Raw genomic sequence first — 288,358 nt, 5'->3', positions numbered from 1 at the left:
AGAAGATTCTTCACTTTTTGAGAGAATTTAAAAACTAACTAGTGTACCTTAGAGAGACACTAGTAATTTCAGGCGTCCTGAAATTACAAGTAAAATTTATGTGCTTATTTTTCCTGGAGGCAAGAAACATACCTTTCATCAGCATCACAAAGAGAGTAGCTACTGCCTTAGCAGATGCACGAAAGTCCGCTTATGGAGAAGAGTTATTTCATATGTATTGCTCACATATCAGTTTTCCAAAATGTATTTTGGAGAGCAATGGTCCCAAAAGCATCATTAAGAGGAACAGGATTCCATGATGAAATCATGGGAAACATATTCCACTATATGTACTTTTGGAGATTCTTTATATACATCACATTATTTGCTACATCCTAGGTCTTGAGAAAATTTACTCCATAGTTAAATTCCAACTCTCACTGGAGAGTCGCATTGTTGCTGCATTGTGGTGACACATTGCCAATCTAAGGCCATATATTTCATATAAATCTTCGTTGAGTCCCATGTGTTTTTATTAAAACTGTGTATGTATCTTTATAATTTACAGTTTAAAGTTCTTAAAGAAGCTTGTTTATCTTAAAGAAAGCTGTTTATATGAATGAAGAAAAATATTTTAGCTTGTGAATGCTTTTGGCTAAATACCAGTCTTAATTATCTACTGAAGGGAGATACTTTCACATTTAAGAAGGAACTATGATATTATTCTAATTGAATTCAACAGTAAAAAAAAAACAAACAAGCAAAGCATATCCACTCAGGTACTGTTTCTTCCTTTTACATTTCCAAGGAAATTTGTAGAGAACTTACTGGAAAAATCATGTCTTGGAGTATTGTAGGTATTCAGTACATGGATCTACTGAATCTTCACTACCGAGTACAGTGAATCTGAATTTTCACCTGACTCACCCCTTCTGGGATCAGAGAGGTTAGTAATTTTTAACCAGCTTTATTGAGATATAATTTACATGCCACAAAATCCTCCCATTTATATAACATGCATGCAATTCAGTATTTTCTAGTGTATTCACAGAGTTGCATAACTTACCTTTAGGACGCTTTCATCACTGCAAAAAGAAATTCTGTACCCTTTAGAGGTAAATCCCATCCCCACCTCCCCTCCAGCCCTGAGCAACTAGTCATCTCCTTTTTTGTCTCTATGGATTTGCCTGTTCTGGACACTTGAGAGAGACAGAATCACACACTATGCGGTTTTCTGTAACTGCCTTCTGAGCACAGTGTTTCCCAGATTCATCCATGTTGTGGCACGCATGAGTACTTTGTTTCTCTTTATGACAGAATAATATTCTACTGTGGAGATGTGCCACATTTTATTATCCATTCATCAGTTAATGGGCATTTGGGCAGCTTCACTTTTTGATTCTTTTGTGAGCACTGGTATATACAGTTTTATGTAGACATGTTCTCAATGCAGTTGTGTATATACTTCAGGGTGGAATTGTTGGGTCATTTTGTAACTCTGACTTCTAAGGGATTGCCGGACTATTTTTCTTACCCTGAATACTCTCAACTAAGCATTACTGAAGCGACTTAGCAGCAGCAGCAGCAAGCTAAATCCACTTTTGAGCCTCTTTAACGAATTTTTAATTTCAGTTATTTAACTTTTCTACTCAACTTTCTTTTTGATTTGTTCTTATAATTCTCTTTATTGATTGATATACTGCATTTGAAAACACACCATTGTCACACTTTCCTTTAATTCTTTAGACAGAATTTCCTTTAGTTTTTTGAACATAATTAGAATAGTTGACAAAAAGTCCTTATCTACCTGGCCAACATCTGGGTCATTTTATAGACATTTCCTATTGGCTGTTTTTTTCTTTTGTAGAGGCAATATCTTCCTGTTTCTCTGTGTGCCTCGTAATCTGTGGTTGAAATCTGGATATTGTAGATAAAGTAACAACTCTGGTGTCTAGCATTCCCCCCCTTGCTCTTACAGTCTTATATGTTACTATTGCTATTTTATGTGGTTGTTTTTTCTTATTGCTGCTTTTTGTTCAGCAGCTTCCCTAGACTTAATCTGTAGATTCTATATTCTCCATAGCGTGTTCCCTGAGTTCTTTGCTAACTTTTTTTTTTTTAATTCTTGTTTTTATTTTTAAGACTGGTACCTAAGGTTCGCCTGGTATCAGTATACTTTAATGGTTGCCTGGGTCACTGGCAGTTCAGAGTTCCTTGATTGCCTTGAGGCACTTTGTCTTCCGCCCACGTTTTTACAGGAGGTTCTGTTTGAAGCACAACTTCAAATCTCAGGCAGTACAGGAGTTTGCCTTAGATTCCTGCTTGCTTAGCACGTCAGAGTCAGTCAGAAGTGAATGACTAGGCTTTTTCCTTCCTTGGGTCGTTCCTGGGCTGGGGAATATCCCTGATCGTGGGCACAGGCTGCACATGTGCCCAGTCTTCTAGATCCTCAGGAATGTGTCAGAGCTCTTCAAAGTTCTCTGCCGTCAGCTAGCTCTCCTTCTTCATTTCTTCTTTCTCCATTTTTTTCCAGGTTCTTGTTGGTCTCAAGCGAAGTTACAGCCTCTGGCAGCTGTGAGGTTAAGTGTTAATAGTAGGTTGCTATTATTTTCACCAGTGCCCTGGGAATAGGACTTTTCTCACCTGATCTGAGCTTCAAGTTGAATAAAATAGAAACAACAATGGGGGCATGGGGATTTTCCCAAGAGCTGCTAGTTTTATCAAAAGATTGACTGTCCTGCACAGATGCAGCTTTTACTGGAGTCCGAAGAGGTCAGTGTCCTGTTGAAGCTGCAGGCGTTCCTTGGCCACCCCACCCTTCAGCTGGGGAGGGAGGAGTGTTGGGATACCCCCCATGAAAATGACACAGACTTCACTGATTTTTTTAATGAGATTCAGCAGTTTTTCTTGAATGGATATTTTCTGAAGAGCTATTTTGTTCTGTGCCTCTGATTAAGTTGCAGAATTATGAAAAGGCTGAATACAGACTTGCTTGTATTTTCATTGTTTGTGGGGGTGTGGATTCACAGAGGTGTATGCTTTACCATCTCAGCTGGATAGTCTTAATCGGACTCAAGTACTGAGTAAACAGCCATGCTGTGCACCCTGTGCTTAGTCAATAAATGATCTAATGAATGGAAAGTACTCAGAAGAGCTTTGGGGCACACGTTGTAAGTACCATGAACATGTGGGCACATGAGCATTGGCTGTGATGACTGTTTTTCTTCCCTTGCCACTCCCCGCCCCCCCCAACCCCACCCCAAGAGCAGCGTCTCTCTTCTGCTTCAGTGTTTGGAGCATAGTGAAGAGTAGACTATTTGAAGCTGCAACTCTGTGAAGCCACTGATAACAGAAGAACACATTTAAGATGTATTTTCAATGATTTAACATTGTAACTAATAACCAGTGCGAAGAGCTTCAAACCCCAAGCTAGCCTTGCAGATGGATAGCGTCTGCTCAAGCTTGTGAGTAAAACTGGGTTCTGAGCGAGCTGTGACTGGAAAGAAATTCAGCGTGATGACAGAGGTACCAAACCGTACTGAAGGTGTCTCTATTCTCTGATTTACCCTTTTTAAACAAGTGATCTCACTTCAAGAAACCTAATTGAATAGAAAAGCACTGTTTCTCTTTTTCTTTTTAAACCCTGTTTCTAAGGATCAAGGCTGCCCATGGCCAAGTTGCTAACAGGATCTTATGTTGATTACAGTGAGACAAATAGAAGGAAATTAGAAATTAGAGGCCTCCTGAATTAGGTTATTTTACATAAACCTTATAAATGGAAAACAGCTCACCATTCTATATAGCAGTGGTCCCCAGTCTTTTTGGCTTCAGGGACTGGTTTGTGAGAGACAGTGTTTTCATTAACCATGTTGGGGGGTTGGCATTGGGATGATTCCAGCACATTACACTTATTGTGCACTTTATTTCTACCATTATTACATCAGCTACACCTCAGATCATCAGGCACTGGATCCCAGAGGTTGGGGACCCATGTGATATAGAACATTTGAACTGGGTAGTATGATCCCTGTGAGGGAAAACACCTGTGTGAAGGTGAATAAAAATGTCCTTTTGAAGCAATATATCGAAATACAGAAACAGAATGCCTTGATTTTTAAAAGCATAAAAAGTTACATGAAATTACAAAAGCTTTAGATAATCCATGACATATTGACCTCAAATCTATGGGCAGTAGAATCAATAGTCTTAAACATGTAACAAGACAAGGCTGGGTATTTGTATTTATTAGTGAAAAAAAAAAAAAAAAAAAGGAAAGTCCTGCTTTTTGATGACTCTGGAATTTAGGCAAGAAGTGACCAATCTAAGAAAATGATGCCAGGAGCCAGATTTGCATGGTAGGTTTTCATTTTAGTTTTGTTTGGAGAGAAGCAAAATCTATGTGATTTTTGTTGTTGTTGTTGTTGTTGTTGTTGTTGTTTTTTAAGGACACGTAGACAAAAGTGGGGAGAAGGCAATGGCAACCCACTCCAGTACTCTTGCCTGGAAAATCCCAGGGATGGGGAAGCCTGGTGGGCTGCCATCTACGGGGTCGCACAGAGTCAGACACGACTGAAGCGACAGCAGCAGCAGCAGCAGACAAAAGGGGACAGGCCAAGGCATTCTCTTGACCCCGGGCACCCTGTGTAGGTGCCCCTTCCCTCTGCTCCAAGGAAGGCTGCGTGACTCCAAGGTTGGAAGCCTTGAAAACTCAAGGAGGCAGCTCAGCTGTGCAGTAGTCACTGCACTGCAGAGAATGGCAGCAGCTGCCTCTTAGGTGGAGGCTGTCAACCAGGGCAATTAGCAGGGAAGATGGCAAGCTGTGATGTCTGAATTCAAGTGAGACACTCTCCTAGGGAAGTCCTGGGAAACACTATTTGAGGCTCAGGGGAGGAACCTTGACCTACCATCATGCTCCAATCAGAGAAGTCTGAATGATTTTTATGAATATGACTGCTTTAGTATTTACATGGGCTTTCCTGGTAGCTCAGATGGTAAAGAATCCACTTGCAATGTGGGACACCTGGGTTCAATCCCTGAGTTTGGAAGATCCCCTGGAGGAGGGCATGGCAACCCACTCCACTAATCTTGCCTGGAGAATCCCCATGGACAGAGGACAGTCCAAGGAGTGACAAAGAGTAGGACATGACTGAGCAACTAAGCACAGCACAGCACATTATCTACACACCAGTGAGAATTTAAGACACCCCTCCTATATGCCCAACAAAGTAGTATAGTAGATTTCCAAATCTGTGTTGTTCACAGCAATTTTGTTTTCGGGGGGCGGGATGCAGGCTTCATGCTGCATAGCATGCGGGATCTTAGTTCCCCAACCAGGGACTGAACCTGTGCCTCTTGCAGTGGAAGTGAGGAGTCTTAACCATTGGACTACCAGGGAAGTCCCTACCCCAATTCTTTAAGGCTTCTTTTATTTGCAGTTAGTAAATGAGGAAAGGAAGGCACAATAAGGTGAGCAGCTTTCCCAAGGGTGCACATCTAGTGTTTGGCAGAACCAGCTCAAGTCTTCTTCATCCCAAATGTTATTATCATTTCAGGACACCATCTCCCATACACCTGTAGAAGTACACTTCTTAGTTGCACCTTCAAAGTGTCTGAATACCAATGTAGCGTAAGCAAAGAAGGCCCATAAACATCAACAACTGCAAACATCAGAGGAATGAGGCAAAGAAGTTAAAAAAGAACTTCTGTTAGTGTGTTTTTGGGTCCTACAAAATCACAATGAGAAAACTGGGAGGATGGAAATTTTCCTGCAGGAAAAGTGCTCCAAACAATGCAAAAGAAACCTGACTCACAGGCTATCACTGTGATAAGTTAGTGTCCAGTAGCCAAAGCAACAGTTGCTTTCTATTCATTTAACCAAGTTGAGAAAAGAAAGTTACTGTCAAAAGCTGAGATGCTGATAATTGCATATGTGAGCTTCCATTTTAAAGCAAAAAGCATTCCTGAAGCTGGCATCACTCCAGGGGAAGAGTAATCAATATTAGAACAATTTGAGTGAATTTTAAGAATTGAATGATGAAGAAGAAAACCATTTATGTCTAAACATAAATTAACCAATTCTCAAGGGATCCAGTAGTACTAAATTACTCTACAAATTAGCCAGCAGGATGTTACTATCCCAGTAGAAATCATGCTGTTACATGCAAGAGGCTACCCTTTTGGATAAATAATTTTTATTAAAAGTTTTCTTTCTCAAGGATCTGGGCCTGAAGATCTTGGCCAGTTTATGTATTTGATTTTTAAGATGTTAGAGCCATCAATGCTGAGACTTCGGGTGAGTCCCACTTTTATGGACTGAATTGTACTCCCCTACCCCCAGTCTGAATGTTGGAGCCCTGATCCCACTGTGACTCTGGTTGGACATAGGGTCTTACTTGCTGCTGCTTGCTGCTGCTGCTAAGTCGCTTCAGTTGTGTCCGACTCTGTGCGACCCCATAGATGGCAGCCCACCAGGCTCCCCCGTCCCTGGGATTCTCCAGGCAAGAACACTGGAGTGGGTTGCCATTTCCTGGGTCTTACTTAAATGATGTTTAAATGAGGCCATGAGGGTGGAGCCCTAACCCAGTAGGACTGGTGCCCTTATAAGAAAGGGAGTGGCACCACAGTCCACACTCAAGGGCAAGGTGATGGCACAGTGAGAAGCCAGCTGTCTTCAAGGCAGAAAAGGTCCCCACAAGACACCTGTGCTGCTGGCACCTTGATCTTGGGCTTCCACCCTCTAGAACTGTGATAAAATACATGTCTGTTGTGTAAGCCACACAGTCTGAGTATTTCTGTACAGCAGTCTGAACAGACTAATGGTGCACAGCAACATCCTCAAATCTGAGTGTGGCTATTTCACGTGCCTTATCATATGTCAACATCATTTAGCATTCTTCTGTCAGTCCATAGAGAAGGTTTCAAGATAAGTGAGTGATTTTTACTACCTTTGTGTGAACTTTAAAATAAGTGACATGAATTAAGCCAGACAGATCTCCTTTGTCTCTCAGTTTATTTTCACTGCATATCATTTACATGTATCTCTGTAAATTTTGTATGTGCCTGGCTTCTCTTTCAGCTGTAAATAATTTTCTTACCTTTGGAGTTGTCGTTTAAATACCACTTAAAAAGTATTTTTACAAGGACTTCGCAATATTACAGGAAAAGCATTGGTCTTTTAATTCCGTAATGCTTGACATTCATCCAGGAAGAAGAGGTGATCTAAGGAAAATGCAGATGAGGCATGCATAATTTTTAGAGCTCTTTCAAGGTGTGGATGAAATAAAGTTGTCTCCAGGTATTTATCGTATAGGCCATTCATTCTTTCAGCGTAGTTTTTGAGCACTAATGTTGAACTAAGTTGACAGAAACACAGTAGGCTTTATGCAAAGCACTCATTTAATCAGCTCTAAGCCAACTCTTCTATGACCCTTTACTTTTTCTAACTAGTTTTCAAAACTAGCCCTGTTCTTCTGTGAACTCTTTAAGGAAAGATACCCTTTTTACCTTATTTCAGTGTCTCGAGAGACTCATATTATTACAAAATATTGAATTGTATCGAGGGCTACCTGAACTAATTACTATCTTTTGTCCTTTAAAAACTGGATTGAATAATAAAGCTACAGTAGATTAATAATAAGCTATTTTATCCTAAGTGTGTTTTAAAGTCACTTTTTTTTCCATTCTCTGAGACCCAAAGAATGCATATATTTCCCTGGGAAATGGGGCAACTCTACAAATTCATGACAACTCCTTCAAACAAAAGAAGAGAAAAGTGGATCCATTTAGCCAGACAATAAAAATTAAGTTACTTCTATTTTGACTAAAGAAAACATCTTCTTTTATGGAAGAATTTCAAAACTTCAAATTACAATTTAAAATGATAGCTGAAGGGCATAATCTACAGGAAGGCAATTTTTGTAAGATATATTAAACTTGAACTTTTCTATTATATTTGATGAGATGTAAAATCATACCATTTTAAAACTTAAAATAAGGAAGGGGCCTTGGAGAGCTCCCATTGAAAAGCATATCACAAAGAAGAGCTCTTCTATGTGTAAAAATGCAAATTTGCCTTTGAAAGATGGAGCTGCATTTCCCCAGAGGTCTGTCTGCAGAGTGATTTTCAAATAAAGACACTGATAGTTAAAAAAAAAAAAGAAAAGTTGTTCTCTTAATATCTGATTTAAAAAAACTCACACACTACAAACCAAAAAATAAACATCCGTCATCTATGGTGCCTCTGCTAAAGATGCTGTATGTTGCCATGGCACCACAACGGGGTTGCTAGCTGGTTTGTCCACCTGGGAGAAGCCTGGCATTGCATTCTCCATACCCACACAGTATTAGGAGTCTCAGCAGTTTGTTATGCTTTGCTTTTTCCCTAATTTTCTACTCCGACAGTAAAATAAATAATTCCTGGGCATTGAGCTATATCAGAAATGGCAAGAGGTTTGGAGTCAAACATAGCCAGGTTTGGAATCAACTCTGCCATTTACTAAGTAAGTGGTCCTGGTCAGCCACTTCGGCACTCTCATTTATAGTTGAGTAGTGGGAATGTAGGGAAAACCACTAGACCATTCAGGTATGACCTAAATCAAATCCCTTATGATTATACAGTGGAAGTGAGAAATAGATTTAAGGGCCTAGATCTGATAGACAGAGTGCCTGATGAACTATGGACTGAGGTTCGTGACATTGTACAGGAGACAGGGATTAAGACCATCCCCATGGAAAAGAAATGCAAAAAAGCAAAATGGATGTCTGGGGAGGCCTTACAAATAGCTGTGAAAAGAAGACAAGTGAAAAGCAAAGGAGAAAAGGAAAGATATAAACATCTGAATGCAGAGTTTCAAAGAATAGCAAGAAGAGATAAGAAAGCCTTCTTCAGCCATCAATGCAAAGAAATAGAGGAAAACAACAGAATGGGAAAGACTAGGGATCTCTTCAAGAAAATCAGAGATACCAAAGGAATATTTCATGCAAAGATGAGCCTGATAAAGGACAGAAATGGTATGGACCTAACAGAAGGAGAAGATATTAAGAAGAGATGGCAAGAATACACAGAACTGTACAAAAAAGATCTTCATGACCCAGATAATCACGATGGTGTGATCACTCACCTAGAGCCAGACATCCTGGAATGTGAAGTCAAGTGGGCCTTAGAAAGCATCACTACGAACAAAGCTAGTGGAGGTGATGGAATTCCAGTTGAGCTATTTCAAATCCTGAAAGATGATGCTATGAAAGTGCTGCACTCAATATGTCAGCAAATTTGGAAAACTCATCAGTGGCCACAGGACTGGAAAAGGTCAGTTTTCATTCCAATCCCAAAGAATGGCAATGCCAAAGAATGCTCAAACTACCACACAATTGCACTCATCTCACACACTAGTAAAGTAATGCTCAAAATTCTTCAAGCCAGGCTTCAGCAATATGTGAACCATGAATTTCCTGATGTTCAAGCTGGTTTTAGAAAAGGCAGAGGAACCAGAGACCAAATTGCCAACATCCGCTGGATTATAGAAAAAGCAAGAGAGTTCCAGAAAAACACCTATTTCTGCTTTATTGACTACGCCAAAGCCTTTGACTGTGTGGATCACAATAAACTGTGGAAAATTCTGAAAGACATGGGAATACCAGACCACCTGATCTGCCTCTTGAGAAATTTGTATGCAGGTCAGGAAGCAACAGTTAGAACTGGACATGGAACAACAGACTGGTTCCAAATAGGAAAAGGAGTTCGTCAAGGCTGTATTCTGTCACCCTGTTTATTTAACTTATATGCAGAGTACATCATGAGAAACGCTGGACTGGAAGAAACACAAGCTGGAATCAAGATTGCCGAGAGAAATCTCAATAACCTCAGATATGCAGATGACACCACCCTTATGGCAGAAAGTGAAGAGGAACTAAAAAGTTTCTTGATGAAAGTGAAAGTGGAGAGTGAAAAAGTTGGCTTAAAGCTCAACATTCAGAAAACGAAAATCATGGCATCCAGTCCCATCACTTCATGGGAAATAGATGGGGAAACAGTGGAAACAGTGTCAGACTTTATTTTTCTGGGCTCCAAAATCACTGCAGATGGTGACTGCAGCCATGAAATTAAAAGACGCTTACTCCTTGGAAGGAAAGTTATGACCAACCTAGATAGCATGTTCAAAAGCAGAGACATTACTTTGCCAACAAAGGTTCGTCTAGTCAAGGCTATGGTTTTTCCAGTGGTCATGTATGGATGTGAGAGTTGGACTGTGAAGAAGGCTGAGCGCCGAAGAATTGATGCTTTTGAACTGTGGTGTTGGAGAAGACTCTTGAGAGTCCCTTGGACTGCAAGGAGATCCAACCAGTCCATTCTGAAGGAGATCAGCCCTGCGATTTCTTTGGAAGGAATGATGCTAAAGCTGAAACTCCAGTACTTTGGCCACCTCATGTGAAGAGTTGACTCATTGGAAAAGACCCTGATGCTGGGAGGGATTGGGGGCAGGAGGAGAAGGGGACGACAGAGGATGAGATGGCTGGATGGTATCACTGAGTAGATGGACGTGAGTCTGAGTGAACTGCGGGAGTTGGTGATGGACAGGGAGGCCTGGCATGCTGCAATTCATGGGGTTGCAAAGAGTTGGACACGACTGAGCGACTGATCTCTGATCTGATATTTTATAAAGGAAAGTTGATAAGAAAGTAGATTCTAAGAGTTCACATCTCAAGAATTTTTTTCCTTTCTTTTTACTATGTCTCTATGACATGATGGACATTGACTAAACTTTTGTTAATCATTTCACAATATATGTAAATCAAATCAGCCTGCTGTGCACCTTAAACTTATACAGGATGTATGTTGATTATTTCTCCATGAAACTGGAAAAAGTAAGGTATGAGTTGGTGTTACTGGGTTGGAAAACTCTTGGCAGTATTGACAAAGCTAACTAGGTGTGTATTCTCTGATTTGGTTATTCTATTCCTAGACGTGAATTCAACAGAATTACACACTATTTTGTTTCTTTTTTCTTATTTTTCAGTTTCCCACCTTTGATACTAGTTAAATTACTTTCTTCCACCCCAGATGTGCATGGATTTTATATCTACTTGAGGATAGTAATTGAAATTTTCTGTTGACCACATAAATTTTAACTTTAATTTGGAAAAATAAATCAGATATGTGAAAAAGTAGAATGAATGGTATAATTAATCTTGTATGCCTAATTATTCTGAAACAATTTTTTTTTTCAATTTTGGTTACATTTGATTTATGGTTCCAATCTTTGTTTTCTTTACTTTTTCATAATGTAATTTACTTTTTTAATGTGCATGGCTTTATTTTCTACCTAATTAATAGTCTGGTAATTTGACAAAGAAAGATGACTATTATCAAATACATTTATGCTGTATTAACATAATGAATTCAACAGAAATGCATACTATGTTTACCAGGTAATATGTATGGGAATTCTTATGGCACCACTATTTTAATAGCCCCAAACTAAAAGCAACCCAACCACTCATCAATAAATGGCAGAGTGGCCATCACTGGGGGCACAGTTCACACGATGGCTGTGACGCAGCAGTGACAGTGAGCAATCTGCAGCTGCACGCAGCATCCTGCCTGAGGCTCATGAACATCATTCTGAGTAAAGGAAGCCAGAGAGAAAAGGGTCCCATGTATGCCTCTGTCTCTTCCTAAGCAGGCTGGACTAACGTAGGGTGTTAGAGACCAGGATACTAGTGGCCCTTGGAGGGCAGTGACTGGGGAAACACAGGGAGCTTCCAGACTGCTTGTGACGTTCTGCTTGATCTGGGCGCTGGTTTTATCTGTGTGCTTACTGAGTAAACAGTAATTTGTGATTAATTACGAATCAATGTCTGTGCACTTCTCAGTATATATGTCACACGTCTACAAAAACTCCCCCTGCCTTAAAGTTAGGTCTCTCTCATAACAAGTGGAAGTGGGGAAAGCTGGTCAAAAAATCTATGAGAAGATCAGCAAGTTCATTATGATCCTTGTACCTAAGAAGGTCTACAAGGCAAAGATGAATCTGACCTCTCTGCTTCAACATCAGCACCTTCTTTTTACCCTGTGGTTTTCAACTTTTCTTTTTGGAGATAATTGAATCCAGTGGCTTATGCAGTCATTGGATCAGCACTTGTTCCAACGCAGTCCTTTTATTATCCGCTTTTAATTGTTGGCGTGCCCCACCTCAGTGAAATGAACAATACTGAATTTTGGCTAAAAGCCTCCCAGGTTATGAGTAAACAGGCTGCTCAGACAGGACACTGCAGTGACACAGCTCAACGGATGGTCTGGCTGGAATAGAAAGCGGAATCTGAATGAATGACTGTTCTTCTCCAGAGACGACCATTGTTCTCGCGTAGGCATCGATTTATTCACCAATCAGTTACAAAGCCTCTATCCTACTCCAGGCCCCGTATTTAAATACTGGGAACAGGGGGAAAGCTGCATGCAGTCCCTGTCCTCATGGAACTAATGATCTAGCCAGGGGACAAAGCATTTAACAAATAGCTTCAATGATGGGCTCTATCACAAGAGTGAATTATACAGAGGGCCTTGAAACAGAAAATAAATGGCGTATCCTTTCTAGGGATCAAAAGGGACTTTGTTGAGAGGGTAACAATTGCACTTGATTGTAGAGAATAAGGTGGAGCTTAGGAGGAGGGCAAAGGGGGAAGGGGAACCCACTGTGAGGGGACAGTCTCTGACGTCGGCACTGTCAATGTGCTCTTGCATGACGTGTTTGGAGGGAGCAGGGCGTGGATGGGGCAGCTGAGGACAGCAAGGCGCTCCCGGAGGGTCTCAGTGCCACCCAAGATGCTGTTGATGTCCCGCCCAGACCCCTTCGCCTGGCTAGTGTCTGCTTCCTCCTGCTGCTGTGAGTGCGGGCTCATTTCTGCCCCTTCTCCAGAGAATTTCCCTCTGTCGGTAGAGCCCCCTCATCCGGAGTGCCCGTGAGGTTACAGATCTCACCAGGGAAGCCTGCTGCTGGTAGAGACCCGAGGCTGTGCGAGACCGCTGCTCACCCTGTAAGCAGGCAGCTCTGCGGGGCTGTGCACGCCCCAGAGCCCCTGTGGGCTGCGGAGAACCAGGCTCCAGTGCAGGCACACCCCTGCGCGGCCCCCTGCGCCCGTCCTGTCTAGGTCCCCACCCCATCCCCCTAGGAACACACCTCACCAATGATAGGCACAAGCATTCCTGACTCAGCTTGTAGGGAGTCTGACCTAGGCCTTGGATTTCAACTCTGTAACTATTATTAATAGGGAGCCAGTGAACATTTTCAGTCAGTGGAGTGACTCAGTCGGAACTGGATTTTGTAAAGTTAGCAGTGGGCTTCCCAGGGCACGACAGAGGACAAGATGGTTGGGTGGCATCACCAACTCAATAGACATGAGTTTGAGCAAGCTCCGGGAGATGGTGAAGGACGGGGAAGCCTGAGGTACTGCATCCATGGGGTCACAAAGAGTCAGACACGACTGAGCTACTGAACAATCCAATCCAATCCAATCCAAGTGGCGCCAGTGGTAAAGAACACGCCTGCCAATGCAGGAGGTGTAACAGATGCAGGTTCGATCCCTGGGTTGGGAAGATCCCCTGCAGGAGGACAAGGCAACCCACTCCAGTATTCTTGCCTGGAGAATCCCCTGGACAGAGGAGCCTGGTGGGCTACAGCCCACAGGGTCACAAAGAGTCAGACATGACTGAAGCCCCTGAGCAAGCATGCTCGCAAAGTTACAATGTCTCGTGAACTGTGAATGTGACTTTGAGAATAATTCCTTTTGTTTATTTTTAATGTATGCTGCTTTTAAGCACTGTTCTAATTTAACTTCTTGATGCCCAGCATTTGTGTGATCCTACTTCTGTGAGAAGAATGTGATTATGTGACTGCATCTGGGAAAATGGAAAGGGAGTTTTCTCTATGTTATTAGTTTATTATAATTGAGTTCCAGAATTTTCCCCTTCATTTAATTGTTTTCTGATAATGGTTTTATCATGTTTCTTGTAGCAGTAATTACTTCTCATTTCCTTGTACTTTGTTTGAACAACATTCTGATTCTATAGCTCATTATTTCACAATGTTATTAGAATTAGAACTTTAGTAATTGATCACTGGTGATAGAGGTGACCAGCTCTCACTGGTGACCTGCTCGGGATCACTTGAACAATGTAATTAAGTGGCTTTCTTTCTCTCCCTTCCTTCATCCCTCCTTCCTTCCCTCCTTCCTTTCTGTCTCTTTCTTTCTTTCTTGGCTGGATAATTCAACATGTTAAATGTATAACAGTTAGGCTTCTATCACAGAATAATTGCCTTTTAAATTCTGTTTTATAAAAACTCACTCTTGCTAATTAGTTGACCTTTATGAATAAAATATGCACGTTTCAGTCAACAGGTGCTGGGGTGATGATAGGTGCTTTGCTGTAGAGTGTTATTTTGTTCACTGGAAATATAATTGTCTTTCCAAAACTGTAATATTCAAGGCTTGATTCTTGCCAAGTGAAGAAGATAAATTTATGTACCTATACAAGTTCTTCTCAGTCACAGAGGAAAGGAATAAAACTTTATTTAAAATATTAGATATATTAGAAACCCATTGAAAACTTCAAATGAAGAATTAGTCTTATTAAAAATAAAGATGTTATGCTCTTCTTTTATCTTTACCTGCGGAAACTCTGTTTAATCTTCAAAGCTAACTCAGAGTATCACTTCCTCTGTGAACAGGGAACTGAGGGCCTATGTTTCTGATCAGAAGCCAGCCCTTCCTCTTCCTTCATAATATTTAGCTCTGGCCCTCTTCAACAGCCATCGAGCACCCTCTTGGACTGTAAATGTATAAATTTCAATTAGCTATTGCTGCATAACCAACTCAGTTGCTTAAAATAATAAAAAACACATTATCGATCACAAGACTCTGAGTCAGCGGGGCTGTCCTGGCCTCGTCCAGGATCACAAGCACGTCTGTGGTCAGCTCTACTCTGGGAGGCGGCTCTGCCCTTCACTGCTGCCTCTTTACAGGCTTGGGCTCAGCAGGCTGATGTTGGTCCAGGGGAGCCTCGGACAAGACAAGTGGGACAGGACTGACATGCGCCTTCCTGCTGCATTCTTTTATTTTTATTTTTTTTTAATTTTATTTTTAAACTTTACAATATTGTACTGGTTTTGCCAAATATCAAAATGAATCTGCCACAGGTATACATGTGTTCCCCATCCTGAACCCTCCTCCCTCCTCCCTCCCCATACCATCCCTCTGGGTCGTCCCAGTGCACCAGCCCCAAGCATCCAGTATCGTGCATCGAACCTGGACTGGCGACTCGTTCCATATATGATATTATACATATTTCAATGCCATTCTCCCAAATCATCCCACCCTCTCCCTCTTCCACAGACTCCAAAAGACTGTTCTATACATTAGTGTCTCTTTTGCTGTCTCGTAAACAGGGTTATTGTTACCATCTTTCTAAATTCCATATATATGCATTAGTATACTGTATTGATGTTTTTCTTTCTGGCTTACTTCACTCTGTATAATAGGCTCCAGTTTCATCCATCTCATTAGAACTGATTCAAATGTATTCTTTTTAATGGCTGAGTAATACTCCATTGTGTATATGTACCACAGCTTTCTTATCCATTCATCTGCTGATGGGCATCTAGGTTGCTTCCATGTCCTGGCTATTATAAACAGTGCTGCGATGAACATTGGGGTACACGTGTCTCTTTCCCTTCTGGTTTCCTCAGTGTGTATGCCCAGCAGTGGGATTGCTGGATCATAAGGCAGTTCTATTTCCATTTTTTAAGGAATCTCCACACTGGTGTCCATAGTGGCTGTACTAGTTTGCATTCCCACCAACAGTGTAAGAGGGTTCCCTTTTCTCCACACCCTCTCTAGCATTTATTGCTTGTAGACTTTTGGATCGCAGCCATTCTGACTGGCGTGAAATGGTACCTCATAGTGGTTTTGATCTGACAAAGATCCCACAAAGAAAGAAAACTACAGGCCAATATCACTGATGAACATAGATGCAAAAATCCTTAACAAAATTCTAGCAATCAGAATCCAACAACACATTAAAAAGATCATACACCATGACCAAGTGGGCTTTATCCTGGGGATGCAAGGATTCTTCAATATCTGCAAATCAATCAATGTAATACACCACATTAACAAATTGAAAAATAAAAACTATATGATTATCTCAATAGATGCAGAGAAAGCCTTTGACAAAATTCAACATCCATTTATGATAAAAACTCTCCAGAAAGCAGAAATAGAAGGAACATACCTCAACATAATAAAAGCTATATATGACAAACCCACAGCAAACATTATCCTCAATGGTGAAAAATTGAAAGCATTTCCTCTAAAGTCAGGAACAAGACAAGGGTGCCCACTTTCACCATTACTATTCAACATAGTTTTGGAAGTTTGGGCTACAGCAATCAGAGCAGAAAAAGAAATAAAAGGAATCCATATTGGAAAAGAAGAAGTAAAACTCTCATTGTTTGTAGATGACATGATCCTCTACATAGAAAACCCTAAAGACTCCACCAGAAAATTACTAGAACTAATCAATGATTATAGTAAAGTTGCAGGATATAAAATCAACACACAGAAATCCCTTGCATTCCTATACACTGCTGCATTCTTTCAAAGTAACTGTCAGCGGGGCTTCCCTGGGGTCTCAAGTGATGAAGAATCCACCTGCAATGCAGGAGACGTGGGTTTGATCCCTGGATTAGGGAGATCCCCTGGAGAAGGGCTACCCACTCCAGTATTCTTGCCTGGAGAATCCCATGGACAGAGGAGCCTGGTGGGCTAAAGTCCATGGTCCCAAAGAGTTGGACATGGCTCAGTGACTAACACTTTCACTTCACTTTCAAGGCAGCCTAAGTGCAAGGAATGAGACATTGGCTCTGCATCTTGAAGGAAGACGTCTCAGGGCCACGTTACAAAGAACATGGTTCAGAGGAGGGGGAAGCATCAGAGGCTTTTTGCAGTGCGTATCACATATACACATGTTTGTTTACATCTCTCTGTCAGTCTGCAATCTTCTTGAAGATAAGGTAATATTTTATTATCTTGTATTCCACCATCAATGGTATTGTTTAGAATGAACAACTGTTGGTTTTAAGATCACAGCGCCTCTCCCTCTTTTCAATGATCTAGCTCTTTGTTTATCCTTTGTCACTCCTATCCAGTGTGGTCCTAGTGGGTTTCTGGGCTTCTCAATTGGGTGCCCTAACTCAAAGAGCTGGTCAAGGAATCAGGGTGAAGCTAAGTCTGGGACAATGAGAGTCTCTCAGAAATTTCACCTGAAAGGCCCATGTAAGGAGAAGATGTGGTTGAAGCTCCTCACCTTTTTTTTTTTTTTTAAACTTTTTAATTTTGTATTGGAGTATAGAGAGTTATCTTCCCTGATGGTGCTTGTGGTAAAGAATCCACCTGCCAATCGAGGAGATGCAAGAGATGTGGGTTCGATCCCTGGGTCGGGAAGATCCACTGAAGGGGAGCATGGCAACCCACTCCAGTATTCTTGCCTGGAGAATCCCATGGACAGAGGAGTCTTGTGGGCTATAGTCCATAGGGTCACAAAGAGTCAGACATGACTGAAGCGACTGAGCATGCATGCAGTCCGTTGTGGTCCATGGGGTCACAAAAGAATCAGTGGTGATTTAGCTGCTAAACAATCATAACAACATAGCCAATAGTTTGTGATAGTTTCAGGTGAACTGCAAAGGGACTCAACCATGAAAATACATGTATCTATATATCCTTGCCTTCTTGAAGTCTGGTTCCTTAAATCTTCCTCTGGTTTTAAAGCCCCACAGTAAACATCCTTTATCTTTCTTCTTAAGGAAAGATATTTAACTGTCATAGGGACCTTCAGTTCAGTTCAGTTCAGTTCAGTCACTCAGTCATGTCCGACTCTTTGCGACCCCATGAATTGCAGCATGCCAGGCCTCCCTGTCCATCACCAACTCCCGGAGTTGACTCAAACTCATGTCTATCGAGTTGGTGATGCCATCCAGCCATCTCATCCTCTGTTGTCCTCTTCTCCTCCTGCCCCAAATCCCTCCCAGCATCAGTCTTTTCCAATGAGTCAACTCTTTGCATAAGGTGGCCAAAGTACTAGAGTTTCAGCTTCAGCATCATTCCTTCCAAAGAACACCCAGGAGTGATCTCCTTTAGAATGGATTGGTTGGATCTCCAGACTCTCAAGAGTCTTCTCCAGCACCACAGTTGAAAAGCATCAATTCTTCAGTGCTCAGCTTTCTTCACAGTCCAACTCTCACATCCATACATGACCACTGGAAAAACCATAGCCTTGACTAGACTGACCTTTGTTGGCAAAGTAACGTCACTGCTTTTGCATATGCTATCTAGGTTGGTCATAACTTTCCTTCCAAGGAGTAAGCATCTTTTAATTTCATGGCTGCAATCACCATCTGCAGTAATTTTGGAGCCCAGAAAAATAAAGTTTGACACGATTTCCACTGTTTCCCCATCTATTTGCCATGAAGTAATGGGATCAGATGCCATGATCTTCATTTTCTGAATGTTGAGCTTTAAGCCAACTTTTTCTCTCTCCTCTTTCACTTTCATCAAGCGGCTTTTTAGTTCCTCTTTACTTTCTGCCATAAGGGTGGTGTCATCTGCATATCTGAGGTGATTGATATTTCTCCCAGCAATCTTGATTTCAGCTTGTACTTCTTCCAGCCCAGCGATTCTCATGATGTACTCTGCATGTAAGTTAAATAAGCAGAGTGACAATATATAGCCTTGACGTACTCCTTTTCCTGTTTGGAACCAGTCTATTGTTCCATGTCCAGTTCTAACTATTGCTTCCTGACCTGCATATAGGTTTCTCAAGAGGCAGGTCAGGTGGTCTGGAATTCCCATCTCTTTCAGAATTTTCCACAGTTTATTGTGATCCACACAGTCAAAGGCCTTGGCATAGTCAATAAAGCAGAAATAGATGTTTTTCTGGAACTCTCTTGCTTTTTCCACACACTGCTAACTCTCAAAAGTTCGTTGAGTGACTGAATGAAAGCAAGAATCCTCCAATCACTGACTGTCTTTATCATATAAGAGTATTTAGCATAAGCTTTCCTAGGACATCGGTGCCTTTGGTTTCATCTGCCCCACAACCCTTTCTCTAAGAACTGTCCCTGCCCTGCCCCATCTACATGCTTATCATGGAGCCGACAAGTTCCTGCAAAGGCACCTTAGCTTGGGGCCAGAGGATATTTGGTTGGGATAGTCACTGAGTTCCCAGGGTTTGTAAATGGGAAACCCAGACAGTCAGACAATCTGAAAACATAATGTGTTAAACTGACACACAAAGATGCTGTGCAGCATCTTTCCACCTATACAGAGGTCTTTGCTGTGAGCACCTGGACCTCTCTGAACTTCCATTTCCGCATCTCTGAAACAGATCACAGTATCTACCTTGGAAGGCTGTTTGAACTATTACACGTGATCCTGAGGGTGAAGAACCTTGTATAGTTCTTCATGTACAGGAGGTGGACAGTTTAGTTTTCCCTCATCCTCCTATTGGGTCTCCTTTCATAACACATCTGCTTATTGGGTTCCTGAGTTATTCTGACAGCAGATCTCATACGAAACTCGTATTATGTGCCAAGTACTTTGTTAGGGGTTTTATTTAGCAAAGTGAATCAGCTATATGTATACACATTTCCCCTCTTTTTCGGATTTCTTTCCCATTTAGGTCACCATGGAGCACTGAGCTGAGTTGCCCGTGCTATCCAGCAGGTTCTCACTAATTATTTACTATATGCACAGTGTCAATAGTATCTGTGTATCCGTCCAGTCTCCCATTCACCCCACTTTCCTGTTCCCCCTGTGCCCTACTTTTGTTCTCTATGCCTGTGTCTCTATTTCTGCTTTACACGTAGGTTCATCTGTACCATGTTTCTAGACTTCATGTATATGCATTAGTATATAATATTTGCTTTTTTTTCTGACTTACTTCATTCTGTATGACAGTTTCCAGGTCCGTCCACACCTCTGCCAATGAAACTAATACAACATTGTAAAGTAACTGTACCCCAATAAAAGTTTTTAAGAAGAGTCTTACTTAGTGGGAATAGTACTGAATTCTTGAATACCACCAGATGAAGTAGTTTGCATATCTTGACTGACTTAGTTCTCAGAACAATCTCCTGGATGAAAACTCCCACCGTTTGACAGGTGAGGAAACCAACCCAGGACCCTGTCTCCTGTTCAGTTCTTCTGTCTCCATCAATCTTCCGTCCTTTGCCAGTACCTTCTCAGTCTTGTACCCATTGGCTCAGACCAGAAATGCTGATATTTCTGCATCCCCCAAGGATCCACGGATGAAGCTGCTCACACTGGAGGTGGCTGGACTTTGGTGCTCTGCTTGTGTCACACCGAACCTAACACCCCCTTGTGGCTTAGAGGATAAATGTTTCAGGTGTCTATTCGCAAAAGTTTGGGGGTGATGTTAGAATGGTTTTTTCACAATAAAGTTTGTGGGGAAAAAACGTTTCTTGGAGAAACGTTCTCAGATCACCAGAACATACAGCCTTCCAAATTGCCCTGAGAAAATGGACAGAGGCAAAGTACAGAGCTGACCTCTAGTGTTACCGTGTCGTGTAAATCAAGGCTGATTCTACTTGTTAAATGACTTCTTGTCAACGTGTTCCTTTGCATCATTTTCTAATGTAAAGAGCAAATGCAGGTTTCTAGATTAGCAGTAAACATAAAATTACTTTAGAATCCATCCCCCCCATTTCCTCACCTACTTTTTCTTTGTCAAGAGTCAGGAGTCTCGTAAGAAGATAAAATGTTCTGATATGCAGATTTTGGAACTAAAGGTTCTGCCAGCCTTGGTGGCGAGAGTGCTTTCCCAGCATTTTTTATTTGCAGTGCCTGTGAGTAGGAAATATGCTCACAGCCTCATTATTGAAGAGAACGCTCTGTTTTAAAATATGTGAATAAATAGCTCTATAAGGAAATTCTAATGGGAGGGAACAGCAGAATGAAGACTCTCAGAGAGATCAGAAACTGGGTGAGGATAACCCAGCTCAGGTTATCCCAGGAAGGATTCAAATATGAGCTTTGCTAACTTTACCCAGCTATTTCTTAATGCCATTTTTGTGTGGAGTTGGTATCTGAGACACTTAAAATAATCTTCTGTGCCTCTCTGTCTCTGGGACATCTCAAACTCGACACATCTAGCATTGAACATCTCATTTTCCCCCAAAGCTGCTCTTTTTTTGCAGCTTGCCCCAGCTTAGTGCACGGCAACTCCATTCTTCAGGTTGTCCTGGCCAAAATTCTTGGAGGCACCCTTGATTGCTGTTTTCCTCTCATCCTTCCTTCTAGTCAATCAGAAAATCAATCCTGTTTTATTCACATTCAAAATATAGTAAAAATCCAACCCATTTCTCTCAGCCTTCACCATTAGCACCGTTATCTGAACTGTTGTTATCTCTTGTCTGCTGCTGCTGCTAAGTCGCTTCAGTTATGTCCGACTCTGTGCGATCCCATAGACGGCAGCCCACCAGGCTCCCCCGTCCCTGGGATTCTCCAGGCAAGAACACTGGAGTGGGTTGCCATTTCCTTCTCCAATGCAGTAAAGTGAAAAGTGAAAGTGAAGTCGCTCAGTCGTGTCCGACTCTTAGCGACCCCATGGACTGCAGCCTACCAGGCTCCTCTGCCCATGGGATTTTCCAGGCAAGAGTACTGGAGTGGGGTGCCATTGCCTTCTCTGTATCTCTTGTCTAGGTTGGTGCAAAAGCCTGTTAACTGGCCTCACCCTAGTCTTGCCTCCATACAGCTAATTGAATCTCTCCAAGAGCTCTCATTTCCTTCACAGTAAAAGCAGATCTATGAGATCCGGTGTCCTTTGCTGTGCCAGCTTCCCCCTCTCCCCTGATATCTCTTTATTCCTCTCTCCACTTCACAACCCTCCCCTGGCACATTGGCTGCCTTGTTGCTCCTCAAACACCACTAGGCAAGTTCCTGCCATAGGATCTTTGCACTGGCTGTTCCTTCTGCTTGGGACACTATTTTCCAAGATGTTTACCTCGCTCCCTCTCTTACCTTCTTGAAGTTTTTGCTGAAATATCACCTTTTATTTAAAAACTGCACCCCAACCCTAATAACAATTGATTTCCCTTATCTTACTTTAAAAATGTATCACACTTACCTTCTTCCAATATACAATGATACTGATTATCGATGTATTTGTTTTCTTCTCCCCTCCTCCGTCCCCGTTAGTATGTAGTCACCTGACGGGTGAGGTCTTTGTTTTGGTCCCTGATATGTCCCGTGTGCCTAGGACAGACTGGCACATAGTAGCACTCAATAAATGCATGGTAAGTGAACAAATGAATGAATAAATGCAACTTAACTGTTTCAGTTTGGGCATCTGTCTTTTCATTAAAATGGGAGCTGTACACAAGGATAGTTTGGAGTCGAATGACTAATGGAGCAACACATACATTTTTTCTGAGTTTGATCAAATTCATTAGAGTGGTTCAGTGGCAAAGAATCTGCCTGCCAATTCAGGAGACATGGGTTTGATCCCTGGTCGGGGAAGATCCCACGTGTGGCAGAGGAACTAAGCCTGTGCACCACAGGCTACAACTGCTGAGCCCATGTGCCACAAGCACTGAAGGCCACGCCTAGGGCCCATGCCCTTCAGTGAGAAGCCTGTACACCACAGCTAGAGTAGCCCTCACTCTGCCACAAGAGAAAAAAACCCGCAGAGCAACAAAAACCCGGTACAGCCCAAAAAAGAAAGGAAAAATTATTACAGTGGAGACTGCACAAATGCCAGCATACACACACACACACACGTGACTTTGGTTCCTGGTATCAGATTGTTTTCTCTGTCCTTTTACACAAGAATTTCTCTTCAAGGCACACACTTCGTCACTGAGACGTTGAAGAACTGCATCCCTTGTCAATCAAGGACTTTGGCAAATTCTCTTTCATTTCAGTAGCAACTAAACAAGAGTTGAGTAAAATGTCAAATATTGATGAAATTTCAAATGGAACAATTCAGATGGTCTATTGGAAAATGAGTTAACTATTCGGTTATTTCTTTTTCTTTTTTCTATGTTAACATTTTCCACCCTGTCAAAGGACACATTAGCCAAATGGGGACACTTCATGGGTTCATAGAGTGCTACAAAATCCATATTCCCACAGGATTAAAATGTTCTTAGTCTGCTTACACTCTGCTTGCTCATAAGTTTAGTCCCAAGTTGCAAAGGAAGGAATTATTACAAACATTTTCAAATCTCATAAGAGAATATATAACTTACATATGTGTATACGTATTCACGAAAAAGGACTGGGGAGAACCATCTCTAAATACTACTCTGTTCTCTCCAAGGGGCAGGACTCTGGGGAATTGATGTCCATTTCCTGTGCACACCTCTTCTGAGGTGTTCTAACATATACTTGAAATATATTTCAAGATACTTCTGGAATATTTTGTGTGTGGTTGAACAAAAGTTCCAAGCCCCTTCCTCAAATTCTAAAAGTACAATCTGTATCAATACTCTAATATTGTTATCTCTTGTCTGCTGCTGCTGCTAAGTCGCTTCAGTCGTGTCCTAGGGCATGGGCTCTAGGTGTGGCTTTCAGTACTTATGGCACATGGGCTCAGCAGTTGTAGCCTGTGGTGCACAGGCTTAGTTCCTCTGCCACACGTGGGATCTTCCCTGACCAGGGATCAAACCCATGTCTCCTGAATTGGCAGGCAGATTCTTTGCCACTGAACCACTCTAATGAATTTGATCAAACTCAGAAAAAATGTATGTGTTGCTCCATTAGTCATTCGACTCCAAACTGTCCTTGTGTACAGCTCCCATTTTAATGAAAAGACAGATGCCCAAACTGAAACAGTTAAGTTGCATTAATTCATTCATTTGTTCACTTACCATGCATTTATTGAGTGCTACTATGTGCCAGTCTGTCCTAGGCACACGGGACACATCAGGGACCAAAACCAAGACCTCTCCCCTCAGGTGACTACATACTAATGGGGACGGAGGAGGGGATCTTAAAGAAGGAAGTTACCACCTACCCAAATATTTTTAAAATATTCCTTTCTTGATTCTCATTCTCCTTCAGTTATATTTTTTTCAACCACTTTTATAGCTGTGAAGTTTGGTCTTTTATGCATTTTCAGAAGGCCATGTTTTACAAGAGACACTATTGTTCTTATATTCAGTCCTTATTATATTATTTTATGTATATTATTATATATATTATATTATATTGTTCTTATGTTATGTTCTTGTATTCAGTCCTGAATATTCATTGGAAGGATTGATGCTGAAGCTGAAGCTCCTATACTTTGGCCACCTGATGAAAAGAACTGACTCATTGGAAAAGACCCTGATGCTGGAAAAGATTGAAGGCAGGAGGAGAAGGGGATGACAGAGGATGAGATGGTTGGATGGCATCACTGACTCGATGGACATGATTTTGAGCAAGCTCCAGGAGTTGGTGATGGACAGGAAGGTCTGGCGTGCTGCTGTCCTTGGGGTGGCAAAGAGTCAGACATGACTGAGTGACTGAACAGAACTGATTGTTGTTTTTTCTGGTTCAAGCTCTGATCTGATCTGATTGTTGGAGGGTTATAAAGTCTTGGTATCCTCAACAGTCTGTGACAAATTCCGAGTAGCCTGTTGGTGAAGAACAGTGATGACTATCCCCATGAAGATGAAATCTCCGTCTACTGCAAGTACGATATTGAATCTGGAGCTTACCATGTTCCTGGCTCTTCAGGCAATCAGTATTTGCCCACAGCTTGTGGAAAATAAGTGATCATTGGCAGTTAGAAGTCATATCCCATAAATATTAAAAGTCCTGGGCTACAGGCATGTGTCAAAGTAGAGCCTGGAACTTCCCAGTTTTTGGTGATATCTTTCATACTGCCAATGGCAGGACTTTCAAACTAATCAAAGTTTAAGGCAAATAAAGTACTTTCCTTTTTGAGATCACTTCTTTTTGTGGAGGCAGCATTTTGCAAATTCAAAGAGTCTTCCATATATATCCCACAGATCCCACAGACACACAGTGTCAGTAACCTTAGAAATCCTGCCAACCTTGCTATTTACTTGAGCAGAGAGGATCCCTCCATCTGCCACCCCCAATACTCTGAGAAAATAACCAATGGCTTCAGTAAGAAATGTTAATCACAGAAGGGGAAGAGAGGATTCAACTGTCACCATTAATAATCCAAGTCTTCAGAAGAAAGATGTAGACGTCTTCTGAAATGGCTGTGACTGTCCTTGCAAATCAAAACCGGTCCAGATTTTTGTGTTTTGCTGAAAGCAGAACACAAAACTGTGAGGACCCATTATGTTGAGCTACATTTAGAAGCAATCAGCTTAAAAAGAGAAGCGTATTCCTCCTATGTGACCTGGAGTTCTTCCCATCTGAAAACAGGTGCAGGGATGGTGCTGTCTACGTGCGATGCATAAACAATATATTTCTTGAGGGCATTTTTTTCCCTCTCAGATACTTGTTTTTATTCAAGATTGTTCCATTGTCAATTAAATGCTAACTTCACCTCCATTCTTTGCTGCAAGGAAGTGCTTATTCATTAATTGGAAAGAAAAAGAAAGAATCCACAGCTGCCCAAGTGGTTAACTAAACACTTTGTGTTTTCAACATCATCTGCCAAAAGTAATGTCTGACATTATGAGAGGAAAAAGATAAATACATTTGGACATTTGAGAAAAATCAATTCATTTTAGCATTACATTACTTTTGTGAGGAAAAAAAGTGAACGAACTCTTTGTATTATGTGTGCAAATCACAACCACACATATTAAAACATAAAAGGCTTGTTTATCTCAGTTCCTGAGTTCTGCCTTACCCCAAATTTCATTTCTCTTAAAAGATATGTGAAGACCCTTGAGTTTCTAGAAAACTCTTCAGTTGAATGTGTCACTACCCTTAATAGGCTTCTGATGTTTGTCTCAAGGTTATGACTACTTCCCTAAATTACTATTTGTGCTTTAGTAAGACCATAGCTTATTTATTAAAAAGATATACCTTAACATTCTTGATCAACAACTTCCTTCTTTTTTTGTAACTTAACTAAGGAGCAAAGAACAGTTTTGAAATTTATTAAAACATAGATTTAAGTATTAGAGCTATGGCTACTTGATATTGATAACATTCATTTATTAAGTATATTGATTGCGTTATTTATACTGATTGTGTACAGGACCCTACCACAAAATAAAAATAAAAACTTGTAAAAGTCATTCATTTATAATTAACTGGTCAGCAGGTTGTTCAATGCCAGGAGATTATTTCACTTCAAAAACCCCTGCTAATTTTGTCTTCTTTCCCAACTGTTTCGGTGGCAGAGAATTATTCCTTATAGTTCAACTTGATTTTCCTCTTCTTTGTCCTCAGGACATGGGATTGATCTGTCACATCTGCAGGACAACACTAATAAAATTGTTCCTAGAGCAGAAAGTGATTTTTTTGGTGTGGATTTTTTTTTTTTTTTTTTCACTTTTTGGCTATCCCACAATGGCTTGCAGGGTCTTAGTTTCCCAACATGGGACCAGGGATCAAACCCATGCCCTGTGCAGTGGGAGCATGAAGTCTCAACCACTGGCCCACCAGAGAAGCCCCAGAAATTGACTGTTTTTTTATTTACCTTCCATGGAGTGCTGCAGTCCATGGGTCGAAAAACGCTGGACATGACTTACTGACTGAACAACAATTAAAACAAAATGGTTCTTGAAAATCTTCCCTTTTCATAGAATGCTGTATCCCAATATTGCCGTATTTACAAATTCTTCTTGTCCTCCAGTTTTAGCTCAAAGCCACTTTCTCCCAGCAGCTGCTTTCGGCCATTCATTCCTGACCCCACACTGAAATGACCTCCCTCACCTTCACTGTTATAATACAGAACTTTAAACATGTTTTTTGCATACCTCTAATTTTCTCCTGTAATTCTGGGCTCTAGTTCATTATGCTGTGTTTTCAATGTGTTGCATACTTTTGGAAAGCAGAGCACAGGATTCATTCTTTTTGTACTCGCCATTCCATTCAGCAAAGCTCATTGTGTAAAGGGAGTCCTCCAGTCACGTGGTGATGAAGAATGAACATACTTATAACACTCATGACATTTTTATTTTACGAATACCGACACATTAGGGTGAAGGGCAAGTTAGATGTCAAGCTTTTCAATGAAAATGATAATATTTAACAAAGCCTCTATAATTCTGTATTTTTCAGGTTAAGAAAGATACAAAAGTTATGGGACATACAGAAAGGAAGTTCAGGTTACACAGAGGGAGAAAAAGAAAACTCCTCAGTGTTGTAAATATCAATCATGTTGTTTTTTGAAATTTTCTACATCCATCAGTTCAGTCAGTCAGTTCAGTCCCTGAGTTATGTCTAAATCTTTGCTACCCCATGGGCTGCAGCACACCAGGCCTCCCTGTCCATCACCAACTCCAGGAGCTTGCTCAAACTCACTCATGTCCATTGAGTCAGTTATGCCGTTCAACCATCTCATCCTCTGTCATCTCCTTCTCCTCCTGCCTTCAATCTTTTCCAGCATTAAGGTCTTTTCCAGTGAGTCAGTTCTTTTCATTAGGTGGCTGAAGTATTGGAGCTTTAGCTTCAGCATCAGTCCTTCCAGTGAATATTCAGGACTGATTTCCTTTAGAATTGACTGGTTTGACCTCCTTACAGTCCCAGGGACTCTCAAGAATCTTATCAACACCACAGCTTAAAAGCATCAATTCTTCGGTGCTCAGCTTTCTTTATGGTTTTACTTTCACATCCGTACATGACTACATTCTACATCCATACATGACTACATCTTACATCCATAGTAACAGGAAAAGGACTAGAACCTAGAGTCCTTTAGAGATAGACTCACTTCCCAGTAAATCTGAAAATGTGCTCTCAACTTCTTTGGAATCATTTCTAGTGAATAATGAATGCCCTTGAAATAATATGCTGTAGTTTGTTTTAAGCACAGCTAAAATATAAATAAAAACAAATGCATTGTATTTTCTCTGTATCTCTGTGTGTGTTTTTTTCTCCCCTTCTGTCCTTATATTAGGAGAAAGGGAGATGTGGACTGTTGGGAATTATTTATAAAATTAGTGCACATTCCTCCAATTAACATGGAAAATATGTGACCCACAGTTGCCCCAGTCTGTTCACTGCTGTGGCTATACAATGGATAAAAGTACGTATGCTTCCACAGCCTTCTGGGCTTACCACAAAACTCTGGGTAAGCAAAGCTGTATGGTTTTCAAAACTGTCATCTTTAGTAGATTTACAGACACAAAGAGATTGTCATTAAATTTAGTCAGTGACCCTGAGCTTGGAATCATCTCAAACTTAGACTCTCAGCCAGGAGTGGGCAAAAGTCTCAGGAGCAATTAGGAGCAAATAACAAAATTAGGTTCTGTAACATAGGGTAAGAGGTGAGTGGAAGAGAATTGAAGTACTGATTCGGTAATGTTAGGTAATTTAGATCCCACTAAAGAATTATTTCTTCTTTGCTGGCAGTCCTGCAATTACTCAGCAGGGTCAGCTGCTGGCAATATTAATACAATCAGCCTTCTGGAACTTGGGGGAGTGTAAAAATCACCGCAGGATCTTGTTAGAATGCAGATTCTGAGGCGGCACTTCTGGGCTCCAGTCTGAGGTTCCACATTTCTTTTTTTTTTCACTTTTGTTTTTCAAATTTCTCCCTTTCTTTTTAATTAATTAGCAATTAATTAATTAAAAATAAACATGACTATATTTTAACACACAACCAAAATACAAAACACCATAGTAAGTTGGTGTATAAAATATGCTATTTCATTTGCATCGCATGACAAATGGTTAGCATTCTTAATCATAAATGCATTCTTAGAAACCAGTAACAAAAACACTGATATACCAAGGGAAATGAAAAAAAAAAAAATAAGAAAATGTAATAGCACAAGTGACTAGCAAGGATTAAGCATATATAAAGATGACTGAGCTGAACAATAACAGAAGAAAAGGAATTTATTTATAATATATTCAGTTCAGTTCAGTTCAGTCGCTCAGTTGTGTCCGACTCTTTGCGACCCCATGAATTGCAGCACACCAGGCCTCCCTGTCCATCACCAACTCCCGGAGTTCACTCAGACACGTCCATCGAGTCAGTGATGCCATCCAGCCATCTCATCCTCTGTCGTCCCCTTCTCCTCCTGCCCCCAATCCCTCCCAGCATCAGAGTCTTTTCCAGTGAGTCGACTCTTTGCACGAGGTGGCCAAAGTACTGGAGTTTCAGCTTTAGCATCATTCCCTCCAAAGAAATCCCAGGGCTGATCTCCTTCAGAATGGACTGGTTGGATCTCCTTCTAGTCCAAGGGACTCTCAAGAGTCTTCTCCAACACCACATTTCAAAAGCATCAATTCTTTGGCACTCAGCCTTCTTCACAGTTATCTAACATTTGTACAGTTTTAGGAAACAGACTCACATAAACACTGGGGAACAAGATTGATGTGGTCTTATCTATATAGTAGGGGAAGTCTAGTTTGGATTCAAACTATAAATTTTAGTTACCTTGAATATCTTTAGTGCTATAAGTTCCAATTTATTGGAGTTATTTTGACAAATTATTTGGACAAATTTACAGTTTATATATTGATAATGGTCACTGCTTATCTCTCCTTTTTTAAATTGAAGAATAGTTGAGTTACAATATTACATTAGTTTCAGGTGTACAATGTAGTAATTTCATATTTTTATAGACTATATTGCATAATGCATACACAGTAATTATAAAATATTGACTATTTTCCTTGTGCTGTACATTACATCCTTGTAACTTAGTTATTTTATACCTGGTAGTTTGTATCCCTTGAACCCCTTCACCTATCTGCCCTTCATCCTACCTCTGTCCCATCTTGTAATCACTAGTTTGTCTGAGATTCTACGTTTTAACTGGCTCCCAAGTAATGCTGATGATACTGGTCCTTAAAACACTCTAATAAGAATAACAAAGATCTACATTTTCACTATCTATACAGTATTTGATGGCTACATGTGGATACTGAACACTGAATTGAGATGTCCTATTTCATTCGACTCTTCTCCAGTAGCATATTGGGCACCTACTGACATGGGGAGTTCATCTTTCACTGTCGTATCTTTTTGCCTTTTCACACTGTTCATGGGGTTCTCAAGGCAAGAAGACTGAACTGGTTTGCCATTCCCTTCTCCAGTGAACCACATTTTCTTAGAATTCTCTATCATGACCCGTCCATCTTGGGTGGCCCTACACATCCATCTTGGGTGGCAAGAATCTCTTAAAAGAATTAGAGCAGTCCTCATAGTCAACAAAAGAGTACAAAATGCAGTACTTGGGTGCAATCTTAAAAATGACAGAATGATCTCTGTTCATTTCAAAGGCAAACCATTCAATATCACAGTAATCCAAGTCTATGCCCCAACCACTAATGTTGAAGAAGCTGAAGTTGAAGGGTTCTATGATGATGTACAAGACCTTCTAGAACTAACACCAAAAAAAGATGAATGTGTCATGGTGGAGGACTGGAATGCAAAAGTAGGAAGACATGAGATAACTGGAGAAACAGGCAAGTTTGGCCTTGATGTACAGAATGAAGCACTGCAAAGGCTAACAGAGTTTTGCCAAGAGAAAGCACTGGTCGTAGCAAACGCCCTCTTCCAACAACTCTACACATGGACATCACCAGATGGCCAACACTGAAATCAGATTGATTATATTCTTTGCAGCCAAAGATGGAGAAGCTCTATACAGTCAGCAAAAATAAGACCGGGAACTGACTGTGGCTCAGATCATGAACTCCTTACTGCCAAATTCAGACTTGAAGAAAGTAGGGAAAACCACTACACCATTCAGGGACGACCTAAATCAAATCCCTCACAATTATACAGTGGAAGTGACAAATAGATTCAAGGGATTAGATCTGATCATGGTTGAAGAACTGTGGACAGAAGTTCATGACGTGGTACAAGAGGTGGTATCAAGACCATCGCTAAGAAAAAGGAATGCTAAAAGGCAAAATAATTGTCTGTGGAGGCCTCACAAATAGCTGAGGAAAGAAAAGAAGTGAAAGGCAAAGGAAAAGGAAACACATACCCATCTGAACACAGAGTTCCAAAGAATAGCAAGGAGAGATAAGAAAGCCTTCCTCAGTGATCAATGCAAAGAAATAGAGGAAAGCAATAGAATGGGAAAGACTAGACATTTCTTTAAGAAAATTAGAGATACCAAAGGAACATTTCATGTAAATATGGGCACAATAAAGGACAGAAACAGTATGGACCTAACAGAAACAGAAGATTAGGAAGAGATGGCAAGAATATAGAAGAACTATACAAAATGATCTTCAGGACCCAGATAACCATGATGCTATGATCACTCACCTAGAGCCAGACATCCTGGAATGGGAAGCCAAGTGGGTCTTAGGAAACATCACTATGAATAAAGCTAGTGGAGGTGATGGAATTCCAGTTGAGTGGTTTCAAATCCTAAAAGATGATGCTTTGAAAGTGTTGCACTCAATATGCCAGCAAATTTGAAAAACTCAGCAGTGGCCACAGGAATGGAAAAGGTCAGTTTTCATTCCAGTCCCAAAGAAATGCAATGCCAAAGAATGTTCAAACTACTGCACAATCACACTTATCTCATGGTAGTAAAGAGACGATCAAAATTCTTCAAGAGAAGCTCCAACAGTATGTGAACTGAGAATTTCCAGATGCTCAAGCTGTATTTAGAAAGGCAGAGGAACCAGAGATCAAATTGCCAGCATCTGTTGGATCATAGGAAAAGCAAGTGAGTTCCAGAAAAACATCTACTGCTTTATTGACTATACCAAAGCCTTTGACTGTGTGGATCACAACAAACTGTGGGAAATTCTTAAAGAAATGGAAGTACTAGGCCATCTTACCTGCCTCCTAAGAAATATATCTGTATGCCAGTCAAGAAGAAACAGAACCAGACATGGAACAATGGGCTGGTTCCAAATCAGGAAAGGAGTAAATCAAAGCTGTATATTGTCACCCTGCTTATTTACCTTATATGCAGAATACATCATGAGAAACACTGGGCTGGATGAAGCACAAGCTGGAATCAAGATTGCCGGGAGAAATATCAATAACCTCAGATATGCAGACGACACCACCGTTATGGCAGAAAGCAAAGAGGAACTGAAGAGCCTCTTGATGAAAGTGAAAGTAGAGAGTGAAAAAATTGGCTTAAAGCTCAACATTCAGAAAACAAAGATCGTGGCATCTGGTCCCATCACTTCATGGCAAATAAATGGGGAAACAGTGGAAACAGTGACAGACTTTATTTTCTTGGGCTCCAAAATCACTGCAGATGGTGACTGCAGGCATGAAATTAGAAGCCTCTTGCTCCTTGGAAGGAAAGCTCTGACCAACATAAACAGCATTTTAAAAAGCAGAGACATTACTTTGCTGACAAAGATCCATATAGTCAAAGCTATGGGTTTTCCAATAGTCATGTATGGATGTAAGAGTTGGACTATAAAGAAAGCTGAGCACTGAAGAATTGATGCATTCAAGGTATGGCCTTGGAGAAGACTCATGAGAGTCCCTTGGACTGCAAGGAGATCCAACAAGTCAATCCTAAAGGAAATCATTCCTGAATATTCATTGTAAGGACTGATGCTGAAGCTGAAGCTCCAATACTTTGGCCACCTGATGAGAAGAGCTGACTCACTGGAAAAGACCCTGATGCTGGGAAAGATTGAAGGCAGGAGGAGAAGTGTGTGACAGAGGATAAGACGGTTGGATAGCATCACTGACTCCATGGACATGAGTTTGAGCAAGTTCTGGGAGTTGGTGATGAACAGGGAAGTCAGGCATGCTGCAGTCCATTGGGTGGCAAAGAGTTGGACACGACTGAGTGACTGAACTGAACTGAACTGGTAAGTGTAAAATACACTTCAGGTATTTTACAAATGAAATTTAAATACCACAAATTACCCTATATAAAGTGTACAATTCAGTGTTTTTTAAGTATACGCACACAGTTTTATAACCATCACCACCACCTAATTCCAGAACGTTTTTATCATAAAGTATACAGAAATTCTGTATACTTTAGCTGTCATCCCCATTTCCACTTTCTTGCTGCCCCTGGCAACCTACTTTGTAGGTTTTCTTTTTAAAGGAAAAAAATCTTATTCTTCCTTTCTTTATTGTTGTTGTTCAGTCACTCAGTCGTGTCCAACTACTTGCAGCCCCATGGACTGCAGCACTCCAGGCTTTTTGTCCTTCACCATCTCCTGGGGTTTGCTCAGACTCATGTCCATTGAATCGGTGATGCCATCCAAACTTCTCATCATCCCCTTCTCCTCCTGCCTTCAATCTTTTCCAGCATAATGGTTTTTTCCAATGAGTCAGTTCTCATCAGGCAGCCAAAGTATTCTGATTTCAGCTTCAGCATCAGTCCTTCTAATGAATACTCAGGATTGATCTCCTTTGTGATGACCTGTTTGATCTCCTTGCAGTCCAAGGGACTCTCAAGAGTCTTCTCCAAAATCACAGCTCCAAAGCAGCAGTTGTTTGGTGTTCAGCCTTCTTTACAGACCAACTCTCACACCCATACGTGACTACTGGAAAAACCATAGCTTTGACTAGATGGACCTTTGTAGGCAAAGTAATGTCTCTGGCTTTTTAACATACTGTCTAGGTTTTTCATAGTTTTTCTTCCAAGGAACAAGCATCTTTAATTTCATGGCTGCAGTCACCATCTGCAGTGATTTTAAAGCCCCCCAAAATAAAGTCTGTCACTGTTCCCATTGTTTCCCCATCTATTTGCCATGAAGTGATGTGACTGGATGCCATGATCTTCATTTTTTGAATGTTGATTTTTAAGCCAGCTTTTCCACTCTCTTCTTTTACCTTCATCAAGAGGCTGTTTATGGAGAAGGAAATGGCAAACCACTCCAGTCTCCTTGCCTGGAAAATCCCTTGGAAGTGAAACCTGGTTAGCTGCAGTCCATGGGGTCACAAAGTGTCTGGCACGACTGAGCAACTAACACTTTCACTTAGCATTTTGTATGTATTAGGATCATGTCATCTGCAAACAATGACAGCATTGCTTCATTCTTTGAAATTTGAATATCTTGTATTTTTCTTATCTGATCGCTATTACTAGGACTTACAGTGCTATGTTGAATAGAAGTGGTGAGAGTGGCACCACTGCTCAGCATGGTTTTGGGAGTCCTGGCCACAGCAATCAGAGAAGAAAAAGAAATGAAAGGAATCCAGATTGGAAGAGAAAAGTAAAGCTCTCATCATCTGCAGATGACATGATCCTCTACATAGAAAACCCTGAATATGCCACCAGAAAATTACTGGAGCTAATCAATGGATATGGTAAAGTTGCAGGATATAAAACTGATATGCAGAGATCCTTTGCATTCCTATACACTAACAATGAAAAATCAGAAAGAGAAAATTAAGGAAACAATCCCATTCTCCACTGCAATGTAAAGAATAAAATACTTAGGAATAAATTTACCTAAAGAAATGAAAGACTTGTATACAGAAAAGTATAAAACACTAATGAAAGAAATCAAAGATGACACAAGTAGATGGAGAAACATACTATGTTCTTGGGTTGGAAGAATCAATATAGTGAAAATGAGTATACTATCCAAAGCAATCTATAGATTTAATGCAATCCCTATCAAACTACCAATGTTATTTTTCACAGAAGTAGAATAAATAATTTCACAATTTGTATGGAAACAGAAAAGACCCTGAATAGCCAAAGCAATCTTGAGAAAGAAGAATGTAACTGGAGGAATCAGCCTGTCTGACTTCAGATTATACTGCAAAGCTACAGTCATCAAGACAGTATGGTACTGGCACAAAGACAGAAATATAGATCAGTGGAACAAAATAGAAAGCCCAGAGGTAAATCCATGCACCTATGGACACCATATCTTTGACAAAGGAGGCAAAAATATACAACAGAGAAAAGATAATTTCTTCAAGTGGTGCTGGGAAAACTGGTCAATTACATGTAAAGGAATGGAACTAGAACAATTTCTAACACCATACACAAAAAATAAACTCAAAATGGATTAAAGACCTAAATGTAAGATCAGAAACTATAAAATTCTTAGAGGAAAACATAGGCAGAACACTCTTAAAAATAAATCACAGCAATATCCTCTATGCCTAACCTCATAAAGTAAATAAAAACACAAATAAAGAAATGGGACCTAATTAAGTTTAAAAGCTTTTGCACAACAAAGGAAACTATAAGCAAGGCAAAGTGACAGCTCTCAGAATGGGAGAAAATAATAGCAAAGGAAACAACTGACAATTAATCTCCAAAATATACAAGCAGCTTATGCAGCTGAATACCAGAAAAATGAACAACCCGATTAATAAGTGGGCCAAAGACCTAAACAGACATTTCTCCAAAGAAGACATTCAGATGGCTAACAAACGCATGAAAATATGCTCAACATCACTCATTCAGTTTAATTCAGTTGCTCAGTCGTGTCTGACTCTTTGCGACCCCATGAATTGCAGCATGCCAGGCCTCCCAGTCCATCACCAACTCCCGGAATTAACCCAAACTCATGTCCATCGAGTTGGTGATGCCATCCACCCATCTCATCCTCTGTCATCCCCTTCTCCTGCTGCCCTCAATCCCTCCCAGCATCAGAGTCTTTTCCAATGAGTCAACTCTTCTCATGAGGCAGCCAAAGTACTGGACTTTCAGCTTTAGCATCGGTCCTTCCAAAGAACACCCAAGGCTGATCTCCTTCAGAATGGACTGGTTGGATCTCCTTGCAGTCCAAGGGACTCTCAAGAGTCTTCTCCAACACCACAGTTCAAAAGCATCAATTCTTCGGTGCTCAGCTTTCTTCACAGTTCAACTCTCGCATCCATACATGACCAATGGAAAAACCATAGCCTTGACTAGACGGACCTTTGTTGGCAAAGTAATGTCTCTGCTTATGAATATGCTATCTAGGTTGGTTATAACTTTCCTTCCAAGGAGTAAGCATCTTTTAATTTCATGGCTGCAATCACCATCTACAGTGATTTGGGAGCCCCAAAAAATCAAGTCTGACACTGTTTCCACTTTTTCCCTATCTATTTCCCATGAAGTGATGGGACCAGATGCTATAATCTTCGTTTTCTGAATGTTGAGCTTTAAGCCAACTTTTTCACTCTTCTCTTTCACTTTCATCAAGAGGCTTTTTAGTTCCTCTTCACTTTCTGCCATAAGGGTGGTGTCATCTGCATATCTGAGGTGACTGATATTTCTCCTGGCAATCTTGCTTCCAGCTTGTACTTCTTCCAGCCCAGCATTTCTCATGATGTACTCTGTATATAAGTTAAATAAACAGGGTGACAATATACAGCCTTGACATACTCCTTTTCCTATTTGGAACCAGTCTATTGTTCCATGTCCAATTCTAACTGTTGCTTCCTGACCTGTATTTAGGTTTCTCAAGAGGCAGGTCAGGTGGTCTGGTATTCTCATCTCTTGAAGAATTTTCCACAGTTTATTGTGATCCACACAGTCAAAGGCTTTGGCATAGTCAATGAAGCAGAAATAGATATTTTTCTGGAATTCTCTTGCTTTTTCCATGATCCAGCGGATGTTGACAATTTGGTCTCTGGTTCCTCTGCTTTTTCTAAAAGCAGCTTGAACATCTGGAAGTTCATGGATCACGTATTGCTGAAGCCTGGCTTGGAGAATTTTGAGCATTACTACTAGCATGTGAGATGAGTGCAATTGTGTGGTTTTTTGAGCATTCTTTGGCATTGCCTTACTTTGGGATTGGAATGAAAACTGACCTTTTCCAGTCGTGTGGCCACTGCTGAGTTTTCCAAATTTGCTGGCATATTGAGTGCAGCACTTTCACAGCATCATCTTCCAGGATTTGAAATAGCTCAACTGGAATTCCATCACCTCCACTAGATTTGTTCATAGTAATGCTTTCTAAGGCCCACTTGACTTCACATTCCAGGATTCCTGGCTCTAAGTGAGTGATCACACCATCGTGATTATCTTGGTTGTGAAGATCTTTTTTGTACAATTCTTCTGTGTATTCTTGCCACTTCTTTTTAATATATTCTGCTTCTGTTAGGTCCATACCATTTTTGTCCTTTTTCGAGCCCATCTTTAGAGAAATGCAAATCAAAACCACAATAAGGTATCATCTCACACAGGTCAGAATGACCATCATCAAAATGTCTACAAACAATAAATACTGGAGAGGGTGTGGAGGAAAGGTAACCCTCTTACGCTGTTGGTGGGAGACCAAACCACAAGAGCCACTATGAGAACAGTGTGGAGATTCCTTAAAAAACTGAGAGTAGAATTGCCATATGACACAGAAATCCCCCTGCTGGGCATACACCTCTAGGAAGCCAGAATTGAAAGAGACACATGTACCCCAGTGTTCACTGCAGCACTGTTTACAATAGCTAGGATATGAAAGCAACCTAAATGTCCATTGACAGATTTAAAAAGTTGTGGTACATATATACAATGGAATATTATTCAGCTATAAAAAGGAACACATTTAAGTCTGTTCTAATGAGGTGGATGAACCTGGAGCCTATTATACAGAGTGAAGTAAGTCAAAAAAAGAAAGACAAATACTGTATATTAACATATGTACATGGAATTTAGAAAGATGGTATAGACGTCCTACATGCAGGGCAGCAAAGGAGACAGATGTAAATAATAGACTTTTGGACTCAGTGGGAGAAGGCGAGGGTGGGATGATTTGAGAGAATAGCATTGAAATTGTACATACCATATGTAAAATAGATGACTAGTGCAAGTTTGATGCATGAAGCAGGGCACCCAAAGCCAGTGCTCTGGGACAACCCAAAGGGATAGGTTGGGGAAGGAAGGGGAAGAGGGTTCAGGGTCGGGGGACACATGTATACCTGTGGCCAATTCATGTTGTTGTACAGCAGAAGCCATCACAATATTGTAAAGTAATTATCCTCCAATTAAAATAAATTTTAAGAAAAGAAAAAAAAAAGAGGCTCTTTAGTTCTTCTTACTTTATGCCATAGGCATGATGTCATCTGCATATGTGAGGTTATTGATATTTCTCCCTGCAATCTTGATTCCAGCTTGTGCTTCATCTAGCACAGCATTTCGCATGATATACTCTGCATGTAATTTTTTTTTAATTTTATTTTATTTTTAAACTTTACATAATTGTATTAGTTTTGCCAAATATCAAAATGAATCTGCCACAGGTATACATGTGTTCCCCATCCTGAACCCTCCTCCCTCCTCTCTCCCCATACCATCCCTCTGGGTCGTCCCAGTGCACTAGCCCCAAGCATCCAGTATCGTGCATCGAACCTGGACTGGCAACTTGTTACTTACATGATATTTTACATGTTTCAATGTCATTCTCCCAAATCTTCCCACCCTCTCCCTCTCCCACAGTCCATAAGACTGTTCTATACATCAGTGTCTCTTTTGCTGTCTCATACACCGGGTTATTGTTACCATCTTTCTAAATTCCATATATATGTGTTAGTATACTGTATTTATGTTTTTCCTTCTGGCTTACTTCACTCTGTATAATAGGCTCCAGTTTCATCCATCTGATTAGAACTGATTCAAATGTATTCTTTTTAATGGCTGAGTAATACTGCATTGTGTATATGTACCACAGCTTTCTTATCCATTCATCTGCTGATGGACATCTAGGTTGCTTCCATGTCCTGGCTATTATAAACAGTGCTGCGATGAACATTGGGGTACACGTGTCTCTTTCCCTTCTGGTTTCCTCAGTGTGTATGCCCAGCAGTGGGATTGCTGGATCATAAGGCAGTTCTATTTCCAGTTTTTTAAGGAATCTCCACACTGTTCTCCATAGTGGCTGTACTAGTTTGCATTCCCACCAACAGTGTAAGAGGGTTCCCTTTTCTCCACACCCTCTCCAGCATTTATTATTTGTAGACTTTTGGATCACAGCCATTCTGACTGGTGTGAAATGGTACCTCATAGTGGTTTTGATTTGCATTTCTCTGATAATGAGTGATGTTGAGCATCTTTTCATGTGTTTGTTAGCCATCTGTATGTCTTCTTTGGAGAAATGTCCAAAATGGCCAAATGTCTTTGGCCCATTTTTTGATTGGGTCATTTATTTTTCTGGAGTTGAGCTGTAGGAGTTGCTTGTATATTTTTGAGATTAGTTGTTTGTCAGTTGCTTCATTTGCTATTATTTTCTCCCATTCTGAAGGCTATCTTTTCACCTTGCTAATAGTTTCCTTTGATGTGCAGAAGCTTTTAAGGTTAATTAGGTCCCATTTGTTTATTTTTGCTTTTATTTCCAATATTCTGGGAGGTGGGTCATAGAGGATCCTGCTGTGATGTATGTCAGAGAGTGTTTTGCCTCTGTTCTCCTCTAGGAGTTTTATAGTTTCTGGTCTTACGTTTAGATCTTTAATCCATTTTGAGTTTATTTTTGTGTATGGTGTTAGAAAGTGGTCTAGTTTCACTCTTTTACAAGTGGTTGACCAGATTTCCCAGCACCACTTGTTAAAGAGATTGTCCTTAATCCATTGTATATTCTTGCCTCCTTTGTCAAAGATAAGGTGTCCATATGTGCGTGGATTTATCTCTGGGCTTTCTATTTTATTCCATTGATCAATATTTCTGTCTTTGTGCCAGTACCATACTGTCTTGATAACTGTGGCTTTGTAGCAGAGCCTGAAGTCAGGTAGGTTGATTCCTCCAGTTCCATTCTTCTTTCTCAAGCATGTAATTTAAATAAGCAGGGTGACAGTGTATGGCCTTGTCATACTCCTTTCCCAATTTGGAACCAGTCCATGGTTCTACGTCTGGTTCTAACTGTTTCTTCTTGACCTGCATACAGGTTTCACAGGAAGCAGGTAAGGTGGTCTGGTATTCCCATCTTTATAAGAATTTTCCACAGTTTGTTGTGATCCACATAGTCAAAGGCTTTAGCATAGTCATTGAAGCAGAAGTATTTGTTTTTCTGGAATTCTCTTGCTTTTTCTATGATCCAATGGATGTTGGCAATTTGATCTCTGGTTCCTGTGACACTTCTAAATCCAGCTTGAACATCTGGAAGTTCTTAGTTCACATACTGTTGAAGCCTAGCTTGGAGAATTTTGAGCATTTCTTTGCTAGCATGTGAGATGAGTGCAATTGTGAGGTAGTTTGAGCATTCTTTGCCATTGCTCTTCTTTGAGATTGGAATGAATACACCTTTTCCAGTCCTGTGGCCACTGCTGAGTTTTCCAAATTTGCTGGCATATTAAGTGCAACACTTTAATAGCATCTTCTTTTAGGATTTAGAATAGTTCAGCTGAAATTCCATCACCTCCAGTAGCTTTGTTCAGAGCGATGTTCCCTAAGGCCCACTTCACACTCCAAGATGTCTGGCTACACCATCATGATTATCTGGGTCATTAATATCTTGTTTGCATAGTTCTTCTGTGTATTATTGACACCTCTTCTTAATATCTTCTTCTTCTATTAGACCCATACTGTTTCTGTCTTTTATTGTGCCCATATTTGCATAAAATGTTCCCTTGGTATCTCTCTAATTTTCTTGAAGAATTTGCCTGTTCTGGGTATTTCTTATAAATTGGATTGTACAATATGTGACATTTTGAATCTGGCCCCTTTCTTTTAGCTTACTGTTTTTAAGATTCATTCTTGTTGTAGCAAGTATCCACACTTCATTTTTTTTTAATACCTAAATGATATTTTATAGTAAGGATATACCACATTTCATTCATCCCTGCATATTTTGACGGACATTTGAATTCTGTGTACTTTTTGGCAATTATGAATAATGCTGCCATGAGCATTCTTATACAAGTACTTTCAGGAACATGTTTTTCAGTTCTTTTAAGTATTTACCTAGGAGTGGAATTGTTGAGTCATATAACATCTGTTTCAATTTTTGAAGAATTCAATTTGTTTTCCAAAGCAGTTGAACCCTTTTCACTTTCCTTCCAGCAATTCATGAGCTTTATAATTTCTCTATGTCCTTGCTAACACTTGAACCAGTATTAGAACATTATTATTAATTAAAATCTATACTTTATTCATATTTCTTTGAGTTTTGCCTAATGTCTTTTTGTTGTTGTTTTTCCATGATCCCATTCAGGATGCCACACTATCTTTGGTTGCCATATCTCCTCAGGCTCCTCTTGATTGTGACAGTTTCTCAAAGTTTCTTTGTTTATGAGGATCTTGGCAGTTTGAGGAGTATTGGTCAGTGATATTGTAAAATGCCCTTCTATTGGGGTTCATCTAATAATATTCTGATGATTAGGCTGGAATTATGGGTTTTGGGAGAAAGACTGCAGAGGAAGATCATCACATCATATTAAGGGTGCATACTATCAAAATTATTTATTCCTGTTGATGTTGACTTTGGTCAATTGGCTGAAGCAGTTTTTCACAGTAAAGTTATTCCTTCAAAAACATTATGTTGGTAAGGATTCATGGATACTTATTCATACTTTGGGTTATAATCCAATGCCATTTTATTTTGTACTACTCAAATTATTCCAGATTTGACCATTGAAAACACTTTCAGTTTGACATATTCCAAGCATTGTGAGGTTTGTTTTTGTTTTGCATGCGGGTATGCCAAGTCTCTTTAGTCATGACCAACTCTTGTGACCCTGTGGACTGTAGCCCTCCAGGCTCCTCTGTCCATGGGATTCTCCAGTCAAGAATACTGGAGTGGGTTACCATGCCCTCCTTCAGGGGATCTTTACGACCCAGGGATTGAACCCACATCTCTTAGATTTCCTGCATTGCCAGGCGGGTTTTTTACCACTAGCGCCACCTGGGAAAGTGCCGTTGTTGTTTCAGCACTTAATCTCTTGTTGCTGCAAGATGTCTAGGTTCATCTTGTATATTTCTTTTGTTAGTTGTGGAATCAGCCACTTCTCCTAGGATCCTTGGATCCTTTCATTGGATAATGCTATTCCAAAACAAGATTTGGGCATTAGATTGTTTATTTGAGATCTTTCTTGTTTCTTAATGGAGGCTTTTGTTTTTTGCTGTGAACTTCCCTATTGAAACTGCATTTTCTGCAACCCATAAGTCTGGTATGTTGTGTATTCATTTTTGTTTGTGTCTAGATATTTTTAATTTCTCTTTTGATTTATGCCCTTGGTTGTTCAGTTACACATTGTTTACTCTTCACCTATTTGTGAGTTTTCCAGTTTTATTCTTGCAACTTATTCCTAGCTTCCTACTATTGTTATCATGAAAGATACTTGATAATATTTCAGTCTTCTTAAATTTGTTGAGAACTGTTTTATGATACAGCGTATGATCTATCCTTGAGATTGTTCTATGTGAGCTTGAGAAGAATGTATATTCTGTTGCTTTTGGATGGAATACTCTGTAAATATCTGTTAAGTCTATGTGGTCTAACATGAAGTGTAAGTTTAATGATTCTATATTGATTTTCTGTCTGGATGATCTATCCATTTGATGAAAGGGGGAGATTGAAGACCTTGACTATTATTGTGTTATTGTCCATGTTTCCCTTTAGGTCTGTTAATATTTGCCTTATATATTTAGATGCTCCTATGTTGGGTGCATGGATACTTACAAAATTATATCCTTTGTTGTATTAACACCTTTAAGACTATTAATTTCACTCCAAGTGTGATGGGAAGCTGATAGTAGATTGTATTTTCCAAAGCTGGGAACAACCATATCACCTGTGCTTTTCCAGAAGGTGAACCTCTCATGCCCCCATTAAAAGGTGAAGTCAAATTTCCCATTGCTTGATTCTGGACTGGCCTTGACTACTTCAGTGGACAGAGGTGGAGAAAGTGATGCAGTATGATTTCTATGGTTGAGTAATAAGGGGCAATATACATTCTGCCTTGCTTGTGGGAGTGCTTGTGCAAGGATCACAGAGGCCACTGGACTAAGGAAACCACACTATATGGAGAGACCATGAGCAAGTGCTTTGGTCAGCAATCCTAGTCTTCATGCCATGTGTTCAGGTGAGTGAATGAGTCTTCTGATCATTCCAGCCACCAGACATTGAATCACTCCAAGCTTTGAGGTTTCCAGTTGAGGCTCAAAACGTCATGAAACAGACAGTTTACACCCTCTGTGTCTTGTATGAATTTCTGACACACAGAGAATTTGAGCGTACTAAAATGATTGCTTTAAGCCACTAGGTTTGGGGGTAACTTGTTACGTAGCAATAGCAACTAGAACAGGGCTGTTGGGGGTCTTTTGACTTGAAAAGTGATATGATTATATTTATATTTTAAGAGGACCACTCTGACTGTGGAGATCAGACTATAGCAAAGCAAAAGTGGAAATGGGGAGACAAGGTAGGAAGCTATTGTTTTTGCACAGGAGAGAGATGATTGTAGCTTGCGTAGTGTGATATTGGTGCAAGAGAGAAGACGTGAAGATGAAGCCGACAAGACTTGCAGGTGAATTAGTAGGGGGCACAAGAGCAAGAGAGGATTTAGGATGGCAAGGGGTTCTGGACTGAGCAACTGGGTGGTAGTAGAGGTGAAGAGAATAAAGGGAGGAATGGATTTAGAATATATTAAACTTATGATACCTTTGAGACATTCCAGTGAAGATGGCAGTTTTAAGAGGTACTTGCATGTGCCTGCAGTTTAGGGTAAAAATGGAACTGAAAAAAATAAAATTGAAATATTAAAACATGAATGATACTTAAAACCATATACTTGGATGGCATAATCTAAGGAATAACTTCTAGTTAAAAAAAAATGTCCTTAGACTGAGCCCTCAGATACTCCAATATGAAGAGGAGAAGACATCATGGAGATAAGAAAGTAGGAAGAAAACCAGACAATTGCAGTATCCCAGAAACCATGTGAAGAAAATGACTTACTGAGCAGTGAGTCATGGAGTGATTCAAGTACCACTCACGAATACAGCAAGGTTAGGAAGGAGAATTGATCATTGTATTTGACAACCTGGAATTCATGGGTGATGTTGACAGGAGTCATTTAGCGAGTTGGCAGAGATCAGTGTCTGAACAAGAGAGGAAATAAAAGGATAGGCCACTTTTTGAGGCCACTTACTGTAAAAGGGCAAAGAGAAATAGTAGTGTAGTTGAACAAAGGTATGGAGTAAAAGAAGATTTTATTGACAGTGAGAGATGCTGTAGCATATTATAGAATGTTTACATGCTGCTTATAATGATTTGCTAGAAAGGGAGAAGATGGATGATGCAGGAAAGAGACAATTACTTGGAAGATCTAAATTAGTGTGTGGGCAAGTGGTGAGTCAATCCAGCATCCATGTAGAATGCAGAAAAGGAAACATCTTTCAGTAGGGGAGGCAGAGTATATAGGCTTTGAGCAGAAAAGTTGGTAAATTGGATGTTATAGAAGATGGGAGTCCTATTTGATTGTTTTTATTTTTCTCAGTGAAATAAGAAGTCATCACTGATAGGGAGGATGGTCTATTTGCTGGGGATGAGAGAACTGAGGAGACATTAAATAGTTATCTCAATAAAAGGGAAAATTGACCAGGGGATTTTAGACTTGCTGGGAATCACTCAGGTAGCACTTGAGGTCAATAGTCAAGAATATGAGGTGAGGTCATTCATCAGGGTGAGGCATTTTTCTCAAACTGTGTTTAGCTATTTGAGAGTGGATTCCACGTATTTAAAGAGGAGCTGGAGTTTTGTTTCATAATTTCAATAGCAAGAGAGATAATGGAGTTTAGGTGCAGTAGATTGAAATATTGTTTCTAGTTTTCACTTACCCCAGTAAATAAGGTTATACATCTACATCCCTTGCCATGTGACTTGCAGTGCCTGCCATTAACCATTGTCTCAATGACCTTGGACCCAGCCATTTGACTTGCTTTGGCCAATAGAGTATAGCAGTTGTCATGCAAGCAGTGACTTGAAACATGCTTATATAATTTGGCTGATTCTGTTGAGCTATTGCCATCATGAGCAAAACCTGCTCCAGGCCACTGTGTGTCCCAGAATGAGGTCACGTGGGCCAGATCTGAACCAAGTTTTCAGCTTGATACTGAGCTGACTCAGCTGCCCTGCAGATGCATATTTCAGAAGTAAATCTCTCTTATCAGCCACAGAAATTTTAGACCATTTGTAGTATTATTTCATCAGAATTCTGATTAAAATACACGAGAGTATGATCCTGCATATGATAATATGAGGTTTCATCCTAATGATGAATCAAATATACACCAGAAAAAGAGGAAAATGAAGCTATAAAGAAGGAAACCGACAATGACAAGGTGGCTGAGTCAGTAAGTCAGAAGTCACATTACAGGGGGTGTCAGTCTATTAGAAGGCATGAGCTAGAAGGATGAGGCAATGGTGAGAGAATGGGAGACCTGAACTTGAGATTTGGAAGCGACAAAGTTACTGGTGAAGTCAAGAAAATGACCAGGTCCAGAGATGGCTGTGGTAATATGTGGCTCAAGAAGGAGAAAAGGCAAGGGGATGATTACAGTAAAAGATGAGAAGGACAAAGGTCTGGGGGTTAAGGTGATGGATGAATCATCTACATGGCCATTGCAATGACCAAGAGTGATGACTGGAATCCTGTTGGAACTCAAGAATCAAGGAGATTATTAAAATCTTTCGTAAGTGAGAAATTTTCTAGTAGATCTATTGGTGGCAGAATCAGGAAGAAGAGTAGCTGATGTAGCCCAATGGCAAGAAATTCAAGGAAGATGGAGTTGTTTAGGGAGATGAGAAGAACACCTATTTGGAAGCAATGATACGGACTGAAGATTCTTCCAGCTTCAGCAGTAAAGGGAGCGAGAACAAAACAATTATGTCAAGTCTGCAGGGTAGCTGCAGGGAGACAATTCTTGGGGGCAGCCTGGTTCCAAGTAGGGACACATGGAAGGGAGTTCATTTCAGAAAAGAAAGAGGATATTGGGGGATTTGATGAATGTACACTGTGTGTACAGATGTGATAGTTGGACCATAAAGAAGGCTGAGTGCCAAAGAACTGATGCTTTCCAATTGTGGTACTGGAAAAGGCTCATGAGTGTCCCGTGGACTCTAAGAAGATCAAACCAATCAATCCTAAAGGAAATCAACCCTGAATACTCATTGAAAGGAATGATCCTGAAACTGAAATTCCAGTACTTTGGCCATTTGATGTGAAGAGCCAACTCATTGGAAAAGACCCTGATGCTGGGAAAGATTGATGGTAAAAGGAGAATGGGGCAACAGAGGTTGAGATGGTTAGATAGAATCACTGACTCAATGGACATGAATTTGAGCAAACTCCAGGAGACAGTGAATGGCAGAGGAGCCTGGCGTGCTGCAGTCCATGGGATCAGAAAGAATTGGACATGGCTTAGTGACTGAACAACAGCAACAAGAACAATACTGTGTGGGTTAAAGGAGAAGGACAGGAAGGCATTAGACTGGGTTAGATAAGAGGATAAACAGGGCTCATTAAGGTTAAGAGCCCAGGATAAACTTTTGTGACTGAAGGAAAGAGGAGAAAGGTGTGATGGAATTGTTTCTGATGTTTTTAAGGGCCTGGGCCAGCAGGTGGTTTTTAGTGGGAAGAGGATCTTTGAGGAGGATTGAGGAGGATCTGTGGAGTCTCCTCAATCCTGTGGGATGTATTGAGACAGGGAGAGGTGGACTTAGCTTTCTTGCAGCACATCTGAAGTTGGTCAAATTATGTCTGCCACCATCCTTAGTCTAATTCTGTGTTCACTTGTCTCTTCTACCTCCTGATTTCACCTTGACTCTCACTTTCGCTAACTTTTAGAATTTAGTTTCTTTTTCTCTGGTCAGTGAAAATGCCCTCAAGATAGAATCTGAAGATCAAGTATTATTGTTGTTGTTATTCTATTCTTAACAGAATTGATAAGTTAATAATGGAAGTGAAAGTGAAAGTTACTCAGTCACGTCGGACTCTTTGTGACCCCATGGACTATACACTCCATGGAATTCTCCAGGCCAGAATACTGGAGTGGGTAGTGGTTCCCCTTTCCAGGGGATCTTCCCAACCCAGAGATTGAACCCAGGTCTCCCACATTGCAGAAGGATTCCTTACCAGCTGAGCCACCAGGGAAGCCCAAGTTAATAATTACTTATTAACATATATTGGACAGTTACTGTGCATCAGGCACTGTGCTTCTTGTTTTACTTAAACTATCTCATTTAAGCCTCACAACATCCCTGAGGTGAGAAACAAATATTACTTTGTTTTATGACTGACGAAATGGAGACTTGAGGGACTTCTGTCATTTCTCCAGGGCCACTCACAGGGCTTGGGTTGAAGGAGCATTCACATCTGGGTTCTGGCTCTGAGTCCTGAGTGGTTCATTTTTCCAGCCTGTGGCTCCGCGGAAGTCTGTGGGTGATTCTGAGCAAGTTGGGGCAGTGGTAGCCCTGGGGGCTGGCCCCTCCTTTGTGCTGTCTAGCACGCCATCCGCCGTCCTCACAGATTCGTCTGCTCTGGGTCAGCTTGTGCTGACTTCAACGGCAGAGGTGTCATTCTTCTTCTTTGGACCAAGTTGTCTACTTCCTCTCCATCACAGCTTCTGGCAGAAGGCTCTGTACCTAACAGAAGCCTAAAACAATAGGTTGTTTGCATGACTTAAGTTACCCAGACATCTCCTTAAGTCCTCAAATCAAGGGTATATTCAAACTCAATGGGGAGTTGAAACAAAATTAAGATTTGGAGTCCTACACAGTGAAGACTGTGTAGTTGCTCAGTCGTGTCTGACTCCTTTGGACCCCATGGACTCTAGCCTACCAGGCTCCTCTGTCCACGGGATTTCCCAGGCAAGAATACTGGAGTGGGTTGCCCTTTCCTTCTCTAGAGGATTTTCCTGACCCAGGGATCCAACCCGTGTCGCCTGCAGTGGCAGGCAGATTCCTTACCACTGACCCACTCAGGAAGCCCGAAGACAGTTGTTAGCACTTCCCTAAGGATGAGACTTGGTATAAAAATGCGGAGAGGACCAGCCCAGATGGCAGAATAGAACAACTCTGAGGTAAAATTAAAATGTCCCAGCGCTCAAGGCACACTCTGGACTGATCAAATTAGGATTACTGAGGCAGCAGCCAGAGTTCAGTATTTCCAAACTCGATCTCACTGGGCCACCAAAATTGAGAACCACTGGTTTAGGTGCTAGCATTTGCTGGTTCTACTTAAGACATCATTGCATTTCTGTGATGTGGGATCTAGGATGCTGGAAGTAGCAGGTGCTATTGGAGCACTGATGTTGGAAGACCTGGAATGCCAGTGATGGCCTTTTCCTGTTTCCACACTGTTTGCTGGAGCAAAGCTGTCATGTAAATGGCTGTTTATTCCATTTGATCTTGCCACTCTCTTCTCCCTTGTTTTAATCTCCTACCTCCAGTCCCTGCATCTAGCTTTCACTTGATTTGTATCCAGTTCTGCCTCTGCTGAAATGAGCTTATTTGGCTGCTTAGTAGACAAGGCAATCACTCCTGAGAATTGCATTTGAAAGCAGAATGAAATGTTCATGGTTTGCACTATCCCAAGATGCATTCGTCTTGATGGAGGTGACTGGGTCACTTGGGCTGAATTGGAGAAGCTTTCTTGGCTTTGTGTTCTGAGTCCTTCTAAGCCGCCTGGCAGTTACTGACTCTCTTCAGGCTGTACTGGCTGATGGGAGCTGACATCGAGCCTCAAGCTGAAAGGGAACCACAGCCAACCTTCGCTATTAGTATTCTCAAGTGTTATTCCCAGGGAAGCTTGAAGGGAGAACCTGTATTTAAGACCCGTGAGAAGGGGATCTTGAACCTGGGTGGTAGAAAAGCACTCAACTAAATGTCAGGGAATCTATTTCTTTGCTGTGCTTTGCTTAACCCTTTATGGGCCTCCAGCAGATTGATTGCAAAAATTTTTTGAAGTAATTCACCTCTCCCTGGATCCACATCACTTGCAAGACTAAGTAACTCCTCTCACCCAGAAATACAGTTGATTTCCTGACCCCTTGAATCAAGGTGGGACATGTGACCCGCTATGACCAATGGAATCCAGAGGCTGTGACGTTGTATCAGTTCTGAACTGCCTCTCAGGGAGCCTCACACTCTTCTGTTCTTTTATCTTAGAACCATGAGATGCCTGCTGGAACAAGAAACCACAGGGCAGAAAGCCTAGTTGTCCCAGCTCAGGACCTCCTTGAGCCTGTCTCCCCCACACATGCAAGAGGGCCCAGCTATATGAGAGCTGAGCACGTCTGTGAACCAGTATGAATGTGTGGATCTGGCAAAGACCAGAAAAGCCACCCACTTATGGCCCACAGACTCATAAGCCATCGTTCTTGTTATTTCAAACCATGGAGTTAGGGATTATTTGTTATTAATACATAGCAATAGCTATTTGATAATGGCCTCAATGATCTTACCTTTGAAGGAAGGATTGCTGGGCTGATGTCTCCAATAATACAATACAATATTAATAATAGTAATACAATAATAATATTACAATAATACATAAATACAATAATCACCTATGGATGTCAACCTAGTGATTCAGAACCACTAGATTTGGCTGGGCCCGAAATTCCATGCTCCTGTAAAATTCACAAGTAGCTCTGATGCACTTGTGAAAGAAAGAAAAAAATTCCTGTAAGGATTTTTATGGCATTAAAAGTAGATGATTCTCCTATCAATTCAGTTCAGTTCAGTTGCTCAGTCGTGTCCAACTCTTTGCGACCCCATGAATCGCAGCACGCCAGGCCTCCCTGTCCATCACCAACTCCCAGAGTTCACTCAAACTCACCTCCATTGAGTCAGTGATGCCATCCAACCATCTCATCCTCTGTCGTCCCCTTTTCCTCTTGCCCCCAATCCCTCCCAGCATCAGAGTCTTTTCCAATGAGTCAACTCTTCGCATGAGGTGGTCAAAGTACTGGAGTTTCAGCTTTAGGATCAGTCCTTCCAAAGAACACCCAGGGCTGATCTCCTTTAGAATGGACTGGTTGGATCTCCTTGCAGTCCAAGGGACTCTCAAGAGTCTTCTCCAACACCACAGTTCAAAAGCATCAATTCTTCGGCGCTTAGCTTTCTTCACAGTCCAACTCTCATATCCATACATGACTACTGGAAAAACCATACCCTTGACTAGACAGACGTTTGTTGGCACAGTAATGTCTCTGCTTTTCAACATGCTATCTAGGTTGGTCATAACTTTCCTTCCAAGGAGTAAACGTCTTTTAATTTCGTGGCTGCAGTCACCATCTGTAGTGATTTTGGAGCCCCCCAAAATAAAGTCTGACACTGTTTACACTGTTTCCCCATCTATTTGCCACAAAGTGGTGGGACCTAATGCCATGATCTTCATTTTCTGAATGTTGAGCTTTAAGCCAACTTTTTCACTCTCCTCTTTCACTTCCATCAAGAAGCTTTTTAGTTCCTCTTCACTTTCTGCCGTAAGAGTGGTGTAATCTGCATATCTGAGGTTATTGATATTTCTCCCAGCAATCTTGATTCCAGCTTGTGCTTCCTCCAGCCCAGTGTTTCTCATGATGTACTCTGCATATAAGTTAAATAAGCAGGGTGACAATATACAGCCTTGACTTACTCCTTTTCCTATTTGGAACCAGTCTGTTGTTCCATGTCCAATTCTAACTGTTGCTTCCTGACCTGCATATAGGTTTCTCAAGAGGCAGGTCAGGTGGTCTGGTATTCCCATCTCTTGAAGAATTTTCCACAGTTTGTTTTGATCCACACAGTCAAAGGCTTTGGCATAGTCAATAAAGCAGAAATAGATGTTTTTCTGGTACTCTCTTGCTTTTTTGATGATCCAGCAGATGTTGGCAATTTGGTCTTTTGTTCCTCTGCCTTTTCAGAAACCAGCTTGAATATCTGGAATTTCACGGTTCACGTATTGTTGAAGCCTGGCTTGGAGAATTTTGAGCATTACTTTACTAGTGTGTGAGATGAGTGCAATTGTGTGATAGTTTGAGCATTCTTTGGCATTGCCTTTCTTTGGGATTGGAATGAAAACTGACCTTTTCCAGTCCTGTGGCCACTGCTGAGTTGTCCAAATTTGCTGGCATATTGAGTGCAGCACTTTCACTGCATCATCTTTCAGAATTTGAAATAACTCCACTGAAATTTCATCACCTCCACTACCTTTGTTTGTAGTGATGCTTTCTAAGGCCCACTTGACTTCACATTCCAGGATGTCTGGCTCTAGGTGAGTGATCACACCATCATGATTATCTTGGTCGTGAAGATCTTTTTTGTACACTTCTGTGTATTCTTGCCACCTTTTCTTAATATCTTCTGCTTATGTTAGGTCCATACCATTTCTGTCCTTTATCGAGCCCATCTTTGCATGAAATGTTCCCTTGGTATATCTCATTTTCTTGAAAAGATCTCTAGTCTTCCCCATTCTGTTGTTTTTCTCTATTTGTTTGCATTGATCTATGAGAAAGGCTTTCTTATCTCTCCTTGCTATTCTTTGGAACTCTGCATTCAGATGCTTTTAGGAGGCCCCATTTTAGGGTTGTAATTCACCATAAGAAGCAAATGTCCAGATAAAGTCAGAATCCCATGATGACAGTCCAAGAATGAAAGGACCTAGAAACTCCCAAAAGGACTATATTCTCTGGGGCTTGAATGTCTTTACCAGCCTCTTCTCTTCTCTGTCTTGACCAGAAATTATTTTCTTGTAGGAAATAGAAATTCACTGAATAAGTCAGGGAATTTATTACATGGTTTAAGGAATTCTCTCAAAATGTATGACAGAAAACACAGCCAGGGTTTTCCAGGCTTAGACTGGAAATGAGAGCATCAGGAACCAAGAATGTCATGTTGCTCTTACACACTTTCTCTTTTTCTTTCCTGTCTCCCCACAAGAGCTCCTTGGTCCCCCTGTGTCTAACCTGTATTCTCATTCCCTCATTCTTGCAGACTGCCTTTCTCTAATTGCTCAGTAGCCTACATACCCTCCCTAAATAGAGGATATTTGGTCTTGGAATTTGCCTGACATTCTGGTTGCAGGCAGCCTAATGCCATTGTGTCGCAATTACAAATTGCCAGGAGGAGGACTATAGTCCAGTTCGAATCCAAGGTCCAAACCCAATCAAACCCCCTTGAAAGGGAGAGTTCTAAAGGGCTTCCTTTTTGGGTCTGAGAACAGGTTTGCAAAATATAAAGTGTGGAATTAAGAGGGAAATATTCCTGAATGTAATAAGTGACTTTTCTAGGATAATCTATTGTATTTACATGACTCATCAGGTTAACACATATGAAAAGGCATTGACCAAATTTCTGAATTACTTAAAATTTGATTATACCAAATCACTATTACATACTACTGTATGCATATGTTTTTGCAATTTTCATTGTAATTTGCATTTTTGTCAGAGGGAAACACTAGCTACCTTGAATGTGTAGGTAGTGCTTCTCGGTTGTCAGAATACAAAACAGACTTGAATTTATGCTTTCCCCCTACAGGGGATGTAATCATTTTTTTAAATGACCAAAAAAGAAACACAAACCTTCAGGAATAATTTTACCAGCAATCTGGTTAATCTATTTCATGGTTTTATTCCCAGGGGCAAGGCATATGTGCTCAAATTAATGAGAGGATTTGGCTGATAAATTTGGAAGGTGCAGAAATGATTGATGTTTTGCTATATTTCTATGTAATTATATTAAAAGAATCTAGGTACACAGCACCATCACACAGTCATTTCACTTAAGTTCAAGATACAATCAACTGTGTATTCAAAATTAAGTAAAATATAATTTATTTTATATTTTAGCAAGTGTTTAGGAAGCCATGACTAGTGACATCATGGAGTTTTATGCTTTGGTTTTATAGTTTTATGGTGGACATTAATCAATTAATGACATGATCATTGTTGGTTATAAAAAGTGGCAAAGACAGTGATGGAAAATTATAAGCAGCTTTGAGAACATAAAATTAGGACACATTGTGATAAGGTCAGGGGGCTGATGGTGGAGGAAGTGATGTTTGCATGCAATCGGATGGATGCCCAGTCTTGAACTAGGAAAAGACCAGTTGAGGTAGAGGAACCTTTGTGGTGCAGAGCGGTGCAGCACTGGAGAAAGGAATAGAAGACCTGGTGGGTGGAGCCAGAGCCTACAGGAGAGCTAAGTAAGGCTGCAGAGAGGCAGGTTCCACATTCACACGGGGCAGGGCTCTATACACCATTTTCAGAATTTCTGCCTTTATCCTGAGAACAGGGAAGCATTGAATGGACTTAAGTAAATGAGCAGCAAGAAAAGATTTTCTTTCTTTCTTTCTTTTTAAATTGGAGGATAGTTGCATTACAATGTTGTGTTACTTTCTGCTATACACCAATGTGAATCAGCTATAAGTATACATGTATTCCCTCTTTCATGAGCCTCCATCTCACCCCCTTATCCAATCCCTCTAGGTCATCACAGAGCACCAAGCTGAGCTCCTTGTGCTATACAGCAGCTTTCCACAGCTGTCTATTTTACATATGGTAGTGTGTATCTGTCAACTTTACTCAATATTTTCTTAATAAAAAGATTACTCTCACTGCTGTGTTGAGAATGGCCTAAGAAGCAATGGACGAGAAAGGTGTGAATGGACCAGTTAGGAAGCTGTAGGAAAGAGGTCATGGTGGCCTGAAGCGGTATTAGTGATACAGTAGAGAACTCTGCAGGAGAAGGCAATGGCAACCCACTCCAGTACTCTTGTCTGGAGAATCCCAGGGATAGGGGAGCCTGGTGGGCTGCAGTCTATCGGGTCGCACAGAGTCAGACACGACTGAAGTGACTTAGCAGTAGCAGCAGAGAGCTCTGCACGGGTGTGGAAAGACTTTCCAAAGAGTACTCAGCAAATCTTGTTGATGGACTTGATGAAAGGTGTGGCAGACTCGTTGCAAACACGGCCCTGATTCTTCACCCTGTCTGCATCCCCTTCACCATTTCACTTTGAAGCATCCTCTGCCTCTGTCTCTGGACTTGACCACCTGCCTGGCTCTGGCCAATAGAATGAAGGAAAACTGCTCCTGTGGTACCTCCAAGTCTATGACTCAAGAAGACTTGCTTTTCCTTGTGATTCTATCATCTCCAAGAGGACATGTCCAAGGTGGCCTGCTGGAACACGAAGGACATGTGGAGCAGATTCCAACTGCTCTGGTAGCCTGTTGAGTCTGGTCCAGACCAATGGACAGCCAGTGGGTACACAGTCCAGTGAGTGAGCCCAGTCAGAAGACACAAAGCCCCCAACAAGTTCCCTGCTGACCCCTGAAAGGTGAGCAATAAATACTACCGTATTACGCCACTGAAGTTTTGTGATTTTTTTTCTTGTTGTTGTTACAAGCATTATTAGATAACTGATACAGAAGCAAGGGAGAAAAATATTTGGAACACAGTCATTCATATGCATTGCCATCATGGTTCAATACGTTATATTAGCATAATGCAGCATTTGGAGAGAATAGGGAATTGGATAGATAAATTTTGATTAGAGGAAATTATGACCCTGAAAAGTTCCTAAGACATAATAAGTAAGTAATCAACATTTTTCACAAGTTGGGTTTATAAAAATGTTGGTCCTTATAATGAATGAGAAAAGAAGATCCCAAATGCATAGATTTTTCACTTATTTTTCATACTTTGTCATATGCTTATAGTCAAAAAGAATTTTTTATGTGTTCAATTAACCATGATTCTAAAAAAAGGCAGAAAATCATATAGCACAGTGATGTGTAAGAAAAGAACAACTAAATTAAGCTGGCAGACTCCTGTGTTTTAGAGCATTTCCTGTTTCCTTGCAAGATTTTTGTTGGTTTTGTCCCTATTTTTGCACTGGCTCACCGGAGAGTCATGCAGAGGAAGACACAATTTATGGCAGGCACAAAACCAACAGCGACACTGTAGGTTCAAAGTTGCATTTCTTCAAAGAAGACGTGAAAGGAGAAATTGAACAAAAAGCCTATTCCTGGGGCTTGACTGTGAAAGGAAAGCAGGTATGGGCCAGTCCACTTAAATGTCCCTGACCTCTATTTATTGATGTGCAAAGAGTTCCCACACTCTATCGTGGCTACTAGGGTGAGGGTTTATAGTATGTTTTTCTCTCAGATAAGAAAGGAATTCAGATATTTAGAGGAATAAAATTGCCTCCTTTTCCTTTCAACTTGGAGTGTGATTTCTTGATATTATTTTTGGATGTTCTTAAGTGGTTTTGAACTGTGAGTGTATATAGGAATTATTAGGGAGTTTGTTAAACCATAGATCCCTGGAGATTCTGATGCTGTAGGTTTGGAGTAGGGCCCAAGATCCTGCATCCCCAGCAGGTTTCCGAGTGATGCTGATGCTACGGGTCCATGTACCACATTTTGGAGTGGCAGGTGCCTCTATTCACAACTCTGAAGAAAAACATAAAAGCATTCTCTTAGGCAAATTATTTCCATCTTTTAAAAAAATAAACCTTGTCCTCAATAACTGGTCCTGCTTTCTCATCACTGCTCTGAAAGCATGAGTGCAGATCAACATGCTATGTTGGAAACAAAGGACATATTTCTTCCTAATAATCCATTTGTAATAATGGAAATTTGTAAAAAGTTACTACTGCTTTTCTGTCCTTTCTTGAGTCTCATGCCTTCCAGTACCTCACAAAGTCCATCAAGCCAAGGAAACAAAACATTGTGAGTCTTAAATGAGAGGATGTGAAGAGTTCTGTTATATCCTTTCTACACCTACAATGGCTGTTAGAAGGAAGGCCGCTTAAAGATGCAACAAAGAAGAAAACCCTTGGGTGGAAAGAGTCAAAGCTTCCACCTCAATGAGGTACCACTTTCTATTTGATCATCATCAGTATGTGTAGAAGACAGAGCAGCATCATGTCCACTTTGCTGCAGATTTTTCTTGTTGAGCATTACTGGGGCTATTCATTTTTTTTCCAGCTTCTCTCATGTCACTGACATAGTCTGAGTGTGTGAAAAAGAGTGAAGGTGGGTAAGAAAAGTGTTTCTGGATTCTGCTGTTTCTTCTTAATTCTTCCTAATTTGTGTTCATTTTATAAAATGAGTAACTTGCATAAAATACAGAAAAGCATAAGAGTAAAAGAATTTGTGGGTATATTCCCCAAAGAAAATCACTGTTAGTACTTTAATTCATTTCCTTCCTTAATTTTTAGGTCTGTACAAACACATGAATTTTTTTTTTTTTTTACAAACCTGCATACACAGGTTTGAATCACTATTTTCTTTCTAATAACATCATGGACTCATCATGGTCCCGTTACTTCACAGCAAATAGATGGGGAAACAATGGAAACAATGACAGACTATTTTCTTGGGCTCCATAAATCACTGCAGATGGTGACTGCAGTCATGAAATTAAAAGACGCTGGCTGCTTAGAAGAAAAGTTATGACAAACCTAGACAGTGTATTAAAAAGCAGAGACATCACTTTGCTAGTAAAGGTCCATCTAGTCAAAGCTATGGTTTTTCCAGTAGTCACGTACAGATGTGAGGTTTGGACTCTAAAGAAAGCTGAGTGCTGAAGAATTGATGCTTTTGAGGTGTGTTGTTGGAGAAGATTCTTGAGAGTCCCTTTGACTGCAAGGACATCCAATCAGTCAATCCTAAAGGAAATTAATTCTGAATATTCATTGGAGGGACTGATGCTGAGGCTGAAGCTCCAATACTTTGGCCACGGGATGCTAAGAGCTAACTCAATGGAAAAGAACCTGATGCTGGGAAAGATTGAAGACAGCTGGAGAAGTGGGGTACAGAGGATGAGATGGTTGGATGGCATCACTAACTCAATGGACATGAGTCTGAGCAAACTCCAGGAGACAGTGAGGGACAGGGAGGCCTGGAGTGCTACAGTCCAATGGGTCACAAAGAGTTGGACACAACTGAGCTACTGAACAACATCATGGACATTTAAGCACAATTTCTATGCTGTAGAATTTGCATCTTTATCATTTATGGTAGTTTATTGAACTAATTCTCTATTCCAGGTTTAGATGTTAAAATAAGCATTTCTCAATTTTTCGATGTCCCTGTCTCCCTCTTATACATTTCTTAGCTTCTAGGAAAACAAGGACTAAGATCAGAGGAAAAGAAAAGTTCAAATCTGGAGAATATTAAAGTAGTAGGAACAGTGTTTTTCCTGGGGCTATTGCACATCCCTAAATACCTGAAGCCTAAGTTTAAACTGGTCACTCACAGGGAGACAAGAGACAAAACCTGGGATCCTGACAAGTAAGAAGCAGAACCAAACTCTAGGAAAGGAGGGCTACACCCATACAGGAGACCTTAAGGGTATCTGCTGAATTCAAAACTATAAACTCTATAGTGCAGGGACCTGTGGAGGGCATCTACTTCTAAGTACTTGTGATATTTGTTTTCTTTTTTTTTTTTTTTTAACTTTCATAGTTTTGCTGACTGTACAGATATGCTTAGTTTATGAAAGTTTATTGAGCCTTTACTTAGATGTGTACATCTTTCTGTGCATATATACTATAACAAAAAGTGAAAAAACTCATAATGCCTATATGATTTCCCTCCCAAATTCATATGGTGTGCAGATGTTTTAACTTGTGCTGGAGTGGCAGGGTTCCATATTCCTGACAGAAGTAAATGCAAATCTGCTTGGAGAAATGTAAATTAAACTCAGAATTCTTAAGTTCTGAGAACTCATAAGTACAAGAGTAAAATGAGCCACCGTTGGAGAGAGTCAACAGAAACAACACATTTTAGAATTACACCTATAATGACAGTCAATATTGGAATTACCAGATAATGAATATGAAATAATTATGATGCACATATTTAAGAAATAAAGGAGTATTAAAAGTGTAACTAAGAAATAGGAAATATCAATATTGTACTTAACAGTGAAAGAATTGAATAATAATTCTAGAGTTGTAAAATAAATTTTTAATTAGAAAATCAACAGCATTTTAAAATAATATGCAATTTTAAAATGTCTACTAGGCAAGAAAAAGTGAAAACAAGTGAAATTAATTTAAATAATCTTCAAAGTTTTATTATTCCAACACACAATCAACATGATTATTAATAAAGTAATTTAATTTTTTTCATACAAGTCTTTAATATCCAAAGTATATTTGACACTAAAACATGTCCATTTGGAATAGTCACTTTTATTTATTTATTTAGTTTTTGGAATAGTCACTTTTAAACCATTCTCTATGCATACACATTTATACTCACTGGAACTTATTTTTTTCTACTGTATGTAGATCAGCATTGGTCTGAGATGGACTTTATGAAGCAAAGCCCTTGATTTTAAATAGCTATGTGATTTTGTAATTTATATTTTATAATAATTTATATTTTAAAAATTTTATTTTACAATATATTTTTAAAGATTACTTTCCATTTACAGATATTGCAAAATATTGTCTATATACCTCATGTTGCACAATATGTCCTTGAGCCTACCTTACGCTCAGTAGTTTGTATCCCCTACTCCTCCACTCCTACATTGCCCACCCCTCCACTGGTAACCACTAGTTTGTTCTCTGTATCTGTACTTCTGCTTCATTTTTGTTATATTCACTAGTTGGTTGTATTTTTGAAATTCTATATATAACTGATATCATACAATATTTGTCTTTCCCTGTCTGACTTATTTCACTGAGCATAATGCCCTTCAAGTCCATACATGCTGATGCAAATGACACAATTTCATTCTTTTTATGGCTGAGTAGTATTCCATTGTGTATATATGCCACATCTTCTTTATCCCTTCATCTGTTGATGGATACTTACGTTGCTTCCATATCTTAGCAACTGTAAATAATGCTGCTGTGAACAGCATTGGGGTACATGTCTCATTTCAAATTAGTGGTATTAGTTCTTTCAGATATATACACAGGAGTGGAATTACTGGATCATATGCTTCCTTGGTGGCTCAGATGGTAAAGAATCTGCCTGCAATTCAGGAGACCTGGGTTTGATCCCTGGGCTGGGAAGATCCCCTGCAGGAGGGCAGGGCAACCCATTCCAGTATTCTTGCCTTAAGAATCCCCATGGACAGAGGAGCCTGGGGGCTAAGTCCATGGGATCGCAAAGAGTTGGATCAGATCAGATCAGATCAGTCGCTCAGTCGTGTCCGACTCTTTGTGACCCCATGAATCACAGCACGCCACGCCTCCCTGTCCATCACCAACTCCCGGAGTTCACTCAGACTCACGTCCATCGAGTCAGCAATGCCATCCAGCCATCTCATCCTCTTCGTCCCCTTCTCCTCCTGCCCCCAATCCCTCCCAGCATCAGAGTCGTTTCCAATGAGTCAACTCTTCGCGTGAGGTGGCCAAAGTACTGGAGTTTCAGCTTTAGCATCATTCCTTCCAAAGAAATCCCAGGGCTGATCTCCTTCAGAATGGACTGGTTGGATCTCCTTGCAGTCCAAGGGACTCTCAAGAGTCTTCTCCAACACCACAGTTCAAAAGCATCAATTCTTCAGCGCTCAGCTTTCTTCACAGTCCAACTCTCACATCCATACATGACCACAGGAAAAACCATAGCCTTGACTAGACAGACCTTTGTTGGCAAAGTAATGTCTCTGCTTTTGAATATGCTATCTAGGTTGGTCATAACTTTCCTTCCAAGGAGTAAGTGTCTTTTAATTTCATGGCTGCAGTCACCATCTGCAGTGATTTTGGAGCCCAGAAAAATAAAGTCTGACACTGTTTCCACTGTTTCCCCATCTATTTCCCATGAAGTGGTGGGACTGGATGTCATGATCTTCGTTTTCTGAATGTTGAGCTTTAAGCCAACTTCTTCACTCTCCACTTTCACTTTCATCAAGAGGCCTTTGAGTTCCTCTTCACTTTCTGCCATAAGGGTGGTGTCATCTGCATATCTGAGGTGATTGATATTTCTCCCGGCAATCTTGATTCCAGCTTGTGTTTCTTCCAGTCCAGCGTTTCTCATGATGTACTCTGCATAGAAGTTAAATAAGCAGGGTGACAATATACAGCCTTGATGTACTCCTTTTCCTATTTGGAACCAGTCTGTTGTTCCATGTCCAGTTCTAACTGTTGCTTCCTGAGCTGCATACAAATTTCTCAAGAGGCAGATCAGGTGGTCTGGTATTCCTATCTCTTGAAGAATTTTCCACAGTTTATTGTGATCCACACAGTCAAAGGCTTTGGCATAGTCAATAAAGCAGAAATAGATATTTTTCTGGAACTCTCTTGCTTTTTCAGTGACCCAGTGGATCTTGGCAATTTGATCTCTGGTTCCGCTGCCTTTTCTAAAACCAGCTTGAACATCTGGAAGTTCACAGTTCACATATTGCTGAAGCCTGGCTTGGAGAATTTTGAGCATTACTTTATTAGCGTGTGAGATGAGTGCAATTGTACGGTAGTTTGAGCATTCTTTGGCATTGCCTTTCTTTGGGATTGGAATGAAAACTGACCTTTTCCAGTCCTGTGGCCACACAACTGAGCAACTAAGCACAGCACAGCATGTATTAATAATAGTTCTATTTTTAGTGTTTTGAGAAAGCTCTGTACTGTTTTCCACAGTGGCTGCACCAAGTTACATTCCCACAATAGTGTATGAGGATTCCCTTTCCTTCACATCTTGAGCAACATTTATTACTTGTCTTTTTTTTTTTTTTCTTTTGATGATAGCCATTGTGATAGGTGTGAGGTGATATCTCATTTTGGTTTTGATTTGCATTTATTTATAATTAGTGATGTTGAGCATCTTTTCATGTGTTCATTGGCCATCTGCATTTTTTCTTTGGAAAAATGTCTATTTATTTTTTCTGCCTATTTTAAAATCAAGTTGTTTGGGGTTATGATGTTGAGTTGCATAAGCTATTCATATATTTTTATCATTTGCAAATGTTTTCTCCCATTCAGTAGGTTGTCTTTTTGTTTTGTTGATGGTTTCCCTTGCTGTGCAAAAGCTTTTCATGTTAATTTGATGGAAGAGATGTGTGTAATTTATTGAACAATTTCCTACCAAGAGATATTTAGGTTCCTTTTTCCTGTTTCAAATAAAGTTACAAGGAGTATCCTTTAAGCAAAAACTATTTGGACTTGTGTATTTCCAAGGCACAGAGTTTCAGATATGGATTTGCTGTGCAATGGATGATTTTAAGAGTAGCAGATTCGATACAACTGAAGAGTAGATAGTGATCTGGAAAAAAGATCTGAAGAAACTACTCAGAATTCAGTGTATAGAGAAGAAGGAATGAAAATATGAAAAAGCACTTCAGATGCACATATGTCTACACAGAGACAAAAAGAAAAGAAGAAGTGGGGAAAGAGAGTGGTTTGTTCTGGCCTTACCACAAGGCTTGCAGGGTCTTAGTTTCTGACCAGGGATTGAACCTGTGCCCTCTGCAGTGGAAACTCAGAGTCCTCACCTCTGAACCACCAGGAAAGTCCTAAAAGGAGTGTTCTTAAATGTGATGCCCAAGATATCTCCAGAATAAGTCAAAGACACCAGTCCTCAGATTAAAAGGTCCCAGTGAAGCCCATGAAAAATAATTTAAAGGAAGCTCATCTCGATATATGATAGTGAACTCAGAGTACACCGAGGCTCTCACAATCAGTTATTTAAAAAAGAAGACAAATAGCATGTACAAAGGAGTAGCTATGAGAGTAACAGCAGGCTTCTGGAAGCAACACTGGGAGGCAGGAATCGGGGAATAAGATTGATAAAGTGCAGGTGTTGGAAATACCTGTCAGTTTGTAAATGTATACCTTGAGCAAGAGCAAGGGGAAATAAAAATGTTTTCAGACAAACACTGAGAGCTTTCACAAGTGGTAGACCTCCCAAAGGGAGAGCATCAGGAATTTATTCAGGTAGAAAGAAAATAATTCCAGAAGGTATGCCTGAATGAAATGAAAGAAATCAAAACTAAAATGAATATGCTGTTAAACCTAAAAAATATTGATTAAATGAAACAATAATGATATCTAATTTAGAAGGTTAAAGCAATCAAGATAGACCTGAATTCTGGACAATAACCAAATCTTATTTAATAGGAGTGACTGGAGCACTCCTATTAAATCTCTTATGTAGAGAAGACTGAAGTTCATCTCTTACATAGAGAAGACTGAAGATACAGATCATCTTTAGAGAGAAAAGAGCATGGCTGAATCTCACAATGGCTCTTAAAGTTTAACCATGAATGTACACAGTTACATCACTTCTGCCCACGTTTTTTTTGTTTTTTGTTTTTTTTCCAATTTAAGGAAAAATTTTATGGAAATTACAAAGAACAACTATATAATCTTTACATAGAGTTACTACTTTTGAATATTTTGCCACATTGTCTTTTTTTTTCTTTAGTATTCATCCCACTTGCATAATATCTAAGACAGAACTATATCATACCATATTCTTTTTTTTTTTTTCTGAAAAATTTCACAATATAATGTTGATAGTTTACCATGAAGAAATTAAGAAAAGAGAATAGTTTCTAATGTTTATCCATGTATTGACTGTTCGTAGTGCTCTTTACTCCTTCCTGTATTTCCAAGTTTTGTTTTGATATTATCATCATTCATAAAGGACTTTATCATTTTTTATAGCTTGTGCATGCTTCCTTAGCTTTCATTTCTCTGAAGGTGTTTTCACCCCCATTTCAAAAGATACTTTCAATGAATATCTATTACAGAATTGACAGCTTTAATTTTTCAGCACTTTATTTATTATTTTTTTTATTTGATAAATTTAACGCCTTTTATTGCCATACCTCATTTTACTGTGCTTTGCTTTAGTGAACTTTATAGATACATGGTTTTTTTTTTTTTCCCTTGTTAATTTTCTGTTTAGTTGATCTATCCATAAGTGTGAGTGGGGTATTAAAGTCTCCCACTATTATTGTGTTATTGTTAATTTCTCCTTTCATACTTGTTAGGATTTGTCTTACATACTGCAGTGCTCCCCTGTTGGGTGGATATATATTTATAATTGTTATATCTTCTTCTTGGATTGATCCTTTGATCATTATGTAGTGACCTTCTTTGTCTCTTTTCACAGCCTTTGTTTTAAAGTCTAATTTATCTGATACGAGTATTGTGACTCCTGCTTTCTTTTGGTCCCAATTTGCATGGAAAATCTTTTTCCAGCCCTTCACTTTCAGTCTGTATGTGTCCCCTGTTTTGAGGTGGGTCTCAATGTCTTTAAATGTCTTAAGCTAATAATGCATGTTAAAATTTCCATAGGAGTCCCTAAAAAGTGGCAATTGAATGCAGAACTTTCAAGCTAGTAAGATATTCAGGGAAAATAAACCTCAGTTGAAGTGGCATAGAGACAGGGAAAACCAACACACAAACAATAACAGGTGGGTAGAAAATAAGCTGAGAAAAACAAAAATAAATGTGTCAACACTCATCATCCATACAGTAAAGAACTAAACTCCCTACTGAAATTCAATGATTTTTTTTTCAGTTCCAATTAAAAAAAAAAAAGTGAATGCTTTTCAAAGACAGAGGCAACAGGAAAGTTGAAAATTAAAGGTATAGAACAAATGCTTGTCATATATTAATTAAAAGAAAGTTTTTAGGAGTGAAATAATACAAAATAAAATCAAGTTAGAGCAGAAAGCAATATAAGAGGGAAAGAGGATCATTTACATAACAATAAAGTTTTTATTCATCTGAAAAATATGTTATAAATATGTATGCATCCTGCAAAGTAGACCTTAAATAAATAAACTAAGAATGTATAAAACTACATTTGTCATTGTTCTGTCTCTCAGTTGTTTCCAACTCTTCAACTCCATGGTCTGCAGCACACCAGGCTTCCCTATCCTTCACCATCTCTGGGAGCTTGCTCAAACTAATGTCCATTGAGACAGTGATGCCATCCAACCATCTCATCCTCTGTCTTTCCCTTCTCCCACTGCCTTTCCCAGCATCAGGGTCTTTTCTAATGAATTGGTTCTTCACATCAGGTGGCCAAAGTATTGGAGCTTCATCTTCAGCATCAGTCCCTCCAATGAACATTCAGGATTGATTTCCTTTAGGACTGACTGGTTTGATCTCCTTGCAGTCCAAGGGACTCTCAAGAGTCTTCTCCAACACCACAGTTCAAAAGCATCAATTCTTTGGTGCTCAGCTTTCTTTATGATCCAACTCTCACATCCATACATGACTATTGGAAAAACCCTAGCTTTGACTAAATGGACCTTTGTTGGCAAGGTAACATCTTTGCTTTTTAGTATGCTGTCTATGTTGATCATAGCTTTTCTTCAAAGGAGCAAGAGTCTTTATTTTATTTTATTTTTTTTTGGAGCAAGAGTCTTTAAATTTCATGGCTACAGTCACCATCTGCAGTGATTTTGGAGCCCAAGAAAATCAAGTATGGCACTGTTTCGATTGTTTCCCCATCTATTTGCCATGAAGTGATGGGATTGGATACCATGATCTTAGTTTTCTGAATGTTGAGTTTTAAACCAGCTTTTTCTCTTTCTTCTTTCACTTTCATCAAGAGGCTCTTTAGTTCTTCACTTTCTGCCATAAGGGTGGTATCATCTGCATATCTGAGGTTATTGCTATTTCTCCCGTAAATCTTGATTCCAGTTTGTGTTTCATCCAGCCCAAAGTTTCTCATGATGTATTCTGCATATAAGTTAAATAAGCAGAGTGACAGCATATAGCCTTGAAGGGAAGCTAAAAAATTCATGTGTATGTTAGAAGATTTCAATATACCTGTCTCTCTAAGTGATTGATGGGTTAATCAAACAAAAATAAGACTATAGATGTTTTGAACAATGTAACTAACAAGTTTAACATAACAGACACATTTAAAATATTGTTCCTGTCAATGCATAGAAAATTTATGAAAATTAATGTTACACTAGGAGAAGGAAATGGCAGCCCACTCCAGTATTCTTGCCCGGAGAATCCTATGGATGGGGGAGCCTGGTCACACAGAGTTGGACACAACTGAGGCGACTTAGCATGCATGCATGTATTGGAGAAGGAAATGGAACCCACTCCAGTATTCTTGCCTGGAGAATCCCAGGGACGGAGGAGCCTGTGGGCTGCCGTCTGTGGGGTCGCACATAGTCAGACACGACTGAAGCGACTTAGCAGCAGAGGCAGCAGACCAGAAAGAAAATCTTTTAACTTTCCAAGATTTATAATCTTAATACTACATACTATAACTTCAACATAATTAAGTTAGAAATTAATAACAAAGTTATTTCGGAAAGCAAGGGATGCAGAATGCAAGGGAAGAGTTAATTTGTCCAACAACAGGTCCCCTGAAGACTGGCCTTCCAGAAGAGGAACTGCCTCCTTCAAAGCTCCATGGAAACTGGCTGCAGTTTAGCACTTAAGATGTCAATTGAAGGCTTGGACTGCAGCCCTTGGATGAAGTCTGCCAGGAGAGGAGCAGTGGCTATCAACACGGAGCTGACAGGAGAGAGCTGCGGCCAAGACTGCCACATCTTATTTTAGGATTAGAGGACTGTGTTGGATCCTCTCATCATGTAAGGGGAGACCCTCTTGCTTCTTCAGTAGTGATTCTTAGAAACCTTCAGGTGGGACTTCCCTGGTGGTCCAGTGGTTAAGAATCCACCTGCCAATGCAGGGGGCACAGGTTTGGAAAATAAACTGGCATTTGCAACCCAGTTGTATATTCGCAACACCTGCACCTAAGAACTTCCACTCCAGAGAAACACGCTCACAGGTACACAGGAGTGTCCTTCCTCTGCCGTTTTGTAAGCCAGTGAGGTTGCAACACATAAAACCATGCCATTTTCTGCTTGGAGAAGAGCAGTGCTCACAGACAAATGGAATCTGGGAAGGGCCACTTCATTGCTCCTTACAGAGGCTCCCAGAGAACCAACATTAGGGCATGAAATTCACAAATGTCAGTTTCATATAGAGTTAGTATAAATAACCAGGCAACATTTTTCATGTTGACATTATGGTTTCCAACATCTTTGAGAAATCAAAATAAAAAATTTGAATGTACTACTACATTCCCTTAACTTTCTAAAATATATAGAACATGTAGACTTTTGACATCATAGCAACAAATGACTTGCTGATCAGCATAATTTTTCAAGTTTCCATTGTTCATTTTGCTGCTGTGGAAAGTCAACCAGTATTTGGGGTTGAGAATTTAATATTCATATCTTTTTAAAAAAATTTTTAATTTATTTTTTCCCCAAATCGTCTCTAAGTGAGTTTATACCTCAGACATAATGGAGCTGGTGTAGGCATAATTCTCCTGACTGTTTAAGAGGTCCCTTTAAAAATTCTTCAGGAAGTTAACTTGCAAACACCAACATTCTAACAAAGACACATATTTACCTAGGTATCAGAGTTAGAAAAATCAGTAAATTTTTATGCTTCCATTTCATAGGTAAATTAGAATTTTATTTTGTTAAAATGGAGGTTTTTTAAATTTATGGTTGTTCACTTGGGATAATGTTGTCATAAAATGTATCCTACTCTTGATCTGGAATTCATTTTTCCTTTACAGTATTTCCCTTTGAGCTACATACCATATGGAGATGTAGAAAAACACAGCTTTCCTGATTATTTACATTTTTGTGGACGAGAATCCCTTCAGGGATTGCATAAAAACTCCACAAGACTTTTGGCCCCCCAAAATCACTGAAACAAACTCTGTTATATATGAGATATTCCTCATTTGGGATACATTCATCTCTGCCTTCTTTTAAATTTTATTGTACCTGTTATTGTTGCTAGCATTATGACTGTTCACCAGCATCTATTTTTCCAGGAGCTGACATTACCATGTGACTTGCTTTAGCCGGAGAAATTGAAGTGAAATAATGTGTGTCATTTCTGGATAGCAGCATTTAATTGTTAGGATAAAGACCCTGGAATGCTGAGTTAACACCTGTGGGTATAGGATTGCTGCCCTTGAGAGTCACCTGTACCCAGCAAGTACACAATTTGAAAGCAAGAGATAAATATTTGATGTGTTAAGATGCTGAGGTTTTAGAGATATTTGTTGCTGCAACCTAACTTAACCTGCCCTGAATAATGTAATATACATCTAGTTACTTAAGGGAGAAATGCCTCTACTAGTAAAGATATTATATTTCATCACAAGAATTTTATTATCAGAATTAAAATGAAAAGCCTTCTACTGACAGTGAACTATGATTCCTCCAGTAATTCAGTCTCAAAACTTTGGAATTATCTGTGATTCTTCCATTTAATGATTTGCTAAGTGTTCTTGATAGCATAAACAGAGACTGGGAGAGACTATGGTTCTAATTCCTGTTGTTTAAGTTGCTAAAATTTTTTTGAGGGGGCAAGAGACATAATATTCATATGTCTCTGTTTCTATATTTTTAAAAATTAAAATTTGGAACCAGACATCCTGGAATGTGAAATCAAGTGGGCCTTAGAAAGCATCACTACGAACAAAGCTAGTGGAGGTGATGGAAGTCCAGTTGAACTATTCCAAATCCTGAAAGATGATGCTGTGAAAGTGCTGCACTCAATATGCCAGCAAATTTGGAAAACTCCACAGGACTGGAAAAGGTCAGTTTTCATTCCAATCCCAAAGAAACGCAATGCCAAAGAATGCTCAAACTACTGCACAATTGCACTCATCTCACACACTAGTAAAGTAATGCTCAAAATTCTCCAAACCAGGCTTCAGCAATACGTGAACAGTGAACTTCCTGATGTTCAAGCTGGTTTTAGAAAAGGCAGAGGAAGCAGAGATCAAATTGCCAAGATCCACTGGATCATCGAAAAAGCAAGAGAGTTCCAGAAAAACATCTACTTCTGCTTTATTGACTATGCCACAGCCTTTGACTGTGTGGATCACAATAAACTGTGGAAAATTCTTCAGGAGATGGGAATACCAGACCACCTGATCTGCCTCTTGAGAAATTTGTATGCAGGTCAGGAAGCAACAGTTAGAACTGGACATGGAACAACAGACTGGTTCCAAATAGGAAAAGGAGTTCGTCAAGGCTGTATATTGTCACCCTGCTTATTTAACTTCTATGCAGAGTACATCATGAGAAACGCTGGAGTGGAAGAAACACAAACTGGAATCAAGATTGCCGGGAGAAATATCAATAACCTCAGATATGCAGATGATACCACCCTTATGGCAGAAAGTGAAGAGGAACTCAAAAGCCTCTTGATGAAAGTGAAAGAGGAGAGTGAAAAGTTGGCTTAAAGCTCAACATTCAGAAAACAAAGATCATGGCATCCGGTCCCACCACTTCATAGGAAATAGATGGGGAAACAGTGTCAGACTTTATTTTTCTGGGCTCCAAAATCACTACAGATGATGACTGCAGCCATGAAATTAAAAGACACTTACTCCTTGGAAGGGAGGTTATGACCAACCTAGATAGCATATTGAAAAGCAGAGACATTACTTTGCCAACAAAGGTTCGTCTAGTCAAGGCTGTGGTTTTTCCTGTGGTCATGCATGTATGTGACAGTTGGACTGTGAAGAAGGCTGAGCATGGAAGAATTGATGCTTTTGAACTGTGGTGTTGGAGAAGACTCTTGAGAGTCCCTTGGACTGCAAGGAGATCCAACCAGTCTATTCTGAAGGAGATCAGCCCTGGGATTTCTTTGGAAGGAATGATGCTAAAGCTGCAACTCCAGTACTTTGGCCACCTCATGCGAAGAGTTGACTCATTGGAAAAGACTCTGATGCTGGGAGGGATTGGAGGCAGGAGGAGAAGGGGACGACAGAGGATGAGATGGCTGGATGGCATCACTGACTCATGGACGTGAGTCTGAGTGGGCTCTGGGAGTTGGTGATGGACAGGGAGGCCTGGTGTGCTGCGGTTCATGGGGTCACAAAGAGTTGGACACGACTGAGTGACTGAACTGAACTGAACTGATCTGATCTGATGATATTTTAAAATTAATCTTCAGCTGTAATATTCTATGATGTTTTAGAATGTTTCTCAAGCAAGAATTTTTGTTTTGCTCTGTTGTGCACTTATTTTCTCACGGCCTTCTATCATCTCATGTTTTGGACTCTTGCCCTTTCTGTACCCAGCTCAAGCCTTTCCTTCTTAGATCTCACCTTGATGTCCTCAAAAGTCTTTGATTCCTTTCTAGCGTATAGACCAGTTGCTAGATGCTGTGGAGCTTATAGAGCTGAATGTTTAAAATCCATAAGCTTTTCAACTTTCAGGAAGGTCTGGAAACCACATCTCAGGGGCAGAAGTGATCATGTCTGCCATTGCTTTCCTAGCCCATCCCTGTGACCAACATCAGTAATCAAATGCAACATATGAGTGAAGGTACAACTTAGGGTCATTGTCAACATCGAGCTTTAGGAAGTTACCACTTGTAAATCAGAGAATTAGACTCTCATTGAAATGCTTTTGTTGTCCCCGGTGTTGTGGTTAAGCACCACCTTTAGCAGTGTTCTAGTCCTTCTCATTGGACCAATATTAATTGGAAGGACTGATGCTAAAGCTGAAACTCCGATACTTTGGCCACCTGATGTGAGACCCTGATGCTAGGAAAGATTGAAGGTGGGAGGAGAAGGGGACAACAGAGGATGAGATGGTTGGATGGCATCACCAACTCGATGGACATGAGTTTGAGCAAGCTCTCAGAGTTGGTGATGGACAGGGAAGCCTGATGCTGCCGTCCATGGGGTCGCAAAGAGTCAGATATAACTGAGCAACTGAACTGAATTGAGTCCTTCTCAAGCAACTCATGCCCACAATCTATTTCATTTTCTATAGAAGAGTCTGTTGTGTCTTTATATTCTTACTCATATTACTCCCTCCATTTATAATGATTTCTATGAAAACAGTCACACCTATTCCTCCAGCACAAACTCAAATTTCTATTCCCCCACTGCCTTCTCCAACCCTATATGGTCTCCTTTAAAAATGTTCACTGATTGATATCTCCCTTTTTCTGAGTGCCACACCCTTCCCCCATGACTCAAGTATCTCTGGAATTTACCAACAGAGTGTATACATATTGGCATATAGTTACTATCAATTCTGGTAGCATTTAAAAATGAACAAATATTTTATTAATCACCTATTGGTTGGAAATGCAGGAGCATTCACATCCATAAAGCATTTATTCAAGCTGCTGACATTGTTTGGTACACACAGGAATTCCACCTTGGAAGAAGTCTATGACACTCTACTTGTCCATGACCACAGTGGGCAAAACACTTCGTTAAGAAGTTTATGATGCTTTCCTTTCTTGGTGAGTTATATTTCTTTAGGGTAGGAATCACGTCTAACATTTTTCTGTAGCCTGGCGCCTTTCCCAGGCTCTCAGCCTCATCCCCAGCTACCAGGGGATAAGGATAAGCAGACACAGAAGAGAAGAATTACTTATTTCACTAAAATACTGCAGCTAACACACTGTTTAGAGATGCTGAGACATGTACCAAGTATGAAATAAATAGGGAGAAGGACAAGGCAAAAATATTTGTCCTATCTCAATGTTTCTCAAAATAGGGTCCAGTGGACTGCTGCCAGTCTGTGGTGTAAAGTGCATAGATTGTGAGTAAATATTTAGAAGATTCTAACCAATTTTCCTGTTATTGTTTTTCTGGTAATATTCATTCCAATTTAATTTCCTTGACTGTTGAATCTAATAATGGAAGTCTGGGCTTGTAGTTTGTGTGGCTTGGTTTATTTTTTATTTCACTTTCTAATAGCCATTCTTAAAATTCTACAAATGCATATATATGTGTGTGTGTGTGTGTATATATATATATGTATATATATCCTTGACAGATTGGAAATTAAAAATAAAATGAACTGGCCCTTCATTACAGATCATTTGAGAATTATTTATTTATTTATCTATCTATATTCTGATTTTTCTCTAGATCTTTTCCCTATGTGAAAAAGGATTCCTACTAGCATCAAAATGTCTATTTTTGGTTATTCCTTGAAAAGAGGAAATGTTTTATCTTGAAGACTTTTCTTAGAGATAATATCAGTTCAATAATTATGCAGCGGCTGTTCAGCTTTTAAGTTAGAGACCTGAAACCAACTCACCCTCCTTCCTCAGCGAGTGCTATTATATTTAGAAAAATCAAGAAAACTGGCAGTGAATAGTTGGATTGTCCAGCTGAAACTCTGAATTTCATGCATTTGGCTAGTTCTACCTTTAAATCATAAATATTGTTAAACATGGATTTTTGCCCCTGAAGAGTGAATAATAACTGTTATATCCTAGGAACAGATGACATATTGTGCTCAGAAATAGATTTCTGTCCACAAATGCTGGCATTTAGAGGTTACCAGCTGTATATAGGATATAGGAGGTATAAAGCCCATTACAAGAATATAATTTGAGAGTTGCTGAAGTCATGTGGGGATTTGGTTTGCCTACATTTTCATTTAAATTATATTCACAAGTAATGCCATTGTGGATGAAGTCGTATCATTAAAAGTGTCAGACACTTCAGACTCCATTTCCATGTGCCCTATTATATGAAGACCTGCAACTCGAAATTCTCTCCAGACTAATCTGAGAGGAAAATATAGGCTTTCATTCTGAATACATCCCAGAAGGGATTAAGTGACCTGATTTCAAGGGGAAAAAAAAAAAAAATGGAACAGGCTATGTGATGACTAATTTGCCTCCCAGCAAAATAAAAGTAACAAACAACAATTTGATTCATAATAGAAGTTTCCCCAAAAGTCTAGTTTTCTGCTAACTCTGGCATATTCTATTTGCAAAATATGTTTAATGTATCTCGTGTCATGTGCCTCTGTTTGTGAATTCAGGTTTCCTCTTTGCAGGAGCATGAAATCCAACATCTATTTTAAAGTAAAATTAAAGATTTGCAGAGTGTTTTGCCTATGTTCTCCTCTAGGCAAAACACTCTCTGACATACATCACAGCAGGATCCTCTATGACCCACCTCCCAGAATATTGGAAATAAAAGCAAAAATAAACAAATGGGACCTAATTAACCTTAAAAGCTTCTGCACATCAAAGGAAACTATTAGCAAGGTGAAAAGACAGCCTTCAGAATGGGAGAAAATAATTGCAAATGAAGCAACTGACAAACAACTAATCTCAAAAATATACAAGCAACTCCTACAGCTCAACTCCAGAAAAATAAACGACCCAATCAAAAAATGGGCCAAAGAACTAAATAGACATTTCTCCAAAGAAGACATACAGATGGCTAACAAACACATGAAAAGATGCTCAACATCACTCATTATCAGAGAAATGCAAATCAAAACCACTATGAGGTACCATTTCACACCAGTCAGAATGGCTGCGATCCAAAAGTCTACAAATAATAAATGTGGAGAGGGTGTGGAGAAAAGGGAACCCTCTTACACTGTTGGTGGGAATGCAAACTAGTACAGCCACTGTGGAGAACAGTGTGGAGATTCCTTAAAAAACTGGAAATAGAACTACCTTATGATCCAGCAATCCCACTGCTGGGCATACACACTGAGGAAACCAGAAGGGAAAGAGACACGTGTACCCCAATGTTCATCGCAGCACTGTTTATAATAGCCAGGACATGGAAGCAACCTAGATGTCCATCAGCAGATGAATGGATAAGAAAGCAGTGGTACATATACACAATGGAGTATTACTCAGCCATTAAAAAGAATACATTTGAATCAGTTCTAATGAGGTGGATGAAACTGGAGCCTATTATACAGAGTGAAGTAAGCCAGAAGGAAAAACATAAATACAGTATACTAATGCATATATATGGAATTTAGAAAGATGGTAACAATAACCCTGTGTACGAGACAGCAAAAGAGACACTGATGTATAGAACAGTCTTATGGACTCTGTGGGAGAGGGAGAGGGTGGGAAGATTTGGGAGAGTGACATTGAAACATGTAGAATATCATGTAAGAAACGAGTTGCCAGTCCAGGTTCGATGCACGATACTGGATGCTTGGGGCTGGTGCACTGGGACGACCCAGAGGGATGGTGTGGGGAGGGAGGAAGGAGGAGGGTTCAGGATGGGGAACACATGTATGCCTGTGGCGGATTCATTTTGATATTTGGCAAAACTAATACAATTATGTAAAGTTTAAAAATAAAATAAAATTTAAAAGAAAAAAAAATAAAGATTTGCAGAAGGCATAAGAAACATACCACAGCAAACACATAATTTTCTTGGAAAGTAGGCACTCTGAGTCTCTCACTCTCCAGGAGAAACATCATAGTTATCTGGTGAATATTGTCAGTTTATTTGTATTTAATATGCAGTCTATTTGTTTTATTGAACAGGCTCTGATTTTGTCATGAAATGAAAATAAATAATTTTAGCAGTTTTCCCACTGAAGTAAAATTGCCAATATACAAAATGATTTACGAGGGGGCCTACTAATTGAAAAATAAATATGTTTTCATATAAATATATAAACAGCCTTGTACTGTCTCCTCTTTAGAGCCTTCTCATCTGGAACTCCTTAAATTAAATTTTGTAGTTGTTGTTCAGTTGCTCAGCCACGTTGACTCTTTGCAACCCCATGAATTATAGCACACCAGGCTTTCCTGTTCTTCACCATCTCCTAGACTTTGCTCAAACTGACATCCATTGAGTTGATGATGCCATCCAGCCATCTCATTCTCTGTCATTCCCTTCTCCTGCCCTCAGTCTTTCCCAGCATCAGGGTCTTCTCCAATGAGTTGGCTCTTCATATCAGGTAGCCAAAGTATTGGAGCTTCAGCATCAGCATCAGTCCTTCCAATGAATATTCAGAGTTGATTTTCTTTAGGATGGACTAGTTGGATCTCCTTGCAGTCCGAGGGACTCTCAAGAGTCTTCTCCAACAGCACAGTTCAAAAACATCAATTCTTTGGCGCTCAGCCTTCTTTATGGTCCAGCTCTCACATCCATACATGACTACTGGAAAAACCATAGCTTTGGCTATATAGATCTTTGCTGGCAAAATGATGTCTCTGCTTTTAAATGTTTTAAATTTTATTAATGCTTTTAAATTTCATTAATGCAAAATTTTGAGGTGCATTAGTGATGATTTTGTTTCAGTATAGTAAATTGAATGGGATACTAGTTAGTCCAGATTTAATAGGCTTAAATATACATTATTTTAATCCTTTGATCCAGAAAATGATCCCTCTTTTTAAAGACTTTATCTCAGATTAAGAAATTTTATATCATTACCTTTAGGTGAGAACTTTGAAGATTATCGCCATTTTTTTTATTCAATAGCATCTTTCGAGAAATAAGAGAAAGGAATATGTAAAAATGAGGAAGAACAGACCAAAATAGAATATCCAGTGTATACTTTAGTCTGAAATATTATTTCTGAAACTATTGAGAAACTGCCTTAGCCTTCTGATCCTGGTATCAGGAAAGTGTTAAAAACATTTGACAGGCTCACTAAAATCTGAATTTGCTATTATGTGAAGGTTTCAAGTGCTTTCTGAATTTTCCTAACTACATTCTTAAATGTTTGACTGAATTTAAGTTGTACCTAGAGCCTCATCAGTCAGCACCTTTGATATATGTCAAGATCAAACAGGGATTTCTAATATGGCATCTGATGTAACAGAGGAGTGAGATGCCAAACTATAAGATAGAAAAGCTGAGACTGGAAAAAGAATTCCAAACTCATCAGCAGTGACTCTCTCTTGTCACAGGCAGAGAAATGCTTTGAAAGTGATCTCAAGGAGAAGACAAATTCTGAGTGTAACAATGAGATTTCAGTAGCACAGAGAAGCTGGCAAGATGGCTGAAATCCAGACTGTGAAAGCTCCCTCAGTCAGCGTTCCTCAGAGCTAGAGCAAGAGGAATCATTGCTGGGTCTTGAGATTGTTGCCATGTCATTGCTCCTGGAGGAATATCAGTGATTCTGTGCTGTGCATGACAGATAAATAATGTAATTAAATATTCACATTTAAACTTTTAAAAAGAATAGCACCACTATCTATATAGCTGAAACCACTGAAGAGTTTTCTATTCTTATTGTTGCTTACTTCAAATTATGACTTCTTTTCCTGGACTTTCAACAGTCCTGCCCTCCCCACTCCCAGAAAACTCCATATATCATGGTAGAATGTGTGGTCATGTCCTAAAAAAAAAAATCTCGTCTGCCACCATACCATGCTGAATACGCCCAATCTCATCTTAAAAAAAATAACTCACTCAAAATACTTCTTCTTTTTTTTTTTTTTTTGTCTTTCAGGATAATTGTTCAAATGGAAGAGTTTTAAAAATGAACATATTTCTTTTTTCTCTGTTTCTTGTCAGTTTTGGGAAAGCTGTTCCATGTAATCACTAGTTAAAATTGTGAGTAGTCTCACTTTTCATTTTAGAACTTCTAAACCAAATACTATCTTGGTCTCATCTTCCCTGAAGGAAATTTCACAAAAATACACCTCAGAAACTTTAACTTGATGAGAAAAGAGCTGAAGAACTAGGACAGTCCATTTGAGGGTCACTCATTTCTCAGGCTGAGGTAACAGGAAAGAAAGAATGTGCTTCCCTTTTTGGGATGCACCCACTCAGGTCTCAATGTGCAGTGGAGGCTCATTATGTATTGGAACTAAGGATTAAATCTGGGCAAATTTCCAAAATAGGCAACATTTTCTTTCTCGTCAATATATTCCCCTTTCAGGTTTGTGGCTCCTCCTTCCATTTACCTCTGGAATCCAGCATTCCTCTCCTCTTTTCAAAACACAAATCCCTAAACATATATCCCAGAAATCTGCTTATAAATCTCTTCCACTCTCTTACTCTAGAGCAGTGCTCCCCAACTTGGAACCAGTCTGTTGTTCCATGTCCAGTTCTAACGGTTGCTTCCTGACCTGCATACAGGTTTCTCAAGAGACAGGTCAGGTGGTCTGGTATTCCCATCTCTTTCAGAATTTTCCACAGTTGATTGTGATCCACACAGTCAAAGGCTTTGGCATAGTCAATAAAGCAGAAGAAGATATTTTTCTGGAACTCTCTTGCTTTTTCGATGATCCAGTGGATGTTGGGAATTTGAACTCTGGTTCCTCTGCCTTTTCTAAAACCAGCTTGAACATCACGAAGTTCCCCGTTCACGTATTGCTGAAGCCTGGCTTGGAGAATTTTGAGCATTACTTTACTAGCATGTGAGATGAGTGCAATTGGGCAGTAGTTTGAGCATTCTTTGGCATTGCCATTCTTTGGGATTGGAATGAAAACTGACCTTTTCCAGTCCTGGGGCCACTGCTGAGTTTTCCAAATAGGAAAAGGAGTATGTCAAGGCTGTATATTGTCACCCTGCTTATTTAACTTCTATGCAGAGTACATCATGAGAAACACAGGGCTGGAGGAAGCACAAGCTGGAATCAAGATTGCCGGGAGAAATACCAATAACCTCAGATATGCAGATAACACCACCCTTATGGCAGAAAGTGAAGAGGAACTAAAAAGCCTCTTGATGAAAGTGAAAAAGGAGAGTGGAAAAGTTGCCTTAAAGCTCAACATTCAGAAAATGAATGGTTCCATTACTTCATGGGAAATAGATGAGAAAACAGTGGAAACAGTGTCAGACTACTTTTTTGGGCTCCAGAATCACTGCAGATGGTAATTGCAGCCATGAAATAAAATGATGCTCACTCCTTGGAAGGAAAGTTATGACCAACCTAGATAGCATATTGAAAAGCAGAGACATTACTTTGCCAACAAAGGTCCGTCTAGTCAAGGCTATGGTTTTCCCAGTGGTCATGTATGGATGTGAGAGTTGGACTGTGAAGAAAGTGAGTGAAGTCGCTCAGTCATGTCCGACTCTTTGCGACCCCATGGACTGTAGCCTACCAGGCTCCTCCCTCCATGGGATTCTTTAGGCAAGAGTACTGGAGTGGGTTGCCATTTTCCTCCTCCAGGGGATTTTCCCGACCCGGGGATTGAACCCAGGTTTCCCGCATTCCAGGCAGGCGCTTTAACCTCTAAGCCACCAGGGACTCCATACTGTGAAGAAAGCTGAGTGCCAAATAATTGATGCTATTGAACTGTGGTGTTGGAGAAGACTCTTGAGAGTCCCTTGGACTGCAAGGAGATCCAACCAGTCCATCCTAAAGATCAGTCCTAGGTGTTCATTGAAAGGACTGATGCTGAAGCTGAAACTCCAATATTTTGGCCACCTCATGCAAAGAGTTGACTCATTGGAAAAGACTCTGATGCTGGGAGGGATTGGGGGCAGGAGGAGAAGGGGATGACAGAGGATGAGATGGCTGGATGGCATCACCGACTTGATGGACATGAGTTTGAGTGAACCCTGGGAGTTGGTGATGTACAGGGAGGCCTGGCGTGCTGCGATTCATGGGGTGGCAAAGAGTTGGACACGACTGAGCGACTCAACACACTGAAGATGCATCAAAGTCAAAAGTAAGGGGGAAACAGTTAGGTTCTGGCATCCACCAGTGGTGGGAGTGATGTTGATTGAGTTGAGGTCAAGGGGATTTCACTGTCCCCACAGTGAGTCAGTTAAGTCTATTTTGGAGTGAAATTTTGTCTGCTAGACATCATTGCTAGCACTGGTGAAGAGAAATATCCTAGTCTGCTATTTCAGCAAATTACATGTGTTATCTGCAACAAGTGTTCCCATCAACCCATTTAAGTAGACTTATTCACTGAGCACAGAGGGAAAAAAAAGAGAAAGTAGAAATTCAAAGTTTCAGAATTTCTGCTTTGTGCAAAGCCTGTTACATATTAGCTCACTTGAGCCTAATTAATGTTTTATAAAATGAGAATTACTATATTTGTTTCAAAAAATAATAGCAGTCATCATTTATTTTTATGTCTTATTTAATTTTCTTTGTATTTAAGTATAGTTGATTTACAATATTGTATTAGTGTCAAGTGTAGAGCAAAGTGATACAGTTTATATATATATATATATATTCATATATACCCATATATACATACATGTATATAAATATTATGTTTTCAGATTTTCCATTATAGACCATTACAAAATATTGAATATAGTTTCCTATGCTATACAGTAAATCCTTGTTTATTATCTCTTTTATGTATAGTGGTTTGTATCTATTAATCCTGTACTTGTTTATCTCTCCCCACTCCCTTTCCTTCTTGGTAACCATTAAGTTTGTTTACTATGTCAGTGAGTCTGTTTCCATTTTGTATAAAGCTTCATTTGTATTATTTTTTAGATTCCATATGCACATGATATCATATATTTGTCTCTCTCTGACTTACTTCACTTAGCATGATATTCTCTAGGTCCATTTATGTGGCTGCAAACAGCAACATTTCAATCTCCTTACGTCTGAGTAGATACGACTTATAGACTTCCCAGGTGGCTCAGTGGTAAATAACCTGCCCGTGCAGGAGCTGCAGAAGACCCGGGCTCAATCCTTGGGTTGGAAGATCCCCTGGAGGAGGAATTGACAACCCACTCTGGTATTCTTGCCAGGATAATCCCATGGACAGAGGAGCCTGGAGGGCTCCATGAAGTTCCAAAGAGTCTGACACAACTGAGCATGCATGCACAAACATTTAGCAACTAAACAACAACAACAAATATTACACACACACACACACACACACATCGCATTTCCTTAAGCTAATTGTCAATTGATGGACACTTGAGTTGTTTCTATGTTCTGGCTATTATAAATAGTGCTGAGATACAGACAGCTGGTTTGTGTGTATCTTTTCAAATTGGAGTTTTCGTCTTTTCTAGATATATACCCAGGAGTGGGATTACTGGGTCATATCAACCGTCATTTATTGATCTCATGTATGATAGTCAATTTCCAGCTTATTGTCTTATTAACTCTGTTAAATTGGTATCATTAATACCCATGTTTTCTAGATTGGGAAACTCAAGGTTAGTAGCAATTATCTCATTGAGCTGTAACTACAAAGCTGGAGTTATGAACCCATTTGCATTTTGCATAAGATTAAACAATAGCCAATGGGTATATAAACAGGAAATGGTTAAGCTGAGAAGTGAATTAAGGTTTGAATTGACACAATGCCAATGGCAAGGCTGTCTTGATTATGTGTGTGTTTGTGTGTGTGTATGTTTGTGTATGGTTGAGATAGATATGGCTTTTTTGCCATCCTTTCTGAGTTTCTAAATTCTTAGCTCTTTTCTGAACTAATAAATGATTAATTTAAAAATAGGGAAATGTAAGGACAAAAGAAAGGGAAAAAGGAAAACATAGGGGCAAATAGTTTAACAATCAAAGTCCAAAGACCATTAGGATATAAGAGGAATAAAGCATAAACAGCGTAGATAAAGAATGATCAATAACACCTATCTATGGAATGCTGCTAAAATGCTAGTCATTGCATAAATTTGATAGATTTTTCACACTTAAACCTCCAACAATTCTGTGAAGTAGACCTTATTATCTCCACTTAGAAAATGAAAACAGCATGTTACAAAGATGGTAAGTAATTTAGTCAAGGTCAAACTTCTAGTAAGATTCAGAATGCACACACTAGGAAATGCTCCTTTCTAAGGCTATTTGATACCCTCTCTTCCAGCCTTTCCTCCTAAGCTCAGATACCAATCCTCTCTTCTAAGGAAAGAAGACATTGCCCAGGAAGAGTTCTGCTGGTCTGGACTCTGGGTAGTTTAATAATAGCACTTTCCTTTTGGTCAGGTGGGAGAGGCAGAGAGGCTCTGACTTAGCTTGGAGAGCTGAGCGCTCAGAGATTCCACACCATCAGAGGAACTTCTATTCAAGGCAGAGCTAACCAGGTCATCTTAATGTTATTAGTTGATAGCAAAGATAAGAAAATATAAATTAAAAATAATTAGGATAAAAATTATTACAACATGGATAATTGAGAAGGAGATCAGCATGAGGAAGTAGGAGGATACTGAGTTCACCTTGCCCCAAGAACACACCCAACATACATGTTCAGGTGGAGCTGTCTTCACTGAAAACAATCTGGATGCTAACAGGAAGATTCTTCTACAACCAAGACTGTAAAGGAAATATCCACACAAAGTAGAATGGGAAGGGAAGAGAAGTGATCAGTTTGGATCCCGTGTCCCAGGAGGTCAGGGGGATGTCATGGGATCCTCCCTGGGGAGTGAGGACCTTGAGTCATTTATTAGATAGCACAGTCCTTGGTTCCAACAATGGAAAATTAGCCCATGTAGCTAGTGTGAAAACCAGTGGCACTTACCAGGGGGCTGTAATAAACAGTGAATCTGCTTGTGAAGAGCTCACACACTTGCCTACTTACTCCCAGGAACAAGGTGGAAGAAGACTGAGAAGAGCCCAGGGCTCTAGCCAGTTTCCTTCCACTGCCCAGCACATGCCCCAGCCCACAGCTGGTGCCGCTAAGGCCCTTCTTGCTTCAGCACAGCTCCCTGCTAGGGCAAACACTGCCATCGTTGAAGAAAGTGCACACTTGGGCAGGGGGAGGGCATGACACCTGCTTAGACCCAGCCTTGCATCTGAACAGGGCAAAGGTGGCCACTGCTGGCATGCAAGGAGGTAGTGAATCCTCCTTGGAACTCTGGTTAGTTTGCCAGGACAGTCCCAGCATTCAACCTGTTTGCACCAGTGCCCACTTTATGCCACTAGAAGCTCCAGGGCTGCTTCCCTTTGCGGTAAAGGTGCTCTTGGTGGAGATGGGGAGAGCACACACATAGATGGAACTGAACCAGCCTGATTCAATCCTCAAGGCTTCTTCTGTTCAAGCACCCTGGGACACTGCCCCTCCCCCAACTTAGGGCAGTTATGGCTGCTGAGCATAGGAAAAGTCCAGGTTCTCCTTAGCTTTTGCTCTAGCCCCTTCATCTCTACCCCCACGCCCCACGAAGGTGACAGCTCCCATCACACTGCAGATGAAGATGTGACCCATGGTCATTTCAGATCCAGCTCTTCCATCAAAGCCATGCAGACTATATAGGGGTGCCCCCACACAAGGTGACTCAAGGCTGGTATAGGTAACTGTGTTTCACCTAATTTTATCAGAAAAAGAATGTTAAACAAAATGATAGTCTAAGGGACCTCTGGGACAATATCAGGCATACTCACATTTATAAGAATTTCAGAGGAGAAGAGAAATAGGAAAGGTCAAAAATGTATTTGATGACATTATGGTTGAAAACTTCTCAAAGCCAAAGAAAACAGATATCCTGGTACAGGAGGCATAGAGGGCTCCAAACAAGATGAACCCTAATAGACTCATACCAGGACATATCATAATTAAAATGGCAAAACTGAAAGGGAATTTTAAAGGCAAAAGAGAAAACAAAAGTGTCAAGAGAACCCCCATAGAGCTATCAGCTGAGTGTTCCACAGACATTTTGCAAGCCAGAAGGCAGTGGTATAAAATATTTTAAGTGTTGAAAGGGGGGCACTTTCAACCTAGGATGCTCTACCCAGCAAGATTATTGTTCAGAATTGGAGAGGAGATAAAGTTCTCAGAGAAGCAAAACCTAGAAAAAATTTGTCAATACTAAACCAACCATACAAAATGGATATAAAAAAAAAGGTCTTCTTTTAATGGAAAAGAAAAGGCTGCAAGAAGTAAGAATTTATAAGAAAGGAAAAGCCCCACTAGTAAAGGCAAATTGTAGTTGTCAGTAAGGAATCTGCCTGCCAATGCAGGAGACCCAGGTTCGCTTCCTTGGTCAGGAAGATCCCCGGGAGAAGGAAATGGCAAACTACTCCAGTATTCTTGCCTGGGAAGAGGAGTCTGATGGGCTACAGTCTTTGGGGTCACAAGAGTCCGACACAACTGAGCAACTCAACTACCGTGCAAGTATCTAGCAAAGGCAAATATATAGTAAAGGCTATGGACCAACCACTTAAATAAGTTAGTACAAGGATTAAAAGACAAAACTTATCAAATAAATTATAGCTACAACAAACAGTTAAGAGGTAATAAACATGAAGATGTAAAATATGACACCAAAAACAGAAAATATGAGAAAGGAGGGTTTAAAACATGTAGATCTTTTGGGATATGTTTGAATTTAGATGACTATCAGTTTAAAACAGGAAGATATAGGTCAATATATATGAACCGCATCATAACCACAATTCAAAAACTTACCATACATACCCAAAAACTAGAAGTAAAGGAATACAAATATACTACTAAAGAACATCATTAAACCAGAGGGAATAAACTTGAAGAAGAAAACAGAGAAGAATGGCAAAAACAATCATAAAATAAGTAACAAAATGGCAACAAGTATATATCTATCAATACTCACTTTAAGCGTCAGTGGATTCCAGTCAAAAGACACTGATTAGATTAAAAAACAAACAAGACTTATTTATATGCTGCTTACAAGAGACTCCCTTTGGATGTAAATACACACAGAGACTAAAAGTGAGGGAGTGGAAAAAGATACTTCATGCAAATTGAAATGACAAAGAAGCTGAGGTGGTAATACTCAGACAAGATTTTAAAACAAAGTCTACAATGAAAGCAAAGAAGGGCATTATATAATGGTAAAGGGATCAATAGAAAAAGAACATATATTTGTTAACATAAGAGCATCTAAATATGGAAAGCAGATATTAACAGACATTGAGGAAGAAGCTGACAGCAGTACAATGATAGGAGGAGAATTTAATAACTCATTACACCAATGGGCACATCATCCAGACAGTACATGATGACTCCCATTGTACAGAGGAGCGACTGAAGCTTGGGTTGGTTACTGGTCTCACCCATGGTGAAACAGCCTATATTTGGAATGGACAATGTCACACCCAGTTCTGCTCACCCCTAAAATGTCCACTTCTTCATTTCTGCAATGCTATATCATAGAAGATTCCAGTTGGGCCAGATGGAAACCCTGGAGGATAAAACTAGTGTTTTAATACCTCCTTGGGGGTCATTAAATTTGGGTAGACATAGCAGTGGCAACTTGTTAATTACATCAAAAAGTTAAGAATTATTATTTTTCATTATGTTAAAACTCAGTTTCCAGTTGGTATCAGTGCATCTTGCTTTCCTCATCAAATAATCTTCGAAAGAAGACTAATTTTTGAGAGTTTTGATTAAACACAGATTCCCAATCAGGCCTCTCAATTAATTCTGTATGATGTCTCAAATACCAAGAAACAACACTGGGTGGAATTTGCAAGACAGAGGGATATTACATTCTAGATGAAAATATAAATATACTAGAATTTTAAAATATTTTTGTATGTACACAAAACTTAAAAAAAAACAAAACTATGTATTCTATTTTTGTGTATGTATACTTAAGGAAGCCACAAACCACTCATGAAAGCTTTTTTTATGGATGCCCTTTCACTGTGGTTAAGGATGTGCTACTCTATTTGCAAGCAGATTATAGGAAAACTTGCTCCTTTTCTCTCTTATTCCCCTCTTCTCTGCCTAAAAATATGGAAATGGAAACAGAACCAAGGTCCTATGAGGTGACACCTGATTTATCCCTGGATGCCTCTATGTATGTGGATGTGTGTGGGTGTGTGTCTATGTGAATCAACCTTTTCACTCAGCCAGCTCACCAGCTCAGCCCCCAAAACACCCACACTCAGTTCTGAGCTGAAGTCAGAGCCCAGCAAACACAGTCTCACTAGTTGGAACTAGGAGGGGGCAGGGAACAGCATTTGTTGCTCGCAGGTCCATCCCCTTGGCAGAAAAAACCCATGCCCACCTGTTCAAATGGATCGCCAATGACCTTTAGTCTCAAGGCATTTGGTTGACATGAAGAGTATAGTGTGGTTCTTCATTTGTCTTACAGTTTATTGTGCACCATATTCAGTTTGAGAGCTATGATGAACACATACACACACACACCTCTCCATCCCCAGTAAAAGCAAGGTTTCTCATATTCTGGCTAATAATAAACACTCAGTCTAGTTCTTTTTTTTTTTAGCACTCAGAAACTATTTTAGGCCACTTAATTATTATTTAACTGTAGCCTTTGAGCGTATTTTCAGGGAACATTGTAATGTTTTATCTACAGCCTGTAAATGCTGCTGCTATTTATATTTAGAGGAGAGTATCTACTGAAGTTCAATAATCTTGAGTGTAGAATGGGTGTGAAGGTAGCAAAAATGCCATATATTCTACAGAATCAATTAAAGCAAGAGAGTAAGAGGTCAGATTTTAGGTGTTTAGGTTCTTGTCTCTGTGATGAGTTTGAGACACTTTGGTCAAAGATGTCTTCCCCACCAGCCTGGAAATTCTCAGAACCGTTGACTATTACAGCCACCTTTGAGCCTTATGCTATATCCAGAACAAAGCTGATTTTAATTTTGACTTTGACCAACTACTACCAATGTCCTTAGTGAGTCATGAGTGGGTGGGGGTGGGCATCCATCTGTTATGACTGCAGCTGGAAAATACCCGCTTCCATTCCCAGTCCCCTTTCATCCAATTATCGGCCTTTTAGAGGCTTTAGACGGAGAAGGCAATGGCAACCCACTCCAGTACTCTTGCCTGGAAAATCCCATGGATGGAGGAGTCTGGTAGGCTGCAGTCCATGGGGTCGCTAAGACTTAGACACGACTGAGCGTTTCACTTTTCACTTTCATGCATTGGAGAAGGAAATGGCAACCTACTCCAGTGTTCTTGCCTGGAGAATCCTAGGAAGCCTGGTGGGCTGCCGTCTATGGGGTCGCACAGAGTCGGACACTACTGAAGCGACTTAGCAGCAGCAGCAGCAGCAGAGGCTTTAGAACACTGGCAGCCAGTCGAAATCCTCTGGGGGAGGAGAAAAAGCCTTTGGTTTGATTAGTTCATTGATGGAAAGGACAGAAGGAAGATAAAATGAAATTGCTCTACTTGAAAATTCCAACCATTATTAGCCACAGTGTATTTAATAGAGATCCCCCCATTAAGAGTTTTGTGCTGTGGATAGTTGATGCAATACCACATCATCTAGGTTGCAGAAGCTTAATCTTTATCGACTTCTCTTTATCGGGTGATCTTTTGTTTTTAAATCAGAATGATGTAAAGAATTCCATATATAGGACAGATAAGGCAATGTTATATTCTCTGACCTGATGTCACCTGGAGGCTCACACAGTTTTCCCCTGAGTGCCCCTCAAGTTCCAGGCAACATCTTCATGTGACCTCAGCACTCTATACAACCCAGTTTGGGGAACAACTTGTACATTAGAACCTTTTTCTTCAAAAGATCCCCGTGGGAGTCCTTGTAGGGGTAGCAGTGAACATCCAGCTGTGATATAGGAGAGGAGGCAGAGAGGGCAGAGGAAGTATGCCCACACATAACTGTGGCCGTTGGCTACTTCTATGGCAGAGGGGTGGTATATGTGTATGCCATATTGGGTCCATCTATATATCAGGTTCTCATCAGATAAAGGATTTTCTCAGGGCATAGAACCATCTATGGACAAGTTGGCTCCAAGAAGGAGCTTGAGAAATGGCATTCCCAAATCCAGCACTATGATTTTCTGCTTCCCCTTCTAGATTCTAGAACAGGTCTATGATGAATGGCTGACTCAGCTTCTCCTCCCAACAATGATTTGTAGTTTCTGAATGACTAATTGCACCCTATAAGGATATAAATACGGACAGAGAAAAGTAATAATCAAAGGTAAGAGGTAACTTCACAGAATTTTAAAGCTCAGAAGTTCCTACTCAGCCCCTTCTGGGTCACTGGTGTAAGAGTTGTCCTAAGAATGTGGCTGAGGATCAGACAGTGTTCACTTCAAAACTTCCTTTGAACATAGCTTGTGAAATGCTTTTATTTACTGATGAGCTCTTCCTATTTTCCACAAGGGAAATAGAATTCAGCTGTGACATGAGAGTATTCAAATCAGAGCATCTTAGTAATTAAAAAGATATTTTAAAATATTGACTAAAACTTTCAGGAAAAGATGGTGAAATAATGGCTTTTTTCCATTTTCCCTCCTGAAACTTGTTGGCATGAGGGTAGAGAGGAGAGGCTTGAAAATTACAAGACCCCAACTAGATCCACTGATGATTGCTGAAGCCCATGGCCACAGACAATAAAGAATATTAGCTAAATGTAACATGCAAATAAGTTCAAGGGAAGATGTCATGAGTAAATACAGAAGCACTCAGGTTTAAAGCAGGGTGCTATACTCTTTGAAAATAAATGGGAGGATTTGGTGTGAATGACAAATAAATGGAACGTGGTGGGAGTCAGAAAAGGAAAAGTCAGCCTCCTTAAATGAGTTCTTTGGCTTGGTGCAGCAGTGGGGGCAGGGGGCTAAAGAAAACATACTTTAAACACATTACCTTTATTGTCGTTCTTTTTTTGTGGACTGCATGCTTACTCTGGAGAACTGGCCTAGAGCTAAGGCAGTGAGGATTCATGAGAAGTAGCCAACAGTATCATAAGGATTCATCAGCATTGACTTTCAAGCATGATGCTAACTGGGTGTATGGGTAGCTGTGTCTGTGTCTGTGTTGGGAAGGGTGTAGGTATTTACAGCTGATAGAAGGTTCTTAGGACAGAAACTAGAAAATCACTAGAAAACTATTCCAAAACAGCATAGTGATTTTCACACTCCTGGATTTTCTCTTTTGTCACTCACATTTCTCCGCGTATTCACCTAATCACACCTTGCACACTCCTACCCTAAAAAGCTATCTGAATGTTTTTCAGTAATTGAATGTTGGAAGAGAGTTGCTCCCATCCAAAGATCAGGGAAAAGCCAAAGGTCTCCATGTGGAAAGCAGACAAAGCTTCATTTCATATTCATGGAGCAAATATTTGAGTACAAGCAATGAGTCAAGCTCTGTTCTAGGCTCAGAATAGATAGATGGGCCTAGATGGTGAAGCAGACTGAGAGATCGTGGCACTTACTCTCCAAAATGGTGAAACGAATGTTATATGCAAAGGTCTGAAGATGCCCCTGGGAGACTTTCTCTGAAACAGAGGACCCTCCGAGTGAATTACCACACATGCTGCACATTCAAAGAAATTACAGAAAACAGGGGAACTTATATAATGAAGGATCAGACAATAGACAGGAAGACTGAGGATGGAGCTAGAAAGTAAGCAGGTAACATTCCGAACCTGAAAACAGAACTAAAAATATGACTGGAAAGCTGAGCAGTGTAGCCTTATTGCCTTTCACAGGTAAGTGATGTTTGGGATCTTCCATACCTGGCTGAGGACCACGGAGGAGACTGAGTCTTAGTGAGGTTGTCAGCGGTCCTACGGGAAGGGCCAGGAGCCCTCAGCAGAGAGAGGCTGAAGGTGCATCTGAGGAAGGCACTTTGGTTCCACATCCCTTGGGAAAATTCACCCAGCTATACTAGATGGTTTATTTGCCTTTTCCATGTGGGTGTTTCACCTCAATAGAAAGTATGCTAAAAAACAATTGAGGTGTATAGGCGATGACTAGAGGAATGAAATTCCTGGCAGAGAGAACGTTATGAAAATTCATGATTCAACTGCTATGTGTCTGTGTCTATTTCTGAAAGAGAGAAGGAAAAAGAGAAGGAAAGAGAAAGAGGGTGAAGTAGAGAGAAATGCAGTTCTTTATTCCTAGAGTATAATGAGTATATTATTATATAGTATATATTATATTATATATAGATAATATGGAGAGTGTATTATTCCTAGAGTACAATGCATAAGATGCTTGGTAATCGGTGCTTTCAAAATGGACAGTGATAGGCATAGACCTGCAGGGGGAAAAAAAAAATAACGAACAGTTTTAAAGTTGCAGGAAATAGAATGACTATGACAAATGGGAAGTGTCAGGTTGAATTTCTTCCATGATAAACCTCTGGTTACAACTAACACAAACTTTCAGGTAATGAGAGGTTGCACCTCTCCAGGGAGCTGAGAAAAGGAAGCACAAGGATGTTTTGTATCTGGATATTGTCATGAAAAATACCCTGATGCTTGGTTGCAAAAAAATAACAAAGCTCACTTATTAATTCTTTTATTCCAGAAATACTTGTTGAACCTCTACTATTGGCCAGACCCTGTAGTATATGTGACACATATGTCAGAGGAGAAGATATTGGCAGGAGAGAATGAATGATAAGAGAGAAGACAGGAAGAAGAAAAGGGAGGAGACAATGAATCTTAACTTTAGTTTTCAGAGCTTTCTGAAGACAGGGAAGGAAACGATGTGTAACTGGTAAAAAATAATAGAGACTGGCTAGAAGGAAAAGACATATTTCTGAAAGAGGATGAGGCTAAGAGAATGCTTTTTGAGTGTATAATATCTGTAATAGGATGCTAAAACCAACATTTCCTGATGTTTTGAAGTCTGATGGAGTTGCCACACCATCTACATAAGACGAGCATGACAGCCAGAAGCTGTTGCTGTGTTCTGGACTCTTTCCAGCACCGCCCTCCTTGTCTGATGGTTTTCTCTGGCTTCTGGTGCCTGCTGTGCCTGAAAGTACTCATAGCACATTGGAAGTGTCAGGGAATTAGGCACAGCTCACATAGAGTGCCTTCAGTAACAACAGGTTGATTGTATAAATGGTGTATTTATACACAGATGGAGCGTTGCGGGCCTGCCCCAGCTCCCTCACCCCCAGGTGGGGCAACTTGGAGGTCTGCATCGCACCCTGACTCAGAATACTTTCCCATAGTGATAACTACATTGAAAACACAGCCTGTTCTGGCTTCCCGCTCCTCCCTGCCTCTCTTCCTGCCTCTTAGATTCTTGGGATCACATCCCTAATTAATCTTCTTGCACTCACATCTCCTAATGCTTCTGGGGGAACCCAAATTAAGAAAAACAAGAAACTAGTTTTTAAACCCTTAGCACGTTACTTGTATATGGAGAAAAGGAGACAAAGAGAGATGAGAAAGGCTGCTAGTGTGGCTTGACCTGGAGAGAATTGCTTGGGGAGTGTGCATCTCCCCCCCACCTCTTGGGGGAGATAAGCATGAAGCTAGATGAGGAGGGGACCACCACTTGGAAAGCCCATGGAATTTAAAGATGGGAGGCACCGGGATTGGTGTATTACTCCTGGCTGGAGAGGCAAGAGAGAGCGCAATTGAATGGAACTGGGCTAAGTGAATAAAACTGTACCAGGCCCACGTCTGTGCCTCCCCAGCAGCTCCCTATGACTCTCTACTGGAACTGTGACCGATGCGCCTGTGAATAAGAATGAATTAGTCTTCTAGAAGATTGGCAATCATGTGGACGAGAGTTGAATCAACCCAATTGCCTCACCAAATCCCTAGATAGAGCACAGCTGACCATCAGCTGACCATGGGTATGGAGAAAACCCAGTAAGAGAAGCAGAGCCCCCTAACCAAGTCAAACCCAGCCCAGACGGCCGATCCACAGAGCGGCAGGCTAAATAATTGGCTATTGGTTTAAGTTACTCATTTGGTGATAGTTTGTTACACAGCAAATGCTTACTGATGCAAAGGGCAAACACATTTAATATTGATTATGTTGGTTTTTCTCTATCTGGATAAAGAGGCTATTTTAACTTTTTAAAGAGTGAGTTGTGAGATAATATAGCTATTATCTAGTGCCTATGAAATGTGTTCAATAATTAAAAACTAGTGGAAGGAATTCCCTGGTGTTCCAGTGTTTAAGACTCTGTGCTTCCACTGCACAGGGTCCATCCCTGATCAGGAAACTAAGATCCCACATGCCACACAGAATAGCCAAAAATTTAAAAAAAGAAGGAAAAAAAAAAAAAAAAACTAGTGGAAAACTTCCTTTCAGTTTATCAGAACTATTTATTTTACTTTTCATATAAAGATTTTCTCTACAATCTAAAATTTCAAAAATTATTACTATATTGAATGTGAAAGAACTTTGAGATATTAAAAGAGAGTGATGCCATGTATGGGCTAAATGGGGTACTTCTAAGAACCTAGAAGTAGGGTGTGAGAGTGAAAGTACAAAATCTACCCCTACTTAATCTGAGCTGGAATAAACGAAGTGTGCTCCACCTACATTCCACCAGTGAAACGAAAACGACCCGGATTGAAGGAAAAAGTCCACCAAGGGTGGGGAGTTGGGCAGGAAAGAGAAGATGGTTGATCAAAATGTGATATTTTAAAAGGACAGTAAACTGGTAAAATACAGTAGAAATCATGAAAAGTTGGTGGGCTAGGGCTAGAAATATTTTGCTTAAAATGATTCATTTTCTTTTGTAGTCATCAAGTTGCATGTAGTATTTTTATGATGCTGGTAATCTCCTTTGTACTGTGGCTGTGGCTCACTCTTTCCTTGGTTCCCTTTACTTTGGTTTTGCTCCTTTATCTGAATCATCTTTTAATTTGTCCTTTTCACTACTTTTTCCCATGTGAAAACAGTATAAAATTTCTTTTTCTTAAGTGTTGCTTGATTTTGCCTTTGTATTTCAGTTTTCAGGTGAAAAATTACTTTTATCACCAGCTTTCTTTTTTAATATTGAAGGCAATTAAGGCTATAAATTTTCCTCTGAATATAGCTTTTGATGTGTTCTGTAGGTTTTGTTGTTCAGAGTGTTCTTTTTCATTACTTTCTAGGCAGGTTTTAATTTCCTTTTTGATCAAAGATTATCTAGAAGCAGGCTGCTTCATTGTCAGGTCATTAAAATCTTATTGGTTACCATTTATTTTTTCTTTTTAATTTTATTTGCTTCTGACAGAGAATGCTGTGTATAAAAACTGTCTACTTACACATTTTTCTATTTTTCCCCTCAGTGGCCATATATGTGACCAACCTTTAAAATGTTCAATGACTATTTTTAAAAGTACATTCAATAGTGAAGTGACATACTGACTTGCTTATTATTTGTATTTTTTAGTTTTTGACCTTTTTTTAAACTAGATCTTTTGGTTGTAAGAGAAGTACTTTGGTGTTTCCACCATTATATTTCTAGCAAGTTTTTCTTTCTTGTAAAATAAATGTTAAGTATTGAGCAGCTACAGTGATTGGCTCATCTCATTTATAACTGCTGCTACTTCTACTGTTTGCCATTTATCATTCCATATTGTCTCTTTTGATCCTGTTTGGTCCTTTTACCTTTAAATTACACTTTCTTGATATTAATATTGCCACTTTTGCTTCCATTTTGTTTGTTTTCTGATATCTCTTTTCTCACTCCACTTATCTTTGTATTATTTCAGAATTATTTTGAGAAGTTTCCTTATATATAACATCTGGCTGTGGTTTATTATAAACAAATCTGTTTCCTCTGTCTTTTCATGATAGATTCCTCTTCTTTTACATTTTATACAGTGACTGATATGCTGGGTGTATTGCTTTGATCTTATTTTATGTTTACTAGTAGATAGAATGTTGTTTCTTCTTTGTATTATTATTCCTGTTTATTTGCTTTTCCTCTTTGCTAATTTGAAAGGTCTGCTGTATTTGTCCTTGTCATTGATAATTAATAGCTATTCTCTTGATCTAAATGATTATATAACAATGTCTAGTATTCTTACAAAAGGAGATTCCCTCTCCCTCTTGGGAAGAAAAATCACTATTTTCTTCCTGCCTCACTTTACTCCAAAAAAAAAAAAAAATGAGATTTTACAAGCCTATTTCTATTCTCCTCCCCTTCATTTTTTTCTTTCCCTAGAAAGATATTGAAATCTTTTTGCTGCCTTTTTGGTAACCATTTCTCATAGGCTTGAGAGATAAAGTGTAGTACTTACTAACTTGCTAAATGTTAACTTTTTCTTAAATATGTCCTTCTGACTTGGTATCATTAATTTCTGATATTCAGTTCAGTTCAGTTACTCAGTTGTGTCCGACTCTTTGCGACCCCATGAATCGCAGCATGCTAGCCCTCCCTGTCCATCACCAACTCCCGGAGTTCACTCAAACTCATGTCCATAGAGTTGATGATGCCCATCCAGCCATCTCATCCTCTGTCGTCCCCTTCTCCTCCTGCCCCCAATCCCTCCCAGCATTAGAGTCTTTTCCAATGAGTCAACTCTTCGCATGAGGTGGCCAAAGTACTGGAGTTTCAGCTTTAGCATCATTCCTTCCAAAGAAATCCCAGGGCTGATCTCCTTCAGAATGGACTGGTTGGATCTCCTTGCAGTCCAGGGGACTCTCGAGTCTTCTCCAACATCACAGTTCAAAAGCATCAGTTCTTCAGCGCTCAGTTTTCTTCACAGACTACTCTCACATCCATACATGACTATTGGAAAAACCATAGCCTTGATTAGATGGACCTTAGTTGGCATAGTAATGTCTCTGCTTTTCAATACGCTATCTAGGTTGGTCATAACTTTTTTTCCAAGGAGTAAGCTTCTTTTAATTTCATGGCTGCAGTCACCATCTGCAGTGATTTTGGAGCCCAGAAAAATAAAGTCTGACAATGTTTCCACTGTTTCCCCATCTATTTCCCATGAAGTGATGGGACCAGATGCCATGATCTTCGTTTTCTGAGCTTTAAGCCAACTTTTTCACTCTCCACTTTCACTTTTATCAAGAGGCTTTTGAGTTCCTCTTCACTTTCTGCCATAAGGGTGGTGTCATCTGCATATCTGAGGTTATTGATATTTTGGCAATCTTGATTCCAGCTTGTGCTTCTTCCAGCCAAGCATTTCTCATGATGTACTCTGCATAGAAGTTAAATAAGCAGGGTGACAATATACAGCCTTGACGAACTCCTTTTCCTATTTGGAACCAGTCTGTTGTTCCATGTCCAGTTCTAACTGTTGCTTCCTGACCTGCATACAGATTTCTCAAGAGGCAGGTCAGGTGGTCTGGTATTCCCATCTCTTTCAGAATTTTCCACAGTTTATTGTGATCCACACAGTCAAAGGCTTTGGCATAGTCAATAAAGCAGAAATAGATGTGGTTTTTTTTTTAATTTAAATTTATTTATTTAGAAATAGATGTTTTTCTGTAACTCTCTTGCTTTTTCTATGATCCAGCAGATGTTGGCAATTTGGTCTCTGGTTCCTCTGCCTTTTCTAAAACCAGCTTGAACATCTGGAAGTTCATGGATCACATATTGCTGAAGCCTGGCTTGGAGAATTTTGAGCATTACTACTAGCATGTGAGATGAGTGCAATTGTGTGGTTTTTTGAGCATTCTTTGGCATTGCCTTTCTTTGAAATTGGAATGAAAACTGACCTTTTCCAGTCCTGTGGCCACTGCTGAATTTTCCAAATTTGCTGGCATATTGAGTGCAGCACTTTCACAGTATCATCTTTCAAGATTTGAAATAGCTTAACTGGAATTCCATCACCTCCACTAGCTTTGTTCGTAGTGATGCTTTCTAAGGCCCACTTGACTTCACATTCCAGGATGTCTGGCTCTAGGTGAGTGATCACACCATCGTGATTATCTGGGTCATGAAGAATTTCTGATATTACATGTTGCTATATAAACTTCTATTATTTTTGAATAGTTATCTACATAGCTTAATATTATATATAAACTTGTATTTATCATGTATATATATATATATATACATATGTGCACATATGTACCTGCACCATGCATATTATGTATAATTATTGATCACATTTTTATCTCTTCAGGTTTCTGAATTTTCTCATTTGTTGTTGGAATAGAGACTTTTCAGTGCTTTTCTCAGATGAGGTTCTTAAGTGATGTGCTCTCCAAATTCTTTCCTCTTCTATTACAACTTTTGTTCACATGGAGAGATTAATGATAGTTTCGTTGGGTATAAGTAGATGCTGTACCAACCAGCTTCTTCCATCTAATGTTGGTGATAAGACATTATTTCATAGGAGATTACTTTTTCACCTTTAAGAGTGTTTGCATACTTGCTCTTTTCCCTTAGAGATCAAGATTTTTCCCCATGATATACCTATGGATGTGTTTTTTTTTTTTTTTTTTGATTCAGCTTGAATCTTAATATTTTGAACTTACAGGCAGTGGAAAGCAGAGAGATCTCTACCTTGATGGCCTACATGGATAGAACTAGGCAGATTGGCATTCTCCATCTCTCCCATCTCAAGGAAGGAAATACCCAGCTTACTTGCTCACTTCCTACTTGGACTTTTGGAAATCCAGCACATTCTTCCAGAATTGACATCAACAGTCCCTTCAGGGCTACAGGTTTCTGTATGCCAAGTTTCCTCCCCAGAATCTGTTTTAAGTCCTTGACTAGTTTCTGATGCTGTTCTCCACTTATTTGCTCAGATTATGAGATCAAAAATTTCACAACATCACTCATGTCCAGAACCTCAACAGAAGCCAGAGCCTCTCTGCATTCATTTGCCCTTTGTTTTGAGAAAATCAAAGGGATTTGAGTGGAGAGCAGTGAGCAAGGGCGCCATGTTCAGGGTTCCCAAACTTCTTCCCACCTGGTCTGAATGATGGGTAAGGTTGGCTAATTTAGGCATATGGAGCCATGTGGGCTAGGCGAGTTATCTTCACACTTTAATATGTTTATGATTTTCCTGTGGGTCTTATTAAAATGCAGGTGCTGATTCAATAGATTAGGGATGGGCCTCCAAATTCTGTATTTCTAACACACTTCTATGAGAGACAGTGATGGAACTCCAACCACACTCTGAGCATCAAGGTGTTAGAGTCTTGAAACAAATGGCTTTTATTTGACCAATCAAAGCAGATGGATGTATTGAAAATGTAAACAAAAAAGTGTAGTATTACAAGCTGACACAAGCAGAAACTATTCTTCAAAGATGATGGTAAACAAAGACTAGTGTCTAGTAGAAAAGTATACAGCTTAATAGATCCCATACATTTCCTAACAATTCCTCATGGATGCAGCACTTAATTCCCCCACAGGTCTTTGTTTCATTCTCTCTTGAAAAGGTTTATTCCTTTTCATCTGTAATAGAGATTTTCTCTGCTCAAATAAGAAAAATCAGTAATTTTATTGGTGGAATTATATATGACATTTTGAGAACCTCTTGCTGTTTATTTATTCACTGATTCAACGAATATTTATAAAACATCTATTGTATGCCAGAACTTGCTCTAATCTCTGGAACCATGTTTGATTAGATTGCAAGTACAGTGGATCTTTGTGTTTACTGATTGATTGGCCATTCAGTATCCATCTGCCTTCTTCTTAGTGTAACCCCATTCTGTTTGGGGAAGGTACCTTCTGTCCAGTTTGGAAGAGTCATGCTAGGATAGTAAGGATTGTAGCCTGCCCTCCTACAAAAGAATTTGAAGTGCTCTCTGAAAGCTTTCCCTCTAGATCAGTATTTTACAATCTTGACTACACAAGTTATGCAATGAAGTCTCTTAGAGAGTTTCAAAAATATCAAACATCTTGGTCCCACCTCTGGGTATTCTGATGTAATTAGTCTGTGGCATGACCTAAGGATCAGGTTTTTATAAGCTCCCCACCTGCGATTTTAATGTACAGTTAAGGTCAGACAACCCTGTCCCAAGATCTCTACTCTCATTGACACAGAACAGTCAAACAGTGGGACCATAACCTCAGTTTGGCTAGCTGGACTCTCTCCTAGATCCCTGATTCTTGACAGCAGAGGGAAGAAGTATTCCTCAGTGCACCTAAGCCAGACCAGGCAGCATCCTCTACTCTGTTTCTGTGCATCTGCCATCCAGTCCTTTGCACACCCTTCCTTATCAATAGAAACCCCCTTGCTTAAGCAAGGCAGAGTCATTTCTGTTGCTGACAGCCAAAGAATCTTAAACAAGGGAATCCATGAGCTTTCTGTCACTGTATACCTGCCAAGGCCCTCAATCTGCCATGTTGATTATGGTCTCAGCAGCTGGTAGTGGGCTCTTTACTGCACATCAGGAAAAATGAAGACAGAGGCAGGAGAACCACCCAAACTCCTATTAAATGTGACTTAAAATTCACATTTGTACCTTCAGGTCTTTGTTCCATTAATTATGACCACACCAGAAATCTGGGTTTTATTTGATTTTAGGAAAAATATAAAGAAAAGACACTGCATAATTCGAAGGACAAATCAGAAATCATGTGACTAAGCAGAAAAATTGGGAAACCTTCTATACTAGCAGACAAGGAGAGCAGTCATCTGCTTCCAACAGAAACACACAAAACTCTCTTGTCTCAAATACACATTTGCATGGAGACTAAAGTGGGATGAATGAAGATGTAAGATGTTACAAATTGCTTTCTGACACTTACATCTCTTGCATATGTACTTGGTAGTTAAGGTCAGGGTCCCTGGAAGCACTTGATTCATTGAAGGTGAGTTTCAAGACAATAGGGAGGTGAAGGAAGCAAAACAGGGCAGGGGAAGGAGCTGAACAACCATGTTGTCACAGCTGGAGTTGGGCCTCAGCCTGATCTCTTGGGGAGCTCTGGACTGTGAATAAAATCACTGAGTTCAGACACAGGGGGCTGGCCTTTTGAAACCCCATTTTGAAGAGTCATTTGCGATTCTCAGGCATTTCCAGAAGAGCAGGTGAATGCTCTGGAGCAGGGAGTTCTTAGCAGCCAACACTCACAGTGGCTGGGGGGCGGGGGCACCTGCTGGCCAAGGTGATCCAACAGCAGCTTCTGCACCTGGATGAGCACAGCTGGTGGCACTGTGCTTCCATATTTACATTTGTGGTGGTGCTGGTGGTATAGTCACTAAGTTGTGCCTGACTTTTTGTGACCCCGTGGACTGTAGTCTGCCAGGCCCCTCTGTCCATGGGATTCTCCATGCAGTGATACTGGAAGGGTTGCCATTTCCTTCTCCAGGGGATCCTTCTGACCCAGGAATCAAACCTGGGTCTCTTTACCGACTGAACTACAAGGGAATGCAATAAATAGTCCCAAATTGCATATAACTTTAACACTAAATTATTTTGTAGGACCAGATATTTCTATTTCTTTCTTTGCATACCTCAAAATATGCCTCATTCATGCACTGGTTTTATTGTTGTTCAGTTGCTCAACCATGTCTGACTCTTTGTGATCTCATGGACTGCAGCACACCAGGCCTCCCTGTCCATCACCATCTCCCAGAGTTTGCTCAAACCCATGTCCATTGAGTCGGTGATGCCATCCAAACATCCCATCCTCTGCCATCCCCTTCTCCTCCCGCCTTCAATCTTTCCCATCATCAGGGTCTTTTCTAATGTGTCGATTTCTCACACTAGGTGGCCAAAGTATTGGAGCTTCAGCTTTAGCATCAGTCCTTCCAATGTATATTCAGGGTTTATTTCCTTTGGGATTGACTGTTTTGATCTCCTTGCTGTCTAAGGAACTCTCAAGAGTCTTCTTCAGCACCACAGTTCGAAGGCATCAATTCTGCAGTGCTCAGCCATGTACTGGTTACTGCCTGAGAAATCACCTTTCTCTGAAAACTTTGATTTTAGGGAAAATGCAAGGTCTTGCAGGGGAATCCTACCTTGAGCATCTGAGTACACCCTACTGAGCAGCAGGGCTAGCTGCTGATAACGAGCTGAGCGGCCGGTGTTCTGGTTCTGCCTGTGTGCACCACAGCAACATGACCTTGCAAAAATGGTGTACCCTTTCTGAGTTGTACCTTCTTCATTGATCAAAGTCAGGGGTCAGAGTAGATGAATTCTGAGTTACTCTTGAACTCTAAATATTTGTCAGCGGTGGATTTGATTTCTCATTTCATGCAACAAGGAGGCAGAGATAATTTTTTTGTTTACAAGGAACATGTTTTCGTCTTGCAGCCTTAATACAAAAGCAAGAGAAAGAAGTGTAATAGAACCAAGGTCACGGCCGCTCTGCTTTGTCTGGATTCAGGGTCTCCGATATGACATATTGGATGTGTCAATGGAATGTGATTTATTTTGCTTCATAACATTTGGGAACAGATATTTGGTATTTCATCCAAGGAAAGCAATTTGCAGAAACCTTTTAGAAGGTGGCTGGAGCATCAGTAATCGCTGCCATTTCTTTATGCCAACATTTCCTTAAAGCCGCACAATCTTTCATTTTAATCATCCCTCTCAGCAGGCTCATTCTAGGGCTCCGGAGCTGGGCACCCACCCCTCAGAAATGAGGTTCTATTTTTAAAGTCCACCAGCCAACAAACGCCCTATTAATCGTGTGAAATCTGCTCAGATGGCTGCTCTTCTGGGTTCTTTGTGCCCCCGCCCCCTGCTCTCGACGCCCCATCTGCACACCCCTCCCCGTGAAGATATTTTTAGCTCTTAGATGCTACATCCTTGAGAATTACTAGGTGGATGCTGCACTTTCTTCTAAAGTACACATTTTAGAGATTTAGATTTTCATTCCCTATGATTTGAGAAGATGAAGGATGCTGGTTCCTAATACAGGTGCCTAAAGAATTAATCTCAACTTTGAAGCTTTTGTCTGCCTTGTAATCCTTCTTTCTTACAAAGGGCTAAATATTCTGTTTACACAAAGCTTCTTGGTCTTTTCCTCACGCAAGTCAGCAGTCACTTTGACCCATGGTTCCCAACGGTCTTTCTCCAAGGCGGCCTTGCGAACTAACTACCCTGGGAAGGGCATGTCTGGGCTCTCCCACTGCATGCATTTTCTCTATGGGTTCAAATCTGAAATCAGTAAACGAATGCTTTGGTAAGACCACAGTGCTAGGACATAGCAATTATAGCTTAAGACCACTCCATGGTACCCCAGGAAGCTCCAAGAATCACAATATTTTCAAAGCATCTTTGGGAATTTCAAGAAATAATGTTTACATGAGTAAATATTATAAACATAATGTTTATAAGAGTTTGGCTTAGCAAATGTGAATAGCCGTGCTCAACTGCCGACTCTCCGTAACAAAAACCATATTGTTTACGACGTTATTACCTGTTTGGCTTTTGTGGCTTATAGGCTTTTGAAATGTTTTAAAATAGGTTTAGTTAGATGCAAGGGCTTCCCAGGTGGCACTAGTGGTAAAGAACTAGCCTGAATGGAAGAGACATAAGATCCCCTGGAGGAGGGCGTGGCAACCCACTCCAGTATTCTTGCCTGGAGAATCCCATGGACAGAGGAGCCTGGTGGGCTACAGTCCACAGGATCCCAAAGAGTCAGACCTGACTGAAGCAACTTAGCACACATGTATGCAGTTAGATGCACGTGGGAAAATATTCCTAAGCAAAACGGTAAGCAGAGAAAAGTGTCCCTTGCCCAATCTCCTTTCTAATATTCATGCAAGTGTGTTTGTGTATGTTATATATTATATATTATTTTGCACACCTATATATATATACACATTTATACACATGCACATATATAACGTGAATCTTCATTGTTTTGCCACAAATATTTTGCACATTGTTTTGGATCTTCCTTTTTTTTTTCATTAACTACCTTATCTTAGAGAACACTTTGTATCAAAACATATTATCTGTCTCCTTTCTGTAAATGACTGTATCATGTTTTATTACCTAAGTGAACCAGAATTTATTTAACAAATGCTGATAACTAGTTTCCAATTAGCAAGGAGATAATGTGAAAGAAAGAGGAGGTCTTTGTTCCACACAGGATATCAGGTTAATTACTCTTTGGCTACTTAGGGAAGATTTTGTGACTTTCTGAGAATTCTATTTTAGGTTCCACCACAGCATCTTTCCCTCTCCCTTTTATCTATGAAGTGAAGTGAAAGTGAAAGTTGCTCAGTAGTGTCCAACTCCTCGTGACCCCATGGACTATACAGTCCATGGAATTCTGCAGGCCAGAATACTGGAGTGGGTAGCCTTTCCCTTCTCCAGGGGATCTTCCCAACCCAGGGATTGAAGCCAGGTCTTCTTCATTGCAGGTGGATTCTTTACCAGCTGAGCCACAAGAGAGGCCCAAAAATACTGGGATGGATGGCTTATCCCTTCTCCAGCAAATCTTCCTGACCCAGGAATCGAACCAGGGTCTCCTGCATTGCAGGCAGATTCTTTACCAACAGAGCTATCAGGGAAGCCTTTTATCTTTATGAAATATCAGCAAATTCATGTGATTTCCACCTAGTAAATGTCTGAAATGCCTCCAAACAGTGAGTTCTCCATAAAGAAATAAATAACCCTCCAAACAAAAGACCCTGAATGTTTAGCTAAGATGTGTTGGTGTCTCTGTTTTAGGTTCCCAGAGTCTGCATCTGACCAGTACAGAACTCTTCCATTTGTTCTTGTTGACTTCCTGGGGTGTATTTTCTCTTGTCTGGACACTGTTCCATGAACCACAGGAGAGAAGTGTCCTCACAGAAGCCCTGGCATTTATCAAACAATGAGCAGGTTGAGGTGACAGGGCTAGGCACCCCTGCAGGAGCCTGGAAAGTGGGGTGGCTCTGATGACTTTGGGAGCTTGGGTGCCTGCACTGACTGCCTGCATCATCTCCTACTTGGGGATAAAGTGAGAGGACTCTTGAGTGGAAAAACACACCTGGCTCCCAAGTGACATTTTCTAAAGCAGCCCTGGCATCTGACCAGATTTTCCTGCCCTGGTTTACGAAGGGAAATGAGGCCACTTCTTCCATCGCATTTCCCTCAGAGGCTGGTGGTTCTGGAATCGTATGTGAATCAATGTCTGGACTGACATATTTTGGGGAAGAGCATCCCCTACACACTGACAGATGGCTGGCACACCTGTTTTCCTGAGTCTCAGTTCAAAAAGCAATTCACCGTTTAACTTGTATCGGATTTCTGTGTCAGGCTTTGCACCTTTCCTAGACTATGCTGAAAGATAAAACAAACCCCTGGAAACATAAAATATGATAATTTTAAAGTAATATATCTATCTTAGTGTTTTGGGTGCTTTTGTTTCTTTTTTAAAATTAATTTGTATTGGAGTAAAATCTCTACAGTATTTGTGTTAGTTTCACATATTCTCTTTCATCTTGCATCTCCATGTCTTCATGGTCAGTTTCTTCAGAAACTGGATTTTTCAGACTTGGATTTTTTCTTTGACTGGGCCCTGTTTCCCTGTTTCTTCCTATCTTGTTATGTTTTGCTGTGACTTGCACATTTGAAAAGAGCAACCACTTTGGCCATTCTTTATGGGCTGACTTTGTGTAGGAAGTGGTGGGACCAGATGCCATGACCTTCGTTTTCTGAATGTTGAGCTTTAAGCCAACTTTTTCACTCTCCACTTTCACTTTCATCAAGAGGTTTTTTTAGTTCCTCTTCACTTTCTGCCATAAGGGTGGTGTCATCTGCATATCTGAGGTTATTGATATTTCTCCCAGCAATCTTGATTCCAGCTTGTGCTTCTTCCAGCCCAGCGTTTCTCATGATGTACTCTGCATATAAGTTAAATAAACAGGGTGACAATATACAGCCTTAACGAACTCCTTTTCCTATTTGGAACCAGTCTGTTGTTCCATGTCCAGTTCTAACTGTTGCTTCCTGACCTGCATACAAATTTCTCAAGAGGCAGATCAGGTGTTCTGGTATTCCCATCTCTTTCAGAATTTTAGAGGGAAACAGTGGAAACAGTGTCAAACTTTATTTTTCTGGGCTCCAGAATCACTACAGATGGTGACTGCAGCCATGAAATTAAAAGACGCTTACTTCTTGGAAGCAAAGTTATGACCAACCTAGATAGCATATTCAAAAGCAGAGACATTACTATGCCAACTAATGTCCGTCTAGTCAAGGCTATGGTTTTTCCTGTGGTCATGTATGGATGTGAGAGTTGGACTGTGAAGAAGGCTGAGCGCCGAAGAATTGATGCTTTTGAACTGTGGTGTTGGAGAAGACTCTTGAGAGTCCCTTGGACTACAAGGAGATCCAACCAGTCCATTCTGAAGGAGATCAGCCCTGGGATTTCTTTGGAAGGAATGATGCTAAAGCTGAAACTCCAGTACTTTGGCCACCTCATGTGAAGAGTTGACTCACTGGAAAAGACTCTGATGCTGGGAGGGATTGGGGATAAGAGGAGAAGGGGACGACAGAGGATGAGATGGCTGGATGGCATCACTGACTCGATAGACGTGAGTCTGAGTGAACTCCGGGAGTTGGTGATGGACAGGGAGGCCTGGCATGGTGCGATTCATAGGGTCGCAAAGAGTTGGACACGACTGAGCGACTGATCTGATCTGATCTGATCTTGTGTAGGAAAAGACCTTCTTCAATAATCAGACCAGCTAGAGATTCTGGATATCTCCAAAGTTTTTTCTTGGTTTGCATCATCTTCCACAGGCTTGTGAGTATAATTTTCCAATTAGAGAGGCTTGACTTGCTGGTTTCTGTTTTCTTTATTTTACTAACACAACAAACAAAACAGTTAAATAGTTTATCCATTTTTTTCCACCTCTGGCCGTCTGCCTCTGGCTACCACCAATCAGTTCTCTGTATCTATGAGCTCCATCTCTTTGTTCTTTTGTTTGGTGTGTGTGTATGTGTATTTAGATTCCAGGTATAAGAGAGATCATAGGGTATTTGTCTTTCTCTGTCTGACTTAATTTCACTTAGCATAATTCCCTTAAGTCCATTCACGTTGTTGCAAAGGCAAGATTTCATTCTGTCTTATGGCTGAATAATATTGCCTTGTATACACACAGAGTTTCTTTATCCATCCCTTTCTCGATACACACTTCATAATTTCCATATCTTGCTGCTGCTGCTGCTGCTAAGTCGCTTCAGTCGTGTCCGACTCTGTGTGACCCCAGGGACTGCAGCCTACCCAGGCTCCTCCATCCATGGGATTTTCCGGGCAACAGTACTGGAGTGGGGTGCCTTTGCCTTCTCCCTTCCATATCTTTGCAATTGTAAATAATGTTACAATGAACACGAGGATTAATATATCATTTTTAATTAGTGTTTTCATTTTCTTCAGATAAATGCCCAGATATGGAATTGCTGGATCATATAGTAGTTCCACCTTTAATTTTGGGGAGGAATCTACATATTGTTTTTCAGAGTGGCTGCACCAATCTACCCACCACTAGTGCATGAAGGTCCCTTTTTCTCTGCATTCTTGCAGCAGTTACTGTTTCTTGTCTTTTCAATAACAGCCACTCTAACAGGTGTGGGATGATATTTCAATGTGGCTTTGATTTACATATCACTGATGATTAATTATATTGAAAATTTTTTCATGCACTTGTAGGCCATCTGTACGTGTTCTTTGGAAAATTGTTCAGATCTTCTGCCCATTTTTTAATTAGATTGTTTGCTGTCTGTGTCGTGGGAGTTCTTTACATATTTTGGATATTAACCCCTTATGAAAGTGAAGTGGAAGTCACTCAGTTGTGTCGACTCTTTGTGACCCCATGGCCTGTATCCCACTGAGCTCTTCTGTCTATGGAATTCTACAGGCAAGAATAGTGGAGTGGGTTGCCATTCCCTTCTCCAGGGGATCTTCCTGACCAGGGATCAAACCCAGGTCTCCCTCATTGCAGCCAGATTCTTTACCTTCTGAGCCATCAGGGAAGCCCTTATAAGATATATGATTTACAAAATTTTCTCCCATTCAGGACTTGCCTTTTTACTTTGTTGGGGGTTTCCTTTGCTGTTCAAAAACTTTTTAGCTTGATGTTGTCCCAGGTGTTTAATTTTGTTTTTGTTACTTTTGCTTCTGGTGTTATGCAAAAAATCATCACTTAAAACCTATGTCAAGGACCTTACACATAAGGTTTCTTTTAGGAGTTTTATGGTTTCAGGCCTTACATTCAAGTCTTCAATTCATTTTGAGTTAATTTTTGTGTATGCTTTATGATAGTGGTCCAGTTTGATTTTTTTGCATATGGCTGTCTGGTTTATTGAAGAGAATATTCTTTCCCCATTGTATATTCTTGGCTACTTTGTTGTAAGTTATAGGTTTATTTCTGGATTCTCTATTTTGTTCCATTAATCTATGTGTCTCTTTATGCCGATAACATACATACTGTTTTAATTACTAGAGCTTTATATTCTAGTTTGAAATTAGGGAGCCTGATGCTTGTAGCTTTGTTCTTTTTCAAGTTTGTTCTATCTCTTTGTGGTTTGATTACTTTCTTTTGTGAAAAGGAATATTTATATTCTTTTCTCTATATCTTTCATTATTTACTGTAGGTTTTTGCTTTGTGGTTACAGATGCTGCAGGAAGGGGGACCCTTCCAGGGCCTGAAACTGGGCTCTTGTCTAACACTCAGAAATGAATTGTCTAACTGGGTTCTTGTCTAACACTCAGAATGTGAGGAGACACATGTGCTGACAAAGCAAGAGACTTTATTGGGAAAGGGCACCCGGGTGGAGAGCAGGAAGGTAAGGGAACCCAGGAGAACAGCTCTGCCACATGGTTTGCAGTCTCAGGTTTATGGTGATAGGATTAGTTTCTGGGTAGTTTTTAGCCAATCATTCTGACTCAGAGTCCTTCCTGATGGTGCACGCCTTGTTCAGCCAAGAAGGATGCCAGAGAGGATTCTGGGAGGTGGTTGGACATGTGGTGTCTCCTTTTGACCTTTCCTGAACTCTTCCGGTTGGTGGTGGGTTATTAGTTCCGTGTTCCTTACCAGGACCTCCTGTCGTAAAACAACTCATGCAAATGGTTACTGTGGTGCCTGGCCAGGTTGGGTGGTTTCAGTCAGTGTGCTTCCCCTAACAATTCCCCGTTGAGAGACTTCATACTCAAGATACTTCTTGGGAATTGGGGCAGAGGTCTCTTTCTTCTGTAACTTCTTCTGCTGTGCATGGATGTAGGCCTGCCTAGCAGAGCAGAAGTCTCTCTACCTGATCTAAGTCAAGGTATTTTTTTGCCTGTAACCAGCATTCACCCTTGTAATAACAGCAATTCAGTCTGAAACTGTTGGCCCCTCTTAGAGATGAAATAGACAGGGGCCAAACAGGAGACCTAACAGGATGGTCAACATCGGTCCCCAGAAACAGAAGGCAACATTTGGGCTGAGAGCTGCAGGATTTGTGACCTTTTTTGATTGGTTCATGGTGAGGCAACAGAGCTGTGCTCCAGGAATCTTGTGTTTAGTCTGAAGTTACCATCCTCCACCTGGGTGGGGGCTCCAGTTCAGTAAAAGAACTCAAAGACATTGTTATGCTTTTTTTTTTTTTTTGAGTAGAAACCAGGACCCTGTCTCAAGGCTGGGCCCTCATTTGATTGTTTCTCCTCCATTTGTATATCCCCTCCCTTTCCTGATTAGCAATTGTTTGAACCCATCCTTTGGAATTCAGGGAAGGTGAAGGAGGCTGAATGAAGCCTCTATCCTACAGACAAGAAATGGAGAACACAGAACAGATCTGTGCTCCAGAGTGCCACAGAGTCCTGCTCAGTTTTAACTTAGAGAACTAGGCAGCTATGACTGTGGTGACTTCCTGTCAAATGGGGCATAGGACTGCCTGAGCTTGGAGGATAGACACTGAATTGGACATATTCCTGAGTTCCAAGTCCTAGACTTGAGTCTTGTATGATTAAAATCTCAATCCCTTAGTCTGCCATTTTGGTGTAACAGACCTAATTAGAAGTAGTTGGAGGAGTGATAACTGGAATTTTAATAGACAAAATAAATCTCATTTCTTTTTAGGAGAATAAGCCTAAAACCCAGTCTGGACCTGGCACTTCAGGGAGACTTCTAGCCAGGTAACCAGTTGCCACATAACCAGTTGCCTAGTTTTATAAAAGGTAAGGTCGCAGTTACTAGCTCCCAGCAGACTTTGTTTTGAGAATGGTGGCATCCAAGCCTGACATGACTCAGAAAACTCAAGTGTTTAGCAACACAAGGTCTAATCTGAAATTATACTCATAGCATCACCTAGTTATTTCCCGGGATATCTGAACCATAGCTACTCTATTTTGACTTTTAGTTTCAAAATTTTCTTTAATAGCCAAAGCAGATGTCACCATTAATGATGTCAGTGTTTCTCTAGGTATGAGAAGATACAAGAATTGGGACTAATAAAATCTTCTCCTGAAAAGATCTAATTATCTGAAGGCTTATTCTGCCAGTTTTTCCCAGAGCACAGAGTGCCTCATTCCTGATTTTCACCCTGAACTCCTTTCAGGGGAATTGAATGTTAGCAGTTACAGTGACCATGATTTAATCTTTGTAGACGTAGATGGCAAGGGTCAGTTTTCAGTTGGCAGAGCCCCTTTTTTGATCATAAACTTGACCATGATTTTGAGGGGGGCATTTCATGACCATCTTATCCCATGGTGCTGAGAATATCCATTCTCAGGTTTGGCAAAGATTTTGTTGACAGGCCACTTAATATGCTGTTAGTGGACTAGGCCATAAAACAGTATCCACAATTCTCTGGACCACCTGTCTTACTAGTCTCTTGGCCCAGGAAAAACATTCCCTCTTATTGCTTCTTCCCATATCTAGAGTTATACTGTTACCATCATCGATCTCATATGGAACTATATATTATTTTATCAGAGGTCTCAGTCACACATTTGGCAGTGTAAGAAACCGATTTTGTAAAACAGGTGAAATGCAAATAACGTAGCCAGCAGTATTAGTAAAGTCACAAGTAAGACAAGAGCTTCTGTTAGATATAGCCCAGCATATCCCAGGTCATCTAACTTAGCCTATTCTGTATGAGTCTTTATCTTCCAGAGAAATTATATATTGCCACTGTCTATAAAGCACATAGCCCAGTTTTCTTGTGTTACTAGACTGATTATCCTAAGTATGATTTAATTGTTTCCAACATAGAGGAGACTTTAAACCTAAATTACCATAGCCTGCTATTATCTATATAAATCCATCCCATAATTGTGGGAGATTTTTTCCTCCTTTGCTGAAACTTTGCTTGTTGCTTTGATTGAGCTTGAGTAATAGAAGAAAACTCAAATTTTTGGCCAGAATCAGAGCAGGCAGTATTAATTGGCCTATGAGGGAATCCCATCCAGTAATATCAATAGTGACCTGAATATGAATATAATTTTTTTAAGTAAATTTTCTTAGAGCTAACCAGTTAGAACCTTGTAGTAGAGAAATTTACCAAGGTAACCTAGAACTAAGCACATGTAATTGGCCACAAACCCAACAATTGGATTGATTTCTAAAACTAGCATAAGATCAGGCCTATGATAGAAAAGCATTTGATTTATATGCAAAGGTCTAAGAAGTCAAGAAAACATTACAAATGATCATACGAATCAGGTCCAGCATCTTGGGCAAGCTGTCTACCTCTGATGTCATTGTCTTCTCATCCTGGTGTTGTCTGACGATCATTTTAAGGTGAGATCAGGTCAGCTGTCTTCTCTATAGATCAGTCCAGTGTAGGGGCCTTTGAAAGTGGGAATTAATCTGAGTCAATTTCCCTTCAGTTTCATTGTGCATGAGCTAGTTAACAGTACCTGATAAAATAGTCCTTCCATCCAAGTTGGAGACAGTCCCTTAGATCATGTCTTTTTCCAGTCCTGGTTGCAGGTCATGAGGCATCTGATCTTCATTCAAAGACAGATTACCGAGATAAGCTTCAGAAACAAATTTAGGGTGTTCTTTGAGAATTCAATTAAATTTTACATTAATATCGCATAACAGCAAAGAACTATCCAAGAAATGAGTCTTACTAGATGCAGACCTCCATTAACAAACTGGGATTTAACATTTATTGAAACATCTTTTTCTCCCTAAAATTACCCTCATTTTTATCAAATATAACCGAATTAAGTTTATTTGCAAAATAGTTCTGCTGTTACTAATTTTGGCCTGATGATTTATATAACCATAACTGATCATAGACTTTTGTGCTGAAACATTTATAGAGTCTCAGATTGAACTTTTAAAATAAAACAGGGCTGGGAAACTCACACCAAAGGCTTATCACAGATTTCGCCCAACAAATCTAGGTGCCTTCTTCCCTTTTTAAGGTCTCAAAAATTCCTTGAGATTTTTGTACCTGTTAGTGAGATAACCTTCCTAACTCATTTGATAAACTTACTGGAAACCTAAGAGTTTCCAATTTCTGAAGGAGTCAGGTAGAGAGAAAATATAATTGTTTTGTTTATAACATAGAATTTTACCAAATTGTTGTCATAATTAGTTTGAGAGGAAGGTTTTCCCTACTCCTGGAAAATATAAGATTCAAACCCGTAATTTTTCAGATAGAAACCATAAAAGTTATAAGCATATTCGCTGGTTCATTCAGTCCTTTTGTTAATTTTTGTGATGTCATCAGATTTCCATTAGAATACCAGGACATATCAAAATGTTAAGAACTCCATATAATTTCTAGGATATCTATATTAGTAATATTTACCATACATTATAACATGAGAGGATTTATTACTCATTTGATAATACTTTTCATGTAATTTAACCAACCAAATAAACACAATTAGTTTAATATCTCTCTTTGGGATGTTTCTAGGGGCCTTCTGAAGCACCCCAAAGTTAGCTAGAGGTCAAAGGAACTTCAATAGAATTCAATTTAGGAAGTTTTGTCAAAACGATCATTTAAAAGGGTTTGGAACATTTAGTCAGATTTAGTCAATGTTGGTGGGTGTGTCATTTAGCTTGTTGATATGTCACAATATGGCTAAGTACTGAGGCTCCAGGTCTAGTGAAAGTCTACTCCGCTATCTTGGACCTAGTTGGCTCTAACCAGTTTTCCTATGGCTGTGTCATTCCTAACAAAATCCATTTATCTAACTAATTGTAATCCAATTTTAGAAAATCCTGACCATTCATAACTCTTTTTAGTACTCTTTTTTTTTTTCCCTGAAAACACACTTCCTACTTTCCTCTAGTAACCAAGAACTAACTTTTATATCAGTACTTTATAGATTGGTGAGCATTAATACCAGTGATAATTTCTAAAACCCTTGCTTTCTTAGAACATTTTAGGATGGCACCAAACATTGTCCATTTATACTCCCAAATCTCTTTAGTTTTTCTATAAAAGGAAATTAGTGTTTAGTAGTAAATGTTTCAAAATCTTATTTTATGTGGAAATGACCTAACTATTCAATAGACTTCCAACACTTAGTTTAGAATAACCCTTAGAAATTCAGGTTACCCCAATCTGGAGAGAATATTTTAGTCAGACATTTCTAAAGCATAATTATTCTTTTTTTTTTTTTTTTAAAAGACTTCTTTATTTATTTATTTTTCTAATTTTATTTTATTTTTAAACTTTACATAATTGTATTAGTTTTGCCAAATATCAAAATGAATCTGCCACAGGTATACATGTGTTCCCCATCCTGAACCCTCCTCCCTCCTCCCTCCCCATACCATCCCTCTGGGTCGTCCCAGTGCACTAGCCCCAAGCATCCAGTATCGTGCATCGAACCTGGACTGGCAACTCGTTTCTTACATGATATTTTACATGTTTCAATGTCATTCTCTCAAATCTTCCCACCCTCTCCCTCTCCCACAGAGTCCATAAGACTGTTCTATACATTAGTGTCTCTTTTGCTGTCTCGTACACCGGGTTATTGTTACCATCTTTCTAAATTCCATATATATGCGTTAGTATACTGTATTTATGTTTTTCCTTCTGGCTTACTTCGAGGCTCCAGTTTCATCCATCTCATTAGAACTGATTCAAATGTATTCTTTTTAATGGCTGAGTAATACTCCATTGTGTATATGTACCACAGCTTTCTTAGCCATTCATCTGCTGATGGACATCTAGGTTGCTTCCATGTCCTGGCTATTATAAACAGTGCTGCGATGAACATTGGGGTACACGTGTCTCTTTCCCTTCTGGTTTCCTCAGTGTGTATGCCCAGCAGTGGGATTGCTGGATCATAAGGCAGTTCTAGTTCCAGTTTTTTAAGGAATCTCCACACTGGTGTCCATAGTGGCTGTACTAGTTTGCATTCCCACCAACAGTGTAAGAGGGTTCCCTTTTCTCCACACCCTCTCCACATTTATTATTTGTAGACTTTTGGATCACAGCCATTCTGACTGGTGTGAAATGGTACCTCATAGTGGTTTTGATTTGCATTTCTCTGATAATGAGTGATGTTGAGCATCTTTTCATGTGTTTGTTAGCCATCTGTATGTCTTCTTTGGAGAAATGTCTATTTAGTTCTTTGGCCCATTTTTTGATTGGGTCATTTATTTTTCTGGAGTTGAGCTGTAGGAGTTGCTTGTATATTTTTGAGATTAGTTGTTTGTCAGTTGCTTCATTGCTATTATTTTCTCCCATTCTGAAGGCTGCCTTTTCACCTTGCTAATAGTTTCCTTTGATGTGCAGAAGCTTTTAAGGTTAATTAGGTCCCATTTGTTTATTTTTGTTTTTATTTCCAATATTCTGGGAGGTGGGTCATAGAGGATCCTGCTGTGATATATGTCGGAGAGTGTTTTGCCTATGTTCTCTTCTAGGAGTTTTATAGTTTCTGGTCTCACGTTTAGATCTTTAATCCATTTTGAGTTTATTTTTGTGTATGGTGTTAGAAAGTGGTCTAGTTTCATTCTTTTACAAGTGGTTGACCAGATTTCCCAGCACCACTTGTTAAAGAGTTTGTCTTTAATCCATTGTATATTCTTGCCTCCTTTGTCAAAGATAAGGTGTCCATATGTGCGTGGATTTATCTCTGGGCTTTCTATTTTATTCCATTGATCAATATTTCAGCAATCAGAATCCAACAACACATTAAAAAGATCATACACCATGATCAAGTGGGCTTTATCCCAGGCATGCAAGGATTCTTCAATATCCACAAATCAATCAATGTAATACACCACATTAACAAATTGAAAAATAAAAACCAAATGATTATCTCAATAGATGCAGAGAAAGCCTTTGACAAAATTCAACATCCGTTTATGATAAAAACTCTCCAGAAAGCAGGAATAGAAGGAACATACCTCAACATAATAAAAGCTATATATGACAAACCCACAGCAAACATTATCCTCAATGGTGAAAAATTGAAAGCATTTCCTCTAAAGTCAGGAACAAGACAAGGGTGCCCACTTTCACCATTACTATTCAACATAGTTTTGGAAGTTTTGGCCACAGCAATCAGAGCAGAAAAAGAAATAAAAGGAATCCAAATTGGAAAAGAAGAAGTAGAACTCTCACTATTTGCAGATGACATGATCCTCTACATAGAAAACCCTAAAGATTCCACCAGAAAATTACTAGAAATAATCAATGACTATAGTAAAGTTGCAGGATATAAAATCAACACACAGAAATCCCTTGCATTCCTATACACTAATAATGAGAAAACAGAAAGAGAAATTAAGGAAACAATTCCATTCACCATTGCAATGGAAAGAATAAAATACTTAGGAATATATCTACCTAAAGAAACTAAAGACCTATATATAGAAAACTATAAAACACTGGTGAAAGAAATCAAAGAGGACACTAATAGATGGAGAAATATACCATGTTCATGGATTGGAAGAATCAATATAGTGAAAATGAGTATACTACCCAAAGCAATTTATAGATTCAACGCGATCCCTATCAAGCTACCAACAGTATTCTTCACAGAGCTAGAACAAATAATTTCACAATTTGTATGGAAATACAAAAAACCTCGAATAGCCAAAGCGATCTTGAGAAAGAAGAATGGAACTGGAGGAATCAACCTACCTGACTTCAGGCTCTACTACAAAGCCACAGTTATCAAGACAGTATGGTACTGGCACAAAGACAGAAATATTGAGCATAATTATTCTTAATAGAGTTTATGTAAAAGCTCATATCTCATTTACATTTTTGTAGAAGTTTCTTCATGCAAGGTAATTTCCTTGTTGACAAACTTGTAACAGATATGATAATATTTAACATATATTAAACCTAGGTACAATGAAAATATTCTACTTAATGTTAATTATTCTAAGGCATGTATATATTAGATAGGTCAACAAACAAACATTAATATCAGGTATTTAATACTGAATATTTCCCAGTTCACATGAACCTAGAATTTATTGTTTAATTTAGAATTATTTGATTTGTTAGCACTTACTTTTCTTTAAGCCAGTTAAATAGAGTTCATTTACAAATTAGCCTCAAAAATATTACCCAGAGACAAAGACATACCAAGACATATTTAGACAGACACAAAGCAAAATCTAAGCTTAGTCATGAATTAGATATTACAATGTAAAATTTACTAGTTTATAAAAAACAGTTGGAATAAATAAAATTTTAAAAGGCTTTTCCCCATTTTTCCTCAGTCTCAGGAGTTAGAGATGGTCTAGATAAGTGTTCCTGAGAGCAGAGCCAGCGCCCTGGTCTCAAGGCACAGTGAAAGAAAATCCAGTTCTAACAAAATGGCAGCAGGTCTAAACCAAACGGTGGGCAGACAAAGCAAAATGGCCATCAAAAATCACAATACAGAACACAGAGTTAAAACACACACAGACCTGGCAGTCCTCATCAGAGAGTACCTTAAATATAAGGATTCAGTTGCTCAGAAAACCTATAGAGACACAGAACTTCAGATCCAAGTACTAGCAGAGTAAATGAAAATATCTCAAATCTTCAAAGATTTCAAAGGGAGAAAAGGAAGCCAGGCTGAAAGAAGAACAGGGAGGAGGTGGGAGAGGGGGGTGAAAGGGGTGGCCTTACAGACGTCTCCTGCCACCTGCAGATACCAAGGCATTACAGGACTTTACCCTGGGCCTCCAGAGAAGAGAGACTGGAACTCGGCCCTACTAGAAACCAGACCAGACCAGAAGCAGAATTCAAGTTCTCTGCCAACAGGAGGTGATCAGTGTCCAATCCTCAGCCCAGGCTGAGGCCCTTTGACCAGATTCCTGCTTCTAGGACCTGGGGACTAGAAAAAAGGGGTAGGATAGGAAGGGTTACAGAGAGGAAAGAGAGAGGGTAGGGGAGAGAGGTAAATAAAGTCTCTTGTTCCTTACCGGTTGGGGCACTCTGGCCAGTTGTCCGTGTCAGGAGGAGACTAGGGACAAAAAGGCCCCAGTTTTGGCCACTGGGTCTGGTCCATCGGTGGGCAAGTTGGTCCCTGAGTATCCCGAGTGGTCAGGATGTCAGTCTCAGTGAAGAGGAGTCCCGCCAGAGTCGCCATTTGTTGCAGGAAGGGGTACCCCTTCCAGGGCTTGAAACTGGGCTCTTGTCTAACACTCAGAAATGAATTGTCTGAGGAGACACATGTGCTGACAAAGCAAGAGACTTTATTGGGAAAGGGCGCCTGGGTGGAGAGCAGGAGGGTAAGGGAACCCAGGAGAACTGCTCTGTCACATGGCTTGCAGTCTTGGTTTTATGGTGATGGGATTAGTTTCCGCGCAGTCTTTAGCTAATCATTCTGACTCAGAGTCCTTCCTGGTGGTGCACACCTTGTTCAGCCAAGATGGATGCCAGAGAGGAGGATTCTGGGAGGTGGTTGGACATGTGGTGTCTCCTTTTGACCTTTCCTGAACTCTTCCGGTTGGTGGTGGGTTATTAGTTCCGTGTTCCTTACCAGGACCTCCTGTCATAAAACAACTCATGCAAATGGTTACTGTGGTGCCTGGCCAGGGTGGGTGGTTTCAGTCAGTGTGCTTCCCCTAACAATGAGGCTTATGTATAACAACTTACATCTATATTAATTAGTTTTAAGTTCATAACAACTTAAGTTTGATCCCATTCTACAGATCAACAGTTTTACTTTCTTTCATGTTTTATGTTTTTGATGTCACAGTTTATTCCTTTTTATCCTCTGCAACTTTTAAGTATTGTAGTTATAGTTATTTTTACTACTTTTGTCTTTTAACATTTATATTAACTTTATAAGTAATTAACCCACTGCCTTTACTATATATTTACCTTTCAATTGAGATTTATTCTTTCTTAAGTATTCTTGTTAGTAATTAGTGCCCTTTCTTGTCAGCTTAAATAAATCTTCATAACCTTTCTTGTAATACTTAGTGGTGAGCAACTCTTTTAGTTTTTGGTAATCTGGAAACTCTTTATCTCTGTCTTCAACTCTGAATGATCACTTTGCCAAGTAGGGAATTCTTGGTTGAAAGTGTTTTCTTTTAACATTAAATATATCATGCTACTCCATTCTGGCCTACAAGGTTTCTGCTGATAGTCTATGGGGTTTTCTATGTATAAAACAAATAGTTTTTCTCTTGCTGCTTTTAAAGAGTGTCTCCTTTTTCTTTAACTTTTGATATTTTAATTGTGTTTTGTGTTTCTTTTTTAAGATCTTCTCATTTTTCTCCCTCTGGTGCCTGTCTTCAAGTACTGGAGGTTCTCTGGTTTTGCAACAACCAAGGGGCTTTCTTTTTTTCTCAGAAGTCCCCAAACATCCAAGATCTGCATCAGTACTCAGTGTTGGACATATATTCCACTTCTTTCCCTCCTCCTCCATCTATAGAGAAACCATGAATTGGACATTTACTCCCAGTTGTGCTGAGCTGTGCTCACTTGGGCAAGGTAACACATGAGTGAGAAATAATGGATTTTCTAACTCATTTCAATGCAGCTTTGAGCACGCCTCAGGTGCTGCAACTTCTCAACTGGTTTCTTGAGTTCTCATAAAGGCTTTTGGACTGTATGTTATTGTTAAGTCAGTGTCTCTGTGAGAGAGCAAGGTCTGGGACTTCCTAGATTGTCATCTTGCTCTACAGACAAACTTTTAAAAGAAATAATTCTGTGACAGTAGAAAGAGAAGGAAAATAGCTGGAAGCTATGAAGACAAGAGAGTATTTTTTTAAATGTAGCAGGTACTAGTTCGTATCACACGCTGATGAGAATAAATCAGTTGTGATCAAAAGACTGATGATGCTTTGCACTAGACATAAAGTTTTCAAATCTTCACATGCATTAGGAACAAACTGCCAGGTTATTAAGACCCACAGTGCTGGGCTCCATCCCAGAGTTTCTAATTCAGTAGATCTGGGATGCGGCCTTAGAATTTTCATCTCTAGTAGGTTCACAAATGATGATGATACAGCTGGTTTGTGACTGCACTCCGAAGGCTACGACTCTAGAGAAAGAAGGGAACATTGTCACTGAGAAAAATAGAGGAGCTTAGATGCAGAAAATGTGGATTTTTTTTTCTCTTGGTTTTGCTGTTTTGGTAACATTGAGAGTTGATATTGGTCAATCAATGTCATTCAACCAACGTAACTGGTATGTTTAGTCATGTGGTTATAGAAATGCTAGAATGAATAGGGAGAGTAGTCACTCCACACATTTCTCCGCATTGTCTCTGTCACTGGTGTCTGTTCTCATGTCTCTTTCCACGTAGATACAGAACACAAGGCCATTTACACATTTCCCACCACCTCAGTTCACCCTCAGCCACAAGACACTCCTTTTTGTTTTGCTCAGAGTCCTTGCTTCTCTTTCACAGTGTTTTTCAGATGCCTCTGAAGTCCTGTTTTGTCCTCAGGTAGCAATTTGGAGCAGATGTAGTGATTTCTCTGACAGGATCACTGAGAGTTGAGAGGAACTCCAGGGACATGGATCTCATCAGCTTGTCAGTGGAGATTCCAGCACTGGCCATGTTTTAATTTCTGTAGCAATTCACACATCAGGGAAACCAGGCCCCCAGTAAGCTCAGTGAAGCTCAAAGTTTCAAAAACATGGCAACAGCCCAAGGGTTTTGACAGAACTGAATACTGCCTTCTCAATCCACCACAGGATGATTACGTTACACACACACACACACACACACACACACACGCTAAATAACTAAGCACAGTAACCTGTGATGTGCAAAGAAAAATGTCAAAATTTTCACACTCTAAAACTTATCAGGGGAAAGGTTTTTATAGATGAAAAATCAGCAACTTTTGGCTAAAAAAAAAATAATCTCTCTATACAAGCTGCATCTGTTCAGGCGTCTGTCTTCTCTCGTCAGATCTGCTTGAGCTGAAATTCCCAATATGTTAAACTCAAATTCAAGTTCTTTTAGGGTCTGAGAGGATGGAATGTACTGAACACCCAAGCACAGAGAATTGAAGTGGAAATGAAAGGAAATCCATTTTGAAGACTTTTTCCCCTCCCTCTCCCCACCCTTTGATGTGAAGAAAGAAGCTCAGCTTCTCAGGTGGTGATAATGGAATTTCTTTTTCATTCAGATTCTTCATCCTATAATCCAACTGTGTCTTAATCCTTCCTACTTTCTTTATACCCTCTGCTCTAGGCCTGAAGCCCCACACAGGGAAAACCAGCATTAGAAAGAGCAAAGCAAAATAAAGTGCCTCAGGGCAAAATGAAAACAAACAGAAACCTGTAGGGTGAGGAGAAAAGGCAATAAAATCTTTTTCATAGGACATCTTATTACGTCAACTGTTTTCTAAAATATATCTCAAACATTTTTTTATTTGCAAAAGAAAACATAGTATAAATAACAATTAATTATTGTACAAAGCATTAAATATAATTATAAAATCTGACTCTATCAAGCATAAACTATATTTGACTTATTAAGTATTTATATTATAAACTGTAATATTTATATTGCTATATTTTATATCAGTCAGTTATATATCAGTTATAAAATATATTCAAGGATATGTGATAATATTAAATAAAATAACTAAAAGAAGTACTTAATGGGGTTTGCAGGTGGCTCAGCGGTAAAGAATCCACCTGCTAATGCAGGAGACCTTAAGAGACATAAGTTCAGTTCCTAGGTCAGAAAGATCCCCTAGAGAAGAAAATGGTAATCCACTCCAGTATTCTTGCCTGGGAAATCCCATGGACAGAAGGAGACTGACAGGCTACAATCCATGGGATCTCAGAGTCTGGTACGATTAAGCAACTGAACACACACAAAAGAAATACTTAAAATGAGTCATAGAATGTTAAAGTTGAGTCTTAAGCAGTCATCCTGAATTTATTATTGGACTTAAAAAAAATCTTATCTCTTTTCCCACGTAAGAGTTATACTCCTATATAATGATTATACTCCTGTATAATGATCTAGAATATAGTCTTTATGAGAAAAATAAGAGCTTTTAAAGGATAACTTGGGAGACAAGTTTCAGTTCTTATCCTAAATTTTAGCATTACCAACATTTCTAATGTTAACATTTTCAGGAAAATTGAGAGATCAATTTAGATCAAACACATTTGGAATTTTTTTGAAAATTAGAAACAATATAAACTCAGGTTTTTATCATCGAGTCTCTATTATATACTATATACTGAAGAATTGATGCTTTTGAACTGTGGTGTTGGAGAAGATTCTTGCGAGTCCCTTGAACTGCAAGAAGATCAAACCAGTCAATCCTAAAGGAATTCACTCCTGAGTATTCATTGGAAGGACTGATGCTGAAGCTGAAACTCCAATACTTGTCCATCTGATGTGAAGAACTGACTCACTGGAAAAGACCCTGATGCTGGGAAAGATCGAAAGCAGGAGGAGAAGGGGATGACATAGGATGAGATGGTTGGATGGCATCACCAACTTGACGGACATGAGTTTGAGTAAACTCTGGGAGATGGTAAAAGACAGGGAAGCCTGGGGTGCTGCAGTCCATGGGGTCACAAAAAGTCAGACACAACTGAGCGACTGAACTGATCTACTATATAAAACTCTGCAAGGCACTATAACGGAAAGAAATATAGACCCTGGACCTGTTTCATCAGGGCATTTGTAGTCTAGTTCATCAGACCATATGATGCCAACTGTATCTATGGACAATTTATGTTAAAGCCCATCAGTGGAAAGTGAGGTCACTACCAACTGGAGTAGCAAAGAGATAGCTTTGTGGGAAACGCGAAATTTGAAGATGTTGAAGTACAGCTTAAATGGATGGAGAGAAAGAAGTAGGAGTGGCAATTCAGGTGGGTAAGAGGAAAAGCAAAAATTAATAATGACTTGGAAGATGTTAGAAGTTAAAAAAGGAATCTGTAGGCTGGAATCGAAATTGATTTTGTGAGAGGTCAGGATCCAACTCTCTCATTAGAATGATAAGGAAATGGAGATGAGAGAATGGAGGTGAGTCAAGTGACCTGCACAACAGAACTGAAGTAGCCCAGCTACTATTATTAACTTCATATTTCAAAGAGCTCCCTACTTTTTAATTCTAAATTCTGTTTATAGGTGCATTTTATACTACTTTGCAACAGGAATGGGAAATAGATTTAATTTCAGCTGTTGATCACATTTGATTACTAGTAGCAAGCATCTGCTTAGATCTCTGTTAAGGATTCTGAGGCAACATTTGAGCTTTGGCTGAACTGGTGGGAGATCTGTGCTTGATTAACAGGATCTGACATGGACAAGGAAGGGGGAAGCTATGGCGTGTGTGCTCTGCATTTACTTTCTTGCCAGTGGGATCCTGGGCAGGACCCTGATGGCAGAGTGCGAACAGTAGCTATTGAGAGTAGGTCTCAGATACAGGAGGAAAGAGTTTAGTACTTTATTGCCAGGACAGGAGACAGAAGTATGATAGGGGAGCAGGTTCTGGAGAGATAACCACCTCCGGTTTTGTTACCAAGTCCTGAGAGAGAAAAGAAGATGGTGTTGTTACTAATGGGATATGCAAACCTGTCAGTTGTCAAGTTGACATTACTTGTCAGTTTTATGGGCTTCCCTGGTGGCTCAGACGGTAAAGTGTCTGACTGCAATGTGGGAGACTAGGGAGACCCGGGTTCAGTCCCTGGGTGGGGAAAATCCCCTGGAGAAGGAAATAGCAACCCACTCCAGTACTCTTGCCTGGATAATTCCGTGGACTGAGGAGCCTGGTAGGCTACAGTCCATGGGGTTGCTAAGAGTTGGACATGACTGAGCGACTTCACTTTCTGTCAGTTTACAAGGCATCTTCATATTCATTGTTTCATTTGATCCTTAAAAAGTTCAGTTATTAATGCCAGAATCCCCACATTACAAATGGAGAAGCTGATGTTTAGAGAGAAAAGTATCCTTTTACCATGAAGCTACAAAGAGATGAAAAATAGAATGACTTCTTGGCACTCAGACCTGCTTGTTTATGTTCACTTCCTGTTTATGCATCAGGCTGCAGGCAATGCGGGCTCTGGACCCTGGTCGCTGGCCTTCAGTCCTGCTTCTCCTTTGATAGGCGAGTCCTCAGCTCTGAAATCCTCCTGTGTCAGTGCTTCCTCATCTGTGAAGGGAGATGGAAGTATCCCTGACCACTCAAGGGTGTGAGGGGGCCCGTTGGTCAGTGGCCTGGCGGAAAGTGAATATAACACTTGAGCTAGCTTTTATTATTATCTTGTTCACTTATTGTGTCTGTAGTGATCTTTTTTGCTCTCTTACAGATAATTTTTGTTTTCATTTAAACAAATTTTCTGATTTTCAAGATAGTACATATGTATTGGGAAAACCTGAAAAGAAGTGGAAAACTGCAGTAAATAGATTTTTTAAATGCGCTTAATTCTCTAATATGTACGTTTTGGTCTAAATGAGGTAAGCACATTTGGGTGGATTGTAGACTTTGAGGAAAAGTATTTTCAAATAGACTCTATGAGGCATGAACTCAGAGGCTGAAGTTGGAAATGTGAGATCTCAGTTGATCCTTCTGAAATTTCCTTTTCTCAGATTTTTTAAAGTTTATTTATTTTTAATTGGAAGATAATTGTTTTATAATGTTGTGTTGGTTTCTGCTGTATATCAACATGAATCAGCCATAAGTATACATACGTTGTTCCCCTCTTGAACCTCCCTCCCACCTTCCACCCCATCCTTTATGTCAGACCTTTATGCCAAGAGAATTGCCATAATTCTATGCATCTAGGGCTACTTTTTGATAGTGACTCAGTAATACTGCTTTATACAGTATAGCTAACTTAAGCTGTTACAAAGGCATCCAGAAAAAAAATGTTCCCTTTAACTTCACAATATTTGGAGGATGATTCTGAAGAATTCCTCTCATGCTTGCTAACCTGGTCATCTACCCATGCATACGGTCAACTTGGCTGAAACTAGAGTTTAATTGAATTGTTCAAAAAGTGAAGCGTGTTGAATTATTGAACACTCATATCAAAAGCCTCACCTGCCACCCTTTTAACAAGTTCATGTGTGTGCTTTGCAGCCAATATTTTATATGATGAAACAACTACTTCTTCTAGTCATCATATATCATCAAAACTAAGACAACATCGGTTGTAAGATTCACCACTATTTAATAGGCTATTAAGAAAACACTGCCAAATAATTTTGAGACAATCAATTTTAAGATGCATGCCAATTTCAGAGAGATTAAAATATGAAAAATGATCATTTTAGAACTGATGAAATGCATAAAGTGTTTTATACATTGGGAAGAAAGTGGAGAAAATATTTGATCATTTGAAGCTTGTATAGATCTTTCCTCACTTCACACTTGATGTCCAGCTTTCCAGTATTGGTGTTGTTGTTCAGTCACTAAGTTGCATCCTACTCTTTGTGACCCCATGGACTTCAGCACACCAGGCTTCCCTGTCCTTCACTATCTCTCGGAATTTGCTCAAACTCATGCCCATTGAGTTGATGATGCCATCCAACCATCTCTTCCTCTTTCATCCCCTTCTCCTCCTGCCCTCAATCTTTCCCAACATCAGGGTCTTTTCCAATAAGTCGCTCTTCACATCAGGTGGCCAAAGTGTTGGAGCTTCAGCTATAACATCAGTCCTTCCAATGAATATTCAAGGTTGAATATTTCCTTTAGGATGGACTGGTTTGATCTCCTTGTTGTCCAAGGGACTCTCAAGTGTCTTCCTCAGCACCATAGTTCGAACGCATCAATTCTTTAGTGGTCAACTTCCTTTATGGTACAACTCTGATATCTGTACATGACTACCAGAAAAACAATAGCTTTGACTATATGGACTTCTGTTGGCAAAGTGATGTCTCTGCTTTTTAATATGTTGTCTAGGTTGGTTATAGCTTTTCTTCCAAGGAGTAAGCGTCTTTTAATTTCATGGCTGCAGTCACCATCTGCAGTGATTTTGGAGCCCAAGAAAATAAAGTCTGTCACTATTTCCATTGTTTCCACATCTATTTGCCATGAAGTGATGGGACCAGATGCCATGATCTTCATTATTTGAATGTTGAGTTCTAAATCAGCTTTTTCAGTCTCCTTCAATTTCATCAAGAGGCTCTTTAGTTCCTCTTCGCTTTGTGCTATTTGGGTCGTATCATCTGAATATCTTCTGTTGTAAATTATCTTACTTAAAAGGGATCTGTGAATAGGAGGGCACATGGAGAACCTTTATCATTATCCAATTCACAAGTTCGAGTTACTGGGAAGGACCACCTGCGAAAGTGTTAAACATGCCCAGCAGCTGAAAACAGAACTCCCTTTTGTGATTCTCAATCACCAGATGTCACATGAAGATAAACAAGATACATCACACACACAGGCATAAAATGAACAGAAAGGAAGCATTGTTGAATATATCTAGAGGGATAATCTGCTGAGAGTGATTTCTGTCTTGTCTGAGAGGCTAGGAGAAAGAAGAAATGAACTACCCCTTCCCCTACTTTACATGCCTATGATGGTTCATTTTATGTGTCAACTTAAGTGGGCTAAGGAATGCCCAGATAGCTGGTAAACATCCCTCATAATAAATCCCTTTCTGTGTATGTCTATGTGTCCTATTGGTTCTGTTTCTCTGGAGAACTTGACAAAAAACAAGAAGACCTTGTGCTGGTGGGTGGATAGCATCTTTGGGCATCAGGAACCAAGATAAAGAAAACCTCTACCTGGGATTATGTTGGGAAGATTGGACTCATCCTGAAGTTAATCTGATGTTTTGGGAATAGGAGAGTGGTGTGCTGAGAAGTTGTGTAATGTTGCAAAAGAATATGTGTGATTGTTTACATTGCCATCCATGCCCTTTGCTGACTCTGCCTCTGATTTTACTTTGCATCTGTACCTGATTTCCACTTTTTGACTCTGGCCTGTTTGCACGACTTGCTGTGACTAATAGAATGTGGCAGAAGTGACAGTGAGCTGGTCCTGAGCCTGGCCCTCAAGTGACTTTGCACAATGCCACTTGTTCTACTGGCATCCCTGTCACATGAATACGCTCGAGATAACCTGTTGAAGGCTGAGAGAACTCATTTCATGTGGAAGTGATAGAAATCATTCCAGTTGTCCCAACCGAATAAGATATTCATCCAGGATCAGCTAAAGCTCCTATGATTGAGCTAAGGTACATGAGGGAACACAGCAAGACCAGAAGAACCACCCAGCTAAGCCCAATCCAACCTGATAACACACAGACTCCTACACAGAATAAATGATCATTGTTTTAAGGCACTTTAATTTTTTCAACGGTTTGTTATGTTGGTTGAAGAGGGTTGAAGAGAATGGCCACCTGATGAAGAAAGACATTGTCCCTGCATTTGGAAGTATGTGCAAATAGTAGCTGTGGAGGTCTGAGGGGCTGGAAGGAGTAAGGTTGGAGGCTATTCCCCAAAACCCATCCCTAGAAGAAACAGTGCAGGACCTTTGTAGCTGATCCAATGGGAAGTCTCATCCATGAAAACACCTGGCCCCTGCCGTCTCCTTCAGTGATCTACTCTTGGGTTACTGGAGATGTGTTGCCCATCCCGAGGGCCAGAAGTGCCTGGAAAGTCATGATCCTGGGACTTACAGGAGTCCAGGGACTGCTGAAGTGTGAGAGCCCAGCTCACTTTTTTCAAGGAGAAATAAACTCCAAGTGTCCTTTACACTTGGAGCTGCCCCCAGGCCAGACAGTGGTTGAGACCTCACTTGAAATCCCCCTGCCATGGTGTTATCTCTTTCCCTATCCTATTCTCTACTTCTTACCATTTTCTCCTGGTCTACATCCTTTTTTTTTTTTTTTTTTTTTTAAGAATAGTTTACCTATAATATCATAACATTTTCAGTTGTACAGCATAGTGATTCAGTATTTTTGCAGATTATATTCAATTAAAAGTTATGGACTATAGCCTGCCAGGCTCCTCTTTCCATGGGATTCTCCAGGCAAGAAAACTGGAGTGGGTTGCCAAGCCCTCCTCCAGGGTATCTTCTCAAATCAGGGATCGAACCAGCATCTCTTACATCTCCTGCATTGGTAGGTGGGTTCTTTACCACTAGTGCCACCTGTGAAGTTCCTATTATAATATAACGGCTATAATATTCTATGCTATACAATATATCCTTATTGCGTGTCTATTTTTTTACACAGTAGTTTGCATCTGTTAATCCTGTACCACTAATTTGTCCTTCCCGCCTTCCATCTCCCCTTTGGTAACCACTAGTTTGTTTTCTCTGTGAATCTGTTTTGCTTATACATTCATTTGTATTATTTTTTATGGTTTTTTTTTAAATTTTATTTTATTTTTAAACTTTACAATATTGTATTAGTTTTGCCAAAAATCGAAATGAAATCAACAACTCACCCTGCTCTCAGGATCTGACTCTGGAGAACTCAACCTACACTGGGTGATTGGGAGAGAACAAGAGAAGCTGGTGTATAAATTAATCTAAATTTGCATGTGGTCCCAGGTACTGACATCAGATTATTCCACTAAGTCATAAATAATAGAAATATACTTGTTACCTGAGGCATATATTACCAGGAAACAAGAGTAAATGGGTAAAACAACATTTTGTAGAGCTGGAAAACAGATTCTGTTCATTTTCTATGCTCATTCAATACACATATATCTAAAACAGAACATACAACTTTCACTTTTTAAAAATATTCCTACTTTAGACTATTTTTAAGTTGTCCCCTGCTTTAGACTTTATTTATTTTTTAATGTCAAGAAGAGTGGAAAGTTCTGGAAGAAGATAACAAATTCATGATGTAAAGAGGTCAAATATTAGGGATAATATTGAAACTAAAAACATTGTTAAACTCATGCAGCCTGAAGTCACGACATTCAGAACAGTAACAGTGAACATGAAAATTAGACTGAAAAAGAGGAAATTACATTATTTTTCAGGAGCAGAGAGGAGCTGCCACCTAGGAAGATGAGCTTGGAGCTGATTTCTACTAGAATGGTCCCAATTAGTTATCCCCACTTAAATACACCCAGAAAACTCTTAAGAACATTACGCTATAAATAAGATGTTTAAATTAGAGCTCGTGGAAAGTGAGAAGATAATAGATGTGAGAAGCAGATTTAATCACAGCTCTGGTGCCTCCCCCACATCTCCTTTACTATTTTTGTATGTCAAGATATGAAGAAGAAAAAAGCAGACTTGAGGTCAAGATTTTATTTCAGATGAAAAAAATACCTCCAGTAAGTGTTCCTTCAAACCAAGGTAAGGCTCAGTATTTACATGGTGCTGCTGTCAACGTTTGCCATTATCTGGTACCATTACACTGTGTGAGACACAGTACACGGTTTATATCCGTATTTGATGCTAGTTTGCTTTTAAGCTGATTTTAATTGCATATCTCTCAGTTCTAGCTTACAGAGGAGACAAAGATAATTCCCATTTTACTCTGTGGAAACCTAAGGAATTAATCAAGCAAATATGTCTACTATTATTCTTTGAGGTGGTGAATGAGGAGCTCAGGTGAACCTGCGTCTCCATAGAGTGAAGTTAGCCAGATCAAGGGTAAGCATCACTGCATATCTGTTACAATGCATGTGTTCACATGTGCCAAGTTGCTTCTGTCCTGTCTGACTCTGCAACCCCATGGACAGTAGCCTGCCAGGCTCCTCTGTCCATGGGATTCTCCAGGAAAGAATACTGGAGTGAGTTGCCAAGCCCTCCTCCAGGTGATTTTCCCGACCGGGATTGAACCAGCATCTCTTGCATGTCCTGCATTGCGGGCAGATTCTTTACCGCTGAGCCACCAGAGAAGTGCTTTTATTACAATATTGTCAGTCTAATCAAAATCAAACCAACTGATATTCCTCAGGTCTTCCCTTATGTTCAGGGCTGTGAAATTCTGGAGGTGTACAGAAGTATTTTAAGCCTTCTTCCTCTCCTAAATGAGATTACAATGTAGTGAATAACAATGAATAGATACCTGATGGTGGATTCTGGAATAGTGGGAATAACAAAAGTCACAAGGGGTTATAACAGTGAGATTTCATCCTCTGGGTACACTTTGATTAGTGGTAGTGGCCTGGAGTGTTGTGTTAAGTAGGATTCAGAGGTGGCATTTGGTATCTCAGCTTGAGTTTCATAATTGACCAGCAATATGTGCTGTGGACAGGGAGAAGTGATCGCTGATGTGCAAACCTGGGTTTAAAATGACACTTCATCTGGGCCTTGAAGGATGTATTGGAGTTTAGATTGGGAAAGAAGAATATTTTAAGTGAAGAACAACAGTAGCAACTAAGAAAAATGAATTTCTACGTGTGTGACCCAGGAAAGCAACTGTTTAAGCAGAGAGTGAGTTAGTGAGTTATAGGAGTGATTGTAAAGAGAGATTGGATGAAAACTGGAAGGAACAGTTTAGGTTTGATATAGTAGGAACTAGAGTCCTTGATAACTTCACAATATTTTGCAACAAAAATGGGGTTTAGGGAAGGCATATCTGGTGATAGTATGAAGACAGAAATGGAATGGATTTGGAGGCAAAAAGGACAAGCTTGGAGCAGTAAGCGACTTCAGGAGGCCCAGGATGGGTCTGAAATATTTTGAAGAGGACATGAAAAGGCATGATGACTGCATGTCTAGAGAGAATGGAGGAACCGGCTCCCAGAAGCCCAGAAGAACTTATGCAATGGGAAAGCCAGGCATAAAAGCAATCTTCCAAAACGGAATGTTTTTCTTTTTGGCAATACACTTTTCATATCCAGAGATAAAAAAGGTGCTGTGGGAGTTTGAGAATCACTGATACAGCAAAGGGCTCCTGTAACTTCTGTATCAGAATCGCCTGGAGGCTTGATAAGAGCAGCCTCGTGGGCCCCAGCATGGAGGCTCTGACTCACGGGCCAGGGTGCAGTGTGGACGTGCATGCTTCCTGAGCTGATGTTGCTTGCCTGGGTGCGCACCTGGAGGGGTGAGGCGGAGGAGGCCACTGGAGTCTCCTGATGGCGGTCTTGACATGCTGAATGACTTCCTTTTCCTGCAGAACAGTGAACTTACCACTTTTTTTGTTCAGTTCAGTTCAGTCGCTCAGTCATGTCCGACTCTTTGCAACCCCATGAACTGCAGCACGCCAGGCCTCCCTGTCCATGACCAACTCCCGGAGTTCACCCAAACCCATGTCCATTGAGTCAGTGATGCCATCCAACCATCTCATCCCCTGTTGTCCCCTTCTCTTCCTGCCCTCAATCTTTCCCAGCATCAGGGTCTTTTCCAATGAGTCAGCTCTTCGCATCAGGTGGCCAAAGTATTGGAGTTTCAGCTTCAACATCAGTCCTTCCAGTGAACACCCAGGACTGATCTCCTTTAGAATGGACTGGTTGGATCTTCTTGCAGTCCAAGGGACCCTCAAGAGTCTTCTCCAACACCACAATTCAAAAGCATCAATTCTTCAGTGCTCAGCTTTCTTTATAGTTCAGCTCTCACATCCATACATAACTACTGGAAAAACCATAGCCTTGACTAGATGGACCTTTGTTGACAAAGTAATGTCTCTGCTTTTTAATGTGCTGTCTAAGTTGGTCATAACTTTCCTTCCAAGGAGTAAGCGTCTTTTAATTTCATTGCTGTAATCACCATCTGCAGTGATTTTGGAGCCCAGAAAAATAAAGTCAGCCAGTTTCCACTGTTTCCCCAACTATTTGCCATGAAATGATGGGACTGGATGCCATGATCTTTGTTTTCTGAATGTTGAGCTTTAAGCCAACTTTTTCATTCTCCTCTTTCACTTTCAATAAGAGGCTCTTTAGTTCTTTTTCACTTTCTGCTATAAGGGTGGTGTCATCTGCATATCTGAGGCTATTGGTATTTCTCCAGGCAATCTTGATTCCAGCTTGTGCTTCCTCCAGCCCAGCATTTCTCATGATGTACTCTACATATAAGTTAAATAAGCAGGGTGACAATATACATCCTTGATGTACTCCTTTTCCTATTTGGAACCAGTCTATTGTTCCATGTCCAGTTCTAACTGTTGCTTCCTGACCTGCATACAGGTTTCTCAAGAGGCAGGTCAGGTGGTCTGGTATTCCCATCTCTTTCAGAATTTTTTTGTTAGAGTTTCACATATTAAATTTTGACCATTTGGGTGATGACGGTGGTGAGAGGGAGGGGTGCCAAGAAAGAAAATAGTCTCTGCTCCGTAATTCATTGTAGGCCAGTGTAGACGCTAGATCCTTTAGCAACAGGTGTTTTGTGGGTAACTGAAGAAAATAACTTACACCAAAGTAGGGACTTATATAAATGCTTCTGTGAAAGCCTTGATTGAGATGAGCTGGGAATATTTCTTTTTTTTAATTTATTTTTTAATTGGAAGAAAAAGGATTTACACTGTTGTATTGCTTTCTTCTGTATTACAATGTGAATCAGTCATAATTATATATAGAGATGGAAAAATTTCTATTCTCAAATTTTTCAAGTTTTCTTTCCCAGCCTTCTTGTGGAGCTGGGAGCCAGCTCGCAGTAGTGGAAGGTCTTGGTCAAGGATTAATAAATGGAGACTGTGAAGCTATCCTGAGTGCCTTCTTGTGGTTTGAAGATACAAAAGGAAGGATACCAGTGTTAATGTGTATGTCACTGCAATTATATATTAATGTATAATTAATCTGGTAAAGGTGACTGCTTTTAACTCAGTTGTTCCTTAAAAAGCCATACGAGCAGCATGCGTGCCTGTTAAGTCTCTTCAGTCATGTCTGACTCTTTACGACCTAAAGGACTGTAGCACACCAGGCTTTTCTGTCTATGGAATTCTCAAGAATTCTGGAGTGGACTGTCATGCCCTTCTTCAGGGGATCTTCCCCACCCAGGGATTGAATCCAGGTCTCTTATGTATCCTACATTGGCAGGTGGGTTCTTTACCAGTGGTGCCACCTGGGAAGCCCATGAGCAATGTGGGAACATCCTACCTTAATGGCAGTCTTAGAGAAACGTTATGATTTGCCAAATTCAGGAAGCTAGTCAGAGAACACAGTGGGGACTCCAGCTCTCTGTGCAAGACTGGAGCCCTAGTTCTTTCTCCTTCATCCCCCCACAGTACAGATGCCAGTCGATCACTGCTCCATCTACTTTGATTCTAAGAATATTATTATTTGCATTATACTCAGAACACTAATCCAAGGAGCAAGGTGAATCCATTGTTGCTGGAGACCCTTCTAATTCTAGCTCTTACGAGAGTCACCAAGTAAAGATACCAAGTTTGAAATACTAAAGGTAAAAAATTAAAGCCCATCCCAGCCCCGGTTTCCTTAACTGTAAAATTGGAATAATAGCACCTAACAGGGTATGTTTGGGATATACGAAAAATGTGTTACACAACAGGTATTCTTGTTTATTTGTTGTGGTAATTAATAGGCTATTTAATTGAAAGAACTGGGCAGACTGTAAACAGATATATAAGCATAAAAATATTATTATATAGAATTAGGGGAAAAGTTACTGAGTATAGTGGACCAAATGGTGCCTCCTCCCTTAAAAGACATGTCAGCCCCTCCATGGAATCTGTGAATGTTTCCTTATTTGGAACAAAGGCCTTTGCAGACTTCATTAAGTTAAGGACCTTGAGATAATCCCGGCTTATTTGGGTGGACTCCAAATTCAGTGAAAAGTGTCTTTGTAAGAGACGTACGGAAGAGAAGATGGACACAGAGAAGGTGACATGCTAACAGAAGCAGAGTGGTGTGGCCAGAAGCCAAGAAAGCTGTGGATTGCCAGAAGCATGCAACACTGGAAAAGACAAGGATGGATTCTTCCCTGGAGCCTCCAGAGAGAGTATGGCTTCGGCAATGCTTTGATTTTGGACTTCAGGTCTCCAGGATTATGAGAGAACACATTGCTGTTGTTGTAGGCCATCCAGTCTGTGGTAGTTCATCACAGCAGCCACAGAAAGCAAATGGTGAAAGGAGTTGACAGCAATTGCTTCCTTCTCACAGAATGAAGAGCTGGCACCCAGACAAATATTTGAAGTCGGTGAAATTTGTCTTTGGTGCATTTCCATCTTTCTAGGTATGGTGAGATGAGATTTCTTTTCAACTCTCTCCAGGCCCATGTTTTCTATCAGCACCTATTTATATATTTCAGACATCTGTTACATCTCTTTGTCCCATCAAAAATCACTCTGCCATGTCCCAGTTTCTAAGCAGAAGAAAAGGGCTGGACAGGTCAGCGATCATGTACACCACACCTACAGCTCTGCCTGAGGCTGGTGTCCTGGAAGCAGAGCCTCTGACAGGGATTTTGTTTAAGTGATTTACTGAAAGAATAATCTCAGAAGAAAGGAGGTGGGGGAGTAAAACAGGGCTAGAAAAGAAGATAAACATAAGATGTAGGTTTAAGGGAAGCCTAACTTTGCCCTGATTCTACTCGTAATAAATGGCACAAGTGTTTTTGCTTTTGTGTTTAATAGACTTTATTTTTTTAGAGCAGTTCTAGGTTTACACCAAAATTAAGCAGAAACTAGATATTACTTCGGAGAAGGCAATGGCACCCCACTCCAGTACTCTCGCCTGGAAAATCCCGTGGACAGAGGAGCCTGGTGGGCTACAGTCCATGGGGTCGCTAGGAGTCGGACATAACTGAGCAACTTTACTTTCACTTTTCACTTTCATGCATTGGAGAAGGAAATGGCAACCCACTCCAGTGTTGTTGCCTGGAGAATCCCAGGGATGGCGGAGCCTGGTGGGCTGCCGTCTATGGGGTCGCACAGAGTCAGACACGACTGAAGTGACTTAGCAGCAGTAGCAGCAGACATTACTTTGCCAACAAAGGTCCATCTAGTCAAGGCTATGGTTTTTCCAGTGGTCATGTATGGATGTAAGAGTTGGACTGTGAAGAAAGCTGAGCACCGAAAAATTGATGCTTTTGACCTGTGGTGTTGGAAAAGACTCTTGAGAGTCCCTTGGACTGCAAGGAGATCCAACCAGTCCATTCTAAAGGAGATCAACCCTGGGTGTTCTTTGGAAGGAATGATGCTAAAGCTGAAACTCCAGTACTTTGGCCACCTCATGTGAAGAGTTGACTCATTGGAAAAGACTCTGATGCTGGCAGGGATTGGGGGCAGGAGGAAAAGGGGATGACAGAGGATGAGATGGCTGGATGGCATCACCAACTCGATGGACGTGAGTTTGAGTGAACTCCGGGAGATGGTGATGGACAGGGAGGCCTGGCGTGCTTCGATTCATGAGGTCACAAAGAATTGGTCACGACTGAGCGACTGAACTGAACTGAACTGACTGACAGAGAGTTACTATATAATCCCTACACCCAAACACATACAACCTCCCCCACTATCAACATCCTATTTCACAAATGACTCTTGTTGGCCTACAGTGCTGGCGTTGACCACAAAAAAAGAGAAGGATTCGAAATTTATAAAAGAGAGAAAATCTGCAGAGGTTGGTAATAAATTACCTGTATAGTAAGAAAGAGGTAGGTTTTCAGAATAAATTCCTAGGTTTCTGGCTTGTTTGATGGGAAGGATGGCAATATCTTTCTCTGAGATAGAAAACTTGGAAGGAAGACTAGCTTGGGTTGCAAGCTTGAGGGATCAGCATGGCTCATAGATTTAGTCTTGGTCATGTTGACTCTGAGGGGTCTGTAACTGAGATGACTGAGGTAGGCCTTAGAGGCCTTGGTGAAAGATTAAATTTAGTGCCACATCTGTATATAGATGCTTTCTGAAACCTGGGATATGGTTGGAAATGCAGAGAGATAATAGCAAGTGCTGTCTTCAGAAATGCCAATGCTTAATGGTCTTTGCCTGATACAGATCCTGCAAATGAGACAGAAATGGAGAGAGAGGAATAAGGAGGAGATCCAGGAAATCCTGATATCATGGAGTTAAAAGTACTGAGGTGTCAGAAAGAAGGACGTGTTTGACTCTAATGCTCATGAAGAGTCAAATAAGATGAGCTCTGAAATATGTCCACTAGATTTACAGACATGGAGGTGGGTGAATGATAGAGAGAGAAGACAGATTGAATTAGACTGAGTAGTAGGGCAAGCAAAGAGAAATGAATAGAGAAAATTCTTTTGAAGGGTTTTAGTGGAGAAGGAAATGGCAACCCACTCCAGTGTTCTTGCCTGGAGAATCCCAGTGACTGGGGAGTCTGGTGGGCTGCCATCTATGGGGTCGCACAGAGTCGGACACGACTGAAGCAACTTAGCAGCAGCAGCAGCAGTGTAAAAGAGTTTAGGGGAAACGGATTAACAGCAAATGATTCTGACCACCAGCCAAGTGCAAGATCTCAATTCAGTATTGTTGAGGGCTTAAAATTTAAGATAGCATCTGGTCCTAAAAATAATGCAATTTAGTATTGAACATAAGACATATATCCTTGATGAGAATATAGAAAGAATTCATGAAGAGATGGAAGAGAATATTTACTAACCCTTTATACCATTTCAGCGATATCATTTTTAAATACAAATAACCCTGTGGATGAGGTATTTGATATATCTCTACTATAGAAGGGATACATATTTGATGCAAATAATTTTGAAAATCTAGGTAAGGAAATGGAAAAAAAAATACCTGCTACACAGATATAAACATATTTTGATTTTTTTTTTTTCAAAAATAAACTCAGAGAATGTAAGTTGTTTTCACAGTGCCACTCAACTGTAAGCTGAGAAATCAGAATTTGAATGTTATTCTGTCTGATTTAAAAATTTCTATTTTCTCCTCTAACCATACTCCTGATAGATGCATTTGTAAGTATAAGAATACTTACTTGACAAATTGTATAAATTAGACATTCCTAAGAGAGGAAAATTTCAGGTGAGATGTATCAGATATGTTTTACATAGCAATTGGAGTTTGAGCTGGGTCTTAAAAGACAAATGGGATTTATATTGATGTCAGCAAACTATAGCCCTCAGGCCAAATTCAACCCACCTCCCATTTCTGTATGGTCTATTAGCTAATAATGGTTTTTACATTCTTAAATGTAGAATGTAAACAAGACTATTAACCTTTCAGCAAGAACAGTTGCTGCATTTAGCCTCTTGGTTCATGAGGCCTAAAATATTTATTATTTTACCATTTACAGAAAAACTTTGTTGACCTCTGATTTAGAGAAATACGTGAAAAATGGGGTCCCAGATAAGGACACAGCCATGAACTTCTCTACAGGAAGAAAGCATGATGGATATTTCTGAAATGTCCAGGATATGCCTGTGAGGACCTGTCTACTGTGGTCAAGTTCTCAGATGCCTTCAGTACCAGGCAAAGAAGTTTGATCCACATTTTGCCACAGAAATATTTGTATAATTATCTCCCTAACTATATTTTGAGGTTCTCCTGGGCAACAATCATGTTTATCTTACCTGAGGGCCCTCCAAGAGTCTCAGACTGGGCTGGACACAGATACCAAGCTTAATCAATGTTAGTGGATAAATAACCTCTTTGAGGTAGGCAGCTGGTTAATACCAAGATTTTTTTTTTTTTTTTAATGGGAGTATAGTTGCTTTACAATGTTGTATTATTTTCTGCTGTACAGTACAGTGAATCAGCTATATGTATACATACAGCCCCTCTTTTCTGGATTTCCTTCCCATTTAGGGCACTGCAGCACATTGAGTAGGGTTCCCTGTGCTGTACACAGGTTCTGGTTAGTTACCTATTTTACACATAGTGACGTATATCTGTCAATCCCAATCTTCCAGCTCATCCCAAACTTTTAATCATCACTGGAGTTAACTCTGAGTCGTTTCCTCTCTTCCCGTTCCATGAGAAGACCCACTGCTCATGAATACATAGACAGTCACCACATTCCCTAAATACAGTACCAGAGGAACAACAAAATGCATCTTTGCAAAAAATGAAAGAGGAACCAAGGAAAGCAAAACTTCCCAGCAAATTCGTGTGCCTGACATGCATCTAACTGCTGTATTGACAAGAGAAAAGACTGGCCCATTCGAGTGTGCAAGTGTGAACTTCCAGCTCCATGATGCTCTTGTAAAAAGGCGCTGACGCCCACGTTGGAAATAAGGCTGTTCAGTTCGCAATAAATTCGGTTCAGAGCCCAAAGTTGAGACAGGAGACTCTAAGTGGCCTAATCAAGACCATGATTGATGGGGTGTCGGAGACTGTCAGGCACAGCAAGTGACGTGCATGCAGTCACCCAGGGCCTGACTGCTTGTCATCGTGTCACAGCACCTGCATCCGACTGATTCCTGGGATGCAGGCGCCTGCTAAGGCGGAGGATGCGTTTGCCAAGGCCTTCCCCTCCTCCAGCGCCCCCAACTGCTGGGAGGAAGGCAGTCTGCATCTGCCAGTGGGAAAGGCAATAGGAAGCCCCGCGGGGGAAAGCAGAGAGAGGCGGGGGAAGGTGGCGCCTTCTTGCAAAGGGAAGGATGACAGGTGCTCTGAGGAAGCCAGCCGGCTCCGGATCCTGGCAGTCTGCCTCTCTGCAGAGCCACGCCGCCCGCCGGGCGCCTGGCAACCGCCGCCACCAGGCTCTCTGTCCCTTGGAGCAGCTCCGCCCTCCTATGGACGAGGGGCCCCCCCGGGAGGCCGAGATGGACCCGCACACCGCCACTGTATTCTGGGAGCTGGGCATGCATTTTTGCCCACGCAAAATGATTTTTGAGATGCTTGCCCCATTCGCCAATCTTGCTTTAAGGATTGATTTGCCAGCAAATTCCAGATTGCCCTTCTTGTTGGCATTTGCGAGGTGTGGATTGTTCTGTGTTCTCTCAGCCACATCTGCCTCCTCTTGGGCTCTCTGGGAGGGTATTTGTAACGCCACAGTTCAGTCGAGGAAGGGAAAATGGAAAGACAATTAACTCTCCAAAGCAATCGTGTATTTAAAAATATTATATATGGAATTTAGAAAGATGGAAACGATAACCCTGTATGCGAGGCAGCAAAAGAGACACAGATGTATAGAACAGTCTTTTGGACTCTGGGAGAGGGAGGGGGGATGATTTGGGAGAATGGCATTGAAACATGTATAATATCATATAAGAAACGAATCACCAGTCCAGGTTTGATGCAGGATACAGGATGCTTGGGGCTGGTGCACTGGGATGACCCAGAGGGATGGTATGGGGAGGGAGGGGGGAAGGGGGTTCAGGATTGGGAACACGTGTACACCTGTGGTGGATTCATGTTGATGTATGGCAAAACCAATACAATATTGTAAAGTAATTAGCCTCTAATTAAAATAAATAAAGTAAAAACTTATTATGTAAATCAAACTAATGTGTCTCTAAATTCATCAAGAGTGTTAGAGGGTTAGTCACCTCAGAAGGCGCCTTGAAATTGGCAGAGGCGTTTCCACGATGAAGACTGTGGGGGCTGACCTCTACCTCCAGCCCTGCTCTCTGCTCATCACATTTCCTTGGAGGTCGGGGCTGCTACTGAGGAGGGTGCATATCAGAATCCAAAAGAGTCAGCTCCCCCTGAAACCCCTTCTTGTGGCATGCCCCTTTCAACTCCAGCCCCAAGTAGGTTGAATCCCCAAATATAGACCGAACCAGTACCAGATCAACCAGGAAGGACATTCAGTCCATCAAAACGAAGTGCCACAGTACGAATTTCACAGTCATTCCTCAGGACTGGGACTCCAGGAACCAAACACCGGAAAAGTCCAGGCGGATAGTATCCATCCACACTTCCTTTTGGAATTTGGAAACATATAAACATTGACCATTTTTGTAGCTCCATTTGGAGAGTTAGAAAAGTGGGATTGTACATCTTTTTTTTCCCCTGGCCCTTCAAAGTGTCAGAGCAACCTGGAAAGGTGATAAACTTCTGGGAAGTCCTGTGTCTTAGGAAGCTGCGTCATCAGCTGAGCCCACCAAGGATGGACATTCATTATCCAGCCTTTCTGTTTTCCTTCCAGGATTGTTATTTTATTAGGATATGATTTACATGCAGTAAAATGCACAGATGTTTAAGAAAATGGATCAGTGGGCTTTGACAAGTGCACACTTCAGTGGTTCCCACCACCCATCAGAATACAGAACAAGGTGCAGAAACACCCACCACTTCAACAAATCCCCTTTTGCTTCCACCTCTCATCCGTCAGAGGAAAGGACAGATTTACTTTCTGCCACTATAGATTAGTTTGCATTTTCTCCAGTGTCACATAAATGAAATGATAGTCTGTTTTGTCTGGCTTTGCTTGCTCAGAACAATGTTTTTGGTGTCCATCCATGTAGTAGTATATTATCAGTAGTAATAGCAGTTTGTTCTGTTTCTAGAGCAGCATGCCATTGTGTGGCTCTGCCACAATTTGTTTAAGCAGTCATCTGTTGATAGACATTTGGGTTGTGTCAGATTTGTGGTTCTTCTGAATATAGCTGCAATGAATCTTCTCGTACATTTACTTGTATGGCTATCTATATGTTATCATTTGTCTCAGGTAGATTCCCAGAAGTGAAACTTCTAGGTCATAGTGCAGGTGAATGAATTTAACATTGTTAGGAAATACTCATCAGTTTTGTGAAGGAGCTGTTAATCTATTTACCCCTCCCTATAGCAGTGTTTGAGAGTTCCAGTTGCTCCACATCTTTTCCAATCCTTGGTATTACTTGTCTTGATCACTTTGCTATTGTATGGGGTAAGCAGTGGCATTTCACTGCAGCTGAACTTTTTCAAAGCTGTCATTTTCCTGAGGAACCAGTGTTGAATTTTAGGGGAGCCTTAGCTGGGTGATCAGAGACAAGAATCTGAAGAGGAAGGAGGTTTCTATTTAGAGTCACTCTGCGTATTTTCATTTTTAAAAGAAAACCTCTGAGCAGCAATTTGAGTTCAAAATTCCTCCCCAGACATCTAGTTTCCCTACCAAGCTGTTTATAAATATTTACTTTCACATTTTTAATAATGACAATGTCTACAGCAAAACTATCAGCACTTTAAATTGTAAATATTCACCACAGAGGTTGCAGGTGTTTTTATGATACAGAGATACAGAGAACTCCACCTGTCTCCACCTACAGGTCTGGGGAAAGCTTTCTGGAAGTGTAAGTGACTAAGGGCACACACCCTAGAGAGTAACTTCCTTGGTTTGAGTCCTTTCTCTGTTAGGGGTGTGACTTGAGTCATTTTGCCTCTTTGATGGACCATAATATCCTCCTTCATACCCTGCTGTAATAATCAGTCTCCCTCCTGGAGTTGTGATGCTATTCAGTGACATAATGCATCTAAGACTTGAAGCCCACTGTCTAGCACACAACCTGTATAATAAACTCAAAATAATCATAAAGCAAGTTTCCAGAAAAGGTTTACCCTCTCTTATCCTCCTTTTCTCCATCCAGCACAATTGGAGGGCTGGCTTGGTATCTTGAGGACCACCCAGAATGAATGTGATGGGTCTCAGTGTCAGTAGACAGGTACTTCCTGACATAATTTGAGATCTCTAAAGAAACTCTCCCTGAAGGAATATATCTCTGGTGAATAGGACCTGGAGGAATTTGTGAAACCCTTGACATTGAAGGTGGAGGAGAAGGGGATGACAGATGATGAGATGGTCAGATGGCATCACTGACTCAACGGACATGAGTTTGAGTAAGCTCCGGGAGTTGGTGATGGAGAGGGAAGCCTGGCTTGCTGCAGTCCATGGGATCACAGAATTGGATATGACTGAGTGACTGAACTGAACTGACATTTCATGCAAAATAATATGATACTCCTGAAACTGCATATGAAAGTGTTAGTCACTCAGTCATGTCCAACTCTTTGCCCCATTGACTGTAGCCTGCCAGACTGCTCTGTCCATGGGATTTCCCAGGCAAGAATACTGGAGTGGGTTACCATTTGTACTCCAGGGGATCTTTTTGACCCAGGGATTGAAGCTGAGTCTCCTGCATTGCAGGCAGATTCTTTACCATCTGAGCCCACCATGGAAGCACACCAAAGTGTATAGGGATATTTTTTTCCTGGGGCCCATAGCTTGCAACTGGATCTCAAGGCTGGTTGGGATCCTAGACCCCATTGGAGCCAATGTAAAAGGAAAATGGCCATGGATGATCTGGAACAGACACAGGAAAAGAGTGGTTTAGGACTGAGTCTCAGCTCTGCCGCTTATCAGCTGATCATCCCTGAGCGGGTTACTCAGTCACTGTAAGCTTCAGTCCCACATCTTGAAAATGATAATAGCAACAATAATATCTTGTGCCTTACAGGGCTCCTGAGAGGAATTAAAGAATGATGCAATTTGCACCAAGTGGCAAATCAATGTTACTTCCCTTCCCCTCCCCTGATCAAGCTTCTTAATTATAAATGTCCTCCCCTGATGCCTCTGGGGCATGTTTTTCTATCCAGTGGTCCTTTACAGAAAGTCAAGACTGTATATTTTCACCCTGCTTATTTAACTTATATGCAGAGTACATCATGAGAAACGCTGGGCTGGAACAAGTACAAGCTGAAATCAAGATTGCCGGGAGAAATATCAATAACCTCAGATATGCAGATAACACCACCCTTATGGCAGAAAGTGAAGAGGAACTAAAAAGCCTCTTGATGAAAGTGAAAAAGGAGAGTGAAAAAGTTGGCTTAAAGCTCAACATTCAGAAAACAAAGATCATGGCATCTGGTCCCATCACTTCATGGCAAATAGATGAGGAAACAGTGGAAACAGTGTCAGACTTTATTTTGGGAGGCTCCAAAATCACTGCAGATGGTGATTGCAGCCATGAAATTAAAAGACGCTTACTCCTTGGAAGGAAAGTTATGACCAACCTAGATAGCATATTTAAAAGCAGAGACATTACTTTGCCAACAAAGGTCCGTCTAGTCAAGGCTATGGTTTTTCCAGTAGTCCTGTATGGATGTGAGAGTTGGACTGTGAAGAAAGCTGAGTGCCAAAGAATTGATGCTTTTGAACTGTGGTGTTGGAGAAGACTCTTGAGAGTCCCTTGGACTGCAAGAAGATCCAACCAGTCCATTCTAAAGGAGATCAGCCCTGGGTGATCTTTGGAAGGACTGATGCTAAAGCTGAAACTCCAATACTTTGGCCACCTCATGAGAAGGGTTGACTCATTGGAAAAGACTGATGCTGGGAGGGATTGAGGGCAGGAGGAAAAGGGGATGACAGAGGATGAGATGGCTGGATGGCATCACTGATTCGATGGACATGAGTTTGAGTGAACTCTGGGAGATGGTGATGGACAGGGAGGCCTGGCGTGCTGCAATTCATGGGGTCGCAAAGAGTTGGACATGACTGAGTGACTGAACTGAACTGATTAATGTCTCTCTGAAATTTTGGGGATATGGGAGAAGGCAAAATGATTCAGGTGGACTTGAGACACGATGGAGCAGCTGGTCGGAGGCTGTGCGCCCCTATTTGAGCTGATCTGGATCCAAGTTCACTGTTTTCATCATTGACTGAGCAATTGTTCTCTTTTTTGCTTAGGAGTTTAAGATATTACCCACATCTCTATCCTTTATAAAATCAAAAAGAAGAGAAACTAGCTGAATCAAAAAGAACTCCCAATGCAGTGGTTTCCAGAGAATTTATTTCTTCTAATCTTTTTAAAATATAAAATCTATATTTGTATAAATCTCCTAAGGGTGCTTGAGAACTAACAAATCAGGTACTGAATACAAGAAAAAGATAAACATGCCAGCACAAATGATGTGGAAGGAACAGAATGAAATTTAAAAAGCTGACAAATCTTGAGGAATTAAATATAGAGTAAGGTAAGCTGAACCTCTGTCTGTTAAGTGACTGTGAGACATGATAAATAAATCAACAGCAAAAACAAAGTTGTTTATTTGTTTGTTTTTTGAAAAGGAGTATAAATAAGCTTACACATTACCTCCAAGAAATCTCTAGGTCTCTGATTCAAAAAGAATTTTTTTTTTTCCCAAAACAGTGACATTTTGATTCAGATTCTTTGAGGCTTTGTTTTCAGAACTGTCCATGGAAAAAGCAACCTACAATCATCACTGACTGTGGAAAAAGAAAGGACTCAGGGGAAATGAACACAATGCAGAAGGAAGAGGCAGAGAGGGAGCTGAGGTTGTACCAACAACCTGTATCACTGTCTGCCAGCGATAGCACAATTGGCCTAAGGGAAGGGGCAGTGGTTAGAAAGACGACTGGACTCAACAGAGCCTCCTTCTAAAACCACATGAGATGAAGCTTACTAAAGAGATGGACGAATGGCAGTAAAGCCTCGTGTTTCAAAAGTGACTTTTCCATAAGACTTTCTCTAAAGTTCTGAAATGATCTCCAGGAGGTGCCTGAGAAGTCTCCATCTCATTTCCTTATTCCAGGGTGGGTGGGTGGAGGATGTAGCTTTAAGGTTCTCTTCCTCTTCATGAGACAGGGTGAGAGCAGATGCAGAGTTAACATAGCTAAGGTGAAGCCAAGGTTTTCTTACTGATTTAGGTTCTGTGAGCAGAACTGAGTTCACATGGAGACACACACACATACACAGAGGTGGCGAGGGGACTAGACTCAACATGAAAATGCAAAGGCCCTTGGGATGGGATTTACTCTCAGGTTCCCTTGGGCCTGGAGCTAAAGATGGGGATTCTTGTGGAGGTAGTTTGTTGAGGGGGGCTCTCTCAAGGGAGATGTGGACAAGAGGATTGAAGGCAGCAACTTAAGACAGGGGAGAGAGTCGATTAAGAATATGAATCTACCTTTAAGCCTCATCTGCTGGAGAGTTCTGGAGCATGCATACAGAAGTCAATCTGTACTTGCCTCCTGCTGTTCTTGGGCTTCCCTAGTGGCTCAGACAGTAAAGCGTCTGTCTACAATGCCGGAGCCCTGGGTTCGATCCCTGGGTTGGGAAGACCCACTGGAGAAGGAAATGGCAATCCACTCCAGTACTATTACCTGGAAAACCCCATGGACAGAGGAGCCCGGTAGGCTACAGTCCATGGGATCCCAAAGAGTTGGGCATGACTGAGCGCCTTCACTTTCCTTTCCTTTCCTGCTGTTCTTGGCTGAAAACGTTGGCTGCTGGCTATTCCCAGGGATGGGAGAATGACCAGCCTCCCTGCTTACCTCTTTATCTATCTAAATACAGGTGAAGTGATTTCAGTTCTTGAAAGTCAACTCAAGTAGAAGGCTGCTCTGAGCCATTAGCAGCCAGTACGCACAAAAGCTGGGAGCTGGGGAAGACAGAACATAAAAGGAGGTTTAGATGAGGCATCAACAACACCTATCATATATGTTAAGAATTGACTACTTAGGAGGGAAGAGCAGTTCAGTTCAGTCACTCAGTCGTGTCTGACTCTTTGTGACCCTGTGGACTGCAGCACATCAGGCTTCCGTGTCCATCACCAACTCCAGGAGCTTGCGCAAACTCATGTCCATCAAGTCAATGATACCATCCAACCATCTCATCCTGTTATTCCCTTCTCCTCCTGCCTTCAATCTTTCCCAACATCAGAATCTTTTCCAGTGAGTCAGTTCTTCGCATCCGGTGGCCAAAGTATTGGAGTTCCAGCTTCAGCATCAATCCTTCCCGTGAATATTCAGGACTGATTTCCTTTAGCATTGACTGGTTTGATCTCCTTGCAGTCCAAGGGACTCTCAAGAGTTTTCTCCAAAACCACAGTTCAAAAGCATCAATTCTTCAGCACTCAGCTTTCTTTATAGACCAACTCTCACATCCATACATGACTATTGGAAAAACCATAGCTTTAACTATACAGATCTTGGTTGGCAAAGTAAAGTCTCTGCTTTTTTAATATGCTGTCTAGGTTGGTCATAACTTCTCTTCCAAGGAGCAAGTGTCTTTTAATTTCATGGCTGCAGTCACCATTTGCACTGATTTTGGAGCCCAAGAAATTATAATCTGTCACTGTTTGCATTGTTTCCCCATCTATTTGCCATGAAGTGATGGGACCAGATACCATGATCTTAGTTTTCTGAATGTTGAGCTTTAAGCCAACTTTTTCCACCCTCCTCTTTCATTTTCATCAAAAGGCTCTTTAGCTCTTCTTCACTTTCTGCCGTAAGAGTGGTGTCATCTGCATGTCTGAGGTTATTGATATTTCTCCAGGCAATCTTGATTCCAGCTTGTGTTTCATCCAGCCTGGCATTTCTCATTATGCATTTTTCATAGAAGTTAAATAGGCAGGGTGACAATATACAGCCTTGACCTATTCCTTTCCCAATTTTGAACCAAACCACTTAGGAGGGAAGAGTAGGTCACTTTGTACTGGGAACAATGGAGTGGGTCACTGGGTCTGGGATGTCTTGTATGCAGTTGACTTGTGGCAAGGGCTGGAGTCAAAGCAAATCCACTTCCATCTAATCCAGGCATCTCCCTTTCTCACCTGTCTATGTGAATTAATACATTCATTACATCATTTACTGGGAGTTGATCATATTTTTTTTTCAAAACCACAGTTGACTATGTGGTTATTTAGTCAGTATTACTAACATTACTACTTAGGTGTAGGTCCTAGTAATACTTGTTCTCTTTTTCTAAAAGTAAGAAATCTGTGTGCCTTCACATGTTTCCTTTAGTTGAGAGAAAGGTTTATACCATTATTTGCATCTGCTCCTTTTAAAAGCAGTATTTTTTTCTATTTTATACATAATTGTAAATTACTAAGAATGGATAATTCTATTCAAAATAAAATTTAACTGCAGGTACCTTCATGTATTTCATCGATACTTAGGTTGCATGCTTTTCCACATTCTGATATTGCCAAAATTGTGATGCATCTTGATTCTTATAATCCCTGGGGTCAAAGCTGCAACTTGGCAGCATTGCACATGCCTGCAAAAACTTGGTCATCTCTTCATTTATTTTATCTGTCATGTTGGTGCTGTCTGTGTTCTGTTTAATTGTCTTCAATAACTTAACCTTGAAATGAAATATTCTGAAGACAGAAACACATAATAGAGCTTTGGGGTATCAGTTCAGTTCAGTCGCTCAATCATGTCCGACTCTTTGTGACCTCATGAATTGCAGCATGCCAGGCCTCTCTGTCCATCACCGTCTCCTGGAGTTCACTCAAACTCATGTCCATTGAGTCAGTGATGCCATCCAGCCATCTCATCCTTTGTCATCCCCTTTTCCTCCTGCCCCCAATCCCTCCCAGCATCAGGGTCTTTTCCAATGAGTCAACCCTTTGCATGAGGTGGCCAAAGTACTGGAGTTTCAGCTTTAGCATCATTCCTTCCAAAGAACACCCAGGGCTGATCTCCTTTAGAATGGACTGGTTGGATCTCCTTGCAGTCCAAGGGACTCTCAAGAGTCTTCTCCAACACCACAGTTCAAAAGCATCAATTCTTCAGCACTCAGCTTTCTTCACAGTCTAACTCTCACATCCATACATGAATGACCACTGGAAAAACCATAGCCTTGACTAGACAGACCCTTGTTGGCAAAGTAATGTCTCTGCTTTTGAATATGCTATCTAGGTTGGTCATAACTTTCCTTCCAAGGAGTAAGCGTCTTTTAATTCCATGGCCGCAGTCACCATCTGCAGTGATTTTGGAGCACAGAAAAATAAAGTCTGACACTTTTTACACTGTTTCCCCATCTATTTCCCATGAAGTGATGGGACCAGATGCCATGATCTTCGTTTTCTGAATGTTGAGCTTTAAGCCAACTTTTTCACTCTCCTCTTTCACTTTCATCAAGAGGCTTTTTAGTTCCTCTTCACTTTCTGTCATAAGGGTTGTGTCATAAATTATATATTAATGCAAATATTTGATGTTAGAAATGCAATTTCCTATTTTCTTGCAAAGCCACACCATCTGCTTTATGTGAATAAAGAAAGGAAGATATGCACAAGTAATGAAGACTTGTCTTTGAGGTATAAGGAAAAGCATGACTTATCCCATGACAACCAATGCAACTGAAGTCGGAGAAATGATCACATACCCAGGAACACGTGAAAAAATAAAATAAAGAAAGCCAAAAGAAGCTGATGGGACTGATTCATCACAAGACTATCATAAAGATTTGATGTTATAATTTAATTGGCAGCCTGTTTTCTTCTTTTTATTGGTATATGTGCACTTTATAATTAATAACACCTACTAAACTTTCATGAAACCTGGTGCTAGACAACAGCATAATTATTCATGAGAAATTATTTTTGAAAATAACTTGATGGGTGATGAAATCTTGATGATGATACCATAAGGAACATACCTAAAATAAACAAAGTTAGGTTTGGTTGTTAGGCAGTGCAGCAAAGAAAAGAGAAAGCCTGGGAACATTATAGGAAGGGGGATTTGGGGAGAGGGCTTTTGATAGGACTGGACTTAGGATAAATCTAAGGAGAAATTTGGGAAGTGGGGGCTGGTTCTAGATTAAATACTGCCAAGAAATTAGGATAAATTTTGTCCAGAAGCAAGAGGATCAAAGTGAGGCTAGGGTTGTCATTGGTAAAGAGTAACAGTCACCCACGTTAGTCAACAGAGGAAACATGGACTACCACGGTCGTGATGTGGTCATCTCAGCGTTACTGATGGTCTGCTGGGAACATGGTGTCTTGGCTGCAGTGGGGCCACTGTAGGAAGAATGTGAAAAATTCACTGGGCTTGGAATTAGAAGATGGGGTTAAAGGCCTGCATCTTATGGGTGTGGGAATTTGTTCAGTTTTCATAACCTTTCTGAACTTTGGTTTCCTGAAACTATAAAATGGTTTTGGTAATACACAGTTGAAATGATTGGTGCAAAGAGAGAATGGAAGTATGTCCATAAATGAGTGCAGTAAACGAGCCAAAAATTCAGATTCTTTTCGGCTATTCTGGACAGAAGGCCCAAGCTGCTGGAAGGCCCTGAGCCTTGAGTGGAGGTGGAGAGGACGCACAGTCTGCACTGTTAGGAGATTTTTCTTGCGGTAGAGGGCCAACTTCAGGCGCAGAATGGCCATGAGGCTTGTGCACAGCTGGAGAGGCAGGAGCCTGCCTAATGCCTCTGAGATCAGGTTCTCCCAGAAGCAGATCCTGAGCCAAACATTCCTGTGAAAGTGATTTATCAAGGAAAGGCTCCCTGAAGAGGCCTGGAAGGGCTGGGAAGCAGGAAAGGGGAGAGGAAGCCAAGCACGGGTGTGATCGCAAGTGAAACCCCAGCGGCAGCCGGATTCCAGAGACAGGCTCTGGAGCAGGAATGGCCCCTCACGGCAAAGAGGTTGGGTTTTCGTGCTTCTGCACCCGTCAGCCATCAGCTTGGGCTCCTTTGTGAGGCAGGGTCTGGGCAGCCTTGATGCCCACGGTGGCTGGAAGTGACCAAGATCAGCAAAGCATGCAGAGCTGGGCAATGGTGCACAGTGCTGGTAAGCTTCACAGGAGCGCGGCTGGAAGGGACTCCCACAGTGCCCACCTGGGCTATGGGAACATCTCCAGAGGGCCTTTCCTGGGCATATTCACGGACGTCTTCTCAAGACCCTCGGTAATGTTGGGACATCCTTGCTCGCCCAGAGAATCAACCCTTCCTCCATAATCCGTCACTTCCCCGTGTGTCGCACTAATGGAGAGGCTAACATCTCAAGTGAAATCTGTCAGAGAATATCTTTAAAAGATGTCGTTCTATCCGGCGTGTGACTGGAGGGTGACCCGACACTGGGAGCTGCGTGAGGCATAGTGAGCCAAGACGAGCCCCGGCAGATTCATTCCGCAGAACACGGCTCAAGGACTGAGCTAATATTATTACTGACCGTAAATGCTGTTAGTTAGATGTGGAGAGGATGTTAGTGCCACTAAGCATTACAATCAAATCTCAGTAATGACCAGCGAAGCAGGCTAATAAATTGTAGATTACGTGTGCCGTGCATGTTCATTCCTTCAGAATCCTCAGCTTCCTAGCTGTAAAGATTTCAAAGGCTTCTGATGCACGCACTGGGCTTAAAGCCATGGTGGCGGGGAAACCAAAACCTGGTGATTCTGTTAGAATTCTCTGAGTCTGCAGCTGTTGCATTACCTTCCTTCCTTCCCACTAATGAAAATGGAAAAATAGAGTAAAGATGCAGGTTTTCTACCAGGTGGGAAACTCCTGAATGCTAAAATTGCATCCATTTTTGGATCAGGAGGAACCAGGAAACCGGAGCAGTTTCGAGTACCACTGGCAACGCCGTGTGTAATAACAGGCCTCCCAGTCTCGTTTCTCTGGCTTTGGGGCTTGCCAGGCACATTTTGGAAAAATAAAAAGACTTTGTCATCAAGAAAGAGGATGCCATGTGTTAAAAATAAATCTGCTTTCACCAAAAATCCATCCAAGAAAATCAAAGGAAAATCCTTCAGGAGAAATATTATCATTGCACCAACGAGTTTCACATTCCGAGGATCTCCTGGGAACCAGTTTCTTTAGAACTGACACATAATTTCAGAATATTTTGTTTCTTAAAAAACAATTCATTTTGGTGGACGTCTCTCCTTACCTCAGGGTTTAAGAGATGGAATTAACAGTATTTCCTGTAGCTGCTTATTCCTCACTGTCCTCTCTTTACCCAAGAAGCTGCTGCCCCCTGGAGTCACACAAAGGAATATCCATGGATTCCTGCACTCCATCCGAACCCCTCTCCTCCCAGGTCAAGTAAATGTTCTGGAAAATAATAACTCAGCAGACTTGTCTTTGGTCAAAAGTAGAGCCTTCATATAAATAATGCTCTTACAATTCATCTGTTCCCACTCACCTTCCTATAGATAAGAAAACTTTGGAGGACTTCAGCCTCTTTCTCGTGTTTGAGTGACAGGAGCCAGGCATTGTGACTTCCAAGGACCAGAGCCTGCAGCCTAAGCCAGAACACATGGCTTCTAGCATCAGCCCCTCCAGCCATCAGGGGTATTGATTATGAAAAGAGTAGGCTTGGAGGTCTCTTTTGTTTCCACAGCGGCAGTTTCACATGGGATCTAGCACAGGAGAGGAGATCCCCCTGCTTGGTGAGAATTCTCCTGGAATGTCTGCATATTCTCCAAAGTGAAGGCTAACCAGCTCAGGCTCACCTTGGTTCTCTCCAGCCCCATGGGTACCTCCGCCATCTGAACTCTTGTCTCAGGAGTGCCAGGCCCTGGCCGCTGCTCCTCAACCCTCCATGTTTTCCAAGACTTCTTGGCAGAGAGAGCTCTGGGGCTCATGAGGAAATAACTGGTGGGGAAGCGGTCTTACTGGACTATCCCAGGAGTCATGGGCTATGGGAACAAGAGGAAAAGGAAAGAAAAGCAGCTTATTAACCTGATACAACTCCATTACTTCCTGCTTCTTCACTCTGAAAATTATTAGTTCAACATAGAAACATAACTATTAAATATTTGGATGAATATTTTATTCCTTAGTATTTTAAAATTTTATGAGAATCTCTTCTGCTACTGAACATTGGATGGACATCTTCATGGAAATTAAATATTTCACCTTCTGTCTTCCCTCCCTCCCTCCTTCTTACATCCTAACTCCTACCCCTCCCTCCTTCTCTCTCCTTCCCTCCCCCACCCTTCCTTCCTTCTTTTCTACCTCCTTTCTTTCTTTCTACCTTCATACTATAGGGTTCATTAGAATTCTAACTCTGTCTTGGCCAGAGCAGATGTGTTGGCAGCAATGAGCTCTGGGAAGATGACATGGTTTCCATGCACCAAGTATCATTATCTCAACCCACCTACTGACCAAGAGACCAACCCGTGGGGTGGAAGACACTGAAAAAGAGCAAAGTGAAAGCAGAGGCTGTAAAATACTAGAGGAAAAATATCTAAGTCCCTCTTTCTTATAAGAATTCTGAAAGTGAACTGACTGTGCAATTTAAATTTGCTGTGTTTTAGACCTTTTTGAATATGTCTCACTAAAGCTTAATGTGATAGGGAAGATAAATGCGACTTAAAAAATTAAAAGCTTTCATGCTCTCATTTTGCAAATATTTAATAGGTTTTTGTTACTTGATTGTCACAACAGTAATTCTCAATGTTGATTCCTTTCTTAGCAAGTCATCAGCACGTCCCCAAGAAAAAGGAAACTGATTGATCTAAATATCTGAGTGATTCGAGGCAGGAAAGTAGAGCCCAAAAAAAAAAAAAGTCAAATGGGATCTCACATTTTTATAGTCCATCTGCCAGTGACCACTGCTGACTTTTGGGGACACATTTTCAGGAGGAGGAAACAGGGAAGAAGGAATAGAAAGAAAAGGTTGGTTGTGGTTCAGGGTTTACATGGAAGAATTTTGTTAATTTAAGAATAAACATAAATAATGGAAGCTTGAAAGGGACACTGAGGAAATGGGAAATTGTAAATAGGCTTGGAAAGTTTTTCCTATGTCCGTTATGAAAGATTCTAGAAATTGATCTATTGACCAACATGCCATTTTAATTGTCATTCATTTATTTTTATTCTATGCCAGGCTAATATTGGACACTGGAGACACAGTAATGAAAACAACACATGTAACCACTGCCTTTCAGGGTTTTATCACCTGTTGTTTATTCAGTGCATACTATTCACCTAATGCAAGCCGTATGTATTGTGCAACTGTTTTATGTAAGGTCGTGTGCCACATGTTGTAAAAAGTGAGCAAGATAAAGAACTGCTGTGAAGCAGTTTATAGTCTAAATCTGTAGAAAAGACAAACATTGAATTCAATTCTTAAACATATACAGTAGCTTTGCTTATGGTATCTCAAAGAATCCTAAGGAAAAGTTTGTGAGAAGTTTAGATAAGGATTATTACCTTTTCATTATTATTATTTCTTAATAATGGAGGACTAAAAATGAGTCCAAATTGATTTAAGTGATTTGCCCAAATGCACAACCAAGGAATGGGAAGGGGTCTGGGCTGTGGCTTTGATTTCCTGTTTGTTTGTTTTAAATTAGGTTATCTACTTTCAGCTGCATTCAAATACAAAACAAACAGACTTTTTTTTCCCTTTTTTTTTTAAGTTTTAAGGCTGTTAAAAGTTATCCCTTGGTTCAGAAAAAAATTCTCATTTTCTGTGAGTAAGGTAAGGGTTCATGAAAGAGGGCTGGGGTTCAAGGGCAAGCAGTTTGCATAGAAGCATACGCTATTTCTAAGTGTTTATAAAATGTGTAGTTACAGTGGTGTTTGTGGGTCTCAGTGGAAAATGTTAGGTTTGGAGTCAGACAATTTGAATTTAAATCCTGATCTTGAATTCACTAGTTGAAAGATTTCAAGCTAGTTATTTGACCTGTATTCCAATTATTCATTCTCATAGGTCATGGTGAGGGTTAAATGTGACACTATACATAAAGCATCTATTACTAATCAGTAGTATATGTAATCCTTACTTTGAAAATGAACATTTTTTTTAAAGGGAACGTGAAAAGTTGGGGGAGGTACTTTTTTCTCTGCCTGTCTGTAACAGTCAGATTATACACAGATAACTGTTTGGTTGAGTAACTAGAGACTGGAGCCTAGTATAAGTTTTGACATTAAAAAAATGAGTACAACAGTCTACCCCATATGAACTTGGTGCCCACATACTTCTCCTTAAACCGTATTTAACAACCAAAGACAATAACAAGAGACCTGTGTGCCTAGTGGCTCAGTCATGTCCGGCTCTTTGTGCCCCATGGACTGTAGCCAGCCAGACTCCTCTGTCTGTGGAACTTTCCAGGTAAGAATATTGGAGCGGGTTGCCATTTTCTAGTCCAGCGGATCTTCCCGACCCAGGGATTGAACTCACGTCTCCTGTGTCTCCTGCATTGGCAGGCGGATTCTTTACCACTGAGCCACCTGGGAAGCATTAACAGAGACATACTTGCATCTAAACTGATACAACTACCCTGTGTACAACTGAAAGTGCTCTAATCTTTCCCCAGAAGACAATCCAAAGTCCTGGGTGGTGTTCAGTCTTCTCCTTGATGTCCTGTAAGTTAAATAGACTGGTGAAAAGTTAACTTCTCTTTTTTCTTTTTCCTGGCTGCACTGGGTTTTCACTTTGGCACATGGATTTCTCTTGTGCAGCGTGGGCTTTAGAGCAAGTAGGCTCAGTAGCTGCTGCATGTGGACTTAGTCACCCTGTGGCATGAGGGATCTGAGTTCCCTGACCAGGGATTGAACCCATGTTCCCTGCATTGGAAGGCAGATTCTTAACCACTGGGGGAAGTCCCCAAAGTTAGATATTATTAATACATCTTATTTTATAAGATGAGATAAGAGAGGAACAAACCTGTTTTCACACACACATAAACATGTGCATAACAAAATAAAAAGACATAGCTGTTACAATCTTAATTTCCACAATTGGCCACATGGTTTTAGCCACAAAACTAAAGTACCTTCTTCCACTACCCATTCCGTATTCCCTCTGCCCTCAGCATGCACCTTATGCGTGCATGCTCAGTCACTTCAGTCGTGTCCAACTCTTTGTGATCCTATGGACAGTAGCCTGCCAGGTTCCTCTGTCCATGGAATTCTCTGGGCAAGAACACTGGAGTGGGTAGCCATGCCTTCCTCCAGGGATCAAGCCTGCGTCTCCTGCAGCTCCTCCACTTCAGGCAGATTCTTCTTACTGCTGAGCTACCAGGGAAGCCCTCGTGCACCTCAGTCAGTCATGATTCTTTGCCTGGTTGGGTGACTCAAACCTTCATTCCTGTATTCCTGCCGGACCTTTAGCAGTCCTGCTTTCGCTGGACTGTTGTAATTTTCCATTGGCTTAAATCACAGGGCATAGTAGCTCCAAGAGGCAACTTAGCTCAGTTCAGTTCAGTCGCTCAGTCATGTCCGACTCTTTGCAACCCCATGAATCGCAGCACGGCAGGCAGGGACCTCCTATATTCCACATAGTCTCCTTTTCACTTCCAATTACAGGGTTTCATGAGCCTGGGCCCAGGGCTGCACTTTGTCTGCTATGAAATGAGCTCTTGACTGACTGGAAGAAACACTGCAATACAGTGATGGTGAATAAGGCATTCTGCACATCCACAGTTTTGGCAGAAGTGTTGTGTGCAGGAAAAGCAAATCCTTATCTGGCATAAGTGTCTATTGCAGTAAAATGTACACATTTTTGGCAGTGAGGCAAAGTCATTCTTCAAGGAGACAGGTCCTCTTCTCCACTCAAGCAGTTCTGAGTCTTGAAATGGACTCGCATCTCAGAATTGACTGAGGAGACATGAATCTCTGCTTTTGGTGATTTAAGTTAGACTGCTATTCACTTAACCTAAAACCCTTCCACTTACACAAATCAAGTAAGAATTTGATAGACTGCCTACTATTTCTTTTCCGGGGACACCATAATCAATTAGCCAACGTCGGAGGCAGCAGGTGGTCGGATTATTCTGGTCACTGCTCTGACTCCACTGTCCCCATGGTAAGTGCGCCCACTTGGATTTGGCAGTTGAGTTGTGCCACTTGGACCCTGCCACCCTGGGATATAATCCCAATTTCACTGAGGGATCAGAGTTTGGTGGCAGGCAGCAGCTCCCAAGGTAATTTCTGACCTTCGGAGAAGAGCAATCACAGAGCTCTCCAAGGAGGCTGGGGTTGCCCTCACAAATTTATTTCTCACACCTTGTGGAAGGACTGTCCCAAAGTGGATGAGCAGGTCTAAATGGTGAATCCATTCTAATATTTGCATTTCCCTAGGACTTTGTATACCGTCCTCTATGGTGTACAAAGGCAGTCCTGGCATTTCAACTTCATTTAATATACTACCTTTTGGTCTTTATTTTAGCAAACCAGCCAACAAACTGGTAGTTTTCCTAACCCCTTAGCTGCAACATTAAATGCAGAAACTCTGCTTAGTGGGCCTGTATCAATAAATATGTTCTTAAATGTCCATTCTTTTAAAAAAACTATCATTTTACCTATTTGTTTATTCTTTCTTTGGCTGTTCTGGTTGTTGTTGCTGCGTGCAAGCGTTCTCTAGTTGCAGCGAGCAGGGGCTACTGTCTGTGGTGCACAGGCTTCTCACTGTGGTGACTTTTCTTGCTGCAGAGCACAGGCTCTGGGGTGTGGGCTCAGTGGTTGTGGCAAAAGCCTCAGTTGCCCTGCGGCATGCGGAATCTTCCCGGACCAGTGATGGAACCCTTGTCCTTTGCACTGGCACGTAGATTCTTAACTACTGCATGACCAGGGAAGTCCCTTGATTCTGATACATGTTACCCAAATATCTGTATCAATTGGAAAATCATGCTATTTTGGGGGTTTGCAGTGTACTTTATTGCAAGTCACACTTTGCATCTCATTTTCTGGAGCCAGGTGGAAACGGAGTCTAATTACAAGTCTAGAAGCAAAGATGAATGGTGGGGATCGCTCCTGAGAGGAATCAAGAGTGTCTTTCAAGGGAACTACCTCAGGAGGGGACATGACCATTTCTTCAAGCAAAGCAAGTGTAACCTCCTCAAACAGAAGTAGAATGGCCTCTTCCACTGCCAAAGAGGACTCCACAGAAGTTAGAAGTTCAAGGGCACAGGTTCACTAGGATCGTCTGTATGTCCCAATGCCAGTTTTCAGGATCTCTGTCCTTCTTAATCAATGACCTCACCTTGGCAGAAGACATCCATAATCCTGGGAATTCAATCTGCATGATAATGCAGGATAAGACTGTGGATTTGGTTTTTAGTAATCTCAGTGCTACAGGCAGAGAGGAGTTAAAGGTTTCTTTAAGGGAAGGCATGGTGCTCTGCTGCTGCTAAGTCGCTTCAGTCATGTCCAACTCTGTGAGACCCCACAGACGGCAGCCCACCAGGCTCCCCCATCCCTGGGATTTTCCAGGCAAGAGTACTGGAGTGGAGAAGGCATAGAAACTTCCAAATCATTTGCCTTTCCCTATTTTCTCCAGTGCAATTAGGAGTAACCAGCCAAATCCATTATATTCTTTAGGTTGATTTGACCAAAATGTTATACAATATCAAACACAAGGCTACCCAGAACCGTATTGTTTATACATATCCAATGGTGATATTTTGCCCATTTTTACTGCTGCATTGTGGAGAAGGAAATGGCAACCCACTCCAGTATTCTTGCCTGAAAAATCTCATGGACAGAGGAAACTGGTGGGCTACAGCCCAAAGGGTCACAAAGAGTTGGACATGATTAAGCCATTAAACGTGTGCACATGCACACACACACACACACACACACAATTGCATCATACTATGGATTATCAGTGGAAATATTCATTAGTGTCTTTAAATCTAACCAAACTGAAATAGGAGGGAAGGGGGCAGGGAACAACCTTTAAAAGGATGAGATGGCCATGGGACATGACAAAGACTGGTCAGAACCAACTAAGTCCAAGATGGCAGAAGATTTGACTTCCAGTGTACCTCAAGCCTCACTACACACTCATTGTAATATATTAGCATGCTAAATGACACACCCACCACCTCCATGACAGTTTCAAGGCCAACCATCAAAGATCAAGCAGTGAGCGGTGGCCAAATTCCTGGAAATCCCCACCTCTTCCCCCTAAATAATTGGAATAATCCTCTCACTCATTAACTCATGAAATTACCCAGCCCATGAAAACTAACCACACTGTATTTCGAGTCTCTGTCTCTCGCCTTCTGAGTTGACCCCTACTCTGTCTGGGGAATGTGTTTCTTACAAACTAAATCCACTTCTTACCTATAACGTCATCTCAAGCTCTCTCATAATGAAGCAAAACCCTCAAATTCACCAGCAACAAAACTAGAGAACTTATTCCAAAAAACAGAATCAATTTAAGAACCTCATTCTTAAGATTCTGTCTCTCATGAAACAGTTCTAGTATAAAAAATCCACATCAGTTCCGAAAGAGAATTAGACCCAGTAGAATATATCTGCGTGCTCAGTTACTTTAGTCATGTCCGACTTTGTGCAACTTTATGGACTGTAGCCCACCAGGCTCCTCTGTCCATAGGATTCTCTAGGCAAGAATACCAGAGTGGGTTGCCCTCTTCCTGACCAGGGATTGAAACTGTGTCTCTTACCTCTTGCATGTTCTTTACTACTAGCACCACCTGGGCCGCCCAGGATATATCTACCCACACAAAAAATTTATATGTACGTACACATCCATACACACAGAAACACACATACTTCCGTATATCAAGAGATTTATCATAAGAAATTAGCCTTTGTTGTCATGAAGGCTGGTGAGGCAACTCTAAAATCCATAGACTAGCCCATCAGAAAGATAAGTCCAGGAATTCTTAGGCACAAGCTGAAACTCCGGTCCACAGGCAGAATTTCGTCTTCCTCAGGGAAACATCAGATCTGCCTTTAAGGCCTTTTGGTCTATTGGGGTGGCCCACTCAGATGATTGAAGGTAATCTCCTTTACTTAAAATCTCTGTTGTAGAGGTTAGTACATCTCTAATATATCATCATGGCAACACATTTAGTGTTTTAATGACTGGGGAGTGTAGCCTAGTCAAGCTGACATAAAGCTGATCATCACACTATCCACCAAAGATGATTTTTAAAAGTAAAATTCTGTTCAGTTTTTCTCAGTACACTATCTGCAGTGTACTGACATTAAAATATGTATATTGAGATAGAATTTTTAAGTTGAGTCCACAGTCACTGACTGTTGTTGATGTATTTCCAGATCAGCTATGGGAACCACCTTGTGTGTCTCCTTTCACAGGCATTGAAGTCCATACGGAACCTAGTTCACCTGAGGCCTGGAAGAGCACAGGGTCACAAAAGGTCAGCCAGAAGAGAATGGAAAGCACAGTGACCATCTCAGTAGGGTATATTTAAAACGTCAGGACTGTTTTTCTCACTCTCTCTTACTCCCCTCGTCTATTTGAGGATTTCGTATTTTGCTACTCAGGTGTCATCTCTTTATTCACACCCATGAGAGCCAAGAATTGGTCCTATGTTCAAAGTCCCCATGGGATAAATCCACTTCTAGCATCTCGTCTTCCTTCCTAATCCTCAGTCACCAGGGCTTAGAGAATGCTACAGTCTACTCCTCATTTTTCTCAGGTTTCTGTAGCAGACACACCAGCAGGAATAGAAAATGCTGGAGGGAATCAATAAGGTACATTAATTCAATCTCAGTAGTTGTTTCTAGAATGGTCTATATTTAATTTCATGCACACGTGAATGGTGTAAGCTAGGCTTTAAACACATACCTTATTAAGGACACACACACATACACATACACATATATATATATACATGTAATTTCTCAAAACAGTCATTTTTGAGCTTTCGCTTTTTATCTTTTCCTTTTTATCATGACCTTTCCTTTTCTCAGTAAGAGGCATCAACATTGCCTTGAGGATAAGTAGATTATTAGAGAGAAAATGAAAAGAAGAAACAGTCAATGTTCTTTCTGACTTCCAAAACAGTCTTTTGAGAATCAAAAGGGATGTCTTGAGAGAGATAGGGTGATGCTTTGGCCACAGTCACAGACTTAGAAAGAGACTAACAAGTCTTCAGGTCAAGATGGCATCTTTGCTTGAGTCATACGGCAAGAGAAAAAAAAAAACAAAACACATAGTTAAAAAGACATAGCTAGACTCAAATAAAAGAAAAGCATTTCCCTAATCAAGGAGCAATAGAAAAGCAAAATGGTGAACAGAGCAGAGGTAAGACTTTGTTGCACTTTACATGTGAAATAAGCAGTCATCACAAGGGGTTTTTGTTACTTCTGTGTTAAGAGGAATTGAAAGGGTTCCATGGAAGATGGCATTGCTAGGATGAACACCTCTACTTAGGAAGGTCTTTTCTTGGGAATAGGGTTCCCGTTAATAATAAGAGGAATTGAAAGGGTTCCATGGAAGATGGCATTGCTAGGATGAACACCTCTACTTAGGAAGGTCTTTTCTTGGGAATAGGGTTCCCGTTAATAGGTTCCTTAGCGTGCAGCCTGAGAAATGTGGAGACATCATCACATCTAAATAACCAGGAACTGTGACAACTGGGCCTGGATCCACCACATCCCAAATATGACTGCTGGTAATAGAAGCTGCCTTTAGATTAGGGCCTAGGTGGGCTCCCAAACAAAGACAAGCAAAACAATTCACTGGAAAGCAAATAAAAAAGGGAAAATAGGACATTATGCTGAACCAACAGAACGCAGAGAAAGACAATAACCGCGATAAATAAAAAATGTTTACCTCAAACCAAAAATAAGGTGATAGAAAGAAACCCCACTATACTCACATAAAATGTAAATAGATTAGGCTTTACTATTAAAAATCACAGTTTGTGAAATTGAATTTGAAATAGACTGCTTCCATAAGACAAAATACCTAAAACGATTCCACGTAGAAAGATTCAAAATAAAGGCATAAAAAACAAAGTAAATTCTTAGTTTAAAAGAAAAGTATAAAACAAGTAATACCCGGTAAAATAACATTTATGACATTATTAGGATAAAAAAAATAAGATACCATATAATCATTTTAAAAAGCCAATAGGAATCTATACTGATTATAAATTTGTAGGCAGACAACAACATAAACTTTAAGCTTAATAAAAGTAAAGCTTACTGAATTACCAGGAGAAATGAACAAACACAGTTACAGTGGAGATTTTAACAAAGCCCTTACAAAAATAGACAAATTAAGATGACAAAAATAAGAATGCATATGAAGAATTTAAACCACAGAATTGATTGGTCTATTATATAGAATTGCTTACTCACTGATTAGTAATGTGACATCTGACATGCCCGTTACCCTTTATTTTTGTTTCACTTTCTACACATAATGTTTATGGTTAAAAAATAAACATGTACTGAAATATTCAAAACCTTAATAAGAATTATAAACACTGACTTTATGATCACAATATGCTGGAATCTGCAAGGGCGAGGTGATTTTTAAGATCTGAAGGAACAAAAATTTGGGAAAAGTCAAGCTAGAGGAACACTGCCTGGCGTGGGAGGTGTGGTGTAGAGTACTGATGCAAGGGAACCCCAGGAAGGACTTGGAATCAGCCTGGGACAGAGCTGTGCCTGTTTAGTGTCCAGCCGTGAGAGCTCACTAACTCAAGCCACCATCTTGTATTAAGGCTCTGTGTCTCCTGGGTAAAAGGGCTATCATGGCTGTTCGACTCACACTGTGGTTATTGGAGCTTGCATCAGTGACCGTCAGCACAGCACCCACGGACACAGTAGTTATAGGACGCCACCTGTGCTTTGGAACTTTGCTTAGCCCAGTTTTAACTGCCTGGGACAATTCCCTATGCCAATATTCTGTGACACTTAAAAGCACAGATACACTATCCTCTGACCTCAACAATCAATGGAATCTTTAATGGCCAGGAGGAATTGTAATAGCTCGAAGGGCACAGCCCAGAACTGCTAAATGGGGTGGTGGAAACTCCTCCATGACAAAAGATGCTGAAGAGAATTTCCTACTTTGAGCATGCTGTTCTTTGCTGGATAGTTTTCCCTCTAAGGCTGAAGTTAAATGGAACAGAAATATGATATATTCTTTTTTCAGAGAAAAAAAGAATTTCTCTTTGTCAACTTGTTGAAGGGAATACCCTAGAGAGAGATTGTCAACTGAACCCTGTCTCTTTGAGATGCACAACTGATTTCTACTTTTTAATAAAAGTTAATCTAACAGAGAGGGATTTTCACTGGAAATTAGGAAAAGATATCTTTGTCTCCTCTTTCATCCATTCTCGCTTAGTGTTTTCATAAACACCTTCATTGTCTGCCCCTCCACTTGGCACAGTCATAAGTAAGTACTGACTTTACATACTCATATGTGAATGACATTTACTCCAGCAGTTTTTTTACAGCCTTCCTCAGATTCTGTGCCCAGCAGTCTATTGGCTAGGACTGAATGTTTATGTCCCTGCAAAACTCATATGTTGGAACTCTACCCACAATGTGATGGTATTAGGAGGCAGGGCCTTTGGCGGGTAATTAGGGTTAGACTAGATGAGGTCACGGGGTGGGGGATTCCCAGTTGGTGCTAGTGATAAAGAATCCATCTGCCAATGCAGGAGACATGAGAGATGCGGGTTTGAGCCCTGGGTCAGGAATATCCACTGGAGGGGGCGCGACAACCCACTCCAGTATTCTTCCCTGGGAAATCTCATGGACAAAGGAGCCTAGGAGGCTATAGTCCACGAGGTTGCAAAGAGCTGGACACGACTGAAGCATCTTAGCACACAGGTGCACATGAGGTCATGGGAGTGGGGCCCTCATGAATGGGATTAGTGCCTTTGTAAGAGTCACTGGAGGGAGAAGGCAATGGCACCCCACTCCAGTACTCTCGCCTGGAAAATCCCATGGACGGAGTAGCCTGATAGGCTGCAGTCCATGGGGTTGCTAAGAGTCGGACACAACTGAGCGACTTCACTTTCACTCTTCACTTTCATGCATTGGAGAAGGAAATGGCAACCCACTCCAGTGTTCTTGCCTGGAGAATCCCAGGGACAGGGGAGCCTGGTGGGCTGCCGTCCACGGAGTCGCACAGAGTCAGACACAACTAAAGTGACTTAGCAGCAGCAGCAGCAGCAGCAAGAGTCACTGGAGAGCTTGCTTTACTGCTCTGTTCTCTGCCATATGAGGATACCATTGAGAAAGCTCTGTCTGCAACCTGGAAGAGAAGGTTCTCACCAGAACCAAATGCTGCTGGCATCCTCATCTCTGACTGCCAGCCTCCAGAACCATGATAAATCAATTTCTATTATTTATAAGCCTCCTAGTTCCTGGGTATGTTGTTAGAGAAGCCTGAGCTAAGACATTTTCTTACTTTCTTCCTCTTTTCCTGTTGCCTCTGTTGCTTCCCCAGTTCACCAAGTTCACCCCCCAGTTCAAATAAGGTGTTCTCTCCCTTCCCTGCCCGTGCCTCCACGTTTGTTGAGTGTGTTCTGACACAGCTACATTCTACATATACAGTGGTGAAAAAAATGGAAATGGGGCCTTCCCTCATCAATCTTTTAACCTGATGTGGAAGATTGATATTTAATAATGAACACAATTGAACATATAAATGTGTTCTGAAATGTGTTATAAGAGAAAAATGATTTTGTTCTGTGAAAGAGAGAATAGCATCTCAGCTGGTTTTGATATGAGAACCCAGGGAAGGAATGGTCATTGAGCTGATTCTAAAAGACCATGAAATAAAAAGGAGTTTCCAAATAAGGAGAAGTGTGCCCTTCATAGGCCAAGGAGTTGGCAGAACACCTTTTCCCCAATAGGAAGGGAGGAGAATATCTTTCTTTGGTTTATAAACATGGAAGAAAACTTGGTTTGTTTTAAATTACGGGAGTCTCAGGTTTTCTACTCAAAACTTTTAGAATGGTTCTGGCACCTAAATTTCATAAAAGAAATCAAAAGTCAGCCAAGTTTTCTTGCCTCCATATCATTTTTTTTTTGTCTCTGTACTGTTTCTGTTGAGTGTTTCTAATATTCATATATTGTTTCTTTGCATTTAATATTTTCACTGTATTAGAATCATATCTTTGTCTCAGCATATTTTTTCACTTTGATGAATTTGACTTAATAACAACAATTTGCTGTTTTTTCTTTTTAAAGAAACACAGATCATTCACATCTTCACTCTCCATTTGCTGCTATAAAATTACACTATGTTCTCTCCAGTTTTTAGCTTTGACTCCTTCTCTTTCAAATTCTGGCAGAAATTTCCAAGTGTTTAATGCAGGATTAATTCTCTTTATGGAATAGCTACCCTTTTCCGGCCAAGAATTGTTGGCCCCACATAGAGCAATTGATCTTCAAGCTCCTTTTCATCCTCTGTTCTTATCCTGTCACCATGATGGACTAGGTAATGAATGGGCATCTGTCCAATCCAGGCTCAAGAGAATTTTTTCTCTCTTGAGAATTTATAACCAGGATTTGGAGTGTTATTTGGGCCTTAACAGCCTATACACGGTTTCCAACTTTCGGTTCTAGATACTTTTCAGACCTAACAGATCACAGAGTCCACAAAACCCCTGTCTCTTATTAAATTCTCTTTTTATGTTTGTGTTTGTACTATTGTGTTTTTACTTGCAGTCAAAATAGTTTGCCTAAGTCCAGGTATTAGGAGGAATTATTTCAGTCTTCTGAATGGCTGTTCCATCTAACCTACATGTAGAGGATTAGGAAATATTTAAAGAATTTAAAATTGATAAAAGACATTTTTCTGCTTGAACAGCAGAAATTTGAATGCTAGTTGCATATAATGAATACTTACACACTGCAGGTTTGAAAAAGAAAGATAAAGGATTTAAAAGGCATTAGGAGACTTTCCTTCAACTCTGTATTGCCTTTGATGTTCATAAAGCTTGTTAAATCCCTGTCAGGCAGACAGAGCAAAGTAGTGGGTGGTGTGGGGGTGGGGGTGTTGTTTCCCAAAGCAATGGTCATTTCTACTTGGTCCAGGAGACATTATTTTTAATCAAAAGTTCAGGAATAAAATATGTTTCTTATTGTGTGGAGACAGAATCCAAAGACTTTCAGATCAAAATATACTGATAGTAGAATAAGCTGACATAGAATGGCTAGGGTAAGATCACCACTTCCTTAGTTCAATAATTGGCAGCTATGAAGTGTATCTACTCAAGTTCAAGTGATCACTCAGCTAGAAGGGCATATGAAACAAATCATTGCTTGTGGGGCTAAAAGGCAAACCAGAGTTACCTTTAGTGAACTGGGAGCCTTGGGCCCCATCATGAGTCGCATAGGGAAGGCAAAGTCTTGAAACAGAAGCAAAGCACAGAATTAAAAACAAACAAACAAACAAACAAACACATAAGAATCCCCATTTTGTGAGTTCATATGTTTACATGGACTGAAAGAAGAAGTGAAAGAGTTTATTTTTATTTAACAATTTATTACTAGTATGAAATAATAATAAAACTACTACTCATTAAATTTGTGTGACACAGGTTATAGTTCTTAAAGAACAAACAATATTCAAAGGCCTAGGAAAGCAGCAAGAACAAAAATAAAACTAATTAAACTAAGATAAATCATTATAAGCATAAGAAAATAAAAGGAGGTAATGACACAAGAATTCTTAAAAAGAAAGCAAATATACCACAGACCACACCTTATAATCCTCTGCTGCTGCTGCTAAGTCGCTTCAGTCGAGTCTGACTCTATGTGACCCCATAGACGGCAGTCCGCTAGGCTCCTCTGTCCCTGGGATTCTCCAGGCAAGAACACTGGAGTGGGTTGCCATTTCCTTCTCCAATGCAGGAAATGAAAAGTGAAAGTGAAGTGGCTCACTTGTGCCCGACTTTTAGCGACCCCATGGACTGCAGCCTACCAGGCTCCTCGGTCCATGGGATCTTCCAGGCAAGAGTACTGGAGTGGGGTGCCATTGCCTTCTCTGTTATAATCCTCTTACAACTTCTAATCCTCTAACAGGATATATGAAGAATAAACGACTCGACAAGAAAAAAGTAGATAATAAAATGATAATAGAGAGAACTACAGAGAAATGTGCACCAATATATTGGAAAATTTAGTGAAATTGAGGAAAACTCCTAGAAATATGAATAAATCCAGAAAATAGAAAATTTGAGTTGTCTTACTCTCATCCTACTTGCATTTAAAGAAAAATTATACTAAATATTCAAAGAATAGATGCTTCCAAATTTAAGAAAATTCATTCAGAGACTTGAAGGAGGGTACTTTGAAATGTACGTCCTGGGACGTCCCTTTTTGTCCAGTGGTTGGGACTCTGGCCTCCCAAGGCAGGGGGCCCAGGTTCGATCCCTGGCCATGGAACTAGGTCCCACATGCCACAGCTAAGATTCCACATGCTGCAACTAAAGAGCCTCTGTGCCACAACTAGGACCCAGCACAGCCAAATAAATGAAGTAAATGTATGTCCTAAAGCTAATAAAGTCTTCATACTAAAATCACCGTAGGGCAGCAGGATAAACGGTAAGTGTGACCCCATCCGTCATGGACATGGCTTTGATTTCTTCAAAGCCCCCTCCAAAATCAATAAACAAATCCATTCAACACTGTAAAACAAGACAATATATAATACATCGTGACCAAGTTGGATTTGTTCATCATATTTAAGACTATTATATCACATGATTCTCCATATTAGCACATTGAAAACAAAAGTATAACAACTTTATAGTTGCAATAGATGAAGAAAAATTTTATAATATTTAACATTGTTATGACCAACCTAGATAGCATATTCAAAAGCAGAGACATTACGTTGCCAACAAAGGTCCGTCTAGTCAAGGCTATGGTTTTGACTGTGGTCATGTATGGATGTGAGAGTTGGACTGTGAAGAAAGCTGAACGCCAAAGAATTGATGCTTTTGAACTGTGGTGTTGGAGAAGACTCTCGAGAGTCCCTTGGACTGCAAGGAGATCCAACCAGTCCATTCTGAAGGAGATCAGCCCTGGGATTTCTTTGGAAGGAATGATGCTAAAGCTGAAACTCCAGTACTTTGGCCACCTCATGGGAAGAGTTGACTCATTGGAAAAGACTCTGATGCTGGGAGGGATTAGGGGCAGGAGGAGAAGGGGATGGCAGAGGATGAGATGGCTGGATGGCATCACTGACTCGATGGACATGAGTCTGGGTGAACTCCGGGAGTTGGTGATGGACAGGGAGGCCTGGTGTGCTGCGATTCATGGGGTTGCAAAGAGTCGGACATGACTGAGCGACTGAACTGAACTGAACCATTCATGACAAAATTAGGTAAAAAAAAACAAAAACCTTTTCACAAAAACATCACAGTTTTTTTTTTTTTTTTAATAGGGTCATATGACAGAATAACTTGTAACAGTGAAAACAAATGAAGTTGAATTACACACTTATATTTGAATAAATGTCAAACATATAGAGAAAATTAGAGAATGTCATAGTATGATTCTACTTATACAACTGCTAAAAATGCACAAAATTATACACAATTTCCATTTATGTTACACATAGGTGGTAGAACTCTAAATACGAAATTGTTAGCACAAATTTCCGAGAAGGCAATGGCACCCCACTCCAGTACTCTTGCCTGGAAAATCCCATGGGCAGAGGAGCCTGGTCGGCTGTAGTCCATGGGGTCTCGAAGAGTCAGACACGACTGAGCGACTTCACTTTCATTTTTCACTTTCATGCATTGGAGAAGGAAATGGCAGCCCACTCCAGTGTTCTTGCCTGGAGAATCCCAGGGACGGCAGAGCCTGGTGGGCTGCCGTCTATGGGGTCGCACAGAATTGGACACAAATTAGCAGCAGCAGCACAAATTTGGGAGAAGATATTTCTGGAGTGGGGGGAGAAAGAGAGTGTAATTAGGGAGGGGAACATACGGATTTAAAGTTACTATTAATGTTTTATTCCCTAAACTGGTAACTATTGAGAGTTTTCGTAAAACACTATGTACACATAATCTGTGCTTTTTTGTATGGTAGATTTCACATTAACATGTTTCAGGATAAAATTAAATATGTCGAAAGCCTTCATTTATGAAAGTGACAAAAGTATGAAATACATAGTAAGAAATATGCAAGTTTAATACAAAAAAATCTCTTGCATAGCATAAATCTTGACTTGAAAAAAATGTCTTTTAAAAAACTAGGGTCCAGTATTACAAAGATGTTGAAGTTATAGTGCAAAATACCAAATTTATCAGCATTTTCTATTAAATTTATGGTGTCTATGTGTCTTCCATCTTAATACAAATAGAAAAAGATCAGTCTTGAAACCTTTCATTATTTCCATGAAATGCCTTTTATTTTCTAATCTTTCCTTGAAAAATGAGACTGAAGTAATTTCACATCATTTTATTGCCCACCTGGAGCAAATGTGTCCAGAAGAGGGTTATCTTCATGGTGCTGTCCTATGGGTCCATCCAAGGCCACGTGTTCTGTGTAACCAATGCATTTAAGGAGCGTGGAGAGGAACTGGCTCCCATCTTCTCTACTCTAATTCCCCAAATAATGTCTGTGAATATAGCGTCTTCACAACCTCACTTCCTAATTAAGAAAGTGACATGTTTGGAAAGGACTTTAAATGACAGCGTTTGTCAAGCCGTTTGTTTAGTGGACTCTCTGGGTGTGCTGTTATACAAGAACTGTCTTAATTAAGGTTAATTGGTGCATAATTAGAGCTGCTGCTAACTTAAAAGATTCCACTGGTGGTAAAGCCGTGAGAACCCTTAATGTCTAGACCAAAGGACAAAGCAATCACAATAAACCAAATTTCAGGACACACTCTCGGTCTCAAATGCAGGGGCCATACCCCGGGTTTGACCTTTTTAGAAGGGCACCTCTTATCCAAATGTTTGGGAACCCCTTGTGAGCTTTAGATAAAGCAAGTCTAATTCCATCCTCATGGTAGTTAGAAAAAAACAAAGAAAAATAAATGTCCTGGTGACTGGTTATTCTAAACTAGGTTAATATTTAGTTTAGGTAACAATCAACTCCACTTTTCTCTGGGTCCTTATCTTTTCCCTTGTATAAAGAGGTCAGTGGGGTAGGCAGGAAGATGGACAGAGAGCCTAGAGGCAAAATTGTTCTCAGACTGGAGAATGGACCAGAAAGAAGGTGACAGTTATTTCCCACATCAATCAGGGGCACAACAGTGCAGCCCCAGACTTATGTGACTTACAACCTGGGTTTCCTATTAGCGAGGGCACCAAACATCCAGATGAACTGGAAAGGAGGTTATAAAATGATTTTTCCCTGGTATTCCTGGTATTTTCTTTTTTAAGATGAATGCATCCAGCAATGGCTGGCTTTATAAAGAACTTGTCTGGTAAGTAACATACATAGTAAATGAAAATGAGAGAACAACGTACAGATCTCCTTTCCCCCTTCATTTGACTTTCAATTTCTATATTTTAGTGTAACGCAAAAGAATTCAGTAGAAGAAAATTATTGGTATATTTGAAAGATTTGAGAGCTCAAACCAAGAAAACAGCAACACAACAAAGTGTGATGCTCAAAAATCAAATTTAAAAAATCCCCCAATTATATGGAATCTAGAGATTGGCTAGACCGTCCATAAGGACATGCTGTTTTTTGTTCTTGTTTTCGTTTGCGGTTTATTTTTTAAATTTCTAATCCATTGTGGACCGCTATGTTTTTGTAAAATACAATATAAATGAGTTACTAAATAAAATTTTAATTAATTAATTACTTTTTTGGTTGGCGCCCTCCAGGTGTGGGATCAGAATTCCCCAACCAGGGATGGAACGCACACCCCCGGCATTAGAAGGTGCAGTCCTAACCACGGAGCCGCCAGGGAAGTCCCACTAAACACTTGTTAAAAGACATAAAGCTCCAATCCAAATATCTTAACACCAGACCTTTGTAGGCTACCTCCTTTATGTTCAGCATGTATGAAATGATTTCGTTTTTTATATGCAGCTGCTATAAAAGTCTGTCTTTCTTTTCGAAGTCTGTATTTATCTCTCTGCTTAGCCCTGAGACGTAGGTGGGATAAACGCTCCAGAGTTTCACGCGCCGGACGCCTGGATGGCTGCCTCCCCCGAACCCTTGCCCCGCATCATCCGGCCAAGCATCCCCTCTGGAGCATGCGCCGTCCATTCCTGCGATCTGGCCTGCGGAGGTCCCTCCTCTCCGGCCTTTCAAGCAGAGACCTTCATCTGACCCTGCCCGGCTACTGGGCAAGGCTCCGTTGCCCTGTGACACTGAAGGGCGAGGGAGCCACAGAGGGCTCAAGAGTCCCTGAGCATCAGGGTTTACCGGATGCGTGGTGTGAACTAGGCTCCAAATGAAGAGCCTGGGAGGAGGGCCTCCGTCGCCTCGGTTACCCAGGTGGTTCCCATCCCAAGCCTCTCCTTCAGCCCCCACAGAAATGCGGAGTGGGGCTTCTCCTGGGAACGGTGGTCAGGGCTGCAATGCCCGGACCTGGCTCTGCCACGCTCCATGCTTCTGCTGATGCACAGCGCCTGCCAGCGCATCCTCTCCCTGCGCATTCATCAGGACCCACACCCAGGAACACACCCAGCTGCACCTTGTTTGAAAAAGAAAAAAGAGCTGCTGTATGAATCCCGCTTAGAAAACAGCTGAACCAGGTAATGCGCCGAAGTATTTCCTTCTTGCAAGTTTTGAGCCAACTTCACATCAGTTTGCTCTTTCTCCAGTTGGCTGTTGCTTAATAATTGTTTTATAATATACCTCTCCTCTTCATTATGGAGATTTGAAATGTCCATAAATTTTTAAAGCCCTTTTTCCAATCAGAGTCACTTACCCTTCTGACATCTTTAGATAGTCTTCCAAGAATACTTAATGATTCAGTGATAAGATTTACTGCTCCCTAAAAAAAGAATAACAAGGGCTAACAGGTACATTGCTTGCCTTTGTGTTCCGAGTTTGAATAGGTTGGAGTTGGGGCAGATGGACCTTTGATAATTCCATTTCTTCCTCCAAAACCTGTAATGCTGTGTTTTGATAAGAAACCAGCTTGGCGCCAGTTTCCTCTAGCTGGTTGGGCCTTGCCTAGTTGTGTGTTCCTGGGAAATTGAACCTCTATCCAGGACATTTAGTGGAAAGGCTTCTGTTAGGTGGTAACAGTGGTCTCTGCTGTATGAAAAAACTCCCTCCCACTGCAGAGTGGGCAAAGACCCACTCCTTAATCAGACTGACAAACTTCACAAGCTCCCGGTGGATCTGGCAAGTGGGTCACTGGATTTCTGGTCGTGCATCCTAATTTGTGAGACATTGGATAACAGACACGTGCTCTGAAGGCTAAGGATTTAATTTATCATCTGAAAATGTGGGCTATTACAAGCCTCTTTTCAAAAGCATTTTTTATTATTCAGAACGGTAGCATGTGTAGACTTTTGCTTAGCTCACATCAAAGTTCATTCTGTATCCCATCATTCTGTGAGAATCAGCAATTTACAAGTTTTCAGGAAATTGAGAAGCAATGAAACACAGAAACGTCTGATGCTCCACTGAACATGACTAAATCTCCTTAATGGCTTTGAAGGCAGTTGAGATTTTCACATTCCTCTGTGTAATCATTAAAAACAACACTTTTCACAGGGCTGGGCAGCAAACATAAAAGAATGGATGCACAGACAGACTGTCTTTTATTCTGTGGCACACTCTAGCCATTTATTGAGCAAAAGTCTCATAACTTTGTTCATTATTCAACCATTAAAACTATAGTTGCGGGCATGGGTGGTTATTCAAGCTTTTCTATTATTATTGATCCGTGTATAAGACTTTTTGGTTAAACCATTTACCTGAAGGGAACATTTTTTAATCCATTTTACTCATAAAGTTTTCCAAAGGAAACTTTTAGAAAAACCTTCCTAGTTTCTTTTCTCTTCTGATGTCCAACCTCATGGCTGTTGATACAATTACCAAGTATTAATCAGAACAGTACTGGTCTACTCACAGTGATTTATATACGCAAATTAGGAACTTCCAATTTATGTGACCCCAGGAATTGCCAGAAAACAACTTAGGTTTTTGGTCATTTAAGAAATATATTTTCCTAACTGATATCGCAGTCAATAGAAAATGTTCCTTTAAAGCTGGGTGAGTATTCTAGTATGTTGAACTGTATGAAATTGCCATTATTATGGGTCAAGATGGTCAAATATTGGCAGTTTCGTGTGGTCCACCCTAAAAGATAATATGACATGTGTTTTTAGACTATTATTTAAGGTTTGAGTCTAAAATGATTCTAAAAGGAGCAACTTGGATACTTTTTAAAAGGCATTGCAATGGATTTGCTTATAAAAAAGAAGAAACAAAAAACAGATTTAGCTGTTGTATCCTGTTAGTATGGAGAAGGACGTCTAAGGGATTGTCACTGAAGTGATTTAATGAGCTCTAGGTGTGTCCTTTAAAAGCAACATTATTCCTTTCTTTGACATTCAAAATGATATTTGAGAGAGAGACATTAAAGTGGATGATCACTGAGGAACTTTTCCCTATAGTGTTGATTTCAAGATACAAAAATATTTGTTTATAAATCTTTGTATTGATTTGAGGATATACAAAGATTGGGTAAATCTTTGTGTTGATATTTTATGCAGTAAGGTGGGCAGTTGTGCTGAACTTTTCAGTTTATTGTTGATTGCAAGATGCACAGACCCTGGTTCTGTGGGCAGTTAATACTGCTCAGATGCCATCCCAGTTTGAAAGGAGACTGACCTTTCTGTGCCCATATAATGGGGTTACAAGGAAGCATCAGACTCCAAGTGACTTTATTTAATATGACTTTCCACTGAATTTGAATGTTTACGAAGTAACTTCAACTCAAAATCTTGCCATTGTCAGCAGTTATTTGGCTCTTTAAACACCTATATTCTGCATTGGAATGCTATGCTGTATTTTTGAGCACAAAGTAGCCATCTAAATTTTTGGACAATGGTAAAGCAAATATTTCTCTGATTTCACATTTCTAGAGCTATTCAAGATTCAGTAGTATTCACTTTCAAAATATATGTGCATAAATACTTCTTCAGCAGTAAAACATTTCATTCCAAGCTAATAAGTAAATGAGAATTATGCATCTAATGCTCCATGCTTATAAAGTACTACTTATCAGTGTCCAACTTTATTGCCACATTTTATTCTTAATGAATTAATATCAAATCAGCATCTTTCAATTTTTTCATATCTGTCTTTCATTAAACAAAAATGATTTATTCCATACCACCAGTGTGCTGGATACTGAGTAAAATGTTTTTTGTATATCTTATTGTCACAAACCTAAAACTATCTACCCATTATCTACTCTCAGATATACAAAATCATATTGGAATATGATTGGAGGGCTGGGGTCCAGTCTTTTCTCTGTCACTGTGTAAGAATTGCTGTGAAATGCAGACTGCAGGAATAACTAGATGTTTTAATTGCCACACTAGTATGGGCCAGATTTTGATAAAAGTCACCTGGGAATCTTGATAAAATGCTGATTCCAATTCAGAATTTTAGAATGCAGCTGGAGGTTTTGCATTTCTAACAGGCTTCCAGGTGATACTACTGATCCATAGGTCCCACCTGCATTGATTGAATTCACAGTCAGGTGGAGAGTTAATGCCTGCACTTTGAAATGGCTGGTTCAGTGGTAGAATTCTTGCCTCCCATAGGGGAGACCGGGACCAATTTCCAGCCAACATAGTATGCTCCCGTTTCTTTGGGGGCTTCCCTGGTGGCTCACATGTAAAGAATCTGCCTGCAATGCAAGAGACCTGGGTTCAGTCCTTGAGTTGGGAAGAACTCCTGGAGAAGGAAATGGCTACCCACTCCAGGATTCTTTCATGGAGAATTCCATGGACAGAGGAGCCAGGTGGGCTATAGACCATGGGGTTGCAAAGAATTGGACACGGTTGAGCGACTAACACTTTGAAATGGGGTAACAGCTTTGAGAAGAGGTGTCGTGCGTTAACCATGTCCTACAGGGTGCCAACAAACACAGGGCTCTAGGTGTAGGGGCTCCTGGAATTCATAGAATTAATCAGGAGCTGGGAGAGCGGGAAACTTTTCCAATGGTATTTTAGTTTTGTGGGACTATGCAGAGTAAGAACAAAGGAATAAGAGATGGTCAGAAATAGGACATGAGAGATGACATAAAGAAGAGATAAGTGGAAGCTGTGGAGTTCATGGGGAACGAACTTCACACCCTGTAAGGAGTGACTGTGGCAAATGAGTACTTAAAAAAAAATAAAATGTTTACCTGAGAATACACCTTCTCATCATAGGGGTTTGGAATGCAAAAGTAGGAAGTCAAGAGATACTGGAATGGCAGGCAGGTTTGGCATTAAAGTACAAACTGAAGCAGGGAAAAGGCTGACAGTTTTTTCAAGAGAACATGCTGGTCATAACCATGATGACCCAGATGACCACAATGGTGTGGTCACTCATCTGGAGCAGGACATCCTGGAGTGTAAAGTCAAATGGGCCTTAAGAAGCATTACTATGAGCAAAGCTAGTGCAGGTGGCAGAATTTCAGCTGAGCCATTTAAAATCCTAAAAGATGATGCTGTGAAAGTGTTGCACTCAATATGTCAGCAAATTTGGAAAACTCAGCAGTGGCCATAGGACTGGAAAAGGTCAGTTTTCATTCCAGTCCCAATAGCAAGCACCTTTTCCCGACAACCTAAAAGATGACTCTATACTTCAGATCAGATCAGTCGCTCAGTCGTGTCTGACTCTTTGCGACCCCATGAATTGCAGCACGCCAGGCCTCCCTGTCCATCACCAACTCCCGGAGTTCACTCAGACTCATGTCCATTGAGTCAGTGATGCCATCCAGCCATCTCATCCTCTGTCATCCTCTTCTCCTCTTGCCCCCAATCCCTCCCAGCATCAGAGTCTTTTCCAATGAGTCAACTCTTTGCATGAGGTGGCCAAAGTACTGGAGTTTCAGCTTCAGCATCATTCCTTCCAAAGAAATCCCAGGGCTGATCTCCTTCAGAATGGACTGGTTGGATCTCCTTGCAGTCCAGGGGACTCTCAGGAGTCTTCTCCAACACCACAGTTCAAAAGCATCAATTCTTTGGCGCTCGGTCTTCTTTACAGTCCAACTCTCACATCCATACATGACCACTGGAAAAACCATAGCCTTGACTCTATACTTGGACATTACCAAATGGTCAATACTGAAATCAGATTATGTTCTTTTCAGCCAAAGATGGACAAGCTGTATACAGTCAGCAAAAGCAAGACCTGGAGCAGATTGTGGCTCACATCTGAGTCATTTTGCAAAATTCAGGCTTAAATTGAAGAAAGTAGGGAAAGCCGCGAGGCCATTCAGGTGTTACCTAAATTGAATCCCTTATGATTATACAGTGGAGGGTGAAGGATATGTTCAAGGGATTAGATCTGGTAGAGAGAATGCCTGAAGAACTATGGATGAAGACCATAATATTGTACAGGAGACAGTGACCAAAACCGTCCCAAAGAAAAAGAAATGCAAGAAGGCAAAGTGATGGTCTGAGGAGGCTTTAAGAATAGCTGAGGAAAGAAGAGAAGTGAAAGGCAAGGGAGAAAGGGAAAGATAAACCAAACTGAAAGCAGAGAAAAGGAGATTAAAGAAGGCCTTCTTAAATGACCAGTGCAAACAGAGGAAAACAGATCTCTTCAAGAAAATTGGAGGTATCAAGAGAACATTTCATGTAAGGATGAGCACAATAAAAGACAGAAACAATAAGGACCTAACAGAAGCAGAAGCAATTAATAAGAGGTGGCAAGAATACACAGAACTATATAAGAAAGGTCTTAATGATCACAGTGGTGTGGTCACTCACCTAGAGCAGGACATCCTGGACTGTGAAGTCAAATGGACCTTAAGAAGCATTACTATGAACAAAACTAGTGCAGGTGGCAGAATTTCAGCTGAGCCATTTAAAATCCTAAAAGATGATGCTGTTAAAGTGCCGCACTCAGTATGTCAGCAAATTTGGAAAACTCAGCAGTGGCCACAGGACTGGAAAAAGGTCAGTTTTCATTCTAGTCCCAAAGAAGGACAACGCCAAAGAATGTTCAAATTACTGCACAATTGGTCTCATTTCACATGCTGGCAAGGTAATGCTCAAAATCCTCCAAGCTAGGCTTCAGCAGTACATGAACTGAGAATTTCCATATGTACAAGCTGGGATTAGAAAAGGCAGAAGAACCAGAAATCCAATTACATACATCTATTGGATCATGGAGAAAGAAAGGGAGTTCCAGAAAAAACATCTACTTCTGCTTCATTGACTATGCCAAAGCCTTTGACTGTGTGGATCACAACAAACTGTGGAAAATTCTTCAAGAGATGGGAATACCAGACCACCTTACCTGCCTCCTGAGAAATCTATATGCAGGTCAAGAAGCAACAATTAGAACCAGACGTGGAACAATGGATGGGTTCAAAATTGGATAAGGAATATAGCAAGGCTGTATATTGTCATCCTGTTTATTTCACTTATATGCAGAGTACATCATGCAAAATGCTGGGCTGGATAAATCACAAGCTGGAATCAAGATTGCCGGTAGAAATACCAACTTGATATGCAGATAATACCACTCTGACGGCAGAAAGTGAAGGGGAACTAAAGAGCCTCTTGATGAAGGTGAGAGAGGAGATTAAAAAAGCTAGCTTAAAACTCAAACTAAAAATAAAAGAAACTAACATCATGGTATCCAGTCCTATCACTTCATGACAAATAGATGGGGAAAAAGTGGAAGCAGTGACAGATTTTATCTTCTTGGGCTCGAAAATCACTGTGGATGGTGACTTCAGCCATGAGATTAAAAGACCCTTGCTCCTTGGAAGAGAAGCTATGACTAAGCTAGACAATGTATTAAAAACATTACTGACAAAGGTCCATATAGTCAAAGCTATAGTTTTTCCAGTAATCATGTGCATAGTCATGTATGGATAGGAAAGTTGGACCATAAAGAAGACTGAATGCTGAAGAATTGATGCTTTTAAATTATGGTGCTGGAGAAGACTCTTGGGAGTCCTTTGGCCTTCAAAGGAGACCCAACCACTCAATCCTAAAGGAAATCAACCCTGAATATTCATTGGAAGGACTGTTGCTGAAGCTCCAATAGTTTGGTCTCCTAATCCAAACAGCTGACTTATTAGAGAAGGGCCTGGTGCTGGAAAAGATTGAAAGCAAAAGGAGAACAGCAGAGAATGAGATGGTTAAATATCATCACTGATTCAATGAACATGAATTTGAGCAAACTCTGAGAGATAGCCAAGGACAGAGGAGCCTGGTGTGCTGCAGTCAATGGGGTTGCAAAGAGTCAGACACAACTTATTGGCTAAACAACATCACACAGAACTATCAGGGTGAGTCTGACTCTTTGGCTCCTGGAGGGCAGACGTTTGCTCACCTGACAATGAGAATAGGAAGATTCTGAGATCAGGCACTCTCTAACTCTGGTTATCCATCAACCAGCCATTGGTTACTAGCATTGAGTTCATTTGTCCTGTAGCCACTTAATATTCAAAATGTTTTGCTGTGAGCAGCATCATCACCTGGGGCCTTGTTAGAAATGCAAATTCTTGGTCCCCATCCCAGTCCTACTGAGTCAGAATCTGCAGATTAGCAAGATCCCTAGGTGATTCCTAGGTACATTAAAGTCGGAGATGCACTGTTATAGCAAAAAGCAAGAGTCTAGGAGAAAGGTTCAATTGGCTGCTAGATTTTGATGGCAACACAGAGAAATGTGGGCGGGAGAAACTGACTTTTATTTATAGACTTACCAAAGAGAGGAAGCTCAGAGGACACAAGGAGGCTGGCTTCGCTAAACCAGAGCTGCAAATCTAAAGCTAATGCCTAGAGCAGAAAATAGCTCGTTGGATAACACTGTTAACTTGGGCACATCAGGCAGTTCACAGAATATTACCTCTCAGGGTCAGAATGCCTATACAGTTACTTTCCTGGCAGCATCAGTGACCACCCATCACCAGATCCAGAAACGAAGAGGACTTGTTGCTCAATCCAACTTGGGTAGCCTTGCAACTCAGCCTAGGGAAGGTACATAGAGGGAATTAATATTGTTTAAGAAACACACACACACACACACACTGATCTTTCTCCTTTATCAGAATGTTTTAACTCCTTTGTAGAAAGGTGCGTCTTTAAGGACACAGCACTCATTACTTTAGACTGTAGTGTTAAGATCAAAAGTAGTTGAGGAAGAAGGAAGCTAACTCCTTACAACTCTTTCCTTCTTCCTCTGTTATGATACTAAGTACATTGCTGGGTTTGATTTACAGGCAGTATCAAACAGCATCTCCTGTGTTCTACTCTGTAGCAAAGCATATTTATTTAGCACAGGATTCTTGGCTTATTTGGGCAGTTCCTCTGGCCTTAGTTGGCATGTTTGTGGTCAACTGGTGGCTTGGCTGGGGGCTAGCTGTTCACAGTCACCTCTGTAGACCTCTTTGTTTAGGCCCTGTGCAGTCTCTCATCCTCTAGCAGGCTAGCTTGGGCTTTTTCATATGTCAGGAGTAGGGTTCAGGAGTAGGGTTCCAGGGGAATAGGCCTGGTATGTGATATCCCTGTGTTCCGGATTGGAACCAGCATGTGGTCACTTAGTGCATTCTATTGGCAAAATCACACAGTCAGCCCAGGCCCAAGGGGTAGGGAACTGACACAAAATGCTTTGACATCACACTGCTGGTGCTGTGAATACAGGGACGGGGAGAACTGTACCCATCTTTGCACAGGTCAAATGAACGGCTCGGAGGCTCCACAGGCAGGCGCCCTGCTCCACTCACGTGGCTTCTCTAGCGCCACCTTGGCGTGCTCAGCACTGAACACTTCTGGGCATTTAACAAGACTCATACTGATTCATGTCAATGTATGGCAAAAATCACTACAATATTGTAAAGTAATTAGCCTCCAGTTAAAATAAATTAATTAATTTAAAAAAGATTACACTGCACAACATGTGGATTTGAAAAAAAAAGAATCATAGAAACAATGTAATTCATTTTGTTTTGTTCCTTAAATCTCTGATCAGAATAAAAATTCTGTTAAAATGTGATGATTACAATACTCCCAGAGATTATCTGACTACCGGACTAGGAGGAACCTTTTTAAAATTGCATATATGACAACTTATAGGAGAAATCATGGTAGGAAAATTGGAAAACATGAAATTTGAATTTCTTTTTGAAAATAGGCCTTGTCTCACTTAATAAAAATTCTGAAAAAAGTATGCCCAAACATTCTTTAAAAACATTCTTTATAAAGACAAATATTGTGAGACCAATAAAAATACAATTCTAAATTTAAAGAATGATTGTGGTGTATCCATATGACAGAATATTAAACATCTGTTATAAAGAAATTAGTGGAAAATATTTTATAATAAAAATATAACAAATATATAACACAAAGTATATTGTATTTTATGTGTTATAAAATGCTTAAATATATTATGCTACATGTATTTGTCATATTACTTATATTTACATAATATATAAATACTTACAAAATTATATGTAACATTATTTGATGCAATATCTTATGTGAACATGAATAAACTTAAAACAGGGACTATGATTAAATATAAGGTTTGGCTCTATCTGAGCAGATGGAGTACAGTTACTGCATTTTTGCCTTTCTCTGTTTTCCAGACATTCTGCAGTGTAAATATATGTTGTGCTTTAAAAAGATAACAGAAAGGAGGAAAGAATGGAGGAGGAAGGGAAGAAAGATCGTTTCTTATCTTTTCTGTAGAGACTCTTCCTCTCCCATCACAGGTCGTGCTCTTGGTCATTTAACTCATGGGCCTAACTTCTAATAGTACCACAGCAGTTACCCAGAAAGTTCCATGTTCAGTGGTTCAACAGCCTTCACAGTTATGGAATTCTGCCCTCCTGGAAATTGTCATTGGGAAGAGCATACAGGTTTCAGTCATGAGAACAGCAGATATATGGGCACAGGGGCCTAATGTGACTTTACTGGAAAAGCTGAATATCAAGGACAGTCTTGAAGAAGAAGTTGTCTTGGTGGAAGTGGAGGACAGTGAGAGGGACAAGGATGCTCACCTTATCTCGGGAAGCCATGTGATAAAAGGGAAAGGACGCGGATAGCCTGGGGTTGGGGGAGGTGGGGAGACAGAATCTGCTGACTCAGGTTCGCACGTCTGCCAGTAATGATGGAGCGGGTGTTTGGAGATGACTGTCAAGAAGGAATCAGAAGGTGGTTTCTAGTCATTATTATACTATAACTGCCCCTTGAGCAGATATGCAAGGGAGAAACATCAGTTTCATCACTTTTTGTCATTATTTTTATTCTCAGTCAAGAGATCTCCTTTTCCTTCTTTTTCTTCCTTTCTGTTTTCCTCTTTTTTCTTCCTCTTAGTTTTCCTTCTTTCTCCTCCTCTTCTGTCTCTTCCTTCTCACCTCCCATGTCATTGCCAATCTCCAGCACAAGGACTAATCTCCAAATTGATGGACATGTACCCGCCCATCATCCTCTGCCTTCCTCTAATAGTTAACAGTCATCCCTATCCACTCCTACCTCCGTCTTCTCTTTTAAATCATTTACAATCTCTCCACTTGGGACTTCTTTTCTTCCTCATTTATAAACATGGGATGTCAGAGACTTTCTTCAGGCTGGCTCATTTAAATATTAAAACATTTCAGCAGTGCACAACTGCCTTTAAATTTCAGCTTTCATGGCTTGTGCTTTTACTAAATTAATAGTCAGCACTTCCATAGCACTTGTGATTTTCAAAGCAGTCCACAAACATTAATTAATGCTAATGCTACCCTAAGAGAATGCTGTAACTAGCTAACTGACTGAACTTTATCTCGAATTATTTTTAAATGGTTTTAAACTTGGGAGGGAAATTGCAGAGGATGGGGAAGTGTGTATAGTGTTTGCTATCATTTACTGCCTCCTAAAAGTAATGATGCAGCAAATTGAAGTGAATCATCCTCAAAAGGATATTAAGGTTTGATCCACCTGGAATTAATCATCTCTAAGAATTCCCTGTTGCCTAAACTGCATCGACCAAAGCAATGCTTGGAATAAACATCTAGAGACAAAAAGTAGTTCATAATCTGGCCATCTTTTCTCTTTTTATTTACATTAACTGGAATCTTAAGGTTTTAATCACTTTGATTCTTTGCTTATCACGCTTTGCAAAATAAAAAGTTGAACAGAATAAAAATAATGGTTTGCCCTGCAGTCAATCAATGTGTAAGTATTTAATGCCTACTAAGTGTCACACATACTTCCATGGGAATGGTGAAAGCCAAAAAAATAACAACCCATTGTGTTTGCCTTAGAGTAGCTTTCAATTTAGTCTGAAATCAAGCTAATACACAAAAATGAATAGGCCTTGGGTCCACAATGCAGTCAGGAAAAAATAGAAATCCTTATGGAATGGAGGAACTGGGTAGGGTTTCAAAGAAGAGTTAGACATGGAGTTAGTGTTATTAGGTGAATTGGGTTTGGAACCACTCTGAAATATCAAGGGAGCCCCTACACATTCTTGAGCAGGAGGTAGGGACACTAAAGAACTATTTTCTGCTGAGTCATAAGCAGGGCGTCAGCTCAAGGACTCAGTGGGAGGGAGGGATGGAGGGAAAGTGACCCGAGAAGAGTCCTGTGATTTGAAGGTGTACTTTGGACTCAGGTGAAAGTGGAAGTCGCTCAGTCGTGTCTGACTCTTTGAGACCCCATGGACTATACAGTCCATGGAATTTTCTAGGCCAGAATACTGGAGTGGGTAGCCTTTCCCTTCTCCAGAGGATCTTCCCAACCCAGGGATCGAACCCAGGTCTCCCACATTGTAGGCAGATTCTTTACCAGCTGAGCCACAAGGGAAGCCCTCAGGTGAACAGGGATTCAAATCCTACTCCTTTGTAGATGGATGGCCTTGAGAATATTGTATCCACCTTGAGCTTCTGTTTCCTCATCTGTAAAGGGGGATAATGATAACTGGATTTAAATGAGATAGTATAGGAAAAGTGCTATATTTGATTCCAGATGATGGCCTGATAGAAACTTGTAACAAATGATAGAAATCTATCATTTTTTATTTTCCTCTTGATCAAAAAATGAAGCACTTTTCCATCTATGTCCTAGCTGTGTGTTCTTCTTCACAATGAAATAAAAGTCTTAAGGCTTGCATTTCTATTTCCTGGGGTATGTCAGTCTGCTCTAACTGACTATATTATCAGAGCAAAAAGAAATACCCAAGTGTATTTAAAAGCAGAACCTGTTCACATTTATTACTGAGCTGACAAGAAAGCAAATAGCCTTTGGGAGCTAAGACTTGATAAAGGCAGGAATCCAGGAGGTCAAAGGAAGGGAGGGGGTGATTTCCAGAAAGCATCCATAGACCCAATGTGATATGGAGCTCGAGTTTTCATAGCTTCCTGGGTGTGCAGGAGTTAGGTGATACAGTCTTCAGCCCGCACCCCACCACCTGGCAATGTTTCAGGAGGCCCCCCTGCCACTCAACCACAAAGGACTGTCCCTAGCTGTAAGGGTACACTCGGAGTAAATCTGTCCTACCTGCTGCTTCCTTATGCAAGGAAGCGTTCTCTCCTGAACCTTGGCTCTGGGTGGAAGGGAAAAAAGTTGTCTTTGAGCATTCATAGCCAGCGCACACATGAGTTCAAATCTTGAATTAATTTGGTTTATGTGCTCCAAAAAAGCTTTCAGCTGAGAATTTCATATGAAGTGTGGTGATGCCTCCAGGTACCTGACAGGAAACAAAGCCCACCGGTCCAAACCCTCCTTAGACCAGCCTTTATCAAATTCTGCTGTGCCTAGGGTTATGATTAAAATGCAGATCTCATTCAGTAGGTCTGGGGCTTAAGATTCTGCAAGTTCACAGTCTCTAAGGTGAAGCAGATACTGCTGGTCCATGGATCACACTCTGACTAAGCTAAAAAGCCAGGCTTCAACTCAGGTCTCAAAGAAGGGCCACAGAAAACATCTCAAGGATGTGGAATCACAATATATGAATTTACAAGACAAAAGGAAGCAAAATCCAGCAGGAACAAGAGAGATAATTAGACCAGCCAAGATTTCAGATATTAGAATTATCCAACTCAGAATATAAAATGAATGCTCCATGCATTTTAATAATTTATGAGACCAAAAATGAGAGCAAGGAGAAAAAAATTTATATGAATATCTGATAAGGCCTAGCAAAGTGGAAAAGAACTTTTAGACATTAAAAATATAGACTTTATAAATTTTATAAATTAATGGATGGGTTCAATAACATTAAATTCAGCCAAAAAGGAAATTATTATTTTTCACTGTAATATAGATTTAAAGAATGTATTTAGAATGACATAAAAAGACAATGGAGTAGAGAAAATATTTGAAGAAACGTTGCTAGAGAATTCTCTAGAACTAAAAATTAAAAGTTTCAGGGTCAGGATGTCCAACAAATTTGAAACAGAATAACATAAAGCAAATCCATGCCAATGAGAAAATATTCAAAGTTATTTAGTGAATAATAAAAATTACCCCCTTCCACCTCCTAAAGACAATTGCCAACTTAACAGTAAAAGTAATGGAAACCAGGAGATAATAAAAGCATATTTTCAATAATTTGGGGGAAAATAATACCTGACCTAGAATTTCCCATCCAAACAAATCAAAGCTCAGCTATTTTTTTCATAATGAAAACAGCTTTTTCAAAAGTATAAAAACATAGTTTATAACCAATAGAGTATCCCTAAAGGAAATTCTAGACAATGTATTTCAAACAGAAGGAAAATGATTCCAGATAGAAATTTTATGAGGCAAGGAGGAGTAATTAGAAAAAACAGTCTTTTTAAGGAAAAGAGAGGCAGGGATTTTGGATTTATCACATTTAATATCCTTGTACTTGAGATTTTTTAAATTTATTTTTTATTGCTCACCAGCGTTATTTTTTTTAATATACCACTTATTTTGTTGCAGTTGTCAAAAGATTGTATTTAGATCTCATAGTGCTTTCATTAAATTTTTACAATAGTAAATAGTTTGAATTCAATAAGTATTATTGGTCCTTGTGTACTGATCAATGCATGTTATCCATTGAACCATTTCATAGACTTTCAGTTTGTTTTATGTGTAGCAAAGATGCTGGTAAACTTTGAGTTTGATAAGTGAATTCTCATTTTCAGGTTTTAGGGAGACCAAGCAAAGGAGTGAGGCAGAAGGTATAGCTTTGAAGCTAGTGGAAACAAAGGGGGGAAAAATCAACCTAAACAAAGTCAGAAAGGAAAGATGAAATAGCATAGAAAAAGTGGCCTGCACTAAACGCACACACAATGGAATGGAAATAAATAAACCTAAATATAATAGTAGACATTGGTGTACGTATAATCAACTTTAGTGGATAAAAATTGATTACATGTTTCAGACAGAGATTGTCAGATGTGAGAAGAAAGGTAAACATCTGAGCGGTCCCTGTGATTCTAGCATCACCTGGGAAATTGTTGGAAATACAGATTCTTGAATCCACCCTAGACCATCAGCTTCTGTGGCAGTAGGGGCTTTAACATGCCCTTTGACAACCACTGCTCCAGCTATATGATCTTTACAAAAGCCATGTTAAGACATGGCTAGAAACCCCTGAAAGGATGATTGTAAAAAAAAAAAAAATACACAAATGGTCACATTGTGTTCCGTGCAGCAGTTGCAGATCAGCCATCTAATATATTTGTCAAAAGTGCTGATTCCAGGGCTTCACCCTACATCTGATTATCAGTCTTTGGTTGTCCCTATGATTTATCATTTTAATGTTTGCTATGTACCCCAAAGTGTAAGAGCCACTATACACCCAAGGGAAGTAGAAAGTCTTTGAATTCCTTGGCTGAATAGGGGTCTGAGTATCAATGAGAAAAGCAAGAGAAGCACCAGGAATAATGTGTGGGGAGGGGACTGTGTGAAAGGGAGTAGCCAGTGGACAATTACCTGACATGTGGAATGTAAAAGAATTTCATGAACAGTAATACCAAATATCCCATATGGGTTGTTTCCTTGGCTACAATATACCCTCAAATGGATCCTTCTAAATCCTGAATGAAATCCACCACACACAGACATGCACTGTGGTGCTTTTTGTTTTTGTGATTATTTCTTGAATGTCTACTGCTATACAGAATGATAAACCAGTCTTCCTTGGCAGATGTGGGAGCTCAAAGGGGCTATGTTAAGACATCGTGCCTCCCTGGTCTTTTCATGTGTCTTGGGAGAAGACAGTGATATCCCATCAAGGATAAACTGGGAATGTGAGCAAACTTACCAAGCTCTAAAGAGTCAGGGACACCCCAGGTGACATCTGGCTCCATAATTCTCATGCCAATTCTGGTAACACAGAGCAAAAGTTCAATATTGCTTGTTGACTTGCCTTGACCAAGTCTTGATCTTCATTTCTGAAAAGGATATGCAATTTTAGGTCTAGACATGTGAATTCTCACCCACTCCAGTGCTCTTGCCTGGGAAATCTCATGGACGGAGGAGGCTGGTAGGCTGCAGTCCATGGGGTCGCTAAGAATCAGGCACGACTAAGCGACTTCTCTTTCACTTTTCACTTTCATGCATTGGAGAAGGAAATGGCAACCCACTCCAGTGTTCTTGCCTGGAGAATCCCAGGGACGGGGGAGCCTGGTGGGCTGCCATCTATGGGGTCGCACAGAGTCAAGCAACTTAGCAGCAGCAGCATGTGAATTCTCTGACAACAATGAGAATGATGCTCACTTTCTATGGCTGGTGAGAGAACCTGATCACACCCTTGAAATATATGCCTTATCTCATATCACTGGGGCTGTGTTTCTTACAACCACCTCAGGACCAACTCTATCTTTACTGTTATCCATCTTCAGGTTATTCAAGGATTCAAGCACAAAGCAAAACTTATACTGTGTCCTAAATCTGTCAGCAGCAAGTGTTAAGCAACACAAAGTACTAGATAAACAACTTAGAGTAATAACTTGGATTTAAGATGCTGTTAGAAAAAGTTATGATGTAGTCAGGACGTATTCAGCCTGTTTGCTGAGTAAAACCTTTTCTTTTTTTTTCTGTGTGGAAGGAAAATGAGGTCAGTTTTTCTCCTTCCTGGGAAATAGAAAAATAAGATAGAATTTGAATTTCAGATTTCATACTTGAAGGACCTCAAATCCTTGGCAAAAATGTGTATTACTGGGCAGCATTATAGGGAACAAAATACAAACTATAGAGGTACAGCTACTGCTTAATATTTGTTGTTGTGACAAATATGTGACCCCATGGACCCCATGGACCACAGCATGCCAGGCTCCTCTGTCCTCAGCTATCTCCTGGAGTTTGCTTAGATTCATATCCATTGAATTAGTGATACTATCCAACCATCTCACCCTCTGCCGCTCCCTTCTCATTTTGCTTTCAGTGAGGGTCTTTTCCAGTGAGTCAGCTCTTTGCATAAGGTGGCCAAAGTATTGGAACTTCAGCATCAGTCCTTCCAATGAATATTCAGGGTTGATTTCCTTTCGGATTGACTGGTTTGATCTTCTTGTAGTTCATAGGACTCTCAAGAGTCTTCTGCTGCTGCTGCTGCTAAGTCACTTCAGTTGTGTCTGACTCTATGCGACCCCATAGACGGCAGCCCACCAGGCTCCCCTGTCCCTGGGATTCTCCAGGCAAGAACACTGGAGTGGGTTGCCATTTCCTTCTCCAATGCATGAAAGTGAAAAGTGAAAGTGAAGACGCTCAGTCATATCTGACTCTTAGTGACCCCATGGACTGCAGCCTACCAGGCTCCTCTGTCCGTGGGATTTTCCAGGCAAGAGTGCTGCAGTGGGTTGCCATTGCCTTCTCTGCAAGAGTCTTCTCCAACATCTCAAGTCGAAAACACCAGTTCTTTGGGACTCAGCCTTCTTTATGGTTGTACTCTCAAGGATAAATTTATTTCCAGTGTTGCCCTTGAGGATGGAGCATATTTTATTGAGGATTAATCCAAATTCAGAAGTTAAACTTTAGTATAACCCCAAATTTGAATAAATAGTTATCATGAAAATTGGACAGATGTGACTTTGCTTATTTTACTTGTTAAATATCTGGAGTGTGCCAGATCTTTAAAATGTAGAGAGCAAAAAAACAGAACAAAGCAGTGCAGCTCTTAATTCTATATTCTCAGCCATTGCACATCCTGTGAAATCTCAAAGTTCACCCCATGATTTCTGTTAGTCCTTAAAAGCTTACCATGTCTTTTGTTTCTGAGCTTCCGTTTTTATCTATAGTGTTTACACCTCTTGCCATGCTGACCCCCAAAGTAAAAGTCATCTCCTCTTGATTTCCAGAAGATACTACAATAAAAAAGAAAGTTATGCAAAAATGTACTGTAGCAGATCATGTGTATTGTTTTACTCATGATTTGGGATCCTTGGAGAGGTTACAGTTCACACTGTCTGTTAGGAACCTGTGGGTCATTAACAACCTTTATTGGTTTCTCTGCCTTCCTATCTCACTGCAGATACCGCATGCCTCCTGGGTCAGCTCCTAAAGAAACTGTGTGTGTGTGAAAGCTGCTCAGTCATGTCCGAGTCTTTGCAACCCTACAGGCTTTAGCCCGCCAGGCTTCTCTGACCATGGGATTCTCCAGACAAGAATACTGGAGTGGGTTGCTGTTTCCTTCTCCAGGGATCAAACCCAGGTCTCCTACCTTGCAGGCAGATTCTTTACCCTCTGAGCCACCATGGCCTGGTCCCCAATTCTGTCATAGGTTCTGCTTCTGGAAGATCCAATTAAAGACAATAAAGACAATTGGCACCCCATTTCATAGGGAGCTACTGTAAGTCACGTGGTTTTGTGAACTACATGAGGTAATTTGTGTAAGACACATGAAGAGTGGCATTTAGTAAGGCCTCAGTAAAATATCTGGAATTCATGGAAGTCTCTAGAATGACTCAGTTCCTTCACTTTCCATCCTGTCAATCTCCATTCAAGATTCAAGCTTGGGGTCGAGCCTGTGATTGGACTGAAGGGTGTCAGTTGGCCCTGCTGTGGTCAGGGTTGTGCCCCATGAGGACGATGTGGAGGTAGGAACAGGACAGTGTCCCTAAGGAAGGGGCAGCTGAGGTTGCCTGACCTTCCCCTGGAGTTCTAAGCCCTGTTCTATATATGAGGTAATGGAGACTCAGAAAGATACTGTTGTTGTTGTTGTTCAGTGGCTTAGTGCTGTCCAACTTTTTGTGACCCCATGGACTGAAGCACACCAGGCTTCCCTGTCCTTCACCATCTCTCAGCATTTATTCAAACTCACATCCATTGAGTCAGTGATGCCAGCCAACCATCTCATCCTCTGTCATCCCCTTTTCCCCCTGCTTTCAATCTTTACCAGCATCAGGGTCTTTTCTAATGAATCAGTTCTTCCCATCAGGTGGCCAAAGTGTTGGAGCTTCAACTTCAGCATCAGTCCTTCCAAAGAATATCCAGGGTTGATTTCCTTTAGGATGGACTAGCTTGATCTCTTTGCTGTCCAAGGGACTCTCAAGAGTCTTCTCCAACACCAGAGTTCAAAGGCATCAATTCTTCAGTGCTCTCCTTCTTTATGGTCCAACTCTCACATCCATACGTGACTATTGGAAAGACCATAGCCTTGACTATATGGACTTTTGCTGGCAAAGTGACGTCCCTGCTTTTTTAATATGCTGTCCAGGTTTGTCATAGCTTTCCTTTCAAGAAGTAAGTGTTCATGGCTGAAGTCACTGTCCACAGTGATTTTGGAGCCCAAGAAAATAAAATCTGTCACTGCTTCCACTTTTTTCTCTTCTATTTTCCCTGAATTGATGGGACCAGATGCCATGATTTTCGTTTTTTGAATGTTGAGTTTTAAGCCAGCTTTTTCACTCTCTTCTTTCCCCTTCATCAAGAGACTCTTTAGCTTCTCTTTGCTTTCTGCCATTAGGATAGTATCCTGGGATTTACCAAAATCACACAGCCAACTAGTAGAGCAGACACTGTATCCATATCCTTTAATTCTAGACCCTTCTACAATGTTTGTGAGAGGAAAAAAGCACTGATCATGATTTGGCAATAACTTCACATGTGAGCCTGAAAATGTACTTAATGTACCAATCCTCAAATTGCTGGCATAGTGAAATTATTTCTTATTTGTGGTCTTTTGCTTCATATGAGTTGCAGAGAAAATAAGCTATTGATTTTCCAAATCTTCTGCAAGTTATTGATGAAAAGTAAGTACTGAGATTTCCAGCTGGGCTCTAAAATGTCGACAGCAGCAAACATTTCAGTGATGCTCCTGTGAGTTTGGAGAAAGAATGTTAAAAGGTCACTACGTCTGTGTCAAGACAAATTGAATGAACTGGAAGCAAGAAGGAAAAAAGAGCTGCATTCTGGGGGCAAAGAAAAATAATTTTTGTTGTTGTTCAGTCACTGAGTTGTTTCCGACTCTGCAACCCCATGGACTGCAGCATACCAGGCTTCGCTGTCCTTCATTATTTCCTGGAGCTTTCTCAGATTCATGTCCATTGAGTCAGTGATGCTGTCTAACCCTCTCATCCTCTGCTGCCTGCTTTTTCTTTTGCCTTCAGTCTTTCCCAGCATCAGGGTCTTTTCCAGTGGGTCGGCTCTTTGCATCAGGTGGTCAAAATACAGCATTATAATGAAATGTATTTAAATTCCAGCCACAGGAAGAAAAATCTGGCTTGCAGCAACCAGTCAAAGTCCATTTTATTATTATTATTTTCGTATGGGAAACCATGGACTACTTAAGACAAAGAAATAGTCCCAGTGAGCAATGGGAATCAGACCAGCAGGTCCAATTATAACCCAAAGGCATGGTTTGCCAGTTATGTGCTGTGGAAAAAAGACTTTTGGGTCTCCATAAATTACCCCAAATATCCCCATTCTTGACAGTACCACCAGTCAAGGGGTTATCTTTGACCTCAGAGGAGAGCATTACTAATGTAAAAAGATCTTTAGCCTATTGAGGGAATAGGCACTATATATAAATCTCAATATAGTCTCAGAAATAACTTCTAGCACATAAAAACTTTCTAGATTTCAAGAACAAATGTCACCATCTGAGGTGAAATTACATATTTCTGTGGCTCGGTGCAGTGTAGGAACATTTTTAGAATAAACTGTGGGGCTATGACCCCATTTCACAACCTATCCACAATAAATTTACCTTGTAAATTCACCCAAACAGCAACAGCTACTAAAATTCCTTAGAGAGACAGATAAAGTGACCTTCTTTAGTAACCGGATGCTATTATTTTTAGGATATGTTTTACAGAACAATTTTCTGTGTTTTTGCAATAAAGAAAATTATTTTGACCTTTGTACACCTAAGTTTGTTTAAAAAACACACAACCCTCCTATTTCTAGCTATAAACCAGACTTGGAGAGAACTTTTGGCTGTGGTTCTTCTTTGGGTTGACTTGGCAGTGAATATATTGTTTTGATCCATGTTTAATCTGGACAGTCACCATTTTTTTGCATTCACTGAGATTTCAGATGATTATGTATGCCTCTTTTTAAGCAAAGGATAGCTAAATGCATCTCATTCTTCTTAGAGATGAGGAAGAAAACTAAAAAACAGTAAAGCAAGACCTTAATTAACTCAATTATTGGAGAGATTTATATTTAGATTTGAGACTAAACAAAGTCAATCAGGAAATCCTTTTTTTTCCTCCAAACATTTTTAAATTAAAAAATGCCATAAAAATATTGTGATGACACACTCAGTTCTGTTCCGTTCAGTCGCTCAGTCGTGTCTGACTCTTTGCGACCCCATGAATTGCAGCACGCCAGGCCTCCCTGTCCATCACCAACTCCCGGAGTTCACCCAGACTCACATCCGTCGAGTCAGTGATGCCATCCATCCATCTCATCCTCCGTCGTCCCCTTCTCCTCCTGCCCCCAATCCCTCCCAGCATCAGAGTCTTTTCCAATGAGTCAACTCTTCACATGAGGTGGCCACAAGTACTGGAGTTTCAGCTTTAGCATCATTCTTTCCAAAGAAATCCCAGGGCTCATCTCCTTCAGAGTGGACTGGTTGGATCTCCTCGCAGTCCAAGGGACTCTCAAGAGTCTTCTCCAACACCACAGTTCAAAGGCATCAATTCTTCAGCACTCAGCCTTCTTCACAGTCCAACTCTCACATCCATACATGACCACAGGAAAAACCATAGCCTTGACTAGATGAACCTTTGTTGGCAAAGTAATGTCTCTGCTTTTGAATACGCTATCTAGGTTTGTCATAACTTTCCTTCCAAGGAGTAAGCATCTTTTAATTTCATGGCTGCAGTTACCATCTGCAGTGATTTTGGAGCCCAAAAAATAAAGTCTGACATTGTTTCCACTGTTTCCCCATCTATTTCCCATGAAGTGATGGGACCAGATGCCATGATCTTCGTTTTCTGAATGTTGAGCTTTAAGCCAACTTTTTCATTCTCCTCTTTTACTTTCATCAAGAGGCTTTTTAATTCCTCTTCACTTTCTGCCATAATGGTGGTGTCATCTGCATATCTGAGGTTATTGATATTTCTCCCGGCAATCTTGATTCCAGCTTGTGCTTCTTCCAGTCCAGCGTTTCTCATGATGTACTCTGCATATAAGTCAGATAAGCAGGGTGACAATATACAGCCTTGATGTACTCCTTTTCCTATTTGGAACCAGTCTATTGTTCCATGTCAAGTTCTAACTGTTGCTTCCTGACCTGCATACAAATTTCTCAAGAGGCAGATCAGGTGGTCTGGTATTCCCATCTCTTGAAGAATTTTCCACAGTTTATTGTGATCCACACAGTCAAAGGCTTTGGCATAGTCAATAAAGCAGAAATAGATGTTTTTCTGGAACTCTCTTGCTTTTTCCATGATCCAGAGAATGTTAGCAATTTGATCTCTGGTTCCTCTGCCTTTTCTAAAACCAGCTTGAACATCAGGAAGTTCACGGTTCACATATTGCTGAAGCCTGGCTTGGAGAATTTTGAGCATTACTTTACTAGTGTGTGAGATGAGTGCAATTGTGTGGTGGTTTGAGCATTCTTTGGCATTGCCTTTCTTTGGGATTGGAATGAAAAGTGACCTTTTCCAGTCCTGTGGCCACTGCTGAGTTGTCCAAATTTGCTGGCATATTGAGTGCAGCACTTTCACAGCATCATCTTTCAGGATTTGAAATAGGTCAACTGGAATTCCATCACCTCCACTAGCTTTGTTTGTACTAGACTCTCCTTTTAATATAGTGCAGGATGGCAGGTAAAAGCAAATGGGTTTGGACTTAATTTATACTTTAAAATTTTTATTGGAATAGAGTTGATTTACCATGTGGTGTTAGTTTCAGGTGTACAGTGCAGTGATTCGGTTCTACTTATACATATACCCAGTCTGTTAAAGATTCTTTTCTCATAGAGTATTACAGAGTATTATGTAGAGTTCCCTGTGCTCCACAGTAGGTTTTTGTTAGTTATCTATTTCATGTCGTGTGTATATGTCAGTCCCAATCTCCCAATTTATCCCTCTCCCATTAACTCCCTGGTAACCAAAAGTTTGTTTTCCACAGCTGCAGCTCTATTCCTATTTTGCAAATAAGTTCATTTGTAGCCCCCTCCATCTTTTTTTAAGATTTCACATATAAGTGATATCATATGATATTTGGAGAACTCTTGCCTGGAAAATCCCATGGACGGAGAAGCCTGGTAGGCTGCAGTCCATGGGGTTGCTAAGAGTCAGACATGACTGAGCGACTTCACTTTCACTTTTCACTTTCATGCACTGGAGAAGGAAATGGCAACCCACTCCAGTGTTCTTGCCTGGAGAATCCCAGGGCCGGCGGAGCCTCATGGGTTGCCATCTATGGGGTGGCACAGAGTCAGACACGACTGAAGTGACTTAGCAGCAGCAGCAGCAGCATGTGATATTTGTCTCTCTCTCTGACTGACTTCACTCAGTCTGACAATCTCTAGGCCCATCGTGTTGCTGCAAATGGCATTTTTCGTGTGTGTAAAAATTTTACTCAAGTATAAATATTACTCGTATATATACTTTAGTAATATTTATACTCAAGTAAAATTTATAATAATATTTATACTTGAGTATAAACATTATTTATACTTGAGTAATATTTATACTTGAGTAAAATTATGCCTCAGAAAATTTTGAAAGATTTTGGTAATACACACCTCACACTCTCTTAGTACTTTCTGTGTCCCAGTTACTTTTCTCATTTTTGTATGAGTATCTCTCTGTGTGTGTATATGTGAGTATTTGTTGTTTAGTTGCTAAGTTGTGTCCAATTCTTTTGCACACTCACCAGGCTCCTCTGTCCATCGCATTTTCAAGGCAAGAATGCTGGAGTGGATTGCCATTTCCTTCTTCAAGGGGAATCTTCCCGACCCAGGGGTTGAACCTGCAATCTCCTGTATTGGTAGGTAGATTCTTTACCACTGAGCCACCTGGGAAGAATATGTATACATACATACACATTAATACATTTAATCCTATACCCCCATGGAAAGCAGGAACTGTTAGAAACATTTGCATTTTATGGAGTAGGGAACTAAGGCACTGACAAAATAAGTAACCCACCAAAGTTACAATGTAAGGAAGACCCACAGCGGGACCCTAGTGCTCTGTCTCCCAGAGGCTGTCTTCTTAACCACCACCCTGCATTGCCCTGAGGTCAAGTTCTTATTAAGCTTCTTCATGGAGGGACTATGGTCCCTTTTACAGAATTTTTTATAGAACTTTTGTATAGTTCTAAGGCTTCCCTGGTTGTTCAGACGGTAAAGCACCTGCCTGCAATACGGGAGACCTGGGTTTGATCCCTGGGTTGGGAAGATCCCCTGGAGAAGGAAATGGCAACCTACTCCAATACTTTCCTGGAAAATTCCTGGATGGAGGAGCCTGGTAGGTTACAGTCCATGGGATCGCAAAGAGTCGGACACGACTGAGCAACTTCACTCACAAGGAACTATACAAAAAAGATCTTCACAACCCAGATAATAATGATGGTGTGATCACCTAGAGCCCAACATTCTGGAATGTGAAGTCCAATGGGCCTTAGGAAGCGTCTAGGAACAAAGCTAGTGGAGGTGATGGAATTCCAGCTGAGCTACTTCAAATTCTAAAAGATGATGTGGTGAAAATGCTGCACTCAATATGCCAGCAAATTTGGACAACTCAGCAGTGGCCACAGGACTGGAAAAGGTCACTTTTCATTCCAATCCCAAAGAAAGGCAATGCCAAAGAATGCTCAAACCACCACACAATTGCACTCATCTCACACACTAGTAAAGTAATGCTCAAAATTCTCCAAGCCAGTCTTCAGCAATATGTGAACCGTGAACTTCCTGATGTTCAAGCTGGTTTTAGAAAAGGCAGAGGAACCAGAGATCAAATTGCTAACATTCTCTGGATCATGGAAAAAGCAAGAGAGTTCCAGAAAAACATCTATTTCTGCTTTATTGACTATGCCAAAGCCTTTGACTGTGTGGATCACAATAAACTGTGGAAAATTCTTCAAGAGATGGGAATACCAGACCACCTGATCTGCCTCTTGAGAAATTTGTATGCAGGTCAGGAAGCAACAGTTAGAACTTGACATGGAACAACAGACTGGTCCCATATAGGAAAAGGAGTACGTCAAGGCTGTATATTGTCACCCTGCTTATTTAACTTATATGCAGAGTACATCATAAAAATGCTGGACTGGAAGAAGCACAAGCTGGAATCAAGATTGCCGGGAGAAATATCAATAACCTCAGATACGCAGATGACACAACCCTTATGGCAGAAAGTAAAGAACAACTAAAGAGCCTCTTGATGAAAGTGAAAGTGGAGAGTGAAAAAGTTGGCTTAAAGCTCAACATTCAGAAAACTAAGATCATGGGATCTTCTCCCATCACTTCATGGCAAATAGATGGGGAAACAATGGAAACAGTGGCTGACTTTATTTTTGGGGCTCCAAAATCACTGCAGATGGTGACTGAAGCCATGAAATTAAAAGACATTTACTACTTGGAAGGAAAGTTATGACCAACAAAGATAGCATATTAAAAAGCAGAGACATTACTTTGTCAAGAAAGGTGGTCTAGTCAAGGCTATGATTTTTCCAGTATTCATGTATGGATGTGAGAAAGCTGAGCGCTGAAGAACTGATGCTTCTGAACTGTGGTATTGGAGAAAACTCTTGAGAGTCCCTTGGACTGCAAGGAGATCCAACCAGTCCATTCTTACAGAAATCAGTCCTGAATATTCATTGGAAGGACTGATGTTGAAGCTGAAACTCCAATATTTTGGACACCTGATGCAAAGAACTGACTCATTGGAAAAGATCCTGATACTGGGAAAGGTTGAAGGTGGGAGAAGGTGACGACAGTGGATGAGATGGTTGGATGGCATCACTGACTCGACGGACATGAGTTTGAGTAAACTCCGAGATTTGGTGATGGACAGAGAGGCCTGGTGTGCTGCAGTCCATGGGGTTGCAAAGAGTCAGACATGACTGAGTGACTGAACTGAACTGAACTGAGGAGGGAAACATGAACTTCTGGATGATTCAGGTGCTGTGGTTTGCTGGTGTGGGACAGACCGGGCATAGATTAAATTCCCTTTTCTTCTATGATCACCTTCAAGAGCTTGGGAAGGTCACTCTGGGCCTTGGGATTCTGCTTTTTGCCTTGAATTAAAAAGATTAGGCTAGACCCAAGCTGTCCTATAGATAGCCTCTAGTCTTGTATGACCAACAAGCTCTTGAAATGTGGCCAAATTGAGATTGCCCTACCTGTAAAATCCACACTGGGCTTCAGAGCATTAGTATGAAAAAAGTAATGTAAAGTGTCTAGATTTTTTTATGTTGATTATGTATTGAAATGATAGTATTTTTCTTATCCTGGGTGAAATAAAATATATTAAAGTCAATTTCACCAGTTTATTCTTCTAGGAACTTTAAAATTCCAGGTGTGTCTTAGGTTATGGCCCACATGAAATTTCGATTGGATTGTAGCAACAGTTCTTCACTCACATGGCCTTTGATATTTCCAGCTGAAACACCCTGATAGACATAGGCAGGGAGATGCACAATTCCAGAAACATTAGCTTTATTATCAAGATTTTCTCACTCGCTGAAGAAAAATTTAGACTGCATGTGCATGACATTGACATTATAAAAGTAACTCAAGTCCTCACCAAGTCATTAAAAAAGTTAATTACTTGCAAATGTTGCTGTTTGTTATTAGGAACCAATTATTTGGTAACACTTTAAACTGAGAGGTCATTCTGGTATGTTAAGATATCACAAGTACCCCGGATATTTCTAATAATCCTTCCAATCCTGAAATTCTTCAGTTCTTTTCTGATGGAAACTCAGCTGTGGAGTTTCTCTAAGATGAAAATGGAGGAATAAAGATTTTGAGGTTGAACACACAACAGGTTTATAATTTGGAAAATGTCAGGAGTACTCCTATTGTGGGTGTGTGTGTGTGTGTGTGTGTGTGTGTGTTAGTTGCTCAGTCGTGTCCATCTCTATGGGACCCCATGGACTGTAGCCCACCAGACTCTTCTGTCCATGGGATTTTCCAGGCCAGAATACTGGAGTGGGTTGCCATTCCTTCTCCAGTGGCTCTTCCTGACCGAGGGATTGAACCCAGGTCTCCTGCATTGCAGGCAAATGCTTTACCATCTGAGCTACTCGGGAAGCCCCTGCCATCGTTTACCTCTTTTTTACCGAGGAGCTGATAATCTTGGGAAGCTGCCAACAGTGGGCTCATGGGAGGAAAGCAGATTCAAGGCGACAGGACTGACATGCACAGATGTGCGCCCGGTGTTCCTCCCGTGGTTTGTAGTTTTGCCCCGGGGGGTGCTCGCAGCCACAGGCGTTTCCACCTGCGCAAGGTGTGGCTAGAGCAGCTGTGTTCTCAGTTTCTACCGTCAGTGGCGCTGACGGCTCAGGCAGCTGTCCCAGCAAGCCCTGGGGATAATCTTATCATCTGCCTTGGCCCCAGCATCGTGCAAGTTGGATGATAAAGATCAGCTTCTGCTTAAAAGTTGTACTTCTGGATAATTTATCATCTTAAGGGTGTTATAGAATATAGAAGGTGTCAGCAGTCAGAGGGAAGATAATAATAACTCAGAAAGAATTCTTAACTTTTCTTTAAATAATGTTATAAATCGTTTCACTAAATCCATGTAGTATACTACAAATCTATCCCAGAAAAAAAGATTTATTGAATAAAGGATGAATCAGAGCCAGAGAGAATATAAACCACTTGAAAACCTCTTTCTTTCCCCTACACTTTTCCTCCCCTCCTTCAGATCATCACTGGAAGCCATAATGACACAGTTGGATCATCTGAGCTTTCTGCATTCAGGGGTTAATATTGGAATACAGTGGTGCTCACGGTGTGGTCCCTGGCTCACAGCACTAGCATAACATGGGCACTTAGACGTGTGAATCCTTGGGTCTCACCCCAGACGCTGAAGCAGATGTCGGCAGTGGAAGCCCAGGAACTGATGCTTTAACAAGCCCTCCAGGATATCCTCCCACCTGTTAAAGTGGGAGAACCTGTGCTGTGTAAATAAACACTGCTGATTCTGGACCAGATTCCTTTACCAGCTGGTGCTATCACTCGTGAGTGTGGGGTGGGCAGCTAACAGCCCACAGTTACAGCCTTCACTAAACAATTGTCCTTGGTTGAAAGCCCTTGCCCAGACATGGAAACACGTCAGGGGTGACGCCACAACCTCCCCCAGAGTCAGGCCAACCAGTGACTGAGGTGGGCTGTAAAAGTCCAGCCCGTTATCTCAAGACCTGGCAGTTCCGCAGCAGGGCTCTTCCGTGGACTCAGGCCGAGGTCAGACTTCACCTGATGCCGAGTCCCTGGTTGTCTCCTTGCCTTTCCCTCTGCTCTCTTACTCCTTATACAGCATCCTACCTCAATACCACCCAGCACTGAATCCTTGTCTCAGGCTCTACTTTCCAGGCAATCTGCTCACCTACAATCATAGGTAGAAGACCATGGCCTGCGGGCCAGCCACCAGTTTGTGCAAATAAAGTGTTATTGGAAAATAGCTGTGCCTGCTATTTGTATATTGCCTATGGCTGCTTTTGCATCATCATAGCAGACCTAAATTGAAGAAGGCAATGGCAACCCACTCCAGTACTCTTGCCTGGAAAATCCCATGGACGGAGGAGCCTGGTAGACTGCAGTCCATGGGGTCGCTATGAGTTGGACATGACTGAGTGACTTCACTTTCACTTTCATGCATTGGAGAAGGAAATGGCAACCCACTCCAGTGTTCTTGGCTGGAGAAGCTCAGGGATGGGGGAGCCTGGTGGGCTGCCGTCTCTGGGGTCACACAGAGTCGGACATGACTGAAGCGACTTAGCAGCAGCAGCAGCAGCAGCAGCAGACCTAAATAGTTGCAACAGAGGTCATGTAATTCACAAAGCCTAAAATACTTAACTTTTTAAGGAACTAAAGGAACTTTTAGGAACTTAGCTTTTTAGGTAAAAGTTTGTGGATATCCACCTAAGACATTCGCCAAGGTGAGTTGGACAAAAGCTGCTGCTGCTGCTGCTGCTGCTAAGTCACTTCAGTCGTGTCCGACTCTGTGCAGTCCCATAGACGGCAGCCTACCAGGCTCCCCCATCCCTGGGATCCTCCAGGCAAGAATACTGGAGTGGGTTGCCATTTCCTTCTCCAATGCATGAAAGTGAAAGTGAAGTCACTCAGTCATGTCTGACTCTTAGCGAGCCCATGGACTGCAGCCTACCAGGCTCCCCTGTCCATGGGATTTGCCAGGCAAGAGTACTGGAGTGGGTTGCCATGCCTTCTCCGTGGACAAAAGCTGCTGCTGCTGCTGCTAAGTCACTTTAGTTGTGTCTGACTCTGTGTGACCCCAGAGACGGCAGCCCACCAGGATCCCCTGTCCCTGGGATTCTCCAGGCAAGAACACTGGAGTGGGTTGCCATTTCCTTCTCCAATGCATGAAAGTGAAAGTGGAGTCGCTCAGTCGTGTCCGACTCTTAGCGACCCCATGGACTGCAGCCTACCAGGCTCCTCCGCCCATGGGATTTTCCAGGCAAGAGTACTGGAGTGGGGTGCCATTGCCTTCTCCAGTGGACAAAAGCTAGAAGGAAACAAATCTATCTCATATCTCTTATGTATTAAGTAAGTGTTAGAAGCTGTGGTTTGGGGGAGCCAGTTGTGCTCATCTCTTTCCAGCTCTGCATGTGATATCATGTTGGTTGCTTGAAGTCACCCATGATGGAAATATTTTAACTATGGAAATTGGCAAATTCTACAGATTTTTTCCCTGAGATCCAGGTGTTAAGTATTAACCAGCACAACACTGGTTCTAAGCCAGATATCTCACACCCTTTAGCATGATACAAAGAATCAAGACTCTTTAATCAAAGGCAAAGGAAACCAAATTGAAATCCCCAAGCACATCTGAAAACACTTAAAACAATAGTTTTAAATTTTTAATAGAAAATCTTTCTCTTGTGGCCCCAATGATATCTAAGTTCTGTCTCCATGGTGTTTTTCCTTGTTATGCTGGTCTGTGCTATTTACTAAATTTACTCTGAAATGGGGCCCTCCCTTAGCAGGTTTCTTCCTTGCCTCTTTGTGGTCAACCTAGGTACTGATGGGTTTCCTGACAGATTCTCTTGGGCATCCCTTTGGTTTCAGCACTTCTGGAATCTAAAGCTAGTACAAGCCTAAAATTCTGTTACCCCTCAGCAGTCTCTTTGGTTTTTCTACTAGGAGTGGCTCATGGGCCCTATCTGGTTAGCAGTCTCAATGTGAGGGTGTTAGGGAGTTTTTAGTCTCTCAAAATAGAAGAAGGGTAGGAGAGGATTACATTTTCCACAAAAATTTATTTTGGGGGAATGTGGTAACCAGCTTGCAAGATGACCCCCGATGCCTTCGACTCTCTGTTAGTTAGGCCCTGGGTAATTCCCTCCCACAGGAGCAGAGACGCCCAGGGAGATGGTGCAGAAGTGGTAGTATCTGGCTTTGGAGAATAAGTCAGAAAAGACAGTGTGTTCAGCCTTGCTTTCTTGGATCCGTCATTCTGAGGGAAGCCAGCTACCACGTTGTGAGGATGCTCAAACGGGCCACTGGAGAGGCCCTCAAAGACAAGGAGAGTAAACAAGTCCTCTCACCAACACCCTGCTCCTGAGAGGTGGAGCCTCCGCCCCGTCAAGCCTTCCAAGGACCGCGGCCCTAAATCACTTTTGAATCCTTGATTCATAGAAGCCATGTAAGATAATATATACATATGGTTGTGTCCAGCTGCTAAGTTTTGGGGGTAATTATTAAGCAGTGGCAAACTAATACATGCACTCTTTATCCCCTTCAGTGGTGGTTCATGGTCAATCAAAGTTTGAAACTATCATCTAAATTTGAAGACGTATACATCCCAACACCCACTGGGGCACAAATCAATTTTACTCTGGTAGGCTGAGACTGAAAGTATGATTTTACTCAGAAGCTAAGCAAAGTCATATCAACCTATGATTCTTCATATATATGTCACTGCCTCACTGTCAAACAGCAATCAACAAGGTGTCGACCTATTCCTCCAGGCCAGAAAGCAATTTCGCTTAATGATCCTGGCTTGCAACTAATTTTGTTTAATCACTGTACATTGTTTTACAGTTGAATCATCTGAAATGCTCCTCCTAGCACTAGAATCATGACAGACATTTATGAACTAAATGCCCCATGAGTTGGTAATGCTGAAGCAAGCTCTTTGACCCCTCAGGCCACCTCTTCAGATCTGGCCTAGATAATAAATTGCTCTATTTTCCTGAGGAGACCACAAGTTGTGTTCAAAACCCAATGTGTCTGGGCTTCCACCTGAATGACTGAGCCCGAAGTTCATTTTCTACTTTCACTGAGTTGCTAATGAAGTTACAACTAGTTTTTATGTCTTTTTACTGGGTACTGTACATTTTTCTCATTTTAATTTGAATCCTCCTCAATTGGAACTTTCCATCTTTTAAAAAATCTTTAAAAAACAGTAGAGAAAGACACTGAGGTTTTGTTAAAGAAGTTTTTAGTGCATGAAAATTATTACCCATTTTAATTTCCTCTCCTGTTTGGAAAATTTATCCATGTGCTTCCTAGGAGTCAGATTTTCTCCACTCTATGGAGTGATGTAGTTCAATCGCTCAGTCATGTCTGAGTGATTGCGACCCCATGGACTGCAGCACATCAGGCTTCCCTGTTTATCACCGACTCCTGGAGCTTGCTCAAACTCATATCCATTGAGTCAGTGATGCCATCCAACCATTTCATCTTCTGTCATCCCCTTCTCCTCTGCCTTCAATCTTTCCTAGCATCAGGATCTTTTCCAATGAGTCAGTTCTTCGCATCAGGTGGCCAAAGTATGGGAGTTTCAGCTTCAGCATCAGTCCTTCCAAAGCATATTCAGGACTGATTTCCTTTAGGATTGACAAGCTGGATCGCCTTGCAGACTAAGGGACTCTCAAGAGTCTTCTCCAACACCACAGTTCAAAAGCATCAATTCATCTGTGCTCAGCTTTCTTTATAGTCCAACTCTCACATCCATACATGACTACTGGAAAAACCATAGCTTTGACTAGATGGACCTTTGTTGGCAAAGTAATGTCTCTGCTTTTTAATACGCTGTCTAAGTTGGTCATAGCTTTTCTTCCAAGGAGCAAGTGTCTTTTAATTTCATTGCTGCAATTGTCACCTGCAGTGATTTTGGAGCCCAAGAAAAATAGTCTGTCTCTGTTTCCACTTTCCCCATCTATTTGCTGTGAAGTGATGGGACCAGATGATATGATCTTCGATTTTTGAATGTTGACTTTTAAGCTGGCTTTTTCACTCTCTGTTTTCACTTTCATCAAGAGGCTCTTGAATTCCTCTTCACTTTCTGCCATAAGGGTGGTGCCATCTGCATATCTGAGGTTATTGATATTTCTCCCAGCAATCTTGATTCCAGCTCATGCTTCATCCAGCCCACACTTTGCATGATGTACTCTGCATAGAAGTTAAATAAGCAGGGTGACAATATACAACCTTGAAGTACTTCTTTCCCATTTTGGAACCAGTCCATTTTTCCATTTCTGGTTCTAACTATTGCTTCCTGACCTGCATACAGGTTTCTCAGGAGGCAGGTAAGTGGTCTGGTATGTCTACCTCCTGAAGAATTTCCCAGTTTGCTGTGATCCATACAGTCAAAGTCTTTAGCATAGTCTATGAAGCAAAAGTGCTTATTTTTTCTGTAATTCTCTTGCTTTTTCTTTGATCCAGTGGATGTTGGCAATTTGATCTCTTGTTCCTTTGACTTTTCTAAGTCCAGTGTGATCATCTGTCAGTTCTCATTTCATGTACCGTTGGAGAATTTTGAGCATAACTGTGCTAGCATGTGAGATGAGTGCAATTGTGCTATAGTTTGAACGCTCTTTGGAATTGCCTTTGGGATTGGAATGAAAACTGACCTTTTCCAGTCCTGTGGCCACTGCTGAGTTTTCCAGATTTTCTGGCATTGAGTGCAGCACTTTCACAGCATCACATTTAGGATCTGAAATGGCTCAACTGGAATTCCATCACCTCCACTAGCTTTGTTCATAGTGATGCTTCCTAAGGCCCACTTGACTTTGCACTCCAGGATGTCTAGCTCTAGGTGAGTGATCACACCATCGTGGTTATCTGGGTCATGAAGATCTTTTTTGTTTAGTTCTTCTATATATTCTTTCCATGTCTTCTTAATATCTTCTGCTTCTGTTAGATCCATACTATTGCTGTCCTTTATTGTCTCCATCTTTGAATGAAATATTCCCTTGGTATCTCCACTTTTCTTGAAGAGATCTCTAGTCTTTCCTATTCTATTGTTTTCCTCTATTTCTTTGCATTGATCACTGAAGAAGACTTTCTTATCTCTCCTTGCTATTTTTCAGATCTCTGCATTTAGATGGATATATCTTTCTTTTTCTCCTTTGCCTTTCCTTCTCTTCCATTCTCAGCTATTTGTAAGGCCTCCTCAGAAAACTATTTTGCCTTTTTCATTTCTTCTTCTTGGAGATGGTTTTGATCACCACCTCCTGTACAGTGTTACAAACCTCTGTCCATAGTTCTTCAGGCACTCTATCTATCAGATCCAATCCCTTGAATCTGTTTGTCACTTCCACTGTATAATCATAGGGATTTGATTTAGGTCATACCTGAATGGACTAGTGGTTTTCCCTATGTTCTTCAATTTAAGTCTGAATTTGGCAATAAGGTGTTCATGATCTGAGCCACAGTAAACTTCTGGTCTTGTTTCCCTGCTGATTATAGAGAGTTTCTCCATCTTTGCCTGCAAAGAATATAATCAGTCTGATTTCGGTATTGACCACTGATGATGTTCATGTGTAGAGTCTTCTCTTGTGTTTTTGGAAGAGGGTGTTTGCTATGACCAGTGTGTTCTCTTGGCAAAACTCTATGAGCCTTTGCCCTGCTTCATTCTGTACTCCAATGCCAAACTTGCCTGTTTCTCCGGGTCTCTTGACTTCCTACTTTTGCATTCCAGTCCCCTCTGATGAAAAGGACATCTTCTTTTGGTATTAGTTCTAGAAGGTTTTGTAGGTCTTCATAGACCCCTTCAACTTCAGCTTCTTCGGCATTAGTGGCTGGGGCATAGACTTGGATTACTGTAATATTGAATGTTTTGCCTTGGAAACAAACAGAGATCGTTCTGCCGTTTTTGAGATTGCACACAAAGAGATTTGGACTGTTTTGTTAACTATGATACGGCCACTCCATCTCTTCTAAGGGATTCTTGCCTGCGGTAGTAGACATATAATGGTCATCTGAATTAAATTTGGCCATTCCGGTCTATTTTAGTTCACTGATTCCTAAACTGTTGATGTTCAGTCTTGCCATCTCCTGTTTGGCCACTTCCAATTTGCCTTGTATCATGGACCTAACATTCCAGGTTCTTATGCAATATTGTTCTTTACAGCATTGGACTTTACTTCCATCACCAGTCACATCCATAACTGGGCATTGTTTTCTCTTTGGCTCAGAGTGATATAGACTAGGATGTAAGTTTCATGGATAATTGTAGCCATGGAAAAGTCTCCAGTCAGGGAACTTCCCTGGTCATCCAGTGACTGAGGTTCTGTGCTTCCAGTGCAAGGGGCCTGAGTTTGACTCCTGGTCAGGAACTGGATCCAACATGTCATAGCTAAAAGATCATGCATGCCACAACTAGGCCTAGTAGAGCCAAAGGCGGCGGGAAAGGTCTCCAATCACGTATGATCCCTGAATGAAAAAAAACTCTAACAGTGACAACCCCCCGCCCCCAGTTGGCACTTGTTCTGAAATTTTAATATGCTAGCAGTCTGTGTCTCCTGGGCAGAGGTCCTGTGTGGCAGAAGTTGGCAGGACAACTAAGTCGCCATCTTCTTTGTGCTCCTCTGCAGTACTCTCTTGATCCTTACTTCTCTCTGGGATTCTTTTCTTCCACATCACCCCTCAGCCCTGCCCAGCCTCACCTGGACCCCAGCTCCATGCTTCGTGACCTCATCTTCCTATCAAATTCTTCCTGCCTCAGCACTGTGGTTTTCAAATTCTCTTTATAGCAAGACCCTAACAAAGTCTCATATAGATAGATAAAAGCAGTAATTTTTAAAAAACATATTTATTTGCAATTTTCACTTTATTGGATTTACTTATTATAAATTCAATAAGAAGATTATTAAGGATGTTGCCTGAACACAGATACAAAATCAGGGCTTACTGGTGGCATTTGGAGCATGACAGAAAACTTATCATGTGATTTTTCTCATTTTCTAACATTTTTTTGCACATGGAGTATTCTTTTTTAAATCTTCAATTTAAACAAATAAGTTGTGGCAAATGGCAGCAACTTTGTAACAGTTTACCTTAGCATATCAAAATACGCTTCAAACAAACTTGTCTGCAAATTTGAAAATGAAATAAAACATTTTGTTTCAAAATAGGATTATTTTAAATTCTTACCTAATCATTTTAAATATCAAATTTTGATAAACATTTATTTGGGAGCAAAAGAAAATTATTTCCAGATATTCTTGGTAGTATAAGATATTCAGCAATCTCATTTAAAGAAATTCTTGGTGTTCATCTCTTCAGCAGTGTGTGCAAAATTTCAGAAAAGCCTTTTTTTTTTTTTTCTTTTTCCAACATTCTAATAAACGTTTCATATGCCACATGATTTTCTGTAAACCAGACTGAGCTAATTCAACTCAGGGAAAAGACGCCAATGAGTTGTGCAAGGTGCAAGATTGGGGAGCCAAGTTACTTCTGAGGAGTGTTTAGCTAACAGAGTCAGAAATTTTTTACCCTATCCAACTGATCTCTGACTATCAATGTGGAGTCAAGTGCATTGGACAAATTCAAAGGAATTGCTTTCGTTTTGCTCCTTCTTACATTATCTTTCCAGCTGGGTCAGCCAAGCCTAGCTCCATCGACTGAAGAAGAAACAAGAGGTGGGAGAACCTGGTTTCTGTGGATCCTAGAATCCAGTCTTTTCATCTTGTTGAGGACTTCATCACCTCCAACCTCTCCTCAGGCACCTCTCTTTTCATCCATATCCATTAAATTTTGGTCCTGTGAAGCTCCACCTCAGCTGGCTTCAGTTCAGTTCAGTCCCTCAATCATGTCTGACTCTTTGTGACCCCATGAACCACAGCACGCCAGGCCTCCCTGTCCATCACCAACTCCCAGGTCCACCCAAACCCATGTGCACTGAGTCAGTGACGCCATCCAACCATTTCATCCTCTGTCGTCCGCTTCTCCTCCTGCCCTCAATCTTTCCCGGCATCAGGGTCTTTTCCAATGAGTCAGCTCTTCGCATCAGGTGGCCAAAGTATTGGAGTTTGAGCTTCAACATCAGTCCTTCCAATGAACATCCAGGACTGATCTCCTTTAGGATGGACTGGTTGGATCTCCTTGCAATCCAAGGGACTCCCAAGAGTCTTCTCCAACACCACAGTTCAAAAGCATCAATTCTACTGTGCTCAGCTTTCTTTATTGTCCAGCTCTCACATCCATACATGACTACTGGAAAAACCATAGCCTTGACTAGATGGGCCTTTGTTGACAACGTAATGTCTCTACTTTTTAATATGCTGTCTAGGTTGGTCATGACTTTCCTTCCAAGGAGTAAGCATCTTTTAATTTCATCGCTGCAATCACCATCAGCAGTGATTTTGGAGCCCAGAAAAATAAAGTCAGCTACTGTTTCCCCATCTATTTGCCATGAAGTGATGGGACCGGATGCCATGATCTTCATTTTCTGAATGTTGAGCTTTAAGCCAACTTTTCCACTCTATTCTTTCACTTTCATCGAGGCCCTTTAGTTCTTCTTCACTTTCTGCCATAAGGATGGTGTCATCTGCATATCTAAGGTTATTGATATTTCTCCTGGCAATCTTGATTCTAGCTTGTGCTTCCTCCACCCCAGCATTTCTCATGATATACTCTGCATATAAGTTAAATAAGCAGGGTGACAATATACAGCCTTGACGTACTCCTTTTCCTATTTGGAACCAGTCTGTTGTTCCATGTCCACTTCTAACTGTTGCTTCCAGAAATCTGCATACAGATTTCTCAAGAGTCAGATCAGGTGGTCTGGTTTTCCCATCTCTTTAAGAATTTTCCATAGTTTGTTGTGATCCACACAGTCAAGGGCTTTGGCATAGTCAATAGAGCAGAAATAGATGCTTTTCTGGAACTCTCTTGCTTTTTTTGATGATCCAGCAGATGTTGGCAATTTGATCTCTGGTTCCTCTGCCTTTTCTAAAACCAGCTTGAACATCTGGAAATTCATGGTTCACATATTGCTGAAGCCTGGCTAGGAGAATTTTGAGCATTTACTTTACTAGCGTGTGAGATGAGTGCAATTGTGCAGTAGTTTGAACATTCTTTGGCATTACCTTTCTTTGGGATTAGAATGAAAACTGACCTTTTCCAGTCCTGTGGCCACTGCTGAGTTTTCCAAATTTGCTGGCATATTGAGTGCAGCACTTTCACAACATCATCTTTCAGGATTTCAAATAGGTCAACTGGAATTCCATCACCTCCACTAGCTTGTTCATAGTGATGCTTTTTAAGGCCCACTTGACTTTACATTCCAGGATGTCTGGCTTTAGGTGAGTGATCACACCATCGTGAATATCTGGGTCATGAAGATATTTTTTGTACAGTTTTTCTGTGTATTCTTTACACCTCTTCTTAGTATCTTCTGCTTCTGTTAGGTCCCTACCATTTCTGTCCTTTATTGAGCCCATCTTTGCATAAAATATTCCCTTGGTATCTCTAATTTTATTGAAGAGATCTCTAGTCTTTCCCATTCTATTGTTTTCCTCTATTTCTTTGCACTGATCACTGAAGAAGGCTTTCTTATCTCTCCTTGCTATTCTTTGGAGCTCTGCATTCAAATGGGTATATCTTTCCTTTTCTCCTTTGCTTTTCACTTCCCTTCTTTTCACAGCTATTTGTAAGGCCTTCTCAGACAGCCATTTTGCTTTTTTTGCATTTGTTTTTCTTGGGGATGGTCTTGATCACTGTCTCCTGTACAATGTCATGAACCTCCATCCATAGTTCATCAGGCACTCTTTCTATCATATCTAGTCCCTTACACCTATTTATCACTCCCACTGTATCATCATAAGGGATTTGATTTAGGTAATACCTGAATGGTCTAGTGGTTCTCTCCACTTTTTTCAATTTAAGTCTGAATTTGGCAATAAGGAGTTCATGGTCTGAACCACAGTCGGCTCCTGGTCTTGTTTTTGCTGACTATATAGAGCTTCTCCATCTTTGGCTGCAAAGAATATAATCAATCTGATTTTGGTGTTGACCATCTGGTGATGTCCATGTGTAGAGTATTCTCTTATATTGTTGGAAGAGGGTGTTTGCTATGACCAGTGCATTCTCTTGGCAGAAGTCTATTAGTCTTTGCCCTGCTTTATTCTGCTTTTTTAAGTAGTAAAAGTGAAGTGAGAGTGAGAGTCGCAAGTTGTGTCCAAATTTTTGCGACCCCATGGACTATACATAGTCCGTGAAATTCTCCCGGCAGAATACTGGAGTGGGTAGTCTTTCCCTTCTCCAGGGGATCTTCCTGACCCAGGAATCGAACTAGGGTCTCCTGCGTTGCAGACAGATTCTTTACTAACTGAACTATCAGGGGAACCCCATTTTATGTAATAGGTCATCCAAATAAACCTTTCCCAAGGAACAGAACAGCTGTGTGTGTGCACAAGGCATTGCCTTCTCATCCTTTATTCATGCTTCATGGATAAAGATGTATTGGGTGTATATTTCAACCGATAGAACCTTAAGAACCCCTCACCCTTAGAGCTGCCTATGAACATCTTCAAATAATGATAATAATTTTGGATATCATCATTTGTGTTGTTTCAAATAACTCACAAAAATCTAATTGGAAGGCAACGTGTCATAAAAATAACAATGGTGCTATCTGTCATTCAGCACTCATGATAGATATTGGCATCAAAAGTCAGTGCTCACCTGAATTTTCAGTGACATTTAGTTGAGAACTTCCTCTCCAGCCATCATTGATGACGCTGCATTTGTACCAGCAGCACAAATAGTCTGACCTAAAAGTGTTGAATTGTGTATGTGTTGAATTGTAGAAGTGTTGAAATGCATATGATGGCAAGTTGACAATGTATGTCAGCAATGAACAGTACAGCCCCACTGGGATGTCCAGTATTTTCCAGAGTCAGTCTTCCTGATGTTCATCTACAGAAACACTTATCAAAAAGAAATCTGATATGTTCACCAGATTAGTCATCTTTGTGTTCACTTAAATTATATCTAAAATGGTCACAAGTCCATTGATGGGATGTGTAGGACAAAGCCTGGACACTCCCTGTTATATTCCAGTAAAGGTACCCTCAGTGTGATATTGCTGTTTGATCCTGTCCTCCCCTCATTCATATTTGTTACAACTTTGGATGATACTATAGTGTATTTTATTTTTAAAATGTAAATTTACTTAGAGTGTGTTTTAATCTTCATGTCTAAATGTTGCTTGCATATATTTTTTTATATAGAGCTGTGCAGTTCTTATGCTGAAAAAGGCTGAAATCTTAATTTTAGACTCTGTATTTCCTTTCAGTATGGCATTGTAACTTGAGAAGGGTTATACAAAAAATAGAAAAATTTCATTGCCTAAAACACCGTGAGCACATGGACAGTTTTCTGCCTTAAAAGGTGAAGGCAGACGTGTGCTCTGTTGTCTCTTGGAGACTCATGAGAGTTTTCAGTACAAGGTTTTTTCAGTGTCATCAGTGTGACCCCTTGTCTGAAAATCCCACTGCCAGTCACATAGGACAGTGTGTCATTTCCTCTTGTCCTGCTCAGCTCTATATTCTATCAACACATATCTTTTTGCTTTTTCATTATTTTGTGGTGATCCATTTCTGGTTTTAAGGGCAATTTTATTACCCTCACTTGAAATATTATGATAGCACTTACAAATATAAATGATAGGCCTAGACACTTAAAACTGGTAAAGGCCAAAACTCTGACTTCCTACTTTTGCATTCCGGTCCCCTGTTACAAAAAGGATATCTTTTTTGGGTGTTAGTTCTAGAAGGTCTTGTAGGTGTTCATAGAACCGTTCAACTTCAGCTTCTTCAGCATTACTGGTTGGGGCATAGACTTGGATTACTGTGATACTGAATGGTTTGCCTTGGAAGTGAACAGAGCTCATTCTGTCATTTTTGAGATTGCACACAAGTACTGTGTTTCAGACTCTTTTATTGGTTATGAGGGCTACTCCATTTATTCTAAGGGATTCTTGCCCACAGTAGTAGATATAATGGTCACCTGAATTAATTTGGCCATTCCAGTTCATTTTAGTTCACTGATTCCTAAACTGTCAATGTTCCGTCTTGCCATCTCCTGTTTGACCACTTCCAATTTACCTTGATTCATATACCTAATATTCCAGGTTCCTGTGCAATATTGCTCTTTGCAGCACCAGACTTTACTTCCATTGCCAGTCACATCCACAACTGGGTGTTGTTTTCACTATGGCTCTGTCTCTTCATTCTTTCTGGAGCTATTTCTCCACTGATCTCAAGTAACATATTGGGCACCTACCAACGTGAGGAGTTCATATTTCAGTGTCATATCTTTTTGACTTTCCATACTGTTCATGGGGTTCTCAAGGCAAGAATACTGAAGTGGTTTGCCATCCCATTCTCAATGGACCATATTTTGTCAGAATTATCTACCATGACCCATCCGTCTTGGGTGGCCCTGTACAGCATGGCTCATAGTTTCATTGAGTTAGACAAGGCTGTGGTCCATGTGATCAGTTTGACTAGTTTTCTGAGATAGTGATTTTCATTCTGTCTGCTGTCTGAGGGATAAGGAAAGAAGGTTCCTGATGGGAAAGACTCACTGTGTGGGGGAAACTGGGTCTTCCTCTAATGGGCGGGTGCATGCTTCATTCAGTTCAGTTGCTCAGTCATGTCTGACCCTTTGCGACCCCATGGACTGCAGCGCACCAGGCCTCCCTGCCCATCACCAACTCCCGGAGCTTACTCAAATTCATGTCCTTTGACGGTGATGCAATCCAACTATCTCATTCTCTGTCGTCCCCTTCTCCTCCTGCCCTCAGTCTTTTACCCAGCATCAGAGTCTTTTCTAATCAGTCAGTTCATTGCATCATGTGGTCAAAGTATTGGAGCTTCAGCTTAAGCATCAGAGCTTTCAATGAATATTAAGGACTGATTTCCTTGAGGATAGACTGTTTTGATTTTCTTGCGGTCCAAGGGACCATCAAGAGTCTTCTCCAACACTACAGTTCAAAAGCATCAATTCTTTGGCACTCAGCTTTCTTTATGGTCCAACTCTCACATCCACACATGACCACTGGAAAAACCATAGCTTTGACTAGATAGACCTCAGTTGGCAAAGTAGTATCTCTGCTTTTTAATATGCTATTTAGATTGGTCACCACTTTTCTTCCAAGGAGCAAAGTGAAAGCGAAGTCACTCCATCGTGTCTGACTCTTTGTGACCCCGTGGTCTGTAGCCTACCAGGCTCCTCCCTCCGTGGGATTCTCCAAGGAGCAAGCGTCTTTTAATTTCTTGGCTGCAATCACCATCTGCAGTGATTTTGGAGACTGAAAAAATAAGTCTGTCACTGTTTCCATTGTTTCCCCATCTATTTGCCATGAAGTGTTGAGACCAGATGAGGCTCTTTAGTTCTCTTATGCTTTCTGCCATAAGGGTGGTGTCATCTGCATATCTGAGGTTATTAATATTTCTCCTGGAAATCTTGATTCCAGCTTGTGCTTCATCCAGCCTGGCATTTCTCATGATGTCCTCTGCATATAAGTTAAATAAGCATGATGACAATATACAGCCTTGACATACTCCTTTCCTGATTTGGAACCAGTCTTGTTCCATGTCTGATTCTAACCGTTGCTTCTTGACCTGCATACAGATTTCTCAGGAGACAGGTAAGGTGGTCTGGTATTTCCATCTCTTGAAGAATTTCCCACAGTTTGTTGTGATCCACACAGCCAAAGGCTTTGGCATAGTCAATAAAGCACAAGTTTTTTTCTGGAACTCTCTTGCTTTTTTGATGATCCAACAAATGTTGACAATTTGATCTCTGGTTCTTCTGCCTTTTCTAAATCCAGCTTGAACATCTGGAAGCTCACGGTTCATGTACTGTTGAAGTCTCTCTTGGAGAATTTTGAGCTTTACTTTGCTAGCGTATGAGATGAGTGCAATTGTGCAGTAGTTTGAACATTCTTTGGCATTGCCTTTCTTTGAGATTGGAATGAAAACTGACCTTTTCCAGTCCTGTGGCCACTGCTGAGTTCTCCAAATTTAGGATTTGAAATAGCTCAGATGGAATTCATCACCTCCACTAGCTTTGTTCATAGTGATGCTTCCTAAGGCCCACTTGACTTTGCATTCCAGCATGTCTCGCTGTAGTGGGTGATCATACCATCATGGTTATCTGGGTCATGAAGATCTTTTTTGTATAGTTCTTCTGTGTATTCTTGCCACCTCTTCTTAATCTCTTCTGCTTCTGTTAGGTCCCTACCATTTCTGTCCTTTATTGTGTCCATCTTTGCATGACATCTTCCCTTAGTATCTCTAATTTTCTTGAAGAGATCTCTAATCCTTCCCATTCTATTGTTTTCCTCTATTTCTTTTCACTGATCACCAAGGAAGGCTTTCTTATCTTTCCTTGCTATTCTTTGGAACTCTGCATTCAGATCGGTATATTTTTCCATTTCTCCTCTGCCTTTAGCTTCTCTTCTTTCCTCAACTATTTGTAAGGCCTCCTCAGACAATCATTTTGCCTTTTTGCATTTATTTTTCTTAGGGATGATCTTGATCACTGCCTCCTGTACAGTGTCATAAACCTCCATCCATAGTTCATCAGGCACTCTGTCTATCAGATCTAATCCCTTGAATCTATTTGTCACTTCCACTGCATAATCATAAGGGATTTAATTTCAGTCATACCTGAATGGTCTAGTGGTTTTCCCTTCTTTCTTCAATTTAAATCTGAATTTGTCAATAAGAAGTTCGTGGTCTGAGCCACAGTCAGCTTCTGGTCTTGTTTCTCTGATGACTGTATAGAGCTTCTCCATATTTGGCTGCAAAGAGTATAATAAGTCTGATTTCAGTATTGACCATCTGGTGATGTCCATGTGTAGGGTCTTCTCGCGTGTTGTTGGAAGAGAGTGTTTTCTATGACCAGTACATTCTCTTGCAAAACTCTGTGAGCCTTAGCCCTGCTTCATTTTGTACTCCAAGGTCAAACTTGCCTGTTAGTCCAGGTATCTCTTGACTTCCTACTTTTGCATTACAACTCATTTAATGAAAAAGATATCTTGTGTGTGTGTGTGTGTGTGTGTGTGTGTGTGTGTTAGTTCTAGAGGGTCTTGTAGTTCTTCATAGAACTGTTCAACTTCATCCTCTTCAGGATAACTGGTTGGGGCATAGACTTGGATTACTGTGGTATTGAATGGTTTGCCTTGGAAATAAACAGAGATCATTCTGTCATGTTTGAGATTGCACCCAACTATACTGTGGTTTGTACTCATTTTTTGACTATGATGGCCACTCCATCTCTTCTAAGGTGTTCTTGCCCACAGTAGTAGATATAATGGTCATCTGAATTAAATACAGCCATTCCAGTCCATTTTAGTTCACTGATTCCTAAAATGTCAATGTTCAGTCTTGCCTTCTCCTATTTGACCACTTCCTATTTACCCTGATTCATGGAGCTAACATTCCAGGCTCCTATGCAATATTGCTCTTTGCAGCACCAGACTGCACTTCCATCACCAGTCACATCCACAAATGGGCATTGTTTTCACTTTGGCTCCATCTCTTCATTCTTTCTAGTGTTATTTCTCCATTCTTCTCTGGTGGCAAATTGTGCATCTACTAACCTAAGATGTTTATCTTTCAGTGTTATATCTGTTTGACTTTTCATGCTGTTGATGGGGTTCTCAAGGCAAGAATACCAAAGTGGTTTGCCATTGCCTTCTCCAGTGAACCATGTTTTGTCAAAACTCTCCACAATAACCCATGTGTCTTGGGTGGCCCTACACAGCCTGGCTTATAGTTTCATTGAGTTAGACAAGGCTGTGGTCCATGTGATCAGTTTGATTAGTTTTCTGTGACTGTGGTTTTCTTTCTGTCTGCCTTTGAAGGGATTAGGAAAGAAGCTACCTGATGGGAGAGACTGACTGTGTGTGTGGCGGGGGTAGGGGGGAGAGAATGGGTCTTGTTCTGATGGGCGAGGCTATGCTCAGTAAATGTTGAATCCAATTTTCTGTTGATATGCAGGGCTGTATTCCCTCCCTGTTGTTCGACCTGAGATCAAACCATGGTGGAGCTGAAGAAAATGGTGGCCTCCTCCAAAAGGTCTTTTGCGTTCACTGCCACAATCAGTGCCCCTGACCCTGCAGCAGGCCACCCTCCACCCACGCCTCCGCCAGAGACTCCTGGACATGCACAGACAAGTCTGGGTCAGTCTCTTTTGGGGTCACTGCTCCTTTCTCCTGGGTCCTGGTGCACACAAGGTTTTGTTTGTGCTCCAAGAGTCTGTTTCTCCAATTCTGTGTAAGTTCTGTATTCAAATCCACTCTCCTCCAAAGTCAAATGCTCTGGGGGTTTTGCCAGATACCCAGGTTGGGAAATCTGTTGTGGTTCCTAGAACTTCCTTAACAGTGTGAGAATTTCTTTGGTATAATTATTCTGCAGTTTGTGGGTTGTCTGCTTGGTGACTTTCTGGTGGGGTTAATGGCGACCTCCTCTAAGAGGGCTTATGCCACACCCAACTGTGCTGCACACAGAGCCCCTGCGCCCACAGCCAGCCACTGCTGATTCATGCCTCTGCAGGAAACACTCAAACTATGGCTCAGATCATGAATTGCTTATTGCCAAATTCAGAATTAAATTGAAGAAAGTAGGGAAAACCACTAGACCATCCAGGTATGACCTAAATTAAATCCCTTACTATTATACAGTGGAAGTGACAAATAAATTCAAGGGATTAGACCTGATAGACAGCGTGCTTGAAGAACTATGGATGAAGGTTCATGACATTGTACAGAAAGCAGTGATCAAGACCATCCCCAAGGAAAAGAAATGCAAAAAGGCAAAATGGTTGTCTGAGGAGGCCTTACGAATAGTTGAGGAAAGAAGAGAAGCTAAAGGCAAAGGAGAAATGGAAAAATATACCCATCTGAATGCAGAGCCAAAGAATAACAAGGAGAGATAAGAAAGCCTTCCTCAATAATCAGTGAAAAGAAATGGAGGATAATAATAGAATGGGAAAGACTAGAGATCTCTTCAAGAAAATTAGAGATACCAAAGGAACATTTCTTGCAAAGATGGACACAATAAAGGACAGAAATTGTATGGACCTAACAGAAGCAGAAGATACTAAGAAGAGGTGGCAAGAATACACAGAGGAACTATACAAAAAAGATCTTCATGACCCAGATAACCATGATAGTGTAATCACCCACTACAGCAAGACATCACAGAGTGTGAAGTCAAGTGAGCCTTAGGAAGCATCACTATGAACAAAGCTAGTGGAGGTGATGAATTCCAGATGAGCTATTTCAAATCCTAAAAGATGATGCTGTTAAAGTGCTGCACTCAATATGCCAGAAAATTTGGAAAACTCAGCAGTGGCCACAGGACTGGAAAAGGTCAGTTTTCATTCAAATCCCAAAGAAAGGCAATGCCAAAGAATGCTCAAACTGCCACACAATTGTACTCATCTCACACGCTAGCAAAGTAATGCTCAAAATTCTCCAAGCCAGGCTTCAGCAATACGTGAACTGTGAGCTTCCAGATGTTCAAGCTGGATTTAGAAAAGGCAGAAGAACCAGAGATCAAATTGTCAACATCTGTTGCATCATCAAAAAAGCAAGAGAGTTCCTGGAAATACATCTACTTCTGCTCTATTGACTATGCCAAAGCCTTTGACTGTGTGGATAACAACAAACTGTGGGAAATTCTTCAAGAAATAGGACTTACTAGACCACCTTACCTGTCTCCTGAGAAATCTGTACATAGGTCAAGAAGGAACAGTTAAAGCCAGACATGGAGCAAAAGACTTGCTCCGAATCAGGAAAGGAGTATATTAAGGCTGTATATTGTCACCATGCTTATTTACCTTTTAGGCAGAGGACATCATGAGAAATGCCAGGCTGGATGAAATACAAGCTGGAATCAAGATTGCCAGGAGAAATATCAATAACCTCAGATATGCAGATGACACCACCCTTATGGCAGAAAGTGAAGAGGAACTAAAGGGCCTCCTGATGAAAGTGAAAGAAGAGAGTGAAAAAGCCAGCTTAAAACTCACCATTCAAAAAACTAAGATCATGGTATCCAGTCCAATCATTCATGATGAATAGATGGGGAAACAGTGGAAACAGTGGCAGACTTTATTTTCTTGGGCTCCAAAATCACCGCAGATTGCACCCTTGAAATTAAATGACGCTTGCTCCTGGGACGAAGAGTTTTGACCATCCTCAGTTCAGTTCAGTCTCTCAGTCGTGTCTGACTCTTTGCAACCCCATGAATCGCAGCACGCCAGGCCTCCCTGTCCATCACCAACTCCCGGAGTTTACCCAAACTCATGTCCATCGAGTCAGTGATGCCATCCAACCATCTCATCCTCTGTCTTCCCCTTCTCCTTCTGCCCCCAATCCCTACCAGCATCAGGGTCTTTTCCAATGAGTCAACTCTTCGCATGAGGTGGCCAAAGTATTGGAGTTTTAGCTTCAGCATCAGTCCTTCCAATGAACACCCAGAACTGATCTCCTTTAGGATGGACTGATTGGATCTCCTTGCAGTCCAAGGGACTCTCAAGAGTCTTCTCCAATACTACAGTTCAAAAACATCAATTCTTCAGTGCTCAGCTTTCTTCACAGTCCAACTCTCACATCCATACATGAACACTGGAAAAACCATAGCCTTGACTAGACGGACCTTTGTTGGCAAAGTAATGTCTCTGCTTTTGAATATGCTATCTAGGTTGGTCATAACTTTCCTTCCAAGGAGTAAGTGTCTTTTAATTTCATGGCTGCAATCACCATCTGCAAAGATTTTGGAGCCCCCAAAAATGAAGTCTGATACTGTTTTTACTGTTTCTCCATGTATTTCCCATGAAGTGATGGGACCAGATGTCATGATCTAAGTTTTCTGAATGTTGAGCTTTAAGCCAACTTTTTCACTCTCCTCTCTCACTTTTATCAAGAGGCTCTTTAGTTCCTCTTCACTTTCTGCCATAAGGGTGGTGTCATCTGCATATCTGAGGTTATTGATATTTCTCCCAGCAATCTTGATTCCAGCTTGTGCTTCATTCAGCCCAGCGTTTCTCATGATGTACTCTGAATATAAGTTAAATAAGCAGGGTGACAATATACAGGCTTGACGTACTCCTTTTCTTACTTGGAACCAGTCTGTTGTTCCATGCCTCCTAGCATGAAACATTTAGATAGCATTTACTAAAAAGCAGAGACATTACTTTTCTGGCAAAGGTCCATCTAATCAAAGCTGTGGTTTTTCCAATGTGAGAATGGATATATATGGGTGTGAGAGTTGAAGTATAAAGAAAGCTGAGTGCTGAACAATTGATGCTTTTGAACTGTGCTGTTAGAGAAGACTCTTAAGCGTCCCTTGGGCAGCAAGGAAATCAAACCAGTGAATCCTCAAAGAAGTCAGACCTGAATATTCATTGGAAAGTCCGATGCTGAAGCTGAAGGCCACGTGATGCAAAGAACTGACTCGCTGGGAAAGACCCTGATGCTGAGAAAGGTTGAAGATGGGAGGAGAAGGGCTGACAGAGGATGAGGTGGTTGGATGGCATCACTGAGTCAATGGACATGAATTTGAGTGAGCTCTGGAAGTTGGTGATGGACAGGGAAGTCTGGCGTGCTGTAGTCCATGGGGTTGCAAAGAATCAGACATGACTGAGTGACTGAACTGAACTGAACTAAAAATTCTGACATCACCATGGAAAAATGTGTTCAATTGTCACATCATTTCCTGGGTAGGAACGGAGCCTGTGCTGTGCTTTGGCCCCTCTGGATGGGATGGAACATCTGCACAGGCTGTTCTCTGGAGCTCACATGCACAGTTTTATGTGTGTAGACATGCTCACTCCTGCAGAAATCTCTGAGGGCAGAATTTAAACATCATCTTGCATATATGTGGGAAACTGCTAGATGTCAGCGCAAAATCCGGTCAAATTGGCAACATGGCTTAAGCTGGCAGCCTCAAATGTGTTAAAAATTTGGACTCCAATACTTTTGAGTATGTAAGTTATTAAAGTACAGCTTTAAAGTATTTTCAAAATACAAGTTGAATCAAACACATGCTGGGTCCCTCCAGAATATTCTGAATGCAGTTTGACAACCTTTGCTTTTACGCGACTGAGCTCTCTTTAGTTAAATTCAATATTGAATGTGTGGTGTTGCAGGCAATCTAAATAAGTGTAAGAAAATTTATGCAACGAGCTGGCTGAAAATGCTGAGTCTTGGGCCCCATGTTTATTGATTCAAATTCAGTAAATCTGGGGTTGATCCCAATATTCTGTAGTTTCAAAAGCATCATTGGAGGATTCTGATACAAGTTGTACATGCATCACATTTTGCAAAACACTGGTCCTGAAGCTCCAGTTTTCTGAAAGAGGGCCAGTGATGGCTGCTTTCCCCAGAAAGCTGCCTGAGCTGTTTGAGTTTTGTTCCTTCCAGTGCCATATGCTCACTTCAGACTTTGCTGTGAAATAGGAAGAGTCAGCTGGTAAAGAATCCGCTGCAATATGGGAGACCTGGGTTCGATCCCTGGGTTGGGAAGATCCCCAGGAAAAGGGAAAGGCTACCCACTCCAGTATTCTGGCCTAGAGAATTCCATGGACTATGCAGTCCATGGGGTTGCAAAGAGTCAGACATGACTGAGTGACTTTCACTTCACTTCAGGAAGATTGAATTACTGTTGCAGAGTTCTTTGTTTCGTTGTGCCAAGATAGCTGGCAATGACCTTTAAATAAAAGACAGGTATTGTAAAATCCAGAGAAACCTGGTAAAGTTAATTAGCTTTATCACCACAGTTTTCCCCAGCTGTCAATTAACTGTGTTTCCATAAAGAGAAATTCTTCCTGCACAGTAGTAATTCTTTTAATCAGAGTAACAACAATGTAAGTGTGATATGTCATTATGTTTTATTAAGCAAATCTAACCAGCACCTATGGTGTTGTTCCTGAACAAGACAAACAAAGAAACCCTTGTGAGGATCGATTGGTACTGGGGTGTGGTGCTGGTGTCTAGACAGGGAGCCACTCCAGAGCTAGTTATCATGGGAGTCTTCCTCCATCTGTCTGTAGCTTAGTTGGACAATATCTGAGCAGGATTGCTGCTGGGATCCCCCTCTCCATTCCATAGCCTATCATCTTTTTTAATTAAAATATTTTTAAAAATTTATTGAATTATAACTGGTTTACAGTATTGTGTTAGTTTCTGCTATACAGCAAAGTGATTCAGTTATGTGTGTGTGTGTGTGTGTATATATATATATACATACACATTTTTGTTCATATTCTTTTCCACTATGGCTTACCACAGGATATTGAATATGGCCCCCTATGCTATCCGGTAGGCCCTTGTTGTTTATCCGTTCTATATGTAAGAGTTTGCATCTGATGACTCTGGACTCCCAGTCCATATCTACCCCTCCCTCCTACCATGATTTGATTACTGTCCTCATTCAAATTTCCCTAGGAGAAAGCCTTAGGGACTTGAGTGCCAACTGTCTGATTGGGAGATAAAGAAATACCAGGGGTGTAGGAGTCTGAGATCAGACAGGGAAGAAAGTCAGTGCAGGGCAGAGGCCATGTTGCCAGGCAAGTTTACTCTGGAGGCAGCTGGAGGTCTGTCTGAAACTCTAGGAGACGATGAAGAACAAGCCCCAGGAGAGAGGGAGAAGGCGCTGGGGAGGATCACCATCACCTTCCTCTGCTGCATGGTCAGTGGTTGCTTCTGTGAGCTGTTTTGGCTTCACTTTTATGCCATGGGAGCAGGCCTATTACTCAAAAAAAGCCACCCAAACTGGAAAATTAAATGTGTCCTAGGATCTCCCCCTACTCAGATGTGGTTGAAAGTGGCTTATTATGAATAACAAAGACATTTCTCTCCCTTCTATCACTCAGGAAAATTACAAGAGTTGTAGGAGCTCTGTGCCAGGAATCAAGGGCCAAGACCAAACATATATTTCTTATAATATCACAACCCCTATTAAATTGATTATGTAAATTAATTCCCCCAGTATCCTTGGAGTCCCTCCTCCATTTGTCTCCACCATGTTTTCTTGGGTTCTCAGCATCTTTCTTCTGGGTTGTTTCAGTCACCATGTTACTTATGTAGCAACTGTGCTTGCCAGTTCTGAGTTTTCATATGTGTTTCTCCTAGTAATACTTTTTTTGAGGGGAAGGTAAAACTTTCCCTCATAGCTCAGTCGGTTAAGAATCTGCCTGCAATGCAGGAGACCTGGGTTCATTTCCTGGGTTGGGAAGATCCCCTGGAGAAGGAAATGGCAGTCCACTCCAGTATTCTTGCCTGGAAAATCCCATGGACAGAGGAGCCTGGTGGGCTATAGTCCATGGGTTGCAAGAGTTGCACACGACTTAGTGACTAAACCACCAAAACGTTAAAATCGTTCACACACACAAAGCATGTAACAATAACAAATAAAGTCAATCCTTGAACACAGGGATTCGTGGCACTGATCCTCCATAGAGTTGGAAATCTTAGTATAATTTATGATCTTTCTTCCATATGCATAAGCATATGCTACATGGAAAAAAGTGACTCTGTCAATGGGATTAAATTAAGAACCTTGGATGGAGAGATTATCCTGGATTATCTGAGTGGAAGCAATGTACTCACAGGAGTCTTTAAAAGCAGAGGAGAGAGGTATGGATAGGTCAGAGAGATGAGATGAAAGAAGGTTCTAAAAGGTTTTTAAGAACAGTGTTGCTATTTTGGTTGGATTACTTTAAATTTATAGATTAATTTTTGGAGAACTGACATTTTTATAACATTGAGTTTTACCATCCATGAACTTGGCTTTTCTATTACTGAAGTCTTCTTTTTTGTCTTTGAATAATATGTTATAATTGTACTATCATGTAAGATTTATGAAAAATTTTTATAGTTCTTTGAAAAAAGTCTAAGTTGGTAATTCCTGGCATCTAGTGATACAACTTTTAATAAAGACTTGGTATCTACTAATATTTCTGAACTTTGCTATCACACTATTAATATATGTTGAACTTTTTATGTTGATAGTTATAGCAATTACATCATCTTGAACAATGGATATTTTGTTTATTTGCAGTATTTATATTTTAAACCTTTTTTTCTCATCTTCATAGGTTCCTTTTAGGACCTCTTGTATAATACTAAATGAACGTTCAGAGTGAGTGTCTTCTTCCTATTTATATTTTAAAGGAAATGGCCCCATTGTTTAACTATATGAATATATTTGCTCAGTGAGGTTTTTCTTTCTTTCTTTCTTTCATTTTTTTTGCCCAGTGAGGTTTTAACAAGTTTATTTCCACTTTTAGTTTGCCTTTGCAATTATTTGGTTTTTAATAAACAGATATTGGTTTTATGAAATGACTTTCTGTATCTGTTGAAAATTATTTTTTTCCTCTAATAGTTTATATCAAATTACATTATTAGATGTTTTTAATGAAAAAGTTATTTCCTTTCCTAGAATAAATCCAACCCTTCTTAAATGTTATTTTTATATGGTTGTAAAGGTGTCTGTGTACAAAAAAAGCAGGATTCTCTTTACTTATGATTTATTTGTATTTTTGTTCCTATAGCTATAAATTGATACAGATCATCTGAAGTTTATTTCTTTGTACTCTTATTTTTAAATTTACATATCAAGGTTATATAAGCCTCAAAATAGGAAAAATAGAGGAGATAAAATGACGAAGAGAGATAGAAATACAAAAGAAAGGATGAGAGAGAGAGTGAAGAGAAAAAAAAGAATGAGATGAAACTAGAATGGTAAAACATTGGTAATTATGAGAATATGAGACTTCTTTGTAGTAGTATCTCTGCTTTAAGGAGAAATAGAGGCAAATTATTTTTTAGTTGAGAGGGCTCTAGAATAATTTTATCTATAGAGCTACCATAGCATATAATTTCAAAGAATATCTTGAGGATATTTCATTTGAGTATGTATTTTCAAGAAATTTCATAAATGGTCACATTTTCTATGGAAATATTGACTCCAAGTCACTAGATTTGGAGGGTATTTGTTGTCAGATTACACATTTACACAAAATAATAGTTGTATAAATAAAACAAACCTTATTAATTTCTTTAGCAGTCCTAATATTCCCTTGGGTGGGACAGGGGCTCATTCTGCTAACTGTCATCTCTCAGTTATTCTAATTTAAACTCTCAGTTTTTCACAATTCAGTCTCTTTTCTTGTCCCACCTCCCTTTGGGTCTTCTTAAATGCTGTATCAAGGAAAGAGTTCTGTGGCATATGACCAGAATCCTTAGAGACTCTATTCTCGAATTGTCAGTGGGTTTTGCCTTGGGTGGTTTCTCTCTTCTGATTCCTGAACTGGTATTTGTTGAGGCGCAACTGGACCTGCCTTGCTCTCTGAATTGTCTTTCAGGGTCTAACCGTTGGTCCCTGCCATAGAGCACACTCAGGCTTCCTTATCACATGTTCAAGCTATATGCCACATATCTCTGAAACACAGGGGAGTTTTGGCATTCTCCAGAAAACAGAAGATCTCAGTTTTACCTTGTGCAGATGCTATTTTTCCAGTGCACATTTGATAAGACACCATGGGTGCATGAGGCTTTTAGAGAAATGCCCTCCCCTTATTGCTGCACCTGTAAGACAGACCCATTCATCCTTCTCCTGCTGTTATCAGATTCTCTGATAACTCTGTGTGTGCTTGGTCTCTTAATCATGTCCAACTCTTTGCAATCCCATGGACTGTAGGCTCCCAGGCTCCTCCGTCCATGGAATTTTCCAGGCAAGAATACTGGAGTGGGTTGCCATTTCCTGCTCTAGGGGATCTTTCCAACCCAGGGATCAAATCCGTGTCTCTTGGGTGTCATGCATTGGCAGGCAGATTCTTTACCACTTCACCTCCTGGTGGTTCTATCCTTCTACAGGAGTTCGCATCTTTAGTAGACTCCTTTCCTTACTTCTCACACTGAGAACTGATATGCTAGCCTAAGAAGAGTAGCACAGACAGGTCCTTTAACCTCTTCAAACTCCTTTCTTATCCTAGAAATCATCTCAGTGCTCCAGAAATCTCTCTCCCAATTTATACCTGGATGGGGAGACTATACTTCCTTTCTTTGTATCACATCTATCTTCTAGGGTTTATCATGAAATTGTCATGCTCTGACACCATACTATATCTGGCTGTTACATAATGAGAACTTCAGAATTTATAAATTTCTTTTTTAATCACAACCAACTAAGCCTTTAAAGATGAAGCATAGGCATTCTTTCACAGGTGTTGAAAACTTGAATAGTCAAGAAGATTAAGAAATATTTTGCTTCTTTAAAAAATATAGGAGGATTACAGTTACCAACACCTCCTACCTTTTGTTGATAAAATGTGAGCAGAATAACCAGTGTCATCTCTTGAAAACATTTTAGTCGCGTTTCCTTTTCCTGCACTGGCCATTATGGAAGTATGTTTCATGGAAAAGTATTGTCATCTTGGGTTTCTGAATGACTACCATTAAAAAGCCCCCTGCCTAACCCACAAGCAAACATGAAAAGTTTGTTGTATTAGCTATTAAGATCTTAGAATTATTTATTACAGCAGTAAAATGTATAGAATTGTATAATACATCCTGACTGATGTATTAACATAGAAAAACAGTCATCATGTGGTTTTGTGTAACAAAAGCCAATATGAGCTTTATTATGCAAAGCTGAGTGTGTTACTGTCTGGGATTAAAAGAGTTAATTCTTCCTTTGAGAAGTTTTGAGAGGCCAGAAATTTGGGGAACAATAATTGTATTCATAATTGCCTTCTATTTTTCGAATGGCCTTTCTGTGTTGAGGGAAATTCCCTTATGAAGTATTTTGTCATTCCAAAGTAGAAATCAGAAATGAATTCCCAGCTTCTCCTGTAGCTAGGTTGTAGGTGTTTGACATACCTATACCTGTGGGAGATATTGGTTTGGAAGTGGGGGACAGAATAAAGTTATTTTGAGTAGGATTCAATTTTGCTTACGGGCAGTCTCTGGATTTGGGAGATGGTAGTGGTTTCATATGCTTGTCATGGAGTGGTGTAGCAGTGGGATTCTATTTCTGTATCTCTACCTATTTATAGATGTGTCATGAGAAATTGACTTATTCAATTATGTGAGTTAAAAGAGAAAGTTTGAAATCTGTACGACAGGCAGCCAGGAAGAATAGAGCATAAGCAAGATGGAACCCTATGAGCTGGGCCAAAACTGTTGTGAACAGGCCAAATTTCCTCTTACTTTTTCAGGAAGGCCTCATCCATGTGTTCGAGGTCTTCTAACTGATTCACTAAGGCCTCTCAGGTTATCCTTGATAATCTCCCTCACTTAAAGTCAACTGATTAGGGACTTTAATTACACCTTCCACATCCATTCATAGCAACATTTAGCTTAGGATTTAGTTAAATAACTCAGGACTGTAGCCTAACCCAGTTGACATTTTTAAAAAATCCACCACCAAGTGGCATTACATGTGGCAGAAGTTACAGAAAAGCCAAGATCCTTCCTTTCAGTGTGTGATGTGACAGTGGCATTGGCTTCTTTTTCTTTTTAAGTCCAGCCTATTCTGCAGCATTGCTTGGGTATTCTTTTTTTTCCCCCAGAAGCTCAGTTTTGTCTGTTCCTGTAGCTAAACATTAATTCTGAAAGCTACTAGTGTCTTTTCATAAATACCTTTCTAGTTAATCTAGGGGAACTAGATTTTGTTTGCTCTAGCTAAAGCATCTGACCAATGGTAAAATATCTCTCTCATAGGGAGAAAAACCACCTTTTCTTATAAGACTAAGGTCCTTGGTCAAAATGACAATACAGAGATTTCTGGGTTCTGTTCACAGGCTGACTGTTTTTATTTAGGCCATGTTCTTTTGCTTTTAGGTTAGTAAATTCTTGAAGTCATGGCCTCTCTATGGAAGATACTTCCCTGCTCTGCTCCTCTATTTTTCTCTGTAGGTGTCTTTGCAACAGAAACCGTTAGTGTAGTTATTGGAGATTTTCAGGCCGTTTAGTCCATGGAAATGTCAATATCTCCCCTTTGTGGCTTAGTGTGCTGACAGGAGAGGCCAAACTACAGGTTATGTGGAAAATGGAAGAGGAAGAAGAAGAAGAATATAATTGAACAATAGACTAGAGAATGAAGTTTCTATTTTAATGAGAAACTATTAATGATAGGTTATAAATTTTGTCCCAAAATATATATGTACTGTATTTTGTCTGGTTCAGTTCTTATTAAAGACTGTTTTATGAAATGTCATATCACAATCCTACTCAGTGCTCTCACTGTAACTTCTATCTTTATATATATGTATGCATATACATATTATATAAATATATATTCAAACATACATAGGTTGACTAAAGCATCCCCCTCTATTACTCACCATAGAATGGGAAAGACTAGAGATCTCTTCAAGAAAATTAGAGTTACAAAGGGAGCATTTCATGCAAAGATGAGCATTGTCTCATTGCAGTGCTCCTATTCTTAAGATTATGTAGCATTGTTGCTTGACAAAGCTGTACTCACAGCATGAAAAATATAAATATACATATGTAACATACATTAAGCCAATGTATTTATGTTTAGGTTCCACTCCTGTATAAAACATTTTATCTCCATACTTGATTCATATGGGATGGGCACAATAAAAGGCAGACATGGTATGGACCTAACAGAAGCAGAAGATATTAAGAGGTGGCAAGCATACACAGAGAACTATACAAAAAAGATCTTCATGACACAGACAACCATGGTGGTGTTATCACTCACCTAAGCCAGACAACCTGGAATGCAAAGTCAGGTGGGCCTTAGGAAGCATCACTATGAACAAAGCTAGTGGAGGTGATGGAATTTCAGCTGAGCTGTTTCAAATCCTAAAAGATGATGCTGTGAAAGTGCTGCATTCAATATGCCAGAAAATTTGGAAAACGCAGCAGTGGCCACAGGACTGGAAGAGGTCAGTTTTTATTTCAATACTAAAGAAGGGCAATGACAAAGAATGCTCAAGTGAAAAAGTGAAAGTGAAAGTTGCTCAGTCATATCTGACTCTTTGCAACCCCATGTACTATAAGGTCCATGGAATTCTCTATGCCAGAATAATAGAGTGGGTAGCCCTTCCCTTCTCCAGGGAATCTTCCCAACCCAGGGATCTAACCCAGGTCTCCCACAGTGCAGGCAGATTCTTTACTAGCTGAGGCACAAGGGAAGCCCAAGAATATTCAAACTACGCACAATTGCACTCATCTCACACACTAGCAAAGTAAAGCTCAAAATACTCCAAGCAAGGCTTCAACAGTACATTAACCATGAAATTCCAGATGCTCAAGCTGGATTTAGAAAAGCCAGAGAAACCAGGAATCAAATTGCCAACATCCGTTGGATCATAGAAAAAGCAAGAGAGTTCCAGAAAAACATCTGCTTCTGCTTTATTGGTTATGCCAAAGCCTTTGCTGTGTAGATCACAACAAACTGTGGAAAATTCTTCAAGAGATGGGATTTATCAGACTACCTTACCTTTTTCCTGAGAAATCTGTATGCAGGATAAGAAGAAACAGTTAGAACTGGACATGGAACAACAGACTGGTTCCAAATTGGGAAAGGAGTATATCAAGGCTGTATAGTTTCCCCATGCTTATTTAACTTATATGCAGAGTACATCATGTGAAATGCTGGGCTGGATGAAGCACAAGCTGGAATCAAGATTGCTGGGAGAAATTTCAATAACCTCAGATACACAGATGATACCACCCTTATGACAGAAAGTGAAGAAGAACTAGAGTCTCCTGATGAAAGTGAAAGAACAGAGTGAAAAAGCTGGTTTAAAAGTCAACATTCAGGAAACTAAGGCCACAGCATCCAGTCTGATCACTTTATGACAAATAGATGGGGAAACAGTGAAACAGTGACAGACTTTATTTTCTTGGGCTCCAAAATCACTGCAAATGGTGACTGCAGCCATGAAATTAAAAGACACTTGCTTTGTGGAAGAAAAGCTATGATCAAACTAGACAGCATACTAAAAAGCAGAGATGTTACTTTGCCAACAAATGTCCATATAGTTAAAGCTATGGTTTTTCCAGTAGTCATATATGGATATGACAGTTGGATCATAAAGAAAACTGAGTGCCAAAGAATTGATGCTTTTGAACTGTGGTGTTGGAGAAGACTTTTTTAAAATATAAATTTATTTATTTTAATTGGAGGCTAATTACTTTACAATATTGTATTGGAGAAGACTCTTGAGAGTCCCTTCCGACTGCAAGGAGATCCAACCAGTCCATCCTGAAGGAAATCAGTCCTGAGTATTCATTGGAAGGACTGTTGCTGAAGCTGAAGCTCCAATACTTTGGCCTCCTGATGCGAAGAACTGACTCATTGAAAAAGACCCTGATCCTGGGAGTGATTGAAGGCAGGAGGAGAAGGGGATGACAGAGGATGAGGTGGTTAGGTGGCATCATTGACTCGATGGACATGAGTTTGAGCAAGCTGTAGGAGTTGGTGATGACCAGGGAAGCCTAGCACGCTGCAGTCCATGGGGTAGCAAAGAGTTGGACAGTACTGAGTGACTGACCTGAATTTATTATTATTATTATTATTATTACTTACAACAAGATTACAAAAAACACAGCTTATGGAGAGTAACTGGCTAGTTTTGTACTGTTGTTAAATTTATTTTTATTTTTTCATTGTGGTAAAATGTATGTTATATAACATGTACTATTTTAACATTTTTTAAGTGTCCACTTCTATAGCATTAAGTACATTTACATTGTTGTGCAACCATCACCACTATCCGTCTTCGACCTTTTTCATTTTCCCATCAGTTGAGTTCAGTTACTCAGTTGTGTCTGACTCTTTGCAACCCCATGGACTGCAGCACGCCAGGCTTCCCTGTCCATCATCAGCTCCCAGAGCTTATTCAAATTCACATCCCTCAAGACAGTTATTCTATCCAACCATCTCATCCTCTGTCGTCCCCTTCTCCTCCCACCTTCAATCTTTCCCAGCATCCATGTCTTTCCCAGTGAGTCAGTTCTTTGCATCAGGTGGCTAAATTATTGAAGCTTTAGCTTCAACATCACTCCTTCCAATGAATATTCAAGACTGATTTCCTTTAGGATGGACTGATTGGATTTCCTTGCAGTCCAAGGGACTTTTAAGAGTCTTCTCTAACACCACAGTTCAAAAGCATCAGTTCTTTAGCACTTGGCTTTCTTTATAGTTCAGCTCTCACATCCATACCTGACTACTGGAAAAACCATAGCTTTGACGAGATGGACCTTTGTTGGCAAAGTAATGTCCTTGCTTTTTAATAGGCTATCTTTGTTGGTCATAGCTTTTCTTCCAAGAAGCAAGCATCTTTTAATTTCATGGCTGCAGTCACCATCTGCAGTGATTTTGGAGCCCAAGAAAATAAACTCTGTCACTATTTCCATTGTTTCCCCATCTATTTGCCATGAAGTTATGGGACCAGGTGCCATGATCTTAGTTTTCTGAATGTTGAGTTTCAAGCCAACTTTTTCACTCTCCTCTTTCACTTTCACCAAAAGCCTCTTTAGTTCTTCACCTTCTGGCATAAGGGTGGTGTCATCTGTGTATCTGAGGTTATCGATATTTTCATTTTCCTATAGTAAAACACTGTACCCATTAAAATATAACTCCCCATTTCCCCCTTTTTCCAGTTCCTGCCAACCACCATTCTACTTTATGTCTCTATGAATTTTAGTACTTCATGTAAGTGGAATCTTATAACATTTATCCTTTCGTGTGCAGGATGTCTTCTAGGTCATCCATGTTGTAGCATGGATGAAAATTTTATTCCTTTTTAAGACTGAATAATAGTCCGTTGATTGCATATACCATGTTTGTTTACCCATTCATCTGTCAGTGGAACATTTGAGTTGTTTCCACTTTTTGGATATTGTGAGTAATGCTGCTATGAAATGGGCTACAAACATCTGAGTCCCTACTTTCAGTTGGTTTTTGTGTATATCCAGAAGTGAAATTGCTGAATCACATGTTAATTCTATGTTGAATTGGCTTAGAAACTGCCATACTGGTTTCCACAGCCTCTGTACCATTTTACATTCCCATCAGCAGTGCCAAAACATTTCACATCCTTGCCAAAACTTGTTTTCAATAACCACCTTAAGAGGTGTAAAGTTTTATCAAGCATATTTTCTGTCTTCTTGATGCATTGGCATTTGGCTTCTGATCCTAGAGATGCTGCCCCTCCTAGGGCTAGCCAGAGCCTAGAGAGAGGAAATGATTCCCCTGTGAGTGCATCTTTGACAAACAAACCAATGATTCAGAGTGTGCAGCCCCACCATCTCATTTAGGAAGTTCTCACACACCAAGTCAGTATTCTTCCTGCTCTGAATCACCCATGGCCACCCCATGGAGCATCCCTATAGTCTAGAGCCTGCTGAAATTATTCAAAATAGCCAGTCCTAAACTGAGCCTCCTGGCCCATTTCTCCCCAGGAAGACCCCAATAAAGACTCTGGGCCATGCTCTCCTCTCTTCCTGCCTCCTAACTCACCTCTGTGCTTTCACATGTGATCTTGAATGGCTTGACATACTGTTTCTTGAAATCTATGAGTATAAACTTCTTCATAACAATCCTTTTCTTGTCCATGTATCTTATTGTACCTGATTGAAATAGACTTCAGGTACATTTTTAGAGCAAGATGTTATCTCATTGTGGTTGTAGTACACATTTCCTTAATGATTAGTGTTGTTGAGCGTCTTTTTATATGATTATTGGTCATTTCCTTATCTTTGGAGAAGTATCTATTTAAGCCTCTTTTTAAATTGAGTTATTGGTTTTTTGGTTGTTGTTGAGTTCTAGGAGGTCTTTAGATATTCTGGGTATTATTTTGAAATTTGCACATATTTTCCCCATTCTGTGTGTTTCCTTTTTACCCTGTAATACTGTCCTTTGATGTACCTGACATTTAAATTTTGATGAAACCTGATTTGTCCATTTTTTTTTTTCCCCTTTGTTGCTTGGCTTTGGTGTGATATCTGAGAATGAATGCCAATTCTAAGTTTAATTTGCTGGCATGACATTTTTTCTTATTGTCTCTTTATATCTTTTTGCTATATGTATATCTAGAAACTGTGTGATATCACTTTTCTCATTCTTGACAGGGTTAATTATGCCTTCACTTTCTTTCCTCATCAGTGTGGCTGGGTTTATCATTCTTACTGGTGTATTTAAAGAGCCAGCTTTTAGTTTCATTGACTGTCTCTGTTTTCATGTTTTATTTAATTTGTTTATGCTTTAGTTGTTATAAGTCTTTCTCCTGCTTAGTTTGGCTCTCTTTGCTCTTCTTTTTTTCTAATTTCTTTATGTAGCAGCTGTAGTCATTTGAGATCTTTCATTTTTTCTAATATTAGAATTTATTTATGTAAATTTATCCCTAATTAGTGTTAGTAGCATTGCAGATTTTGATTTTCAACTTTATTTAGTTCAAAATACTTTATAATTTCCCTTTAAACTCTTCTCTAAACTGTGGGATTATTTTGAAGAGTGTTATTTAGTTTTAAAACACTTATTACTAAATTTCTAATTTAGTTCTGTGTTGATAAAATACTTTTTGTGACTTAAGATTATTTTAAATGTATTTAGACTTGTTCTTTGACCCATATTAATAATATGATCTATTTTGTTGTTTCATTTGCCCTTGAAAACTATATGCATTCTGCTGGTAGGGTGTTTAATTAAGTTAAGATTGTTGATTGTGCTGTTCAAATAGTCAATTTCCTTATTTTATTAACTTGTTCTATCATTATTGATTGAGGGGATAATGAAATCTCTGACTATTATTGTGGATTTGTCTGCTACAGAGTTCCATTTTAACATCCTATCACCAGCAACAGCGGTGTTATCTCTATATGTATGTAAATGATTGTGTATTCATTTTCTATTAATGCCAAAACAAATCACCACAAGCTCAGCAGTTAAAGCAACACCCTTCTATTATCTCACAGTTTCTTAGTTCATAAATCTGGATGTGGCACTACTGGGTTCTCTGCTCAGTGTTTTACTAAGTAAAATCCAAGTGCCAGCTAGGCTCAGCTCAAGTCCTCTTCAAGTTTGTTCAGGTTGTTATCAGAGTTTAGTCCCTTGCAACTGTTGAACTGAGGTTCCCTACTTGTTTCCTGGCTGTGAGCTAGGGGTAGCTCTCAGTTACAACAACTTGTAGCCATGTTGTTCCTGCACAACATGGCAAGCTAGGTCTTGAAACCCAGCAGGAGAATTTCTCTCCGTTCTAAAAGGGTTCAGGGCCTCTTTTAAGGCCTTACATCACTAGGTCAGCCCCACCCCAGATAATCTCCCTTTTGATTAACTCACAGTCACCTGTTAGGGACCTTATTTACATCAGCAAAATCCCTTGAAATGGTCATATCATACAATTTTCTGACAAGAGTGATACATCATATTCACAGGTCCTGCCCACAACTCAATGAGTGGGAATTATAGAAAGTCATGCGCCACTGGAGGTGATTTTAGAACCCTGCCTACCACATATCATATGACCGGGAAAATAATGTGAAATGATACACACCACAGTGATACATTTGACCTGTGATGGGGTCAGGTAGAATCAGTGGGAAGGAGAGAAAGAAGTAAGCAACAACAAAAACAACTATAAAAAAGCAACTCTAGGAAAATGAGAGGAAAAAGTCAAAATATAAAATTAGGTAAACATGTAGAGCACAAAATCTACTATATAATGAAAGTATAAAGCTGTAAGTAAGGGCACTTCCCTCGTGGTCCAGTGGGTAAGACAGTGCTTCTGCTGTAGTGGGCACAGTCTCCATCCCTGGTGGGGGGCTTAGACCCTACAAAGTGTGTGGGGTAGCCATTTTTTTTTAATGTAAGTAACCTTTTGAATCTGCACATGACTAAGACTGGGAGCTTTATTAGAAAAATAGAAATACTTAACTTTGATCTGAGGACAGAATTATGGTTGATTTTTGCCTTGAATTTTATTTTAGTAGAAGATTTTCAATAAAGAAAAATCATAAACAATGAACACAACACATTTTTATACTTGCCATTCATTCTGCAATGTTTCTTTCTGTTAGAGATAATAGCATCTCATGGGGAAAACTGCTTTTATTATTATTATTATTAGTGTTTCCCTTATCCAGAGGGTTAAAGTTTACTAAGGCAGGCGAGGGACAGTTCCATAATGGCATACAGAGACATAAAGGAGAAATCAATTTCTGAAAGGTAATAGCCTACCACGCCTTTAATTTTCCATGAGATGCCACAATTTGAGATAATCTGATTCATTGAATCCACTAATACATGAGTGAATCTGGATGCTTAAGTCCAAGTTTCAGGGCATTTGAAGATGTACTTGTTCTTTATGGCTGCTGTTAGGCATGTGGAAGCCCTGAATCTAAACAAGAATTTCTCCCTTTTTTCTCCTCCACACACATTATATTGAGCTGTCATTCACAGCCGCAGCAGGAAAACAAAACTGTCTTGGAATAACTTGGATGACAGACACTCTCTGACGGTATGTAGCTCTCAAAAAAGAAAAAGAAAAAATCACATCACAACCGATCTTTGATGTGCTCAGTATCTCCAGATCCATCTTACAATGACAAATTAAAACATCTGTACAATGACCTTTGACGCCGGCATGAATGCAACTATCCATAGTCCTATATAGTTTTTCATTTTTTCTGCTCCACGCCTTTGATAATACTCTCAAAATGTCCTGAATCCCTTCAAAAGCAACTCACCAACAACTAGTAGTTGAGAATAATCTCCACATTTCACAGCTCAGCCAATTTAACCCCCTGTTGAAAGAAGTCAAAGTATGAAGCTAAACCCTGAAGAGTGCAATTGTGGAAAATCAAATTCTGCAATGATTGCTTTAAAAGCTTACTCATTATTACAACAGCCTTGAAACACTGTACCATTCAATATAAACTGTCACTTACTAATAAACAATTGACTGTAACATTTTTTTCTATGACCACAATCATTTGTTCACCTATCTCACTTTATGTTTTTTAGAAAACCAGACTTTTTTTAAATTAATTTATTTTTATTGAAGGATAATTGCTTTACAGAATTTTGCTGTTTTCTGTCAAACCTCAACATGAATCAGGCATGTGAGTGAGTAAAAGTCGCTCAGTCTTCTGCAACTCTTTGCGACCCCATGTACTATACAGTCCATGGAATTCTCCAGGCCAGAATACTGGAGTGGGTAGCCTTTCCCTTCTCCAAGAGATCTTCCCAACCCAGGAATCGAACCCAGGTCTCCCGCATTGCAGATGGAGTCTTTACCAGCTGAGCCACAAGGGAAGCCCAAGGGAAGACCTATGAATCAGGCATAGGTATACATATATCCACTCCTTTTTGAACCTCCTCCCAGCTCCCTCCTCATCCCACCCCTGTAGGTTGATACAGAGACCCTGTTTGAGTTTCCTGAGCCATGCAGTGAGTTCCTGTTGGCTATCTATTTTACATATGGTAATGTAAGTTTCCATGTTACTCTTTCTATACATCTCAAGAAGTTGTGGTATATATACACAATGGAATATTACCCACACTGACTTTTGATAACAGTAATATACCAACATGATGTTTACCAATTTTTTTCTCAACTCCAAGTCATAATTGGGCATAGATAATATATGAATACAGAACCCATACAAAATGCAAATTAACTGTACTGTCCAGTGGAACAGAATGCATAGAAAACTCTAAGTAATTTAATTTTTCTTCTGTTATTTTGAAATTCTCAGTAGAGGTTTATAAATTTCCAAAATTATGTTTCCTTTCACTAAATATTTATTGAGTTTCTAGTTTATTGCAGGCATTTGCGTGGCATTAGGGTACAGAAACAAACAATGCAAATAGGATCTTTGCCTTCATAGGACTTGTAACCTTCCTTCAGAGACATTTAGCAGTTGCTTTAGGATATATGTAAGTTATGGTGATGATTTTCTACTCGCATTTGGTGGGTATACATTGGTGCATTTCGTTGGTCAGACAATCTATATTCACTGCATGATATGTGCCAGGCATCGTGTTGAAATTATGTAAATACAAAAAGAACCAAAAAACAGCAGGAAAGAGACCTCTTATATGTAACATTTCCATATGATAAATTTAGGACTTGTAACATGTAAAACCGGACATGAAACAACAGACTGGTTCCAAATAGGAAAAGGAGTACATCAAGGCTGTATATTGTCACCCTGCTTATTTAACTTATATGCAGAGTACATCATGAGAAATGCTGGGCTGGAAGAAGCACAAACTGGAATCAAGATTGCCGGGAGAAATATCAATAACCTCAGATGTGCAGATGACACCACCCTTATGGCAGAAAGTGAAGAAGAACTAAGAAGCCCCTTGATGAAAGTGAAAGAGGAGAGTGAAAAAGTTGGCTTAAAGCTCAACACTCAGAAAATGAAGATCATGGCATCTGGTCCCATCACTTCATGGGAAATAGATGGGGAAGCAGTGGAAACAGTGTCAGACTTTATCTTTTTGGGCTCCAAAATCACTGCAGATGATGACTGCAGCCATGAAATTAAAAGACGCTTACTCCTTGGAAGAAAAGTTATGACCAACCTAGACAGCATATTGAAAAGCAGAGACATTACTTCGCCAACAAAGGTCCATTTAGTCAAGGCTATGGTTTTTCCAGTGGTCATGTATGGATGTGAGAGTTGGACTGTGAAGAAAGCTGAGCACTGAAGAATTGATGCCTTTGAACTGTGGTGTTGGAGAAGACTCTTGAGAGTCCCTTGGACTGCAAGGAGATCCAACCAGTCCATTCTAAAGGAGATCAGCCGTGGGTCTTCTTTGGAAGGAATGATGCTAAAGCTGAAACTGCAATACTTTGGCCACCTCACGCAAAGAGTTGACTCATTGGAAAAGACTCTGATGCTGGGAGGTATTGGGGGCAGGAGGAAAAGGGAACAACAGAGGATGAGATGGCTGGATGGCATCACCGACTCGATGGACATGAGTTTGAGTGAACTCCAGGAGATGGTGATGGACAGGGAGGCCTAGCGTGCTGTGATTCATGGGGTCACAGAGTCGGACATGACTGAGCTACTGAACTGAACTGAACATGTAAAGTGTAGAGAGTTATTGAAGAAAATATAGCATACTCTTACCTGTTATGTATACGTGTATATACGTATACATGTGTGTATGTGTATATGCATAATGTATATACACATATGTGTATATGCATATATTCTACATATCTACCTCCATACCTACCTACTTATTGATGGGAAAGGAAGACAGGACTGCACAAGGAGGATTCCAGCCCTTGAACTGTATCCAGGGAGTGAAAATGGGAGCCATTAAAGATGATTTTTCCAAGTCTTTCATCTTTCTACCATTACTTGAATCCCCAAACTGGAATCCAAAGTTCTTAATTTCTGATAGCTCAGTTGGTAAAGAAGATGCCTGCAATGCAGGAGACCCCGGTTCAGTTCCTGGGTTCGGAAGATCTGCTGGAGAAGGGATAGACTTACCCACTCCAGTATTCTTGGGCTTCCCTTGTGGCTCAGCTGGTAAAGAATCTGCCTGCAATGTGGGACACCTGGATGTGATCCCTGAGTTGGGAAGATCCCCTGGAGAAGGGAAAGGCTACCCACTCCAGTATTCTGGCCTGGAGAATTCCATGGACTGTATAGTCCATGGGGTCGCAAAAAGTCAGACTCAACTGAGCGAATTGCACTTAAGGCCCTCATCACATAGTGAAGCTGCAGAAGGAGGATTAGCGACAAATAAGCGGGTGTGGTTGAGAGTTCTGATATGGCTGCAACCACTGTTGCATAATAAGTCACCTTGGAATTTAGTGGCTTAAAGCAGTTACCCTTTATTATTGCCAACAAATCTATGAGTCATGTGGGTGGTTCTGCTGACCTGGGTGAGGTTCGGCTGATCTAGGCAAGTCTTGCTTATGTATCTCTGGTCAGCTGGTGTGTAGGCTACATGCTGGCAGTTGTCTGGACGGGACAGTGGGAGTGACTGGTCACGTAGCCTCCATCTTCCAGCAGGTTACAAGCTCGGGCTTGTGCACATGATGCAGGCAGGGGCCCAAAGGGAAAGTGAAGATGTGCAAGGGCTTTGAGACCTAAGTTCAGGATGAGAAGAGAGTCACCTATACTGCTTTCTACTGGTTAAATCAGGTTGTAAGACCAACCTAATTCAACAGGGGGAGAAAGAGCTGCACCCTTTGATGGCAGTTTTCACAGAACTCACGTTGACAAAGGATGCAGATACCTGGAGAGAAATACTTGAAGCCATTTTTGTTGCAAACAACCTATCACCTTCTGGCTAGTATGGATCTAAAAGCATTCTGTGCTTATCAGATGCCTAGGACATTTTGTAAAGTTGGGGGTGTGCCACATTAATCACCACATGACTTTATTCGGTACCCTGAAACCCATTTTTGTGTTATTCCTACCCTTGACTACTTCCTGTGATAGGTTTATAATGTTTCAGAAATTCCAGTGTCTGGCCCAGTTTTTTCATTTTCCTATTTAGTGTTCTCAAGCTGCAGATTAGGTATCTTAATTAAGCTATGGAGAATTCATTAGAAATGTTATAGCATATAAAGTTCTGCTCCCCAATGTTTGTACTAGTTACTGATAGAGAAACCAGCACGTTATGAAAGCGATAGGGAGAAAAACAAAGGGAAAGGCTGTAAGTGTCTAAAAGCATCAAGAAATAGCATCCTTGCCACCCTGTGGAAGTTTCTGAAATTACATTATCCCAAAGCACTGAAAATATGGCCACTTGCACTTCTTTGTGTAAGTTTCTGGGCATCATGGTGCCCAGCACGGATAAAATGAACTGCACCAAGGGGAAGGACCCTTCCACGTGGCAGAACTGAACAGAGCCAGTACATATACCTCCTTCTGTCAAGTTTCCAACCCTACCATAAGCCTCAACTCAATAATGGTGGGAGATGTCTGAGTCTCATCTCAGGATCAGGATTTCAGAGCCAGAAGAAACCTTTGAATTCATTTAATTCAGTTCTCAGAGCTTCTTACTAGGTAAACTTTTATTTTTAAGTACAACTTACAGAAAATTACCCAGATAATTTAATATCTCAGTGAGTGCACAGAGGGAGTTTGCCGTGTGACCTGCACCCAGAACAAGACATATAGTAGAAATTACCAGCACCCCAGAAGCCCACTTCAGCCTCCCTCACAGTCACTACCTCTCCCCCTTCATCCTGACTTCTAAACAGCGTAGTTCAGTTTTACCTCTTTGGGGGCTTTTTGTAAGTGGAATTATACTGTTCTCTTTAGCATCTGGCTTGCCTGCTCAATATCCTGTCTGTGGGATCCATTCACATTGTTATGTGTTCTTGCAGAGCGTTCATTTTCATCAGTGTTATATTCCAGGACATGAATAGATAGCGGTGACCCATTTTTGTAGTTTATGGTCACTTGAGTTGTTTGCAGTTTTTGCCTGGCACAGATGATCGTGCTATGAACATTTAGCACACATTTTTCAGTGCATGTAAGCTTGTTTCTCTGTTGCATGTCTACACCTGTGTAGAATTCCTAGGTCACATGTGTTGACTTGATAAATTCTACCAAATAGTTTTCCAAAGTGGTTGTGGCAATTATGAACACTGAGGGTTATGAACTTTGAGGGGACAATTCCATCCATAACACTGTGGACTCCTGTTTTTCTTAACTCTTATTCTCAAATAATTACTTGAAAGATTTACAGGAAGTTGCAAAAATGCATACAGGGAGGTCCCAAGCACCTTTCATTCAGCCTCCTCTAATCTTAGCATCTTGAATCTGTTTTTTTTTTTTTCTTTTTAATAAGAAGCAAATGGTCTGACTGAGGCCTCACAGCTAATGAATTATACATTTATAGCTAAAGCACAGGCTTCCTGATGACTCATGAAAAGCTGTATAAAATTCTCTTTAACATTATCTTATATTTTACAAAATCCCTTTATGATTTAAAAATTATGAAATCATATAGTCTCTGTGATCTCTCAGTAAAATGCAAAAACATTTACCCATTTTCTAGTGTGTGGGGGCAAGATTAGCATCAAGCCTGGTGCAGGATCAGTGTTCAGTAGATGGTAGTTATTTATTATTATATATATATTAATATATGATATATAATGTAATATATTATATTATTATCATAGCAACTACATTATCCCAGACTCTGGACATTTTTATCACCATTTCTTAGTATAAGGATGTGATGCACAAAGAGATGATATGCTTTTTCAAGCGACCAAGCTGATAAGCCACAGAGCCTGGACTCGGACTTGAACCTCTGACCCTATACTTCAGTTGCTGACTGTAACAACATACTTGATGATATGCCGGGGTCCAGCCCCGGCTGATCCAGGGTATTCGAAGGAGAGACGGCGTAGGCGAGGATCAGGAAACAATTGCTTAATTAAACGTTAATTAAGGATATAAAGAGTAATAGAATGAGGATAGCTCAGTGAGGAAAGTCAGTGGAGAAAAGAGGCTGAATAATTCAGCCAGAAGGTAAGAGAAAGAACGACATGGTGAGACCAAGTTTCGGTGAACAAGGCCCGCACTTTATTTTTCAAAGTCGTTTTTATACCTTAAGTTATGCATAGAGGATAATGGGGGAAGGGGTAGAGTCCTGCAGCAAGCCAGGCTTTCTTCCTGCAAACTTATCGTATGCAAAGGCTTAGGTGATTCGCATCATCTTCTGGCCCGGAGGCCTGTTAACATTTTAAGACCCTTTCTTCAGAAAACTTATTTTTCTCTAAAGGTGATTTGGTCAGGAGCCACCCTCCAAAAGCATTAGATAAAGTTGCATTCCTACAGAGCAAAGGTGTGGTGGGCTATAACAAGAAAAAGAATTAACTCAAGGGTCCCAGGTTACAAACATTAAAGCTACTACTTACACCAATTATATTAATCAATACACTGCCAGGGACACAGCAGGTAAGGGATATGGAAACTTAGCAGCAAACATTGGCCCAACAAGTGAAAATCCCTTCACCAATACAATTTCTAATCAATCTTTTAACTATTCAAAAGAATCTGTGTTTAGACAGTTTAGAACATCTCCTGCCTCTCACAGTTGGGAGGCTCTGAACAATCACATGTGGCCGGAAAAACCTATTCAGACAGGCTAGAGGACTTCCAAGGGAGTTTGTAGGTTGAAACACTGTCACACCCAGGAATTATTAACTGGAGCTGTAAGCTAACTCTTTTTTCAGAGAGAGGTAGTGGGGGACAGCCCCCCGTAAAGTCAGAAGTGTAGCTGAAAGCACAAAGCAGAAAGTAGGCAGACTCTGGTTTTGGGGGTAGATTGCTCGAGAATTTCCAGGGAGACTCCTGAGGCTTGATCCCGCCTTTGCATATGCCGAGCCTCCTTCCTCATGACCTTTGCCACGGGAGGAGTTCCTCACATTGGCTCCCGGCAGTGATAGAATTCCAGTTGAGCAATTCCAGATCCTGAAAGATGATGCTGTGGAAAGTGCTGCACTCAATATGCAATATGCCGGCTTTCGGCAATGATACACATTGTGTTGTGTTTCTTCCCTTCCCTGTATCAATTCCCTACTTTCCAACAAGTATTTTCCAGCACTACATCCCAATTAAAGTATTTACATGAAAACTTCTGCTCAAGACTGTCCTTGGGGGATCCAAACTACAACTCTCGTCTGCCCGCACTGTCTTCTCCTTCCATCCGTCTCCTTAATTTCTATTCTGGTCCAAAAGGCAGCTTTCAAACAGTGGTTTATTTGTGAAACTTTCAGGCTTCTCCATTGTTCCCCCAAAGTTGACATACTCACGGCCAGTTCTTTGCACAGTACTGATATTTTCTGTGGCTGCCGTCTTCATCTCATGGTTTTTATCCAGACCAATTGCTTGAAGGACTCTGGCTTGGAAAAATTTAGTGTTTTACTTGACCTTCTTATGAGGAATATTTGTATGTTACTGGAACATTCTCTCTCATTCCTTGACCTGAGATACTTCAAGAGCAAGCCCTTTTTTGTTAGCATAAAGGTCATGCTTTCTTCATTTAAAGAAAATCCTGAAGCATATGAGTTTAACTAATGGTTAAATCCATATTAAGTTTAATTACAAATAGATGAGTATATAGCATTCTGGTTCATGCCCCAGTGATTTATGAAATACAAATGTGCTGGAATATTGCTGTTTAAATCCAAGGCAAGAGAGAAAGGCCCAGCAATCACAAGGACAACCTTAGGACAAAAGCCACTGCTAAGCATTATTCAGGCAGTTAAGATTAACATGGGATGGCACAATCTTCCATTAGTTACTCACCAGCAGACACATAAAAAAAAAAACGAGAGCTGGATTGTAGCTCTTTGGTGTATTATTTTTAAATAAGAAAATAGAAAAACACAGAGGCTGAGCAAGGACTCAGGGTCATGCAATTGGCTAAGTTGCCAAGTCCTCTCAGTCCTAATCCATTGGACCAGCAGGCATCTCAGAGGGTGAGAAGACCCACAAGCTCAAGCAGACATCTCAGACTTTAGCATGCATCGGAGTCACCCCAGGGGGCTTGTTAAAAGAAGATCACTGTGTTCCATCACCCAAAATTTCTGATTCAGTAGGGCTGGGATCGGGGGCACTGAGAATTCGCATTTCTAAGAAATTCCTAGGTGAGCCCGAGGTTGCTAGTCTAGGGACCACATTTTGAGAATGACTCCTCTAGTGAAATCAGGTTATTCTAAAATGGACCTCAGATGATTCTAGTGCAGGGAGCATGGCCTATCCTGCTGGCACACCCCAGGGAACTCTATTGCTAGAAGCAAGAGGCTTCACCTTCAGGCCTGGGCAGAGAATGTTAGAGGTGCAGTGCCAAGGAATTAGGTCTCAAAACTAGGCTACCAAGAAGAATTTGGATTTGCAAAGATAAGTAAGAAACAGGCAGAAATGACACTGAAGTTTAGGACTGCTGAGCCCCGGAAGCACCAAGGTTCAGAAGCATGACTCTACCGCTTTTCAACCAGTTTGCTTCCTGTTGATACTTGACTTCTGACATCACGGGAGAAGAGAGTTTGTCATCTCCGGTAAATGCTGAACTATGAGGAATAAAAGTACCAAATCAACATAGTTCTCTTTTCCTCTAATACCTATATCTGAATGTTTCTTACCTAGGATACTTGTGATGCATGCATGGGTGTAACCCCACTCCAGAAATACCTTTGTCTATGCCCTTTCCTTAGATTTTTTTCCAGTCCTCCCTGGCATCATCATCTTGTTTTCTGCTCCAGACTTCTGTTGATTTAACTTAATTATGAAAAGAAGCTTCTTCCCATCTATTTTATTTAAACATAACACCCTCCTTCCCTAATACTAGGTGCGGATTGAATTTAATGGAAATGTCTTGAGCTGCAGAATCTTAGGTAATTGATTTTCAAATCTTACCCCAGCAATTTACTGCCTTTGAATCTTACTCAAGTTATTAAATCTCCATGAGGTTGTTTTTCTCATCTGTCTTATTCAACTTGGACCACCATAACATTACAGACTGCCTGGTTTAAATGACAGAAATTTGATTTTCACAGTTCTGAAGTCTTGAAATCTATGAACAAGGTGCTGCCTAATTTGGTTTCTGGTGAGGCTGTATTTCTGGCTCGCAGTGACTACCTTCCTGCTGTGTCCTCGTGTGGCCTCTCTTCTCTGCATGAGTGGAGAACAAGAGCAAGCTCTGTGTCTCTTCCTCTTCTTACCAAGACTCCAGCCCAGTCATAATAGGGTTCTGCTCCTGTGACCTCATTTAACCTTAATTACCACCCCAAGGCCCCTATCTCCAAATACAGTCACATTGGGAGTTATCAACTCTGGGAGAAAGACTGTTCAGTCCATAACATTGTCTAATTCAAATGAGAATCATAACATGTAGCTCAACAGCGTATTGCCGTCAGGTTTGAGAAAACATAGGTCTTTACTCAACGTGAAATCTTTTTTCTCTTCATTTCATTGTCGTTCTCCTTCTCCTGTAAAATAAAATTTGTTCACTTGCTCATTATTTCTTTAACAGACTGATTACTTATTATGTGCTTGTTCCATTTCTCAATGCCAGAAATATAGTTAACTAGCCATATGTGGAGTTTGTTCTCTGGGAGATAACTTATGAAAAGTAAATATACCTACTTTTCTGGTTGTGATAAGGAACATGATATAAGGTCAAGCATGAGGTTATTTCCTGTATGGTGGGCATAGAAGGCCTCTCTGAAGATGTAATACTTACCTGGTGTGAAAGACTCAACAGTGTAGAGACCCTGTGTCAGGAAGTTGTATCTTTCCTTCCTGGCGACCATAGTTATTCTTATTTATGGCAGAAAGAAAATAATAGTAATTAGCTTCTGTTATATGATAAGCAATGAAGCTTAGTGATTTTAGAAAAAAACTGAAGTTGAGTCCACGTTCTTTCTTTAATTGCTTTGGGACTGACAAATTACATAGCCTCTCAGAGCCTTGGATTCCTTACTAGAAAAACTAAGTGTTAAATAAGTGTCTTGCTCACATAGCTTCTGTGAGGTTCAAGAGAATTATTGCAAGAAAAGAAAAGTTTCAATAAAACTCCATTATGCCATCAGGTGGTGCTAATGGTAAAGAACCTGCTTGCCAATGCAGGAGACATAAGAGATGCAGATTTAATCCCTAGACTGGGAAAATCCCCTGGAGTAGGAAATGGCAACCCACTCCAGTATTGTATTTTTGCCTAGAGAATCCCATGAACAGAGGAGCATGGTGGGCTAGAGTCCATTGGGTCGCAAAGAGGTGGACGCGACTGAAACAACTTAGCACACACACACTCATACCATCATTCTTATTCCCTGTCACCAAGAGCTAGTGAATTTCCAAAGAGGACTGCCAAATGCCTGATAGCATTTATGGCCTATGTGGGATTTCACTATTGGAAAGCTACCAATATTTGAACAATGATTATTTATGAGGACACAAAAGCACCTTTCCCTTTAGGGATTAGAAAACTTAAAGAAGGAATGGAGCGTGTGTGTGTGTGTGTGTTGAAAATACAGCATTTGGAATTATCTGGAACATTAGTGGAAACTATGGTGAACTGGAAAATATAGTGACCTCTATGTAACACTGTGCCTATGTTTATTTCTTAATTTTTGTAAGTTTACCATGTTCATGCAAGATCTGAACATCAGGAGAAGCTGGGTTCGGGGTGTCTAATAAACTATGTACTATCTTTGCAATTCATAAATTATCTCAAAAGTTTTTTTAAAGTGTTGAATTAAGAAAGAGATGGAGAGCCTATGACATAGTTTTTAATAGCGTTTTATGGTACACATATTTTTCTGTGAAAATAGGATTGTTTTTTCTGGGAACAGCTACAATGCATCCAGAAAAAGTTGTTGCAGAGAAATGGTGTATGCCACTGAAACCAGTTTCCTCTTTGCTCTGGGCTCAAGTTATACTACATTTACCAGCCTCTTTTGTGGTCATCTGACCATGTCTGGTAAGAAGAATGTGATCAGCAATAATCTTCCAGATCTGGACCATGGAAACCTCCCACAGTCCTCTGTTCTCTCTTCCCCATCTAAGACCCTCGGGGAAAGAGAAAGAACAGGATAGGCGGAAACTAGGCCTTGAATGAGCCTATAAGTCTGCTATCCAATCGGAAATTCAGTGTGGGCTTTGAGGGAATGAGAAATTTGGGGGCAGCATTGAATTACTGAAATTGGTTACTTAACAAACTAGTGCAAAAGTCTGGGCAGCATGCTATGGAATTTAATTGGGCAATATTGTTTTTGGTGAAGCATAATTTGGTCCTGGAAAAAAAATCCCAAAGGAGATAAGTATTCCCAATATAAATGTCCATGGTACACATTTTGAAATGAGATACTTTATGTGAATATGTGCTTCCTGGTATTTCTATTTCAGTGGTTTCTGTTCACATATGACTTAGAGACTGTAAGCACTTTGAAGGCAAGGGATCATGCCTGTCTTGTTCTTGGCTGTATTCTCAGAATTTAACTCAGTGCAATGCATTCAATGACATTTAAATTGAATCCAGAAAAAGTGGAATTAACTGAATGACTGTGATCGATTGATTCATACAGAACAAGGAGAGGGTTTTACATTGCATCTTTTGAGACAGACTAACAGAGTCAGTTCTTTTTGTAGTTAAAATATACTTTTCTATCTCAGCTGTTTGAATTAATGAGTGAAATGACATAGTGCTTTTTGTCTGATACTATATATTTTAGTTTTAAATTTTTTGCTTAGCACATAGTAAGTGCTAAATAAATACTTGTTGAATGAATTTTACAAACACTCTCCAAGTATCTTCTTAGATTGGGGGTGGATGGAGATGAGAACTAACCGCATCATGTTGCTTTAGATCGCCGATAATAACTAAATGCATGGTTGTACATAGTGGAGACTACAGCTGCACTCCTACATGTATCTCCTACAAGGGTGTGCTGTCGGTCCTAGTGTGTGAGTGCTCGGTCGTGTCTGACTCTTTGCAACCCCATGGACTGTAGTCCGCCAGGCTCCTCTGTCCATGGAATTGTCCAGGCACAAATACTGGAGTGGGTTGCCATTTCTTACTTCAGAGAATCTTCCCAACTCAGGGATTGAACCCATGTCTCTAGAGTCTCCTGCATTGTTAGGCAGATTCTTTACCACTGCCCTACTGCTTTCTTACAGGTCCCAGATAAAAATGTAATTAGTGACTGACATAGGAGAGCACTGAAGAAAACCTTAACTCTCATTTTGACTGATGAAGAAAACTTTTCTATATTGGATTTTTTAATATATTGGATTAAAGTAATTAAAGGAATAAGGATACAAAAACAGCATGCAAGGCTAAGAATGAATAAGGTTTTCCTCTACCATAAATCCAGATATTGCAAGATCATTCATATGTGTTCTCATTTGTTAGTGCCCAATAGTTTATTCTAAAAGAAATTAAAAAGCTGTGAGGTATCCTCTTATGAGATATTACATTCTAGTTTTTTTCTGTTTGCAGGGTTTCCCAGAAACTGCTAAAATTAATTTCTAAACTCTGCCCTTTAGATTGCAACCAAGAGGAAAAAGAAGAGAAACAGACAATAGAAATGTATATCGTAACAAATGAACTAAGAATATCTCCAAATTAATAAAGTCTTCTAATGAACAGCTCCACTGAATAAAGTATTAGGACATGGATGCAATGGAGATACATGAAGTAGTTTCATTCTGAAGCTGATATAAAATAATAGTAAAACAAATAGCTTTGTGTCAGGATAATTTCAGATCTATTAATCTGTGTTTTGGACTCACTGCTGTGCAGGGAGCAGACAGACAGAAGGCTGTTAGTGTCTCGTCCTCACTCTTCCCATCACTCTTCACCCCGTCCCAGCAAGTGGGCATTGCTTTCCCTTGATTCCCTTGATTCGATTCAGGATGGGGACACATGTACACTCATGGCTGATTCGTGTCAATGTATGGCAAAACCCACCACAGTATTGTAAAGTAATTAGCCTTCAATTAAAATTAATAAATTAATTAAAAAAATAACTTCTGTTTCATAGCAAAAAGCAAATTAATTTCTTGAAGAAAATCTATTTTCTTCTTTTCTGTTTCAGTAAGACTAAGTGAGACCCTTCCCAAGAAGGTGGACAGGTACTTTAGTCAGAAGAGAGGCAGATGAATACTTGAGTCATAAGTAAGTTGAGGAAAAAAGATATTTCCCCAAGAATGGGGAGGAAATGGAAATTTGTGTGTCTAGCAAGAATCTATCACCCAAGATCCCCCTTTCCTGCCCCCAGATGCTCCAAAACCCATCAGGACTACAGAGGAAATAGCTCTGTGGTGCCCCAAGGGGACTGGACAGAGCAGATGTGATTCCACAGCTTAGGAAAATTCTTGTCCAAGGTGCCTAGAAAGCTGCAGAGCTCCTAGGCTCCAGAGACAAGGTTACCTGGAGGATGAAGAATTTATAAGCTACTAGTATGTGCTGGCAATCAGCTTACTTCCTACCGCCCACCCCCCTACCAAGTGCTCTGTTCTGCCCAAGAAACCTGGGGTCATTCAAGGCTTTGCCAAGTAATGATGGAGAGAATGAGGCAGGGTGAACGCAGAGTTGTGGGATAGCTTCTAGTAATTAATAAGATTTAATTTTACATTCAGACTTGAATTTAGACTTAATGTGATTGAAAGAACATAAAGAAGTGTGACATTTCTTTGATTTTGAATTGCAGTGGTAGCAAATTCATACCACCCACTTGTTTTTAAGATTATCTCTTTTCCGTGGTGTATTATCCAATAATATATTTTACATAAACTAAATAAAGACTGGTTTTGATTTCAAGGGCAGTTCTTAAAGCAGAAAATGCATACGTGAACAGAAATTTTCTTTCAATAATAAATTGATATCAAAGTTGTTTCCAGTTACTGGTGGCATTTCCAAAACAGCTTTTTTGGTGATTATAATTATAAGTTGAATGGAAGAAAAAGGGGAAGGAATGTATTTTCTGTAAGACGCCTAAAGTACATACTACTGATGGATTTAATTATAATGCCACATTTCTTTTCAAGTGATGTTCCTATAGCCTGAAATGAACATAGATAAAATGATGTCTTTATGTGTATTCACTGAGGAAGCAGCATCTTGGAATTGAAATACTTGTCTTAGTTCTGATGAACTCAAAATACTACTTACCATTCATTAATTTCCCAACCACAGGCCTTATATTCAGTTCAGTTCAGTTCAGTTCAGTTCAGTCGCTCAGTCATGTCCGACTCTTTGCGACCCCATGAATCGCAGCACGCCAGGCCTCCCTGTCCATCACCAACTCCTGGAGTTCACCCAGACTCAAGTCCATCGAGTCAGTGATGCCTTCCAGCCATCTCATCCTCTGTCGTCCCCTTATATTAGTTTCCTATTACTGACATGTTTCTGGGAATATGCTGCATTTATAAATACATCTATAAATACACTGCATTTATGGCTCCTCCCACTATAGTGGGTAGAGTTCCCTTTCCCAAAATATTGATGTTTTGCTTGATATTGCGGAGTACTTTGGCCAATTTGGACCTGGTGCGTGAAGAAGTTTCAGTAAGCTCTGGGTTGTGCTTGATTTCTTGTGTTTCTGCCCTTTTTCATCGGGAGAACCTGCCTCTAGTTGCCACTGGTCTAAGAAGGAGAAGAGCCACGTGGATCAGATCTGGACCCAGACTTAGTCTGGATCCAAGCCTGGTTGAGCACAGCCTAGTTCAGCCAAATCCTAGTTCAGCTGAAACATGTGAACAAGAATTCAATGTGTGTCCTTAGCCACTGAGTGTGATAGTTTGTTACACAGCATTACACTATAAATAGCAAACTGATGTATCTTTCTGCTTTGGTAGGTCTCCAAGCTGCTTGTGGTGCCTTGAGTATTTCAATTAGTTAGCTTTTTCTATTTATTTAAGACTAAGGGAAGTTTAGGGGCTTCCCTGGTGGCTCAGAGGTTAAAGCGTCTGCCTGGAATGCAGGAGACCCGGGTTCCATCCCTGGGTCGGGAAGATCCCCTGGAGAAGGGAACGGCAACCCACTTCAGTACTCTTGCCTGGAGAATCCCATGGAGGGAGGAGCCTGGTTGGCTACAGTCCATGGGGTCGCAAAGAGTCAGACATGACTGAGCGACTTCACTTCTTCACTTCAAGGGAAGTTTATATACAATGGCTCCATTCAGAATGGAACAAATTTCACTTGAGATTGTGAGTCAGCATTCAGATCCAATTCATTTCAGGAAAGATTTTATGATGTTGTAGGAGGGAGTGGGATTTGAACATAGACTCAATACAATTCCAAAGGTCAGATGGATAGACAGTTAACTATAAAAAGGGTGCAGACAGGCAATATACTCCTGGAGAGGCACCAACAGTGTGTTCTTATTATCACTTTAAGCTGGTCCTTACAAAAATACGAAAACTATTTGATGGAAAAGGGGAGAAAGATGTTTTCAGTGAGAAGAGCATTAATTTATCCAATCTTTATTCCTGTTCTCTCTAAGCACTTTCCATGAGCCAGGTGCTAGTGTAAAGGACACAATCATGGCACCTGGTCACTGGGCATGGCTGGAGGAAGAAGTAGGCTGGGGTGGAACAAGGGCCAGCTCCTCTGCATGATCCAGGTCAATTCTGGAGCAGTGGACAGCCGTGCATCCACAGGCCTTTGCAGCTTGAGGAGAATTGGGAAACCATCGTTCTGTTGTGATCTGACCCAGAAAGGGTTCTAGACATTTGTCCAACTGTCATCTTATGTTAGGCTGAACATAAGCTGGTAACAGAGGGGTGCTTTCTGTAGCCAGATCCTCTGGGAAAAGGCATGAGGAAGAGATTCAGCCCGGGAGAGAGAAGATTTGCCAGGAGATCCACAGGTTACCTTTGTCCAAGTCACTGGGGCATTTTGGATTGGTGGCCATCGAGCTTCATGTTGGAGTGTGTGGAGAGGAAGAAGTAAAGTTACAATAGACAAAGACTCTTTTGGTTTTGACTTTTGATGAATACATTGAACAAAATAATTGAAGGAATTACAAGAAAGGTCTGTAAAATTTACCTATTTATATAATAAAACTGTATAACAAACCACCTTAACACTTAGGAACTTAAAATAATAGCTATTTATTGTTTTTTGAAAGTCTATAATTCAGCTTGGTGGTTATTCTGTTGGAGGCCAGGCAGGCTGCTCTTGGCTGGGCTCACCCACACCTCCGCTGTCAGCTGCGGGTCATCAAGGCATAATGCTGGCATGCTCTGGGTCCCTTGTGTGGCCAAGGAAATGGCTCAGATAACTAGGCTGAGCTAGCTCTGCTCCATGAAGTCTCTGTCATCCACCAGGAAGATCAGACTTATACACATGGCAACCGGGCAGGGATTCAAAAGAATGAGATGAAGCCCACAGGGCTTCTCCAGGCCAAGACTCAGCACTGGCTTTCATCATGTTTACTGCACTGTTTTGGTGAAGTCAACTCTCAGACCACCCAGATTCAAGAGTTGCAGGCATATGCTTGCCCTCTTGATGGAAGGATCTGCAAAGTGATAGCACCTGGGGCTCTCTGGACTGACTTGCATCCCCTGCCAAATCCATATGTTGAAACCCTAACCCCTGGAGTGATAGTGTTTGGAGATGGGGCCTTTGGAGCGATTAGGTTTGGATGAGGTCATAAGGCCTGAGTGCCCACATGGTGGGATTAGTGCCCTTATCACAAGACGCTCGGGAGAGTTGTCTCTCTCTCTGCCATGGGAGGACACAGCAAGGAGGCAGCCATCTGTGGAGAAGGAAGCAAGCTCTCACTGGAAGCCAACCACACCGGCACCCCAGTTTCAGACGTGTAGCGTTCAGATCTGTGTGTGATCTGTGCTGGTCCTTGGTAAAGGAGGAAGAAGGCTCCAACTGTGTATCCAAGTTTCTCACTCACTGAGCCATTTTCAACAAAATGAATTTCTGTTGTTTAAACCACACAGTCTGTAGCGTTGCGTTATGACGACCCAGGTAACTGATGCGTGGGGCTTGGATGACGGGGAGGGGAGAGAGAGCCAGGGCTCCTCTGCATTCATTTGCCCCAGTGAGCGAGCATCACCCACCCCCTTTCCGTGCTTAGGGACTTCACCAACCTGATCTTATCTTTGATCACAGCAGTTCTCTTAGATAAGGAGGATGAGTCTCAAAACCATGCCTGATCATGGTTTTGACTCCCTTGAGCATGTGCTGTTTCTACTCCCTGAATTGCTGCCTCCCAACTGTCCCTGAAACAGTTAAGCAGCTGAAACAATCAGCTCTGCCACAGCAGGACACTAAAGAGTGAGCTGAGAAGATTGTGTGGGTTGAGATCCCCACAGCTGGCCTGGGAATGCCTGATTGGATGAAGGGTGACCAGAGAGAAATGAACCTTTTACAAGGGGACTACCATCCTCTGGGGGTCCAGAATTCCAGATCCAAGGAGGCCTGATGAATGCTGGTTCCAAGAGAAAGAGAGGTGAGAGTGAGACTGTCAGGTAGGACTATCCTTGCCCTCTCATGGGAGAACAATGCTGTATAATAGTGACATCTGCTTGTGGTCAAGGATGCCGAAGGTGGGGTCTGCTGCAGGGGCAGGGCATGCAGGCATGAGGCTAGAGGTGTGCAGATCCCCAGCTCAGTGGGGTTCTGGAGTGGAAGTTGGGACAGGAATTGCCAGTTGGTGCAAGCATAGGCATTTTCTGTTTTGATCTTTGCTATGCCAGTAACACCTTGAACCATATCATGTACTTGCAGACACGAAGTAAATATTTGTTGGGTCATGAAGAAGAGAATATAATCCAATGCAAGGAGTACCCAGAGGACTAAATTGTTATAAATTCATAGGACAGCAAGCGAGAACATCTCAGATGGTTTTCCAGACCCTCCTTGGTAAAGGAGGATGAAAGCTCCGACTAGACAACCATTTCTCACTCACTGAGTCAGAGCCCAGCACTGACTCTCACAGCGTGCCCTCTGTCTACAGATGACTAAGGACTGAAGGCGGTTGCATTCTGCAGCTTCCATTTCAAACGCACTCTCCAGCAATGTGCACCAAAGATCTTGGCCTTCTGTCTCTAGGAAAACTGAACTTGTAGATGGGAGGGTATTACTGCTATCAAGGAGACCAGGGCTACTCAAAGTCAGGTTGAACACTCACAGCATCAGGGACACCTGGTTCCGCAGTAGAAACTCAAGTTCTCAGGCCTGCCCCAGACCTACTGGAAACAGGATCTCTGCTGGGAGGCCCTCCCGGTGATTCTTCTCTGTGCACATGTGTGAGAAGCACTGAGCTGATGGAGGCCAAAGCTGTCTCAGTGCTATGGTTAGTGGTGTGTCAGGGTCCTCTGCATCTACTCTTGTTGTGTCACATAACTTGAAATTGATTATGGCATAAATGTTACTGGTTTCTGATGAAAGAATAGAGGAAAGGTATCACATATCTGAACAGATTGTGAACATGTTCTCTGTGGTCTCCATTGGAACAGTCCTTTTCCTTGTATAATCTCTTTGAATTACTCTGAGGAAACCCAGTAGCATTCGCCAGGGTTGTAGAAAATAATGATGGGTCCCCAGAAGATGTAGTGTCAACTTCCACCCTGTTGTCTGCAAACCAGGGGATTGTGGGCAAGTTCACTGCTTTAGTTGGTTTACCTGTAAAATATGCGGCATTTATGTTATAGGGTTACTGAAAGGGAATCCGTGTAATACACATAGTATCATGCTCCTTCCACCCTAAGTGCTCAATAAGTGCCCTTTGCTATCATTATTAGTATTGTAAATGTAAGATATGTTAGTATATTTAACTATACTAAATAGGTTAAATAAATTTAAGTGTACCTAACATGATAATCAGAGAAGGCAATGGTACCCCACTCCAGTACTCTTGCCTGGAAAATTCCATGGACAGAGGAGCCTGGTGGGCTGCAGTCCATGGGGTCGCTAGAGTCAGGCACAACTGAGCGACTTCAGTTTCACTTTTCACTTTCATGCATTGGAGAAGGAAATGGCAGCCCACTCCAGTGTTCTTGCCTGGAGAATCCCAGGGACAGGGGAGCCTGGTGGGCTGCCATCTATGGGGTCGTACAGAGTCGGACACGACTGATGTGACTTAGCAGCAGCAGCAGCAACATGATAATGCCCTGAGATATTTTTTCATTTATAGTTTGGGTCAGTGTGAGTTGATGGCACAGTCTACATATTTAAAAAATAGAGTTACAGACGGTGATGACTAACATGTAAAAATCACATATCCTCTCATTCTGGGTGTCAAGTTTTTCTTTCACCACGTATTTTGAATCTAGGTCTCTTGATCCCCTCTTTGGTTTCGGCAACATTTGTGGGCAGAAATATCTTTCTGATGTACCTCCAACTTGACACAGGAAATCAAACAGAAATGACTAATTAAAAAAATATATCGCTGCATGAAAAGTGACATGGGATACATTTGCTATCGAGTCACATGTTGTTCATTCCCCGAGAAGAAATAGCACATGGAGCAAAGCAATGGCTTCTGTAAAACCCGGCGAGCTTCTTTAAAATATTTTCTTTCAGTTCCCAGGTTCTAAAGGAGCAATTTGTGTGCACAATGAAAGAAAAGGTTTGTGTCAAGGAGGGTAAATTCGACCCATGGCTCCTCTTTTCCCTCTCCAGCCCACCCCAGTCTCACTAATGGTTTAAGAAAGAAGCAGATGCTGCCGCCTCCACTGGGAAATAGAATCTTTTCAGGCCCCAGGCAGTCCTTCTGTTGGGAAAGGTCGAGGTCAGGCACCAAGAACATCAAAGGGGAGACAGGTCTTCTGAGTAAAGAAAGAGCTCAGACCCCAGGAAGAAAAGAAGGGAGGGGAGCTGGAATCCATATTCTGTTGTTTTCTTGTGAGAAGCACATGGTAGACTTTCCCAGGGTAGACTCCCAGAAATCAGACTGATTGTTTTCCTCTTAATTTGTATTATCCCTGTGTTTTCGTGTGTACGTTAATGTAAGAAATAGACCTCTGAACATCTATTTATAAACATTTGTACTCATTCATTGTTTTGGATCTTTCTCCAGAATACCAAAATGGGATCATTAAGATTCAGAGATTTCTGTCTTTTTGAAATAAAATAAATGCATTGAAAAGCATCGTTTTAAACTATATGGTATAGCAGTGAAACTAATGAGTTGGATACATAACTGGCTACAGTCTTTAAGTTTTGTTGAGATTTTTAGTGATAAGGTGGGTATAGGATAACCCATTTGGTCCTGGATTAGTGATTAGAGTTTAGTATAGAAGAAGGTAATATTTTAGAGTGGGTCTAATAACCTCATAATGTCTCCTGCCAGTTTTCTTAACAGTGAGGCTGTATTTGAGAATGATCAACCCCTGGGTACAGTATGTTCAGAACACTGAGCATTTTATTTCTCTCTAGCATTTTTTTTTTTTTCCTGACAAATTATCCTTTTGATCTTTTACTTGTGATGAGGGAGGGAAAGTTGATTGATCTGGATTTGTCTGTCTGATGCTTTATGCCAGAAACTCTCTGGATTCTTGAAGGAAAATGTCTCCTTATATAGCTATCATTTAGAATTTTAATGATTTCTTCTTTAGACTTATGATAAATAATAGCTAGTATTGATGTCACACTAGTATGTAACCTTTTGGGTTTGGCAGAGTGAATGCTTTTATTGTGATATGGTATTTAAGTAGATTGTTTTATATTGAATACAGCCCTTATCAAAACCAAATTCTCTTGGAACCAACATATTTTTGCTTTCCCATACATGTTGACCTTTGAAACTGGCTGCCAAGACCTAAGCTCTCTAGTGTTTGGAGGAAGATCATCTCAAAGTTCTTTGCCTGTGGTAGACTCTGGGAGAAGCGGAGGACAGGCCAGAGTTACATGATAACCAGGATTTCAATTGTTAATTTTCAGTATCTTTAGGAATTGCTGTTGGTGAAAGGGGGCAGAATTGGATGCCTGGAGGAAACTCAATCCTATTTCCCTATTATTTTAGATTATTTTTTATAATTTGCCATTTGGAGTAACTAGTTATTAGGTAGAATAAGTGAAGTTTTATCAAGTTTTGCAAGATCCCAGAGCAAACAATACATAGTCAGGCCCTAAAGTGGAGCATTCTAAAAGGAAAAAGTCAAATATTGAGAGAAAGAGAAAAGCATAATTTCCCCACTGGCTCTGCATCCTTACAGAGGTTACACAGCCTCTCCATGTCTTTGTTCCTCTTCTTGCTTCATGTGGCAGCTGTGAAAATGAGCCTCGTGGATCTCTGCCTGAGTGCTCCATGAGCCCTTGCGGGGACTGCCCCCCGTCAGTAAGGGAGAGCAACAAGGGCATTGAGGGGGGCCTTCCAGGAAGACGCAGGTCTCCTCTTCTGGGTGATCTAGCTTGATGGTTCCAGGGTAGACAGAACAATGCCCCTGCCAAAGATGTCTGTGTCCTCATCTTCAGGCCATGTGAGTATGTTACCTTATAAGGCAAAAGGACTTGTGCAGATGTGATTAAGGTAAAGATACTGAGCTAGGAAGATTATCCTAATGGTCTCAGTGTAACCAACAAGCGTTCTTATTAGAGGGAGGTGATAGGGTCAAAGTCAGAAAAGGAGCTGTGAGGAAAAATGGAGGTCAGAGATGGTACTGGAGAGGAGCGACTTTGAAGGTGCTCTGCTGCTGGCTGTGATCACAGAGAGTCACACAGCTGAGGCCTCTACAAGCTGGAAAAGACAAGGAGACTAATTCTCTCTCAGATTCTCCAGAAGGAATGCAGTCCTAGCAACAACTGGGTTTAGGACTTCTGACCTTCAGAACAGTAAGATAATATATTTGTGTTATTATAAGCCACAAAAATTGTGATTTCTGACAACAGCAACAGAAATCCAGTACAGATTTAGCCATGGCCTTGAGACAAGAGACAATGGCTTAGAATGGGCACTGCAGACAAAGACCCTTCCACTAAACCTTCATTTCTTCTCTCCTTTATCTGGGACTCTGCTTCCTCTGACTCCTAATTGTCCTTCACAAGAATGTCCCCTAATAATTCTTTTGCACATCTAATCCTGTCTTGGTGTCTGCTTCTGAGAAGACCTGAACTAATTCACCTCATAAACTTAGATGATTAAAGGCAAGTAAGGGGCTTCCCAGGAAGTGCTAATGGTAAAGAACCTGCCTTCCAATGCAGGAGATGCGAGAGATGCAGGTTCGATCTCTGGGTCAGGAAGATCACCTGGAGTAGGAAATCACAACGCTCTCCAGTATTCTTGCCTGGAGAACCCCATGGACAGAGGAGCCTTTTGGGCTACAGTCCATGGGGCCACAAAGAGTTGGACACTACTGAAGTGACTTGGTAGCAACAACAGCAGCAAGGGGCCTACTGCATGGTTTAAGTATTCAGAGCTGTTAGCTATCATGATTTATAATTGCCATAGCACCAGTAACATAGGGCAAGATGTAGTTAACCTCTTCCTTGGACAAAATCTTGGAAAGGCTTATAGTTTACTGGTTTACATTCAGTTAAATTGTCTCCAGGCATTTTGTTCAGTAGCCCAGCAAGATCACAAACTCCAAACTTCATTCAGAGTTCATGCTGTAGTTATTCAGAGCTGCTCTGGATGGATTAGCAGGTCGAGTTTGGAGGCTCATAATTAAGAAGCATATTGTTGCTAAACATCAAGGTCATGTCCTTTGTCCTAGCTTTTACCCAGCAAGAAAGTTGGCATTTTGAGATCCATCTGCTTCAGTTCTTGGTATCTCTATAGCTGGTTCCTGCCTCAGGCTGGGAAGAGAAAAGTTTGAATGGGCATTAGAGGAAAATAATAAAGCTGTCTGCTGTTGCCTCAAGAGTTCCACTTAGTTTAATTGACGAACATGACAAAAGTATCATCACAAATCAGTGCTGAAATGGTGGAATCGTCAATGAATGCTAATTTAAAGGTTGGTTTTATATATATGAAAAGAGATCAAATTAGTGACACTGCATACAAAAGGTCAATTTCAGCTGGGTTAGATATCTTAAATGTAAAAAGCAAAACTCTCATAAATTTAGAAGAAAATATGGGTAAATATCTTCCTGAAATCAGAGTGGGAGGATTTCTTATTCAAGAGGTAAAAGAGACAGAATTTGAATTAAAATATTGATAAATACAGTATAGTGTGACTTACCAGTTGATTGCAAATTCCTCCTATGTCAGCATGACTCCTCTTTGCGGTGTGACATCCATGCTTTCTCAGTAAGAGTTTATGGCTTTACCGTCTTGAATCTGGATGGACCTTGTGGGTTGCTCTGAGCACTTAAAAGCAATGGGATTGATGCTGATGACATTCAAGCTGAGGCCTGAAGAGACATGAAGCTTTTACTTCCACTCTCTCTGAGCTGAACAGTCATGTGGGACAGCCTAAACCAGTCGTTGGGGGGGACAAGATGGAGGAGAAGAGCCAAAAGTCATCCTAAAGTCTCAGCTAGACATTGAGGGAGGTTATTTGGGACTAGCTGTTCCTCAGGTCTGTTCCCAGACCTGACCAATGGCCACTAACACATGAGCAAGACCAGCCAAAACCACCGAGTAGAGATGAGCCCAACTCAAATCACCAGTCCACAGCATTTTAGCAAACAAATGATGGTGCTGTTCGATGCTATTATATATTGGGGTTCAGTTCAGTCACTCAGCTGTGTCCAACTCTCTGCAACCCCATGAACTGCAGTACACCAGGCCTCCCTGTCCATCACCAACTCCAGGAGCTTACACAAACTCATGTCCATTGAGTCGGTGGTGCCATCCAAGCAGCTCATCCTCTGTCGTCCCCTACTCCTCTTACCTTCAATCTTTCCCAGCATCAGAGTCTTTTCAAATGAGTCAGCTCTTCACATCAGGTGGCCAAAATATTGGAGTTTCAGCTTCAACATAAGTCCTTACAATGAATATTCAGGACTGATTTCCTTTAGGATGGACTGGTTGGAACTCCTTGCAGTCCAAGGGACTCTCAAGAGTCTTCTCCAATACCACAGTTTAAAAGCATCAATTCTTAGGCACTCAGCTTTCTTTATAGTCCAACTCTCATATCCATACATGACTACTGGTAAAACCATAGCCTTGACTAGACAGACCTTTGTTGGCAAAGCAATGTCTCTGCTTTTTAATATGCTATCTAGGTTGGTCATACTTTCCTTCCAAGGAATAAGCATCTTTTAATTTCATGGCTTCAGTCACCATCTGCAGTGATTTTGAAGCCCAAGAAAATAAAGTCTCACTGTTTCCACTGTTTTCCCACAAATTTGCCATGAAGTGATGGGTCTGGATGCCATGATCTTAGTTTGCTGAATGTTGAGATTTAAGCCAACTTTCTCACTCTCCTCTTTCACTTTCATCAAGAGGCTCTTTAGTTCCTCTTCGTTTTCTGCCATAAGGGTGGTGTCATCTGCATATCTGAGGTTATTGATATTTCTCCCAGCAATCTTGATTCCAGCTTGTGCTTCATCCAGCCCAGCATTTCTCATGATGTACTCTGCATATAACTTAAATAAGCATGGTGAAAATATACAGCCTTGATGTACTCCTTTTCCTACTTAGAACCAATCTTTTGTTCCATGTCCAGTTCTAACTGTTGCTTCTTGATCCGCATATAGATTTCTCAAGAGGCAGGTCAGGTGGTCTTGTATTTCCATCTTTTGAAGAATTTTTCAGTTTGTTGTGATCCACACAGTCAAAGGTTTTGACATAGTCAATAAAGCAGAAATAGATATTTTTCTGGAACTTGCTTTTTCAATGATCCAGCAGATGTTGGCAATGTGATCTCTGGTTCCTCTGCCTTTTCTAAAACCAGCTTGAACATCTGGAAGTTCACGTACAGTTCACGTACTGTTGAAGCCTGGCTTGGAGAATTTTGAGTATTACTTTACTAACGTGTGAGATGAGTGCAAGTGTGCAGTAATTTGAGCATTCTTTGGCATTGCATTTCTTTGGAAGTGGAATGAAAACTGACCTTTTCCAGTCCTGTGGCCATTGCTGAGTTTTCCAAATGTGCTGGCATATTGAATGCAGCACTTTCACAGCATTGTCTTTTAGGATTTGAAATAGCTCAGCTGGAATTCCATCACCTCCACTAGCTTTGTTCGTAGTGATGCTTCCTAAAGCCCACTTGACTTCACATTACAGGATGTCAGTCTCTAAGTGAGTGATCACACCATTGTGATATATTGGGGTAGTTTGTACATAACTGATAAATAAAAAGCTTATATGCTTCTTCATAAGACACTCTGCACAGAATAAATTTTAAACCACAGACTGAGACAATATTTGAATGAATATAAATTGTCGAAGACTTACTACCAAAGATATATGAAGATGTTGACAATCAATAAGAAATAGTAGATTAAGCCTTAGGAAAATATATGAACAAGAAATTCACAGGCAAGGAAAAAGTAGTGTTCAATAAGCATATTAAAAGATACCCAATCTTAGGTGTACTCTAGGAAATTAAAATTAAAACAGATATGAAAAGAAGTTTCATGTAAATCATTCAATAAAAAGTAGAGTATGAAAAATTTTGCTAAGAAGATGGAGTAGTCATAGTCTCCTACACTGATTGTGGTGGGAATCCAAGGAGATAGGATAAGGGATGAACAGTTAATAGTTTAAACCTTAAGTTGTGAGCACATAGGTGTCCATCAGCTTTTTATAGTTCTGTCTCCCTGAACTATGTGATAAGTAAAGACACAGAAAAACTAAGAAACAACCACATCAAAAATGAAGACTTTTCCTGGTTTCCTGAAAAGCTGACGTTACTCAAGAAGGTGAGAAGACAGAGTATTGAAACTCCAGCCAACTTTTAAGTCCACTGATCTCAGGTTCATTCAGGCATTTTCCTGATCACCTTTATCTCACATCCAGCCTGGTGTTAAGACAGGGCACCCATTTAAAACCTTTAATTGAGTTAAAAATAAAGTGGATTTTTACCAGCATTTGAAAAGCCATCAATGCCAGTTAACCCATTGACCTTGGCCTAGGAAATAACTTGCTTGTCTTCTACTTGTGGCTGTGTGGGTGTAAATATACAGGAAACCCATTTAAGGATATTTGTTTCTATGACTGATGGATGTAACTAAGAGATATGAAACTGACAGTGTGGAAAATGTGTCTCTTTTCTCTTTTCTGCACTAAAACAAAAAAGCAAGCAGAATTTTTCATCTGAAGATGAGCGAGAGATTTCATAAAGAAAGAAGTTGGAGCATGTGATGTAAATACATGAGATTATCTTTTGTGCATTTTCAACCAGAGTCAAAGAAATATATTTTCATAAATTAGAGCAGATATCTGATTTTAAGCAAGCATTCTTGTTTAACATAGAGCTAGAGAGAGATGGGTATGCATTTGATGGGCAGATGCTGACTCAGCAACTCATGTCTCTTGGCTCTTATTAATAGGATGGGGAATGGGAGGTACTTGGGGCTTTCGGAAGGCAAAGGCTGAGTCTTGGAAATGAGTGAAGGGAGCAAACAGGAGAAGAGAAAGCTAAAAATATGGTGTAGTTTCAGCTGAAGTCCAGCCTCATTGTAATCCCACGAGTTGCTATGGAAGTAAACGTGACCACAGGCTTCTTTCATCTCGAGGTAAGAGGGCTGGGTTTTACCCTGAATCAGTCACTCATTGGCTGTCGGTGGATTCTTGGAGGTAGGGGAGGAAGTGTGTAATACATCAAATGAGGAGACTCCCATCAGAGTAATGCCATTCCCTGAGAAGGGGGCAGCTGTGGTTTAGCAAGCAACTCATTGCTCTAGAAGGTGGGTCATAGAGGATCTCGCTGTGATTTATGTCAGAGAGTGTTCCGCCTGTGTTTCCCTCATTGAAGCACTAGATGACCATCAGCAGATGAGCAGATAAGGAAGTTGTGGTACATATATACAATGGAATATTACTCAGCTATGAAAAGAATGCATTTAACTCAGTTGTAATGAGGTGGATGAACCTAGAGCAGATTAAACAGAGTGAAAGTCAGAAAGAAAAAGACAAATATCATATATTAACACATATATATGGAATCTAGAAAGATAGTACTGATGATCCTACGTGCAGAGAGCAAAGGAGACACAGACATAAAGAACAGACTTTTGGACACAGTGGGAAAAGGAGAGGGTGGGATGACTTGAGAGAATAGCATTGAAACCTATAATATTACCATATGTAAAATAGATAGCCAGTGGGAGTTTGACAATGACACAGGGAACCCAAAGTGGTACTCTCTGACAGCCTGGAGGGATGGAGTAGGGAGGGAGGTGAGGGGATTTGAGAGGGAGGGGACACATGTGTGCCTATGGCCAATTTATGTTGCTGTGTGGCAGAGACCATCCCAATACTGTGAAGGAATTATCTTCCAATTAAAATAAGTTAATTAAAAAAAAGAGAGAGAAAACTATAAAAAAAAAAAAACAACTCAGCAGCCCTTGGGTCAGGTACCTGCTGATGAAGGGTGTAAGGGTGTCTGAGCAGGGCACCTGCAGCGTCCTGTGTAATCTGAGAAATCATGCCAGTGCTTCCCTCCACTCCCCAGAATCTCACCGTATGTGGGGGAAGCTCAGGGCTCTCTCAAAGATGAACACATCACTCCCTTACTTCCTTTTTCAATTCTCATTCCTCCCACAACAATTTCCGTTAAATCTAGACCAGGAAATTACTTTTACATTCTTGTGCTTTCCTCCCATGCCTCAGCTTACACTATAAACATTATGCTTTGAGTTCTCCGGCCTTCTTGAATCTTAATATTCAAAACCAGGTTTTGGACTCAGAAGGCATGTTTTCCCCGTAAAAACATACCAGTGACCACAGATACAGAGAAGCTATTAATTGAGGTTGTTAATGCAGTTGGTCTATGGAGACACATACTCTGAGCTTCCAAGGTAGCTCAGTCGTGAAGAATCCACCTGCCAAGCAGGAGGTGTGGGTTCGATCCCCTGGAGAAGGAAATGGTAACCCACTGCAGTATTCTTGCCTGGAAAATCCCATGAACAGAGGAGCCTGGCAGGCTACAGTCCATGGGGTCACAAAGAGCTGGACAAGACTTAACAACTAAACAACAACAAGACACACACTATAGACACATGAACACACACACACACACACACACACACACACACTCTTTCTCTCTATATATAAACAGAGGTATAAATATTTACTAAGGAAAAAAGTCATTTTCAAGGGAGCCTCCCACTAACTACCTTTCTGTTCTCAGCCGCTTCTTACTTTCTCAAACATGTCCTGTGGTAGTTGTACCTGTGTCTAGAATGCACAATTGTCTGATCAATTGACTGTCAATTGATCTGACTGACTGATCTAATTGACGGATCAATTCAAATTTCAAACCAAATGTGAGAAATGAGAGTTATCTTTTAGAGATGAACTAGTCCAAACCCTCCATTCTACAGCTGGAATCTGTAGCCCAGAGAAGCTAAGTTATTTTCCCAAGTTCACACAGCTTATTAGATATGGGGATGAAACTGGACTCCTTGTCCCCTAGTCCTAATTTTCTGACTGGCTGAAAATGCTGCACTCAATGTGCCAGAAAATTTGGAAAACTCAGCAGTGGCCACAGGACTGGAAAAGGTCAGTTTTCACTCTGATCCCAAAAAAAAGGCAATGCCAAAGAATACTCAGACTACTGCACAATTACACTCATCTCACATGCCAGTAAAGTAATGCTCAAAATTCTCCAAGCCAGGCTTCAGCAATATGTGAACCATGAACTTCTAGATGTTCAAGCTGGTTTTATAAAAGGCAGAGGAACAAGAGATCAAATTGCCAACATCTGCTGGATCATCAAAAAAGCAAGAGAGTTCCAGAAAAACATCTATTTCTGCTTTATTGACTATGTCAAAGCCTTTGTGTGGATCATAATAAACTGGAAAATTCTGAAAGAGATGGGAATACCAGAGCACCTGACCTGCCTCTTGAGAAATCTATATGCAGGTCAGGAAGCAACAGTTAGAAGTGGACATGGAACAACAGACTGGTTCCAAATAGGAAAAGGAGTACGTCAAGGCTGTATGTTGTCACTGTGCTTATTTAACTTATATGCAGAGTACATCATGAGAAATGCTGGGCTGGATGAAGCACAAGCTGGAATCAAGATTGCTGGGAGAAATATCAATAACCTCAGATATGCAGATGGCACCACCCTTATGGCAGAAAGAAAAGAAGAACTAAAGAGCCTCTTGATGAAAGTGAAAGAGGAGAGTGAAAATTTGGCTTAAAGCTCAACATTCAGAAAACTAAGATCATGGCATCTGGTCCCATCACTTCATGGCAAATAGATGTGAAAAAAGTGAGAGAATTTATTTTTGGGGGTTCCAAAATCACTACAGATGGTGACTGAAGCCATGAAATTAAAAGACACTTACTCCTTAGAAGGGAAGTTATGCCCAACCTAGACAGCATATTAAAAAGCAGAGACATTATTTTGTCAACAAATGTCCATCTAGTCAAGGCTATGGTTTTTCCAGTAGTCATGTATGGATGTGAGAGCTGGAGTATAAAGAAAGCTGAGCACCAAAGAATTGATGCTTTTGAACTGTGGTGTTGGAGAAGACTCTTGAGAGTCTCTTGGATTACAAGGAGATCCAACCAGTCCGTCCTAAAGGAGATCAGTCCTGGATGTTCATTGGTAGGACTGATGTTGAAGCTGAAGTTCCAATACTTAGGCCACCTGATGCAAAGAACTGACTCCTTGGAAAAGACCTTGATGCAAGGAAAGATTTAAGGCAGGAGGAGAAGTGGATGCCAGAGGATGAGACGGTTGGATGGCATCACCGACTCAATGTACATGGGTTTGGGTAGACTCCGGGAGTTGGTGATAGACAGGGAGGCCTGGCGTCCTGTGGTTCATGGGGTCACAATGAGTTGGACACGACTGAGCAACTGATCTGGAACTGTACTGTAGAATTTCCTTCTGAGGGACTTTCTAAACTTTGAAGTGTAATGTTATTTAAATGTGCTTACCCATGTTCACATGTGACCCCTCTGTGACCCCATGAACTGTAATCCACAAGACTTCTCTGTCCATGGGATTTCCCAGGCAAGAATACTGGAGTGGGCAGTCATTTCCTTCTCCAGGGGATTTTGCCTATCCAGGGGTTGAATTTGTGTTTCTTCCATTGCAAGCAGATTCTTGACCACTGAGCCACTGTACTCACCATAAAAAGTAGGGACATTACTTTGCCAGCAAAGGTTTGTCTAGTCAAAGCTATGGTTTTTCAAGTAGTCATGTATGAATATGAGAGTTGGACTATAAAGAAAGCTGAGCACCGAAGAATTGATGTTTTTGAACTGTAGTATTGGAGAAGACTCTTGAGAGTCCCTTGGACTGCAAGGAGATCCAACCAGTCCATCCTAAAGGAAATCAGTCCTGAATATTCGTTGGAAGTACTGATGTTGAAGCTGAAGCTCCAATACTTAGGCCACCTGATGCAAAGAACTGACTCCTTGGAAAAGACCTTGATGCAAGGAAAGATTGAAGGCAGGAGGAGAAGGGGATGACAGAGGATGAGATGGTTGGATGGCATCAGTGACTCAATAGATATGAGTTTGAGCAAGCTCCGAGAGATGGTGAAGGACAGGGAGGCCTGGCGTGCTGCAGTCCATGGGGTTGCAGAGTCAGACATGACTGAGCGACTGAACTGAACTGAGCCACCATACACATGTGCCATCTTTTAGTACCACTTATTTAGAATGTAGGTGCTATTATAATTTAAAGAAATGGTTCATCTTTATGTGTGAATTGGAAAAATGCTCAGTTGAGCACAGTCAAGGAACAAAACATGTCCAGCCCTAGCCACGAAGGAATTGCTTGCTGTAGATAGCACCGTTTTCAGAAGGCAGGGGTGAAGGTCCTACAGTCAGGAGTTCAAAAACTGCATGAAACAGTGACAGCTGAAACGGAATGACTTTCCAGAAAGTGGAACCTGGAATAATGGAATTCTGAATTTCTTGAAGGATATTGTCCCCTTTGAGAATGTAACACAAACTTTAGAACTTCTTTTCTTGGAAAATCACACACTGACAGCATTTTGCATAGGGTGTCAAGCCCATCCTTCTCTCCCTACATGAGTTAATAATCTCTAGTCACCGGGAGAAATCTCAATAACCTCAGATATGCAGATGACACCACCCTTATGGCAGAAAGTGAAGAGGAACTCAAAAGCCTCTTGATGAAAGTGAAAGTGGAGAGTGAAAAAGTTGGCTTAAAGCTCAACATTCAGAAAACGAAGATCATGGCATCCGGTCCCATCACTTCATGGGAAATAGATGGGGAAACAGGGGAAACAGTGTCAGACTTTATTTTTTTGGGGCTCCAAAATCACTGCAGATGGTGACTGCAGCCATGAAATTAAAAGACGCTTACTCCTTGGAAGGAAAGTTATGACCAACCTAGATAGCATATTCAAAAGCAGAGACATTACTTTGCCAACAAAGGTCTGACTAGTCAAGGCTATGGTTTTTCCTGTGGTCATGTATGGATGTGAGAGTTGGACTGTGAAGAAGGCTGAGTGCTGAAGAATTGATGCTTTTGAACTGTGGTGTTGGAGAAGACTCTTGAGAGTCCCTTGGACTGCAAGGAGATCCAACCAGTCCATTCTGGAGGAGATCAGCCCTGGGATTTCTTTGGAAGGAATGATGCTGAAGGTGAAACTCCAGTACTTTGGCCACCTCATGCGAAGAGTTGATTCATTGGAAAAGACTGTGATGCTGGGAGGTATTGGGGGCAGCAGGAGAAGTGGACGACAGAGGATGAAATGGCTGGATGGCATCAGTGACTCGATGGACGTGAGTTTGAGTGAACTCTGGGAGTTGGTGATGGACAGAGAGGCCTGGCATGCTGCGATTCATGGGGTCGCAAAGAGTTGGACACGACTGAGCAACTGAACTGAACTGAACTGAGTCGGGAAAACAGAAAATGTCCTAAGTATTTCAAATGAAGGAAATTTAACAAAGAGAACTAGCTACCTTGATGGAAAAGCGAAACCAAAAGGGGCTGGGTGAGACAGGAGGAGAGGGGAGTGAGCGTCTGAAGGAGAAGCTGTTGAGGGCCCTGGGCTGGAGCCCCACGGGCTGTCCCCGGCTGGCGTGCGCCTGGAGGGTGCTGTGCTCCCACCTCTGCAGCTGCTGGAGACTCGTGCAGAAATCTGACCCAGAGGACATGTGCCTCTCCTTCCTCCCCAGCTTTATGTGTGTGAGAAGCCTCTTCTGTTAGCAGAAACACCAGATGTCACTGTTAAGAAAGCCTGAAAACACAGAGGCTGAAGACTCTCAGTCGCTTACAGAGCAGACATGGGAGGAAATGGGGATAGAGAGCAAATAGGCAAATGACCATCCCAGTGGCTAAAGTACAAACAGCAACTTCAGATAAGGATATGTAAATATTTCACAAAATTTAAGGGAAAAACATAATTAATACTAGGCCCTAATACATGTGTATCTCACTTCACACAACAGCCTGCTTCTGGATATTGATGAAATACTAACATCTAATGAGTACTGTCTATTAAAATTGGTCCCCGAAATCTTCCTGTGTACTTAAAAGGTAGATTCATGTAAGCTAGTCCAGACCTATTGAATTAAATCTCATAGGTGGCCTTGAAAACCACACTGAGTAGCTTTGAGGACCACTGGCTCTTGTTTGGTAAAATTTGGTTCTTTTTTTCTTTTTAACCAAGATGATTTTTTTTTTCTTAAATTTTATTTTATTTTTAAACTTTACATAATTGTATTAGTTTTGCCAAATATCAAAATGAACCCGCCACAGGTATACATGTGTTCCCCATCCTGAACCCTCCTCCCTCCTCCCTCCCCATACCATCCCTCTGGGTCGTCCCAGTGCACTAGCCCCAAGCACCCAGTATTGTGCATCGAACCTGGACTGGCAACTCGTTTCTTACATGATATTTTACATGTTTCAATGCCATTCTCCCAAACCTTCCCACCCCCTCCCTCTCCCACAGAGTCCATAAGACTGTTCTATACATCAGTGTCTCTTTTGCTGTCTCATACACAGGGTTATTGTTATCATCTTTCTAAATTCCATATATATGCATTAGTATACTGTATTGGTGTTTTTCCTTCTGGCTTACTTCACTCTGTATAATAGGCTCCAGTTTCATCCACCTCATTAGAACTGATTCAAATGTATTCTTTTTAATGGCTGAGTAATACTCCATTGTGTATATGTACCATAGCTTTCTTATCCATTCATCTGCTGATGTACATCTAGGTTGCTTCCATGTCCTGGCTATTATAAACAGTGCTGCGACGAACATTGGGATACACGTGTCTCTTTCCCTTCTGGTTTCCTCAGTGTGTATGCCCAGCAGTGGGATTGCTGGATCATAAGGCAGTTCTAGTTCCAGTTTTTTAAGGAATCTCCACACTGTTCTCCATAGTGGCTGTACTAGTTTGCATTCCCACCAACAGTGTAAGAGGGTTCCCTTTTCTCCACACCCTCTCCAGCATTTATTATTTGTAGACTTTTGGATCGCAGCCATTCTGACTGGTGTGAAATGGTACCTCATAGTGGTTTTGATTTGCATTTCTCTGATAATGAGTGATGTTGAGCATCTTTTCAAGTGTTTTTTAGCCATCTGTATGTCTTCTTTGGAGAAATGTCTATTTAATTCTTTGGTCCAAAGGAGGCAAGAATATACAATGGATTAAAGACAGTCTCTTTAACAAGTGGTGCTGGGAAATCTGGTCAACCACTTGTAAAAGAATGAAACTAGAACACTTTCTAACACCATACACAAAAATAAACTCAAAATGGATTAAAGATCTAAACGTAAGACCAGAAACTATAAAACTCCTAGAGGAGAACCATAGGCAAAACACTCTCTGACATACATCACAGCAGGATCCTCTATGACCCACCTCCCAGAATATTGGAAATAAAAGCAAAAATAAACAAATGGGACCTAATTAACCTTAAAAGCTTCTGCACATCAAAGGAAACTATTAGCAAGGTGAAAAGGCAGCCTTCAGAATGGGAGAAAATAATAGCAAATTAAGCAACTGATAAACAACTAATCTCAAAAATATACAAGCAACTCCTACAGCTCAACTCCAGAAAGATGATGTTTTTTGACTTGTATTCAATATTTTATTAATCAGTGGGTCTCTAACTTTAGCAGAAATCAGATTTCTGGGCCCCATATGTGAAATTTCTGATTCAGTGGGTCTGGAGTGGGGCCAGTTATTTGTAGTTCTAACAAGTCCTCAGTCCTCAGCTGATATTGCTATTGCTGACTCAAGGATCACACTTTGAAGCCAGTAGTATGAATATTTCTTCCCAGGTGGCTCAGTGGAAAAGAATCCGCCTGCAATGTATGAGATGCATGTTCCATCCCTGGGCCGGGAAGATCCCCAGGAGGAGTAAATGGCAGGAGCCTGGTGGGTTACAGTCCATGCTGTCACAAATGAGTCTGGCATGACTTAGTGGCTAAACAACGTGAATACTAATTTGTAATATTTTTCAAAGGTAAATGTGCATTTGGTCTAGTCAAGTCTAACTAAAATCCCCAGAGTCATAGGACTTCAGGGCAAAGGAGACTTTGGTGATAATGATGCTGAACTCCTACCTTCGATTCTTGAGTTAAAGATTCAGTGACTTGGCCTCCATCATTAGACAGAGCAAAGAAGGTGCGGGGAGGCGGTGGGCATTTTCTGCCTCCTGGTCCAATGTGCTCACCATTGATTGCTCTGCTTAGGAACTTGCATCTTTATGTGCTTCTGGGGCCAAATTACTGTTGGTATATAAAAGATTATCATCCCAACTTGAATCATTAGATGTCAGAGAGGATGACGAAATTAGAGATTTTCATAAAAATGAACACGAAACAAGAGGTCATCTGCTTCACAGTGAAAGAGCATACTGAAAGACTTCTCTTGCCTTTTGGGGTATCTTAGTTAAATCACCAGAGGAGCAATTTCTTTTTATGAAGGATATTAAAAAAGGACTGAAATCTGAAGCTATTGTAAATAAGGCTGTGGTTTTGGTTGCAGAGCCTGTGACCAGCTGCCAACACAAATATTAACATAGAAACAGAGACTCTGAGAGTATATGGCTGGTGACACTTCAGATAAATATTCAGCTCATGACCCCATGAGGCAAAAATATAGGACAACTTTCTGAAATGTGTAGCTGCACAGACCCAAGGGTGATATAATGACTATGTCCAGCTTGTTGTTGACTAAATAAAAATAAGTTTGATTCATCACAGATGAGCAATAATTGTCTTCATAACTCATTATTTATATCATAGGCCATCTGTGATGTTTTCATGATTTCCAAAAGAGAATACACTCAACTTGAAAGGGAGGAAATCATGCCAGTTTAGAAATGACATCTGGAAGGATATGGAATTGAAAGGCTTAGCAAGAAAAACTGGGGCTGCTTACAGATGCCAAAGTTGAAGAGGATCTCTGACTCACTGCATCTGTTCTAGACCCCTGGGCTAGGCTGTGCTCCTCAAAAGTAAACCCCCAAGACAAGGATGCAAACACAGCCTTTTAGATAGGTAGTGCTGGGGGGAAGCCAGCTGGAGGAAGAGGAAGAAGACCAGAGGCAAGAGGAAATCAAACAAGAGTCAGATCTCAAGAAGGGGAGATTTGTCTGAGCCCACAGGGGAGCTAGGGGCTGTAAGTTTAGCCTTGAAGCTGTTCTGAACCTGAAGAAGCTGGCCTGCCATTCCCTCCATCTGTCTAGCATTGGCCAAAGGCGACCCCAGCCACCTGTAGCTCTGAATGAATGTCTATGGTGCTCCAGGGGCCCCAGGAATGCTCACAGGTTCTGGGAGTGAGAAGTAAAGATCATTAAAGCTGGGAGAGGGACATACCTAACATGTTAGAAGTGTCCGTAAGGGATTTCAGCCTGTCCACTTCAAGACCCAAATTCTCTCTTGATGTTAGTGTTTCCCAAAGGAACAGCTTTAGGAGATTTATTGGAAAATCTGTTAACTCACACAAAAATAATATTTTCAAATACAGCCTTACTGGTAATAAAACTGATATTTTCATCTGCATCTGACTGATCCCTACATCTTTCCCTTGAGGGTTTTTTTTTTTTTTTTAATAATCTTCCTTAAATGTTTCTAAATATGTGTCTCATCTTCTGAGATTGCTGTGATGGAACCTGTTTTCTTACATGATAACTTTTAGGTGATACTGGCAGGTTACAGCACTTGGGTGTCTCTTAGAAAGCTACACCTGCTTATCTAGCAGTCACACCTCAGTTCAACACATTCAGAAATCAGAAGCAGATTGCCAAGGATCAATACAGCTGTGCACCACACCCTGCAGTATGCTTCGCTCCCTGATTGTTTAATGTAGGATTTTGACATCCTGATGGAAGGTTCTGAGACCCCAGGGAGTCAGTATGCTGCTGTTGTGCTTAGTCGCTCAGTCGTGTCCGACTCTTTGCAATCCAAGGGACTGTAGTCTGCCATGCTCCTCTGTCCATGGGATACTCCAGACAAGAATACTGGAATGGGTTGCCATGCCCTCCTCCAGGGGATCTTCCCAACCCAGGAATCGAACCCAGGTCTCCCGCATTGCAGGTGATTCTTTACCGTCTGAGCCACCAAGGTCCTGATATCCCATAGGAGATCTCTACATTATAGGACCTGAATTTATTAATCTGTGGAGAGACATGTGTCATATTTCAATGGGTTGTGTCATTGTAAACTTGCAAGTATTTTTCCAACCAAGATGGAAATAGGAAGCAAAGGTATGAAACCCATCTTCTGCAGAGATCTGTTAACGTCCCTCCTGGATCGTGCTCCTCTTCTACTATATTCCTCCTCTTGTGCTCCTGCCAAAACTGAAGGCAAAATTCTTTTCATCAAGTATGCTCCTCCAAACATGACCTGCTTCAATGAAAAGATGGACCTGTCCATACAGTTGCCCAGGCCAGAGCTCCTGGCATTATTCCAGGCTCCTAGGTCTCTCTCACCCATTCATCTAATCTGTCGCTTGTTGCTGTTCAGTCACTAAGTCGTGTCCGACTCTTTTGGACCCCATGGACTGCAGCATGCCAGCCTTCCTTGTCCTTCACTATCTCCTGGAGTTTGCTCAGATTCATGTCTACTGAGTCAATGATGCTATCTAACCATTTCATTTTCTGTCTCCCTCTTCACCTTTTGCCGTCAATCTTTCCCAGAATCAGGGTCTTTTCTAGTGAGTCAGTTCTTTGCATCAGTTGGCCAAAGTACTGGAACTTCAACATCAGTCCTCCCAGTAAATATACAGACTGATTTCCTTTAGGATTGACTGGGTTGATCTCCTTGTAGTCCAAGGGACACTCAAGAGTCTTCTCCAACACCATAGTTCAAAAGCATCAATTTTTAGGTCCTCACCCTTCTTTATGATCCAGCTCTCACATCCATACGTGACTACTGGAAAAACCAGTAGTCCCTAAATTCTGTCAATTATCTCTTCCCTACCACTAATGCCTGTATACAATTTCTCACTGTTAATCGCCTGAACCATTTGCCAAGCCTCTTATAAGGTCACCCGTCTCTAGTATTAATTCTATCTAATCCATATTTATGACAGTTTTAAATGCATTTTTATATGTTTTTTCCTGTAACATCAGTTTGATCATGCTGTCTTCTGCTTTAAGTGATTGCAGGCATCCCACTGTGGCAGGCTCACTATGGCTCCCAAAGCTATGTCCACATCCCAATGTCTGCAACCTGTGACTGTTACCTTACTAGGAAAAATGGTCCTTGCAGGTATAACTAAATTAAGACTCATGAGATGAGAAGCTGATTTCTCGTTATCCAGGTGGACCTCAAATGCCATCATGTGTGTCTTTATAAGAAAGAAACAGACGGGAAGACGATGTGGAAATAGCAACAGCCAAGCGTTGTCACCAGTGACCAGAAACTGGAATAAAGCAGGAAGGGATTCTGCCCTGAAGCCTCCAGGGGAGTGTGGCCCAGCAGACACCCACCTCCCACAACTGTCAGAGAGTTAAGCCCCGTAGTTTGTGGTCAGTTGTTACAGCAGCCCCAGGGAAACTAACAGACCCATTGTCCTTAAAAAATGGTCAAACTATTTTTATTTTATCCAGGGCTTTTCATGATCTGGGCTCTGCCTTCATTTCCCCACCTAACCTCTCATCATTTCCCCAAATGAACTCTGTGCTCCGATGACTGAACAGTTGGAAGTTTTCCAATTGTGCCATTTCCCTCCCCAGCTTTCTGCATCACCTATGTTCCTGCATTTCTCTAGAACCACCAGACTCCTCTTGAAGTGCAACAATCAGTTTAAGTGTCTAGAAAATCTGTGTGAGGAGCATGATCATCCTTCTGAGCTGGAGATGGGAGGGGGATGTGGATGTTACTATCTAAACTTTCAAAAATGAGACTAATTAGCTCAGAAAGCTTGTATAAAAAGTCACTGGCACATGTGTGACATACTGTCACTCAAGAATGAATGAAAATGTATCCTACATGTAGCTTATACTTGTCAGATTCATAATCATTGTGCTAAGTCATTCTGAGGGTGACGACTGACATGTTAGAAAGGGGATTTTTCACAGTGTTAAGGATTAATCCTCACACATACAGTGTGTGATAGATGTGTGTGATAGATAGATAGTGTGATAGATGATGCTGCTGTCCTCCCATGCACTGGGCATGGTAACCAGGCCCTGGCTGCTGGGAGTATTGGCTGTTTATTTCCCAAACTTTATTAAGATATAATTGACATACAGTATTGTGTGATTTTAAAGTGTATGACATTGATTTAATTCACTTATATATTGCAGTATGTGATTAACAGAAGAGCCTTAGCTAACACCTCCATCATGTTACATAATTCCTTTTTTGCAGTGAGAATATTTAAAATCTACTCTCCTAGCAGCTTATGAGTAGATAGTCCAGTGATGCTTTCTGTAACCACGATGCTGTGCATTGGAGCCCAAGAACCTATTTATTTTCTAACTGGAAGTCTGTACTCTTTGACCAACACTTCCCCCATTTCTCCCACCCTCCAACTCCTTAGTAACCACTTTTCTATTCTGTTTCCACAAGTTTGGCCTTTTAAGATTCCACATATGAGTGAAATCGTATAGCATTTGCATTTCACTGTCTGACTTATTTCACTTAGAATTATGTCCTCAAGGTTCATCCATGTTGCCACAAACTGGGATTTTGTTACTTCTCATGGCTAAGTAATATTCTGTTATACACATACCACAGCTTATTACCCATTCTTCTACTGATGGACATTTAGGTTGCTTCCATATATTAGCTATTGTGAATAGCGCTGCAGTACATGTGTGAGTGCAGATTCGATTGCCATTTCCCTTCCAATTAAAAAATAAGCAAAGGACCTGAAGAGATATTTTTCTAAAGAAGACATACAAACAGCCAACACATTCATGAAAAGGTGCTCAACATCATCAGGGAAATGCAAATCAAAACCACACTGAGATAACACCCCACAACTGTTATTTGGGCTATTATCAAAAGGACTGGAGACAACAGGCATTGGCGGGGATACAGAGGACAGGGAACCCTCGTGCACTGTTGGAGGGAATGTAAATTAGCATAGGCACCGTGAAAAGAGTACGGAGGTTCCTCAACAGATTTAAAAAAAGAGTATTGGCTGTTGATGGTTCACAGCTGTCCTCTCTTCCCCCAACAGCTGGCAGCCAAAGACTGACAAAAAGATTAAGAAACTGGCCCCTGTGCCACTCTGTGGTTCAGTATGGGCTTCCCCTGGGGTCAGCAAAAGCCAGGCTCCCGCTGAGACCACATCCTACTCAACTCCTTCCTCTGCCCTGTTTGTTGCTCTCCCCGCATTTCTCCTGAAAGCACTGTACCCCAAAATCACTCATCCTCAGATCCCCACCTCAAACTGCTTCTCAGAAATGTGACCTAAGCCAGACAGAATTCCAAACTTTATTACCACCAGTCCCTACAGCCCAAGTCCAAGATCAGCCAAGAATTGCAACCAAACCTCAGTTACCTAACATGCTCTAGTGTGGTATAACAGTAAATACAGAGCTAGCATCAAAGAGTTTGAAAGTCTCCAGTGAAAAGTCCTTTCTACACAGCTTTTTATGCAGTTCATCAGCGAGTGCATAAATGAAGGAATGAATCCTAAAACTCCAAAGGGATTGTGAACACCTGCTGTGGGGGTTTCCCAAAAGTACACTCTGCTTTTTGGTAGAAAGTACATCCTGAAACAGAAAGTTGGAAAGCCAGCCTCTCACTCACTTAAACATCTTTCTGCAACATCAAGGCTGAGCTCCAGTTCCTTCTCCATGAAGCTTCTTCGAGAAGTTGGCTGAATCCCCTGGAAGGGAATTTGCTCTTCACTAAACAGTGTTGTCTGAATAATTTATTTGACTTTTATCAAACACCTGTCTAAGAGATCAGAGTGACTGCTGCTGAAATGAGTGTTTTGAATGTTGCAGACAAGTCAAAAATGACTGATAATAACCTGAAAACAATCCCATTGTTAAAGGCAAAAGAGTCCTGAGGGAAAATAGCACTTCAGAATGTGAACTGAGAAAGCGGAGGTGGGGAGCTCTGAGTAAGCACACTGGACCCAGAAGGGAAAAGCTGTGTTTGCTTCCTGCCATGTGTAATTGGGGTAAACTCGACTTGATGACATCAGTGTCAAGAGGAGGAGTACATGGCATAATGCTTGTGGGCTATGAGAGCCTTAGAAAGTGCTATTTATTATTATGGTTGCTATGCTCCTTGCCTTGGAGGATTGTTCATCTGTTCCTTATTCATTATACTTCTATGAATCAAAATTCAAGAAAGCTAATGCATATTATATTGTATTAAAAATTAATTTCTATTATGGGTCTTAGATGTAATCCAAGTTCATCCCACTATGCTACACTGAATAACTATTAATAATAAAATTTCCATATTATAGATGGACCTAGAGATTATCATATGGAGAAGGAGAAATGCTGAATGATATCCCTTATATATGGAATCTAAAAAGAAATGATACAATTGAACTTATTTACAAAACAGAAACAGACTCACAGAGAAGGATTTATGGTTGCCAGGGGAGAAGGATGAGGGGAAGAGCTAGTTAGGGAATTTGGAATCGACATGTACATACTACTATATTTAAAATGGGTAACCACTTAGGACCTACTGTACAGCACATGGAACTCTGCTCAGTGTTATGTGGCAGCCTGGATGGGAGGGGGGTTGGGAAGAAGGGATACATGTGTATGTATGGCTGAGTCCCTTTGCTGTTCACCTGAAACTAACACAACACTGTTAATTGGCTACACTCCAATACAAAATAAAAAGTTTTTTAAAAGGTTATGTTAATAACCTTGTATTTAACTTGAAAATAGAATTATATTTATGAACCCTTATAGTCTGTTATAAATGGAAAAATTAATTACCTGCTAGGTGCCAAGCACCATGTAAGGTGAGCCTAAGATAGAGAACATCATGCCTCTTACTGGAGAGAAGCAAATGTAGGCATTACCTTGATACACACGAAAGGGACTGTGTGCTTACAGCACCAACTTCTGAGAAAGAACAGAATGGACTCCATGAGAGAGAGAGGCGGAACGACCTGCTGATACATGATGGTCAGAGAATGCTTCTCTGAGGAACGGATGTTAGCTGAGATATGCACAGAAAGTAGTAACTGGCCAGGTAAAGGCCTATGCAAGGAAACTCTACCCCAAGTTAAGAGAACTGTGTGAACTGAGCTGATGGAGAGACATGGGAGAATCACAGTGTGTATTTTAGGCCCAGGAACTATGGTGCAACAGTTTAGAAGAGTTATTAACAGATCATTTTGGGCGAGATTCTAAAGCTCTATATGCCCCAGTCTTCTTACCCATAAAATCGAGCTAATAATAATATCTGCTATTAGGTTGACATTGGTTAATATTAATATGAAGAACTTAAAATTTGCTCTGCACATATAAATTATTTTACAAATGTATTCTTAATCTATTCATATAAACACAACTTGTTATTTTAAGTTGTTGACTCAATCATTAGTGACAGTTCCAAACGTTTAATTATATTTAAAAGCATAATGCAAATGTTTTAAACCCTGGAGCACAGCCCAGCTGACAGAATTTGGTGGAGAAGGAGGGGGAAGAGATGTAGGGAAAGTAGCCATCTGAATTATTCATCACTCAAAGTAAGAGTCCAAGGCTAAAATGGGTAACATAAGAAAGGGAGAGTCAAGAAAACAACTTAAATGTGGAGAAAAGGGAACCCTTGTACACTGTTGATGGGGATGTAAATTGGTGAAAGTGGAGGTTTCTCAAAAAACAAGAAGCAGAAGTAGCACTTTATTGCTGTTTAGTCACTAGATTGCGTCTGACTCTTTGCTACCCCACGGACCATAGCACGCCAGGCCTCCCTGTCCTCCACTCTCTCTGGGAATTTGCTCAGGCTCATGGCCATTGAGTCAGTGATGCCATCCAACCATCTCATCCTCTGCCATATGACCAAGCAATTCCCCTCCTGGGTATATATCCAAAACAACCAAAAACACTACTTCAAAAAGATACATGTACCTCAATGTTCATAGCACCATTATTTACAATAGCCAAGTGGAAGCAATGTAAGTGTCCATCAGCAGATGAATGGATAAAGAAAATGCGGTCTATATATGCAATGGAACATTCCTCAATCATAGAAAAAGAATGAAATTTTGTGAAATCTTGCCATTTGCAGCAACATGAATGGACTTAAAGGGCATTATGCTAACTGAAACAAATCAGGCAGAGAAAGACAAATATGGTATAGCATCAGTTAAATGTGCCATCTTAAAAATACTAGAAGTTAGTGAATATAATAAAAAGGAAACAGACCCACGGATATAGAGAACAAACGAGTACGGAAGGTGGGGGGAGGAAAACTGGGGGGAGTGGAAGGTACAAACTTCTGGGTATAAGATAGGCTTTGTTTTTTATGATAAAGGGAAAAGAGCCAATATCTTGTAATAATAATAATATAAATGGAGAGTAACATTGAAGTTGTATAAAAATTTAAAAAAAACAATAAATAAATGCAACAGCAACAAAAAAGGAAGCTACCAAAATAACCACAAGGGAACGTTGGAAACAGTGATGTACCTGTTGAGAAGAGCTAGGAAAGGAGGAAAGCAGTGAGCTGAATCCTCATGGAGCTGAGAACAGTGACCATCTGCATCAGCACTGCCTGGCACTTAAGAAAAAGCAGCAACAACCCATGTCCACATGGTCAACTTGTTTGTACCAGAAAAACTTTGCTTGAAAGAGAAAGATTATTCAAGATTTTTCATCAGTAAATAACTTTACTACCACCTTCAGGGAAGTCCAGCAAATGAGTTTTTTTTTTTTTTTTTTTTTTTTAAGAAACAGCTTACTTGGGAAATCATCTCACTTGAATGTTTTCTTATCTAGTCTCATTTTTAAGACCTTCCTTTCCCTATGAAGTAATACATGTCCAAGACCAGTGGCTCAAACTATGCAAGCATAGACCTCAAGAATCTATAGCATTACGGTCTGACCTTCCCTCTGAGACACTGCTGAAGCTCTACCACGCTGGTGTTCTCCTTTTCTGCACTAATTTTTAGCTTTGCTTTATTTAGTGTTTATATTTTGGAGGAATTCAACAAAGCAGAAGAAAAAATACATCAGAAGATAAGGTCGAGTTGCTGGTTCAGGAAACACTGGTAGAAATGCAGTATCTGGAGATTTGAATGAAGCACTGGTATAGGTATAACAGGAATTTATAGAAAGTCACCTCAGAAATGTAGCTTCCAAGCAGTTATCTCAAGAATGGGATTAAGAAGAAGAGGATGATTTTTCATCAAAGATTTTATGTATTATTTCAGCATAACAGATGGGTTTTGCTTAGACAAAACCTAAAGAGTTACATATCTCAAAAGGTAAAAAATCAGCCTGTGATGCAAGTGATCCAGGTTCAGTCTCTTGGTTGGGAAGATCCTCTGGAGAAGGGAATGGTAACCCACTCCAGTATTCTTGCCTGGAGAATCCCATGGACAGAGGAGCCTGGGGGGCTACTGTCCATAGGGTTGCAAAGAGTTGGACACGACTGAAGCGACTTAACACATACACATGGACCTTTCAGGATCTTGTCCAATTTAACTGAATTCTGCTGACCCAGCAGAGTATCTGGTCCATAGTAGGTATTCTAAGTCATTAAACATTGTGGCATTGAGCTGATGTTGGACTCTCACAGCACTTAAATATGCTTAGATATTTCCAGGGGCTAAGATGCTATTTTTGCCTTTGTCTGTTGATTTGAGTTTCAGTTGAGTCAGCTGTCAATTTAGGGGATTGTGTTTGGACACTATCGTTTGGAATCAGGAATGACGTAGAGATGGAAGAGAAACAGGAGTTAACCTGCGTACATGCTTTTTTAAGTTTACGCAGCCCATTCTTGAGGCTACTGTGCTACAAGGGTAAGCACACACAGCAGGTAAGGTAAGCTCCCCTACAGATCTCCCTTCCAGGGAGAACCTTCCACCAAGAGTCCATCAGCGGACAGCCACCAGCTGCTGCCCCTTGGCTTCCATAGCATCATTCATGCAGAGATACACTGTTCTGGGCTCATTCCTAGGCTGTCAATGAACACAGTGAGGAAACAGAGAGGGTTGTCTCTGCCTAAAGCAAGACTCCTTGTAAGGGGCTATCATTGCCCCCAGATTTCCCCCTGGCCCAGCCGGGACTTTCTCTGAGCTGTGCGTGGTTGGAGGCTCTTCCTACCTACCCGTCCACCTCCTCTCTCTTCCACGGGCATCAGACCTGCGCTGTGGTCCCAAGGCTTTCCCTCCCTCCCTCCTACCATTCCCTGTCCACTTCATCCTTTCCAGGAATCCCCCCTACAGATCTTCTGCACACCCATTTCTCTTTCAGAATCGGCTTTTTAGAAGACCTGAACTGATGTAGGTACAGAGCCAGGGAATTCATTTATGGTGAGGAGGGGACGGCAGACGTCTGCCTCTTCTCTTAAAAAAAAAATGAAAATGTGTCTCCCAGGCCCGTCTCCTCATCCTGCTTACAAGGAATGTAAGGAACACTGGGAAGCCTTTTTGAAAGTATGTTGGAGAAGTGGAGAGCAAGGGCTCTTGATCTGCATTCCTCTTCTGACCAGCTCCTCAGAGAATCGACTTCACGCACAGATCATGGTCACTGGGCAGCTGCTCTGTGTTTTAGTAAACTTTTTGAAACAAAACAACCTCACATCAGTGGATAGGTGAGGTGCTGGATCCCCATGAAAGCACAGCTCAGGACACTGATTGGGAAGAGAACCAGCCCTGTGTGTGTGTAGCCAGGGGCTCATGGCACTGTCATTGGCCTGGCCCCCGCCCGAACCTTCACCCATCAAGTGCCTCCCTGATGGGTAATGCTCACTCCAGAGCACGCCCCGCTGAGCTGGCACTGCCTCACCGGCTCTTCCTTACGAGACCAACATCACCTCTGCCTTCCACAAGCCTTGGTCCTAGAGAAGAATCCTGAACCCCAAACTACGTTTTGATATCTGATTCCTGTGAATCCAACCTGCATCAGGCACTGAGTGTAAATGTGAAAGGAAAGAAAAGCAAAGAGAACGTATAAATGAAATCACAGAAAAGGAATTTGCAGCATGTAGGGAAATAAAAGTAAATGGAGATGTGTTGGCTTCTTAGAAACATTTTGTAACTCTGGGAAGCTACTTTTAATGATTAGTGTCTGTAGCGTTACAGAACAGAAAGTGTTGGCCCACAGGGTCCGATAACACAGAGACACGCATGCAAGCTTTTCCCGAGACCTGGAGGGATCCTGTGTGAGAGCCTCTGGCTCATGTAGCTTCGTTTCTATGGCAGCATCAGAAGAAAAATAATCACTTCTGTCCCTGGAAAGTATACTCTGACTTGGAGGAAAGTCAAATATATTTTTGTGAACAGTAGGGAAACACAGAGCAGACAAGCTGTGAAATTAAATTGTTTAGGACACGTATCTTCTGAGTGGTCAGGGAGAACGAAGACCTCAGAAGAGCTTTTTGAGTAAGTGATGCTGGAGACCAATTCCAAAGAAGTTTCGGTGGAGATGAGTTGGGAATGGGAAGTGGTTACATCACTCTTGGCTGCAGGCTGTGAAGGGGCATCCTCTGAGCTGCGTGCTGAGGTTTCCCGGGCGGCTGTGCAGACCCATGGTCCAGATGCAGCCTGGGGATCTGGGTTCGAGTCCAGCTCTGTCCTGCTGTCACTTAGCAGCTCTGCCTTCAGTTTCTCTGGGTCCCAGTGGTTTCATCTATAAAAGAGGTTTTAATAGTTACCTATTAAGGTGGTTATGAGGCTTAAATGCATGTGTTTGGGGGAAATCCCTCCAAATAGGTTGCTTAATATTGTGTTGGGCTTCCCTGGTGGCTCAGTCAGTAAAGAATCCACCTGCAATGCAGGAGACCGCCTGTAGCACAGGAGACCCTGGAGAAAGGAATGGTACCCCACTCTAGTATTCTTGCCTGGGGAATTCCACGGACAGAAGACCCTAGTGAGCTACAGTCCATGCTGTCACAAAGAGTCGGACACAGCTGAAGCAACTTAGAATGCATATGCACACCACCTATTGATACTTTGTATGGAGAAGGCAATGGCACCCTACTCCAGTACTCTTGCCTGGAAAATCCCATGGATGGAGGAGCCTGGTAGGCTGCAGTCCATGGGGTCAGTAGGAGTTGGACACGACTGAGCGACTTCACTTTCACTTTTCACTTTCATGCATCGGAGAAGGAAATGGCAACCTACTCCAGTGTTCTTGCCTGGAGAATCCCAGGGACGGGGGAGCATGGTGGGCTGCCGTCTATGGGATCGCAGAGAGTCGGACATGACTGAAGCAACTTAGCAGCATGCTATCTACTGGGGCTTCCCAGGTGGCACCAGTGGTAAAGAACCCGCCTGCCAATGCAGGAGACATAAGAGACGTGGGTTCAATCCTGGGTTGGGAAGATCCCCTGGAAGAGGGCATAGCAACCCACTCCAGTGTTCTTGCTTGAAGAATCCCATAAATAGAGGAGCCTGGCAGGCTACAGTCCATACGGTCATAAAGAGTTGGACACAACTAGGGAAGCCTTGGTCAGTTAACTGAGGCACGCCCATGCCAGGAGGATTACATTTGTTAAGATCTCCTGTATGAACTGGAAGCCATTCAGAAAAGTAGATTCTAGAGGGAGATGGTTCCATCTGTGGGATTGGCATCTGCGGCTCCATCCAGGTGGAGGAGTACACCGAGGCCTCAGGTCATCCCCTGTGAACTGTCACTTGTCCTTGATCACAAGTTCTTTTTCTTTTATTTGTCCCAGGCTCCCCTTCATTTTGTCGGTAGCAATGACTCCTTAAGTAAAAATCCTCTACTAAATCAGAGACTATGAGGGCTCAACTAACTAGAGGTTCTTAAAAACAAACTAAATTCATTCGAATGCTGGGACGTTGCTGCCTGTTTTCTGCGCGTGCGCTCTCTCACACACACACACAGACATACCCACCCACGTGGAAACACTTCCATGACTGCATGCGTGCCTGTGTCTTAGTTTTCTTTTGAAAAGAAAAAAAAAAAGAAAAAAAATCCCATCTGTAGCCAGCAGATGGCAACAGTGGATCGTATTTAAACTACAGGGTTCCCTGCTCTCACTTTTTGTTCGTTGTTTTCTTCTCTTTTCAATAATGTGAAGATTGCAACTCGGAGCTGAGTTAAAATCAGTCATCATAAAGGTAAAGAAACATACCAAATCAAACTAGGGCTTAAAGCCTCACAAACATTGTTATATTTACTTTCAAGCACTTTTTAAGAGCAAGTTTTGGAAGGCGGTGTAATAAAGGGGCAAATACTTTGGATAACTGCCCGATGTTTGATTAAATGCCTGATTAAAATCGCTGTTCATTTCTGGAGTGCTCAGAGGCACTGCATCCAAGCTGTGTTCTTTGTATTTTGCTCTCACATGTAATTATTGCCCCAAAGTTGCAGGTCCAGCCCCTAAAGGATACATTTTACAGGTCATAAATGTCCTTAATGTTTAATTCTTCTCAGAGCTTCATGAAGCCACAGGAATTCCAAGGCTGAGCTTTGCTCCAGGTTATCTGCCCACCATCTGCAACGATGTGCCTGCAGAGGCGAGGCGTGGGGGACACTCCGAGTCTGGCCATGGGAAGGAAAGCCATGGAATGCTAAATTGCTCTCTGGACACAAGCTTCTTGTGCAAAACCATACTGTAATGCTAGGACACAAAGCTGTCCGTGGGGCAAAAAGAAGGGCTAAGAGGAACACAGGAAAAATTAATGCTATAAGCCAGATATAGGGTTATTTGTGAAGACCAGGGTTAGGATCGAGGAAGTTAACAAAATATGTCAATAGCAGCAAATGAAAACTGTCCACGTGCTGACTAAGTTTCCTACTTTTAAAAAGTAAAGTGAAGTTGCTTGGTCAGGTCTGACTCTTTGCGACCCCATGGACTGTAGAGGAGTGGGTTGCCATTTCCTTCTCCAGAGAATCTTTCTGACCAAGGGATTGAACTCAGGTCTCCCACATTGTAGGCAGATGCTTTACCATCTGAGTCACCAGGGAAATCAAGATCATTAGATGTTCTCAAAGTTTTAATTTTTTTTTAACATGTTCTATTGCTTCAGACGGAGAAGGCAATGGAACCCACTCCAGTGTTCTTGCCTGGAGAATCTCAGGGACGGCGGAGCCTGGTGGGCTACCGTCTATGGGGTTGCACAGAGTCGGACACGACTGAAGCGACTTAGCAGCAGCAGCAGCATTGCTTCAGCATTGTGACAACATGGAGAGAGAGAGAAAACGCTCGTATTTCCAAGCAGGCGAGATCAAGTTGGAAAGCCAGAGACAGAGAGTGGAGCAAGGATGTGTGTGTGTATGCGTGTATGTGTGTATGTGTATACACACATGTGTGTAAAGAATATTCTTATCTTTGCTTTGTGGTACAGGTTCTATGCCTTGGCTGTTTCTAAGTTTTGGCTCTACTATTAAGCTTGTTGTTATTTCAAGACCTAAATAAAGGACATTTGTGTCCCCAAACAAAATCATTCCAGTTATCTAGCTAGATATATTCATCCAGTTACTGCAGGTATTGAAAAACAAAACAACACGGACAAAACCCCAAAGCCAGTTTCTAAAGAAAACTTTTGGAATTAGTTCTTACCTTGTAGATTTTATTTCAGTTACTGTCTTCATTAAGTATCCTGAATAAATTTTTTAACAGTCAGCAATAAAATATCTAACATCTGCTTATTTGTGCAAGTGTAAAAACTATAGATGTAGGTAGCTACGTAGGGGGAAAAAAGACCCTGAAGGAAGTCAGTGTAAAACATAGATAATTTCTAAACAGTTCATTTGAAACTAACTTCTAAATATCTTTTTAAAAACTGAATTTAAAAATAGTCTTTAGACATTGGTTGAATTAAACCAGTTTTTTAAGCAAAAAAATGTACAAAGATTTGAACACAATACTTGTTATAATATTAATGTGGCACTAGAAACCATTTAAAGGTTGAAAATTAGGGAAATCGTTTAGCAAATGAAGGCATGTTCCTTCATGAAGATGTTTTATTGTTAGAATAAGTAATTGACATGAAAGTATGTGTTCTTAATATATATATTTTAATGTAAGGATACAAAGTTGTACAAACAGTACATGCATGCATGCTCAGTCGCTCAGTCATGTCCAGCTCTTTGTGACCCCATGGAGTGTAGCCCACCAGGCTCTTCTGTCCATGGAATTTTCCAGGCAAGAATACTGGAGTGGATTTCCATTACCTTCTCCAGGGGATCATCCCAACCCAGGGATTGGACCCATTATCTCCTGCATCTCCTACACTGGCAGGCAGATTTTAACCACTGAGCCACCTGTATGAGTACTAAAATCCATAGACTTAAAAATAATTTCATAGAAAATTACAAGAAAATTCACTAATGTATCCATAGTAGAAATACTGAGGAGTGATGTTTCAGTTAGTTTTTAACCAATTTCTCTATTTCCCCCCGCCCCATCAGTCTTACTGGCTCTGTCCTATTTCTTAGGAAGTTGACTACAATACATGTACAAACACATAAGGTTTGCATAGTTGAGTTTCCTGCCTCAGTTTGTTTCTCAAAATGAAGGCATTCTGGTATCCCCTGGGGGTCTATAGCATACAACCTTAAGAGTACTAAAAAGAAAAAAAAAAAAAAAAAGCTTAAAATACTTAAAATGACTAATAAGAGTTGCATGAATTTTAAAGGTGGCTTTTGTGGTCAGTTTGTTATTAAAATAAAACTTATTTAGAGAGAAAATATGTACCGTTGGTGATACAGGAGTAGGAAAAACATGCAGTCCGTTCTTCTCATATTATACAGGTTTCCCCTTGTGTAAGACAGTATGGTGCCTGATGTGGGACCTTTTGACCAAAATGCTGACCTGTAGAATCCTCTCTGAAAATATAAGGGAAGCCTGCGAGAGTGCCAGCTCTCCTGAGAGTTTCGGATCATAAAACCAGCAGGAGAATTCTCAGACCCAGGGTGAGGGTGGGGAGGAGGGCCAGGGTCCAGAGAAGGGAGGGCCTCCCTATAGTTTTGCGCCCTGGTGGTTTCCAGGGAGCACGAATCCCCACGCACTCCATCCTGCTCATAAACCAAATCACAGATAAGCCCCGGTCCATCGAGCCTGGGCCCCGGGGAAGACGGCGGCCTCACGAGCCTCAGCCTCTGCGCCGCGACCCCGAGAAACGGCAGCCATCTTGGGAGGCCGTCCTGTGCGCTCACCCTCTCCACTCCGTGCAGAGAAAATCAGGAATTTCACGCTTTTCTCCTGGCAGAAGCCTGGTCTTGACGGCTGGCTGGTCTGAGGGAGCTGTGTGCCAGCAGTTTAGAGGGAGGGGATGGCTTTGGTGAAGGCAGCTGCCATCTATACCGTGTCTACAAGGAAACCCCATCTCGGCTGCGGCCTGCCTCTCACTGCCTCCAGAAAATCAGGAATGTACTGTATGCCTCCAAATACAGGGGCTGCCCAGGTGCCTCAGTGTAGAATCCGCCTGCCAAACAGGAGACGTGGGTTCAATTCCTGGGCTGGGAAGATGCCCTGGAGAAGTAACTGGCAACCCACTCCAGTATCCTTGTCTGGGAAATCCCACGGACAGCAGAGCCTGGAGGGCTACAGTCCATGGGGTTGCAAGAGTTGGACATGACTTAGTGACTCAACAGGCACCACCACCAAATGCAGGGCCCTTGTTTTTAGCAAATTTCCCAGAGTCCTTCCCTGCCCTTCTAAAATCTTTGGTGTGCACTTTTCCTGCTGGCATTAACAATCCATGAGAAGGTAGAGGACAGGGAACAGCATGCTCATTCAGAGGACGTTCTGTGCAAACTCATGAGAGAGACCTACCTGCAGCTCTGTGGCAGCTCCCCCTCCCTTCCTGCCCCAAGCCTGTCACCCTCTATCCAGTTTCCTGGGCTTTCGTGGGGTCTCTACAGCTCATTGTCATTTTGTACAGAAAGGAAGGGCAGGAGGAAGAGCAGCATGAGGGGAAGAACAGAGAGGAAAGCATGGTGTGGCTTCTGGAGAGCATGGTTAGGGTCCAGGCATCCTGGCTGTGGGTTTGTGAGGTCGTTTTACTTCCTGCAAATTCCAGCCTGATTTCATAGTTTAAGCAAATACACATCGGATGGCTGTAGAATAGTCAAAGAATAGACAACTGTATCCTATGTAACCCTCATCTCAAACATTTAGAGCAGGGGTCCCCAACCTCTGGACCACACACTGGTACCTCCTGTCAGATCAGTAGCAGCATTAGATTAGAAATAAAGAGCATGATAAATGTAATGTGCTTGAATCATCCAGAAACCATACCTCCCACCTCCCCCCACCCCCCTACCATCCATGGAAATTGTCTTTCATGAAGCTGGTCCCTGGTACCAAAAAATTTGAGGACTGCGATTTAGAGGAATAAAACTCAGCATTAACCTACGGTGATATATAATATACATAATATGGTAGGTGTCCAATCTGTGACCCCCAAACCTTGTGAACTTCAGGCTTTTTTTCCCCAACTTATTCTAATAGGTATTTTATTTTATAGGATCACAGTGGACGACCCAAAGGTTGTCTAGTAACTGCTGAAACTTACAGAGCATTTGCTTGAGGGCAGAGACAACTCCAAAGACACACAGCAACAAACTTTTAATCTTGTTGGTTTGAATCTCTTGAAATTAGGTACAGAGTCAATAATTAATATCTTTAGAAACAATTATAAATTGGGATCACGTGTGTTTGTGTATAAAGCAGCCCTATGCATTATTGAGGGCTTCCCCGGTGACTCAGTGGTAAGGAATCTACCTGCAGTACGGGAGACATGGACTTGATCCCTGGGTGGGAAGACCCTCTGGAGGCGGGCATGGCAACCCACTCCAGTATTCTTGCCTGGAGAATCCCATGAACAAAAGGGTCTGGCGGCCTACAGTCCATATGGTCGCAAACAATCAGACACGACTGAAGTGACTGAGCACACATGCATGATTCATTGAAACTTTTTTTGTTAAATGCATACACAAAAAGACCATCTCAAAGGTATGTATTTATAATATTTGAAAGCATGTTTTAGATATATATGTTGCACAAAAGCACCTTTAATTTCAAATGACTTTCTGGATATGTGTGTATTAGTTTTCAGTTAGTTTTGGTGACTTCTTAAGTCTGCTTTCCAACCTCTTACACCACCCCACACCCCGACCTTGTCTTTCCCAATCTCTCTCTTCTCTTAAAACAAGGCAGCTAAATTGTCCTTGAACCAGTTTCAGACTTGAAAGATTTAGTAAACAAAAACGCTTTATAACATTTTCGGTGGGAGTTCTTAACAGATGTATTCTTCCTCTTGAGGCTTTCCCCACTGTTTGATCTTTTCTTCCAAAGCCATTTGTTATAATATCGGGCAGAATCCCAGGCGGGATAATTATGCCTAAATGGGCCAGCAGCCAGAGCACTGCATCCATCCTTCAGGATAAGCTTGTCACCCCTGCATGGCTGTCCCAGCCAGCACAGCTGGGGGCTATGAGGGACCAGGGAAAGGATGGGAGGTATGGCTGTTTGGGCCAGGTGATGGACCAGAAGCTGCACTTGGGCTGAGTTTTTTCAGAGCCACTGGCATAAACCTTGCCTATGACCTTTAGGGAGCTAAGCATGGAGTAAGGCTGAAGGGGGGTAGAGATACTATCACAGAATCAGGATGTCTGCCCAAGCAAAAACTTTTTTTCATTTTTAGTTATTTCAGGTTGCCCATTGATGGTCTTAATACAGTGAAGTAACCAAGTCAACATAGAAAACTCAGCTCTTCCAGGAATAAGCCCCAAGTTTGCTCTTTTAAGTTTTGCTGCTATAAGGGGTAGTGGTGGGGCTTCCCTGGCGGCTCAGCAGTAAAAGAATCTGCCTGCCAATGCAGGAGACCCAAGAGACTTGAGCTAGATCCCTAGGTCAGGAAGATCCCCTGGAGGAGGGCATGGCGACTCACTCCAGTATTCTCACCTGGAGAATTCCATGGACAGAAGAGCCTGGTGGGCAACAGTCCATGAGGTTGCAGAGAGCTGGACACAACTTAGTGACTGAGCACACACATGCTATAGGGGGCAAACGGGTATTTGTTCCTTTGGACAGTCGTGTAAAGGAAGGTTTTTCTGGAGGGGAGGGGACTGAGTTCCAGGTGAACAAAGGCTGATAGAGCCCTGTCACAGGGAGGTAGGAATACTTTTTATCTCCAGTCTTCACACCCCCCATGCCAACTTCCCACCATGCATCACTAAGAGCTGCTCCCCTGAGAATTCAGGCCTTATTCAGTGAAGTCCATGTGGCCACTGAAGGAGCCTCGGTGAGCCAGGACTTCTGACAGGGCACAGGGGCCAGTGGGTTGACGGGGTGTGGAATCGGGCTGGGCTTCCTCCAGGAACACCATTCTTCATTCTGTTCTGCCACATCTGACTGCAGTCACTTTCTGTCATTCTCTAACAAATTACCACAAATTTAGTGGCTTAAAGTAGCATGAATGTATTATATCATGTCCATGGTTCAGAAGTCCATATGTGGGGTTAACTGGGTGCTCTGCTGAAGTTCTCACCTGGCTGAACTCAAGATGTCAGACAGAGCTAAGGTCAAGTTCAAGTTCACAGCTGAAGCCAGATTCAGTCCTTACAGGTGTAGGACCTTCACTGCCTGGAGGACTCAAACGTTACTGCCAAGTGACCGTCACACCATGGCCGTTTGTGTGTCTTCAGAGCCAGCAGCAGGGCGCTTCTGATGACTTTCTCTTTTTCTGACCTGAACAGCCTCATTTAAGGCACTTACCTGAGTAGTCAAGTCCAAATAATCTCCCTTATGATGAAGTTAGTCATATAATTAGGGACCTTAATTATATCTACAGAATTCCTTCACTCTTGCCAGATAACGTAATTAATCACAGAATGGTATCCTGTCATAGTCACAGAGCCCATGCACTCTTACGGGAGCGGGATTATACACAGTAGGTACCCCCAGGGGGTAGGGATCTTGGAAGAATTCTGCCTGCCACACTGATTAGAACACTCTCTTTATTTCCTGGTGAAAATTTTAATGTTCTAATCAGCCAGTTGCCTCTTTGGTTTGAATATCCCAACTAGATACTATAAACCATTTCATTGTTTGTCCAGTAATGAAAGAAATTTAAACTATAAACTCTGCTGCTGGCATTATATCACATACTTTGAGAATACTTTATAGTTCTGCACTTAATTGTAAGTTGTTAATATCACATCACCTTTACTCAGTCTAACTTGCATATATCAGAGAAGTCTAAAGGCATGGACTATAGATGAAAATGACTTTAGAAATATTTAGTGCTTCCAATTTTGGGGGCATCAGAAAAAAAAAAATATATATATATATATAACCATCTCACACAAACATAAAACTATTAATTGAAAAAATAAAAAGCATAAATCTGCAATGAATTCAATAATATTCTAATCTTCGGTTTTACAAATCACAAAAATATCCACAGACATTTAAGAGATAGTAGTATGTGGGATGTGTGCATATAACCTAATGTATTCTAATATATAGTTATATATAAAGTAATTTACTCCATCTATTAACAGTTCTTGGAACACACAGATTTTTATACCTCAGGCAATACATCTATACCTGCCTAGAGAAGAATTGGTCTATTCTAGTTCACAGATGAGGGGATGTATCATTAAATAAAAGTATAAATGAGATAGGTCCATAGCCCCAGGGTTCATGAGAAACTAAAGCTGGATAAAGATCTCCCAGGCCTGTGAAATTTCTGAACATGTCACACTGCTTCAACTCTGAACCGCAGACATCTAAGTGTCTCTGCTCAAAGAAACTCTACAAGTTAATAGATTCTCTCTGCTTGGTGTGTTTGAAAAACCACACTCTCTACACAGACTTACCTTTGATATACTCAGTTCCAGACCACCACAATAAAGGCAGGCACACAAATATTTTGGTTTCCCAGTGCATATAAAAGTTATGTTACACTACTTGTACTGGGAAACCAAAAAATGTGTGTGGCTGCCTTTACTGCTATGTTTTTTTTTTTTTTTTAATTTTTAAATTTTATTTTATTTTTAAACTTTACATAATTGTATTAGTTTTGCCAAATATCAAAATGAATCCACACAGGTTCTTAATGATGTCTAGAATGGTAGATCCTTTCAAGAGGATTTTTGGTTGACTTTGCCCAGATCCATCAGAGGAATCACTATCTCTGACATCTATAGGCTTATGAAATATATTTCTTAAATAATAAGACTTGAAAGTTGAAATGAGCCCCTGATCCATGAGCCCCTGACCCAACAGAATGTCTGTTGTGTTAGTAGGCAAGAAAACAACATTAATCTCATTGTACATCTCCATCAGAGCTCTTGGGTAACCATGAGCATTTTCAGTGAGCAGTAACATATTGAAAGGAATCTTTTTTTCTGAGCAGTAGGTCTCAACAGTGGACTTAAAATATTCCATAAACCATGCTGTGAACAGATGTGATGTCATAAGTCTTTGTTATCCATTTATAGAGCCTTGACAGAGTAGATTTAGCATAATTCTTAAAGACCCTAGGACTTTCAGAATGGCAAATGGCCATTGTCTTCAAGTTAAAGTCACCAGCTGCCTTAGCCTCTAAGAGGATCAGCATATACTTTGAAACTTTGAAGTCAGGTACTTACTTTGACTCTCTAGCTGCAAATATCCCAGATGGTATCTTCCCTAATACAAGGCTGTTTTGTCTACATTGAAAATCTGTTTAGTATAGCTACCTTAACTTATCGTCTTAGCTAGATCTTCTGGATAACTTGCTGCAGCTTCTACAGAGCAGCATATACTGCTTCACCTTTTTTTTTTTTTTTTTGCACTTTTTGTTATGAAGACAGCTTCTTTCCCCAAACCTCAAGAACCAACCTCTGCTAGCTTCAAATTTTTGCTTCTGTAGCTCCCTCACTTCTCTCAACCTTCCTAGAATTGAAGAGAGTTAGGGCCTTGCTGCAGATTTGGCTATGGTTGAAGGGAGTGTTTTAGCTGGTTTGATCTATTCGGACCACTAAAGCTTTCTCCATATCAGCAATAGTTTTCCTTTCTTACTTGTGTGTTCACTAGAGTAACACTTCTAATTTCCTTCCAGAAATTTTCATTCAAAACTTATCTAATTGTTTGATGCAAGAGGCTTAACTTTCAGCCTGTCTTGGCTTTCAACATGCCTTCTTCAATGAGCTTAATCATTCCTAGCTTTTGATTAAATGTGAGGAATGTGCAATTCTTCCTGTCACTGAGACACTTCAGAGCCACTGTAGGTTTATTAGTTGGCCTAAATGTACTATTGTGTCTCAGGGAATAGAGAGGCCTGAGGAGAAGAATAGGGATGGGGGGATGGCTTGTTGTTGGAGCAGTCGGAACACATACAACATTTAGCAACTGTGTTTGGTCTCTTAGATGAACACAGTCTGTGGCAGCCCGAAATAATTATGATAGTAACACCAAGATCACTGATCACAGATCCTGTAACAAATGTAATAATAATGAAAAAGCTTGAGATATTCTGAGACTTACCAAAGTGTGACACACAGACACACAGAGTGAGCAGATGCTGTTGGAAAAGTGGACTTGCTTGACAGAGGGTGACCAGAATTTTTCAATTTGTAGAAAACACAGTATCTGTGAAGTGCATAAAAGTAGAATCCAATAAAATGGGATCTTCCTGTAGTTGGGAGTAGAAAATAATTGAGCAGGGAAGAAAAGGATAAAGGAAACAGGGTTAATTCCAGGTCCTTCTTGAATGAGGTATCCTTTCCATTGTGATTTTGTTGGAAATGAATTAACTGAATCTAGAGCAAATTCAAATTCAGTTATATTGAAAAAGTTTGCTTTAAAGCAAAAAGCAATGGCAAGTTTCCTGGGATAATCTAGAGTTTGGGATATTGTACAGTTGTTCTCTTAAATAAAGATAGAAAATGGAGATTTGATTGTTAACCCCTTTATTTCAAAGTCTATTTTATCTGATATGAGTATGCTACTCCTGCTTTCTTTTGGTCTCCATTTGTGTGGAATATCTTTTTCCAGCCCTTCACTTTCAGTCTTTATGTGTCCCTTGTTTCGAGGTGGGTCTCTTGTAGACTATATATATATATATATATATACATACATATATATGGGTCTTGTTTTGTATCCATTCAGACAGTCTTTGTCTTTTGGTTGGGGCATTCAACCCATTTACATTTAACAACCTAGATAGCATATTCAAAAGCAGAGACATTACTTTGCCAACAAAGGTTCGTCTAGTCAAGGCTATGGTTTTTCCTGTGGTCATGTATGGATGTGAGAGTTGGACTGTGAAGAAGGCTGAGCATCAAAGAATTGATGCTTTTGAACTGTGGTGTTGGAGAAGACTCTTGAGAGTCCCTTGGACTGCAAGGAGATGCAACCAGTCCATTCTGAAGGAGATCAGCCCTGGGATTTCTTTGGAGGGAATGATGCTAAAGCTGAAACTCCAGTACTTTGGCCACCTCGTGCAAAGAGTCGACTCATTGGAAAAGACTCTGATGCTGGGAGGGATTGGGGGCAGGAGGAGAAGGGGACGACAGAGAATGAGATGGCTGGATGGCATCACTGACTCGATGGACGAGAATCTGAGTGAACTCCGGGAGTTGGTGAGGGACAGGGAGGCCTGGCATGCTGTGATTCATGGGGTCACCAAGAGTCGGACACGACTGAGTGACTGATCTGATCTGATCTGATTGATAAGTATGATCCTGTTGCCATTTACTTTGTTGTTTTGGGTTCAAGTTTATAAACATTTTCTGTGTTTCCTGTCTAGAGAAGTTCCTTTAACATTTGTTGAAGAGCTGGTTTGGTGGTGCTACATTCTCTCAGCTTTTGCTTGTCTGTAAAGCTTTTGATTTCTCCTTCATATTTGAATGAGATCCTTTCTGGGTATAGTAATCTGGGTTGTAGGTTTTTCTCTTTCATCACTTTAAGTATGTCCTGCCATTCCCTTCTGGCCTGAAGAGTTTCTATTGAAAGATCAGCTGTTATCCTTATGGAAATCCCCTTGTGTGTTATTTGTTGCTTTCCCCTTGCTGCTTTTAATATTTGCTTTTTGTGTTTGATCTTTGTTAATTTGATTAATATGTGCCTTGGGGTGTTTCACCTTGGACTTATCCTGTTTGGGACTCTCTGGGTTTCTTGGACTTGGGTGGCTATTTCCTTCCCCATTTTAGGGAAGTTTTCAACTATTATCTCCTTGAGTATTTTCTCATGGCCTTTCCTATTGATTGTTAACTCCTAAATTAATTTTAAACAACTTTATTGAGATATAATTTACAATATAAATTTACCTATGTAATGATTTTTAGTAAATTCACTGAGCAATGATCATCATAATCCACTTTTAGAAAATGTTTATTGCCTCAATTAGATGACTCGTATCTATTTGCAATTAATCCCCATCCCATTTTTAAATCCCTCCCTCTGTCTTCGCCTCAGGCAATAACTAATATATTTTCTATTTCTGAAGATTTTCCTGTTTCCAACATTTCATATGAATAGAGTCATGATATATGGCCTTTCCATCTATCTTGTTTTACTTATAATGTTTTTTGAAGTTTATGTTATAGAATTTATCACAACTACATTCATTTTTTATTGCTGAATAGAATTCTATCATATGGACACAGTCCCCCAATCCAGGGTGGATTGGTTTCTGGACCCACTGTGGAGACCAAAATCCACAGATGCTCAAGTCCCAGAGTAATCGCTTTTAATCTGTGGATTCTGTATCCTAGATTCAACCAAATCTTGAAGAGTAAACACAGTGCTAAATTTATTGAAAACAATTTGTATATAAGTGGTGTGTTTTTCAAGGGTCATCTATATCCCACAGTCCATTATTTAATCCATTCACCATTGGTGAACAAGAAATTTATTTCTACTTTGTCTATTATGATGATCCTATTATGAACATTACGTCTTTGTGTGGATATATACTGCTAATTCTCTTGAGTAGATATCCTGGGATGGAATTGCTGGGCCATGTGGTAAATTAAAGTTTTACTTTTAAGACCTAGTCAAAGTGTTTTCCAAAGGATCTATTCCATTTTGTTCTATTCCATCAATGACATTTAAGGCTTCTATTTATCTTCAACAATATTTTTTATTATTTCTTTTTTTTTTTTTTTAATCATAGCAATTCTTATGTATGTGAAATGGCACCTTATTATGGTTTTGAGTTGCACTTCCTTAATGACTAATGGTGTTGACCATCTTTTTATGTACTGTTAGCTATTTGTTTATCTTCTTTGGTGGAATGTCCACTCAAATCTTTTACCTATTTTATGATTGGATTGTGTGTCTTATACAGATAGTCCTCAACTTACCATGGTTAGACTTAACAATTTTTTGACTTTACCATGCTGCAAAAATGGTGTGCATTCAGTAAAAATCATACATTGAATTTTGATATTTTTCTGGTAATAATAGGCAGTACCTATCACTAGTTATGCTCCTATGATGCCACAACTCTGTCACTCATGAGCTCATAAGGTGAACAACCAATACCACAATTCTATTCTTCACTTTCAGTGCAGTATTTAATAAATTGCATGAGATATTCAATACCTTATTATAAAATGGAGTTTGTGTTAGATGATTTTGCCCAACTGCAGGCTAATTTTAGCATTCTCAGTACATTTAAAATAGGCCAGGATAAGCTGTGATGTCCAGTAGATTAGATGTATTACATGCATTTCAACTTATGATATTTTCAGCTTGCATGCATGCATGCTAACTTGCCTCAGTCATGTCTGACTCTTTGCCCCCATGGACGGTAGCCCTCCAGGCTCCTCTGTCCATGGGAATCTTCAGGCAAGAATCCTGGAGTGGGTTGTGATGCCCTCCTCCAGGGGATCTTCTCAATCCAGGCATCAAACCTGCATCTCTTTCCTCTCCTTCAATGGCAGGCAGGTTCTTTACCACTAGCACCACGTGGGAAGCCCCATTTTCAGCTTGCAATGTGCTTATTGGGATGTAAACCCATTGTAAGTCAAGAAAGATCTGTATATGGATTGGTAAGGGCTCATTAGATACTAATATAAGATTTTTAAATCAGATATGATTTGCAAATATTTTCTTCCAGTTTAATATTTGTTTTTCTTAATTTTCTTAATATCTTTTGATGCACAAAAGTTTAATTTATTGTTTTTTCTTTTATATATCCTGCTTTTATTGTCATATCTAAGAAAGCTCTATCTAACCCAAGACTTTGAATATTTTATCCTATGTTTTCTTCTAAAAGTTGTGTAGTTTTAGCTCATACATTCAGGTCTCTGATCCATTTTGAGATTGTATTTGTGTGTGGTGTGAAGTAAGGGTCTAAGTTCATGTTTTGAATGTGTATATCCATTTGTCCCAGCACCGTTTGTTGAAAAGACTCTCCTGTCTTCATTGATGTGCTTTGTTACTTTTGTTGAAAGTCAACTGACCACAAAAACAAGGGCTTAAACCCACTTTGCGAGTGGTTTTGATCTAGTCTTTGAGCCCAACAATAAGACAGTGCTATGAGGAAGTGGCGATTTCTGAGCATCCATCTGTTTATTTCCTCCCTCTTCCTCATCTGTTGGGATAGTCACTGGCACACTCAGTGCTGTCTACTCAGACTTGTGCCAAAGATCAGTGCAATCTCATACATATTGGTTTTGTTTTGTTTCTTAATCAGCTTCCATCGTGTTAGCATATATCTTCTTGGGAAAAAAATGAAGGCAAAATATTATTTCAAAGACTTCCTTCCAACTTTGGATTAGTTAGAAGCTACATCAAATAAGGCAATGCATGTGAAAATGTTTCAAAATCATGAAATGCCAAACAAATGCTGCTGCTGCTGCTGCTAAGTCGCTTTAGTCCTGTCCGACTCTGTGCGACCCCATAGACGGCAGCCCACCAGGCTCCTCTGTACATGGGATTATCCAGTCAAGAAACTGGAGTGGGTTGCCATTTCCTCCTCCAATGCATGAAAGTGAAAAGTCAAAGTGAAGTCGCTCAGTCGTGTCCGACTCTTAGTGACCCCATGGACTGCAGCCTACCAGGCTTCTCTGCCCATGGGATTTTCCAGGCAAGAGTACTGGAGTGGGGTGCCATTGCCTTCTCCAAAATGCTAAAAATTATCATTATTGCTTGCAGGGGATAAGAGTAAATAGAAGCAACAGTAATGCTTTTAGAGGGCTTCAATAAACAAAATGACAGTGTCAAAATAAGAAGGTAAAAGCCAGCTTTGCAGATAATCCACCTGTGAGTTGTTGAAGGTCAACTTTATTTGCATTACCTAGGATATTAAGGACGGAGAAGGCAATGGCAACCCACTCTAGTACTATTGCCTGGAAAATCCCATGGATGGAGGAGCCTGGTAGGTCGTTCAATCGGACATGACTGAGTGACTTCACTTTCGCTTTTCACTTTCATGCATTGGAGAAGGAAATGGCAACCCACTCCAGTGTTCTTGCCTGGAGAATCCCAGGGACGGGGGAGCATGGTTGGCTGCTGTCTATGGGGTCACACAGAGTCGGACATGACTGAAGCGATTTAGCAGCAGCAGGATATCAAGGAGTTGGGTCAGGATCAAAGAGGTTCCTCTTGCTTGGTTGGGTATGGAGGATAAAGTTGTCTTAGTCACCAGTATATTCTCTTGAAGTAAGGTAGAAACTTTGCCCTGAGACACTGATTTCTCTTGTTAATAGATGACCCTCCTTCAAGGGTGTAGATAGAATTAGCAACTACTTTTATATTATTAATGTAAGTAT

Source organism: Bos taurus, chromosome 13 (genome assembly GCF_002263795.3).
Source record: "Bos taurus isolate L1 Dominette 01449 registration number 42190680 breed Hereford chromosome 13, ARS-UCD2.0, whole genome shotgun sequence".
NCBI classification, from domain to species: Eukaryota; Metazoa; Chordata; class Mammalia; order Artiodactyla; family Bovidae; genus Bos; species Bos taurus.
The sequence above is the reverse complement of the archived record's forward strand: the minus strand, read 5'-3'. Positions refer to the sequence as shown.